This window comes from Dendropsophus ebraccatus, chromosome 3, assembly GCF_027789765.1.
Source record: "Dendropsophus ebraccatus isolate aDenEbr1 chromosome 3, aDenEbr1.pat, whole genome shotgun sequence".
In the NCBI taxonomy this organism is placed as follows: domain Eukaryota; kingdom Metazoa; phylum Chordata; class Amphibia; order Anura; family Hylidae; genus Dendropsophus; species Dendropsophus ebraccatus.
The window spans coordinates 41,530,591-41,818,948 of record NC_091456.1 but is presented as its reverse complement, the minus strand read 5'-3'; the positions used below and the strand labels follow the sequence as shown (position 1 = coordinate 41,818,948).

Genomic DNA, 288,358 nt, shown 5'->3' with positions numbered 1-288,358 from the left:
AGGTGGTGCGAATACCAAAAGAGTCAAAACACAGGCACAAGTATTCTCTCTCTCTCTCTCTCTCTCTCTCTCTCTCTCTCTCTCAAGTATTCTTCTATTGCTACCTCCAACATCCCAGCAGAGCACAGTACTACTTGTGTTGGGACTCTCACGACATCCTCCTCTCTACTCCTCTGATTCTTCTATATACCTCTCAGCACGGAACCCAGTCAGCACGACTGTACTACCCTCTATACTCTCACTGCAGATCTGGATCCAAAGCTATCAAAGGTCTTATCAAGTGAAAGTCTTATGTCAATACAAAGCTGTATGACCTGCTGCATACAAAAATCTTCAGAGTAAAACAGATTTTATTTATGATACTCTGTGATTCCTCATCAAGCACCAACACAGTACATACATACTCCTTATGTCATCTCCCCTTTCTGTGGGTGGCAGTGCCAATAGTCCGGATGGGTCATCATTGCACTCCGGACCACCATGACAACAGCCCAAGGGATCCCACAACAACCCGGCAGGTCACTGTCCACAGGGGAACAAGGTATAATCGGCCCTTTAAAATAAAAGCAGGTGTGCCACCATACCTGTGTGCCCAAATGGCACTGGCGTCACGACATAACATCACTGGGCCCGGCTATATCTCGGCCAACCACCATAGACCATCATACGAACCCGAACCTCGGCAGTTTCGGACCATCCCTAGTTGCAACACCTGGTGTTACAAATGTCCTTATAATTGCAGGCACTCCTGATGAGCACTTGCAGTTAAATGTGGCCCTGGGATAACAGAGAGAGGAGCCATTGGCTCCCTGCCCTGTCAATTACTCTTGTGGGTGCAGACAACATTCTGCTTCCCATCACAAGAGGGTGCCCCCTCCCTTAGTGCTCCTCAGTGGTGTCGCTTGTGTGCAGGGCACCCCCGCGAAGCAGGGAGAGAATATTCTAGAGAACCATGAGAGAAGACAGCAGAGAGCAAACCAGGTGAGTATTATTATTATTATTATTATTATTATATTGAGGGGGGGCACCACCTAATAAAGCAGTAATATGACACAGGGTGCTATAGGTAGCAAAAAACTAGTAATGACCAAAGAAGGAAAAAGTAAAGCACCACCAAGTGAAGCAAAATAGCTTTATTCATCAACAGGCTATACATTAAAAACATTTAAAATACATGCAGATTGGACATAAAAATACATGTGCTGATCTCCCTCTTCAAGACTGGGTGTGGCAAAAGTAATAGAAAGTGTAATGGGGAACAGCTCTATAATACATAGATTCTGATCTAATCTAACTGGAAGAGCACGCTATCTCCTAACACTTACAGGATAATCCATACATGGGGCATACTTATGGGGATGCCTAATGCTGCGTTTACACGAAGTGATAATTCGCCTAATCAATCGTTTAACGATTTTAAAAGCAACAATTTGGTTTTTATAACGATCAGCGTTTAGACGAATAAAACGTTAGAAAAATCGTTAGAAAATTCGTAAGAAAAATCGTTAATGCGATCATTTTTAAGATCGCTTAAGCCCATCTTTTACATAGGGTGAATCTTTGAAAGACTATTTACACGAAACGATCTGCGAATTTTTAGCGAACGATGAACGACGATTTGAGAACATGTTGAAAGATCAAAATGAATGATTTTTCGCTCATCCCTTGATCGTTTGGTGTGTTTACACGAAACGATTATCGTTCAAATGCGATCATTATTGCGAAAATTCGAACGATAATCGTTCCGTGTAAACGCAGCATAACATTGGGGAAGCTACCTATTTGGAGGGAGGATGTATAGCTGTCAATGTTGTGAGGGATCTATAGATGTCTATTAAGCCATGTAATAGGCTTCATAAGAGAATATTGCTCTAGCAGATCGTCACTCTCTTAACCCGCACATCAGGCCGTCTAATTCCCACGTTCCGTGTTTCACGGACATGGAAGGACTCTAGTGGGCATGTCACCACTGCAGCCAAGTAAACATACTGTAGAACTGTTAAGAGGCTGGAGCAGCAGAGGATCTCTCAGGTAAAGTTATGTTTAGCAATTTGTATAGTGATTAGAGATGAGCGAACCGGGTTCGGGTTCGAGTCGATCCGAACCCGAACATTCGGTATTTGATTAGCGGTGGCTGCAGAACTTGGATAAAGCTCTAAGGTTGTCTGGAGAACATGGATACAGCCAATGACTATATCCATGTTTTCCACATAGCCTTAGGGCTTTATCCAAGTTCAGCAGCCACCGCTAATCAAATGCCGAAAGTTCGGGTTCGGATCGACTCAAGCATGCTCCAGGTTCGCTCATCTCTAATAGTGATTTTTTCCCCTTTATTTGTTTTTTTTTCTTCTCTGAAATGCCCATAAAGGTAATCTGTCAGCTTTAATTTACACTGCAAACTGCTGACACTTGTAGTAACCAGGGCCAATTAACCAATAAACCAAGTTCTCCTGGTTAAGTCATTTGACTCTGGTCTATTCCTCCACACCTGCACCTATACACCTGTTCACACTTGGGCTATCCAAACCTCAAGTGCAGTGCCCAATTTTTCAGAGGTGGGTTCCAACACCGCTCCTGCCCAACGTGACAAATGACCAGTGACCCTATACCCTTGCAGCAGCCACAACACCACATAGCTACCTTGGTTTACGGCAGTAGTTCCTCGAAAAAAAATCTACATTTTTCCATTTTGTGTTATATTTATTTGCATTATGTGTTACTTTAGTCCCTCTGCAGAGACAGGTGAGGTATTTTTAATTTTTTTTTTTTTTGCAGGACCAATTGTTCATTGTTCTATAGTTTTGTTATACTATTATGTTATACCACTCCTTAAAAAGTTTATAGGGGTCCAGGGGTACAGATTGGTCGGGTACCCCTAGTAGGTAGTATCCTGCAAAGCTATTCTCCCTGCTAGTCCCCAATGAGTAGTATCCTCCATGTAGTTGGCACCCCAATATGTAATACCCCTGTTAGCCCCCCAGTAGGTAGTATCCCCATTAGGTAGTCCCCTTGCTAGCACCCCATTTGGTAGTATCCCCCATGGTGTAGTCATCCTCTGTAGGTAATCACAGTAGATACTCCCCTAAGAGGTAGTTTCCCCATATTACTGAATATACATCCCCATAAATGCAATCCCACCTGGTAGTTAATGCCCTCAGTGTTAGTGCCCTTCTCCCCACTAAAGGCACAACCCCCTCTGTAAAAAAAAACAACAAAATACCCATCTGAAGCGGTCCACTGGCACCCGAATTTCCCCCCTGCTCTGTGAACGCATGTGCCAGAGGGAAGAACACTGCGGCAGCCCCATGCTGTCAAAGGTTTTGATTAATCCAGGTCTGACTGTTCAGACAAGTAACGATCGGGAGAACGAGCAGGGAGAGTCTGCGCTCAGCGTGGTCCTTTCCCGGCTCTGTGTCAGGTGATCAGTTGGACTCATAATGAAAGTCTATAAGGCCATCTTTTCCCACTGACACAGACCGCTCGTTCTCCCAATCGGTAGGGGTCCAAACACTGGGACCAATCAAAACTTTTGGAATCTCTCTCTGACATGTCAGAAGTTTTTTTTAAAAAAACAACAGGTACCCTTTAAAATCTCACAATGCTGCTACTGTAACACACTGTAGACTTTCTGTATGCACATCCTCTGTGGATAGCCTGTAGTGTTTTCAGTGTGCAAATTGCTGTTAGGTAACATGTCTGACTATAAGGGTCCTATTAGACGAAGCAATTTTAAATGATTAACACCTAACGATAGCGATCGCAAATGAGATTGTTTATCGTTAACCTAAAATCGTTTACCATATTACACAGAACGATGGTCGTTAGTTACAGTCGTTACTACGATCATTAAATCCATCTGATCCCAGCTAATGAAGGAACAATGTGGAATTACACTGAATGATTAGAGAACGAATGCGGAATTACAGAGAACGATTAACAAACGATTAGCGAACGATTGAAACTGTGCTCAGCCAATCGCGGCTGAGCAGCTGATGACGTGGCGGAGGGTGGCCGGCATGAGGAACGGCTGGGGCGGTTTGGCCGCTCTCCCGAAGATGTCGTCATTGTCCCAAGATGGCGGTCGGGGGTCGACAGTAATGCGGTGAGTATAATGCACCATACTTCTGGGGTGTTATTTTGTGAATTAATGTTTAGCGCCGCACTACCCCTTTAACAATGATTTTAGGGTCAGATCTCAATCAATGATCAACGACACACGAGCGATATAATGATTTTCCACGCGATAATTGTGCCGTGTAATAGGGCCCTAAGGGTCACATAAACTGCAGTCTGCTTTAAAGGACAAGCAGCAGACTTTTTCAAGCAGCTTTGGATATGATATATAGATAAAACGCATGATTTACTCAAGCCCCCAAAGGACTCCCCCTACATACAACATCATTCTTTTACAGTCATAAATGTTTTTATGTATTATCTCACTAAACATTCATTCGGTTCCCAAATATCAGACGTTCGTTTTCCGTAGCTTTGTCGAAGCTGTTGAACTCAGCAGATGTCTCGTGCTCTTTTCCTTGTTTACATCCATGAGAACCAATCAGATGTGATAGGAGCGAGCCAAAGCTTCATTACAGTAATAACATCCAGGCCTCTCGGCTTCCAGTGACTGGACACATCAGCATGCAGACTGCAGGCGAGAGACAGGAGGAGGACTGGAGCAGAGGGAGGAAAACAAGAGAGGAGGAACTCACCATTTATTATATTTGTCCCCTGACGGGGGGAAAACTAAGAAAAGAAAAGTCTTTGTAACTCCTTACAAGAAACATTCATTACTTATACTGGAAACTGTTGTAATGAACACCACATATGCTGATGAAAAGTTTGCACACTATTGCTGTCCCGTCTGCAGCTGCACTCTTCCTTTCTACAATTTGGACATAAAGAGGCATGGCTGTGTCCTCAGCATCCCACCAGCCAATTGACAGCCTGCCTATCCAATAATATAGGAGGGTGGGAGCCTTCCTGGCCAACCAGGGCACATCCTGTCAAAAGCCTGGATCTTTTAAAACAAACATCCCTTCCAGTGACATACTGTATTTTTAGAGGGAGAGAGAGCAGAGGCCAGGACTAGGGAAGAAAAAAAAAGTTTGGAATGATGTCAGTACAAGCTACAGCCAATTGCAAATGTCAAGGGGCGGCGCTGGAAACGTTCCTTTCTTCTTTTTGGGTTTTCCCTGCCCTGGAACAAAAAAAAAAAAATCTATAATAAGTTTCCCACTTAAAAAAAAAAAGAAAAAAAAACAGAGGGAAAACTTTGGGAGTAAGGAATGCTAAAGGCTGAGCAGTGGGGAGGACAAGAACAGGAGGGGAGCTAGGGATAGTGGGATCTGCTGCAGGAGGATCCCCCCCCCCCATGTCTGTCTTTCTGTATTTATATATTCCTCCTGTATATACAGTAACGTGCTTCATTCCTCTCCTTTTGTATCTGCACTCTCACATGTTCCCTGCTTCCCACTATTAGCTCTTGTCTCCAGCTTCTGCTGGAGTCCACACGACTTTTCCACACTTTGTTCTTCGCCTGCGGTTTACTTTCTCCTATATTATACCTGCACTTACTATTGTACTGTAAACTTTCTCTAAGAAATCTTTCTCCCGATCAACCATTTTACTTTATTTTCCTAGTTCTATTTATTCTTATCATCTCCTGACTTTCCACACACTTCCAAATGGGAACCGCTATTTGCCAAGACGGGGAGCTAGATTTTCGCCTGATTTTTGGCGAAGAAGATTCCGACTCTCCATCACCCAGGAGTACTCTGCACGCAGCTGGTAAGTGGTACAGATTAGGGCTTGAGAAGAAACAATGCTTATTGTTTTTATTAGAATCTTTACGCCTATTATGTTCTGGTCTCAGAACGTAAAAATATATGAAGCACCTGGTCAATACCAACATTTTTAACCCCTCTTGTGCACTTTTTCCTTGTATTGCGTATACCACTTTAGCATTAGTGCGAGTGCTATTATATAGAATTAGCCAGACATGTGCACTATAGAACAATAGAGAAAACACTATAAAGCATCTAAACCGATAACAGATTATAAAAAAAAATCATATAATAAACTTTATCAGATAGACATAATATAGATTTTATCGGACAATTGAGTTTTAGGCTTTATGATGCAGATGCCAGCATTCAAGAAAGAAGGAGGGAGCAGAGACTGGGAGCAGCTCATATTATATGATATAATCAGATTGAAGGGAAAACGGTGCCTAAAGTTAGATACTGTATTTAGTCCTATGGAAAATCACAAAGACTGTAGATCTGTCAGAGATGTCCAATGACAAAATACAGGAACAATTACGAATCAGTCATCGCATGAAGCAGTGTCTGTGACTAATGTCTATTTCAGTGCAGGTGAGACAATGTGAAACAAGGCAGAAACATACAATAGGCCTGACAGATGCTGTGTCCTGCTCTGAAATATGGGAAATGTGGTAAATATGGGAAACATACAAATATTAATATTGGTTTTTACAATTGGATCAATATGTCTGTCTGTTCATAATAATATATACTGTAAATATATATATATATATATATATATACACACACATATATATATATATATATATATATATATATATACACATATATACTGTATATATGTGATGTTTATCGGACTGAAAAATCGGATACTAAACATAGATCTTTCCAATGTTACTTTACACAAGAAGTACCAAAGTGTTAAGGTTACACCCTAAAGTAGAGATCTAGGTCAGGAAAATGACTAAGAGGTCCATCTGTGTTCTCTTCTTTCAGAGAAATGTCAGGGAAATCTGGGTTACCATATAGCTACCTTTATAACTTCTTTAGGAGTTGTCAACCAAGCTTTTCCAGAGTCTTCTATAGAGGGGCGTAACTACCACTATAGCAGCCATAGCAACTGCTATGGGGCCTGCCATATCAGGGGGCCCGGGGGGCTCATGCCTGCAATACACTGGGCCCCCTGACCTGTCATCATTTGCAAGGTGCTGCAAATGCCCCTTTAACTGCAAGCACTCCTGATGAGCACTTGCCGTTAATATTATAGGTTATAACTACACGTGACAGGTTTGTGGTCAGTCGGGGGGGGGGGGGGGGCGCAATCAAAAATTTGCTATGGGGCCCAGCGGTTTGTAGTTATGCTCCCGGAACATTTGCCTAGATCTATCCCACGTTATTGGGTTCTTTTCTATCAGTGAATGAATCCTCTATTATCTTTGCACTGGAAAGCTTTGTCATGTATATAAATGGAGTCATGTGTTTTACATGTGGCCTATGCATGTACAATATACAGTCCTATTCACACCTAGTCTTATTTTTTTTCCTGTTTAAAAGCACTACACGTTTTAATCTTTTTTTTTCATGGCATTTTTTTACTTCATAAGATATAAAAGCGTTTTTTTTGGCATTTTACATTTTAGAAAAGCCTATGGGAAAAAAACACCATACCCAAAGCATGATCCATTTAAAAAAAAATGGCCAAAATGATGAGTTTTTAAATACAAAGGAAAAATGTCACCAAAAAATATGTAATACAGCTATAGACTCAAAGCTGTCAGCAGGCGTCCTATCCATGCTGTACTGTCATATCCGCTGTAATGAAGATGCCAGAGTGTTGACGTGATGGAAGGCCCAAGTCTTGTTAACATTGCCGATACAGGGCTGTCAATTATGCCCACAGGGGTGCTGGCACGCCCGGTGACTGATGCCTAGATGACTAGTTGGCCTGCATTGACATACAGTAAGTTTGCAGGTTATACCGAGCTGGGACGCTGGCTACATGCATAGGTTTAGGAAGTGTGCTGAGTGATGGCTGATCAGAGCGCTTACTTAGCTGTATACCCATTGTTTTTGCTATTGTTCTCCTTTATAAGCCCACTAGGCATTTCCCTGGGCTGCAAAAGCCCATCAAATTTCATGCCAATCCATTTGTTAGCGTGTGTAGAAATTCTCGGCAATCCCCAATAAACTTGCAGTGAAGTTTTATTGCATGTACGAAATAAGTAGAATTACAGACAGGACGTTTTGGCAAGCGCCTTTTTTAACCACCTTGAAAAGGCGCTTGCTGAAACGCATCCTGTCTGTATTTCTACTTATTTTGGACATGCAATAAAACTGCACTGCAACTTTATTGGTGAGTGCCGAGAATTTCTACACATTGTCTGTGGGGCTTGCTCCTGTCTACTTGCACCACCACTTCGTGCCATCTGGTTCTACAATCCATTGTTAGCAACACCTCTTGAGCCTCTTATAACCTTTATCACCACTTTGATTAACAGACACTTGGCTGTATTGTCAAGTCCGTCTTTTACATGAAATTCCGAGCAAGCATCATGCAACATGCGGCTTATGCGCAGTAATGTTATCGTCTTCTGGCCTCCTTTTGAGCTGTTTTGCTCTTAAAAAGCGTGCAAGTGCAGAACATGGTTTGAGGTTATCGGAAAAAGACAACATTACTGCATGCCCATAGCCATTGTTCCACCCAATTATCAAACCAAGGGTATGCACAGATTCAAGGTCAGAAGCCCCACACAGACATGGCCTTAGTTCATACACAAAAATCCTGATCCATCTCCACTTTAACAGGAAAAAAAGGCCAAAAACCAGACAAAACACCATGTGACACTCTCATGTGGTGCTCAAAAACAGGTGATTGGATTCCATGACACAGTTAACACAACATGACCTCTGGCCTGAGACAGGTCCTGCTTCCTTCTGTTTGTGTAGTCTACTGTCTGACACAAGGGAGTACCATTCACACTAGATAAAAGTGATATTAGACTGCCCTGGGTAGAGGAATATATCTACTATGTGTAAAAGTTACATTTCTATTACTAAAATAAATTATTTTCATACACTCCAACCACAATCGTGTGTTTCCTAGTAATGATTTCCATGTAGGAAAATGTGTCTGTACGTTTTATTGTTATCCACAGCTAGCATCCAGATTTGATTTTCTAGTAGTCTAGATAGGGTAGATGAACACTAATCAATTGCTATAGACAGCAGGGACATGTCTTTGATAAGATAGATGTGAGACACTGCCATACACATGGGTTTAGATGGGTTTAGATTAAAGTAGAACTCTGACAAAGTGATAAGAAGAGCTCTGCTAGGTATCTACATAGCCTCCTAATGTAGAAAAAATATAAAATATTTCAAAGATATCTTCACACCAGCTCTGGGCATTGCAGCCTTCTTTCCAGTCCTCCAGTTTTGGAACGTATGGTGGCATGTATAAGTATGGTACTACCATCACCACCACCACAGAGATGAGGCCATTCCACTGTGTGTGTGGAATAGTTCATAAAGTCAAATTCTTTTAGCCTGATATACGTAAATGGCATTGGTTTTAGTGATGAATTTTCAAATACTTCAGATGCTCAATCGGAAAAGTATATACAAAATTCAATTGTTAGCATAGGGAACATTTGGTAAGACTAAAATCATAATTCCGTGGCCCCCCTTCTCTGCTTGCGCACGTTTTGCGGGGATTGTGGTCGCTGACCGGCACAGTGATGTTTTTTGGTTAGGGACTCATGTGTATCAGAAGACCTGCACGTGGTACATGAGGCAATATGGTTTAGCCAAATTATATACTAACTTCTGATGTTGGTTTTAAATGTAGCTGAATAAGCTTTCGTGTCAGCCATGGGTGCGATGTGCAGCCATTTCTGTATTTTTGGCTTGTGCACTAAAATCAGAATGTAACCACAATACTCATTACTCTAGTTTTGTTTATTAATTAGAGGGATTTTTCGGTCTGCTTCTGGTCTTGTGAAGTCCCACATTATACTGCTGCATTGTGCTGGGAATTAGTGCTAGATTATCCGCCTCTAATGGTTATTGGGTGCACTGTAAAAACTTTTTTAGGGTGCCTTCACACATACCGACTCGCAGCAGAAAACTCGCTGCGAGTTTCTGCTACGAGCCGAGGTCCTGGAAGGCCCCTATCACTACATACAAGCAGTGGTCTGAAAGACCACTGCGTGTATGTAATGCAGCTGCCCCCTTAACCCCTTCGGCTCCCGCACCGTTCCCGCACCGCTGTCTCCATACATTACCTGGCTCTGGCTGCACGGGGTCCCGGGGTCCTGCTCTGCCACCCAGCCAATCAGTGTGTTGCCCAGCCGCAGCCACTGATTGGCTGGGTGGCAGAGCAGGACCTCCGTGTCCGTTTTTTTTCACTGATCTGCATCACATCACTCCAGTTTGTATTCCATAATGTGTAGGCATCATGCAGAAGACATGCTGAGCCCTGTAGTCACCCCCTGTAGTGCTGAGCCTTGTAGTCCCCTCTATTCCCCTGTCCTCACCTATGTAGATCTTGTGGTCCTGCAGCTATACTCTAGTCTCTGGTCTCCAGTGCCTGTCCCACCTGCAGCCCCAGGCCCCAGCATAGTGAGATTGTAGAACCCTTACTCTCTGGTGCCCAGCCTGCCTCCAGCCCCTAACACAGGTGGCAGGTCCCCAGGGAGTAGCAAGCGTGGCAGAGATCCAGCACTGGGCAGTCCTGCAGCCACACATCAGACTCCAGTGCCCAGCCTGCCTCCAGCCGCAGCCATCGGCAGAGAGACATGACAGGACCCTCCCGGGGCCAGCATGCAGGGAGACCCGATATAGATGTGGGGAGACCGGGCAGCAAATCTAGCTCTCCCTCCTCTGGTCAGTGAAGGGGTTAACAGGACAGCAGGCAGCGCATTCCCACAGACGGGACGTGTGAATTAGGCGTAACTGTGTAATGCAGATTCACTGTATTTCCATTGCTCTATTTCTATGAATGAAATAAAACTAAGCTGCACTTTTTTTTATATATTACATTGTACTCAATAGGAGCTGCTCTGCAGTAACCTGGTGCCACCACAACAAACAATGGGGGGCATTTATCAAGTATGAGGACGCCAGTCTTTATTAAAGCTCACCCACCGGATTTATTAAGGTGTCCAACTCTTAATAAACCGGGAGGACCTGCACCTACTGCACGATGGGCCTGCTCCGGAGCAGGGGTAGATTTTTGCCATGATTTACGCCATGTGTACACCATGATGGATCTGCGTCTTTTCCGTGGCATACGTCAGGGTGTATATTAATAAATGTGTCCAAATATGCGTTGCAAAGGCTTCTGCACATAATTTTGAATGCTGTGGCTGTGCCAATGAACTGACTGATTGGGGTGCCAGGAATTGGCAATCTTACCAGGCAACTATTGATAGCCTAACCTATCACTGAGGGATCAAAAGTTTATGTCAAAAGAAAAAAAAAATAACTATAAAGCACACATCAATTTAGAAACCAACTTCTTAAAGCATACCAATCATGATAGAGCTTCCCTGATCAGCGTGCAGTCGCTTTTACTGCAAGAAGTTTGGGTAACCATTGCTATGTCCACACCAAGTTCCATGCATGAGCTATATTGAATCAGAATAGGGCTTATGCATGGAACTCACCCAGCGTGGAAGTATCCATGGTTATGTGGCAACTCAGGGGTGCAAGGTGTTAAATGTAAGAGCTGATGTTGTGTTCCCGATGTGGCACTTGCCATGCGGCTCAGAGTGGGAGCAGCTCTCTCTAGGTACCTGCACACTCCCGTTAAAGGTCCTGAAGGACTTCAGGATAAACTTGAGTGTGACAATCCCCCACAATGTGTAATCTTCTTGCCTGCAGTAGTTAACTTCTATTGGTTTTAGCAGGCCATACTCTGGCTTTTAAGAAATCGTGGAGAAATAGGGATTTTAGTCAAGTTACTTGAGGCTGTGGCCAAGCTTTGGAAGGGTCCTCAGGACCTCTGCTGGCCTTTCTTCACTGAAACCAGAACTAAGACTAATCTGATGCCATGGCCCTCACCACCAGACTTATAATTAGGAACCCAGACTTGTTTCCTATTGGTGGAGTAAGCTCTGTGGTACCTTAACATCTGAGGCTGTAGAACTAGAGGGGAACTTTTACAGGACTGTCATAGGCTCAAAGGTAGGGAGGCAACTGGCAAACTTCCTCTCAAGAACTTACAGTATCATATACAGTCACATATACACTTAACCCCTTCTGCATCTTCAACCTGTGCTCGCTATAGGGTAAAATAGTTAAAGACATTTAGTGGCCAAAATATAGAAAGCACCTTTATCCACAGAATACCCTTAAAGCAACTCTGAACCCACAATCTGCCCCCCCCCCAAAACCACTTGTACCTTCAGATAGCTGCTTTTAATCAAAGATCTGTCCTGCGCCCCGTTCAGCATCAGATGCAGTTATTTTCTTAAAAGACAACTTTTAAACGTATAGCCCGGTGCCCTAAGGGCGTGGCTTAGAATATCTGTGCCCTAACTTTGCACCACCCCTCCGTCCCTCCTCCCCACCATCTTCATCATTAGGAATGCCACTGGAACATTTTCTCCATGCTGAACATTTGCACAGGTGTCTTAACGATCCAACCCATGCGCTGGGCTGACACAGCTGACGAATAGGAGGCAATCTGCCTGGAGCATTCCTAATGATGAGGAGGGCGGGGAGGAGGGACAGATAGGGTGTGCCAGCCTAATGCATACACAATCTAGTCCACTCCCATAGGGCACTGGGCTGGCAGTTTAAAAGTTGTTTTTTAGGACAATAACTGCATCACCTTCCAAATGGACCACAGGACAGATCTTGGATTAAAAGCAGCTATCCGAAGGTACAAGCGGTTTGGGGGGTCAGATTTTGGGTACAGATTTGCTTAAATACACATAACATCAGTGCTGGCCTACATACATATATACCCAGCAATGGCACAAGGCTTCTGGGACACTGCAAACCTCCGACACCAGGAGTGACTGCACACTGGTCAGGAAGAGCTGACAGGTTTAATGCATATAGTTTTATAATTTACTAATGTAACATACCTCGAAGCAGGTGTGCTAGTTGGAACGAGCAGAATAATATACTCTATAATACCCAGCAAAGATATACTGGTCATTGTCAAGTGGTGACAAACTCATGATTTGAATGACCAATTTTACCCAGTGTCTTCCCAACTCCCAATATTAGTCCCAAATTGATAGATCTGTAGCCCCTTAATGGCTGTTCAGCCCACACTTACATGTGTGGACATTATTTTATTGAAAACAACATTTTTAAAAATCCTCACAAATTATCATGATAGTGAAGAGGGAGAAAATGGTAAATGTAAAGGAGAAATCCAGTCTTTTTTTTTTTTATTTGGCAGCCGGCCAACGTGGGGGTAAATTCCTTCCCAGCTGATGGAGTGCACGTGTGGTGCACCACCGGTGTAGTGGTCGAGCGGTCATTTGCCAGATGGTGAAGTGTGACTCCACTACAGTAATGGTTGGTCGGGGAATACCTCAGCCAGGTGTTATGTTTTTGTAATGCCAGTGCCGGTTGGGCACACAGGTAAGCTGGCACATCTGCTTTTATTTTAGTGAGGCTGGCTATACCCTTTCCCCTGTGGTCAGTAACCTGCCAGGCTGTTTGGGGGTCCCTTGGGCGTTTTTTGACGGTGGTCCGGAGTGAAGTTGTGACCCACCCGGACTATCGGTACCGCCACCCACAGAAAGGAGAGATGACCCAAGGAAGATGAAATGGCTGTGTAGGTGCGTAGAGAATAATCAATAATAAATAAATAAGTTCTTTACTTTTAGAAATACTTGATACAGTAATATACAGTGGACTTCTGTCTTGATAATAGACTTTGGAGACAGGATTTGTGCTGAGAGCTGATAGAGCAGTGCAGCCATGCTTGCTGGGTTGGGTGCTGAGAGGTAGAAGAGGTTCAAAGAAGTAGAGAGGAGGATATCGAGAGAGTCCCAACCCAATGTAGTACTGTGCTCTGCCGGAACTTTAGAAGTATAATAAGTAGAATACTTGGGAGTAGAGAGAATACTTGTGCCTGTGTTTTGACTCCTTGGTCTTTGCACCACCTATTGCCCCCCAGTGTCGGGCGACTCGTCCTGGAGGGTGGCACAAGCCCCAGACCTTGTTACCTGGGATGAGCAGAGTGGTCAGAGTTTTCTGATTACACCCGCGCTGCGAGATAGAATATGTAAGCTTCTAGCAACTTTGCTCTATCCGGATCAGTTCCTCTTTCTTAAGGACACTGTCCTGCACCTTTAGACTTGTTCACGGCGTGGGCTGGGGTCATCCCTGACTTGTCCTTTCTGAGAATACTTAGCACTGCATAGTGCGTGTAAGTGCTGCTTTCAAGAAAAGAGTGTCTGTTCCCATGTGTGTCTGTTCACTACCACACTTAGACTACACTGGGCTGGTTCTTCTGTCCCTGACAGGGGACCCGGCATAAACCAGGGCCCAGCTTGACTACAGCCGGATCTGTTCTGACATCCTCTCGCTACAGGAACCAGACTAAGGCTCACTAAGTGTGGCTACACTTCCTCTCTCCATGTGACAACTTCCAACAGCAAATGTAATATGTGCTGTGAGTGGGTGAGAAGAGAGTGCAAGAGAAGAAAGCAGAAAAGAAATAGACAGAGAAGAAAAATAGCTCTCATTGGTGCGCAAATCACAGAAATAATAACCCTTTAGTTACCCACAGCTGTGCAATACATACAAAATACATACTAACGACATCTAGTGGAAAAACTTAGGTACTACTTCATCACCACTACTACTTTGAAGTACAGGCTTTTGCGAGGGTTGTAAAGACAAGTAATTCCCGTGGTGGGACATCAACCGTACTCAGCCAATCAGTGACTGCAGCGGCATCCTGCCCCAGTCACTGCTTGGCTAAGCAGGCAGTTAATCAACCGGCGTCAGCTGAGAGAAGATCCCGAAGCCCAGCAGGGGTCCTGGAGCAGCAATCCAGTGCTGGAGAGGCATAGGGAGAGGTGAGTTTATATAGTTTTTTTTATGTCCCCCCCCCCCCCCCCTGACTTTTGAGGGAAAAAAAAAAAAAAAACCCTTGCCTGACTTCTCCTTTAAGACTGCAATTGCACCTCTCAAGACATTTGAACCAACAGTTTTTTTTAAAGCAAAGACGAGTGAACCATATTTTACCTACTGATCAAAGAAAGTCAGTCAGCATTTTACTTCTTGCTGGTTATATGCACTTCAATGGCCCCCTATCCTACCATGATGAAATTAAAAAAAGACTCTCATGATAGTAACAGCTTTCTTGTTTATACAGCACAATGCACTTTAGCCCCAGGACGAATAGACTTTAGCTCTTTTTTTTGGATTCTCACTATATAGTTAGCTGAGGAACCTGTGTGTTCATTTACTTCCAGGTGTCTTCTAGGATGTGTATGTGTTCCTTACCTTGGGAAACCCTCAGCTGGTGACTTTAGGAGACTTGACCTCTAGCTGATGATCCCCATTTGCCATGTCTGAGCCTCTGCAGCTCCTCAAGCCCCATCCAACCTCTCCCTATGTCACTTTCCTGCCATTTCTTCCCTCTAACACTTAGGACATATAAAAGTCAGTGCTTCCTATATAAACTTGGTACAATATAAAATATAATGTAGGAAATAAACACATTTTATACTGTGCCTTAATATTTCCCTTCCTACATTGTATTCCTATAAATCCTTGGCTGTAATCTATCTGTGTGTATAGTCTCCCAGTAAAGCGTGTTATTGTGTCCGCTCATTATTAATGTGGCTGGCTGCGGGTTCCGGGCCTTGTGTTTTCCTCTTTTTCCTCCATCCGTTTATTACTGTGGAGATTCGTCTTCCCGCCCGCCCTCTCTTACTTGTTTAGAATATCATTCTTATTTAGATATTCCAACATGTGGTAGAAGTTAGTCCCTCAGAGGTTTGGCAGGCGAGCGTTGCCGTAGTGACGGTGATTTCGGCTGGCGTAGTTTGGGTTGGGGGGGGTGTAATTAGGTACATATGTCCCTGAACTTCTGGATAACTTTATGGAGCTGAGGGGGAGGGCTCCCATGAGCCACAGAGTGTCTGTGAGGAAAGATTTCTGCCTGCTATAAAGGTCAATGAGCATTCAATGTCAGCTTAAAGGGAACCGACCCCCTCCTCTCCACTATAGCGCTTCTTGATGTATCTTAGACTGTATCTGTAAACCCTTTCACACGTGTCGCCTCACGCACAGACCAGATCATGGCCTTTCAGATGAAGCAAGTATTAAGATGTCGTGTCACAGTTTTCACCCTATGATATTTCCATAGGAATGCAGGCCAGCTTACTCAATTCTAGACAAATTAGTCTTCAAATATTTTACATATTCTTTTTACTGTGGTCACAAAGCGCTCGACAACCAACCACCCACCCCCCCATCCAGACTCACACATGTGAAATAGGATCAAAACCAACCCATTTCCTCTGCAGACTGGAGGATACAGGCAGAAATAAGAACCTGAGCAATTGCTATACATAAATCAGCTGGAAAAATATAGCACGGCTCAGTTATTTATCTCAAGTAATGATCAACCAAACAGAAGAGCTCACAATGTTATAGGAAACCACAGGTATTTGTACCATGTATCCATTTTCTAGGTAGCGTGACACATGCAAAAGGTGTGATTGCCACTTAATGTCACTGAAAATTTGGTGAGAATTCTTTTTAACAACTTATTTTCTCTGTTCTCATAACTGGGTTACCCTTAAAGGGGTACTCCGATGGAAAAAAAAAGTTATTTCAAATGAACTGGTGTCATTGAGTTAGATACCTTTGTAATTTATTTCTATTTAAAAAGTCTAGTCTTCCAGTACTTATCAGCTGCTTTATGTTCTGCAGGAAGTGGTATATTCTTTCCAGTCAGACACAGTGCTCTCTGCTGCCACCTCTGTCCATGTCAGGAATTATCCAAAGCAGGAGAGGTTTTCTATGGGGATTTGCAGCTGCTCTGGACAGTTCCTGTCATGGACAGAGGTGGCAGCAGAGAGAATTGTGTAAGACTGGAAAGAAAACACCACTTCTTGCAGGGCATATAGAAGCTGATAAGTACTGGAAGACTGGAGATTTTTAAATAGAAATTAATTTTCAAATCTATATAACCTTCTGACACCATTTCATTTAAAATAAGTTTTTTTTCACCGGAATAATGCTTTAGGCTTCCCTGGTATTGATACATCATGTCGTATGGGGAAACAGTCCAGAGAAAGAAAACGGAACGTGTGAATGCAGCCTTAATATGCTGATATGCCCAGAAAGTTACCTTCGCAGGGTCCTTCTGTATCATTCATGTGCCCTAATAGGACATAGAAATGGGTTGTCTTCATGGTAAAACCCCCAAAATGACACTGCGTATCAGCTTTGTTAGTCCAGGTTCACACTTGTCACTTTGGTGCAACACAGTGTTTGATTTTGCAGCACTCCTAGGCCAGATCCACACATAGTAGTTTAGTCAGTATTTGGTCCTCATTTTGTTAAGTGGAACTGACAGTGAAAAAGATAGATAATGAAAGATTATAATGGAAATGCTGACAATGTTATATCAAGAGGAAAAAACACAGTGAAACTGTTACAGATAGCTTACATTATGGGTTTAAAAAAAAAAGAAAAAAAACAATGTATCCTTAAAAAAATCGCTGTTTTAAGAATTTTGTTCATATTAATGTAATTTCGGGATGATATATAACAGAACATGGTTAAAGAGAACCTGTCAGCTGTAATTCATGTTCCAAACACTGACATGGTAAGGTAACTGTTAGGTCAAGGAGATACGTGTTATCTTTAATATATCCAGCTGGGCTTCTAAGATGTAAAGAAATGCTTTTATTCTGGGGTACAAGGAGGCAAGGAGGCTTTCCTAAGCTGGAATACCTCCTCTCTCCTCCCTGTTTGATTGCCTCCTGGAAGCTGAGTTCCAAGCAGGCTCAGGTATGGGGAGGGTGAGTAAGGAGGTGTTAGGGTGGGTTCATACTGAGGAATTCTTACGGAATTCCGTAGTATGTCCGCGCGCACGGCCGCGCGCCTTTCCGCCGGCTCCATAGATACCATTCTATGGCCCGGGTATTCCGCTATCCCCCGAAAGAAGTGACATGTCACTTCTTTCGGCGGATAGCGGAATATGGCAGCCCATAGAATGGTTTCTATGGAGCCGGCGGAAAGCCACGCGGCCGTGCGCGCGGACATACTGCGGAATTCCACAGAGTTTACCTGCGAGAATTCCTCAGTATGAACCCACCCTAGCAACTTGCTGCACTTCAGGAAAGCCTGTCTAACTCTTTTCACGATATAATAAAAATATTTTTCTACATTCTGGAATCACAGACAGATATATGAAAAATACCATGTGTCTCCCTGAGCTACCAGATATCTTACAGTGTCAGCAGTTTGGAACGTGCATTGCATCTGGCAGATTCTCTTTATTTTCACTCACCCAACCCATGACTTTATGAGACTGGAAACACACACGGCAGCTTTTTGGAAAATGAACACTATCATTTTTGTGCCAAAACCAGAAGAGGATCCAACAGGAAACAGAAGTACAAGTCCTCCCTTTATATTTTACATACTATTTGAATTCACTTTTGGTTTTGGCAAAAAAAAAAAACTGCAGTGGCAGTTTAAAAAAAAAAAAAACGTTCTGTGTGTTTCGAGCCTAAGGCTGGGTTCACACTGTGTGTTTGCAGTCCATTTAACATATTTGTTTTTAAATGGATTCTTTCAACATACACAAAAACATGGTCAACCACATCATTGTATACGCAAAAAAAGGGGTAAGGGGTTCACTCTTATAATGGAAGTCAGTGGAAAAACGTCGCCAAACGCCATTTTTGCATCCGTTTTTGTTATCCTTTTTTCTCTCCATAAAACGTATACGTTAAACAACTACAAAAATACAGTGTGAACCCAGCCTAAGACTGTTTTGATGGCTCAAGACTGCTGACAGGCAGTGCTGACGGGAAATGCACATAAATTGCTTTTTTCCTGCACTTAATACTGCATTAAGGCCTCACTTCCTGGATAACATGGTGATGTCACGACCCGACTCCCAGAGCAGTGCGGGCTGTGGCTGCTGGAGAGGATGATGGCAGGGGGACACTGAGGGACACAGGGCACTGGAGGGACACTGAGCATCCCCCTGCCATCATCCTCTCCAGCAGCCACAGCCCGCACAGCTCTGGGAGTCGGGTCGTGTCATCGCCATTTTATCCAGGAAGTGACATCACCATGTTATCCAGGAAGTGACATCACCATGTTATCCAGGAAGTAAAGCCTTGATGCAGTAGTAAAAGCACTTTATAAGCATTTCCTGTAATAAGTGAAAATCATTTGTATAACTTTGGGGGGGGGGGGCAATACAATACTTTAATTAAAAAAAAAAATTTGCTGGACTTTAATGGATTTTCCCATAATGTAATTAAGGTTAATGTGCAAACACCTGACATTTGATGTTTGGGATTAGAGATGATTGAATTGCTCATCCAAATGAAGCGAAACGCTTTATTTGATCAACGCTCCGCTTATCATGCCGCCGGCCTCTCAGCACTGCTCCACTCCCTGCCATTCCTCCCAGGATGCCAGGAAAAGCTGGATACAATCCTGGGAAACTTCTCCCCGTTTCCCAGGATTGGATCTAGCCTTTCACCGGACCCTGAGGTGAAGTGGCAGGGAGCGGAGCAGCGCCAACAGCTTGATGAGCAGAACGCTAATCAAACAAAGCGCTTCGCTTCTTTTAGATAGCATAATAACCACTGCTCTACGGTGCAGATAAAACCTACCGAGAAATGTATTCCGCTATGTTTTCCATATTTTGAACTGCAAAAATTGAGCTAGCTAAAACCAATGTACATTATGCAGCATATGGTCCTGTATATGACTATTAAATCATAGTGTTATCCTACCAGGATATGTATCCTCTGTCACCTCCTTTCCCTCAAGGAAGCTGTTCAAACATTCTCTTTCCTGCCTTATGATTCTATCTATTTTTTTGTATCTCAGGAATGGGAATAAAAGACTGTGTTTATTTACTGTCTCACAATACGGGAACACAATATCGGGATGAGACAATAAGAGTCTTAAATGTCGAAGGATGTTTCTGTCTCCCAGTAATGAGAAGCATGAATAGCCTGAGACCTGTCACAGTGTTATGCTCCCATGACATAGGGCTCAATTGACTATTTTTGGTTTCTTAGTGCAGATAAATCGTTGATCATAGTTTTGAATATAAGAACACAGAGCTCTTTGTCCTAATGTGTATATATCTATGGGTTATATTTCAGCCCTTCAAGATCAAAAAGGACAGCCATAATGAATGCATGTCGTCAGCAAGTAATATTAAAAACATATTAAAGGCTAACTGTATACTGAAAAGCCAGTTAACTAACAAAAGGAAACAATAAGCTTAAAACTCTTAAATTTATGAATCAATTTAAATACAGGTTTTTAACATTCTATATCTTTATCACACCACTACAGATCTGGAATCAGATGACCCATCTCTATGTAATGATGTGACCCCAGACACCATGACCCTCAATCCCCCTAATACCTGTGTTTCGGGAGGAACTGGTGGTGGAATAGGATGTGTTAGTAGGGCAGGCATGCACTCACCACCCCCTAGACGATCCTCCGATCATGATATAAATGGAACATTCCTCAGCCAGCCTTCTCGGTTCATTCCACTTGGGGGATCACGCTTCTTGGAGTGTCCAAGTATACGTATAACAAGTGACTCACCCTCAAATAGTGATGGGGAGCAGGAAGAACCAAGCAGAGGAGATATTTGGGATGAAAGACCACATCGTGATCAACTCTTCTTGCCCCCAGATCCATTTGTGTATCGGGACTCTTTCCTTAGCCCTAGCCCAGCAAGTAGCCATTCTTCATGGAGCATACTTTCTTCTGAAGCATCCTCTTGTGATTCTCTAGGGCAAATGTGTGAAGAGGTGGAAAGAGAGCTTAATGAAGCTGCATCTCGATTTACACTAGCTTCTCCCCTTGGATCTCCAAGAGGTTCACCAAAACCCTGGAGTGTCCATAATGATGAATTCTGGCCAAGTGGTCCTTCTGGCACTTTAGCTTCATCTCGAGAAGAACTCCTGTCACCATATCCTCAAGGCCAAATATCAAGGCCTACTTCACCATGTGGCAAAAGGAGGTACTCAAATTCTAATGAAGATGGTATCCACCATACCAGCTCACCTTCCCCTTCTCCTTCACGCAGGGGAAGCCTGGGAGATGAAAATTTGTCTTCTGAAACTGAGGCTTCCCCTAAGCCCTCTGAGCACAACCAACAAGCAATAGCAACCACACAAGAAAGAGGTGATAACATTCCACAAAAAGCCAGAAGAACTTCAGCAGAACAAACAGTTGCACCTGTTAGACCTGAGGAATCCTCCAGTCCTGCTAAGAGTTTTTCCTCTGGAGCATGTTCTAGTGATGAGAACAATGCGATGTTCCCTCAAACCAGGAAAGAAACTGTAGGGATGGATTATTTGGCTGTACCTCCTGCATTGGCCTGGTCTAAAGCAAGAGTTGGAGGACAAAGTCCAATTTTTAGGTAAGGCTTTAAATGAATTAATATTTCTTTTTACAAAGATCATTCTTTGTTCTATAATCCATAATTTAACAGAAATTACTCCTTTGGGGGAGCTTTCAGTTTCTTAAAGAGAATCTGACACTAGGTTTATGTTGCCTTAAAGAGGTTGTTCAGCATTCAGCATTTTTAATATATTGGTGCTGGTTAATATAAAACAATAAACATGTTATGCTTATGTGGTGTCCCACCGCATGTGTTTTGTGTTTTACACCTGTCGCAAAAGCTCTTTGCTCAAAGTTAAGTGGTGATGAAGGTATTTTGTAATTTCACTACTAGATATCAGTGTTTTAAATAAGTTCTTATGTATTGCTGAAGTAAGCAAAGGTTTAATGTTTCTTATATACTATTATATACTTTTATTGTCCAGTGGAAATACTCTTCTTTTCTAAGCTATCACTCTCCTTCTCTTATTTGCACACATTCCTTTCCACCACACACAGGGTCTCTTGCATACCCCTGTAAGAAGTAGTCACTTGGTGGGAGGAAGTGTAGCATCAGTTTTACCCAGATTCTCGTGGGAAGAGGACACACAGAGCGGACATCCCTGCCAGGACCCCTGTCCGGGACAGTCTAGTTTTGGTCTGAGTCTAAGACACATGTATGAAGCAACCAGAGACACTCAGTTTTTCTAGTATTTTTCTACTATTTCCATGATGCAGGGCTAGACACTACAAGAAGGGACTAACCCAGCCCACGCCAAGAACCACTCTACAAAGTGCAAGGTAGTATCCTGATATACAGAGGAACTAGCCTGGATAGAACAAAGATACCAGAAGGTATTCTATCTCGCAGTGCAGGCGACATCGGGACACCCTCAGACACTTAACTTCACCCAGGTAACCATGGCTGGGGCTTGTATCACCCTATTAGGATGGAAGCTCAACACTGTAGGGCAGAATGTGGTCAGACATTAGTCTAAACACGGGTACTACTATCTCTCACTCTCAAGTATTTCTCTAAAGTTCTAAAGTGGTGTATTCTTTCCAGTCTGACTCAGTGCTCTCTGCTGCCACCTCTGTCTATGTCAGGAACAGTCCAAAGTAGAAAACCTCTCCTGCTCTAGTCAGTTCCTGACATGGACAGGGGTGGAAGCAGAGAGCACTGTGTAAGGGTCCTGTTCACACTATAAAAATCAAACGGAGATTCCAATCAGAATCCCCACTTGCGGACTCTGCAGACAGGTAAGCATAGGATTTTTTTTACATGGGCAATATATTAAAAAATGCCAAATGCTGGACAACCCTTTTAAGGCAACATAAACTTGGTGACAGATTCTCTTTGAGAAACTAAAAACAAATAATCTACATCTCTCCTCTTATTTAATCCAGTCCTAATTTTGGTTGTAAAAAACGCATTAAATGCCACATGGAGGGAACCTTAATAAAGCAATACTTATCGTTACTAACTAAACAACACTGAATATAAAAATACTATCGAATACTATCCTAAGTGGATGGAATTTTATTATAATTATTCTATACCTAAAAAAAATGACTGCACTGGAAGTTCTTTATTTTATCCTGTAACCATACATATGTTATTGCTGTAACCCTACTATATGTATTGCTCTAAAGGAGAGTTCTGTGGTTTTTATACAGGTCATCCTCTTTACCACCTCTGGATTGGCCACTGCCCTGCCAGTATGAGGGTTTAGAATTGAGAATCGAGGTACAACCCAGGACTCATCACCGAGCCCATTATGAAACAGAAGGGAGCAGGGGTGCAGTAAAGGCTTCACCTGGAGGACATCCTATTGTCAAGGTAGCATTAAAATACTACAGCCACATTTCTATACAATTGGGGGAAAGTTTACTATTGTTTGCTCATTGTCCGGCATGCAGATAGCATTGTACAAGTATTCTTTTCTGTCATTTACTGTTTTGCTGCACCTTGGTAAGTAAATCCTTGTCCAGATGCAAAATGCTAAGTAATTTACACTTTATTGCGTGCACTTGCATCAAAAATGATACCTAAAATTTGCCTTTTTCATTGGTAAATTACTTCGGAAAGCACATATCCCTCTAGCTATGCCCCCTGTAGGGAAAAAAAACAACCTCAGAGCTTAGGTCGACAACGTGTTGCCAAAACAGTGTACAATTTTAGAAAATAGTGTGTACCTGGCATGCGCCAATTTTTAGGGTTTCAGAGAAAAAAATTTCACAATTTACTTAATTCTCCCGTATATGCTCCGAGGTTCGGGTTCGTATGAACCCGAATGCTCGGCATCAGATTCCCGCTATCTGCCTGCTCCGTGAAGAGGGTAGATACAGCGGGAGGACCGCCTGGAAAACTGGGATACAGCCTATGGCTATGGCTGTATCCCAGTTTTCCAGGCGGCCCTCCCGCTGGATTCGCCCGCTGCACGGAGCGGGCAGACAGCGGGAATCATTACCGAGAGTTCAGGTTCGTACGAACCCGAACCGAACTCGGTTCGGACCATCCCTAGTTCTTACTAATAAATTCAATGGACTTTTCAATTAAGCCGCATCCAAAGGCCAATTATTAACCAAACTGGTATAATGCACCAACAGCCGTCATTGCACTAAGGGGAGGCCCGGCTGCTAAATGACGTCCGTTATTTAAGACTCAAAAATGACAGACGTCGTTTTAAAAGGAGCTGAAAAAGCGTTGTGTGAACATAGCCTATGACTGTATCTGTAATGTACTGGAGGCGTGCAGGAACGGGGACAGATACTGGCTTGTGAAGAATATAACTTTACTAATATGAACAACATACAGTCTTCACATAAAAAAGTAAGTAGTTTTGTTAGGTATTAACCCTGTCTTGGGCTGCAAGCGTTTGTAAAGGGAATCTTCCTCTCCTTCACACGCCGTCTCCCAGGGTTACAGAAAGCACCAGGTCCCACACAGTGACTACTTGGGGCAGTAACCTGTTTCTCTTCAGCTGAACCATACACTCCCCTGTACTGAGCTGCACTTAGTCTGTTCCCCAAAGTGTGGCTTCACTAACTTGTTGTGATCTGTCAGCACTTGTAGCTGTACCGCGGCCGAACTACTCGTATCTGGTACTGGACTTCCTGTCTCCCCTGGATCTGTGGCACACGCTCTGCCAGAGGTCTGTGGTTACGTTTTGCAGGTGTCCTGAGCTGCCTCACACCTGGTTTTGCCCATTTCTCAGTCACAGCTCTTACTGCTCCCTCAGTACATTTATATCCAGCTAACACAGCAGCCCCAGGCTTTGAATCTACCCTGGCTTCCCTTAGATTGCTGTATGCAATGAAAGCAGCTCCCTCTGCTGGCCAGGAGGAGAGACTGAAGCATTACATATCCATGGTTTCCATGACTCGCTTGAGCTTCATCCAACTTCCCCATCAATCCAAAGTCAACTGCCGAGTGTTCGGGTTTGGATGAACCTTAACCTTCGGTAAGTTCACTCATCACTAATGGTTCTTTATAATTTAAAGCGGCACTATCAGCAGGTTCTGCAGAGAGAACCTGCTGATATGCCAAGTAGCCCTTTACCTCATAAGTTGATCGCAGTTAGAACTGCTCCTGTTCGCCTCTTCAATCATCTTAAAGTCGATAATTGCCCCCATGCAAATTGATGGCTGAGGAGCATTTGGAGCGTCGCCTTTCTCCGGGACCATCTGTCCTGCCCCCCCTCCTCCTGAGCCCCCTCCCCTTCCGTCCAGCTCTCTCATGCAGCCTCCTCCTGTCTCGCCCATCTCGCGCAGCCCGCCCCGCACAGTTCGGCCAACTGAACATATTCATATATGCATAGTGGCCTCTTCCGAGCTCATCTGCCAGGAAGCTGTCCCAGCAGTTCTGACTTATCGGGTAAAGGGCTACTGCAGCATATCAGCAGGTTCTCTCTGCAGAACCTGCTGAAAGTGCCGCTTTAAGTGCCGATCATGTCCTGTAGCAAACACTGCAGGGGAAATGCTTGACTGGATGCTGCTACACCCACCAATAACAACCACAGCGGCACCCACCAATAACAACCACAGGAACTTTCTGCATGTGCAGCAATCAGCTGATGATCACCCTGCCAGCTTCAATGTTAAAAATAGGTTGGCTACATGAGACAACTCTTTTTAGGGGAATCCGTCAGGTCCGTATCAGGTACAGAGCTGCAGACACAGACAGATAGGTGATAGGGAGATAAAACAAATGATGCCTTTGTCTTTGCTTTTGGCCATAAAATTGCATTTTTACTTGCTAGCTCCACAGAAGTGATGTCGAGCCGCAGCATGCACACCTCCTACCCCACCCTCCCTGTCTTGACTGATTGACATACAGAGCCAAGCCTCCAGCCTTATATTTCAATCATGTAAGACAGGGAGGGTGTGGGAAGGAAGCGGTGGGGGAGGAGGTATGCATGCTGAGGCTCAACATCACTTCTGGAGCACTTTACCTACTAAATAAAAATGCTATTTTATAACTCTGCAAATGGCCATCAATAAAGATGAAGCCAATTTTTGTTTTATCTCCCTATCACCTATCTGCCTGTGTCTGCAGCTCTGTACCTGGTACGGACCTGACAAATTCTCTTTAAAGAATATGTCTCAAGATTTAAAGTGTCACTGTCGTGAAATTTTTTTTTGCAGAAATCAATAGCCCAAGCGATTTTAAGAAACTTTGTAATTGGGTTTATTATCCGAAAAATGCATTTTTATCATGAAAAATCAGTTTGAAGCTCTCCCCCCTGTCTTCATTGTTCTCCTATGGAGAGAGCTAAAGAAAAGACCAAAACAGGACAACAAAGAGTTAATATACAAATCCCTCACGGGATATCTCCTGTGACAGTCACCAGTGACCTGTCTGAGCTCAGATTACAGCTGTCACCCAGCTCTGTGCCTGTAATCCTCTGTTATCTGCTTTCTGCTGCCGGCTAACTCCCTCCTTCCTCCTCCCCCCTCCCCTCTCCCTAGAACAGACAGGGGAGGTCTCCTGCAACAAGTCACAATTTTCAGATTTTTCAGAGTGGATGAAAAAGAGGAGGGAGGGGGGGACCTGGGAAAAGGCTTTTTACATGCAGATAATGGCAAATTTGGCTAATAAACCCAATTACAAAGTTTCTTAAAATCGCCTGGACTATTGATTTCTGCAAAAAAAAAAAAAAATATGACAGTGACTCTTTAAGCAAACTGTTTTACAGGGAATATACATTTTTCCAGTTCAAGCTTCATATCTTATCTTTCAAATATATTTTTGATAAAAAAAAAAAACTGACGTAATTATATTGAAATCAGCACCACCCCCGCCTTATTATAACGCTCAGAATTTACATTTAAGTCCAACCAAGGCAAGCCTGAGGCCACATGTCTGTATGTGAATGTGTGTTTGTGCATGTGTGTTAAGTTATGTGACCTTTGGTAATCTCTATAGGTATGTGTTTACTATGCATTGTGCAATAATGTAGTGTCACGCTTGATGGCTCATGAAATATTGAAACCATTTCCTTCCATCTTCTTGTTATGGGCAGATTCTAAGTAAAATGAACACATGTAGAAAAACATTGCAGGACAGATGAGAAATGCGGACAACTTTTGAAAAATAATCTATTGCACCTAATCTTGAAAAAAGTAAAAATAGCTCAAGTGCATGAAATATTGTCCCCAGCCAGGACTTTGCACACACATGTTGTGAATGTGAGCTGGGGTGGGTGAAGAAGCTGTGATCACATCTCTTGAAGATGAGCATGGCACAGACATACAAAAAACACAACAATGCAACAGCTCACCCTACAGACATGAAAATAGTCAAAAGCAGCCCCCCCAACTGCTAAAAAAAATTCCCATAAAAATAATGGGGCTCTTGGTTACCATTTGCAAACAGTGTAAACCACCCCACCAACAATAGGTCACAGACAGGTCACAGACATATCTCATGTGCAACTTGTGCAGGGGACCAGTAGGTAAGCCGACCTTCTGCCACCACCTTAAAGCTTCCTAACGTCTATTAGACTGGATTCACCACCAGCAGGTTCTGACCAATGAATCTGCTTATCTATTTACCTGATGACTGCAGGGCTGTAAAACATTCTCCTCTTCTCCACCGCATTCTCTACATAGTCCTTTATTGCCCCTATGCTAATCAGGTGCTAAGGAGCCTGCCCCCTCCCGTGCCGCTCACTATGCATATATGAAATGCATAGTGGGCAGCACGGGAAGGGGTGTGCTGGGCGAGCCGAGGGGAGTTGCTCTGGGCCACCCACTATGCATATTCATATATGCATAGTGAGCGTCACAGGAGGTAGCACTTCTCTGAGGTAGCAATAGTTACGGGGTGGCTCCCAATGTGGTCCTATTGCAGCACCCCAGGGGGTGTAATGTGGCTGGACTGTTATTGTAGTACCAAACAAGGCACTTGTCACAGTGGTCAGGAGTGGTCTGTTTGCCCACCCTTGGGGCACAGAAATTATTTAAAAACCTAAGCCAGCTCAGAGCTGGTGTCGATTTCCCTCTGTGCGCTCAGGAATTATGTAGAGGCAGTGCGCTTCTACATAAATCTGCGTACTGTCGGCGCTGCAGGAATATTTTTAAGCCCAGCGCAAAAAAATGCCAGACTTAATAAATGTCAAAGGTAAAAGAGGACTTAAAAGAGTCCTGTATCCAGGAAAATGAACATCCGCCAGAGCTATCCTGTGGGCATTGAGTGACAAACGATCAGGGATTACAGGCCCACCCAGTGGGAGAGCTAGCCATTGGGGATACCCCTTAAATACCTATAATTTTGGCAGTAGAGACTTGGCCTTTGCACTTAGCTTAACTACTGCCTTGTACAATACCTCAATACACTTCAATAGCCTTCAGAGGTAAAAAAAAAAAAATACAACATCCCGTCCTGGTTTAGTCCCTCCTTGAGGTGCTCTAGCTGGACATGGCTAAGGTGTTGGCAGCCATAAAGAATAAGGAACTTTCCCACAACAGGGACCTGGCCTTAGGCCAGGGCCTGGAAGAATCTTATTAATCAATAATCGTATTAATCAATAATCACTACTGAAACTAAACTGAAATTACTCCAACTAGCCCCACCCTACTATATATGAGGCTCTTTGGGGGGGGGGGGGGAATCTAATTGAACTGGACCTATTTGGGGACTGGACAACCCCTGGTAATAGGTTAAGATCCTCTGAGGTAGCGAGCTCAGGGATTGGTAAAGGCAAAGAACCAGCAGACAGTGGCATGAGTTATTAGAAACATCAGTTAACCTTTTTGTAGTTTACCTTCAGCCATGCAAACATAAGGTGCAAATCACAGTGATACCTGGTGGCAGGAGCAGCATTCTATGACCTTCAGCCCCAGAGCCTAAAACACATAGGGGGAGATTTATCAAACATGGTGTAAAGACAAACTGGCTCAGTTGCCCCTAGCAACCAGATTCCACCTTTCATTTTCCAAAGAGTCTGTAAGAAATGAAGGGTGGAATCTGATTGGTTGCTAGGGGCAACTGAGCTAGTTTCACTTTACACCATGTTTGATAAATCTCCCCCAATAGTACTGATCTATACATGCTGCTATAACAGTAATGGACATCTTCTCAGGGACACTGCACTATAAAACCTCTTTCCCACTTTTGTACTGCAATACACTTCTGAGATAGTGGCTTTGGGCAGTGCCATGGTTAGTGCCATGGAATACATGTAGATCTTCTTCCTATAGACTTGTGACTCTCTCTTCAGGCCGTGTTTACACAGGGCACTTAAAGGGGTAGTGTGGCGTTTAACATTTATTCACTGAATAACACACATTACAAAGTTATACAACTTTGCATTGTTATGCTCAGCCAATCGCTGCTGAGCAGCTGATGACGCGGCAGAGGGGGGCTGGCATGAGGGACTGCTGGAGCGGTCCGGCCGGCCTCCCGAAGATGATGTTGTTGACCCAAGTTGGCGTCCGGGGTCAACAGCAATTGAGTAAGTATACTGCACCACACTTCCAGAGTGGGGGGAACACCCGAAGGGGCCATCTTGGGTCGACAACGTCATCTTCGGGAGGCTGGCCGGGGTCAACAGCAATTGAGTAAGTATACTGCACCACACTTCCAGGGTGGGGGGGAACACTGGGAAGAGGGCAATTCACTTAAATAACACACATTACAAAGTTTTATAACTTTTTAATGTGTGTTATTTAGTGAATAAAAAAAATGTTAAACGCCGTACTACCCCTTTAAGTGTTTCTGCATTTCTTAGCCATAGTTATGACTTCACCCAAAAGAGAGGAAATATATAAGAAAAAGGCATAGACTGCTTCCTGCTAGATCCACTTCCTCAGTGTGTGATGGCAGCCTAAAGGGTTAAAAAAAATTGCCAGGAACAAACATGTCATGTACAGTATGTATGGCGTTTCATATTTCCATATTTCCCAGCTAACACCCAACCACATTGTTTTTGCATTTTTTGGTCAAAATGTGGTGTCTGATTCTAGCTGTGGTAGGATTTCCTGCGGTCACCCATTCCACCTTAAAAATAAAGAGGGGCCTGTGATATAGGGAGCAGCACCAAGCTAGGGCTTATGCATAATTACTATAATAGTACAAACTTTAATTGGATTGTGCACAATACGGACTGAAATGCTGCTATGATGTTAGATTCTTTGTGTCTTTCTTGTATAGTAATCCAAGTCTGGAAGCAGAGTCAATCAGCTAGTATATCTAGGAGGCGGGGTAAGGCATTGTGGGTAAGGAACAGGCTCTAGCATTGTAAAGCTCATTGGGTGACAAGATGATTCCCAGCTGTTCTCGTCTCTTCTCTTTCCCACGCTTGCATTCTTACTTATAGCGCAGCGTCTAAAAGAACACTAATGCTTGCCTGGGCTTTCTGAAACATGTGATACACCATCTACATTTCCCTCTCAACCAAAAAAAAGGAGGATAGAGGGCTCAAAGCAAATTATATTTCAGGGTTTCTAGGATATGCTCACAGTTTTTACATGAGTTCCATATAATTCCACATAGAGACATGAACATTTTAGTCAACAACTTTAAAAAAAAGTCCACAACCACTCCCGTCCTAGTGCTCGGAGAGTATAAGTGGTCACTACTATTTCACCATCTGCTTCATTAAAGGGGAACTCCACATAAGAAAAACTTGTTTTCTATTAAAAGTACATTAAAAGTTATATAGATGTGTCTCTACAATGTATTACCGTATCTTAGTTACATAGTTAATATGGTTGAAAAAAGACACATGTCCATCAAGTTCAACCAAGGAGGGGATGAATACAGGGAAGGGGGAGGGGTGATAGGTTCTATACATATGCATTTATATTATTTTGGTCTAAGAACTTGTCTAGCCCTGTTTTGAAGCTCTCTATTGTTTTTGCTGTGACCAGATCCTGTGGTAGACTGTTCCACAGATTCACAGTTCTCATGGTAAAGAAGGCTTGTCGCCTCCGGAGATTGAACCTTTTTTTCTCCAGGCGGAGGCAATGCCCTCTTGTCCTTTGAGGGGGTTTTACCTGGAACATCTTTTCCCCATATTTCTTGTAGGGGCCATTTATATATTTAAATAAGTTAATCATATCTCCCCTTAAACGTCTCTTCTCCAGACTAAACAAATGTAATTCTTTTAATCTCTCCTCATAACTAAGATGCTCTATTCCCCTTATTAGTTTAGTTGCCCGTCTTTGTACCCTCTCCAGCTCTAGAACATCCTTTTTATGAATCGGGTTCCAAAACTGGACGGCATACTCCAGATGGGGCCGCACCAAAGCTTTATAAAGCGGTAATATTATATCCCTGTCCCGAGAGTCCATGCCTGTTTTAATGCATGACAATATCCTGCTGGCCTTAGAAGCAGCTGACTGACATTGTGTGCTATTCTGTAGTCTATTATCTACAAGTACACCCAGATCCTTCTCTATCAGTGACTCTCCCAGAGTAACTCCCCCCAGGACATATGATGCATGCGGGTTATTAGTACCCAGGTGCATAACTTTACATTTATCCACATTGAACCTCATTTGCCAAGTGGACGCCCAAACACTCAGTGTGTCTAAGTCATCCTGTAACATCTGCACATCCTCCATAGACTGTACTGTACTACAAAGCTTGGTGTCATCTGCAAAGATAGAAACATTGCTGTTAATTCCATTCTCAATATCATTAATAAACAAGTTAAACAGAAGAGGGCCCAGTACTGACCCTTGGGGTACACCACTTATTACCGGGGACCATTCGGAGTAGGAATCATTGACCACCACTCTCTGGGTACGATTATTAAGCCAGTTTTCAATCCAGTTACACATTAAATTTTCCAAACCGATAGACTTTAACTTACCCATCAGACGTCCATGAGGAACTGTGTCAAACGCTTTTGCTAAATCTGTACGGTTCTGCCATACTGGTAGCTGATAGAAATTAAGGAATTGGAAAAAAAATGGCCCCTGTGCCAATTCACATTGTCTCCTGCTCCTTCTGCTACCATCCCTTAGGAGACAAATCTTACATGCCTCTGTCTCACATTGTGTGTGTTTGCTGATGACAGGCTGATGATGCAGACAGGTGGCAGGGCGTGATGTCACAGGAGGCTTGGCTGGATAACCCCATCCCCTGAGTGATTCACCATCTCTGACCGAACAGAAGCAGCTGCTGCACTAATTTTACTGATTGTAATAGGTGGGGGCTGTAATGATCACATGAGGGAAAGCATTGCATTCTGGGAAATGCCAAACCATGAAGAACAGAAACACAAAACAGAACAAAAACCCCCCAAACAAATGGATTTTTGGTAGTTTCAAAACTAACTGGGATAGACAGGTAAGTAATGCGGTTTTTTTTAACCTCTACCTGGAGTTCCCCTTTAACCGGTTAGTAACCACCCATAATTGTTTTTACGTCAGTCACTGAGGGGATTTGGGCTAGAAAGCCTAGAAGCCCAGTGCTGGGATCACGGGAGCTTGGTTGTTAGTATGACAGCTAGGACCAGTGCAGAGAAATCTCTGATCCTGTTAAAGGGGTTATCTAGCACTACAAAAACATGGCCACTTTCTTCCAGAGACATCCCCGCTCCTGTTTCCAGCTTGGGCAGGGTTTTGCTGCTCAGGTCCATTGAAGTGAATGGAGCTTAATTGCAAACCGCACCTGAACTGGAGACAAGAGTCGTGAAAAAAAGCGGCCATGTTTTTGTAGCACTGGATAACCCCTTTAATTTAAGCCACTATATGGCATGATGAAATCACAACACATGTAATGGATCTGCAAATCTCTGAAACTCCATTGGCAGCCCTGTGATATGATCATCCGGTGTCGATGGGATTCCATGGCAGCCGGGGGTCTGCTGAAGCCCCAGGAAGTAGTTTGTCTCTGTTCATTGTGTAGTGGTGGCGACCTGTAACTGCGGCTCAGCTCCCATTCAAGTGAAGAATGCAGGTGCCAAACAGCTGATCAGCACTCGTGCCGACACTGATCAGTCCCTTTAATTACGCTGTCTTTTATTACACAGAACGGTAATCTAACCCTGTCCTTTGCAGCTTTTAGGATACAATGAAAAGCCACTTACCCTTCAGATGTTCATTGGCACCGCAGATGAGCGCAACCTGAGACCTCATGCCTTCTACCAGGTCCATAGGATCACAGGGAAAATGGTAGCCACACCCAGTTATGAAGCTCTTGTGGGAAGCACCAAAGTTCTGGAGATGTCTCTTCTACCTGAGAACAACATGTGTGCCAAGTAAGTTGCATGCAACAAAGAGGAGGAAATTCACTCAAGTGACATATTTCTTTCCATTGTAACATAATATCTACAGACATTTTAGAGGTAATTTACTAAGGGAAGCGTTTCACATGCCGGTCTTATGTAAAACTCTGCTTGTGTTAGACTTATTAAGAGGCCTACATTTCTTAAAGGGGTTATCCAGTGAAACTCTTTTTCTTTCAAATCAATCAATCAAAATTATATACATTTGTAATTTACTTCTATTTAGAAATCTCAAGTCTTCCCATACTTATCAGCTGCTGTTTGTCCTGCATGAAATGTTTCCTTTGGCTATGTGCACACTGAGGAAAAGGCGAGGAATTTGGCTTGAAATTCAGCTTGAAATTCAGCTTGAAATTCAGCTTGAAATTCCTCCCGTAAAATATGTACAGAGCAAAGTCCCATTGTGTTCAATGGGTTTTCTACTCTGTTGTTCACACTGCAGAATTTTCAAGCAGAATTTTCTGCTGTAGATCTGCTAGAGGAATCCTCTAGAAGTCAATGGGGGGCTTAAATTCTGCTTGAATTCTGCCTCAAAACTTTCTGCTTCAATTCCTCGAGAATTGCTCAGTGTGCACATACCCTTTCAGTCTGACACAGTGCTCTCTGCTGACATCTCTGTCCGAAACCGGAACTGTCCAGAGCAGCAGCTAATTGCCATAGAAAACCTCTCCTGATCTGGACAGTTCCTCTGTTGGACAGAGATGTCAGCAGAGAGCCCTTTGTCAGACTGAAAGGAAAACAACATTTCCTGCAGGACATACAGCAGCTGATATATAGGAAGACTTGAAATATTTAAATAGAAGTAAATTACAAATCTATATAACTTTCTGAAACCAGTTGATTTGAAAGAAAAAGATTTTCACTGGACAACCCCTTTAATAAATCCATCACACCAGGATGCTGTGGCCACCTCCAATTTACAAGAACGCTCTGCTCACTCTTTGCTCTAAAGAAGGAAGATTTTTTCACAACTAAGCATTGCAGAAAAATGTTTGACTTTTTTTTTACGCCTGTTTAATCATTGCTAATTCCTCCTCCCCCTTGTATTAAACTGATTTATTGATTTGAAATGTTATTGATGGATACTATATCTGTCCAATGTTCCAGTATAGACTGCGCTGGAATCTTGAAACTTCGGAATTCAGACATTGAGCTAAGGAAGGGGGAGACAGATATCGGTCGCAAAAATACACGTGTCCGTCTTGTGTTCCGGGTGCATATTCCACAAGGAGGAGGAAAAGGAATCTCTCTGCAAGTGGCCTCTATACCTATAGAGTGTTGTAAGTAAAGATTATACATATCACAGAGCAATGCTACTTCATAATTAGAGGATTAGCTATAGTGGGTGCAGTGGTTCCAATCACAACTGGTCCTGGCGTCTAAAGGAACCCAAATGCCCCTCAGCCGGTATAAGCTGGTGCCGTTTTTGCATAGCATCTAAAAGCTTCAAGTTATTCATCTGATAATTATATACTGAATTGCTTGCTATTTCATGCTAAGACTATGTTCACACAACGTATATTTTCATAAAATCACGTCCGTGATTATTACGAGGATATATAATGTATTGTCGTCTGTGGGATCCCGGCCAGAGCGTACACGCATAGAATACGCTCCAGCCAGGATCCCTGGCGGCGCCGCAAACAACTGACATGTCATTCATTCATTGAATAGCGGACGTAGAGGACCATGTCAGTGCGCACGTCCGCAGCCGCTCGCTCCATAGTGTGCTGTGGGAAGTTCTGATGCAGGAGCGCACGGATGGGCCCGCATCAGAACACTGCAGCTAAAGAATTCATCCGGCCGGGTCAAGGAATGGCCGGTCTCATACGATGTGTGAACATGGCCTAAATCCAATTTTCACAGTATGTAAACGATTGTGACTATGGAAGTAAGATATATAAGACTAAGGGCGATATTATACAGCCCGATATTGAGGAGGAAGCGAGAGCCGACCTGTCAGTTCAGCTCTCGGTTCCTCCTTGTTCCCTGATCGATGTCTGTGCTATTACACGCTCAGCCATCGAGCAGGGAGGAGCAGGGGAGCTGTGGCAGGGGCGGCCCAGGTGATCTTTAGATAGTCCGAATGCCCCATTAAAGAGACACTCCTATTACAGGGAGCAACAGCCAGCAGAGTGTCAATGTTGTTGTTATTTTTACAAAACATGCTAAATGGAAACAATAAGCCAACATTTTGCATGTCGGCTGATCATTGCCTTTTAGCATGAACCTTTGATTACACTGGTCAACAGCCAAAAAAGTTCCGACATGAAAACAGTTGAACTTAACTAATTTTGGGGTGCTGAGATCAAAAATGCTGTTCAAATTTTGAAATTGGCTCTAATTTTCAAGCTATAGATGTACTTTCTATATTTCTCACAGCCTGTGATACAATACTAGGAAAAGTTTGCATCATCAGTATTGCATCATCAACTGGTATATTGCATCATTTTAGAATGACCAATAGTTATGGTATAAGGCTAGGTTCACACTGCGTTTTTGCTATCCGTGTTTTTCATCCATTTCTTGTGAAAAACGGATGAAAAAATCTGATACATTTGTGTGCATCCGTTTTGATCTGCTTTTCCATTGACTTCCATTATAAAAAAAAAAAAAACGGACCAATTTTTTTAGTGGTGTCAACACTACTTTTGTGTCTGTTAAAAAAAACGGATCCGTTTCGATCCGTTTTTTTTTTTTTATAATGGAAGTCAAAGGAAAAATGGATCAAAACAGATGCACACAAATGCATCCGTTTTTTGCAAACAACAGACGAAAAAAAAAAACGGATTGCAAAAACGCAGTGTGAACCCAGCCTAAGGTATCGGGGTAAATGGAATCCATCAATGCTTGCAGATTACTGTTGGACAGTTATCAGCGACAATCCCATGTATGAATACAAAAGACATGTGTAAATGCACCGAGTAGCCATTGAATAAGGACCTACATTTCAGAGTTCAATAAACATAATTAATTTGTAAAAATTCTTGGATCTGCCTGTAAATTGTAGTTGATGTCAGATAGAACTAAGTTTCCTATGAATATATTTCAAAAGTTTATGAACAGTAAACTTGCTTCCTTATGATTGCAGAAGTAATAAATATGTCGTATTATACTGTATTCTATACAATTCACAACAGTAACATGAGAACTCTTCCATATCATAGAAACTAGAGCCAATTAACATTTTTCCTTGTGATATTTGAATTCAGCACATAAAAATCATTAAGAAATGGATAATTTTATTTCTGAACCAAACAGCTTTTAAAAATTTGTTGATCAGTGTTATCGGCCGAAACGGACAGTTATCGGCCTAGTACAGCCAATGATTGTTTGGGCCCTATTTCATGGAGTGATAATCTGCCAAACCAGGCTTATTTGGTAGATTTTATCGCTGAGTGTAATAAAGACAACGATCAGCTGAAGAAATGATCATCGGCTGATAGTTGTTGTTTATTCCAGTCTAAAAATTGATGGTTGATGAGTGTGTAAATTTATTATTTTTTTTTTTATTTAAAACCTACACATACCTGTCCACGCTCCCCGGTGTTCTTCTAGCTCCTGCCCTCTGCCTGCAGCCACCCCTGAAACTTCTGAGTCGGTCTCTGAAGTCAGAGGCCGTTCAACCAAATACTGACGGTGGTGCTGTTCTGTCTCAGCCAGTTATTGGCTGAGCAGCCTGTCACTTCAAAAACCGTCTCAGAAGTTCCTGGGTGCAGAGGGCAAAAGCGAGAAGGATTCTGGGAAGCATAGACAGGTATGTATAGACTTATTATTTTACACTAGGGCAAGGGCTTCACGGACATCGCTAATAATGTCCGTGCAGCCCTTGCTGCACTATTACCGAGCCGTGTAATAGACTTAGTAAGCGAGCGCCCATCTAGCAAATTAGCGCTCGCTTACATTTGTGATCAAGTTGAGTAATAAGGCTGTTATGGAGACAGAGAAAAGAGAGAGTGAAAGGAAGGCAATGACAAGGAACCTTCTTTCTATGCTCATATGTAGGTGTGTGATTAAGTCACCATAACTCCTAGATGGCTAAAACTGTTCAGTCTTCCTCACTGTCCTCAATATAGTCTCAGCTGTTTTAAGGTTTTCTTATTGCACCAAACTGCACCATCCAAGGTGCTACTGTACATGAAGCAAGAGTCTCCTCAAAGCCTTAAAGGTTCATACAGGTTGTTGTAAGGATAACAAATCCTTATAGAGGAAATGTGTCATCACACTGTGTATGTTGTAAAGCATTTCCTTTGTGTCCTAATGTGAAATAGAAAACAGCTTTGGCAACTAGCTAGACTAGCGTTGCATAGATATAATAACATTTACAGCAGCACATTGAAATATTTGCATCGTAACAGTTCATATAAAATTGTAAAAATAAATTCTTTATATTCTAGAATATTGTATAAAAGTAGAAATATTATACACCGGTGGGCTAAGGTTCTTTTTAATAATTCCTGACAGACTGTGTCCTATGGAATGTTGTAGGTGTACACTGTTTTTTCTGTCCGTTTAATGGTGGGGGGACGGATGAATTTGTGTGCATTTGTTTTGATCCGTTTTTCCATTGATTTCTATTATTTAAAAAAAAAGGATTTAAAAAAAGAAAGGATCAAAAGGCAACAGTTTTTAGCATACACAAGAACATGGCCGCTCATGTTTTTGTGTACACTAAAAAAATTGTGTTTAAATCTGTTTTTTTTATCCTTTTTTTAATAATGGAAGTCAATGGAAAAATGCACAAAAATCCATCAGTTTTTTCATCAGTTTTTTCTATTAAACGGACTGCAAAAACGCAGCCTGAACCCAACTTTAATTGAAAGTAGAAAAGTATTTTGACAGTGTGACTACTGGAGTGGCAAATTCATGGCAGTGAACTGGAGAATTTTAGACGGTATATGCAGCAGAAAAAAGACAAGTCGGTCACTAATCGTTCAGTGTTCCGAATCGTTCCTTCTTTTGCTGGGATCAGATGGAGCAAACGATTGTAGTAACGATCATTGTATCAATTGTAACTAACGAATATCATTCTATGAAATGGTGAACGAATTCAGGTTAATGGTAATCTCATTTGAGATCGTTAGTCGTTATTTGTTTAAAATTGATTTGTCTAATAGGACCCTTAAGCCTGGAATAGGACATGTGTTGAGCTAATCTGGCTCATCGTGCGAGAGCTTTAAGGGTGCCCGCCCACGTTCTTTAGTGTGGCATTTTTAGGCCTAGAAAGAAAAAAACAGAAAAACGGCCAATATGTTTTTTTTCTGGCATTTTTTTTCTGGCGTTTTTGATTTGTGAATGATCTTTTTTGTGGTTTAGGTGTTGTTGTGTGCTGAACTTTTTTTTTTCCTCTGCCGTCACATGACCTAGTTGCTGGACAACAAAAGGTGACAAAAACCCCAGAAAAAACACTATATGCACAAAAAAGACAATTCTTCTTTACACCAATTTGATAAATCTCCCCCCATGTGTGTAAGGTAGATGATAAACTTCCATTGACCTCCAGCTAACATCTGTCCGCTGGCATTTTTTGCAAAAAAAACGCCATGGCTTTTTTATTGCCATTTTTCCAAGATTTTAAGGCAGTGTGAAGCCAGCTAAATAAAGGGCTATTCCTATCCCAATTAAGGCCCAGTTCAAATGTCTGTATTGCTGTTCGAGGCCACGGACCCACGGATGCCGGCAGCACTATAGATGTGCATCAGTAGCCGTCCAAAAAGTGTCTGCACAGCAAATTCTCCAAAGACAAGTCATAGTTGGGAGACTTGTTCATGGCTGTCTGGGCCATATGAAAAAAAAAGGGCACGTGAACGACTACCGTCAGAGAAGATGTAACTTGTGAGTTATAGAACAAGCAAAGTCACTGGAGCACACTTATTTGAGCATACTAGCTAGTGGGACTCTAAGGGTACGTTCACACACACCGGATCCGCAACGGATTTCTCGCTGCGAATTTGCAGCGAGACCCGCTGCGGATCCCTGCCTAGTAAGCTCTATGGGCAGACAAACTCGCAGCAGGATGCCCGCCCCATTAACACAAACCCCGCACCCCCCGCCACCGGAGCCTATACATCACCTGCTCCCCGCTCGGATGCGGTATGTGTGAACGAACCCTTAGGGTCCATTTACACTGAGAGATTATCTGACAGATTATCTGCCAAAGATTTGAAGTCAAAGCCAGAAACAGACTATAATCAGAGATCAGGTCATAATGGGAAGACTGAGATTTCGCCTCTTTTTAAATCCATGCCTGGCTTTGGCTTCAAATCTTTGGCAGATAATCTGTCAGATAATCTTTCTGTGTAAGGGTCTGTCCACACATATAGACTCGAAGCGTAAATCTCGCTGCGAGTCTGGCCGGTCCTGGCAGTTTACTGTCACTACATACTTGCAGCTGTCTGAACGACCGCTGCGTGTATGTAATTTTGCCGGCCCCTTAACCCCTTCAGCTCCCACCCCACTGTGTCTGTATATACGTTACCTGTCCTCGCTGCACGGGGTCCCGCTGTCCTGCTCTCCCGCCCAGCCAATCAGTGGCTGCGGCTGGGCAACACACTGATTGGCCTGGCGGGAGAGCAGGACGCCGGGACCCCGTGCAGGAGACAGGTAATGTATATACAGACACAGCAGAGCGCGAGCCGAAGGGGTTAAGGGGCCGGCAGAATTACATACACGCAGCGGTCGTTCAGAGATTTACGCTGCGAGTCTGTACGTGTGGACAGACCCTAAAAGGACCCTAAGTAAGCCAATTTTACTGACCATGATCTAAATTAACTCCACATTGTCTCCGTATATAAAACCCACTTGTAAGGGTAGAACACCTAGAAGACAACCCTATACAATCTTAATTATAATATAATATAATGAAATTAATTAAAAAAAACAATGGTGCCATACTGAATTACAGTGGTATAATCCATACACCCCAGGGAATCAGTACAAATCTATAATGACTACATATGCTGTACCACAGGCTCCATGCAATGCATGCTCCCATATCCTAGGGATAATTGTGAAGAATACAAAGCTGTAAAGTTATGTAAGGTTAGTCACTAAACAGCTATGTAAGTTAAGTTGATACTGGAAATTTTTCATGTTTGCGTGCAGAGAAATCTGCCATGATGTTTATCTTTCCATTCCTGGCATTGAGTGGTAACTGTATATAATACATATGACAAATAAACTTAATTTAGTAAACCCTGCTATCACACAAGGGATTTCTAAGCCCTACTGTACTAGTAAAAGAGAATGGAATACATTTTCTTTAGTCAGAAACTATGGAAAATACCTAAACGCTTAGACTTTAACACTTTTATTTCCTCTCCTTATTCCAGCTCAACGTTCTGCGCAGGAGCTCCCTCAGGTGGAGAACTACAGTCTCAGTGCATGCTCGGTCAATGGCCGGGAAGAATTGTTGCTCTGCGGCTCCAACTTCCTTTCTGACTCAAAAGTTGTCTTCATAGAGAAGGGACCAGGTAAGATGCTGACCACAAATTTGGTCTTAAAAACTGAATGTAAGTAAACAGTAAAAAAAAACAAGTCAATAGAATTCAATTGGATAGACATAAGTATAGACATTCTTTAGGGGCATTTTTTGGGCTGTGAACATAGCCTTAGAATTACTACTGCGGATGGAAACCACTGTGTGCATTTCTATGGGTGTTGGCATAGGGGGTGCATTGGTTGCAGTTGCATCAGAGAAGTGGGGTGGCCAATGGTCTCTCCTACCTAGCTAGTGAGATGGCCAATGGTTCACGGGTCCTCCAACTACAATGTTCTTTGACATGTGACACCAGACTTTGCTTGAAATATAGATAGATAGATAGATAGATAGATAGATACAGTAGATAGATAGATAATTTTTTTTTATCATAAAATGTGATCAAAAACGTTTTAAAGTCTTAGGCTGGGTTCACACTACATTTTTGCAATCTGTTTCTTGCAAAAAACGGATGAAAAATGGATGGAAAAAATGAATCTGTTTTTTTTACGGACACAAAAACGTGGTCGGCCTCATCAAAAAAAAAAAAAAAACAATCCGTATTGATCCTTTTTTTTATAATTGAAGTCAATGGAACAGCGGATCAAAACAGATGCACAGAATTGCATCTGTTTTTTCCATCCGTTTTTTGCAAAAAACGGATTGCAAAAACGTAGTGTGAACCCAGCCTTACTGGTAACTGTTAAAATATGTTTGTTTGTGTTTCTTTTGGAAGAAGCCTGATGCTATTATTATACCTCTACAGCAGGGGTCTCAAACTCGCGGCCCTCCAGCTGTTGCAAAACTACAATTCCCATCATGCCTGGGACAGCCGAAGCTTGCTTTGGCTGTCCCAGGCATGATGGGAATTGTAGTTTTGCAACAGCTGGAGGGCCGCGAGTTTGAGACCCATGCTCTACAGGGTACAGCTATCCATGGGCACAAACATATTTTTGTTGGTATCAAATCATTTTCCAGGATACAGCATTTAGTAGGGATCAATCCTTGGGGACCTGATAAGCAGATTGTAATATTTTGTAAACATTTTCTTCAGATTGAGTTCTAATACATTTTATAAATAATATAAGAAATAAAGTTGATATCATATGATACATGTATATGATATTCAAGCTAATATGGGGAAAGGGGGAAACAACTGGCAAATGTTTGTATTTGTAAGGCTATGTTCACCTAACGAATATTTTCGTAAAATCATTACGAGAATATACGTTGCATTGCTGTTTATAGGATCCCGGCCAGAGAGTATATACATAATATATGCTCCGGCCAGGATCCCTAGCGGCACCGAAAACAACTGATATGTCAGTTTTCTGCGGCCACTATTCATTGAATAACGACCATAGAGAACCATGTCAGTGCAACACAGTGGAGCCAGCGGCTCCAGCCACTCGCTTCATAGTGTGCTGGGGGGAGTTCTGATGTGGGTGCGCATGGAACTACGTACAGGGTGCGCATCAGAACTCTGCGGCCATAAAGATCATCCGGCCGATACTGCAGTACTGGCCGGGATGATCTTTTCAGAGACCGGCTGTTCCGTGACCTGTCCGGGTCACAGAACGGCCGGTCTCTTACGACGTGTGAACATAGCCTAATTGTGTATGCATACAAGTATCTTTGAAAGATAAAAGATTGGAAAAATTATTGATCAGTGTCTGACAACAAACTTTATGCAGTTGTGCCTGGTGCTACAGCTCCACCCCATTCACTTGGAGCATAGCACTGCATAGCCACATAAACATGTCTTCCTCTTCTATTAGGAGTCTATAGGAGTCCTATCTATTGCACATAGCATTTACCTAGGAGCTGCAGATTCTACATTTTCAGATTCCGCTTATGCAAAGACCACAAGTCTATATGCTATAAGACTTGTGGTGATCATTTGGTTGGCAGGATGGCAACCCACTTATCCTCCAGATGGGGCAAAACATGTATTGCTTCCTTGTACCATCTATATATCCACAATCAGTCAAGGCACATGTAGCTAGTGGTGCATTTGGATACATTCATGAATGGTATTACTGCAGTGACATTCTCCTTTTCTTCTTTGCTACTCATAGATGGAAAACTTCAATGGGAAGAGGAAGCAAAAGTAAACAGACTAAAGAGCAATGAGGTAAAATCCTACTTTATGTGTTGGAAGAGAATCTAGATTTACTTTATTGCTTATGAGATTAAAATCCCACATTTGGCCAGGTTCACACCACATTCAGGTATTGCATTTAGCATGACCTTTAGAAATATACATCCCAAATATTTGCAGTTGTGTGGCTATTGATGTCCATAAAAATATGGGTACATATTAAACATGTATCCTAAACATGGTATAAAACCAGTGTTGCATTCTCACATGTCTCTTACTCATATGCTATCAGTATCTTCTGAAATTTTTGACCATATGACCATATTTTGTCTAGCCTGAGCAATCTCTACCATATGCCCAATTATTAGGCTTGGTAGACAGGCATATGGACACAGATTTAGGATTCATTTAAACACTCCATAATCCACGGACACTATGAGCATGAAGCTGAACATTGGACTCGCAGACCTCCTGGCATCATGTATCAATATGATGCTGTGAGAGCCAAAAGTGTTTAAATCTTTGTAGGAATGTACTGATAAAGTTGTGCAGCTGTTTCAGTACAATCCCGCGAAGATTTAAACACGTTCAGCTCTCCCGGTATCATATTGATACATGATGCCAGGAGGTCTTCGAGTCCAATGTTCAGCTTCACGCTCATAGGGTCGTGGATTATGGAGCGTGTAAATGACCCCTTAGGCTGTGCTCCCACAACGTCTTTTTAGGTGAAAAAACGGCCAGTTTTTGTTAATGACGGCTATTTATAATGATTATGATCATTATTAATGTCCGTCATAATAAAAAATCTGCCGGGTTTTTTTACCTAAAAAAAAATGTTGTGGGAACATAACCAAAATGGGGTAATAAAAAGTACTAATTGGTCTTGAATCAGTGAGACTACAGAATGTGAGCTGTGTGGAAAGTTTTCTTGGTAGCTTTGTCTGCTTATCCCATAGCAAAAGAAATCCAACACCTAAGATTTCAGCAGACAGTATAGGAAACATATCTATATTTTTGCTGCCATCTTATGGCGCTAAGGGGTAATGTTATGTAAATTAAACTTTTTAAGAGAAGCTCTTGCAAGCTGGAAATAACCACTGTGGCTCATATTAAGGTCAGTACATGTCACCCTCGTTCATGGCACATGCTGACAGAGTATTGTATATTGATTTACGCTGCCAGCATGGTCTTCATTGTTTTTAGGTTGGTGTCACACACATTTTCCAAAAAATTATATATATATATATATATATATATATATATATATATATATAATGTTTGTGTTTTTTCAGGAGTTTTTTTGTGATGTTCTCTTTATTTTAGTCAGTGTTGCCATTTTTTCCCAAATGCAGTCACTGCTGTCTGTGCAAGTCCCAGAATACTGTAATAAAGAGATCACAAGACCCCTACAAGTCTATTTCTATATTTCCAATGGGCGTAGGAAGAGAAGTCCTATGCAGAGCTTTCGCTACCTACCAAGTAAGTACTAGTTATTGTGAGGACTGCATGACTAAAAGGGGTATTTCCCTCAAATTAAACTTTTAAGATGTTGCGTCCCTTGGGGAGAACATAACAAACAGGCTATTGTTAGCTTTCTGTGCTCCCCCGGTGTCCTTCTATGTCATGTATGGGTTTCCAGCTGAACAATCCCGTCTCCACCTCCGAGAAGGACTCGTCTCAGGGGTGACAGCCTGCTCAGCCATTCGCTGGTCCCATCTCAGACAGTGATTGGCTGAGAAGGCTGTCACCCCCGAGACGAGTCCGTCTCGGAAGTGGAGGCGGTATCTTTCAGCCATGACTCAAAGATGACGTAATAGGAGGGAGGGTGGAAAGATAAGAATAGGCTGTTTGTTATTTTCTCCCCAAGGGCAGCAACCTATGGAAAGTTTTATTTGAGCAGAATATCCTTTTAAAAAATACACTAGATATAATGGTATTACTGGTATGTTAAGAAGAGGATTTTATTGAACCTAGGTAGTGAATGTTAATATTCTGTTGTTGTTTTTTCTCATTTCCATCTACATCTACTCTAACCTTCTGCTATTTTCCTTCTAATGTCTACATCATTTACCTTCAGTCATATTTAAAGAGGAGCCTATTCCTGAAATGACATTACATAGATTTCCTTCCACTTCACTGCCTCCTCCATCTCACATAACCTTAGATGCTAGCCACATGGAGCTATCCCCATCATTTGTGGCCCCAGTAACCCCAAATTTGTCTGAAGCACCTATGGAGGTGTCTCCTTATTACATTTCTCCACACCAGGAGAGAATGTTCTCGGGAGTTCCCGACTGTAGTGCAAGCAGCAATTCCTTTTTGGGTTGCTATTTTAACCAAACAGGGCTTCCTGACTTGAAATGTCCCCCATCTTATCCAGAAAATGGTGGTGACATGTCTTTAAATTTGCCGTATCAAACAAATAATCCAGCACTTCCACCTAGTCCAGTTCCCTGGTCCCCACAGCCATGTTCATCCCATCCTACATGCTCAACTACATTTGGTGGATCCTTGCTTCCCCATTTAAACACGAACAGCAAACTGGAGGAGAGGGGAACAGGTTCTCATCCAAACTACCAGTCCTCTCCATTATTGCCAAGTTTAGAATTTGATAATTCCCCTTCACATTTCGTTCCAGGGTATCAGCCATATCCAGCCTGTGCTCCTCCAACATACACTACGTTGGGGGAAGTTGATAGCATAGATACAGTGCACTCTAAACAGTCTTCAACATCTCCAGAAATAAGCAAAAAAGAGCAATGTGCAGGGAATCAACAATTTATTCCAAGCCCACTCCCCAACTCCACCAATCCTGTACATTCGATAAATTCAAAACTAGATGATATGGGATCAGTAAATCATACAGGGTTTTCCACACCTAATTCCAATTTATCTCTATCCTGTAAAGATGATGGTGTGTCCCAAACATTTTCTACAAACTACCAAAACCTGTCCCCTTGTAGCACAACCCAACTCACCACCTTGTGTCCATCAACACATCCTGCTTCCTTCCCTTCTCCTCCTTCCCCAATCATCCCTAGTGCTCCAGCTCCTACTCAGGAGGGTACCTCTGACACTGTAGTGTGTATGCCCTCAAATCAAAATGAAAAAGATGCCTGTTATCAAGAGCGTTTGGAAGAATATACCAAGTCTGCCATCAATAATGGTGGAGATGTGAGAAAGGAACATGGTCAAGTTTTTGAAAATCCTTTCCACCCGATACCAATCCAGGGGATCACACTGGAAGAAGGTAAATACAAAATAGCTATTCTATAACATGAAAACTTCAGTGTAGAATATGTTCATTGGCAGTACCTGATTTATGTCCTTGGCTTTTAGTGCAAGATGGGACTATGTGGATTGGTGCTTAATGGAGGTTCTCCTCATGGTTTAACAACTTTGTAGTGTATACAACAAATCAACAATAGAGAAAGAAGGTTGAGGGCAATCACCGTTACATGTGCACAGTCTTTATTCCACGTGTAGTCATAAACAAATTAAGCAGGTTAAAATCATATTGGGCATGGACGCCAGACACTCATCAGTGCATCAGTACTCACAGGTGTATCACGCACATGCGCACTTTATCAGACTGATGAAGTGCGCATGCACGCGATACAGCTGTGACTGCATGCACTGATGAGTGTCTGGCGTCTATGCTCGATAACATTTTAATCTGCTAAATTTGTTTATGACTACATGTGGAATAAAGACTGTGCACATGTAACGGTGAGTGCCCTCAACCTTTTTTCTCTATTGTTGATTTATTCTATAACATGCAATTTTATACTTTTCACCTAATATTCTCTCTTCTACAAAATGTCAGTTTATCTTGAATAAAAATTTTCCCAATACATTAGGTCTGTATAATTAAAGACAAGTAATAAAATTTTTAATCACTCCTCTATGCCTACTTTGCCCATTTCTTGATTCAATGACCCATTCAATTATACATAGACCAAATATCGGCATGTAAGGAGCAAAAACCATTTGACATAAAGGTAGACACTCAGTGGCCATATGTATAATGTTGATTTAAACTTAGAAAACTTACAAAAATTATAGAGTATATTGCAAAACTGCTTCAGCGAGTTGCCTCTTTAAATATATTACAGACTATTATCATTTTGTAAATACTCTTTAGCAGTAAATAGTGATAATTGTCACATGCCACAGGTATAATAATAAAGTTTATAATTAGAGGAATATCTAATACATTTCTGTCAGCCAATACATTTTCAAGCACCGAACCACCATAAATGATCATTTTTTATCTAGTTCAAAGAAATTTGGACAGCCTTTAGACAGGCTTAAAGCAAATGTAGAATCACGTACATTGCTGCTATTTTTTACCTTAATGGATTGGTGCCGGAGCAAGGATGTTGGTGGCACGGTACTTTTTTTAATTGCCACTGTTAGGATCAGGTATGGCAAAGGCAGTCTGACAAGACACAGACAGTGAGCCCTAAGCTGACCTTGCCCACTGTCCCTGCCTACTTGCCACAAGACAGTCCTAGGCGACTGCGGATAACCACGAAGACGTTCCCTACTCTCAATACGTGAAACACAAAGCATGGACAGACAAAGAAACAAACACAACAAAAGATGTCAGACAAACCAGGTCAGCCAGCTTGTATTTTATAGGTTGTTACTATTGAAATTTGTAGCATAAAGGGAAACTATAAGCAAGTTAGAAGAATCTAACCTAATGATATCTCCCCATATCGGGGCGCTAAGGATCAAGATACATTTCTTCTAACCTGCTGATAGTCTTTCCAGTTCTTGTGATATTTACATGTAGACAAAAACACAAGTATTATGTATAAACTCTGCATATGTTGAAATTCATATGCTGCTCCCAAGTCTGTTGCGCCTGGGTCACACTATTAGCCACTAATATAAATGTGCAAATTACACTTTGACTTAAAAATTGCATGAAGGTTTAGATTATTATTATTATTATTATTATTATTATTATTATTATTATTAATTCTGGTCCAATGTGTAATTGTCAATTATCTTGGCTGCCTGAGGTGTTAAATGTCCAGAATGGGGTAAAAAGGACTTTATGTCCTCTACCAATAAGCCCCAATTTGCTTCAAATTACTGAAAGAAGATTAAATATATATGGCTGGTTCCATGGTCCCAATAACATTTCTAAATTAAAAAAGAAAAAGAAATGATGACTATGAATTTTAAATAATAATAAACAAGAGTTTTTTTCCAACCATGTAAGAAATTTCCACCATCCCTGCTAATATTTGAAGTTATGTGCAGTGTAAAATGCTTAGCTGTCTGACTGTTTATCCTATTTCTTTTTTTTTCCATCACAGTAAGTGAATTTATAGGTCAGGACCTGCACAGTTTTCCAGAAAGGCATCAGAATTAAATCATGGCATTGACTCAAAAATAACCATTCCATAAGGAAAACCACAATTTACAGTCAGCTGTCAATAACCATGGACCAGCAGAAGAATTATCATCTTCTGGATATAATCTTGCTGAAATGACTTCTCAACCAGAGTCTTCTACAATTTCGTTCTGTCGTATGGCTGAAACAAATAACATGTATTTCACATTAGCCGCTCTCAGGCTACCAACAAAGGACTACGAAAAGGATATAATTCCTTCATTCTTTTATTTTTCAGGGCATCCAAACAGCACACAGACAAGGTTGTGGAAAACAGGGAAACAAACCAGGGAAGCATAGGGAAAACCACTCGGACTCCTTGACTGATTTGGCCCCACTGATGAGCGATCACTATATGTGAAATATTTGGCTATATGCTATGTCCAAATGTTCCACATATCATATATATTGTATTTTCCAGCATATAAGACAAATTTTTAACCCCAAAAATTCTTCTTAGAAGTCGGGGGTCATCTTATACGCCAGGTATGGTAGCCCCATACGGTGGGGGGGGGGCTAAAAAATGGCCCCATCCCCACCATATGGGGCGACCACAAAAAACAAACCTTTAACTCACCTGGGGCCCGTTCCCGGCATCGCTGCACCTCCAGTACCGTTCCCGGCGCAGGCAGTGTGACGTACACTACCTTCGCTGGAGAGAAAGATCGCGGAACCTCTCCCGGGCAGCCAAGTGTCTCATCGGAGAGGCTCAGAGATGCTCAGCTGCTGGGAGAGCTTCGGGAGAATGAGAGAGGCGCCGGGGGTTCCCAAAGCCTCTCTCATTCTCCCGAAGCTCTCCCGGCAGCCGAGTAGGGCTGCGGTCAGGCAGGGGTTAACATTTTCCGGCATATAAGGCGAACCCCTGACAATCTAAATAAAAGTTAGGGGTCGTCTTATACGCTAAGTCGCCTTATACGCCGAAAAATACGGTATACATATATATATATAGAAGGTCATCTCAAGTAACTTCCTTGTACCATTCAGCTGCAGATACCAGGGGCAATAACAAACACCTATACCTTTGGTATGCCATTTGGTCCAATTTCAATTATGTATTTGTGCTCCCTTTATACTGACCTTCTGTGTGCTAGATTTTCAGTGTCTATATTTGTAAATCATATGTGATCTGTACCGAGAAAGCTGTTCTTTTACAGTATGGAACTGTAGGTCGATCTTCACTATTCACTTTAGGATAGCACCACAGGAGGATACAACACCTAAACAGATTATCTAGGGAAGAGAGGCTAGAGAATATATGATGGATAGAGATGTGCAAATCATTTAAAAATTTGGTTTGCAATCTTTGTGAATCTTTCCCCAAAAATTTGCAAAATTCGCGACCCGAACTTAAAGGGGTTATCCAGGTTTAAGAAAACATGGCCACTTTCTCCCAGAGACAGAACCACTCTTGTCTCCAATTGTCTCCAGAGTGTGGTATTGCAACTCAGTTCTATTGAGATGAATGTCTTCTGGAGACAAGAGTACTGTTGTCTCTGGAAGAAAGTGGTCATTTTTTTCTAATGCTGGATAACCCCTTTAACAAATCTATATATGCTCATCCGCACTCCCCCAGTGTCCTTTTTTTGTCTTTAGCCAATTCAAGCTCGCTCAGGCAGTCACTGGCTGTGGTTCTATCCCTTCCTAGTCACTTAGTTATTGGCTGAGTAGGCTATCAGTCTCCACTCACTGACTTACTGAGAACAGACAGCGCCGCGGACAGTCATTGGCTGAGCAAGCTGTCGCTCAAGCTGTGTCTTGAGGACAGGACACGGGGGGGGGGGCTAACAGGTGATTTTTTTTCCAAATTCTTTTAACAGATTTAGCAAAAATTTGCTCCGTTAACTGATCAATTTTTTTGCTAAATTCGCTGCTTGCTGGATTTGCTTCTCTCATCTCTAATGATGGAGACTAAGTGGGTCAAAGCAAAAGACTGTAATGGCCTATATGGCCTATAATCATTTAAACCATTTCAGCAGTGTTCCTTGGGGTTCCTCAGTACCCAGTCAGGACAAGACATATCACTTTTAGTATAAATAGCAAACCGTCAGAATATAGTGGAAGGCTAGTATTTTAAAATGCTATACCTGTTCCAACACCAAGCTTCTTAGAGGTAGGAATGGGAGCGGGGTATCCCTGGGAAGAGGAAAACTGTTCAGAGGTTTCTCCGTAGTTATTTGCTTTGTAGCCTGCATTTCCAGTGTATTTGTACTAAAGTACTCAGGAAGCCATACCAAAGAGCCAACAGCACTAAACCAATCCCATTGTGTTTCTAAACTTCGATTTAGGCTCCACTCTGCAGTCACTTGTGAAATATTCTACATATACTATGCAAAACTGGATGCAGAATATGCAATAATGAATAACTTCTTACAATCTCAGGGGATGATCCAAATTCATTATATGATTGAACGTATAATTACCAATAGTCTTCAAACACTTGTAGTTGGGGCTAATAGTATTTGGATGGTGATCAGAGATGAGCGCACCTTTTTAAAAGTTTAGGTTGTACAAACCCCGACAATTACCATTTGAATCCCGCTGCCTGGAGAATGTGGATGCAGCCTGAGCACTGGCTGGTAAACATGGATGCAGCCCATACATTTTCGCTCATGTCTAATAGTGAAACAGTGTTCATAATTCATAAGCATCTCTAGACCTTTCATTTTACCAAAGCTTGTTTTCCAATTAAAGGGGTTTTCCAATTAAAACTTATTTGTCCCCCATCCAGAGGATAGGGGACAAGTAAGAAAATGTGGGGGTCCGACCTCCGTGCCCCCTGGCAATCTTCAGTTTAGCCCCCATCTCCTTTGTCTTGAATACAGCCGTTGGTCAGCATGTAACCCACAGCTCTATTTATTGCATCTGAAGATCACAGGGGGGCTCTGAGGTTGACCCCCGTGATCTCTTTCATGTCCCCTATCCTGTGGATAGGAGACAAGTAAGTTAATGGGAAAACCCCTTTAAGCTATGAAAGGTGACTGTCTTCCTGAAGTATGGAATGCACAGACATCACCAAATACTCAGTTTCCTCCCTTGGGAGGCTTTGTTAGCACAAATAGGAGTATCCTGGGCACAAATATGGGACATCAGGGTTTGTATCAGGAAGCAGTTTGCCAATCTAATACAGCCCATGGTAAGTAGCTTCTATGTGTCCAGCTCTATTTACAGTGTACTATACATCATGGTGAAGCGGATCTGCTGGACAGTTCTTGGAGTGTTGGCAATCAGAAATTGATAGCAAATTCTGAGCAGAGGCCAACAATTAAAAACCCCCTTTAATTTCTCATAAACTGACAATTGCCATTTACTTTTTAACCTGTGAATACTGGGGCACTTAAAAGACATTATAATACCTACGTGGTTAAAGGGGAACTATCAGCAGGTTAGACAGATCTAGCCTGCTGATAGCTCCCTAGTGAGCACAGGGCACTAAAGATGATGGTGTTTCTTACCTTCATCTTCAGCGCCATTCCTGTGCTGTTAATTATGCCTTGTAAGCCATTAGGAGCACTGTGGGCATGGATACCATTCCTCCAAGCACCAATACGGCCCAGCTGGGGGGCGTAGCCCTGCCGCCTCTAATGATTATCAGTGGAGGGGGCAAGCCTGGATCAGTGGTCAAAGGGAACAGTAGCCACCTCCCCAGCTCTCCTAATGGCTTACCGGGCACACTTAACAGCACTGAGGATGAAGGTAAGAGACTTACCATTATCCTCAGTGCCCCATACCCCATACCAGTTCCCCACTGACAACATATTGTGTTAAAACCCTAAAATTGAACTTACTTTAGTATATATTATACTAAGGCTAAGTTCACACTGCATCTGCGGCTGGCAAATAGAGCCGAAGAGAGTGCTGCACCAATGGACACGAATAGACTCCATAGACTTTAATGGGGGATGTCAAGTTTTCCGCTCATGTCCATTACTTTACAGGAGTCTAATGGAACAAAAAAAAATGCTACATGCAGCAATTTTTTCCCTGTAATTTCAAATTTCTATGACAGAACCTCTGACCCAGTGTGAACCTAGCCTTATTAGCACACTTCCCATTGCAATAAAGAGATTTTAATGGTTTCTTCTCATCCCCTTTACATATACTAAGATTTACTTCTTAATGTACTCGGCTGTCTTTTGTAAAACCAGTTGTAATTTATTATTCATGCAGACTGACAGGCACAAATAAGTGTCACATAAAAAATAGATGCAAACTATGTGAACTATTCCCTTCTGTCATGTAAATTTATCTTAAAGAGACAAGTGATACAGATATATATATAGTGTTTTTACTGAGAGAATGTGGAAGATGACGCCTCAGACAAGGAGGTCAGCTCATCTAGGTCTTACAGCACAACGCTGCGTCCGTTCTCTCGTGTTATGCATAAATCAGCCACCAACGTGCTTTCCTTTTCCAATGTAGCACTAATTTATGCAGACGTACCCTCTGGATCTCTGCCTGAAGAAATGGTTTATGTATATTTATATAACTATTATTTTTATATATGCCATTGGGGCAGTTTGTAAGTTTGTATTTTGCAGCCATTCAATAAAAAAAATACATGGGAAAAACTCGCAGTACAATGTTGTGTTTATAACATATTCAGTATCATTATCTTCATCATTAGAACACATGGGGGGGAGAATTGTCAAACATGCTGTAAAGTGGAACTGGCTCAGTTGCCCCTAGCAACCAATCAGATTACACCTTTCATTTTCCAAAGAGTCTGTAAGGCATGAAAGGTGGAATCTGATTGGTTGCTAGGGGCAACTGAGCCAGTTTCACTTAACAGCATGTTTTATAAATCTCCCCCATGAACTGCAAGGTGATGTATGCTGTTGACCATGTATTATAATATTGTTTTGTTAGCTAGAGATGAAGGAAGCAGCAGGAAATTCGTTTTGCGAGCTGCACTAATTTTTGGTCAAACTCGTTAAGATTTGTGAATTGGGCTTAACGAATTTCATTAAAACTACAATACTGGGACGGTTATAGAAGGGCAATTTGTTAAAGCATGTTGTAAAAGTGTCACAAATCGGAAAATTACACTTTAAAAAAAGGTCAATCAGCCAGTCAATCATCCAATGTCGACCATTCCTCTACTCTCTGTCCCTATATCGCTGTTAGGGCCCTATTCCACGGGACGATTATCGTTCAGATTATCGTTAAATCGTTCGAATCTGAACGATAATCGTTCGGTTGAAATGCAGTTAACGATTAACGACCGAACGAGAAATCGTTGATCGTTTAATAAGACCTGGACCTATTTTTATCGTTGCTCGTTCGCAAATCGTTCGCATTGAATAAGACATCGTTCGGTCGTTCTCAATAGATACGAACGCAATAGCGAATAAATAGCGAAGAGAAACGATCGCAATTACGATCATAAGTAACGATTATCGTTCCATGGAAATGAGTGAACGTTTTCAGGTCTTTCGCAATAGCGGTCGTTTGAGATCGTTAATCGTTAACGATTATCCAAACGATAATCGTCCCGTGGAATAGGGCCCTTAGTCTCTCCCTGCTCTGCTCTAATTTCCTACTGCCACCTGCTCTCTCATCCACACACAGCCGACTGGCCATCTCTGTTAAAGAATCACCCTATATAGAGGGTGAGGGGGAGATGCTGACATCACAGAGGGGCCTGCAGCTGATTGGACGGACGCCAGGGATTATGGTTAATCCCTTCTACCCCCACTGACGCTCCAGACAGCATGTGCGGCCGCCATTTTTGTTTTTGCTAATTTCCTTAATGAATTGGCGGGAATTTGATTTGGAGAACGAATTGAATTGACAGCACAATTCGCAGTGAATCTTGATTCGCCAGATTCGCTTTGCACATCTTCAGTGTTAGCCAATAAAGACACAATTATGTACAGTGTGGGTATGTATGAAATAAAGTGCACATCACCTATGGTTGTAACGCTACCTCAATGCACACTATTCAAAATAACAAAAAATTTAGAAAATGTAGCACAAAGTATATTTTAGTGAAAACAAAATCACAAAAAATTATTTAAAGGAGTCCTCTGATAAAAATGTACTTGTCCCCTACCCACAGGATAGGAGACAGGTAAGGGCTTAGAATAGTCTATGACTATTATGCGTTTTTTCTCTGAAATAACCACTAGTGGCTGCTGTTTCACTGTGCTGAACAATACCACTTGTCCACCAGATATAGTTATATTTTTTTTAGAACATGCAGATGGAGAGGACTTCATTTTTATATTATACGATAGATAGATAGATAGATAGGAGATAGATAGATAGATAGATAGGAGATAGATAGATAGATAGATAGATAGATAGGAGATAGATAGATAGATAGATAGATAGATAGATAGATAGATAGATAGTAGCGATGGATGTGTTTTTAACTTTCCAAAATAAAGTATGGACTCATAGGGGGAGATTTATCAAACATGGAGTAAAGTGAAACTGGCTCAGTTGCCCCTAGCAACCAATCAGATTCCACCTTTCATTTTCTAAAGAGTCTGTGAGGATTGAAAAGTGGAATCTGATTGGTTGCTTGGGGCAACTGAGCCAGTTTCACTTTACACCATGTTTGATAAATCTCCCCCATAGGGTCCATTTACACAGAAAGATTAAGTGACAGATTTTCTGCCAAAGATTTGAAACCAGGAATGGATTTGAAAAAAGGAGAAATCTCAAGCTTTCCTGTATGACCTGATCTCTGTTTATAGTCTGGTGTTGACCTTCAAATCTTTGGCAGATAATCTGTCAGATAATCATTCAGTATGAATGGATCCATAAGCACTGCATTTATGTTTTTGAAACAATTACAGCTGTAGCTGACCTGACACCACAGGACCGTACTCTCCCACCTTGCCCAGTAAGTGTGCAGTGAAGCGCACAGTACTGTATGGGCATAGCCTGTAGCGCACACACTCAGTACAGTACTTGGCTCACTAAAGCAGCACATTTTTTCCGTGCCCTGATCTACCTTCTGCTGAAGAGACTGTTGACTTTATCTTTCAGAATGTGTTTCATCTTCATTGAATACTTCACTTCACACTTCACACCATTGTTAGTCTGTCATCTGCATTTCATCCAGAGTCAAGTGGTCAGAATGAGCACACAGACCAATGGTATCTTTGGTGCCATATCTACCATGAACAAAATTTGCTTTCTTTGTGTGGTATCCCACTAGGGGTGTTACTATTATTCACACCCTTCGCAAAAGTCTGTACTTTTTGTGGTCCTAAGTATAGTGAAAGTAGTATTAAGAGCTGACCACTAGATGTCGCTGTATTGTATGTTGATGCATGGAAGCTGCACAGCTGAAGTATCGCAAAGGGTTATTATATTTGTGTGTACCAGAACCTGTAAACCAGTAGGATTTGTGTTTCTTCTTTCCTATCACCTCTTCTCTCTGTTCTTCTGTTGCACTCTTTTCACCCAATCACAGCGCACTATACACAATGTCGAGGGAGCCAGTCCCTTGGGTGGGGGAGGAACAACAGTTTTTCGTTCAGGACAGTTTAGAGAGAGGAGGCAAACCGGATAGCTCTCCACAGCAGTCTTGTCCGGGACCTGGCCCTCTGCCAGGTCCCCGAAGTTCAGTCTTAGCCAGTGCCCCGCATGGGTAGGATGCAGGAGAGCACGCTGTCACTAACATTCTCTAACGTATCCACACAAAGCACTATGCAGTGTTAAGCCTCTTAGGATAGGACTAGCCATCAGATAACCTCAAACCACTTGGTGGATTAGGAGAAGTGTCAGTGCAGGACAGTATCCACTATAGATACCAGTAACTGATCCGGGTGGAACAAAGTTGCAGTAAACCTATGAACTCCATCTCGTAGCGCCGGTCTCAGCAGGGAACCTTCAGCATTCCACTCAGCCAAGGTAACAAGGTCTGGGGCCTGTGTCACCCATTAGTACTGTACAATTATATATCCAGTTTGAGTGGTCAGTCTGTTTGTTTTCATATATATCATATGTCAAAGTCAGTGGAAAATGAAAACTTATGCCTTTGGATCAATCAGGTGAAATTTATTTACAGTGTTCAACAACATACACCCTCTGCTATAACGCAGTACGCACCCTCTGGTGCAATGCTGTACCAACAGCAGAAATGACAGTCCAGTCCAAAGCAGGGAAATGATCTGTTATGCAGCATAATCACACAAGCGGCATGTTCCCCAGAGCATTTGCTGGTTAGCTTTCATGTATCTTTCTCACATATACACATGCATTTGCGGGGTTACCGCGATTCAGACGCTCTTTGCTGCAATCCTATTACCCCTCAAGGACTGTTCACACTCCCTGTATTTGCTCGACGCGTTTCTTGCACTTCATCTCTTGCAATCATCAGGAGCGGTAGATCGAGTAGTGTGTATTCTTAAAAACAGTCATATAGAAGAAAAAATCTGTATGCACTCACCACTTTAGCAGATAAAAAGTCCTTTATGTGTGTATTGGACTCACAACATGTTGCAAGCGGGTGGAGGACGCCAAACCTTCCACTGATGATCAGTGGAAGGTTTTGGCGTCCTCCACCCGCTTGCAACATGCTGTGAGTCCAATACACAGATAAAGGACTTTTTATCTGCTAAGGTGGTGAGTGCATACAGATTTTTTCTTCTATATGACTGTTTACAAGTGCTGCTTTAGCTCTATCTGTATATGTGCACCCTCGAAGGCCTGGTACCTTTACTAGAGCACGGTATATACCACTGGCTACACAATACTATGGATATGAGATAGTGCCGACCCCTATATCCTTATTCTACTAGTGTGTATTCTTGTCTGCAGGCTACTGATAACGTCACCCATTACTACTGTTCGGCTAATGCTAGTGGGCATAAGGTAGTGTGAAGACTGAAATCAAAGGTCAGTACACGGGCACAGGTGTTCTTCTTCTTCTACAAATATATCCTCCAACATCCCGGCAGAGCATACTTCTACATGGGTTGAGACTCTCACATCATCCTTCTCTCTGCTACTCGACCTCAGCACAACTCTTCCAACACAACTATATCCTACTCAGCACTTATATCACAGATCTGGTTGTTTTATGTGCAAGTGTTTATTAGAACTTTTGTCAAGTGTATACCAAAGATCTTCTGTATTACTTGCTGCACATTTGCAAGTAGTAAATCAACTCAATGTTATCTTAGAGTCTGTGATTATTCATCACCTCCAACACAGCAGATACACCGCAACCTTGGGCAATTCCCCTTTCTGTGGGTGGTGGGTCCTACTATCCGGGAGGGTCATTACACTGCTCTGGCCACCTGTGACTACATCATCTCTGACACTATCCCAAGAGACCCGGTAGCAACCCGGCAGGACACTGATCACAGAGGAAAAGGGTACAACCGGCCTTACACACTAAAAGCAGGCATGCCATCACACCTGTGTGCCCACCAGGCACTGGCGTCACATGACAACATAATAAGGTCCAAATCTTACTCATACAGGCACCAAAACTGGCACACTCACATCACAGTACAAACATGTACACACAGGCAAAGACTATGTTCACACAACACATTTGCCCACATTTTTGGACTGTCATCATAATATTTTTGCCTCAAAATGACGGTCATGCAAAAATATGGTCAAAAACAAACATTGTCAAAAACTCAAATTTTTTTCACATGTGGTTTAATCTCCAATCAATTTTAATGTGAGCTTCTATGCAAAACAACTCTGAAAATGACATCACCTTTTAATTTAAAGCACAGTTTGTGTTTTTTAAAACCGCATGTAAAGTAAATAGGACAAACCACATGTAAAGTAAATGGTAAAAACCACATGTTTTTGGCATGGCTTTTATGTGTGTGAATCCAGTACTGATAATAATTTAAACACAGTCCTATACTACATTTGGGCTATGTTCACACAACTTTTGTTTTCGACTGTATTCTTTTCGGCCATCATTTTGAGGTGAAAATAACGGTCCAAAAATACAGCTAAAAACAAATGTTGTGTGAATGGCTTAAAGAAGCACCACCTTTTTTTTTTAGGCTGGTTCATATACTTACCAATGATGATTTGTGTCCTGCAGCACAGCTTCACTCTGGTCCTGCGTCATTATTCAAATCTCGCGCAGTGACGTCACATCTCCTCTGAACCCTCTTCTTTCCACCAGGCTATTGAAGGCCGGAAGTCAGGGTCTCCAATGCATCTATATGAGAGCGCTCTCAAAGCAATGCATTTTGAAACACTGCCTTCCGGCCTCCTTTGCTTCGGGACAGTCAGCGAAGAGGTCACAATTCTTAAAAAGGATGTCCTAGTGCTGGAAAAGGATGGCAACTAAATAATAAGGGGAATGGAGCATCTTAATTATGAGGATAGATTAAAAGAATTAAACTTGTTTAGTGTCTAGAAGATACGTTCAAATATGATTAATTTATTGAATTTATCCCTACAAGAAATATGGGGAAAAGATGTTCCAGGTAAAACCCTCTCAAAGGACAAGGGGGCACTGCCTCCGACTGGAGAAAAAAAAGGTTCAATCTCTGGAGGAGACAAAATAGCATAAATGCATTTGTAGAGAATCTACCCATCATCCCTCTCCCTTCCCTGCATCCACCCCCTCCTTGGTTGAACCTAATGAACATGTGTCTTTTTCAAGCGTATTAACTAAGTAACTATGTAACATAGGCACTAGCGGGATTTGAACGGGGCCACAGGACCAGAGTCAAGCCAGGCCATGATGTATTTTGGAGTGCTTATTTACCTGTTCCCAAAAAGCTTACTATCCCATAGGATACTACTTGAGGTGTGGTTTCCAACTGAAGTCTTTTTGGGGGTTTCATTTAGACACCCTTAAGGCTCTGTTAACCTGAAATCATGCTTTAAAAACATTTTTTTAAAATGAGGCCCCGATATCCACATGCTTGGGTCATGGATATTAAACCCAAACAGAGAACGTGGGCACAACCAATATAAGGCTGAGTGCTAAACCAACCAACGTGACCCTAGACCACAACACATGGACAAAAGCAACAATTGTATCCCCAAACTAATCTATGACCTATAAATAATGCAGTGTGCAGGCAAAAAATGAAGATGAAAAATTGTGACATATAAACATTTGGAAAAGTTTACCACGTGCAGTCCAGCAATAAAAGGGGTCAGGTGGGAGCAGAGAATACATCACACGTTCCGCCATCCCAGAGAAAGCCGTTTAATGACGCATCACGTAGGGTGTTCTCTGCTCCCACCCGACCCCTTTTATTTCTGGACCGCACATGGTGAGCTTTGCAAAATTTTTCTATTTCACAATTTTTAAATAAATTCACCATGTGTGGTCCAGAAATAAAAGGGGTCAGATGGGAGCAGAGAACACCCCATGTGTTCCCTCAACGGCTTCCTCGGGGATGGCAGAACGCATGATGTATAGTGATGAGCGAGTACTAAAATGCTCGGTTGCTCGTTACTCGAGACAAATATTTCCCGATACTCGGGTGCTTGTTTCGAGTAAAAAAAAACATTGAAGTCAATGGGAAACTCAAGCATTTTTGCAGGAGACCCAAGTTTGGTAGAGGGAAGGTCGTGTGAAAACCTGTTAACCTCAGAAAAGGATGGAAAAAACATGGAAATGGACAGGAAACAGCAGAAGAAGCATGCATGGATGCCTCTGAGGCTGCCTAATTGCACTATTACACCAAATTCTGGGCAAAAGCCTGGTTAAAACTGAGGTAGGCATTTGAACCACCCAAAAACTCAGCCTGTCACAGCATGGCAGTGAGAACACAGTGAACCATTAAAACAGAGGTAGCATATGAACCGCCCAAAAACTTAGCCTGACACAGCATGGCAGTGAGAACACAGGGAACCATTAAAACAGAGGTAGCATATGAAGCACCCCAAAATTTAGCCTGAGGCAGCATGGCAGTGAGAACACGGTGAACCATTAAAACATAGGTAGCATATGAACCACCCAAAAACTTAGTCTGACACAGTATGGCAGTGAGGACACAGAGAATCATTAAAAGTGAGTGAGGTAGCAAGTATGCCTCCCAAAAATTAGGCCTGACACAGCATGGCAGTGGGGACACAGAGAACCAATAAAAGTGAGTGAGGAAGCAAGTGAGCCTCCCAAAAATTATGCCAGACACAATGCTGCACCTATACACTGTGTGACACCCCCTTACACACGGCAATCAGTAGTGAGCTTAGATATGCCTTGAGTAAGAAAGACAGAAATCAGAAAGTATACTGGTGGTCAGGTCACACTAGTTTTTTTTGAGGTATACAATGTGTTGGTGGCTGCACCTATATACTGTATGACACCCCCTTACACAGGACAATCAGTAGTGAGCTTGGATATGCCTTGACTAAGAAATACAGAAATCAGAAAATATACTGGTGGTCCCACCATGATGATCACCATGATGACTGGTGGTTCCATAATGATTTGAAGCCCTTACAAGGGCTGTTTGGTTCTTTCACTAGTATTCCCTGCCTACTGGAACGCTAATTCCCTCCCTAATGCTCTCCCTAACAAGCTGCAGTTCTTTTCCTAATCTCTTCCAGCATACATCTGAATTAGAGATAAGCGAACCTCGAGCATGCTCAAGTCTATCCGAACCCGATCGTTCGATTGATCATTTGATTAGCGGTGGCTGCTGAAGTTGGATAAAGCCCTAAGGCTATGTAGAAAACATGGATATAGTCATTGGCTGTATCCATGTTTTCCAGACAACCTTAGACCTTTATCCAACTACAGCAGCCACCGCTAATCAAATGCCGAACGATTGGGTTCGGATGGACTCGAACATGCTCGAGGTTCGCTTATCTCTAGTCTGAAGCAAGCACTGCCAGCCGCGATTTTTATATGGCAGGGTCATCTGATCTAGCCAACCAATCACTGCTATCGACATATAAGGGTCCCATGTGATCCTAGGAATCTCCTGCATGTTGATTGGCTGAGAAATTGCACCCAAACAGGAAACGGATAATGAGAAAAAAAATACTGAAATTGACATTTGCAATAAAAAACTAGAAATTTTACACGTCAAATTCCTGTGAACACCCAAAGGCTTAACAAAATTCCTAAATGCCATGTTGAATACCCTATAAGTTAAGTAGAAATAATAAAAAAAATGCCTACTGCTACTAAAAGATACGTACTGTAGAGGATTTTACATTTTGAAAACTGCTTATTTTTCAAAATATTTAAACTTTTCTCTATCATATTCGCTCACCAACCTTACTGCAAAGGACAGGTCACTGTATCAGGACTCTCTGTGCCTGATACGCTACAGAATTTTGTGACAGCTCAGAATCTCATGCCTTTTCAGCCTTATGTTATTACAACCTTACTCACTTCAAGACTTATGCAACAAAAAACGTGAAAATACAGCACTTTAAAGTGCCAGATGTACAAAAAAAAAATTCCCATTCCTTTCCTTTATTGAATTTTCTTATTTTACACACACATACTGTACACACAAAAAATTCACAAGAGAAAAAGGACACACAAATATTAAAGAGAAACAAGCCCAATCCCACCCTGTCCTCCCTCTTATACAACCCTCCCCCCCATCCAAACCCACCCCCCTCTCCTTCCAATTACAAAATCTATATAGCCATTATACTTTTGAATTTATTTGATTCTCTATATTGACCCCATAAAGCTCATATATCCCTAAATCTATCGTCATTTTTCCTTAAATGTGATGTGAGATCTTCCATTTTATACATTTTTTCAACCTCTCTTAACCACATTTTCACTGAGGGAGTCTCTGCACTTTTCCACAATGACGGAATGAAAACTTTAGCGGCATTGACCAGGTGGCGGAACCTCCGAACCCCGATACTGCCTCATATTTCCGACAATTGCAATAAGAAAAATTCGGGAGAAAACGGAAGAGAGTATATTGTAAAACCAGAAGCAATTCTCCACACCCATTTCCAGAAACTCACCAAGTGAGGACAACTCCTCACCACAACCTCTCCAGCACCTTGGGAAATAATCTTAGTAGATCTTTTGAAGTCTCGTTGGCACCCGATACCATCCTGACAAGATTTTAAACTTGTTTTCTGAGATCTACTTGAAATTAATGACTTATGAGTAAGGGCCCTATTCCACCGGACGATTATCGTTCAGATAATCGTTAAATCTAAACGCTAATCGTTCGGTTGAAATGCAGTTAACGATTAACGACCGAAGAAATCGTTGATCGCTTTATAAGACCTGGACCTATTTTTATCGTTGCTCGTTCGCAAAACCATCGCAAATCGTTTGCATTGAATAAGACATTGTTCGGTCGTTCGCAGTAGATAAGAACGCAATAGCGAAGAAAAAACTATCGCAAATACGATCATAAGTAACGATTATCGTTCCATAAAAATGAGTGAACGTTTTCAGGTCTTTTGCAATAGCGGTCGTTTGAGATCTTTAACGATTATGCAAACGATAATCGCCCGGTGGAATAGGGCCCTAAGTAGTAGTACACAAATACGTGCCTTCTGATGTTCTGTAAGAGACCTCCCAAAATCTCTCTCCCACTCGCAAAAATAAGAAGGGCTCGTAATGTTTGGGGGGTAGAAAAAGATGAGTAGAGGACAATACATGACGGATCTGCTCCTTTTCTCAAACGTTCAAAGCCCGTAAGAGGTCTATCAAATCTACTTGCACTAGGCAAAGATCTAAGAAAATGACCCACCTAAAGGCTCTGCCAAAAGTCCAAGGGGCATGGCTCAGTAATACTACACAGGTAGGTTACCAACCCCCACTGTCCCTCTTTCACGAAGGATAAAGCTCTACCTGCATTCGCCAATTGTCACTTCCGAAAAATCGGGTCCTCTACTCCCGCAGTTAACTCTGGGTTGCCTGTTATTGGGAAAAGAGGGGAGGGATAGGGTGCAAGATGTCCCATGGATAGATATCTGTCACACAACTTGAGTGTTGGAGTAATTGTTGGGTGAAAGGTGCTGTACTGAGTGGCTTTGGGTATCCAGCAACAGATGTCAAGTCCAACCCTATTACGTTCTGTTCCAATGAGACCCATAGTTCACTATCCTGATGTCGATGCCAATCAACCACCCTTGTTAAGTGTGAAGCAGCGTAACCCTTTGATCTATACATAGTACTTCTTGCCAACCTCGATGTTCTATGTGCCCAAATATATTTAGTAAAGAGAGAGGTGGGATCCCAATAGGGAGGACCTGAAACAAAAACAACAACTTAGGTAAAATATTCATCTTTAAAATCGAACACCTTCCAAACCAGGAGAATGTCCCCTTGTGCCATCTATCTAGATCCCTTGAGATTTTCCACAAGTGGTGGAAAATTAGCTCTATATAATTGTGATATTTTAGGAGTTAAAGTGACTGTACCACCAGGCCCAGGCTGCAACACTGGAGGCGGGCCGACCCACCCTTAGTGGGAGGAAACCCCTGTCCCTCTATGATAGGGTTCCATTGATTCTAATGGAGTCACGTCATGGGCTGGGGTTTCTTCCCACTGGGGCTGGGTCGGCCCTCCTCCAGTGCTTCAGCCTGGGCCTGGTGGTACAGTCACTTTAAGTATACTCCCAAATATTTCAATGACCCTGAATTCCATTTAAACGGAAATGAAGAGGATAAGGTAAACACCACTTTTGAGGATATAGAAATATTTAGGGCTTCTGATTTCTGAAGGTTGATTTTATAATTAGAAAGCTCCCTATAAGAGCCAATTCTTTCACAAGGTTGTGAAGAGATAGGATTGCTAAGAAAAAACAATAGGTTGTCTGCAAAAGCGACTATGTTCATGACCTTTTATAGAATATCCCTTGATATCCGGGTTGCTTCTAACATATCACTAAAAGGGCTCCAGGGTAAGAATAAAAATCAAAGGGGATACAGGGCATGCCTGGCGGGTACCATTAAGTTTTTCAAGTGGTGACGAGAGAAGGCCATTGATCGAGACTGTGGCTGTGGGAGAGAAGTACAAAGCTCCCACCCACGATAGCATATTAGGGCCCAAGCCAAGATGGCATAAGGTCCTATGAAGAAAAGGCCAGCTGACATGGTCAAAGGTCTTCTCTGCATTAGTAGAAAGAAAGATTAAAGAAGAAGAATATGTGGATGCGTGATGGATAATGTTTATTGCCCGGATGGTGTTATCACATGCCTCATGAGTGGGCATAAAGCCTACCTAATCTAAATGTATAATGTGTTGTATGTGTAAGATAAGCCGGGAAGCTAAAATTTTAGCAAAAAGCTTTAAATCAACGTTTAGGAGTGATATCAAACTGTAATTCTGACATTGCAATTTGTCCTTGCCTTTCTTAGGGATGACTGTAATATAGGCCCCAAGTGAGTCCCTGGGCAATTTACCATCCTTTGCCGAGGAATTAAATGTCTCTAGAAAATGATCTTTAACTATTGAGACAAATTTTCTATAATATAATAAAGAAAAAACGTCTGGGCCCGGGGCCCTATTAGCATCCGAAGACCCCACAGTCTCCTCAAACTCTTGTCCTGTAATTGGTGCCTCTAGTGCAAGTGTCTCCAAACTGCGGCCCTTCAGCTGTTGCAAAACTACATTTCCCATCATGCCTGGACAGCCAAATCCACAGCTTTAGCTGTCCAGGCATGATGGGAGTTGTGGTTTCACAACAGCTGGAGGGCTGCAGTTTGGAGACCCATGCTCTAGTATATCCCTAACTTCAGGGGCAAGACGCGGCATACCCGATCCTCTGATATACTCGCTGTCAGCAGAGTATGACTCATAAAAAGATTTTAATGTTTCTGCGATTTGAGCCGATTGTGAAACCCCCTTTGATAGAGACAATGTGTGAGATAAAAGTGCGGGCCCACTTTGCCCGAAGGGCACGCACTAACATCTTACCTGGGCGATAATAGGCCTGTGTAAAAGGCCCTTAAAGGGATATTCCACTGAAACATAACTTTTGATATGTTGCTGCCCATGCTGAGACTAACTATTCATTCCATACTTGTTATTATCTATTCAGTCTCCTTCCCTCAGTTTTAAGCTGCTGCTTTCTGTGTGCGAGCCTCTTTCTCTGTCTCCCCCTCCTTCCCCCTCCCTTCTGAGCTGATGTAAACAAGTCCCTGGCAAGCTTTATCTACAACAATGTAGCTTCGTTGTAATGTCAGGAGGATCAAGCACAGTGAGTTCATTAGCAACCTGGCCTCAGAATAACCCTCCCAGCATTACAAAGAAGCTACAATGTTGCAGATAAAGCCAGTCAGGGACTTGTTTACAGAGAGAAAGGTTCACACACAGATTTTTGTGTGTTTCAGGAGAAAGCAGCAGCTGAGAACTGAGGGAAGGAGACTGAATAGATAACAAGTATGAAAGGAATTGTTATTCTCACCATGGGCAGCAACATATCAAAAGTTATTTTTCAGTGGAATACCCCTTTATGTCTCTGAGGTGAGCAGGACACTGGCGGTGTATGTTCTAGCCCAGGGTTCCCCAATTCCAGTCCTCAAGGCCAACCAACAGGTCATGTTTTAAGGATTTCCTTAGTCATAGATATCCTTAGATATCCTTAGATATAGTTAGATATCCTTAGATATATCCTTAGATATCCTTAGATATAGTTAGTCAGTGCATAAGATATTGCCACAAGTGTTCTATGAATGGGAAATCCTCAAAACATGATCTGTTTGTGGCCATGATTGTTTAGTTTTGCTATTTGTCCCCTTTCTCCTACTCACTGCCTATAGTTACCTTTGTGTTGCTTCTTCTCTTGTCTCTTATTATATTATATCTTCTTAATGTTAGTCGTAAATTCTGGGTGATACGTTCAGCGATTATTTGTGAAAAATGTCCAGATTTTGTAAAAATTTGCTGCACCATTTTGGCAAAGGTTTTGCTGGAATATTTTTTGGGCACCATACGCACCTGCAGTGCCCCTATAATACCAGTGCAGCAGGAAGTACCCCATTCTGGAAACAACAGCCTTCAAATAATTCATCTAGGGGTGTAATAAGTATATGGATTACAACGGTATTTGAGAAAAGCTTTTAGCATTGGGCACCAATAATGAAAATTTCAATATTTTTCTGTACATTTTTTCAGCCGTTTTTAGTGAAGATTTAGCTGGAATAGTTTTAGGGCACTAGGTCACATAAACATTGCCCCTGATGCATGTCACAGCCGCGGCGGCGTCCCGCGTTCCGGGCCGCCGCCGCGACCGCTTCCTGCCCCATGCAGCAGCCGGTGTCCATAGTCGGGGACCCGGCGCTGCTATCACCTCGGCCCCGGGGGGCGCCTCACCTCTCCACGCTCCTGTCTCCCGCTGTGCCGGCCGGTGCGCGCGTCCCCGCCTCCTAGGGCGCGCGCGCGCCGGCTGTCTCGGATTTAAAGGGGCAGTGCGCTCCTAATTGGTAGTTGCACCTAATCACTCCCCTATAAATCCCAGCTTGCCCTGTTCCCTGTGTTGGAGCCTCTACATGCTTCCCATAGCGTTTGGCCCAGCTCCCTGTTGTTCCTGTGTCCTGTCCGTTACCTGGTCCCAAGTCCCTGTTCCTGAGTCCTGTCCGTTACCTGGTCCCAAGTCCCTGTTCCTGGTTCCTGTTCCCCTGTCACTCCACCTGTTCCCGTGTCCAGCCTGTCACGTGCTCTCTCATCTGCAGACTATTGCCTGTGCCATCTCCTGCCACGCCTCGCCTGCCGACACCAGCAACCAAGCCAGGGGTAGCGACCTGGGGGTCGCCTGCCGCAGCAAGTCCATCCCGCCTTGCGGCGGGCTCTGGTGAAAACCAGCGGCCCCTTAGACTCCGCTCCCTGGTGAGGTTTGTGCCATCGCTGGTGCCGGTCCAGTGGATCCACTACTCCGGGCGTTACAGTAGGCTCCAACCATGGATCCCGGCGAGGTGCCTGATCTCCGTGACGTCGCCAGAGTGGTCACTCAGCAGGCGCAACAAATCCAGAAACAGTCACAGCAGATCCAGCAACTCACTGCCGCCTTACAGCAGCAGACTACTGCCCAGCGCACACCACCCCCTGACGCTTCTTCTTCACTCCGACTGGCCCTCCCAAGCAAGTACTCTGGGGACTCTAAGTTGTGCAGAGGATTCTTGACTCAGTGCACCATGCACATTGAACTTTTGAGTAGTCAGTTTTCCACCGAGCGCTCTAAAGTGGCTTTCATCATCAGCCTATTAGAAGGTAGAGCCCTGGCCTGGGCCACGCCACTGTGGGACCGTGATGATCCTGTTGCTGCCAATCTCCGGGCCTTTCTATTCGAGTTTCGCTCCGTCTTTGAGAAACCTGCCCGTGCTTCTTCAGCCGAGACTGCTCTCCTCAACCTCTCTCAAGGCAGCTCCTCTGTAGGTGACTACGCCATCCAGTTCCGCACCCTGGCAGCCGAATTGGACTGGAACGAGGCCGCCCTATTGGCCACCTTCAAGAAGGGCCTGTCTAGTCGTGTGAGAGACGTGCTCGCTGCCCGAGACCTGCCTACCTCCCTGAACGAACTCATTCTACTGGCCACCCGAGTTGATACTCGTTTTTCGGAGAGGGAGGAGGAGGTTCGGCATGAACATTTACTAACCCGTTCCCGTCGCCATTCCCAGCTGGCGCCGGTTTTCCAGAATCCTGACCTTTCGATGTCCCAACCCTCTCCTGAGATTCCTATGCAGGTGGAACGGGCTCACCTGACGCCTGATGAAAGAATCCGGCGCCTGGAGCAGAATCTCTGTCTCTATTGCGGTGGTTCCGATCACTTCCGGCTGGGATGTCCCCTACGTCCCCAAACATCCGGAAAATGCTCGCACCTAGGTCCGGTGGGACAGGTGTCCCTAGGTGTGAATGCCACCATTCCAAGTCTGTCTATGCCAGTTTCCATCCGGACTCTCTCAGGACGAAATCATCAGACTACTGCCTTCCTCGATTCTGGGTCAGCAGGCAGTTTTATTGCGGCAACATTGGTCCAAAGATGGCGGCTACCCGTGACCCGACTAGCCAGGCCCCTGACTATCTCCTCGGTCACAGGCGAAATTCTTACCGACCGTGTGTACTACCAGACCGCACCTTTAGTCCTCCAGGTGGGTCCTTTACATCAAGAAGAGATATCCTTCTACGTCCTGCCCCATTCTTCCCCCGCGGTCCTCCTGGGACTCCCGTGGCTGCAAGAACATGCCCCTCAACTGGACTGGAGAACCGGGAAGATTCTCAGTTGGGGTCAGGACTGTTCCAACCAGTGTCTCAGGTCACCTCAGACCAAGTGTACTATGTCGTTTCCTGTCCCAGCCAAGCCTCTATCCGACCTACCGGCAGAAGACCAAGACTCGGCGGATGCCTTCTCTGCCGAGGTGTACCCTCTCTCCGTACCCAAGACTAAGGTCGGGTCCTCTCACCACCGGGAGAACTTACAGAAGGTCCTCGTCCACAGACCCACAGTCCCTTGCCATGTTTTACCGCCTGATCGCCTAGCACCAGTCGTCACCTCCTCGCTTCGGAGAGTACCCCCCGGAAAGACTCATGTTCACCCTGCACTTCGAAGAGGTATTTTGAAGTGGGGTCATTCCTCGTTGGAGGCCGGGCACCCTGGAGTCCGTAAGACCGGCCAACGGATCTCTCGCCACTACTGGTGGTCCAGTTTGTTTCAAGATGTCAAAGACTTTGTGGCTTCCTGTGCCATCTGCAGGCAAGAAAGAGGGGGAGGCCAAAGGGGGGGGGTACTGTCACAGCCGCGGCGGCGTCCCGCGTTCCGGGCCGCCGCCGCGACCGCTTCCTGCCCCATGCAGCAGCCGGTGTCCATAGTCGGGGACCCGGCGCTGCTATCACCTCGGCCCCGGGGGGCGCCTCACCTCTCCACGCTCCTGTCTCCCGCTGTGCCGGCCGGCGCGCGCGTCCCCGCCTCCTAGGGCGCGCGCGCGCCGGCTGTCTCAGATTTAAAGGGGCCGTGCGCTCCTAATTGGTAGTTGCACCTAATCACTCCCCTATAAATCCCAGCTTGCCCTGTTCCCTGTGTTGGAGCCTCTACATGCTTCCCATAGCGTTTGGCCCAGCTCCCTGTTGTTCCTGTGTCCTGTCCGTTACCTGGTCCCAAGTCCCTGTTCCTGAGTCCTGTCCGTTACCTGGTCCCAAGTCCCTGTTCCTGGTTCCTGTTCCCCTGTCACTCCACCTGTTCCCGTGTCCAGCCTGTCACGTGCTCTCTCATCTGCAGACTATTGCCTGTGCCATCTCCTGCCACGCCTCGCCTGCCGACACCAGCAACCAAGCCAGGGGTAGCGACCTGGGGGTCGCCTGCCGCAGCAAGTCCATCCCGCCTTGCGGCGGGCTCTGGTGAAAACCAGCGGCCCCTTAGACTCCGCTCCCTGGTGAGGTTTGTGCCATCGCTGGTGCCGGTCCAGTGGATCCACTACTCCGGGCGTTACAATGCACCAGTGTAGTGGGAACCACTGACATGTCACCCCATTTTGGGCGGAATGATCATTTAGACCCCACAACTTTTTGAGGAAAGTTTTTAGCTATCGGCCCTAAGGCTATGTTCCCACACAGTATTTTTGCTCAGTATTTTGCTCAGTATTTTTCAACCAAAACCAGGAGTGGATTGAAAACATAGAAAGGCTATGTTCACACACTGTTGAAATTGATTGGATTGCCGCCATTAAATGGCAAATAATTGCCGTTATTTTAAAACAACAGGTGTTGTTTTGACAAAATGGTCGTTATTTGCGATTAAATGACGGACATCCACTCAATTTTAACACTGTGTGAACATAGCCTTTCTGTGTTTTCAATCCAATCCTGGTTTTGATTCAAAAATATTGACCAAAATAGTGACATAAATACTATTAAGCCCTTCTGTTATGCCTGGCCCTCTTGCCAGGAACAAATCCCCCTTGGTTTAGGTATATCACGGCTGGGATAACTGAGCTCAGTTGGTTAGATAAGATTTGGAATATAATTTGACATTGCAGTTTATCAGCGAAATAGGTTGGTAACTTCAGCATACCAAGGGATCTTACCGGAGTTTGGGCAGGACCACCACATGAGCCTCTAGGGAATGGCCAATCTGGTGACACCATTGGAGTCCTTATTCATAAATGTAACCAGACTGAATAATTTTAAAAGGGATCATCTGGTCCTCTGCTCTTCCTACTTTTTAAAGCGACTCTGTACCCACAATCTGACCCCCCCTCCCCCAAACCACTTGTACCTTCGGATAGCTGCTTTTAATACAAGATCTGTCCTGCGGTCCGTTCGGCAGGTGATGCAGTTATTGTCCTAAAAAAAATACTTTTAAATTTGAAGCCCCGTGCCAAACAGGAGTATCTGTGCCCTAACTTTGCACCGCCCCTCCTCCCCACCCTCTTCATCATTAGGAATGCCACTGAAACATTTTCTCCATGCTTAAAGGACAAGTCCGGCGAAATTTTTTTGGCTTATTTAACACACATTACAAAGTTATATAACTTTGTAATGTGGTTAAATACCCGGTCTGGCCCCCTTCCCCCACTTTCCGACTCCCGACCCCCCACCCCGGAAGTTAAAGAATGTATACATTACCTATTACGGTCGTCACGGTCCTCTTCTCCCGGGCGGCATCTGGTGACGGGTGACGTCAGAGCTGGGGGGCGGTCCGGGTCTTCTTCCTCTTCGGCGTCTTCATTGAGAGTGAATGGGAGAGAAAAGGCTGCACATGCGCACCAGCAGCCTTTTCATTGGCAGGAGCGCATCACATGGCTTCCAGCTTGCTCAGCCCTGATTGGCTGAGCTTGCTGGAAGCCATGTGATGTGCTCCAGCCAATGAAAAGGCTGCCGGTGCGCAAGCGTACTGGCAGCCTTTTCTCTCTCATGGACCCGGAAGCAAGAGACATCGCTGGACGGTGGACGCAGGTGACGGTGAGGCGGACGGCGGGCGAATGGAGTGGCGATCGTCACCGGAGGGATGGTGAGTATGGTGTCTGTGTGTGTCTGTGGTATTTTTTTTTTTTTGGGGGGGGGGGGGGGGTCCCGCCAGAGTTGTCCTTTAACACTGCACAGGTCCTTAACGATCCAGCCCATGTGCCGGGCTGCCACAGGTGGAGAATAGGAGGCAATCTGCCTGGAGCATTCCTAATGATGAAGATAAAGCCTCTCGTGAGAGCTAACAAAAACTTTATCTAACCCTCCTGTTTGGTGTTGGGGGGGGGGGGGGGGTTGCTAAATCATTACATGCAGCAGGAGAAATATATGGCCGGACACAATGTCCAATAGTTACACAGTGTCACTGCAATGTCGTGACTTAACCCAGACCCTCCACAAGAAGGCTTACTACCGAGACATGGAATCTAAGGAGTGAGTGCAGGGAAGCAGAAGGCTTAAAGTGTAACTGTCATGTTTTTTTTTTTTTTTTTTACTTGCATAGATTAAGCGTTTTCAAATTAATTACTAATATACGTTATCAGCTTTTCTTGTCATCTAGTCCAATTAATCTTGACTTTTATCCTCCCCCCTAGCCTTTGTTATCTGCACAATCTTTCACAGCTTTTCAATAAAATCCGTCTTCACATTTTCTGCCTTTGTGAAGACGGATTCACTCTGAGCACCTCCCTCAGAGCCTACGTGCGCGCTCCCGTGTAGAAGCCGATGCCCAGCCTGTACAGGGACATAGGAGCTGTGTCATAGCTCCTACTACATAGAGAGAGGTGCTGCCGTCCGAATCAGAATCTTCACAAAAGATCTCCCTGCTCTTTGAAGCTGACAGCTCCCTCACAGCCCACTGCAGTGACTAGGAGAGGATGGACTGAGAGATAAGAATGTGATGATTACATGCCGGGAGTCTGGACAGCAAGAAAGGGGTTAACTGACCTGCCCTCCTCTCTTGCTGTCAGGACTCGGCATGTAATCATCACATTCTTATCTCTCAGTCCCTCCTCTCCTAGTCACTGCAGTGGGCTGTGAGGGAGCTGTCAGCTTCAAAGAGCAGGGAGATCCTTATGTGAAGATTGAATGCGGACAGCCCAGCAAGGCTTCATCTTGTCTTCATCTCCACTTTCTCTTCTGCTGTGCAGCCCCTCTCCCTCCCCTATGCACGGATTGCATACACGGCAGCAGGAGAGAGCAGGGGTCTCTGCAGAGCGATGGAGGTGGTGCTGCTGCAGCTCCTCTGTGCAGATTTCTGCATCTTCATCTCTGTCACATGTGTGGATTTGTGTGGAGAGAGGGAGCCATACCAGGAGCTGATGCAGACCAGACCATTCCAGTGCAGGGGGATGGAGGAGGGGTCATTACTTTTCAGTAGTTGAGTGAAAGAACGGGTCCTGCTGCCCTTCTTTCATTACTATAGGAGTGTGCAGGACATCTGCAGCTGCAGCAAGACTACCACTCCCATCATGGTATGAAAGTGAAAGCATGATGGGAGTGCTAGTCTTGCTACAGCTGCAGATACTATAGTTGGAGACAAACAATAATCAGAATTAGGGTACAAACCCACTTGACGTATTTGCTGCGTGAATCAGTCTTAAAAATAAGCAGGCAAAACGCAGGTTGGCTTTATACGATTGTTCTGCGTTAAAATGCGCAATTGCGTATTTTTGAAGCGTGAAGCTACATGCGTTTTTCGCACAGGTTGTTAACAACTGATGCTTTGCTAACAACAAGCTTCACGCTTCAAAAATACGCAATTGCGTATTTTAACGCAGAACAATCGTATAAAGCCAACCTGCGTTTTGCCTGCTTATTTTTAAGACTGATTCACGCAGCAAATACGTCAAGTGGGTTTGTACCCTTAGTGTTGTGGAAGTGCTGTATGTATAACAAACGTATTTTATTATATTAACCATAATGTCCACTATTTCTCTGCTGTACCATCTTCTAGCTATTCTGGTGTGACTGTATTCGGCATAGGCTGTGCTATGAGAATGGGAGGGGGTGTGTCAGAGCTTGCAGTGCTCTGATTGGTCTGTCCTCTGTGCTCGCTCCCGGCTGGTTTGTGGTGGATTATGGGTAGTGAGGGAAGGCTGCGTGAGGCAGAAAGGAAGGGCAGACATCATCAAAGGAGGATCCCGCCCACCAGCCGAAATACAGGACAGTTACTGAGGTGGCAGCTGCAGCATGTACAGGGGATGAAAAAGGTACTAAACCAAATGATTTCAGCTAAATGACTGGATGTATGATTATACCTATGCATAATCTACTGTTTGGCTGGGGTGGTGTAATTTGGGCCTGGAAATGACAGTTACGCTTGGGAGCTCGGTTCACACGTTGTAACAGTGCGGCTGTATTTGCGGCTGTAATTGTGCGGCGGTATTTTTGGTGGTTCGTGTGTATGCTTGGAAGTATAGGATATGCGGCTGCACAGTGCACACTATGTCTGAATCTACGGCCCTATCGTAAACGGACCCGTAAAAAATGAACAAGACCATTGTTTGCGGCTGGACATGCGGCCGAGGATTGACAGGCGGTCCGTACGGAGTACTTCAAAAATAGCCGGCAATGATGCCGAATGCCGATGCCTCTAATAGTTAATATATTAAATTAATCAAAGACATTTTCTTTGTAATCAAGACACTTTCATTGATCAATAATTTATTTCTAACGAATCCATCATTTTGCAATTAAATATACTGTTAAAAAAAATAGATATATAAATAAATGTATATTTATCTATATATTTATTTTTTGACAGTATATTGAATTGCACAATGATGGATTCGTTAGAATTAAATTATTGACCAACGAAACTGAATTTATTTCCAAGAAAATGTGTTTTATTCATTAAATATTAATTAGTACAGGAAGCTCTATAAGCCGTGAATTCATATGCCGGCAATAGAGCATTCTGTACTAATCATCACTTTACTTTAATGAAAACATCAAATGTTTCTTCTAATTATGTTATCACAATAGCATTATTAGAAGAAACATTTAGAATTATATGTGCGCTCAGCTGATTGGCTGTTCGGCTGAGCGCACATATAATGAGCCGGTCCGCAGTACAGTCACTTCATTGTGCTGCGGACCAGCGAAGAGGACACATCGGGGTGAGTATAGAGCTCTCCCCACCCCCTCCCCAGCACTGCACCCATCCCAGCAAGGAAGGGGGGGTCAGTTAACCCCTTCCTTGCTGGGATGGGTGCAGTCTGACATCAGTCTGGCCCCCCGGGGGTTAAGGGGGATGCAATACATCCTCCCTTAACCCCTTGGGGGCCAGACTGTAAGCAGCGATCTGTAAAGATGCTGCATACTGTAAGGAGCACAACACCGCTCACAATGATGGGTGTTGTGCTCCTGTTTGTGTTTTTTTTGTGTGTTTCTCCCTTTTTGTTTTTCAGATATCGGTATCCTGGGGATTACGTCGGATTCCATGGACTACCTCGATGACCAGTGGTTGTTCTTTGAATTTTTTAAATAAAATGGTCAATGAGGGGTGTGGGGGTGTTTTTCTTTGAATAAAAAATTTTTTAAACTTGTGTCTTGTCTTTATTTCTTTACTTTTTAGACTTAGTAGTGGAAGCCGTCTAATAGACGGAATCCATTACTAAGTTGGGGCCTAGTGTTAGCCGGTATAAAATGGCTAACACTAACCCCCTATTATTACCCCAGTACCCAATGCCACCAGGGGTACTGGGAAGAGCCGGGTGCCAGTGGTCCCGGAGCGTCAAAATTGGCGCTCCTGGACCGGGCGGCAGCAGGCTGGTAAGATTTAGGCTGGGGAGGGCCTAAAACAATGGCTCTTCCCACCCTGGTGTTACCAGGCTGCTGTCGTTTGGTTTTTAACCCGGCTGGTTATAAAAATAGGGGGGACCCTATGCGTTTTTTTTTTTAAATAAATAAATAATTTAAAAAAAACGCATAGGGTCCCCCCTATTTTTATAACCAGCCGGGTTAAAAACCAAACGACAGCAGCCTGGTAACACCAGGGTGGGAAGAGCCATTGGTTTAGGCCCTCCCCAGCCTAAATCTTACCAGCCTGCTGCCGCCCGGTCCAGGAGCGCCAATTTTGACGCTCCGGGACCACTGGCACCCGGCTCTTCCCAGTACCCCTGGTGGCATTGGGTACTGGGGTAATAATGGGGGGTTAGTGTTAGCCATTTTATACCGGCTAACACTAGGCCCCAACTTAGTAATGGATTCCGTCTATTAGACGGCTTCCACTACTAAGTCTAAAAAGTAAAGAAATAAAGACAAGACACAAGTTTAAAAAATATTTTATTCAAAGAAAAACACCCCCACACCCCTCATTGACCATTTTATTTAAAAAATTCAAAGAACAACCGCTGGTCATCGACGTAGTCCATGGAATCCGACGTAATCCCCAGGATACCGATATCTGAAAAACAAAAAGGGAGAAACACACAAAAAAAACACAAACAGGAGCACAACACCCATCATTGTGAGCGGTGTTGTGCTCCTTACAGTATGCAGCATTTTTACAGATCGCTGCTTACAGTCTGACCCCCAAGGGGTTAAGGGAGGATGTATTGCATCCCCCTTAACCCCCGGGGGGCCAGACTGATGTCAGACTGCACCCATCCCAGCAAGGAAGGGGTTAACTGACCCCCCTTCCTTGCTGGGAGGGGTGCAGTGCTGAGGAGGGGGTGTGGAGAGCTCTATACTCACCCCGATGTGTCCTCTTCGCTGGTCCGCAGCACAATGAAGTCACTGTACTGCGGACCGGCTCATTATATGTGCGCTCAGCCGAACAGCCAATCAGCTGAGCGCACATATAATTCTAAATGTTTCTTCTAATAATGCTATTGTGATAACATAATTAGAAGAAACATTTGATGTTTTGAGTAAAGTAAAGTGATGATTAGTACAGAATGCTCTATTGCCGGGAATATGAATTACCGGCTTATAGAGCTTCCTGTACTAATTAATATTTAATTAAGAAAACACATTTTCGTTTAAATAAATACAGTTTCTTTGTTCAATAATTTATTTCTAACGAATCCATCATTGTGCAATTCAATATACTGTCAAAAAATAAATATATAGATAAATATACATTTATTTATATATATATTTATTTTAACAGTATATTTAATTGCAAAATGATGGAATCGTTTACATTTAATTATTGAACAATAAAAGGGACTTTATTAGACAGAAAATGTGTTTTATTAATTCAATATATTAACCATGAGAGACATCGGCTATAGTGCAGAGGATCGCAAACCCCGGTAATAGCGATTCATGTAAACTGTTTCCCTGCTTTCCCAGATGCATCCAGAGGTGTTTCCATCACTTTCTTAACATTTTATTTGTTATTTTTAGTTGAACCAGATTTTAAAGTAAATGACCGTATGTTTTGAGCCGCATGTCTATTTTTTCCCACGGCCGGAGTTTCACCCGCACATTTACAGCCGCATAAAAAATACAGCCGCACAGTTACAGCGCGTGAACCCAGCCTAAGCCATCCTGTGCTCCCCAGACTAACCCTTTAAATTGTATTTTAAAATGTATTTCTAGACTATATTGGATACTGGTTTGAGGCTGTGTTCATACAGTGCAGTTTTGCTAAGTGATGCAAATGTTTGTATATAAGTGTTCAATTTTTTGAGTCAGGAAAATATTTTGCCAGTATTTTGAATAATTGTATATGCATTTTTTCTTTGTTCCATTCAAATTGTTTAGGAGAACAAACAGTCTAGCTATAAATGAACAATAACAGAATAGGTCCAAGAATACCAGTATTAGGGTCCTATTACACTGAGCAATTTTTTACGATTTATGACTAACGATAAACAATCGCAAACGAGAGTGTTTCTCGTTTAACCTGAAATCGTTCACCATATTACACAGAACGATGGTTGTTAGATACGGTCGTTATCACGATCGTTATTGTGATCGTTTATTCCTTCTGATCTCAGAAAAACAATGAGCAATGTGCTATTACACTGAACAATTAGTGAAAAAATGCGGAACTTGAGCGAATGAGCGTGGAATTACAATGAATGATTAGCGAACGATTAATGATAATTTTAGGTTCAGATCTAAATAGACGATCAACGACATACAAACAATTATCGTTTAAATTCGAACGATATAACGATTTTTCGCACGATAATCGCCCCGTGTAATAGGGCCCTTAGCTACAAGGGACCAAGGATCGGATTAGGGCTGTGTTTCCCAAGGAGCTCAAGGAGCAGATAGAGACCTGCTGCCATATTTAGGGCACCATCACACTACAGAATGGTGACAGAAAACTCGTTGCGCATTCCGCAGTTTGCCCCCGCTCGCAGACTGTGGCGGGTGAGCGCGTCTCCTCCCGTGTCATAGACTCTATTCTATGCACGGGCGGATTCCGTTGTCTGTCCAAAGAATAAACAGGTTCATTCTTTGGACTGATGACGGAATCCGCCCGTGCATAGAATGGAGTCTGTTACACGGGTGGAGATGTGCGCGCCTGCCACAGTCTGCAAGCGGGTGATAGCTTTGGAATGCGCAACGAGTTTTCCCTCACTATTCCGTAGTGTGCACGTACCCTTAGGACTAGATGTAGATAGGGTAGTTCCTGTCTTCGAAAGAAAGCACCAGATCAACTCCGAGAAAGACCATCAGAGTCAACTAAAGCAAATAGGCAATGGTATCCACAGAAGGCATCTTGCCAGACTGATGGACGACATTAAAACATTAAAAGTGGCACTCAGTACACCTGTGGGGAAATATACATACCCTTTTCCACTGATAACACACTACATGATTTTAAATGGTCCTCACATGGTCATCAGTGGCTTTTATAGCAACTTTAAAGGTAACGTTACATTAAAAATAAAAAAGAACTGCCCGAATTTATTCAGTGATTTTGCAGCACACAATCTGTATGTGTTCAGTCCACAATCTGAAGAATTCCCTGGCAGTCACACCCCTTGGAGGAGGGCAGGACGTTACATCACGTTACCCAGACACTTCCCTGTATGATTATGAAGTAGGAAACTAGGTGAGTATGCGATGCCATGCATTTAGTTTTGGGTGGTAATACTGTACGTGATATGCTTCCATACCAGAGGGGCATCTGCTCTTTATACTGTGAAGCCCGTAGAAATAGGCAGGGGACTTGAGCAAACCCCGGCTTACAAGAAGTGGTGTGAGACATTTCATTTCCTGTTTAGTCAGCACATGCTGTGCCTGAGTCTGCTCTACACGTACAGATACTGTATGAATGCTGGCTGCTGACAGTAAGCATTGTAAACATCACACAATGAGACAAACAGGCTTGCTGGGTTATGTAGTGCTTTATCTCTTTGTATGAACTCCCGTGTAAATCTTTGAACACACATCCACACTTTGTGCGTATATGTCTCTATGAGATCCCTTCAAGGCATAGGTATCATTTACCGTCATAGATTTCAGAAGTTATCAGCTGAGACCCAGATCCTGACAGCTTTCCTGGGTAATATAAGTTCTATGGCTAGACTGTCACTATGTTGGCGCACAGCTGCTTCTCCCTATTCCACCATGAACATGCATAGTCAGCTCATTCAATCATGCATATTTATTTCAATGGGAAGTGAGTAATAAACCATTGCAAGATCCTTGCAGCCACAACTCTATGAGCATATTGATATCCAGCATGTCAGGGCGGAAGGTGGGATAGTCAGGTGGCACCCATTCAGGTTAGATTTCATGCAGATTCTGCTGAAATTAGGAAGGCCAGCTAACATTGATGTCATATGTATGGTTCAGCAGGCAAGCTAAACACTTAAAAGGTATATTCCAAGATAAATGACTTATCCTCTATCCACAAGATAGAGTTAAAATGATACTCCGCATGGGAAAATGTTTTATATATTGCTGCAAGTACTGTATTTTTCTGTGTATAAGACTACTTTTTAACCCAGGAAAATCTTCTTAAAAGTCAGGTGTCGTCTTATACGCCGGGTGTCGTCTTATAGAGTGGGTACTGAAAAACTTCGGAACCGGACTGAAGCATCTGCAGTGGCGACCATATGAAGGGCAGAGCAAGCTGCAGGCATCCTGGGTATGGAAAAAAGATATACGGTAGAGTGGCGCAGTGCCCAGAAAAACCTCTTTCATCTGTCCACCCTTGTATCCTACAGGTATTACTGTACCTCCTACTCAGATGTTTCTGCTGACTGATTTTTTTTATTAATTTTTTTTTAGTGTGCATTGGAAGAGGGGTAGTCTGATATGGCAAGTAAGTTCCAAATTCTATAATTTAAGTGGAAAAGTTGGGGGGTCATGTTAAACGCCAGAAAATATGATATGTAGAAAATAATAAAGAAACTTTCCCCACTCAGCTCCCCTGGTGTCCTTCTGCTGCGTCCTTGTGTCTCTGTCCTGTCTCAGTCAATGATTGGCTAAGCAGGTTGTCACCGCCGAGACAAGTCCGTCTCAGAAGTGGCAGTGGGATTGCTCAGCAGGGGACAAGGGACACCGCAGAAGGACACCAGGGGGTCCAGTGAGGTAAGAATAGTTTCTTTATTATTTTCTATATACTCGCAGCATTATTTCACAAGAAGGGAGTTCTAGTGTTTAGATACCCCACCCCACAATATGACACTTTCCCATTTTTCTCAAGAATGAGGACATGGGTCTTGTTTTTGTCTATGGGGCTGCTGGAGATTGGTTTGGTTATCCTCAGCAGCTCCACAGACAATAAATTAAGCTATGGCATTCTAGAGGGACTAGCCATCCTATGCGCATTAGACTCCCTGTAATCTAACATTTATGGCCACACAATGTATATTTTCATTGAACAATGGCCATTGTTGCAGGTTTTGCAACAACAGACAACATTTAATGACATCAGCCAATAGCATTGAAAGCTATTGAATCTCGACTATTCATTGAATAGCTAACGCACAAAAACGACTGTGTAGACAATGTAAAGTGCGGCTCCAGTTGGACTTTACATTGTCACCTAAGGTTAATTGGAGTGCGGGCACACCCGAATTCCAATTCCAACAAAGTGATGTTCATTCCGCCAATACTGCAGTGAACTTCACAGACAGAGGCCGTGCCACAGAACAGCCGCTGTTATACAGCATCTAAACAAAGCCTATAAGGGATTTAACTTGGAATACCCCTAAAAAAAAGTAAAATGTAACAGCAAATGCCCCTTCTTCTCAGATGAAATGGAATGAATCTCTGTTGAGGGATGAATAAGAAAAATCTTATACCAGTCACATTGCTAACTGATTGGGTCCCAATTGACCAGGGACACTTTGGATCTGTATACAAAGCAACGCATAAAGAATTTAAGGTACCTGTGGCAGTAAAGAAGCTTAAATGGTAAGTCCAAGTAGCTTGATTGTTGCTATCATAATAACTATGAAAAGATTTCACACTGATCAATGTAGACAAAACAATAGAATCAAATATTAAAATTCTGAATTTATGATTTAGTTATAATGTATGGGCTGGTACATTTAAACACACAATACACACTGATTTAAAACAGTGCATCTCCCTGCCATGGATTTCAATGAGAGTGGGGTATATGTGAGACCTCCGCCACAGCACTTTACTCGGGCCCATGTGAACATACTCTACCCATAATGACAATGCTGGCAATGAGTAGAAACACATTTATGTTATTGAGAAGAGAAATGGTGAACCGGTATTATCATTGTGCTTTATCATTTGTTACAGTAATGTACCAGAGGGCCTCAAAGAACTCATTTCGGAGGCAGAGAAGATGGCTTCTGCCTCCACCAGTCCTTATGTAATCCGCTTATATGGGATCCTAGAGGAGAATGCCCAGCCTATTCCAGGTATTGTGATGGAATATATGGAGAATGGCAGTTTATGGTCCCTAATGGAAAAAGTTAATCCCATTCCATGGGCTCTGAAATTTCGTATCATCTTTGAAGTAACAATAGGTATGAACTGGCTGCACAATCTGCCCACTCCTCTGCTACACCTCGACCTCAAGACAAAAAATGTTCTGTTAACTGAGGAGCTTTATATAAAGGTGAGATCCAGGTCTTCTTCCTATGGAAATATGCACTTACCATTGATAGTCTGCTTCTTATAGGTAATCTTATGTCATATATGTGGTAATTAATTGCTATTGTATGCCATATACCCTAAGGCTATGTTCACACTACTTATATTTCCGGCCGTATTGCGAACTGCGAATATACGCACATAGTTTTGAGGTTGATGCGTTGGCTTGAAAGTATACGATATACGCCCGCACAATGCACACTACGTATGAGCTTACGACCGGATCGTATACGGCGCCGTGAAAAATGAACAAGACCATTGTTTGAGGATGGAAATGTTCCAACTCACGGCCGTGGAATTCCATGCGGTCCCGTACGAAGTACTTATTTCAGCCAAATTGAACTTGATTTTTCGATCCAAAAGGTTCTGTGAGTTTTATTGGGCTGGGCGAAGATATCCAAGCAAATGACCTGCTTCAGATCACATCGAAACAAGCTAGGGAAGCATAACTGTACTACGGGCGTATGTTCGCGGTTCGTACGCATCCGGCCGCTTGTCGATTTTTCCCACGCCTGTAGTTTCAGCCGCACATGTACGGCGGCGTACGAAATGCGGCCGGAATCGTACGCAGTGTGAACATAGCCTAAATCAGCGCAAATCAAAACGCAGCTCACAAGTTGGTGAGGAGCAGGGTCCTAGCTGAAATTTATAAAAGGGAACTACTATTTTTAAAGGTTTAGGATCCCTACGCCAGTTCAGCTCTGCACAGGGATCCAGGGCATTGCCCACCCTGGGGGCTCCTCCTCCTCTTGTGGGGCAAGTGCCGCAGGAAGGAATGCACATGTGTTGTTGTAACTACATCTGTGAATGGACCTTTAAACTTGAAGTCGTGGGTTCATGATGAGGACCTGCTCCATGTCTCATCTGGTGTGCTCTCCGGAAAGGGCCGATGCATGCAGAGGTCAGGGGGTGCTAAAGTCTGTGCAGTGAGCAGTGCAGGAGCTGGTGATGCAGCAAGGTGTTGGAGGGTGCTGACGTCACACACTGCAAGGTCCGGGGGAACGGTTGGCCATACACATATATCTGCATGCACTGCCCCTTCATTGAGAGCACATTGGAGAAGACATGAAGGAGATATAATAATAATAATAATAATAATAATACTTGTGTATAAAAATTGTTGGACAAAAATATTGATCAGTACAATGTTATTATAGTGCTTGAAAAGCACTATATTGTAATCCGTATTCTTCTTCCATCTCTTCCGTTTCTTCTTCTTCCAGCCATTTTTCTGCGCGTAATACAGCTTGAACCGCTTTGCGCACACACTCCATTCAAACTATGTTTCAAAGCCCTCGGCGGTGTGAGGTGTGAAATCTTTTTTTCGTTTCGATCGGATTTGTCGTTTTTAAGAAATTTACGTTTAAAAACCCCAAATTTCCCATAGAAAATAATGACCCCACTCTAACCGCTAACAGCCAATCACAGCACATATGCAAATAGCTAAAATACAGCAGCCTATAGGAACTCTAAGGTCTCGTCATGCAATGTATCACACCATCCACAGTTACATGTCCACTATTGGCCAATAGAAGATGTAATATATGGAAGATCCTTAACGATTTTGTCTCCCTGACATGAGTAAGATTGTCATGGTAACCGAGCAATGATCTTAACCATTATAAGTACCCAGATCGTTCTTAAAGGGACCCAGGTCGCCCTTAAAGGAACGCAAGTCGCTCTTAAAGGGACCCAAGTCGCTCTTATAGGGACGGAAGCCATGTCGCTCTTAAAGGGACCCAAGAGCGACCTGGGTCCCTTTAAGCGTGAAATTGGTCTCTTTAAGAGTGAAATTGGTCCCTTTAAAAGCGACCTGGGTCCCTTTAAGAGCGAAATGGGTCCCTTTAAGAGCGAAATATGTCCCTTTAAGAGAGACCTGGGTCCCTTTAAGAGCGACCTGGGTCCGTTTAAGAGCGAAATATGTCCCTTTAAGAGAGACTTGAGTCCCTTTAAGAGCGACCTGGGTCCCTTTAAGAGCAACCTGGGTCCCTTTAAGAGCAAAATATGTCCCTTTATGAGCTAAATGGGTCCCATTAAAAGGGACCTGGGTCCCTTTAAGAGTGACCTGGGTCCCTTTAAGAGCGAAATATGTCCCTTTAAGAGCAAAATGGGTCCCTTTAAGAGCAAAATGGGTCCCTTTAAGAGCGACCTGGGTCCCTTTAAGAGCAAAATATGTCCCTTTTAAGAGCAAAATGGGTCCTTTTAAGAGCGACCTGGGTCCCTTTAAGAGCGAAATGGGTCCCTTTAAGAGCAAAATAGGTCTCTTTAAGAGCGAAATGGGTCCCTTTAAGAGCGACCTTGGTCCCTTTAAGAGCGAAATGGGTCCCTTTAAGAGCGACCTTGGTCCCTTTAAGAGCCACCTGGGTCCCTTTAAGAGCGAAGGGACCCAGGTCGCTCTTAAAGCGACCTAGGTTGCTCCTAAAGGGACCCATGTCGCTCTTAAAGGGACGGGAGCCAAGTTGCTCTTAAAGGGATGCGACCCAAGTCGCTCTTATAGGGACGGCACCCGGGGTTAAAGTTTCTCTTAAAAGGAATTCACTGGTAAAGGGGCGCTCTGGAAGTCACTGGTAAAGGGGCGCTCTTTTCAAGCACTATGTATTTCCCTGGAAATGCAAATCTAGTTACAACTTCAATTACAATTTCAGATTACAGACTTTGGATTGTCCAAGTATACAAGAGGCTCCTCCACCCTTGGATTTGAGGACTGTGAAGGGGTTGGGGGTACCTTGGAGTACATGCCACCTGAAGCATTTCAAGAAGGGTACCAGCCAAGTCCATTAACTGATGTTTACAGGTAAATTAACAATGACTAATATTTTTAACATATTTTTATGGTTGTAAAGGTTTAAAACATTTATTCATGCCTACTGGAGTTTTCAACGTACTCGGACATAATCGCAGCACAAGCTGGTCTGCTGCCACCGCTCCTATTCCACGTGGAGGGACAGCAGCAGATCGCTGCTATCTCAGTCGCTTTTTTTTCAACATGTTTGAAAAACAAGCGATGCAACAATCAGCCGACATGAACGATGTCGGCTGATCATTGCCCTCATTTCCAAGGGACAATTATCGGCCGTAACGGAAAAGGGCCTTAACATTCTTCGATAATTTTCAACAACAACTGATCGATGGAAATGCCAGAAGTTGCCAGAAGTTCGATAGGCTACCATTATAATTCCATCAACTGCTACTTATAGCGGAGTTGAAAGAGCTGATGCACTAACCAATGATCTTGGGGGATCTGAACACCCGGATCCCACTGATACACACTACTGACATGAATGCTATGACTTGTCAGAAGTTTATTTAAACCATATGTATGCTTTAAGTCTAGGTTCACACTATATATGACACCGGTCGGTCTGTGACGCAGCCCTGTCACAGAACGTCCGGTATCAGTGAATATCATCTCGAATTAACTTAATTTCTATTTAATTGGGATGTGAGCCCATTCGGGTGTTCCCGCATTCCAAATAACCAAAGCCGACAATGTAGAGTGCGCCTGGAGCCGCACTTTACATTGTCTGCTTTGTCAGTCTTGTGCAGGCACTATTCAATGAATAGCGGCCACACAAAACTAACACGTCAGTTTTCGGTGCGGCCACAAGGAATCCCGGACGCAGTGTATACAGAGTATATACACTCAGGCTGAGATTCCAGGGTAATGAATGTGATAGGTAAATTCGTTAAACAACAGCCATGGTTGCAAACCTGCAACTACGGCCATTGTTTAATGAATTTTTACTGTGTGTGAACATAGCCTAAAAGTCGACAAATATAAATATTCATAGTAAAAAAAAAATATTTTTTTTTCTTTTAGTTTCGCCATCTTATCTGCAGTGGTGCTTAGAGGAGAAAATCCTTATCCTGGTAGGAATGTATAACGTAAGAGGGGTTTATATAAGAGGATTCTTCAAAGAGACTCTAAACTTCAGTACATCAGTTACATAGTTGAATGTATGGCAGATTTGCCACTGTTTAGAGGGAAAACTATGAGGAAATACAGAAAAGGACTTCTTATCTTACATACTGTATGGCCAGGTATGCTAACCAGTGTACTTATAGAGAGGAACCATTTTACCTCTACTACATGGAACCCATACTATTACTTTCAGACGCTAATGTGTACACCCTGCTATACATTAAAGTGCAATTTTACTTCCAATTTCCATCGTGATATGAATTGGTGGGTTTAGAGACACAATATCACAGTGGGCACAGGGCAGTATAGTAGGTGCTAAGGCAACTTAATGCCAACCAACAAATCTCATGTATCGGTCCTCAGCTCAGGAATCTTTTGGTGCCATACAATTACCTCAGGATGCTAATAGTCAATTCAAGTCAATGAGATGTTCCTTGACTATATAAAAGCATTTCTATTGGAGGGTATATAATTGCTTAAAATAAATGATGGGGGGGGGGGGGTCAAAATTAAGATCTGCAGCAGTTGTCTATAACAGTGGCATCCAGAGAGTGTGTCCTACATAGTACACGCTATAATGGAGGCACAGATCAGATCTAAACAAAGTACGCAAATAAAAGTCCTAGGTGGGGCAAGTTGTGGTGAGGGTAGCCTCCCGGGGACCCATAGTGGCAGCATATGATGGGTACTTTGATAATACTATGGCTATAACCTGGACATAACTAGTTACCAGCTCTTATGAGAAGACTGCTCAGAATTGTTTGCAATATTGTCTGTCCTGTAACTATAAAGCAAACTGTGCCACTTAGTGTACTCTGGAACTGTCTCATAAAGACAACAACAGTACGTAAACTCAATGAGGTCATATAAACCTCAAACACCCCAACTTGGGCCTCCCGTCCTCTATGTCTTTATTTCACCAGACAGAAACCAGTATAGGACAGGAAAAGGTATACGAGGTGCCTACAGACTGATATACTAATATGAGAAAAGCTGACTATATTTATATCTCCTCTCTGTCAGTTGATAAATCCGTCTTGATACGTCAGCTTGTTCCTCAAGGCCAACGTCCATGTCTTAAAGATCTGGAAAATGAGACGTCAGTGAAATATCTAAAGGAGGCAATTGAATTTACTAAACTCTGCTGGCATAATGACAAGCTGAAGAGGCCTGTCTTTAGTGGTAAGTGACACCTGATAACCAATAATAATAGCACTATGAGCGATGATTACTGAGAGTAGTGTTATGTCTCCACCCTATACAATACATTGTGAAATAAGCCAAAAATAAACCAGTGATTGTATACCATCAATATGCATGTATGTATTCCACTGGAAGGTACTGTATGATAGACCATGGAAGCTGCCAGCTAAAATAATTTTTTAGGATTACTGTATGTTAGGCCTTAGGTAAGACCGCAAATATTTCATAATGACTCCGACTTGCCATCTCCAAGTGAGCCGTCTTGGCTTTGCGCACATATTTTTTAACACTGATGCGGGAGTATAGCAATAACTCTGTCCACAATTGTAGAGGGATACAGTATATTATTTTATATCACTATGGGAGTAAAGGCCCTATTCCACGGGCCGACTGACAGGAGCAAATGAGCGCTATTAGCTCCATGCGGCATAGCATACAGCAGCGGTCTGCTGCCGCCGCTTCTATTCCACGGAGCGATCAGGCCCACTTCTGCCATGAGGCGGAATGAGCCTTCCGCCTCAGACGGCAGATTTTGCGGTCCGGCAGGGGGCGGCATTATGTCCCCGCTGCTGTCATTTTAGTTAAGTATCACTTAACAAAAATGACAGCGGCCCCTCACCTGTCCCGTCGCCTGCGCTCTCCACATCCCGTCAGGTCCCGCGACGTCACCATGCAGCTGTCATTGACCTTCAGGCTGTGGTGAGTGCCTGGGGTCATGGGGGATGCGCTGGGGCCGCCGGGGGGTTGTTGTGGTTTGATACGGTGCGGGTGGCGCATCAAACCACAAACACACACCCCCCGGCGGCCCCGCGCGACTTGATCGCCTGACGGAAAGTGGAGATGTGGCGATGCCGGCCGGCACTGAGGGGGCGGCCACCTGAGGTTTGCCTCAGGTGGCAGAGACCACAGAATCGGCCTTGGGAGCGATGGCAGCAGATCGTTGCTTTACGAGTCGTTTGTCTTTCAACATGTTTAAAAGACAAACGACGCAACAATCAGCCGAATTTAACAATGTCGGCTGATCGTTGCCTTCTATTCCACGGGCTGAATACAGTCAATAATAGTTCCGTGGAAAAGGGCCTTAAATCTATGTTCACATACAGCAGATTTTTTGTTTAGTCAACCAGTCACTTGGGACTGTGCCAATAAAATTTTCAAAAATCCATGTCTATGATACACTAACCACCCCATTTACATGTAAGGAATGTTTTCTCATTCACAGAAGTATATCAATAAATCTGCCATGTGTGAACTTACCCAATCAGGAATTTAACTTCTTTGTCACTTTTCACCTATAACAGAATGTTGCAACAAATGGGAGAGATTCTCCTCTGCATTTGACAAATGTGAAATTAGACAAGCAGTAAGAGCTATACAGGACAGCATGGTAAGTATGTTTCACAGAATGTATGTTACTAAACATATAGGCAATGGCCCAGATTTATTAATCTAAAAGCAGACACTTTATTTGTGCCTCTGTGCCTTCGTAATCTGTATAAAAACTAGTGATTTTCATGATTTTGCTCTAAGACTGTCTAAGCAGCTCAGAAATCCGAAGGGGGCTTTGTTGTTCCAGATGTCCCGACAGACATATATACTAACGTTTTTGGTGTACTTTGCACTTGGCTGACAAACGTTACAGTTTTCACATTAGTGACGTGATTCAGACAATGTTTCTACATGTAGAGAAATGCACGTGGCCAGAACTACGTTCTCATTTCTTCCCCAGTAGTCATGTGGTGTTACTGGATTATTGGCCATATGCCTATTGGTTACCGCATGAGGGTCTGGTTTCGGCTGCATGTGGTGCATGTGGTGATGTACAGTAAATGCAGGAACGCAGCCTAAGACTAATCAGATATCAATATTATATTCCGAAACTAGAAAATCCTGATGCTAATTGTTGAGTGAAGCTGGGGCGTCTTCAGGTGTGGAGCCTAGGGCAGCAGCAGCTGGTAATACGGCCCTGCCCATCTGTGGACTAGGCCAGCTGATTCCCAGGATGTATTAGACTTTATCTGTATATTTATTCATGGTTTTATCACTGTGCTTGACATGCACTAATAAATGAACTTGTATTTCCTGTTCCTAAGGATTCTTCTATATCTTCTGGTAAGGCAACAGATATTCCACATACTACAGGAGACACAACGTCTGTCAATACTAAAGGGATGTCAGAAATATTTCAAAAATTATCCACTATGAATATTTCTGAAAGACCAGATGTATTACTGGGTTAGTAGCCATTAAACCATTGTAGAGGGTTCCCACTATTAACATCCATCATGTCTCTTTAAAAGTGGAAAAAATTAGGTGGCTGGGGAAAAGACACCGTCCCCAAGATGGCTAGATTGGTAAAAATTTTGCTTATATGGGTTCCCTATTCTAGTGTTCATTGGGATCCCAGCAGTTACACATCAATATATTATTTGTCACTTATCCTGCTGAATAGGCTATGGATGTTCATAGGGGGAAACCTTGCATACTAGTCAAGACATAATTCTCCATATACAGTGTGGGATCCCTTATACTTTTCTATTTATCATTTAGAGTCTGCACCTGTAATGAACTCTCCAAATGTGCAAAGTCAGCATATAAGGGGTCAGCCACAAACTTCACAACCAGGTCACCTGCAAGGAGCTGTGGTATGAATATCATTGCCATCATATACATACACATATACTAAGATGTTTGTGTGAGGCTACGTTCACACATAGTATTTTATGTCAGTCATTTTTAGAGATGAGCGAACCAGCCGGATTTTTGGTTCGTATGAATCAGAAATCTTGACGGCTGACTCCCGCTGTCTGCATTGGCATTGGCTGTATCCCAGTTCTCCAGGCGTTTCTTACGATGTATCCACCCACTGCACGGAGCCGGCAGACAGCGGGAGTCAGCCGCCGAGATTTCTGATTCATACAAACCAGAAATCCGACTGGTTTGCTCATCTCTAGTCATTTTCAGCCCCAAAAAAATAAAAAAATTTTTTTTAAGGATGGCTGTTATTTCACAGCCAAATAACATCTGTTATTTCTAAATAAAGCATGTTATACTTTATTTATAAACGTCCGTCAAATGGCCAAAAAGAGACGTTGTGTGGTCGTGGCCATACTGTGCAAATCTGTACATTATAATTTTGCCCCATCAGTTCCACTCCTGGTTTGGGAAATATTATGTGTGAACATGAGCATACAGTATGTAAGTATCAGCATTAAAGGGGTTGACCACTTTTTAGTAAAATTGTTTTGTGTGTAGTATAAGTAAATGTATTCAGATTACTTACTGACAGAAGCTCCCCCGAGGTATAATCAGACTCTCACCCCTCCAGGCTGGGCTGCCCTGCTCTGTGGTGAGTCTGTCCATAAGATGGCCAACATGGAGGAGCATGTGACCATGCCACGCCCCCAGTGTCCACCATAGGCATATACAGGCCCAGTGGACATTGTTGGGCAAGGCATGGTCACATGCTCCTTCATGTCGGCCATCTTATGGACAGACAGCACAGCCTGGAGGAGGGGAGTCTGGTTTTAGCTCTATGAGGTACACAGGGAGCTGCTGTCAGTATATACAGTGAGTACACTTACTAAGACTGTACACTGAACTATTTTACTAAAAAGTGACCAACCCCTTTAACTTTTTTTAATGCTTATCTATCTATTTTGTCCTCCAGGGCTATAACTACAGACCTCAACCTACATACGACTCAGGTAATTGTTTTGTTGTAGTCTAGTATTATTCCACGTGTAGCCTCTTCAGGATCTTTCACACAGTCACATGTATGGTTCATATTCCTAACTTTTTTGCTCACATCAGGACTGAATCTCAGCTTAAGTAAAAAGAAAGAGCCTTTTTTTAGACAAGAAATATGAATGCAATACAAGGCATAATAAAGCCATTTGTATGTATTGTATAAAGTGATTTATAGGATCAGAGCTGTTTAGCAGCGCTAGAACAGAGCAGGGGATCAGAGCCTATTGGAGCCAATGCATTGCTTTAATAAAATTAATTACTTTGTAATAGAACTTTATTTTTTTAAATGAATATTTTTTATATACATATATACTTTTGTTTAATGGAAGCAGTATATATGTATATAAAAAAATATAATTTTTTTAATAAAGTTATATTACAAAGTAAAGCGATGCATTGGCAAAAAAAAAACAAAAAAAATGTTTTCTCAGTCTCTGAAGTACCCCTTTATGGCCTTAAAATATCAGAAAACTTCAACACATCCAAGTGATTCTTTGTATTTTGCTGTTTGTCATTCAGGGCCTGCAATGAAGTCTCCAAACTTGCCAAGTCAGCATTCAATGAATCATCCAAGATCTCCAGCAACGGTATGACAACTTTATCTTTGCTCTCATTCATACATGTTTTTGATGTTTTTGTATTTATGGGCTATTAATTTATATATTTTTTTTCATCCAGGGATCTAACTTCAGAGCTCAGAATCCCCAATATACCGCAGGTATTTTGCGTTCCACACTCATGACTGATAGATAAGGGCAGGGGTGATTCTAGCCTCTCTGCTGCCCGAGGCGAACTATAGAATGACGCCCCCCCCCCCCCCCCGTCAATCCGCCCACATTATAATCCACTACTGCCCCCCCACTGCTGTCCCCAATAAACATAATGTTTGGTCCCTTGCTGCACAGAGGATGTCAGGAGAGGAGGGGGCTGACTTTATAGGAGAGGTCCCAGCAGCACAGAGGATGTCAGGAGAGGAGGGGGCTAATCCTATAGGAGAGGTCCCAGCAGCACAGAGGATGTCAGGAGATGAGGGTGCTAATCCTATAGGAGAGGTCCCAGCAGCACAGAGGATGTCAGGAGAGGAGGGTGCTAATCCTATAGGAGAAGTCCCAGCAGCACAGAGGATGTCAGGAGAGGAGGGTGCTGATCTTTTAGGAGATGGTCCCCCTCTTCCCCCCTTATAGATGGTCCCCCTCTTCCCCCCCTTATAGATGGTCCCCCTCCCCCCTCCCTTATAGATGGTCCCCCTCTTCCCTCTCCCCCTCCCTTATAGATGGTCCCCCTCCCCCCCTTATACATGGTCCCCCTCTCCCCCCCCCTTATAGACGGTCCCCCTCCCTTATAGATGGTCCCCCCCTTATAGATGGTCCCCCTCTTTCCCCCCTCCCTTATAGATGGCCCCCCCTTATAGATGGTCCCCCTCTTTCCCCCCTCCCTTATAGATGGTCCCCCTCTTTCCCCCCTCCCTTATAGATGGTCCCCCTCTTTCCCCCCTCCCTTATAGATGGTCCCCTTCCCCCCCCCCTATAGATGGTCCCCCTCTTCCCTCTCCCCCTCCCTTATAGATGGTCCCCCCCCCCTTATAGATCGTCCCCCTCCCTTATAGATGGTCCCCCTCTTTCCCCCCTCCCTTATAGATGGTCCCCTTCCCCCCCTATAGATAGTCCCCCTCTTCCCTCTCCCCCTCCCTTATAGATGGCCCCCCCCCTTATAGATGCCCCCCCCTTATAGATGGTCCCCCTCTTTCCCCCCTCCCTTATAGATGGCCCCCCCCTTATAGATGGTCCCCCTCTTTCCCCCCTCCCTTATAGATGGTCCCCTTCCCCCCCCTATAGATGGTCCCCCTCTTCCCTCTCCCTTATAGATGGTCCCCCCCCCTTATAGATCGTCCCCCTCCCTTATAGATGGTCCCCCTCTTTCCCCCCTCCCTTATAGATGGTCCCCTTCCCCCCCCTATAGATAGTCCCCCTCTTCCCTCTCCCCCTCCCTTATAGATCGTTTCCCCCCCTTATAGATGGTCCCCCTCTTTCCCCCCTCCCTTATAGATGGTCCCCTTCTCCCCCCTATAGATAGTCCCCCTCTTCCCTCTCCCCCTCCCTTATAGATGGTTTCCCCTTATAGATCGTCCCCCTCTTTCCCCCCTCCCTTATAGATCGTCCCCCTCTTTCCCCCCTCCCTTATAGATCGTCCCCCTCTTTCCCCCCTCCCTTATAGATCGTCCCCCTCTTTCCCCCCTCCCTTATAGATCGTCCCCCTCTTTCCCCCCTCCCTTATAGATGGTCCCCCTCTTTCCCCCCTCCCTTATAGATGGTCCCCCTCTCCTCCCCCCCCCCCCCCCCTGCACAGCAGATAAAACAAAAAACAGCACACAACTCACCTGCCCTCCGTTCCCCCGTGGAGCCTCTCTGGTCTGGTCCCGGCTGATGTGCGGCTGCCCGGGGTGTCCCGTCCTGTCCCCGGCAGCGCGCGCATCACAGATCTCCCCATGCGCCTGCGGCTGTGACTTCCGGCGCACGGGGAGCTCTCTGATGCGCGCGCTGCCGGGGACAGGATGGGACACCTCCGGCAGCCGCGCATCACCCGGGGGACTAAAGGCTGCATTCCCACGTTCCGTGATCCTTACGGATCACGGACGTGGAATGCATGTACTGGAGCCCCCCCGCCCCCGGGCAGTATCTGTAATGAGATGCTGGGAGCGGGGGGGACTGTATTCATAAGCGCCGCACTGTAGTATCAGCACGGCGCGGCTGATTTAGTACAGCGCGGCGCTTATGAATACAGTCCCCCCCGCTCACAGCATCTCATTACAGATACTGCCCGGGCGCGGGGGGGCTCCAGTACATGGTACAGTCAGTGGCGGATTATAATGTGGGCGGCCGCCGAACCGCTCATATTATAATCTGCCACTGAATGCCGCCCCCATGGTGACAGCTAGTGGCGCCGCCTGAGGCAGACGATTCAGGTCGCCTCATGATTGCGGCGCCCCTGGATAAGGGATAAGGGTTTCCTGTTCTAGTGTTCATTGGGATCCCAGCATTTACACACCAATGTATCATTTGTCACTTGCTGAATAGACTATGGATGTTAATAGGGGGAAACCTTGCATACTACTCAAGACATAATTTTTCATATACAGTGTGTTATTTCTTATACTTTTCTATTTGTCATTTAGAGTCTGTACCTGTGAACTCTCCAAATGTGCAAAGTCAGCATATAAGGGGTCAGACACAAACCATACAACAAAGTCATCTGCAAGGAGCTGTGGTATGACAACAATATCATTGTATATCATTATATACATACACATATACCGTACATGTTTGTGTGAGGCTATGTTCACACATAGAAGGACATTCATCATCCCAAAAAGGTGTATTTTTCGGCGGAAAATGGCCGTTTTGCTAATAAACTTTCGCATCTGGCCATTTTTCGCAAGCTTTGCCAGTGGGGCGGGGAGGGGGCGTAGAGGGGGTGGAACGGGGGGCGGGGACTCTGGATCCGCCTAATTTATCATTTTTCTCGCCGAAAAATGATAAGGAAAACTACGCCAGCTCTGCGCACACACTTGTGCACACACGATTTCTGTAGAGGCAGTGCGCTTCTACAGAAATCAGAGTACTGTGCGGGGATATTTTTAAGCCCGACGTAGAAAACGCCACACTTAATAAATATCCCCCATAGTCTTTTGTCAGCCAAAAAAAAAGAGTTTTTTTTAGGATGGCTGTCATTTCGCGGACAAATAACATCCATTATTTCTAAATAAAGCATATTATTTGGCTACAAAATAACGTCTGTCCAAAAAAAGTCAGTCAAATGGCCCAAAAGAGACGTTGTGTGGTTGTGGCCATACTGTGCAAATCTTTATATTATAATTTTGCCCCATCAGTTCCATTCCTTGTTTTGGTTAAAAAAAAGAGTGACGGAAATATTATGTGTGAACATGAGCCTATGGAAGTATCAGCATTAACTGTTTTTGTAATGCTTATCTATTTATTTTGTCCCCCAGGGCTATAACTACAGACCTCAACCTACATATCACCCAGGTAATTGCTTTGTTGTGGTCTTGTACTATTCCACGTGTAACCTCTTCAGGATCTTTTACACAGGAATATACACAAAATATATACTTTAAAAAAAAAAGTTATATTACAAAGTAATAACATAAAGCAAGGCGTTGAGAAAAAGAAAAGTGTCTTCAGTCTCTGGAGTACCCCTTTAAATGGAATCTGTCAGGTCCTAGGCCCTACCTGAAGTGCTGACAGTGTACTGTAGCTGGCAGTGAATTATGCACAATCCTACTGTAATAAAGTGTCAAAGAGGAGTTGTTAGTGCCTCACTCTGGCACACCTTACGATTCCTTTCTCCTCCCTCTTCTTCAAAAATAATCAATGCTGTCCAGCTCAGCTGTCAGCCAGTGTCTCTGATTGCAGATCAGCCCTCTGTAGGCAGTTTATTTCTGAAAGAAACACTCAGATAAAGTTCAATCTCTGAGCCCAAATATGTTGGAGCTGTGGTGTAGGGGTAACTCACTTGTCTAGAGACCTGCCACCAGTTCATTCTCTGGTTTGAATCCCCTGATGGAAATTAAATAGATGTCTTTTTTTTCCTAATTATTGTATAATTTTTAAGGCTATGGTCCCACTCAGTATTTTTGGTCAGTATTTTGCAACCAAACTAGGAGTGGATTGAAATCACAGAAAAACTATGTTCATACTCTGTTAAAATTGAGTGGATGGTGGCTATTTAATGGAAAATAACAGCAATTATTTCAAAACAACGGCCATTGTTTTAAAATATATTTCAACAGGGATTTAAACCAAAGAATGAACTGCTGGTGTTCACTAGACAAGTGAGTTACCCCTAGACCACAGCTCCAACACATTTGGGCTCAGAGATTCAACTATATCTGAGTGTTTCTTTCCGACATCAACTGCCTACAGAGGACTGATCTGCAATCAGAGACACTGGCTAACAGCTGAGCAAGCAGGAGGCCAGGCAGCATTGATTATTCATGAAGAAGAGGTAGGGTAAGGAGTGGTGAGGTGTGCCAGAGTGCAGCACAAACAACTCCTCTTTGACTCTTCATTACAGTAGGAGACCTAAGCTTGTGCATAATCCACTCCACAGACAAATTACTAAAAGGCACCATGCTCACTAGGGGACTGCCAGCTACTGCACACTGTCAGCGCCTTAAGTAGGGACCGGGAGCTGAAAGATTCCCTTTAAGGCCTTAAAATATCAGAAAACTTCAATGCATCCAAGTGATTCTTTGTATTTTGCTGTTTGTCATTCAGCTCCTGCGATGAACTCTCCAAACGTGCCAAGTCAGCATTCAATGATTCATCCAACAACTCCAGCAATGGTATGACAACTTTCTCCTTGCTCTCGTTCATACATGTTTTTGATGTTTTTGTATTTATGGACCATTAATTTATGTATTCATTTATTTTTCATCCAGGGATCTAGCTACAGAACTCTGAATCCCCAATATACCCCAGGTAAATAAAAAATATCACTTAAAAAATGAAGAGAAGAAAGTGAATGAAAAGTTACGTTAGTGTTGTGTTCTGTGCTTTTGGTGTGTTGACACATTTAGGTTTCTAATTACAGTTAATAAAAACAAAGCCAGGAATAGATTTAACCCCTTAGTGACCGCCGCACGCATATTCACGGCGGCCACTAATGGGCTTTATTCCGATGCGTACGCCTTTTAACGGCGGGCGCATCGGAATAAATTACCGCCCGGCGGTGGCTGCAGGACGGGTGATCAGCGGTCAGTGTGACAGCTGACCCCCTCCTGTAACTGCCCGGAGCGGAGGATTCTCCGCTCTGGGCAGTTTAACCCGTTAAATGCCGCTGTCAAAGCATGACAGCGGCATCAAACGGGTCCCGGTGGATCCCGGACGGCGCCGCAGGTCCACTTACGTGATCGCGATGTCCCGCGGCGCCGTCCGGGGTCCCGATGTCTCCATGGTGATCCCGGGGTCCTAATGAAGGTCCCCGGGGTCACCATGGAGATGCCTGATGCTGACAGGGGTGGCCGTGGCTACTGCCTGTCAGCATGAGGCATGATACAATACATTGCAGTAGATCAGGTACTGCAATGTATTGTATCAATGATCTAAGTATTTTACACTAGTGTACAGTAATGTACACTAGTGTAAAAGTAAAAAAAAGTGAAAAAAAAAGTGTGCACCAAACACAACACAGCCCCCCCCCCACCCCCCACCCCAATAATAAAGATGCATTACATTCCCTATACCCAATAAAACGTGACATAAAAGTGATCAAAAACACAAATCATATACATATTTGGTATCGCCACGTCCATAACGACCCAATCTATAAAAATATATCAATAATTATATCGCACAACACACGCTGTAAAAAAAAATTCAAAAAAACAGTACCAGAATAGCTGTATTTTATCAATCCACTTTAGATAATACGTCATAAAAGAGATCAAAAAGTCATATACATATAAAACTTGGTATCAAAAGAAACTACAGATCTTCCTGCAAAAAATAAGCCCAAAACCAGCTCTGTCGCGCAAAAGATAAGAACGCTATGGATCTTGCAATGCGGCGACAGTTTTTGTGGGTTTTTGCTAGGCAGATAGTTTCTATTGCGCCAAAGTGATAATAGTTAAAAAAACCTTTACAAATGTGGTATCGCCGTAACCGTAGTGACCCAGAGAATACATGTATTATGTTATTAGTGACCGCCGATACGGATTTTTACGGCGATCACTAATGGGCTCTATTCTGCTGCCATCAGCTCTTTATGGCGATGGCGCAGAATAGTGCAGCGGTGCTGGTAATGCCCGCAGCCCCCTCCTCTCAGCTACCGGAGGTAGCTGAGGGGTTGGGGCAGAGTGTGGGGTCAGTCCCGGCAAGTCCCCTCACCGACGTAACCAGTATAACGGCGGCCACCGGTAACAGACATTGCCAGCGCAGCTGAACGCTTTCATCTCTTCTCACCATGAATCCACAGTGAGAGGAGATGAGAACATGTCCCCCCCTGTACCCAGAATTAACCCTAGTGACCTGGTCACTGACCCTCCCCTCCCAGGGTGGCCATCTGATCCAAGATGGCCGCCGCCATCTCTGTGAACAGACTCTGTTCACAGTGATGGATTCCTAAAAATGATCAAAGCTTCATTCTCTCCACCACCGGAGGTGGCGGAGAGCATGGGGCAATGATCGGTGACCACCCGGTGTGGTCCCAGTACAAGTGATCAGCGGTATATACTATATACTACTGATCATTGTTCCAAATGGTGCCGACACTTTTTTACGCCTGTCACCAAAGTCAAGTGCCCTGGATTACCCGTAACCACCCTGGATTACTTGTAACCACCCCAGATTACCTGTAACCACCCCAGATTACCCGTCACCACCCCAGATTGCCCGTAACCACCCCAGATTGCCTGTAACCACCCTAGATTGCCTGTAATCTCCCCAGATTGTCCGTAATCTCCCCAGATTGCCCGTATCCACCCCAGATTGCCCGTATCCACCCCAGATAGCCCATAACCATCCCAGACAGCCCATAACCATCCCAGACAGCCCATAACCACCCCAGATTGCCCGTCACCACCCCAGATTGCCCGTCACCACCCCAGATTGCCTGTCACTACCCCAGATTGCCTGTCACTATCCCAGATTGCCTGTCACTACCCCAGATTGCCCGTAATCTCCCCAGATTGCCCATAATCTCCCCAGATTGCCCGTATCCCCCCCAGATAGCCCATAACCATTCCAGACAGCCCGTAACCACCACAGATTGCCTGTAACCACCACAGATTGCCACAGACTGCCTGTAACTACCCCAAATTGCCTGTAACCACCCCAGATTGCTCGCAACCACCCCAGATTGCTCGCAACCAGCCCAGATTGCCCGTCACCACCCCAGATTTCCCGTCACCACCCCAGATTGCCCGTTGCAACCCCAGATAGTCAGTGAACACCCCCAGATTGCCCGTCACCACCCCAGATAGCCAGTGAACACCCCCAGATTGCCCATAACCACCCCAGATAGCCAGTAACCACCCCTAGATAGCCAGTAAACACCCCAAGATTGCCCATAACCACCCCATATAGCCAGTAAACACCCCATAACCACCCCATACAGCCAGTAAACACCCCCAGATTGCCCGTAACCACCCCAGATTGCCCTGACCACCCCAGATTGACCGTAACCACCCCAGATTGGCACAGACTGCTCGTAACCACCCCAGATTGCCCATACCCACCAGATTGCCTGTTGCCACCTCAGATAGCCAGTAAACACCCCGAGATTGTCCATTACCACCCCAGATAACCAGTAAACACCCAAATATTGCCTGTAACTAAAATGACACTCCTTCTCTTCTGAGCCCTGCTGTGTGCCCATACAGTGGTTTATGCCCACATATGGGGTACCATTGTACTCAGGAGAACCTCCGTTACAAATTTTGGGGTGCTTTTTCTCCCCTGTTCCTAGTGAAATTGAAAAATTTCAAACCAAACAAACATGTAATTGGAAAAATTCTATTTTTTTCATTTTTACGGTCTAGTTTTGAATACTTTCCTCCAATACCTGTGGGGTCAAAATGCTCACCACACCCCAAGATGAATTCCTTGAGGGGTGTACTTTCCAAAATGGGGTGACTTTTGGGGGGGGTTCTATTCTGTAGACATTACAGGGGCACTGCAAACACACCTGGCTCTCAGAAACTTCTTCAGAAAAATCATGCACTGAAAATGCTAATTGGCGCTCCCTTCCTTCTGAGGCCCGCTTTGTGCCCACACAGTGGTTTATTCCCACATATGAGGTACCGTTCTACTCAGGAGAACCTGCGTTACATATATTGGGGTGAGTTTTCTCCCCTGTTCCTTGTGAAATTGAGAAATTTCAAACTAAACAAACATGTTATTGGGAAAATTAATTTTTTTCATTTTTACTGTCTTCTTTTGAATACTTTCCTCTAATACCTGTGGGGTCAAAATGGTCACCACACCCCAAGATGTTTTCTTTGAGGGGTGTACTTTCCAAAATGGGGTGACTTTTGGGGGGGTTCTATTCTGCTGACACGACAGGGGCTCTGCAAACGCACCTGGCGCTCAGAAACTTCTTCAGCAAAATCTGAACTGGAAATGCTAATAGGCGCTCCTTCCCTTCTGAGCCCCGCTGTGTGCCCATACAGTGGTGTACGCCCACATATGGGGTACCATTGTACTCAGGAGAACCTGCGTTACAAAATTTGGGGTGCATTTTCTCTCATGTTTATTATGAAAATGAGATACTTTAATCTTAACAAATATATTATTGGAAAATTTCCATTTACCCATACAGCCAGTAAACACCCCCAGATTGCCCGTAACCACCCCAGATTGCCCTGACCACCCCAGATTGACCGTAACCACCCCAGATTGGCACAGACTGCTCGTAACCACCCCAGATTGCCCATACCCACCAGATTGCCTGTTGCCACCTCAGATAGCCAGTAAACACCCCGAGATTGTCCATTACCACCCCAGATAACCAGTAAACACCCAGAAACTTCTTCAGCAAAATCTGAACTGGAAATGCTAATAGGCGCTCCTTCCCTTCTGAGCCCCGCTGTGTGCCCATACAGTGGTGTACGCCCACATATGGGGTACCATTGTACTCAGGAGAACCTGCGTTACAAAATTTGGGGTGCATTTTCTCTCATGTTTATTATGAAAATGAGATACTTTAATCTTAACAAATATATTATTGGAAAATTTCCATTTTCCATTTTTTTCCGGCCTAATTGTGAATACTTTCCTCCAGCCACTGTAGGGTTAAAATGCTCATTATACCCCCAGGTTAATTCTTTAAGGTGTCTAGTTTCCAAAATGGGGTCACTTATGGGGGTTTCCAGCATACAAGCCTCCTAAATCAACTTAAAAAAAGAACTGGTCCCTAAAAAAATCAGTTTTGGAAATTTCATGAAAATTTGATAATTTGTTGATACATTTTTAAGCCCCGTAACACCCTAAAAAAGTGAAATATGTTTACAAAATTAAGCCAGAATAAAGAAGACATATTGGTAATGTAACTTAATAACTAATTTTTGTCATGTGCCTTTTTTTTTTTTTAGAAGCAATGAATTTCAAAGTTGCAAATTTTCAAATTTTTCATTATATTTTGATGTTTTTCACAAAAAACACACAAGACAGTGACCAAATTTTGCCACTAACATAAAGTACCATATGTTACGAAAAAACTATCTCAGAATCGCTAGCATACGTTAAAGCATCACTGAGCTATAAACGCATAAAGTGAGACAGGTCAGATTTTGAAAAATGAGCCTGGTCATTAAGGCCCAAACAGGCTTGGTCCCTAAGGGGTTAAAAAGATGAGACATCTCTGTCTTTTCTTTACAACCTGTCCTCCATTTATAAGCCAAGATAACTTGTGAAATAACAGTCGTTATTTGGGCGCCAAATGACAGGTGTAAAAAAAAAAAAATGTTGTGTGTTCATAATCTGCTTCAGGCTTTGGTTTCAATAATTACAATAAAAAATCTGGCCTGTGTGAACACTCCCTTTTACTAATTTGCTTATATCCTCCAAATTACACAGCACAATAATGAGGGGGGAAGCATACACCGGCCTGTCAGTTTAGCGCTTGCTTCCCCCTCATTCCCTGCTCTCTGTCTGTGCTATTCCATGCACAGACAGTGAACGGGGAGCATCGGGGCTGCCCAAACAATTTGTAGATCGTTCAGGCTGCCTACTGAAGTCAGCAATTGTCTGCTGACATGCTTCTATTACACGGGGAGATGAGCAACAGACAGCTGGCACTTGTAGTGCGGCTCCCGCGACAACCCCCCCGCGTGACAGCAGACCTCAGACCAGTGCCCACCCCCCAAGGACCCCATAGCTTACCCTGAGGTATACTGTTGCACACGGGGGAGGGGGGGGTGGGAGCCGCACAACAAGTGCCAGCAGCCCCGTGGACAGGGCTGCTGGCACTTCTGATGGGAGTAGTTTGGGGGTCTTTAGGTGATGGGGGTGTTCACTGGGGGGCTGCTGGCACGGGGGCAGCTGCACCACAAGTGCCAGCAGCCCCATCCTATGTGCCGTGGATGGGGCTGCTGGCACTTGTGATATAGTTATTCTTACTATTTAATTTCTCCGTACACTGCGTCCCCTGCTGGACGCTTCATAGGAATTACACCCATCCCTGCTCTGATTCGTGACGTCACGATATTTTAGGAAAATTGAAGTATGCCTGATCTTCTAAATTGAGGGAAATAGCACTTTATGTGCATTTCCCGTAATTAGTGTATACCTCATTAGAAATTTGTCTAACTTTCTTTATGTGATAACATATTAAAAAATACATTTTGCCTGAACTTCTCCTTTAATGCAATGAAACTGCAATGTGAATGATAATTTAATTGCCCTCAAGCCATGCTCCATTGCATTAACGTAATGAAACTCCAATCTGTGCAAACATACAATTAGAGCTCATACACACATTCAGCTCAGCGTTCACTTGCTCCTCGTTCTCTGCTCACTGCTGGTGCTATTACACACACTGACAGCAAGTGGATAAGTGCGTTGGGGGGCACGGGGAGCTGCCAACATCATGTATGTCAGTTGATTGTTGTCTTCTATTGCACAAAGTGATTATCGGCCGTATTTGGCCGATAATTGCTTCATGTAATAGGGCCTTTAGCCGCCATTCTCCTTAATCTCCCAGGTTAGAGTGTCACCATGACAACACAGGAACTACCCATTCAGCCTGTCAGTGACTGCAGAGGTGTCCCGTCTTAGTCACTGATTGGCAGAAGGATCATTTTCTGAGTGTGGCCATGACATGAGAGGATCGGGAGCTTCAGGAGACCACAGAGTGTTAGGTGGCATATATAATGGTCACATTTTGGTGCCAAATGACAGCCGTTAAAAAAAAAACAGCCTAGAAACAGCCAAAAGAAGACAATGCAACTATGATAAAAACTAGGCTTTATATAATGAAAACTGTATTCCTGTTATTGACATTTATCACCTATCCACAACATAAAGGGTATTCGGAAACTCCTCAGACCCACAGACACATTTTTCTATGTTGAGGCCTTGTGCTAAAAAAAAAAAATAAATCCCTCCTCATCAATCTGTACTTAATAACCATATTAAGAATGTTGAAAAAAAAAAAAGGATTTTAAAAATTACCCTTGTGCATGACATTTGCCAGTACATGAGTGGTCACATCAGCTATCACATCCCCCATGAGCTATCTACTCTTCACACTAATATGTAAACAGCACGCAACATGGTATCATGGAAGTGCCCCTTCACAACTTTCTACCCCTGTAACCCTCCACAAAACTCATAACTACCCAGTGTCATGTATTCATATGTTAACACGATGTTGAAATGTTTTTCATGTGTTTCATGTGTTTTCATGTGTGTATATTATGGACATGAAAACCATACCTAAAATGTGCTTTATTGCAGGTGCTGCTCAGTTTTGGCTTCCAACCTTCCCACCACGCTATACATATCAACATTCACCAGTAAGTCACCAAAGCAATAAATAAAAGTGTGACATATATATATATATATATATATATATATATATATATATATATATATATATATATAATGTAGCTTTTAAAGGGGTTATCCAGCGCTACAAAAACATGGCCACTTTCTTCCAGAGACAACATGACTCTTGTCTCCAGTTCAGGTGCGGTTTTCAATTAAGCTCCATTCACTTCAATGGAGCCAAGTAATGCTGCGTTTACACGGAGCGATAATTTGCCCGATCGTACGATTAACGTTTTTTAAGTAACGACTTTTTTTTTTTAATAACGATCAGCGTTTAGACGGAACAATATATCGTACGGAAAAATTGTTTTGCGATCGTTTTGCGATCGCTTAAGCCTATCTCGCACCTAGGTTAAATCGGTGAACGACAGTTTACACGGAACGATCTGCGAATTTTGGTCTAACGACCAACGACGATTTGAAAACATGTTCAAAGATCAAAATGAACGATTTCTCGCTCGTCGTTTGATCGTTCGCTGCGTTTACACGTACGATTATCGTTCGAATTTGATCGTTATCGCGCAAATTCGCATGGTAATCGTTCCGTGTAAACGCAGCATAAGGGTCCATTTACACAGAAAGATTATCTGACAGATTATCTGCCAAAGATTTTAAGCCAAAGCCAGGAACAGACTATAAACAGAGATCAGGTCATAAAGGAAAGCCTGAGATTTCTCCTCTTTTCAAATCCATTCCTGGCTTTGGCTTCAAATCTTTGTCAGATAATCTGTCAGATAATCTTTCTGTGTAAATGGACCCTACAAAGCACCACCCAAACTGGAGACAAGAGCAGTGCCATGGAAAGTGGCCGTGTTTTTGTAGTGCTGGATAAACCCTTCAACTGCCTAAATCAGCCTCATCCTTAAAGAGTTAAATCACACTCCTTAAACATAGTGGGTTCACATATAGCAGAATCGCAGCAGATTTTATTCTGCGAGTATTGCAGTGAAATCCACTGTGATTCCTGGCATTGTCAGTTTGAATAGGTTCAAGTACTAGGGAGGTGGACACTACTATATATACAAATGGATAAGATACTGGGTGCTACAAACATGCCAAAACACACAAAAAAAAAGAGAAAAAAAGGAGGCATGTATAGAACATATGTGCACACCAAAATACTAGAGCAAATAAAATTTATTGAGTATACAGCACAAAAAACCATAAAAACATTTAAAAACTTAAACCACAACATTCTATGGTACAGTGCACACTGGACAAGGATATAATAAACCCACAAAGTAAGGGCCAGGAATCATGGGATATAAGAAAGAAATAATGGCAGCGAGACAATAATAGAGCAAAGTGCATTAGTGCACAACAATAAGTCTTAATACATCCTGTATGCTACTGGGCCCGTTCCGCCAGTGGAGCGAATGTACTTCATGCGTATCGCTGCTGCTTTGCAGCTTCGTTTTTGTTTTTTAATACTGAGATATTGACTGAAAATTAAGAACTTTTGGCACATTTGTGTCCCAAAATACATAAAGTTAAGAAACATAGTTACCTAAACTCCCATTGCTCTTATTAGGAGTAAAACATACTCAATGTCCTTTTCTGCCAGTTTGCCATCACTTTATAAGATGGGAATATCCCTTTAAGGGTGGGTTCACACATGATATATCCGCGGCGAGGCAATCACTGGCCGGACGGGTCGTCCAGAGCGCGGACCCGGTAATGTATGTACCAGGCCGCGGAGGTTAAGGGGGCTGCCTTTTACATACTCGCAGTGGGCTGACAATTCTGCTGCGAGTATGTAATGGTATTGAAAGTGACAGTGAAGAGATACATTATGTGCGAACCCACCCTGAGTGTAATAGTCAATATGTGCATAGAAGCATTAGTTTAGCCATTGACTGTTCTTGTTTCTCTTTTCAGAACTATTTCTTTCCTCAGTCTTTTCAACCAAATAGTAAGTATATTTTATTACCTATACCCAGACATGGGAGAATATCCAATGGCAATGGCTGCAGAATAATACAAATGATGCTTTATGCAGGACCAATAAAATATTGTATGAAACATAACAAGTAAATAAATCAAGTGACCAAATAAAGAGACAAAGTGAGAGATTCCTGCTCATAAGATTTTAGGCTGGGTTCACACTACGTATATTTCAGTCAGTATTGTGGTCCTCATATCGCAACCTCAACCAGGAGTGTATTGAAAACACAGAAAGGCTCTGTTCAAACAATGTTAAAATTGAGAGGATGGCTGCCATTTAATGGCAAATATTTGTTGTTAAAAACAACGGCTGTTGTATTGAAATAATGGCCGTTATTTACTGTTATATGACGGCCATTCACTCAATTTCAACATTGTGTCAACAGAGCCTTTCTGTGTTTCCAATCCACTCCTGGTTGAGGTTGCAAAATACTGACCAAATACTGACCGAAATATACTGTGTGTGAACCCAGCCTAAGGCTATGTTCACACAACATATTTTTCCATATTTATACCTACGTTGTTGCAATTTGCAACAAAGGCCATATAAATAGGAAAAAATACGTTGGCCGGGTGTCTATGGGATCCCGGCCAGAGCATACACACATAGTATACGCTCCGGCCGGGACCCCTAGCGGCGCCGCAAACAACTGACATGTCAGTTTTCTGCAGCCGCTATTCAGTGAATAGCGGCCGTAGGAAACCAGGTCAGTGCACACTATGGAGCGAGTGGCTCCGACAGCATGCTTCATAGTGAGCTATGGGGAGTTGTGATGCCGGTGCAGGAAATATCATCCGGCCGGTACTGCAGTACCGGCTGGGATGATCTTTACAATACGACGTGTGAACATGGCCTTACAATGTACAGTAAATGGAGGAGAAGGAGTGCCATCACAGCTGTGCGGCGTTCAGCAAGGTGAATAATAATAAATCTACATGAACCAGTCACTCAGCCAGTATCTGAGCCAACTCAGAAATAAAAGAGAAGAGTGATGCAACAAGAATGGAGTGGAGGTAAATGCAATGCCAAGTTGTATATAGGACAAGGCCTATGGTTTTATCCATTGAATAGGAAACAAGTAAGAGATCTGACCTCCGTCCACCCCTCAATCTCTAGATCAGGTCCCCGGCTCTATGGTATGAATATAGCCTCAGGTATGGCACGTGACCCGCGGCACTATTTATTCCTATGGAGCCGCAGGAAAGAGACAAGTGCTGTTCTCTATGGAGCCGCTGGAAAGAGACAAGTACAGCAGGTGCCGTATCCGCAGCTGTATTGTTAACAATGGGTCTGGAGATTGCGGGGGTATGGAGGTCAGACCCCCCAGGATCTCTTATTTGTCCCCTATCCTCTGGGAAGTTTGATAAAGCCACCTAAGCCACCCTTTAGTATGATCATCATTCTAGCCTGCTTGAAGGCAGCAACATTTTACTGCCGAGCATCATACATTAGGAATCCCAGTGTAACTATATCATTCTTTTTGTAAGGACTTTACATTTGGAACCCAAGAAATAATTTACGGTCATTTCATTTCAGCTTCTACAATAAATATTTCCAACTGTACAAATTTTCAAATTGGAGATAATACCAGTCTGACTGTCACAGACAGTCCTCATCCTGGTCCATACCGAAACATGAGCAGCCACCAACCAGTCCAAACCATAAGAATTCAGAAGCCGACTCCGACAAGCCCAAAACAGAAACAGACTACTCAAGCAGCTTCTCACGATCAGCCTTCCAAACAGGAGAATATAGTTAAGAGTGAACAATCCAACATCCATCCAATACAAACTAAAACTGAAGGACATTCCAGTAACGTAAATGGCGCACAAGTAACTCAAGGCAGCATGTCCACTATAGAAAACCCCACAACACAAAAGCCAGAACAATGATTTTATTTTATTTTTTAAGGTGGTGGGGGGGGGGGGTTTAATGTAATGTTTAGTTTTAGATTCTCTGATGTGATTTAAAAAATGTAAGTAATGTGTTTTATCATGTCGTAAGGAAATTGGTTTGTAGCTTATTAGAGATGCACATTTCCATTGTATGGTATCTGTATAAACAATGAATGTAGCTAATGGTAAGTTATGGAATTGCCCCCTGCTATTTACCATTTTCTTAGTTGGCCTCCTGTCAGAGAAGGTGCTGATCCACTTTCACGTCATACTCCTGCACGCATCCCTCAGATCTCTAGAGTTGTTCTGTGTGTATGAATATTTCGTCTTAACCACAACCAAACAGAGATGTGCATTAGCAAAGATTTGTTTAAGTACCAACCAAGCTGTATTTCTACTAAAGTGCCTTAAAGGGGTTATTCGGTTAGGTAAAATACCTGTTGAATCATCTTCCCTCTCCTGGAGACTAACAATTTGTTCTATACTGCCTGCTGCTTTCTGCTGAAGACCCAAAAAACTGTGTCTGAGCTGTTCTCTCTGTCCCCACTCTGATCTTGCCCCTCCCTTCCGAAACGGATCATGTAAACATATGTAAATAGTATCCCTGGCCGGCTGCCTGTGCACTCTGTGATGCCAGGAGGGTTAATCACTGTAAGGTCATCAGCAACATGACCTCAGAATAAGACGCGAACTGGAGAGAATGGAACCGCTGCACATCCCATCTATGGCTGATACTAATGCCGCTAGGCCTATATTAAAAATCAACACCAGAGTGTCTGTATATGAATTGATCGAGCCATATTGCCCCGTGTACCACCGCGCAGGTCCTCTGGTCCACACGGGTCCCTACGCTAACTCCACACCGTGTCGGTCAGCGGCAGCCAACCCCGCAAAGCGTGCACGTGCAGGGAAGGGAGGCCATGGAACGGCCCTGCAACCCCAATGTCACAGGACCAGACCCAAAAAGCCCCACCTAAACCCAGCCAGCACCACCGGCGGGGAAGGCTGCCCCCAAACGACACAAGTATGAATATGGTATTACACTTACCATTGCTGCTCTCACAGAATGGGGAAGACATAGGGTCCAGACATGTGAGCACAGGCATATCCTGCTAATTTTGGTCATGTGGGTCTTATAAAGGAGTGCTAGCTGTTCAGAGAGGGAGAACTGTAAAACACGAACTGGAGAGAATGGAACGGCTGCACATCCCATCTATGGCTGATACTAATGCCGCTAGGCCTATATTAAAAATCAACACCAGAGTGTCTGTATATGAATTGATCGAGCCATATTGCCCCGTGTACCACCACGCAGGTCCTCTGGTCCACACGGGTCCCTACGCTAACTCCACACCGTGCAAACAATGGCCGTTGTTCACATAATGTATTGAGCAATGGCTGTTATTTACTACGGCCTTTAACCCCTTAAGGACATCGGGCGTACATTTACGCCCTCGTAGCTGGGGCCTTGATGCAGGAGGACGTATATGTACACCCTGCCGGGGTCCCGCGCTATGGAGCGGGCTCAGAAGCTGAGCTCGCTCCATAGCCGGTGGGGACCGGCTACTTTCTGCAGGCAGGCCCTCACCCTCAATGGCAGGTCGACACGATTGAGTGGACGCCCACCATTAACTCCCTAAACGCCGCATTCCCACCACGGCGTTAAAGTGTAAATGACAGAAGCATCTCCTGTCACTTACCGATCGGGACCCCCGCAGTGTGTCTGGCCTGAGTATGGCCTGACTGCGGGAGGTATACTCCTTACCTCCGTGCAGTCTGATCTTCTGATAGAGTCTGCCACAGGCAGGCTCTATCAGAAGATCACTGATTACACTGATCCCTGCTATGCTAAGTTTTTAAAAATGTCCCAAAGCCCCTCCCCCAATAAAAGTGAAAATCATCCGCCCTTCCCATTTTATACATAAAACATCTAAAAATAATAGTTAATTAACATATAATATACCATAGCATACATAATCGTCCGATCTATTAAAATAAAACAATATTGTTCCCACACGGGGAATGGTGTAAACAAAAAGCGGTATAAAAAGGCAGAGATTGCTTTTTTTTTAATTACATTTTATAAAAATGTATAAAAAAATTAATAAAAAGCGATCAATATCTATAAAAAAATGTTATTAATAGAAACTAGAGATCATGGCACCAAAAATTAAAATAGTAAAACGTTAGAAAACCTAGTAAACATGCATATTGCTGTGTTCAGACGGATCTATACAATTAAGAAAAAATGCCAGTTTTACCATAAAGTGCATTACGTAAACATGGAAGCCCCCCAAAATGTGCAAAATCGCATTTTTTGACCCAAATGATATTTTGGGGGTTCCGTCATTTATTTTATGGCAGATTTAAAGGGAACCTCTCACCCCCTGTGCCGAGGCAGAGCCAGGCTGACCCCCCACTAGAGACCTTTATACTTACCCCGGAGAACGAAGTCCCACTCCTGGAGCCGCTCCCGGTGCAGACATATTACTGTCGGAAGCCTCAGAGATGAGTCCAATGCCCATAGAGAATGACAGCTCCATTCATTCTCTATGGGCATCGGACTCATCTCTGATGCGCGTGCGCCGGGCTTCTGATGGTGATATCTCGGCAGCGGGAGCGGCTCCAGAAGCGGGACTTCGTTCTCAGGGGTAAGTATAAGGGTCTCTAGCTTGGGGTCCGCCGGGCTCTGCCCCGGCACAGGGGGTGACAGGTTCCCTTTAAAGATGCCACTGCAAAGTACACCTGTTCCTGAAAAACACCTCACGTTTCCCTGTACGTGGAAAAATGAAAGAGTTATGGTTCTTAGATGAGGAGGAAAAAACAAAAACGCAAAAGTGACAATTGGCCCAATCCTTAAGGCCATTTCAGGCCCGGTCCTTAAGGGGTTAAAGGGGTACTCTGGGCTAAGGGTATTTTTACTGTATGGCCAGGGAGGGGTTGGATACAGACGCTGCCATCCACTAACCTCCCTGGTTCCTGCGGTGGGTCCCAGATCGCGCCGCCCCGTTCTCCCGTCCCGCTGCCACTTCTTGGTTTGAGCTGCGGCTTGAGATGTGACGTCTCAAGGCAGCTCAGCCATTCGGCCGCCGAGGCCGTTGTCCATATGTTGTGTGAACATAGCCTTAGGCGTAAAATCTACGTTGTGCTATACAAGACTGTATAATTGTTGGATTTTTGCACATGAACTGTTTAGTAAAGTTTACAATTGTTTCATGGAATTCTGGTGTCAGAAATCATTTGCCTGCACTTTGTATCACAAAATCAGCTCATTGAAAATGAATGTGTGGTACACTGGGGACACTATGCTAACATTGGCACCCTGCTATTTGAAATATGCCACTTACTAAGGCACCCAACTACCCCTACGTAATACCATTTGTTGCAACCCCTTGAAGCCACCACAGCCTTACTTCCATACAAGTGACCACGGGATATAGTAAAGACACAGTGGTAATACTATTGACAATATACTTTAGTATATCACGACATGGAGAGAAAGGAACGGCTGCACATCCCATCTATGGCTGATACTAATGCTGCTGGGCCTATTTTAAAAATCACCAACAGGGTGTCTGTATATAATTTGATCAAACCATAATAGCCCCGTGTACCACGTGCAGGTCCCCTGGTTCATATGGGTCCCTACGCTAACTCCACACCGTGTCGGTCAGTGACCGCCAACCCTGCAAAGCTTGCACATGCAGGGAAGGGAGGACATGGAATGGCCCTGCAACCCCAATATCACAGGACCAAACCCAAAACGCCCCACCAGAACCTGGCCAGCACCACCGGCAAGGAAGGCTGCCCCCAAACAACGGTATGAATAAGTATGAATAAGGTATTACACTAACCACTGCTGATCACACAGAATGGGAAAGACATAAGGTACTGACATATGAGCACAGGCATATCCTGCTAATTCTGGTCATGTGGGTCTTATAAAGGAGTGCAAGCTGTTCAGAAAGGGGAGAACTGTAAAACACGACACATCTCATCTATGGCTGATACTAATGTCGCTAGGCCTATTTTAAAAATCAACACTAGGGTGTCTGTATATAATTTGATCAAACCATAATAGCCCTGTGTACCACATGCAGGTCCTGTGACAGTGGGGTTGCAGGGCCGTTCTATGGCCCCCCTTCCCTGGTTGTGCACGCCTTGCGGGGATGGCGGTCGCTGACTGACACGGTGGTGAGTTAGTGTAGGGACCCATGTGAGCCAGGAGACCTGCACGCTGGTACATGGTATATAATTTAATCAAACCATATTGCCCCAACATCCTGGAATTGGTTTTTAAATGTAGCTGAGAAGCATTAGTATCAGCCATAGGTGTGAGGTGCAGCGCTTACTTTACTTTAGTATATGCTGTTAAGTAGTGTTTAGCAAGTAAAGTAGTAGTACAAAGAACATACAATAGCCAAACAGCTACAATATGAATTTATACATTAACAGACGGACTGCCCATCTGGCAATTCGGGCAAATGCCAGATGAGCGATGTGCTAAGTGTGACCAACTTGATGCCTGACTTCTGGTCTTCCCCAGCACCCTCCCCGCACTTCACGACATAGTAAGTCACTGATTATAGAACTGTACAGTTCATACAGGACTTTGCCGAAAAAAAGCCAAGCATCAAATTGGAGTCCTGTATCCAGCCATCCCCATATCCTTTGTCTACAAGTCACCAGCAGGCCCAACCTCCTCATGGTTGCTGCAGGTCTGACCTTGGTGGAAAATGAGGCTCCTAACTAGAACTAGTATAGGCAGGGGTGACAATAAGAATAGCAATTTAGTTAAAAACCCCAGGGCTTAATGCAAAGTGGGTTAACAAAGGGGCGGGGCTTAGCCGGAATACAAACAGACATGACAAGAATTTAAGGTGCAGGGGTCCTGCCATTTCCTGCTTCACAAATACAAGGTTCATCAGTCAACAACAACAAAATCAGGTGAAAATAGCAATGTGTGGTTGGTGGATCCTGCTGACTGATATATGTAGTGCGAGTGATAGATTTATTGTCGATAGTATATGTCCATTGTATTGGTTAAATATTTCTAGGATAACAGCCCTTTCCTCCGGGTGCCTTGCTTAGTCTGGCCCCTCCTTATTCACCTGTCTGGCATGGGTGACCTCTCCAGAATTATTACTCCCTATTATTGTAGTTTATTTGATCCCCATGTACGCATGCTCCCTCATCTTATCAAGGGCAATGCACCAAGAGGGAGCCCTGTAATGCCAGAAGGTTCTGCTGCAGTATTAGAACATAGAGGTTGGATGTTATCACCTCCGTCCAGCAGAGTGAGTCAGTTCCCAGCTAGGAGTAACAGAGGAAACTGGGGAAGGAAAAGCCAGAGACTCTGGAAGTGTGACCCATCCAGTTCCTGTAGAAAAAGAGAATTCCAGTGCTGGAGGTCAAGGGCAGTGACCTGTGCTAGAGCTAAAGAGCGGTGTGACAAGGTGATCCCAAGCAAGCAGGACAGCTCAGCCAGGTCCATAAGAGCTACAGCAGACAGAGCAGTGTGCAGCAGTGAAGGAACAGAGCAACACAGCCCAGTGCTAGCAAGTGGAGTGCAGAGCACCTGGGACAAAGGGACACTGACACAGGAGTGTCCAGCCAGCCTCATCACTGCAGAAAGGAGGAAGGTACTGCTGGGGGAGACAGAGCTGGTGCTGCAGGGGAGTCCATTGTTACTAGCAGGATCAGGAAGTGGGGCCCCCTCAGAGACTGCATATAGCTGTGCTATACCACATAGACTGAAGTTGTATCCTCCCTGATACTTACCTAGTTTCTAAAAGAGACAGTATCCCTGCTATATAGGAATCTTCCTGTTGCACAAGTTGAAGAGGATGTTGTTGTACTGCTGAATTATCATCAGTAAAGTTATTCTAACATTACTCAGCTCTCAGAGTGAGTTTGTCGCCATCCACCTGCACCCTTACACGTGGCGTAGTCGGCAGGATGGAAATTGATATGGCGGCAGAAGATGCAACATCATCTGTTAGCAGAATGCAGCCCATGGTTCCATTGGGGGCGCTACTGAGTCATCTGCCTAAGTTTAATGGATCCAGTGTGTTGCTAGAGGACTGGAGAGAGAGGCTGGAGGGAGCCGCACGCCTGTGTAATATTGCCCCACATCTGAAAGCAGAGCTAGCCTTGAACACATTAGAAGGGGAAGCCAGAAAGACAGTATTGCTACAGCCAGCAAGGCTGAGACAGACGTTTGAACAGATCTCAAACATCCTAGAAGATGTGTATGGGGATACAACATCTGAAGCTTTGCTGAGTTAGAAATTCTTCACCAGATATCAAGGGGAAGATGAGACATTGCCCCAGTATGCAAATGGCTTGCAAGAGCTTATGGCCACATTACAAAGAAAAGAAGGACGGGGAGCCACCTCCTTTACTAATGCGGAAGTAGTGCTGCGTGATCAGTTTCTTCTCGGCCTGAGGAGCCAGAACCCTACGTGAGAGATTCAAGCCAGAGCCACACGCAACCTTACATGAGGTGCTTAAGGAAGCTATTACTCTGGAAAAGGAGGAACAAGGTACTATTGTCACAATAGCCCAGCAAGCAGAGGTGCTGCCAGTCAAAGAGAAGAGTATGGAGGCCCGTGTCTCATCATTGGAAGAAGTGATTAGAGAACTCAAGGAGGCACTGACTGTAACAGTGGAGAGAGTTGCACCTCAAGCTCATTATAGAGAGGAGTCCTGTCCTGCATCCAGACAGTCCTACGGAGGGGCCCAACCTGCAAGAATATGCTGGACATGTAATCAGGAGGGGCACCTAGCCAGAAACTGCCCCAACTGTGGCTTTGTCAGCAACAGGAGAGATTTAAACTAGTTCCACCTGCAATTGAGGGGCAAATCGCAGGAGGAAGTACAGATTTGTGCCCCCTTCTGGAAGCTATGGACTATGGCCTAGTTTAATGGAATAGAACTGCCCTGTCTACTAGACACAGGATCACAAGTGACGACAATGGCCAGGAACGTAATTGAGACTCACTTTCCCTCCTCCTTGCACCAGGGAAGTACAGACTGGGTAAATCTTAAAGCAGCCAATAGTCTGCCTATTCCAATAGTTGGAGTCATGCAAGTTGACATTGAGCTGTGGGGCCGTTTTATGAAGAAGAAAGGAGTGGTGGTGGTACAGAGTGCAATGGACCCAGAAGTCCCTGTGATATTGGGAATGAATGTGTTAAAAGAATTAGATGGTCTGATGGCTCAAGAGCTGGGTCCCAAGTATTGGAAGAATGTCCCAAACCTGAAAACTCCACAAGTGGCCCTACATAGATTGCTGAAGCAGTTCCGGATGCAGGCAACCCTCTCCTGCCTTGTAGGAAAAGTGGGATGTGTGAGAGTACCCTGTTCAACCTCTTTGGAAGTGCCAGCAGGCCACGAAGTAGTAGTGCCCCTACCAGTGGGCACCAGCCACCAATTGCTAGGAGCTACAGTGATGGTAGAGCCTGTGCTACAGAAAGAAGGGGTAGTTGTGGGACGAACCTTGTGCACAGTCCAGAGTGGCCAAGTTCTGATGAGAATAATGAACATTAACAGCCACAGTGTGGTACTGGCACCTAGAGAACTGGTGGCAGATGTGTTTCCTATTCAGGAGGTTGAAGCCATACAGGAGCCTAGCTGGCACAACAAGTCGACTGACATGGCCACCACCACCCTGACATTGTGCCAAGTAAAAACAGAATCTGTCAGATCAACAGGAGGCAACTCCTGAATGAGGTACATTTGGAAGGAGCCGAGATGACTCCAGAGGAGAGGGAGCAGTTAGTCAGGGTCCTGGGATCTCACTAAAATGCTTTCTCCCGTCATGAAGCAGACTTTGGAATGACACAGACACTGGAACATGAAATTCCAACTGGAGATGCTCGACCAGTACGGGAGCGCTACAGACAAATACCCCCAGCCCTGTACCAGGAGGTCAAGACACTGCTGAAGCACATGCAGGAAAGTCACATCATACAGCCCAGCAGAAGTCCCTGGGCCTCACCAATTGTACTTGTAAAGAAAAAGGACAGGACTCTGCGATTCTGTGTTGATTATAGGCGCCTAAATGCATGTACAGTCCGGGATGCCTACCCATTACCTCGAATTGAGGAATCCTTGGCAGCACTAGGCCGTGCCAAATTCTTTTCTACCCTGGACCTGGCAAGTGGGTACTGGCAAGTGCCAATAGCAGAAAAAGACAGAGAGAAGACTGCCTTTGTGATGCCTATGGGGCTGTATGAGTTTCTCCGGATGCCCTTTGGACTGAACAATGCCCCCGCTACCTTCCAAAGGCTAATGGAGCTGTGCTTGGGTGACCTGAACTTTGAATGCCTGCTGATCTACCTAGACGATATAATCATCTTCTCATCAAGTTTTGCTGAACATTTGGAGTGGTTGGACAAGGTCCTCAGCCGCCTAGAAGAGCATTGGCTGAAGTTGAAACCCAGTAAGTGCTACTTGTTCCAGAAGAGCATTGAGTACCTAGGCCATGTGGTAACAAGGCAAGGAGTCCAGCCCATAGACTCAAAGATTCAGGCCGTACAACAATGGCCCACACCCAGCAACGTCAGTGAGCTTCGGGCCTTCCTGGGGCTGGTTGGATATTACCGGCGATTCATCAAGGAATTTGCCCAGGTGGCAGCGCCTCTGTATGCTCTCCTCCATGGTTGCTCGCCAGGAGATACAAAAGGAAAGCCATTCATCTGGGCTGAGGAGGCCGAACTGGCCTTTAGGGAGCTGAAGAAATTATTGACCAGTGCCCCTATCCTGGCCTATGCCGATTTTACAAAGCTATTTGTGCTGCAAACTGATGGAAGCCTGAGGGGACTTGGAGCTGTATTGACCCAAGAACAAGACGGTCACGAAAGAGTAATAGCATATGCCAGTACCTGACAACTACAGCTCCTTCAAACTTGAGCTCCTGGCAGTGGTGTGGGCGGTGACAGAAAAGTTTGCGGACATCTTGACAGGAGCTGAGTTTGTGCTGATGACCGATAACAACCCACTGGTTCACCTGAATAATGTCAAGCTGGGTGCCTTGGAGCAGCGGTGGGCAGCTCAACTTAGTAAATTTAACTTCAAGACACAATACAGGCCGGGGCGGAGTAATGCTAACGCAGATGCCTTGTCTCGTAACCCGGTGGAGAATCCCAGTGGCCCCACAGACGAAGAGCGGGAAGAGGTCGAGACCCCCAATTTCATGAAGGTGCCGAAACCACTGAAGAGTGCTCCAGTTCAAGGGGTGGAGCAGGCTGTTGAGATCACTGCTGGAAGGTCCATGCAGGAGTGGCAGGACTGCCAGCAGCAAGACCCACAAATTGCCAGGGTAAGAGAATGGCTCCTTATTGATCACCAGCCAGCTTACCGGGAGTGTGAGACCTTGACATCGTTTGGAAAGAAGTTGTGGCTGCAGAGGGGCCGACTGACCTTCCGTGAGGGAGTCCTATGCAGAAGAGTACAACTCCCCACAGAGATTGGTCCCACCTGGCAAGTAGTAATACCAGACAGTGAAGTAAGGAACGTAGCTGAGTGGATGCATGAAAAGAAAGGGCATTTTGGACCTTCCAAGACTTGGGCATGGCTACAGAGATTCTTCTATCATCCCAACTCACAAAAAGTGGCCCATGACATTTGCAGAAGCTGCCGAAACTGCAATCTAGCAAAAGCTGGGGATCAGCAGGCTCCAATTGGCGTTATACAGACAAGCTACCCACTACAACTTGTGATGATGGACTATCTTACAGTAGGAGAGTCCCCGAGAGGATACAAGTATTTGCTGGTCATGGTGGACCACTTTACAAAGTTTGCTGTAGCGGTTCCCACTCGGGACCAAACTGCTGAATCAGCAGCACAGTGCCTGTGGAAGAATTTCATTCTGCCTTATGGCTGTCCTACACAACTGCACTCTGACCAAGGGGCTTGCTTTGAAGGAAGAGTGATAGAGGAGCTCTGTCGGTTGTACCAGATTTGGAAGACACGCACAACACCCTACCATCCACAGGGAAATGGCGCATGTGAGCGCCTGAACAGAACCCTTCTACAGCTCTTGAGAACACTGGAGGAACAGAAAAAGGAGAGATGGCCAGACTACATTGCGGAGTTAGTGTGGGTGTACAACAACACTTTGCACTCAGCCACCGGTTATTCACCCTTCTTGTAGAAGTTTGGGAGAAATGGGAGATGCCCTCTGAATATGATGATGCCTGACAGGGAAGAAGGTGAGAGGTGGACCCCCGAGACTTGGATGGGAGACCATCGGAAGAAGGTACAAGAAATGTACAACCTGGTTGCCCAGCGCCTTGGTCCCCGCACATTATTGGCAAACAAGAAATTGAAGGAGTTGCCGTTACAGGTGGGAGATCGGGTAATTGTACGCAATCGCACAGCCAGAAGGGCTGGAAAGCTGCAGTGGCGGTGGGAAAGCACCCCATATGAGGTGATCCGGCAATCCAACCCAACCGTACCGGTGTACGAGGTTAAACCTGAGGGTGCAATTGGACCGATGCGCATATTGCACCGAAATATGCTCCGACCATGCACGTTTCTAAGAAGAATTCCTGAATCCCTGCCAGAGAGCATCAACATGACCACAGTACCCTCCGGAGAAGAGGAATGGTGGGTACCACCCTAACCAGATCCAACCCCCTTGGAAAGAAGGGAAGATGTGCAGCAAGAGGAGAACAGCGCTCCCTCTGTGGAGCCTTCAGTTGAGCTAAGACATTCTGGACGTGCTAACTTTGGAAGAATGCCTGCACGTTATGATGACTATGTCCTGGGTATGCAGGATGCCGGGACGGCTGCCCTCAAACGAGGGGGGAAGGTGTAATGCCAGAAGGTTCTGCTGCAGTATTAGAACATAGAGGTTGGATGTTATCACCTCCGTCCAGCAGAGGCAGTCAGTTCCCAGCTAGGAGTAACAGAGGTAACTGGGAAAGGAAAAGCCAGAGACTCAGGAAGTGTGACCCATCCAGTTCCTGTAGAAAAAGAGAATTCCAGTGCTGGAGGTCAAGGGCAGTGACCTGTGCTAGAGCTAAAGAGCGGTGTGACAAGGTGATCCCAAGCAAGCAGGACAGCTCAGCCAGGTCCATGAGAGCTACAGCAGACAGAGTGCAGCAGTAAAGGAACAGAGCAACACAGCCCAGTGCTAGCAAGTGGAGTGCAGAGCACCTGGGGCAAAGAGACACTGACACAGGAGTGTCCAGCCAGCCTCATCACTGCAGAAAGGAGGAAGGTACTGCTTAGGGGAGACAGAGCTGGTGCTGGAGGGGAGTCCATTATTACTAGCAGGATCAGGAAGTGGGGCCCCCTGAGAGACTGCATATAGCTGTGCTATACCACATAGACTGAAGTTATATCCTCCCTGATACTTACCTAGTTTCTAAAAGAGACAGTATCCCTGCTATATAGGAATCTTCCTGTTGCACAAGTTGAAGAGGATGTTGTTGTACTGCTGAATTATCATCAGTAAAGTTATTCTAACATTACTCAGCTGTCAGAGTTTGTCGCCATCCACCTGCACCCTTACAGCCCCTCCACCCTAACCCGATTACCCCCTTACTTTACCTCTCCTTCTCTAACTAAAACACCTTAAAACTGTGAGCCCCAGCTACATAACATGGACCTGGTCGGTGCCCTTCCCAGCCCCCTCAATTCAGACCCCTTTCACGGATCCTCCTGGCACCCTTTCCAATCCCCTAACATGGCCTCTCCCAACTCCCTTCCCAGCACAGGCCTGCTCCAGCCCCTAACGCAGACCTTCTCAGCACCCTTCCTAGCCCAGGTCCCCGCCATCCCTCAAATGCGGACCCTCCCGGCACCCTTCTCAGCCAAGGCCCAACCCAGCCCCCTAATGCGGACTCTTCCAGTATCTTTCCAAGCCCAGGCCTACCCTTGCCCTTGTCCTCTTAAGCAAACCCTCCTGGTGCCCAGGCCCACCCAAACCCCTTAACGTGGCACAGGAAATCTACTGCCAATAACAGTGCATTTAAATGGCTCCACAAAAAACACAGAGATCAGTCGCCAGGCCCAGGCGTGTGATTAATGTGAACAGCGCTCCAATTTGTGAGGTCTGCAAGACATAGGTAGATGCAGGGGATTAAAGGAAGACTCTCACCTGGCGTGGTTGTGCAAATGCAAGGCACAACTCTCAATGATCACATGTGTGTGGACCGCAGCCACTCCCAGAACCAAACCGGTAATACATCAAACAGACCGGTGGACAGACCGGTGGACGCAGCAAGCCTATCTTGGACCTGCGCCCGATCTTACCCAGTGGTTGGAGTGGAGGATTTGCTTGATGTATTACAGGCGTGTGATTAACTCCTTAAGGACCTATGACGTACCCATACCTCATGTAAAGTAGGAAACACGACACTCGAGTTTAGATGCAAGTGAAACACGAAATTTTTATTCCAATAATCCTCCAAACACAATCCAGCCAGACAAAATGAAAAGTAGAAAAATGGCACTGTGATATCGCTACTTGGCAACTTTTCCCTTGGATCCCCCAACCTTTCTCAGGCCTTTGTAGCTCTGTATGCAATCAGTAGAACATATGGTGGCTTAAATATTATGATGTCTTTTACCTTCACCTGATTTACCTTTTATTTTAACAGAATGCACTTTGCACTTGTCATTTCTACATTTTCATACTATGATGAAAAGCTTCAAACAGAGCAGAATTTTAAAGGCGACTGGAATGTTTCATCTAATGAACTGTCTCCTGATAAAATGAAAAGAACCTTTGATTTTGACGCTTTTTCACAGAGGTTTCCCTATACTGCCAGAACCAAGCGCACTTCTTGATTGAAGAGAATGATAAGAAGTGAAGAGTGCCACGTGCTAGGTGGGCCAGAATGATTACCATTGCCTTTTATAGATTCAGCAATGCCGAAAAAATGCATTTATTTATCTATGAGATGGCATAATTAAGTAGCATTCTAATATACAGCTAATATACGGTGTATATATATATATATATATATATATATATATATATATATATATATATATATATAGTAATTTCCTGCGTATAAGACTACTTTTTAACCCAGGAAAACCTTTTCAAAAGTCAGGAGTCGTCTTATATGCCAGGTGTCTGCTTATAGGGCGGGTGCTGAAAATTTGGTAACCGTACTGGAGATGGTTTGCTCAAAAACGGCCGCATCCCCACTATATGCAGCAAACATATGAAGGGCTGAGCAAGCTGAAGACGTCTGAGGTATGGAAAAGAGAGATACAGTAGAGTGGTGCTGGCCATCTGGCCCGCCCTTGTATCCTACTGGTATTGGTGTACCTGCTTCTCTGCCTCTCAGATCTCGCTGCTGTCTGATGTTTCTTATTAATTTTTATTTGGTGTGTGTTGGAAGAGGGGTAGTCTTATACAGTGAGTATAATCCAATATATTTTAACTGGAAAAATTGGGGGTCGTCTTATACTTCCAGTTGTCTTATGTGGCGGAAAATACGGGTATGTATATATAGGGACATTTATCATCCCAAAAAGGTGTATTTTTCGGCGGCAAATGGCCAGATGCGAATAAATTTCTTTTTTGCGAATAAATATTTGGATCTGGCCATTTTTCGACGGCTGCGTAAGGGGGGTGTGAGGGGATGTGGAATGGGGGGCGCGGACTCTGGGTCCACTTAATTTATAATTGTTATCGCCGAAAAATGATAAGCTCTGAGCTGGCATAGGTTTCCTCGGCTCACACACTGGTGTGCACGGGATTTATGTAGGATTTATGTGCGCCTCTACATAAATCTCTGTACTGTCTGAGCTGCGGGGGCATTTTTAAGCCCGGCGCAGAAAACGCCAGACTTAATAAATGTCCCCCATAGTGTGTACGGGCTGTCTGACTCTGACAGATTATTATACAGTAAATCTTTTTTTCATGTCTTAATGAACTTACCTATAGCCACGTTGAATGGACCTGTCACCTACAGGTATAGTACACGTTTACAAGTACAGGACAGGCTCAAAATGTATTATGCTTCCAGGGCTTTATTCCCCATGTTACTTTTTACATACCTTGTAATTCATTAGTTAATACTTCTGCATACTTTCCTTCAGAAAGATGGCCTTGAGGTAAACATAACACACATTCCGAGACAGCCTTTGTTCCTGAAGTTCTTACACCTGTTTTTGTACTGCAGCGACCCAGGGGGGAGGGGCAGATGTTATGTGGCTGGGCGAGGTGTTGTAGTACCAAACGAGGCACTTATCACAGTGGCCAGGAGTGGTACGCTTTTTTTTTCTTTCAAATCAACTGGGGTCAGAAAGTTATATAGATTTGTAATTTACTTCTATTTAAAAATCTCAAGTCTTCCCATACTTATAAGCTACTATATGTCCTGCAGGAAGTGTTGTTTATTTACATTCAGTAACAGTGCTCTCTGCTGACATCTCTGGCCGAGTCAGGAACTTTCCGGAGCAGGAGAGGTTTTCCATAGGGATTTGTCACTGCTCTGGACAGTTCCTGACTGTTACTGTGGTCCAAAGGTAGGTGGACAGTATGGGTAATAGGGTTATGAAGGGGGAGGTTTATCAAACATGGTGTAAAGTGAAACTGGCCCTAGCAACCAATAAAAAGTGGAATCTGATTGGTTGCTAGGGGCAACTGAGCCAGTTACACTTTACACCATGCTTGATAAATCTCCCCCTTCATAACCCTATTACCCATACTGTCCACCTATCCACCTCCTTTTAGACCACCATGTGAGTATGCAGGGCCGGCCTTTGGGGTGTGCGAGCTGTGCGGTTGCACAGGGCACATCACTTCTGGCCAGCTGGGGGGCGCTCTGGCAGATTGTCAGCTGCACATCTAACTGGTCTGGCAGACAGACGTTCTGTCTGTCTGCCAGAGCATCCCCCTAGCTGGCCGCCTGCCTTCCTTGCATAGGGGTTGGTTTGGGGCGCTCCAGAAGACAGATGGGCTAGGGACCTGGCAAATTAATGTTCCGGGCAGGTCCCGGTAAGCGCCCCGTCGACAAGCCCCACCCCGAGCGCCCACTTACTGCCAGCAGGTCCCTGTCTACCTCATAGAGCTAAAATCACACTCCCCTCCTCCAGGCAGTGCTATCCTGCTCTGTGTTGAGTCTGTCAATAAGATGGCCGACATGGAGGCGCATGTAATCATGCTCCGCCCCCAGTGTCCACCACTAAGCCTGTATATGCCTATGGAGGGGGGTAAAGCATGGTCACATGCTCCTCCATGTCTGCCATCTTATGGAAAGGCTCACCACAATGCAGCAGAGGAGCACAGCCTGGAGGAGGGGAGTCTCTAGCTCTATGAGGTACACAGGGAGCTGCTGTCAGTAAGTAATGTGGGTACACTCACTAATACTGTACACTGAACTATTTTACTATAAAGTGTCCAACCCCTTTAACCCTTTGAGGACCAGACCCTAAATGACCCAGTGGACCACGCAAATTTTGTTCTTTGCGCTTTCGTTTTTCCCTCCTCCCCTTCTAAGAGCTCTAGCACTTTCAGTTTTCTATCTACAAGCCATGTGAGGGCTTGTTTGTTACAGGCATAGTTGTACTTTGTAATGGCGCCTTTCATTTTACCATAACATGTATGACGGAATCCCAAATATATTATTTATGAAGATATAAATAGGTGAAATCTTTAAAAAAAAATGCAATATGGTAACTTTTGGGGGGTTCCTGTGTCTACGTAATGCACTATATGGTAAAAGCGACATGATACCATTATTCTATAGGTCAGTCCGAACACAACCATACACAGATTCTCTAATGTTATATATTTTTTTTTTTTATGAAATCCTTTTTTTTGGCAATTAATTATTAATAAAATGGGCCTATTGTGACGCTTATAGCGCTTTTATTTTTTCACCTACGGGGCTGTATGGGGTGTCATTTTTTCCACCATGATCTCTAGTTTTTATTAGGTATGGTCCGAACCTGCCGAGGTTTGAACCCGAACGCTTGGCAGCAGAGTCCCGCTGTCTGGCGGCTCCGTGCAGCGGGCTGATACAGCGGGAGTAACGCCTGGAAAACTGGGATACAGCGGGAATCATTACCGAAGGTTCGGGTTCGTACGAACCCGAACCGAACTCTGTTCGGACCATCCCTAGTTTTTATTAATACCAAATTTGTGAAGATCGGACATTTTGATCACTTTTTATAGATTTTTTTATATATATAATGTAACATAAAATCGTTAATCCGCGCACATTTTTCTCTCTTTTCGTGTATGCCATTCACCATTCGCAATTACGCTTGTTATAATTTAATAGATTGGACAATTACGCACACAACGGTATATTATATGTTTATTTATTTTTATATGTTTTATTTATATAATGGGAAAGGGGGGTGATTTCAACTTTTATTGGGGGAGGGGTTTTGGGGTAGTGTAATAGTGATTTTAACTTTTTTTTTTACACATTTGAAGTCTCTTTGGGGGACTTGTACATACATTACTTTGATTGTACACACTGATCACTGCTATGCCATAGGCATAGCATTGATCAGTGTTATTGGCGCTCTGCTCATTGAGCCTGCCTGTGCAGGCAGGTGAGAGACCTCCGGCGGTCTGCTTTAACGATCGGAGCCCCTGAAGTCACACTGCGGGGGTCCCGATCGGTAAGTGACAGGGGACTCCCCCTGTCACTTACACTTAAACGCCGCGGCTGCCCCGCAATTAAGGAGTTAATGGCACGCTGCAGCGCGATCGCTGCAGCGTGTCATTAATGGTGAGGTGCCACTCCGGAGCGCGCTTCATAGCTCAGGACGTACCGGTACATCCTTGGTCGGCTGGGGACAGACTACCAGGACGTACCAGTACGACCTAAGTCGTCTAGGGGTTAAAGCATTTCGAGCTCTGATATATTAGACATATTTGTGTAAACTGGAATTCAGTGTTAAAGCGACTCTGTACCCACAATCTGACCCCCCAAACCACTTGTACCTTCGGATAGCTGCTTTTAATTCTAGATCTGTCCGGTGGTCCGTTTGGCAGGTGATGCAGTTATTGTGCTAAAAAACTACTTTTAAACTGGCAGCCCCTTGCCCTATGGGAGTGGCTTAGATTGTGTATGCATTAGGCTGGCACACCCTCTCTGTCCCTCCTCCCTGCCCTCCTCATCATTAGGAATGCTCCAGGCAGATTGCCTCCTATTCATCAGCTGTGTCAGTCCGGCACATGGGCTGGATCGTTAAGAAACCTGTGCAAATGGTCAGCATGGAGAAAATGTTCCTGTGGCATTCCTTATGATCAACAGAGTGGGGAGGAGGGATGGAGAGTGGTGCAAAGTTAGGGCACATATACTCCAGTAGGGCACGTGCCTGCTAGTTTAAAAGTTGTTTTTTAGGTCAATAACTGCATCACCTGCCAAACGGACCCCAGGACAGATCTTGGATTAAAAGCAGTTATCTGAAGGTGTAAGTGGTTTGGGGGGGTCAGATTGTGGGTACAGAATCACTTTAATGAATTCTAAAGATATTGAGTGGAAATCTGTGTAATCTTTTACCAAACAGATCAAGAGACATCGTCTCTTAGATGTACATCTTCTCTCTATGATTGCAGGCATGTTTTCTTTATGTAATGACTACCTCTTGTGCCTTTTCCATCAGCAGTTATCTTATCTGTACTGATCAAATGTACTTTGCACTTTTTTGTTACGTCTTTGAAAGTTTATGAGATCAAAAGTCATAAGGTAATGTACTTAAAAAGAAATCAAATCTGGGTAATTTATGCTGAAACACACCCTTCAGGATTTTCTAATTGCTTACTGAACAGCTTTACTTTCATTGATAAGGTTCTGCATGGAAAGTGATGGCACATGTGCATGAGGTCTTATGCTGCATGGCCAACGTAAGTAGTTTAAAGGAAAGGCAAAACTAAAAAACTTAAAACGGACACCTCATTGCATAAATAGTTAAGTATCTGATATGATTTTCTTCCAAGGAGTAGTGCATCCTCAAAAAAGAAAGATTCCTTCAGATTTTGCTCAGCTTTCTTTCTTTTTTTTGCCACAAAAACTTTTTTTCTTAAAATGTTTTCTTAAAATTGTATAAAGTAGTAAAGGAATTTTTATGTGCCATTTTCCCCCCCGTGTTCTATTTATTACAAGTCATGTGATTCTTTTATGTGATTCAAAAATTTCTATTGAAGAATGTAAAGAAGAAACACCAGTAAAACGCCCAAACACATGGACAGGGGGAAGGGGCAGGCCGAGGGTCTATCCACCCAGAGGTGCAGAGAAAGATGCCCAACCTCTCATATGGCACCGCCGGGCCTACAGAGCCCCATGGGACCCCCTGGAATCAGTTAAGGACCTCAAGCTGCAGGGAAGATGATCTTCCTGCATGTCCATTAACCAAGAACCATTGTTTGTCGGACTGTGTCCCTAAAGGAGGACAGTAACGGACAATCCCAGAAAATATGGAGATGAGTGGCTCTTTTATTTTAACCTATAAGGTCTATAGAATGGAAAACGCCACAAAATAGTAAAAAAAAAAAAAAAATGCCACAGCAGGGGTGGCAGCAGAAAGTACTGTGTCAGACTGGAAAGAATACACCACTTCCTGTAGGACATACAGCAGATGATAATTACTGGAAAATGTACAATTTTTAAAGAGAAGTAAATTTCAATTCTATATTACTTTCTGACACCAGTGTATTTGAAAGAATTTTTTTTGCCGTAATACCCCTTTAAATTATGATGGACACATTGATTACTACCCAGATTTCCTGGAAATAAATACAACATATTTACATTATATTTTAGGTTTTTTTTACTTTTCATTTTATATGTTTTATAATATAATTTTTACAATATTAATTACCAGAATTATTTGGGTTTCGTGGGGGTTTGCCCGTATTTTGTATCATTTTTACATATTGTGGTTTCGGACCCAGATTCTGTTCCTTGGCACAAAACAACACATCACCACTAGAGGGCAGTCTAGTTCCAATCCAGTTTTCCTAAATTCTGTAGACGGTATTTCAGGTTAGGACAGGAAAAAAGCAAAGCTGAAAATAAACAAGCACCAAGCTGGAATTTCACAGCACCTGGGTAGCAAAGAGCATTTTCTTGAGTGTACAGCCATTTACTTCCCACTTTGATTTTCTCACATCCTGTGCCACAAATCCCTGGAACTCTCAGCTACAGCGGTCTACTGATAGACTCACCAGCAGTCAATTTTAAAAAAATATCCACGTACTCTGAATCAATAAACTTTATTTATTTTGAGAAGATATTTCAAAAAAATACTGCCTGTACCGCAAACTCTTTTTGGGGAGAAAAAAAGAATAGATGCTCTATCACAAAAACTGAGAATTTTAGTGCAGAAAGCTGTAAGTATCACTTCTAAGCATCAGCTACTTGCTGCAGATATCTCTGGCAAGTTATATGTATGCCGTTTGTGAACGTTATGGTTTTGAGTTATAAAGTTGATTATAACAAACAAAAAAAAAGCTGAGAGTGCTGCATGTATGTGCCCACATCTGTCCTGCTCATTCTTTCCTGCTCCCTGCAGGCTCTGTCAGCCCTTGTGTTTCCCTTCCTCTTCATTCCTGCTATAATGTGCCTGCACTCACACTTAGCCATTCACACTGCTGCTATAATGTGCCTGCACTCACACTCAGCTATACACACTGCTGCTATAATGTGCCTGCACTTACACTCGGCTATACACACTGCTGCTATAATGTGCCTGCACTCACACTCAGCTATACACACTGCTGCTATAATGTGCCTGCACTTACACTCGGCTATACACACTGCTGCTATAATGTGCCTGCACTCACACTCAGCTATACACACTGCTGCTATAATGTGCCTGCATTTACAGTCAGCCATTCACACTGCTGTATAGAAAGGTTTCTGTCACTGTCCACCTGCACAGCTCTGCAATTCTAACATCCTGATTGTGGATCCATGCTGGACCCCCCCCCCCCCCCCCCTTCCTCATTGCTGTCATGTGTTCGCACAGACCTTTTTCAAGTTTATGCACTTACTGTACATTATACTCCACAGTACTGTACAGTACTTATAATATGACACTATTTGGATCTTTTTAAATGTTTGTTTCATTTGTTTTACATGTTTTTCAGAATACTGTGTGCTCACCAGGAAGTGGAGTTTTTACTTTCCAGTCTGACCTGGTGCTCTATGCTGCCACCTCTGTCCATGTCAGGAACTGTACAGAGCAGTAGCAACTTTTCATAAAAACCTTTACTACCCTGGATAGTTCCTAACATGGACAGAGGTGGCAACAGAGAGCAAATTTCCACTTCCTGCAGGGCATACAGCAGCTGATAAGTACTAGAAGACGAGTTATTAAAGAGAAATAATTCACAAAACATTCTGACACCAGTTGATTAAACAAAACTATTTCTTTTCTCTTGAGTACCCTGGAGTCTATATGAGGAGCTGGTCACAGTAGAAATAGTGGAAGTCCTGCAGGAAATGTTGTTTTTCTTTCAGTCTGACACAGTGCTCTCTGCTGCCACCTCTGTCTGTGTCAGGAACTGTCCAGAGCAGGAGAAGTTTTCTATGTGGATTTTCTACTGCTCTGGACAGTTCCGTTTTTGGACAGAGATGTCAGCAGAGAGCACTGTGTCAGACTGAAAAGAAAACAACATTTCCTGCAGGGCATACAGCAGCCGATAAGTAAGGGAAGACAAATCTATATAACTTTCTGAAACCAGTTGATTTGAAAAAAAAAATGATTTAGCTGTATAACCCCTTTAATCCATCTTCTTCCCTCTTTGGTTAAACTTGAGAGGCTTATGTGTTTTTATTTTCAGCCATACTATGTAACTTATCCGTTCAACCTATATGAAATGTTGATTGCAAATCAAAAGACAAAAAACTCTAGGTAAAGAGTACCTGTCATAAAAAAAAAAAAAAAAAAACTTTAAACATGTCATCAGGCATGTCAAAAGTTATTGATCACAGCAGGTCTTACTGCTGAGACCTGCTGTGATCAGGAGATAGAACCGGGGAGAGACCACAGCAGCCGTGCCATAACCGCTTATTTCAACAAAATAAGTCTATGAGTGGCTGGCTGAGGAGTGGATCGCGTTACTGCCGTGCTCTCTCACTAGCTATAACTCCTGATCACAGTGGGTCTCAGCAGTGATGACAAGTCAAAAGTTATTTTGATGACAGGTAGTCTTTAAACCCGATCTATTGCCATGCAGCATTAACAGTGCAGGTTGTGGAGAGTTGCACATCATAATTTTCATCTAGAGATGTAAGAGAACACTTTTACCCTGTAAGCATGGTCTCATCTACTCTAAGCATTATTTCCTGGCAGCTCTTCCAATGTTTAGTAATGATCTGATCATTACTTGTTAAGTAACAGATCATATGGGATGAGGGCACGACATCAATTAGATGGCGTATATAGCTGCCTGCACTAGCATGTTCATTCATAATCTAAAGCTTGCTATGGCCATTAGAAAATACATTTTGGATGGTATCGCTCGACACTTTTCGCGTAACTATTTTTTATCTTAATTTTTTTTTTTATAAACTCATACAGTCCCAAATGCTGCAGTGCTGGAAGATGCAAGGCTTTATTTACATGCTGAGGCAAAACTATATCATGTTTGGCCGGAGATGAGCCAACTCAACTTCCTCAACTGAGATTTTTCAAAGTTTGGTGCAAGTTAAGAAAGATGGCGGCCGCACATTTTTAAAAAAAGTTTTCTCAACTGTCCAGGCTCCCCCGGTGTCCTTCTCCAGGTCTCCCGTGTCTCCAGCCTCTTCTTGCCCGTTCAGCCAATCACTGACTGAGATAGGACAGCAACAGCAGCCAGTGATTGGCTGAGCAGGCTGTCACTCTTGTCTCATGAGTCAGTGATTGGCTGAACGTGATTTTGCAAGCTGCGGGGGAACATTGTAGAAGAAACACCGGGGAGCGCGGACAGATAAATAGAGATGAGTAAATAATTTTTAACCACACTAAAACCAGCTAAACACCAGCAACTGTTCTGCTGTTCCAGTGCAGTTTGTATAAGGATCAGTTTGGATGAACCCAAAATTTATGTTAAAGTTTGTCAAACATGTTGAACCAAACTTTTAAAAAGTTTGTTCATGTCTAATTAGAATGTATGATAAACACTGGTAGACTATAGGTAGAGAAACCGTGAGAACTTTTTGTACAACACTCACAAAGTTTGTGCAAACTTTTTTTACGGATTTACAACACATTTGTCATGTTAAAAAAAAAAGTCAGTAAGGCTTGCCGTAAGGGGGCTTGATCATGAGATCTTAAGAGATTTTCTATGATTTACACCAGTAAACTGGCATAAACCATATCTAAAATTTATGCCAGCTTAGAGCAGGGCAAGAAATATGGGATATCTAATACTCCCCCACTGTTCCCAGTTGGATTAGCCCACTTCTGTTAATTTTAATGGTCATAATAAGTCAGCACAAGGGACCAGGTATACACTTCATATGTCAATTTGGGGAGGGGGGGAATGGTTCATGGTTTGCCAAACTGATCAAAAGGATCATAAAGGATCATGAAGGGTCTCACATGAGTTCTGTGAAAACATAAGCACCAAAGCCTTACCAGGGAAAAGAAGGTTGACATGGTTATATGGTTGTTTTGTTGTTGTTTTTTTTAACCAACAATTCCTTGTAATTTTGTGTGTGTTTTGTAAAATTTGGAAAATCAACTTTCATACACTCTATGAGGTCATTTGGGGTCTTAATTCAGGATCCTCGTTTCTTGATCAGAGTGGAGAGTATGTATAAAGGGTGTCTCACCGTGGAGGACCTATCCCCCCCCCCTGCATTATGCAGACAACCTATTGATCGGAATAAACACAATGTAATGCTCTATTTGTCCTGTGGCGGCGCTGAAGGGAAACCGAAGATTTTCTGCCAGGTTTCTTCAAAGATTACAGGTGATCGATGGAAGTCCCAACAGGGAAACAGTTTGAGATTTGATTAGTATCAAGAGACAAGTATGAATAGTCTAAACTCTAGAATAATCCCTTGAATAAGAGACTATGGCTGATAAGTACCAGGCTGGCAGCTGTTACATGCCCACAGCCAGAGTATCTATAGACAGGTAAATGTTTTGTCAGATGGAAATGAATGCAGCGTAACCTCCTTCCTTTTTCTGAAAGAGAACGGAAGGTTTGTGCTCATGGCATGAAGCTTATCCAGTGTATTGGAAAATCCCCTAATGTGATAGCGAGTGTTTCCGATTTTTCCAAATAGCCAGGCTATAAATCATCCGGCTGTAAAATCCGGCTGTGCATGGCTAGCACAACTGTCCGTGGATTTCTCTAATACAGATTAGGCATCCGATTGCATTTATAAAATACACGTCAGTAATTTAAATATATCGTCCTCTGCTTTCTATAGAATAATCCGGCGTCGTGTAAATGTTCTTAGGTTCTTACTGTAAACTCTATAAGCAGAAGGCTTGATATTAAAGCAATCATGGACAAACATCAAGAGTTTATGTGTGTGTACCAAATCTGTTCGGATGCCATGTATCTGCCCTATGTATACAGACTTAATTGAGTGAGCAGAGCAAGGGTTATTACAGTGTAAGCTGATTGTGGTGCAAGTCTGTTACAGGGACAGGCAGAGAAAAAAATCAATAAAATACAGAGGAAAACATTAACATTTTATTTCCATGACATAAATCTCTGGACACTATGGGGGACATGTATTAAGGTGTGTATCGGCGGAAAGTGGCGATTTGCGTATTATTTTATTCGCAAATGGCCGATTTGCGAATAAAATATTCGCATATCGTCACTTTCCGCCGGGTACGCCGTGGGGGGCGGGGTGGGGGTGTGGAGGGGGCGGGGCAAGGGGGCGCGGACTCAGTCCGCACGATTTATCTTTTGCTCCGGCAAAAGATACGCCGAAAACCTACTCCACCTTTAGCGCCGGAGATGCGGGGACATTTTTAAGTCCGGTGTAAAAAACGTCGGACTTAATAAATGTCCCCCTATGCCTTTGTTAAGGTGCAGGGTGGAAAAAATATATATTTTATTTATTTATATAATACTAATAATAAATATATTTATTTATATAATAATAATAATTTTGTTGTTATTATTATTGATTATATATATATATATATATATATATATATATATACAGTGGTACCTTGGTTTAAGTTCACAGTTTTTCAAAATTATAACTTGGTTTAAGAGCATTGCTTTGGTTTAATAGTTCCCTGTGATGGGTGGGGGACAGGCATGGTCTGTATAGGTGGTCTACAGCACTGTACTCAGAAAGTCTCCCTCACCTTCTAAATCATAGCAGATCCACTTCAGGCTGGGGCTTGCATCAGGGGACAGGACTGTGGAGGTAATCTCTTTATAATTGTAACCTCTCTCTCCCCGGACAGAGAGTGCTGCAGTTATGTGCCCACGTATGTCCACATCATTCCTTCATGCTCCCTGCAGTCTCTTTCAGTGCTTGTGTCTCCCATCCTCTCCATTGCTGCTATAATGTGCCTGCACTCACACTCAGCTATACACGCTGCTGCTAAAATGTGCCTGCCCTCACACTCAGCTATACACACTGCTGCTATAATGTGCCTGCCCTCACACTCAGCTATACACACTGCTGTATAGAAGATTTTCTGTCACTGTCCTCCTGCACAGCTCTGTGATTCTCATTTCCTGATTGGTCCATGCTGAACACACACCCCTTCCCCATTGTTGTTATGTGACCACGCAGACCTCTGACAGCAGCCCAACTTCTCTATTCTAGCCTGTTGTACTACACTCCTGCATTATGGGGATCTGCAGTTCCATCCTGTGTCTAAAAACTGCTGCTTTTCAGGTTTATGCAATAACTATACATTATACTCCACATGCTGATTGCTATATTGTATAGGAACATATAATGTTTCATTTGTTTTACATGTTATTCAAAAAATTGTTGGGGGTGTGGAACCAATTGTCTGCATTTCAATGATTTCTTATGGGAAAATTTGCTTTCGTTTAAAGCAACTCTGTACCCACAGTCTGCCCCCCCCCCCCCAAACCACTTGTACCTTCAGATAGCTGCTTTTAATCCAAGATCTGTCCCGTGGTCCTGTCGGTAGGTGAGGCAGTTATTGTCCTAAAAACAACTTTTAAACTTGCAGCCCCATGCCCAAAGGGAGTATCTGTGCCCTAACTTTGCACCACCCTTCCGTCCCTCGTCCCCACCCTCTTCATAATTAGGAATGCCCCTAGAACATTTTCTCCATGCTGAACATTGCACAGGTGGCCTAACGATCCAGCCCATGTGCCGTGCTGACACAGGTGAGGAATAGGAGACAATCTGCCTGGAGCATTCCTAATCATGAAGAGGGTGGGGATGAGGGACAGAGAGGTTGTGCCAGCCTAATGCATACACAATCTAAGCCACGCCTATTAGGCAAGGGGCTGTAAGTTTAAAAGTTGTTTTTTAGGACAATAACTGCATCACCTGCCAAACGAACCCCAGGACAAATTCTGGATTAAAAGCAGCCATCCGAAGGTACAAGCGGTTGGGGGGGGGGGTCAGATTGTGGGTACAGAGTCACTTTAAGAGTGATTTGTATTACAAGCACGGTCCTGGAACAAATTATGCTCGTAATCCAAGGCACCACTGTATATATGTGGTAAGCCCCCGGATGATGTTATAGCGGTGGGACGGGCGGTCACTTACTAGATGGACTACTGTGGTGGATGGCCAAGATACAGCCAGACCTTTAGGGTTTTGTCACGTGACGCCAGTGCCTGGTGGGCACACAGGTGTGGTGGCACACCTGCTTTTAGAGAATAAGTCCGGTTGTACCCTTCTCCCCTGTGGTCGGTGTCCTGACGGGTTGCTGCAGGATCCTTTGGGATTGTGTCACGGATGGCCAGAGTGATGTAGTAACCTTCCCAAATAGAACATTATGGGAGATAAATTGGGGGTCTGCTTCACCCCAATGGGTTTGGGATGCTTTAAAAGCATCAGTAAGGGGATTATATTTTGGGGCTATATCTAAAACAAAGAAGGGGTTTAGGGTTAGGGAAAATGAATTGAAAGAAAAAGTGAATAGATTGGAGGATAGTTATAAAGGGGCACCAACAATAGAGTCACATAATCATTTAAAAAAAGCACAAGATGAATTGGAGGGATATCTCTTGGAAAAGGTAAGAAATCAGATAGCATTTATGGGGAGGAAGAACTATGTGGAGTCAGGTACTCTGAACAGGGGATTATTGGCAATTATAAAGAATCAAGGGGGTAGAAGGGGTATAGATATGATTAGGAAGGAGTCAGGTGAGATAACAAATCAAAAAACTCAGATCTTGGAGGAATTTAAACAATTCTATGAAAAACTGTATTCCTCGGAAGTGGAATGTCCGGGGGAAGGATTGGGTGAGTTCTTTTTAGATCTGCCCATGGCTAGAATTAGCTTGGAAGAAAGGGAAGAGTTGGATAGACCAATAACTCTAACAGAGTTGTATAAGGCGCTGGATGACTCTAAGGGAGGATCCTCTCCTGGAAATGACGGCCTTCCCTATGGATTATATAAGGAACACAGGGAAATCCTGATCCCAGCTCTGTTCAAGGTATTGGAAAAGGCAATAGAGGTTGGGGAACTGCCTAAATCGATGGGGGAGGCGGAGATTGTACTAATTCTAAAGGAGGGGAAAGATGGATTAGACGTCCAGTCCTATAGACCTATTTCCCTAATTAATACGGACGCCAAGCTGTTTGCTAAAGTTTTGGCAAACAGACTTGGCCAGGTATTGGGCGGAATTATAAATCAGGACCAGTGTGGGTTTCTCCCGGGACGGATGCTTAAGCATAATGTTAGGCGGGTGCACGAGAATGTTCAGTTGGTGAGGAACCCCGTTTCTCACTCCATCCTGTCTCTGGACGCGGTGAAGGCCTTTGACAGGGTGGAGTGGGAATATTTGTGGGAGACCATGAGACGTGCTGGGATTGGCCCCAGGTTTGTGAGTATGGTGAAACTTTTGTATAATGGTGCCTCTGCTTCTGTTTCAATTGAGGGGAGGGTGTCAGACTCATTTTTGTTGGGAAGAGGTACGAGGCAAGGTTGTCCCCTCTCCCCCTTACTCTTTGCCCTAAGTATAGAGCCCTTGGCAATAAAGATAAGATCTGATCCTGATTTGGCTGGGTTTGGGGCGAGGGGTGAGGGGGACAGGGTGGCATTGTACGCAGACGACCTGTTATTATTTATCAAGGAACCGATGGTTGGGGTACCCAAAGTAATGAATTTGGTGGAAGAGATTGGGAGATTATCTGGATTGGCAATTAATTGGTCAAAATCTATTCTTATGCCCTTGAACCCCCATCTGAAGGTGAGTTTTCCCCAATTAAAGGTATTGGAGAGTGAGGGGAGCTTTAAATATCTGGGAGTGGAGATCTCAAGGAGATTAGAGGAATTTAATGTGAGAAATATTAAGCCAGTGGTGGAAGAGCTGGAAAAAAAGGTTGATATCTGGACAAAGCTCCCAATCTCTAAAATAGATAGGATTGTACTTATACGTTCAGTTTGTCTGCCAAAGTTGCTGTTTATTTTTTCGGTTGCACCTGTATGGATTGAAGAAGGGTATTTCAGGAGAATAAGAGCCTTATTTAACTCTCTCATATGGGGTAGAAGAAGAGTACGCATGAAGTTGGAATCGTTTTATCCTCCAAAGGAAAAAGGGGGAATGGGTATACCGGACATGAAGCGATATTTTTTGTCATCACAGATATATTGGTTGGGCTCTCAGAGATCCGAGGATTTCTTTCAGCATTTAGGGGAAGTAACGACAATGGGACAATATGATATATTTCAGAAATTAGAGTCTGGGTATCTGGAAGCTGGAGGGTGGAGGGAATGGATTATGGTTAAAGGGTTAGTTACTATCTGGAAAGAGTTGAAGAAAGAGAGGGGGGTACAGGGTTTGCTTAGTCTCTCACCGCTATGGAGGAATAATAAACTGCCAGAAGTTAATAAAATAGAGTTTCAGAGACGGTTATGGTGTGGTGGGATTCGCTCACTTGGGGATATATGGGGAGGAGGTCCTATTAAGAACTGGGATCAGGTAAAAAGAGAATATAATATCCCTGATTCAATGTGGCTTCAGTATGGGAGATTAAAAACTGCACTTGAAGCGGATATTGAATGGGCAAAGGTAGAAAACGGAGGTCAGGATTGGTTGATAAATAAAGTAAGAGATCAACAAATAAAAAAGAAAGAAATATCAACAGTCTATAAATATCCTGGACTGGAGAAAAAGATAGAGTTTAGCTCCCAAAAGAAATGGGAAGAAGAGTTAGGAGGAAATCAAAAACTAGATTGGTTAGTGATATATAAAAATATAAGGAGAGTGTCAAAAGCAGGGAATCATAGGTTAATTCAATACAACATTGTGCATCGTCTGTACTACACCCCGTTGTTTCTTTGTAAAATTGGGAAATATACTCATGATAAATGTCCTAGATGTGGGGAGGAAAGAACGGATTTCATTCACTTACTATGGTCCTGCAATGAGCTTTTTAATTTCTGGTCTCAAGTTTATGGTAAAATAGAGGAGAGGATTGGATTTTGTATCCCTAGAGTGAGTTATCTGGCAGTACTGGGTGATACATCAGCGATTAAAACTTCTAAAGAAAATATCAATATTATAATAAGATGGTTGTTTTATGCCAAGTTGGTGATGGTCCGAAGATGGATCTCTAGGGAGACCCCTAGTGTAATGGATTGGGAGAGATCTGTATTAATATATGAACGGTTTTGGCAGTAAATTTGAGTAAAGAGTGTCGACTGGAGGATGGTTAGGTTTTTTTTTTTTTTTTTTTTTTTTTTTTTGAGTTGTTTGAAGACCAGTGGATGGGGAGGAAGGGGGGGGGGGATAAAGGAGGTTGTAACTTTGTCTCATTTATTTTCTTTTCCTTTCGCTGCCTTCCCTTCTTTATAAAACAAATCTTCAAAGAAAAATGATAACTAGTGGGGGGGGGGAAGGGGAAGAGAGAAATGTAACCTGTGGGGTACTTTCGGGGCGCCTGTAAGAACTTAATTATAATAGATGAATGGGTGGTTGAATGGGGTGGTCGGCTGGCTGCGTCCGCGTCCCTTCTGCGCTGGGGGGCGGGGGCTGGGGAGAGGGGTGTTCAGAACTACCTAATGTATTTATAGAAGAAGAGGAGTGTCATGAGGATGGCAGTGAGAGGGCCGGAAATCAAGACAATCGATTGGTAATTAAAAGAGAAGGTGTTGTATGGATGGGAGGTTGGAAGTGGAGGAGCCTGACTGCCCGGAAGTGGCTGCTGTTCATTATACGTGGGCGGTGGGACCTTTTGGACTGGTGGGGCCAGCTGCTCATGGGACCTGGGGGACCGGGTTCATGGGCAGTTGGGATGAATGAAATACAGCCTGCTCTTCCCTGGTGAAGCCCTTGACAGGGGTATATCGGGTGGAGGTAAAGAGCTAGAAGAGTGGATGAAATCAACACGCTGAAATGGTAAATGCAAAGATTATTTTTTCTTTATTTATTTGTGTTATAGAATGGTGGCATTGGGTGGGGATGGATTTTGACCCGGCTTCGTGGCTCCTCGCCTCTCGGTGTCGGGGGGGGGGGGGGGGCGCGGCTGACCGGCGACCTGGGGGTGTGAATGGGATATAAGTGTTAGTATAAATTATAGAGGGTGGAGGGTAGGATATAGTTGATAGGAGTAGAAGTTAAAATAAAAGAATGGCGCCCTGCAGGTTTGACTCAACAGGAAAATAATGATATGTTGGAAGGGAAAGGGGGGGAGGGGTCAAGGGGGGAATGGGGTGGGAGATTGGTAAGGGAAAAATGATGTAATAAGTTGATAATTTGTTAATTTTGGTAATAATATATATTAATTATTAAAAACAAATTAAAATGAATATTAGGGCAGCTGTCTGCAGTGACGTCACTAATATTTATTAGGAGGGCGGCTGGCTGGGGGGGAGGGTTTTTTTGGTGCACTGAATATGGTAGTCCCGCCCCCAGTGCACCAAACCATCTTATTTACATATAAAATAAATGACAAATTTCACAATATTTACCGATTACCCAAAAATTTCCCCAAATTATTGGGCAGCAGCATATAAACTTTCCTCACTGTATACCCTTCCTGCTCCAGTTTTGCCATGAATCTTTTCTAAAATAAAGTGTTACCTTGGATTACAAAAAAAAAAAAAAAAAAAAAAAAGGAAAAGGGAGAACCTTCCCAAATAGAAGTAGGACCCGCCACCCACAGCAAGGGGAAATGTCCCAAGGTTACGGTGAAATGCTGTGCAGGTGGTAGCCAGTAATCACAGACTCTGTAATAAAGTTGACTTGCTTTACTCTTTGTAAATGAGCAGCAGGTAATACAACGAATCTTCAGGTACACTTGATACAGTTCCAATAAATACACACATAGAACCACCAGATCTGTAGAATAAGTACTGACTAGGATGTAATAGAGTTGATAAGGTTGTACTGAGGTAGTAGAGAGGAGGATGCCGTGAGAGTCTCAACCCAATTAGTAATGTGCTTTGCCGGGCAGTTGGAGTGGTTAGTGAATACTTGTAGAATAAGAATAAGAAATAACCTGTGCCTGCGTTTTGACCTTTCCTATAGTCTTCACACCGCCTTCTGCCCACTAGCTTTGGCTGAACCGTACTAATGGGTGACACAGGCCCTAGAACCTGTTACCTGGGATGAGCGGAATGGTTAGAGTTCCTAAATATACCTGCACTGCGAGATGGAGTTCATCAACTTTCTAGTAACTTTGCTCCACCCGGATCAGTTCCTAGCTCTTTGGCTTTTCTGCGGAGACTGTCCTGCACTGTACTGACTCCTTGTCCTCGGCGGGGGTTCAGGTTATCTGTAGGCTAGTCCTCTCCTGAAGGGCTTAGCAGCGCATCATACAGCGTGTTTGGTGCTTTAAGAAAAAGGGTTGTATGAGCTGTCTGTTCCCATGCGGGGCACTGACTAAGAACTAACTTGTAGAGGGGACCTGAAAGGGCCCAGGTAAAACCACTGAGAAGAGCTATCTGATCTGCATCCTTTCTCCTCCAAAGCTCAGCTAAGACTCCCCCTCACCCAAGGGACTAACTTCCTAACCAGCACGTCTGCCGTGTTGTGGTTGGGTGGAAAGAGTGCAATAAGAGAATGGGATAGAAAAAAGAGAATAGGGCAGAAGAAAGGAGAAATCCTACTGGAAAACAGAATCTGGTACATACAGAAACAATAACCCTTTAGTTTACTTCAGCCGTGCAGTTTCTAGACCTTACACACTATAGCGACTTCTAGTGGTTATCTTCAGTAACACAACAGCTATAGCAAAATCACAGACAAGTATATATATATATATATATATATATATATATATATATATGAAAATGTAATCCACTATGGAAAGTATATTATTAATTACATAAAAAGACAAAATAAACTGTAAAGAAATATTTTCTCTGTTGTCATTTTTTCCTAATGTTCCCCTCCTTTCCACAAGAAATCCATATGGGTGGAATGTGAATACTTGTTTTGCTGCTGGAACAGATAAGTTAAAGGTCACATATTAAAAATATGCTATTACTGTAGATCTGAGATCGGTATTCCGGCTAAGCATAGGCCACCACTTTGTTTAAATAGCAGACTATGAAGTGGGACCTAATCTCTTATAATGAGTTCTAGTCTTAAAAGTGGTTAGAAGCTCATCACCAAGGTAACAAATATGGTTTGGGTGTTCAGACAAAACATATTTATTAAAATAAAGCTAATCCTTGAAAGAGCAATTCTACTAAAACTTAAAGGAATGTTATGTTCGCTATACATTGTATAGAGATGCTCTTGCATTGCTCAATTTACTAGCATGAAGTAATTATGTCAACGCAATTTTCGCCTTAGGCATATTTTAAATCGACTCTGTACCTACAGTCTCCCCTCCCCCAAACCGCTTGTACCGTGGGATATTTGCTTTAAATCCAAAATCTGTTGGGGTATGTTTGGCAGGTGATGCAGTTATTGTCCTAAAAAACTACTTTTAAACTTGCTGCCCTCAGTCAAACTGGCGTGGCCTAGAGTGTCTGTGCCTCAGGCCTATGACGCCTCTTCTCATCATTAGGAATGCACCAGGCAGGATTTCTCCTATTCATCACTTGTCTGACGTGCACATGTGCTGGATTGTTAAAGCACATGTGCAGTGTTTAGACAAATGGTGATTAGGAGAAATGCTGTGGGGAGGAGGAATGGAGAGGCGGTGCAAGCCTAGGGCACAGACACTCTAGGCCACACCAATTTGACATAGGGCTGCAAGTTTAAAAGTTGTTTTTTAGGTCAATTACTGCATACTGCAGATTTTGAGTTCACAGTCTCTTTAAAGGGGAACCATCAGCTACCTGCTGATAACCCCAAGGATGCTGAGGGGGGAAATTTGTGTTTTACCCCCTCCTTGGTGCTGGTACCAGGCTGTTAGCCAGCATAATCTTCACCCGGGAGCACTATTAGGAGCACTGCCCTGCCCCCACAGTGTCATCCAGCCTGCCCGCTCATGCTGTGGGGGAAGGGCAGTGCTCCTAACGGGGCTCCCAGCTGAAGATTGTGCCAGCTTACAGCACTGGACCGACGCTGAGGAGCAAGATAACACACATACCTTCCTCCTCAGCCTCCTGGGCGCTATAGGGGGCTATTAAAAGGTTAGATTCATCTAACCTGCTGATAGTTCACCTTTAAAGAGGTTTTCCAAGCAAACAGAAATCTTCCCTAACAGCCTCCCCTTCTATTTTAATAGTAAACTAGCCCATATATACCTCCCCTGCTCTTTGCAGCTCCCACTGGCATATTTTTCAGTCCCGGCTACACTCCTGTTGCAGCTCTGTGATCGAAAGATGCCATGATGGGAGCAAAGTCGGTACCGGAAGATGTGACAGCGGGGGAGCAAAGAGATTAGGTATCGGCTTTCTTCTTGTTTTAATGCAAGAGTGGGCAGTAAGGGACATTTTTTGCATGTAAAACCCCTTTAAAGGTCTGTATTGTGCACCATTTCCTTTCACCTGAGACAAGATTCTCATCTCACCTCATGGCAAATGCCGCCGTGTGCACAAAGGGGGACATTTATTAAGTCCGGCGTTTTTTACGCCGGACTTCTAAATGTCCCCGCATCTTCGGCACTACGGGGATTTATGTAGAGGCGGACTGCCTCTACATAAATACCGTGCGCTCTGGTGCGCACCGCCGAAAACCTACGCCAGTCCGAGTAGGTTTTCGGCGTATCTTTGTGCCCCCTTCACACCCCCTCCCCACCCCCTGGCGTACCCGACGGAAAGTGACGATTTGCGAATATTTTATTCGCAAATCGGCCATTTGCAAATAAAATATTGCGCAAATCGGCAATTTCCGCCGAAAACCCCAGGACCGCACGATGATACGCGTCCCCCAAAGTCTTCTCAAGACTAAATTAATGTAATTATTTTAATTATTTCTCATTCTCCATGATGCTTATCAATTTAGTTGCTCTCTGTAGATCTTCCAACTCCAGGGCATCCTGAATCAGAGCCCAGAACTGAACAGTATATTTCTTTTGGGGCCACACAAATGAATTGTATGAATGATTTGTAAGGTTTGTAAATATTATGCTCCTGTCCCTTGAGTCCTTGCCTCTTGATGTATGACGATATCTCACTGGCCTTAATAGTATGCAGTCTCAATCAGTGGCTTCTATTTAGTCTCACATTTAGTGTCACATAAGCTTGGGAGCTTTTACTGGACCCCAGGCACCTTCCTAGTGGCCACAACACTCTTTATTAATGGTGTTCTGCACATTTGGCATAGTCCTTGACCCCAGAGCACTCTGTAATGGTGGTATCTGGAAACAATAACTGGAACTTTACTTAAAGGGGAACGTGGAAGAATTTTGTTTTCTTTCATATCAACTGATGTCAGAAAGTTATATAGATTTGTAATTTACTTCTAGTTAAAAATCTCAAGTTTTCCAGTACTTTTCAGCTGCTGTATGTCCCACAGGAAGTGATGTTTTCTTTCCAGCCTGACACAGGCCTACCACCTCTGTCCATGACAGGAATTGTCCAAAGCAGGAATGGTTTTCTATGGGGATTTGCTACTGCTCTTGAAAGCACCTGTTACTGACAGAGGTGGCAGCAGAGAGTACCGTGTCAGACTGGCAAGAATACACCACGTAATGCAGGACATACAGCATCCATTAATTTAAAACAACAGCTTCTACAGTATTTCCCAGAAGAAACACAACACAAGCATTACAGCCACACTTGGAATGAATACGTTTGTTTTTTTTGTTTTGTTTTTTTGCAGAAATGCCAAATATAAATGAAAAACCCAACAAAATATATAGTGATGGAATGTTGAAAATAGAATTTTTTTTCCCCAAGACCAGCTTTGGATAATAAGAATGCAAGAATACCCTAAGCTTAAAGGGGTACCCCAGAAAGTAACTTTTCTTTTTAATACATTGTTTTAATAAAATTATATTACTTTAAAATAAAACTTCATAAAAAAAGGCACAACACGGACCTCTGCTGCCATCAATGTTCATGTCGCTAACTGCCAGTCCAAGCCCTGGTCCCTGCACCCCCCACTATGATACAGTGCTGCTGCACACACAGAGCTAGGGAGCCTCCACCCCTTGTTAGTATATACAACACAGGGGGAAGCTGGCTGTCAGTAACACAGTGTGTGCGGCAGCCTCTGCAGAGGAAGCTGTGATCACTATCACCGCTGGCTCTGCTAGAGACACCATGATGGTAATCCCTGCTTATTGTGCAGAGACCGCCACACACACAGTACTTTTGACAAGTATCCTCTTCCTGAGTGCTGCATATTTTAACAAGGGGGGGAAATTCTGTATCAATAGCCTAGTGTGTGCAGCAACGCTGTATCAGTGTGGTGGTGTAGGAAGCAGGGCTTGGACAGCCCTGCAGTTCCGGACATAAATGTTGACATGTCCATGTCACCACTTACTGCTGCCACTCAACATAGAATGGAATAGAAATAGAAAACTATACAGTTAGTTTAATGAACTTTAAGATTTATCAAACATGGTGTAAAGTGAAACTGTCTCAGTTGCCCCCGGCAACCAATCAGATTCCACCTTTCATTTTCCAAAGAGTCTGTGAGGAATATAAGGTGGAATCTGATTGGTTGCTAGGGGCAACTGAGACAGTTTCACTTTACACCATGTTTGATAAATCTCCCCCATGGTGTATTCTTTTCGGTCTGACACAGTGCTCTCTGCTGCCACCTTTGTCTGTGACAGGAACTGTCCAGAGCAGTAGCAAATCCCCATAGAAAACCTCTCCTGCTCTGGACAGTTCCTGACACGGACAGAGGTGGCAGCAGAGAGCACTGTGACAGACTGAAAGGAAAACAACACTTCTGCAGGACATACAGCAGCTGATAAGTACTAGAAGACTGGAGATTTTTAAATAGAAGTAAATTGCAAATCTATATAATTTTCTGAAACCAGTTGATTTGAAAGAAAAAGATTTTTGCTGGAGTACCCCTTTAACTATGTTTTTCTACCGTTTCCACCACAGTAGTTAGTTAGATTAAACAAAGGGCTCAAACACTCAGTTATAATTCATTTATTACCTATCATGTGGGTAAATATTGTTTGTAGGACAACCCCTTTAACAACTAGTCCTTATATTATAATAGGAAATGTGAGATAATGAGGATGGATGGAAGGATGGATAGAAGATAGATAATAGTGTGGTGACTACCAGGTTGAAGCTGGTGGTGGTTAGCCTGGTTGTGAGCTCAGCCAGATATGTTAGTTGTCGTGATGCCAGTGCTTGTCCAGCACACAGGTGTGATGTTGATACCTGCTTGTTTCGTATGCCCGGCTGTATTCCCCAAATGGCCAGTAACCTAACAGGTTGTTTTTGGTCCCTTGGGGTCTTGTCACGGCAACCCCGAGTGGCTACTGACCCACCAAGATCATTGTTACCGCCACCCACAAAAGGGGGAAAAGTAACCCAAGGTGTGCGGTGGCGTGTGTGTAGGTGCCGGTGTGAACAGAGATGAGCAGAGTTAGTATAAAAATACATATAATTATATATAAATATTTACTGGAAGTTTTGCAGTTTCACAGTACACGTTTTGACAGAGAATCATCTTTACATAGACTTTAGTGCTGAACTTTGTGCTTGAGGTAGGTGCTTAAGTAGAATAAGAAGTTTTAGTAGTGCTTGTAGAGTAGAGGAGTTTGCCAGAGGAGCCCCAACCCAATGTAGCCTTCTACTCTGCCGGAACCTTTAGTAGATATCTTAGTTCTGAAGAGTTACTCATACTCACGTTTAGACACAGTGTGACCGCCTTCTGCCCTCAGGTCCTAGTAGGGTAGTACGAGCTCCAGCCTTGGTTATAAGGGTGCGGCTAGGTTTCCAAGTCTTCCCAGTAACTTGCACTGCGCAGTAGGATACAAAGACCTTTATATACTGGTTGTTTTGTCCTACTGAGGTCAGTTGCTATTTCTTCAGGATACTGCCCTGCACTTTTGAGACATGTTCCTGGCGTGGGCTAGGGTGCTCCTTGGTGACTACTCTCCCTTGTTGGTGCTTAGCACTGCATAGTGAGTGCCTGCCTGTGAGTGGTGGGGATAAGTGTGTGCAGAAGAAAGGCAGAAGGGGATAGGTAGAGAATAAAAGAGCACCTCCTAGTGGTCAGCACAAAACACACGGTACACAGATAAACATTAACCCATTACCTTCTTCAGCTGTGCATAGAAACACATACAAAGTGTAACGCGTGGAGTCGTGGATCCACTGAACCGTCAATAGCGATGGCACTAACCTCACCAAGGAGTGGAGTCTAAGGGGCCGCTGGTTTTCACCAGAGCCCGCTGCAAGGCGGGATGGGCTTGCTGCAGCCGGTGCGCGCGCGCCCTAGGAGGCGGGAACGCGCGCCGGCCGGTACAGACAGAGACAGGAGCGGGGCAAGGTAAGGCGCCCCCCGGGGCCGAACTGGTAGCAGCGCCGGGTCCCTGCACATGGACCCCGGTGGCTGCATGGGGCAGAGAGAGGTTGCGGCGGCGGCCCAGAGCACGGGACGCTGCCACTGCCGTGACACAAAGCTATAAAACTCTGGCACCTAGTGGGGAAACCTAATACCTCATCCATCACTTAACCTGAAAGAAAAGCTTTTTGACAGGTGCACAAGAGAAAACACCAGCAGTAGGACACCACAATAGATAGATAGATAGATAGATAGATAGATATGTCCAGATATTCCTCAGCACGCCAGCATAGGTGGTAAAAAATGTGATTTATTCCATAAAGTACAAAAGATACAAAAGATGCGACGTTTCGACCTCCTCACGAGGTCATTATCAAGCATCCATGCTTGATAATGACCTCGTGAGGAGGTCGAAACGTCGCATCTTTTGTATCTTTTGTACTTTATGGAATAAATCACATTTTTTACCACCTATGCTGGCGTGCTGAGGAATATCTGGACATACTTTTGGGGATCCCCAAGCCAGGGGACTGACTCCGTATAGCACCCGCTTCATGCAATTTTGGATGTGCGGCTTTCTCCTGTTGATAGATAGATAGATAGATAGATAGATAGATAGATAGATAGATAGATAGATAGATATTGCATTGATGCTTTCTTCACTAAGGTATGGATTTGTGACATATCTCTTTGATGTATAACCTGCCTCTGACAGTAACTGTGTGTTGGAATAAATGACTAAGATGATATTATTAAAAAAAGCTTGAGCTGAGGAAATTGTTATAGATCCAGAAGGAAGAACAGAGAAAATGGACATATCATTTGTTAAGTAAATGTCTGTCAATAAAACAGCACTAAAAAAAAAAGTTATTGATATTTGTTAGAAGAGATTATGCGAATTCATGTACATGACTCACATGACTCAGAACTATGGTATTGCTACCAATATGTTAAATCCCAATACTCCATTGTCAAGGTCATTGTTAAGGCGGCAGGAGAAGATGCAGCGGCGGTGGCGGCGGCATTGATTGTAACTATGCTGGGGATGTTATTCCAGCGCTGATTACACTAGCACACAAGAACTAGGTCTTCAATGGAAAGTCAGTTTCTTACACTCATTAGTAAGGAACATACTGTTTCTTCATGGCCTGTTAGTTTCATTTATGACCATCAGAGCATACGGAATCATAAAGCATAACCCATGCAGCAAAATATGCACTGACCATATTAATAGGCACGAGGATGTAACCATGCCTTGAGTGATCGGAGCTGCTCAACATCCTTCATTGGAAGCAAAATATTTCGTTTTGTCACCATCTTGGAAGTTCATAGGTGTTTGTTTCATGAGTTCTACAGGTGCCTGTTGAATATTGATGGTTTCTACTGCACAGGGATTTATTGTACAGTATTTGGCTCCTGTCTAGTAAGCTAAAACATGTATGAGATGATAGAAGGGACTTTTTTACTTATAGCCTATCCTCAGGATAAGCATAAGTACCTGGTCAGTGGGACTTCAACACCCAGCACCCCCACACTTTAGCTGTTACAGTAATTAGAGATGAAAGTAGAGAGCTCTGTACATTGTGTAGTGGCTATAGTTGCCAAAAGTTTAAGTTTTGCCGGGATTGTCCAGATTTTGAGGAGACAGCCTGGCAAAACCATGTCCCGAGTATGTCCCTGGAAGCCCCGCCGTGGGAAGCCCCACCCCCTATCAACCCCCAACACCTTTAGCTATAAGCACTAATGAGTGCTTATAGCTAACAGTGTACTGACACAGCAGGGAACCATAAGCTCCAGCTGTGACAGTACCTCTCGTGGCTGCAGGCATTTGAATGCTGGTGGCTGAAAAAGTTGGGTGAAGCACTTGAAAAAACATGGATACAGCCATAGGCCATAGTCTGTATCCATGTTTTCCCGGACTTCCTAGGGCTGCATCCAACTTCTTCAGCCACTGGTATTCAAATGCTGACCGATCGGACTCGAACATGGTTGAGTTGCACTCACCTCTAATATTAACCAACACAATGGCTAAAATTTTGCCTTTTTTAGGCACAGATGGGCCTGATCGGCATAAAATATTCACAAATGGTCTATTTGTGAATATTTTATTCGCATCAGGCTCATTTGCACCTCCTGCGCCAGTGTGGAGGAGAGGGGGCATTACGGGGGTGCAGCAGAAGGGGGCGTGGCCTCTGCGTGCGCTGCATTTATCATTTTTCCGGGGGGGAAATGATAGTGAAACCTACTCCAGCTCTGAGCTGACGTAGGTTTCACTTTGTTCGCACTAAAGGGCTCCGTGCGCACGGGATTTATGTAGAGGCAGTGCGCCTCTACATAAATTCTCTGAGCTCCGGAGCTGCGGGGACATTTGTAAGCCTGGCGTAAAAAAAACCCGCCAAACTTAATAAATGTCCCCCAAGGAATATTAGATTAGAGGACTGTATATATGCAATTTGTGTATTGTAAGCTGCTTATACTGTATTATGTATCAGAATGCTAGACCTACACCAGGGGTAGGGAACCTTGGCTCTCCAGCTGTTGCAAAACTACAACTCCCATCATGCCTGGACAGCCAAAGCTAAAGCTTTGGCTGTCCAGGCATGATGGGAGTTGTAGTTTTGCAACAGCTGGAGAGCCAAGGTTCCCTACCCCTGTCCTAGACATTTCCATGTACTATGCAACACCCAGCACAAGAGTGCAATGCAGCCCTTCTGGTCACCGAATCTACAGAAACATTAAAATCTCAATTTCTGTTGAACTGAATGAAGTTGAGCGATTATGTGACAATCCCTAAAAGTCGTCTGCCTTGTCAGAGGACACATCACAGTCTCATGGAGTCACACCCATTTTACTATAGACCTTGCCCGATCTTTTCTGCACTCACATCAGCATCCTGTTCGAGACCAAAATACATACACTTACCATCTTATAGGATGTCCTACGGCTTTCACCCAAAACAGGAAACCAACAATCTCTGAGTCATTTTTTTCTAATTTCGGATAAGTGCATTATGGTTTCTAGAACATAGAAACTTTTCTTTGGTTTAGTGACTCGCACAGTAATGCAGTCTCAATCCTGTTAAATATCTGCAGATTATTTTAAAATCCCACCTAAGAATTCCATTGTTCCTGACATTCTTTATATCTCATTGTGCAAAGGTTCTGTATACAGTATATCTGACTACTTGTCTCAATGACATCAATGCTTCATCGTTACATGTACAATGCGGTATATAACAGGCAACCATATGCAGCCATGAGGGCAACCTCAAAATCTAGCACTGATAAAGAATACATAAAATAGGTTTAGTACTGAAAGCTTTAGTAGTGCAAAGGTTAATGAGTGCTGGCAGGGGAAGCGGCAGTGATGCAGGACAGGCGTGTACTGATCACACACAATGACAGGAAGGACATAGGAGTCCGCAAACCCCCACTCCCTGCTGAACCATCATCTATAGTGGGGGTGGGGGTGGGGGGGGGTCGGAATATGCAGATCGTTGCACCTTTTTTATTTTATTTTTTCCCTGCTTTTTAGTGTCACTTCTAGTTTATACTCAATTATGGCACGACTATTTTACACTTATATGAAAATAAATGAGAGTCAGAAAAACTTTAGATAAGTTTGTACGATACAGGCGGGGCACTCTACTGTACAAGGTTTGAGAAGGACGGGATCACTTCATGGGATGAAAGGGTTAAAGTACTTAGTGAAACAAAGGACTAAACACATTTACATTCTGGTTTCAGAGACAGATCCTAACCACCAGGGTTGTTTCTCTCTCCGCAGTGCTGGCACATTATAAATGATGCCAATTATCCCACTATTGTTCTGCTGATACCAGGCTTGGCATCCTAATAATAGCTTTTACAATCAATGTTACCATCATAGCCTGTTGTCTGATGTTCCTTTAAACAGGAAAGAACCCCCCTCCACCCTGCGACATACTTTAATCCCTGTGAAAGAGGGGTAAAGGTCAGATACCACCTTTAGTAGGAGAACGCTGGGCGAGAAATGCCAGACGCATTGTGCCATCAAGACTTTGCAGCTCTACTAGGAGTCCCTAATAGAACATAAAGGTGTAAGGCTTGGTTCATACTATGTATTTGCAGTACGTTTAAAAGATCAATTTTTACACTTGGTACTGGGGGAGATTTATCAAACATGGTGTAAAGTGAAACTGGCTCAGTTGCCCCTAGCAACCAATCAGAATCCACCTTTCATTCCTCACAGACTCTTTGGAAAATGAAAGGTGGAATCTGATTGGTTGCTATGGGCAACTGAGCCAGTCTCACTTTACACCATGTTTGATAAATCTCTCCTCTGAGTATTTTTGCTCAGTATTTTGCAATTAAAACCAGGAGTGGATTGAAAACACAGAAAGGCTATGCTCATACACTGTTGAAATTCAGTGGATGGCCGCCATTTAATAGCAAATAACGGCTGTTTTTTCAAAACAACAGCCAATGTTTTAAAACAAAAATTATTTGCCATTAAATGGCGGCCAGCCACTTAATTTTAACAGTGTGTGAACATAGCCTTTCTGTGTTTTCAATCCACTCAAAATACTGAGCAAAAATACAGTGTGTGAACCTAGCCTTAAAAGGTTTCTTTTAACATACAGAAAAACGTGGTCAACCACGTTGTTGTGTACACTAAAAAAAATAATAATAATCCATTTAGATCTGTTTTTTAAATAATGGAAGTTATTGGAAAAACTGGTCCAAACGTTCGCACACCGTTATTGCATCTGCTTTTTCCCCCCATAAAACAGATCGGGTAAACAGATTGCAAAAAAAGCAGTGTGAACCCAGCCTAAAGATCAAAACAAATATTTTTTTTTAGGGTACACAAAAACTTGGTCAACTACATTTTTGTGTACGCTAAAAAAAAACACGGATGTGTTTTAATCAGGTTTTTTTTTATAGTGGAAGTCAATGGAGAAAAACGGATGCATTCGTGTGCATCCATTTTTCTTCTGTTTTTTTTGGTTTTTTTTTTACTAAAGGTTAAACAGATAGCAAAAACGCAGTGTGAACCTAGCCTAACAGTCTACCCAGTCCTCCATAGTAACATGAATGTTTTGTAAACGCCAAGAAATTATTGAAGAAATGGAAGTCGACCTACCATATACCAGTGTAAATAGCACAGCTGGAGGGAGAGATCTATTATATCCCACAATGACTGACAAAAATAGCTGAGACTAAATTTATCAGATTATTTTTGGCAATGCTGCAAAATGAAGTCTGCAGGTGACTATGGCGTATGTCATGTTTCACATATAATGACATGTTATATTGTTCTGCATGACTGCCACTTCACATGGATGCCTTCAAAGTAGTCAACGTGAAAAAAAAAATCAGAGTACCAATGTTAACCAGCGCAGTTAAGGAGAGACCACGCGGCAATGACCCCCTACGTCAATGAAGAAAATAATATCAAGAGTTAAATGCTAAAATAATACTCGCCACATTTCAGGAACAATGAGAGCACTGCAAGTGGTAAAAGTCAAAAATAGAATTTTTACCCTATTTCCTGTCGCCACCCTCCCTTACCAGGAGCCAACCCCCACCCACCTACACCGTGGGCCTCGGCGTGTCCTCTGCTGTCCATCTACCATACAGTTACCGCTGCTTCTATATTCGTTAGCAGATGGAGCCTGGCAAAGCATTCTGGGAAACTTCTCAGGTCTCCATGTGTGGTGGGACTTTAATTAGTGACGATTCCAGCAGTGAAAGAATAGAAAAGCAAACTCCCATGGCGAGTGGAATGAAACAGAAAAGTCAGGGACCGAGGTGGCTAAGAGCTTTTGTGCAGTTTAGGCTGGCATGATGGAATTACAAGTACTAGTTAGATGAAGTATTACAGATTGTTATGTATATAAATCACCTCATATATAGTAATGAACATTTTGTATACAGTCAACACCTGGAATGTTATTTGGGCATGGTGGTGATACCAGCCTCGGAGTCACTTCGTGTTCAGATAGAACTCCATCCCAGTGAGTATTACAGGGACGCCCAGAATGAAATGATTTCTGCACACCTTGTCGCTGAACATCCGTCCGTCTTCAGGCATATGAGGCAGGCAGGTGTGTATCCTACGATCAGTGTGTTGCTAGAAGTTCCTTTGAAGGTGTATACACCAACCTGCTGATAGTTCCCGGCAGCCACTTACTTCCTTTTACCGGCGCCGCTCTTCTAATGCTTGTAGGTCCCGCAGTTTGGGTGACATTCGATCCTATAAAATGCAAATTAACTTATTAGGAGCACGGCGACGTTCTTTGTCCCCCCCTAGCACCGCTCGATTGGCTCAGATGCTCACGCCTCTTGACACATTCCAGCCTCTCCGCCTAAGTAGGCATACGCATCTGAGCCGGCGGGGCAGGCCAAACGGTGCTCTGGAGGTGTAAGGAACGCTCCCAGTGCTACTAACAAATTCAGTTCATTTGAATTTTTATAGGATCAAATTTTACCAAAACTGTGGGACTTAAAAGCTTCAGATGACCAGCACCGTTAAACAGAAGTAGGCAACTACTAGGAACAGTTTACCTTTAAAATGAAGCTATTTTACAGAAAACGTAAACCAAGGAACCAGAAATCCCCCTCCCCCCCCCCCCCCCATCACTACAGGAGCAAAACAACAGGCTTTGTTCCCGCAACATCTTTTTTTGGCCATTTGTAGCCAAATAACAGAAAATTTTTGGCGTTAAACGGGCAAAAAAAAAAAAAAAAAAAATGTTATAGGAACATAGCCCTAGACTGTAGAGCAAAAGAACGAACTCTACTTTCCAACAGAGCTTCTTCTAGCCATCAACAGGATACAAAGATATTTTCCACAGTCTGTATTCTACAGTATTGGGAAGTATAAGGCTACAGTCAAACTTGTGGTCACATCTTCAGCTACACATACTAAACGCATATGAACGCATTATATTACTATATGTTGTCTGAGCAAATCTGAAATATGTGTGGACCATGATATTTAGACTTCCTCCGAATTTATACTGCTGTTTAAAGATATTTTGCCCAGAACTCACACATCCATCTCCACTGTGAGCAGGCAAATCCCAGTCTAGTTACAGTCAGTAAACTGCACTTTGATTGCTAACGTGAATATATTACCTATTTATGTGCTCACCTGCATTCCTCTATCTATTCACAGCTGTAGCCTCCAGAGCTAAGAAAAGGGGAATAAATCTATTTCATTACCTTCTCTGATTATGTATATAGCTTTTACTGCTTTGTCCACCATCAAAGAAGAACCTGAGGCTATCAGTGACATCCCAGAAGTGCTACTGATTACATAGGTGTGGCACCTATTAAACTCCAGGGTTCTATTGTATTATACTGAAAGGGAGCATCAATAGTAACGCTTATTTATCAGATTAATGTTTTAGGGTGCCTTCACACAGGATGTATCGCAGCACAAATCTCGCTGCGAGTTTTGCAACAACATCCACTACGATGTAAGGTCCTGGTGTGGTATCCCACCATGGGTGTTACTTGTCTTTACACCCCCCACAAAAGCCTGTACTTTAAAGTAAAAGTGGTAATGAAGTAGTACCTAAGTTTTACCACTAGATGTCACTAGTATGTGTGTGTGTGTGTGTGTGTGTGTGTGTATATATATATATATATATATATATATATTGTTAGTATTGCACAGCTGTAGGTAATTAAAGGGTTATTGTTTCTGTGATTTGTGCACCAATGAAAGCTCTTCTCTACCTATCTCCTTTCTTCTCTTGCACGCTCTTCTCACAGCATGTTACATATGCTGTAGGAATTTGTCACATGGGGAGAGGAAGTGAGACTTAGTGAGTCTTACTCTAGGTTCTGTAGAGGAAGGACGCAAGCCAGAGGGGTCCCTACAGCTTATGCCAGATCCCCTGTTAGAGAACAAGTACAGTGTAGACTGATGTGTGGTAATGGAAGCACATACATGGGATGCAAGAACACTCTTTTCTTGAAAGCAGCACTTCCACACACACTATGCAGTGCTAAGTACTCTTAGAGAGGACAAGTCAGGGATCACCCCAGCCTACGCCCAAGTATAAAGGTGCAGGGCAGTATCCTGAAGAAAGAGGAACTGATCCAGATAGAGCAAAGTTGTTAGAAGCCTACATACTCTATCTTGCAGCAAGGGTGTAAGCAGAAAATTCTGACCACTCGGCTCATCCCTGGTAACAAGGGCTGGGGCTTGTGTCACCCTCTAGGACGAGTCGCCTGACACTGGTGGGCAATAGGTGGTGCAAAGACCAAGGAGTCAAAACACGGGCACAAGTATTCTCTCTACTTTTAAGTATTCTACTTATTCTACTTCTAAAATTCCGGCAGAGCACAGTACTACTTTGGGTAGGCACTCTCTTGACATCCTCCTCTCTACTTCTCTGAACTTACTCTACTTCTGAGCATGCAACCAAGCGTGAACATTACTTGCAGTCGTCTTTTTTTTTTTTTTTTTGTTTTTTAAAGGCAGTTTTTTCACCTAAAAAAGACATTGTGTGACTATAGCCTCAGGTAACTTCTAAGGAAAAGCTGTCATGTGTTCTTCAGCTTGTAAATGGCAGAACTCCCCTCGGCAGACTAATATGGGCACTACACTGTCTCTATAAGTTGTTCCTGAGGTAGTAGGTAGAGACTAGATGCTATGATGCCATACACTGCACACACACAGAAGAGGGGATCCTGCTCCCACATACTGTAACTCTGTAGCACACCCCAAGAAGCAGAAACAGTGTGGAGGACATTATAGAGCAGTACTAAGTAATTTAACCTAGCACTGGGGAGACAGATAATACTCACTACAAGCTGCAGTCTTGTCCAGGGCTAGATTATTATTGGAGCTCTTGGAGCTGCAGTTCTATGCCCTACATCCCCTGCTGTGGTATTGGACTTCCGTAGACTGGAGGATACTTCCGTGAGCCCTGTCTGTGTACACTGTGTTCTGCTGTGTGTCAGTGGCAGGGTCGAGTCAAAGCTCAGCTGCCTTGCTGCCAGCCACCTGGATTCTGACAGGCTCGGCTTACACACATTGTGGAGATTGTGCAGTGGGGAAAGAGGCATTTTTCTTTGATAAAATATATTACAGTTTCTTATTTTTTGTTTTATTGATTTATACAAAGTTTTAGTGTTTTTTTTGTTTTGTTTTTTTTTGGAGAAATTAATAGTACAGGCGATTTTAAGAAACTTTGTAATTGGGTTTATTAGGCAAATATGCCATTATCTGCATTCAAAAAGACTTTTCCCAGCGCCCCCTCCTCTTTTTTTAATTCAGTGCTCATTATCAGGAAATTATGTCTTGTTGCATCAGACATGCCCCTGTCTGTTCTATGGAGAGGGGAGGGGGAGGAGGGAGATCAGTGGGCAGCAGAGAGCAGAGAACAAAGGATTACACAGTGGGAGTTTTGTGAAAGCCGTATTCAGAGGTCAGAGAGGTCAGTGCTGACTTAAGAGGGATGGAGCTGTAAATTAACTATTTGTTGTCCATAGAGAACCATGAAGACAGGGGGGAGAGCTTCAAACTGCTTTCTCATGATAAAAATGCATTTTTCAGCATTACAGCGTTTCCTAAAATCGCCTGTACTATTGATTTCTGCAAAAAGAAAAAAAAAATTAACGACAGTGACACTTTAAAGTAGACACAAAAATTACTCCTTACTAAAATGTGTGTCAGTTTCTTGATATTTCTTACTAGTATATATATATTCCTTGTAGTCTGTTATCATTCTGTCCTTGCTGAACTGCAAACAAAAGTGGAAATGAACATGCTGGGATGAGCTTCAGCATACAGCATGGAGGATAAATATCAGCTATCTAAGCTCTAATGATAAACGGATGCAAATGGATGGTATCCAACATATGCATCTGTCACAGCCATAGATGTTAAAGGGAAACTATAAACAGGCTAGATAAATCCAACCTGCTGATAGTCTCTTGCCTTCATCATTGCCGCAGTGTCCGTGTAGTTATACCCTCAGGCTAATTGGGTGGTTTGAAACAATGGGATTGAGACTACCGCCCCCAAAGGAGCAGTCCCGAGGGGCAGTGCAGTCAGGGAGAATCGGTGCACTGGGGGTGGTAGACCCGCTCCCAGTGCACTGAAACATTTTATTATAATAGGTGATAACCTGCTAATATTAAAAAAAGTAAGAAACTTGCCTTCATCCTCAGCGCCCCATGCACTATAGGGAGATATCAGCAGGTTATATTCTTCTAACCTCCTGGTAGTTTCTCTTTAATACTTTGTACACGCTATCTAAATAAATGGATGTCTGGACTGCAGAATGCTGATGCATGCATTATCTTAAGGACACAATAATTATAATGCATAACTTATTGGTTTTTTTATACCTCACGTTAAGCTATACGATTCCCTAGCAGGAGGAACTGAAATTATATATATATATATATATATATATATATATATATATATGCGCTGCGGAATCTGTTGGCGCTATACAAATAAATATTATTATTATTAATATATATATATATATATATATATATATATATATATTATTTTTATTTTTATTTTTTTCCGTATACACTGCACATAAGGAACATATAGGTTGTGTTAACCCCTTGCGGATACATGTGGAACACAGTCCTAATAGATGGAATGTATTGTAACATTAGGCAAAAGTAACAAACACAGAAAATCACATAAAAAGTCACATAAGCACACTTTATTTTATCAGTAGCCACAATCCAGCCAATGCTCCATTTCTTTGCATGTCCAAATGAATAAGAGAGGGTAAAAGGATAAAAGGCACAACGTAATCCGATAAGAGCGCTGCCCTCTTGTTTGTACACGGGATCCATTTGTATCTTCAAGGTGACAATCGAACACTGGGGATAGGAAGGAATTAACTGCACTTACGCCATCCCCTTCATCATTGAAGCAGCTTCCCCTGTAATCTGTGGTAACCCAACACTCACAGTTCCTTTTTGCCTCTCCACAACTGCTGACCTTTTCGTGAATTCTTTTTGTCTGACAAAGGGTTAAAAATAGATACCAGAGAGGCGCTATAGTCTGCCTTCTCTAAAGCAGTGACTGGTTTTACCTCATTCCATAGGCCTGTGGCTGTCAGGTATAGAGCAGATGATTTTTTCTGACACCCTCACGTAAAGTTCTGAATCCAGGCTGACTTTTTCTTTTTTTTCGCCCAGCGTGGATGAGACTGCGAGCAGGAGACCTGGCGAGAAAGAGAGAGAAGACGGTGAAGAGTAAATCTCCATGGCAGGTAATCATAAAATAAGCCAACCTATCAAAATAGTCAAGAGACTGAAGAGGAGGAAGGAGAAGAGGGGGATAGAGAGGTATAAGAGGTAATAGAGACAGGCGAACAGACATTCGAGTGCAAATAGTTCTATAAAGTGTTAGTTGGGAACAGTGGACAGGCAAGCAGAGACAAGACGGCGGAAGGAGGGAACTGAGAATAGGAGGGAAATAACAGTAAGACGGGAGAGCTGTCGTCATTCTGCTTTGGGCTCTTTTCCAAATGAATCTGGTAATTAAAAATCAGCCGAGATAAACTGGCTGCATCATGTGGCGGGCGCTCTGCCACCACCGTCTCCTCATACATGCTCGTAGACATCAGCTTGCACCTCTGCCTGCATCTTCCATCTCCAGACCATGACTTTGAAGTTTGCGCCACTCTCGTCCATCTCGTATTTATTGTCTCTCGTGAGGCGTTTTTTGTCTAATCCACATTGCTTTACCTAGGCTAGCGTCTCTATTCATCCGCCTCTTACCTGCTTCCCCTCTGTTAAGCGTCTGCGGTTCCTCGTCTGCCTTTATATCTTCTGCTTTTCATGACATCTAATTAAAACGAAATCAAATGGCCCAGATAGGAAGATAATTACGGATTCCTATTGAGGAGCCTGCACAGTATCACACCTTCATTACTTTCAAGAACATGACCACACAGACTCAGCCGCGTCGCTTTTTATAACTGCCCTCTTTTTTAACCCTTACCATGACGGCACGGATGGCACATCACCATCACCTGGCCAATTTCACTGGCAATTAAGGGATTTTCTTACTGGCGTCACTCGGCGTCCTGATGCGATGTTCTGCTGCCGTGCCAGCTGTGGCACATCCGCTAACATTGTGCGCATACAAAACAATATAATTATTATTTGTGCATTTTTTTGTTTTGCTATGCCAATGCCGATTCGAACTGGAAAGAGTGCTTCTAGGATGACGTCGTCATTCTGAGAGAGGAAGAGGGCACCTGTATGTTTAAAGGGAAAGAAACTTTGATCATTTCAGAATATATTACAGGAGGGGGAATATTTACTAGCCTGCAAAAGTAGATAGCGTAGAAAGTGCTTGGCAGGATGAAGGTGTCATTCAGCACTGGAATAGACGGTGATGTGAGACAGGAAGAAGGTGTCTGTCAGCACTGACATAGCAGATTGGACTTCGAAACGCGATGGAGGTACATTAACCGAGCCCTGATTGCAACAGATTAGACCTGGTATATTCGAGTGTTCTCCAGGACTCACAGCAGGAAGAGTTAAAGGATACACAGGAAACCACAGGGTGGGTCAAACATAAGACAACAAGAAACAAAGATGGAAAATACTAATAAACTCTGCTAATGACAACTAATTAGCTGTGGAAGGGAAGAGAAGGGAGGGGGGGGCTGGCAAAGCAAGGAAGGGAGACAGAGACTGACAGGGACACACAAACTGAGGAGACACACAGTCAAGAGACATACAGGAAAGGAAAAGAGAGTTGACACCCGCAGCAATGTGAGCGAGAAGGTTTAGTAAGGCAGAAGGAGGGATGAAGATTAGGGAGGGACTCTGAGCTTTGAAGATTCAGTCTAGAGGCAACCTGGAGGCAATCTCGGAAGAAAGAGAAGGAAAAGCGTTTGACTATTATCTAGCTGGTGTGAGAGGGACCAAGCGGATGCTGAGAGGACAAGGACTGGCAGCTCCCAACTGGTGAGAGGGATGAGCTATTTGGGGGTTCTGGGCCGTGTTGAGGATAACAATTTATTAGTTCATGCCGTATAGAGCACTTCCCTGTTAAAGGGATTAAGTGTGACTAGATTGTAAGCTCTTACAAACAGGATCTTTATTACCTTTTGTTTCTCTTGACTTTTAGAGGTTGTTTTCCCGCCCTGACTGTAAAGTATTTGGATATGTTGGTGCTAGATAAATAAAAGTTATAAAGAAAAAAACTAGAAGAAAGGACAGGAGAATATGAAGAGAAGTGTAAAGTGGTCTTTAGGGGCACTCTATTTCTGAGCATTTACAGTGGCAAATGACTGAATTAGAAGACTGAATCATTAATACAGTAAAGGATTTTTTTTAAAATTTATTGGAACTGGTTATTTCAGTTTAACAAGGATGTTGTCGAGTGTTTCTGACAACGACAGGGTTTTTTTTGTGTCAGTCATGTAACATACAATGTCTCATGGTGGATGAGGAATATCTCACCCATGAGGCAACTATTTGCAGTTGTGCTTCTGTGTACTTGACAGTGTTGCAGAATGTTTTATGTATGTGTCACTCAATCACCAGCACTTTTTATAAAGATTTTTCCATCACCTGTATTTGTGCCTTTTGCAAAAAAAAAAATAAAAAAATTTTGTTTTAGGGTCCAGTATAGTAGTATAATGGTATACCAAATATCTTTGTTTCTCTATGAAATTCTTATATTCGTGAGCTACCCCTTAGCTTGGTGGGTTTTGTTTTTCGAACCTTTCCTACAGTATCTGTCTAGTTATGATAGCTGGGACTGTTTCTCCTTAGCTGGTCCCATATCACCACAATGACCTCTGACTGCTCCATACCAAGTCTATGTAATATTTCAATAGATATGTTTTTCATTCTTACAGATGTTGTAGCTGTTTTTGAGAAACAAGTTGCACTTTCTAGTGTAGTGACATCATTTTGCTTGTCTAAATTTTTTATTGTCTAGCTTTTATTGCTATTTGTTGAAGGGAACGCCAAAAAAAGCACCTTATTCAGTGTAGTCAAATTAAGATATTAACTTTATTCTGTGGGTTATTACTATTGTGTTATCAAATAAGTATTTCTTTTTTAAGGGGACCTGTACGGGGGGGGGGGGGGCTTTTTTAAACAGTACCAAACCTAGCTGTAATGTGATTTTTTTTTCACAGGACAACTAATAGGTCTTGCCTCTGCCATGCCCCCAGCTGTAACACATTGGCCTCCAGCCATTGTGTCATGGGGTACCAGTAGACTGACAGAGTATGTCCTCTGCCTTCACAAGGTGTCAAGTAATTTAACAAGTTTAATAATCAGACTCAAACTTTGTCTCTGACCAGTACCCTGATGCCATTGTACTGCGCTTAGCACTGTATTCCTTTTCTGAAGCATCACCTTAAACATGCTGCACATCAGAAGATGTCTGCTAAATGGCTGCCATGAAAACCCTGTACAGCGGTCACTGGGGAGTTTAAAGGGGTTGCCCAGCGAAAATCTTTTTCTTTCGAATCAACTGGTGCCAAAAAGTTATATAGATTTGTAATTTACTTTTATAAAAAAATCCCAAGTCTTCCCATACTTATAAGCTACTAATTGTCGTGCAGGAAATGTTGTTTTATTTTCAGTCTGACACACTGCTCTCTGCTGCCACCTCTGGCTGAGACAGGAACTCTATCTCAGTTTTCTATGAATCCCCATAGAAAACCTCTCCTGCTTCGGACAGTTCCTGTCTCGGCCAGAGATGTCCAGAGGTGGCAGCAGAGAGCACTGTGTCAGACTGAAAATAAAACAACAATTCCTGCAGGGCATACAGGAGCTAATAAGTATGGGAAGACTTGAGATTTTTTAAATAGTAATAAATTACAAATCTATATAACTTTCTGACACCAGATGATTTGAAAGAAAGAAAAATTTCGCTGGACAACCCCTTTAAAGCGGACCTATCATTAAAGCAAACTTTTGAAATGTCATAGTGACATGTCAGAGATTTGTATCTGTGGGGTACGAGTGCTGAGACTCCTGACAATCGATAGAACAAAGAGACAGAGGCGCTGCAAAGGGCTTCTGCCCCTTCATTCTTAGTTTTTTAAATGATAGGTACGCTTTAGCCACTAACTACAACACACAACTGCTGCAATTTGTGTCAGGAGCTCTACATGATCCTCTTTACCCATTCCCCATCTCTGTGTCACCCCTAGCTAGACCTCTGAGCCTGGGAATGCCACCCCAGGTTGTCAGGGAAACGGGCCTGTGGCAATGTCCGTGCATACGTCCCCACACTGCGCAGAGCAGGTAGACAACCAGGAGGCAGGGGCGCTGGACCAAATAAGGTCCAGTGTTGGGCTTCCATGCCTCCCTAGTTTTGTGTACACAGGTTACCTGCTGGCTCATGATTGGGCCTTTTAAATCTCACTAACATTTCCTTGTTCTATGCTCCTTTTTCTTGTATCCTGATACCAGTCTGTGTCTGACAATTTGGACCTGATTTTGACCTTCTTGTATTGACCTGGCCAGCCTGACCAGTTTTCTGTTTGTCTTTCTGGTTTGACCCTTAGGCAAGCTATCTGTTTTTTGCTTCTGGCTAGAGTTTTTGCTCATACATGCCAATTTACTGTTGACCTCTCCCCCCATATTATGCACTTATCCCTGATCAGGAACGTTGCACAGTTTTGGGGTGGGGGGGTGCCATTTAGGGGGGAACAACAAAGAAGGTAGGGACAGTGATGGGTGATAGCAGGGCTGCACTGATCCCTACCTACCGTGACAATTTGCAGGAAAATGTGCAAAGTTTTTTTGCACAATTGTCGGCCATACTACTAATGCTCTTAAATACAGCCTAAGGCCATGTTCACATGTAGTAAGAGACTGGCCGTTCCGTCACCCGGGTCACGGAACAGCCAGTCTCTGAAAAGATCATCCCAGCCAGTATTGCTGTAGCGGCCGGATGATCTTTCGGGCCGCAGAGTTCTGGTGCGGGCGCATCCGTGCGCATCTGCATCAGAACTCCCCACAGCACGCAATAGATCAAGCGTCTGGAGCCGTTTGCTCTATTGTGTGAACATGTCAGTTGTTTGCGGCGCCGCTACGGGTCGCGGCCGGAGCGTATACTCTGTGTATACGCTCCGGCCGGGATCCCATACACGGCAAGGTAACGTATCTTTTCGTAATAATCACAGCCGTCGTACAACGCCCGTGATTTTACGAAAAGATACGTTGCATGAACATAGCCTAAGGCTGGGTTTACACACAGTTATATTTCAGTCAGTATTTGGTCAGTATTTTGTAACCTCAACCAGGAGTGGATTGAAGACACAGAAAGGATCTGTTCACACAATGTTGAAATTGAGTGGATGGCCGTCATATAACGGTAAAGAACTGCCATTATTTCAAAACAACGGCCGTTGTTTTAAAATAACAGCAAATATTTGCCATTAATTGACAGCCATCCATTCAATTTCAACAGTGTGTGAACAGAGCCTTTCTGTGTTTTCCATCCACTCCTGTTAGACAGAACATGTTTGCGGGAAAATGGTGGCCAATATGAAAACCTTATTGATTTTTCGCACATGAGATGAAATGTAATGGCAAAGATTATCTCCCATGATATGGAATGGAAGCATTCCGAGGCCGAGCTATCCAAAGAAGTAGGACAGCAGATGACAGACGAGCTGGAAATTGGGTTAGAAGACAAAATTACCTGGGAGGTAGCGTAAAGAATCTAACAATGTGTGTGAAATTGAACAAGAAGCTAAGAGATGGGCTATATCACCAGTCGAAATGATAAAATAGATCCTTTTGATCTCACAGCCAGGCTCATAGACCGCAGCACAGATAGTAGGTTTGATTCCGTAGACTTTGCTACCTTTTACATAATACTCTGTGAATGATTCACAATTTGTTTAGTGTACGCTGCATTGGGTCAGTTTCATGGTGTTGCATGTTATACAGCTGCTAATTTAATGGTTGATTTCAAGGATAAAGAAGACTATGGAACACTGGTATTTAGTGTAAAAAGACATGTCTGCCCTAAGATAAGAGAACAAGCGCCTGACTGAAGGTCATGTGGAGAGAGAATGTATTTTGTGGGAGCCATATGTGGAAATACAAAGTAGATATTCAGGTGTTGCATTGCTGAAAACCAGACCTTGTCTGAATAACATGTTAGTTTCCTAGGCAGCAGAAGCACATAATGTGGGATATTGATTGTGAGATACTGTAAGTGATGTCAGAGTAAACATAACCGACACGCTATCCTGTATCGTTTTTACATCATATTACAGTTAGCGCTTAGAGCCCGAGAGAGCCTTTATGGCATAGCTAGCTTTTCAGAATTCTTTAGTTTCACAGAATTAATTCACCGTCAGTATGTGACTATATATACACCATACTGTGTTTATTTCTATTTAATAAATTATACTCTAACTTAATAGGGTAATCCAGCAGGGGGGGGGGGGGGGGGGGGGGGGGGGGGGGGGGGGGGGGGGGGGGGAATCTTTCAATTCAAATGAATTCACAAAGTTATATAGATTTATAGTTTACTTCTATTTAATAATCTCCAGTCTTCCCATACTTATCAGCTGCGGTATGTCCCGCAGGAAGTGGTGGATTCTTTCCAGTCTGACACAGTGCTTTCTGCTGCCACCTTTGTCCATGTCAGGAACTGTCCAGAGCAGCAGCAAATTCCCATAGAAAATCTTTCATGCTTAGGACACTTCCTGTCTCGGACAGAGGTGGCAGCAGAGAGCACTGTGTCAGACTTAAAAGAATACACCACTTCCTGCAGGACATACAGCAGCTAATAAGCACTGAAAGACTTGAGATTTTGAAATAGAAGTAAACTATAAATCTATATAACTTTCTGAAACCAGTTGATATGAAAGAAAACGCTTTTTGCTGGATAACCCCTTTAAAGAAGTTGCCTAGTCATGACTCGCTTTATTCCTGGGGTGTGTTGAGTGACAAAAATAATGTCCATTTATTAAGTTTATGCGGTGACAGAGGGGCTGCAAGGTGGTAAATGCAGGAGCTAGGGGCGTTGATGTGCCGCTGCAGCACTTGTCACGGTGCTTGAGTGGTAGCTAGTTCTTCCCAAGGTCCCAAAACACACACTTTGTAAAATGTTCCTATTACCCTCTATCTATCATGTAGGATCCCCAGCGGATTTCTCGCTGCGAATTCACAACGAGATCCGATGCGGATCCTGCCCTGTACATTCAATGGCAGACAAACTCACAGCTGGATGCACATCCCGCTGGGAGTATGTCCGCAGCCCGCCCAGTTAACCCCCCCTGCCGGAGCGTATACTTCACCTGGTCCCCGCTCCGGCTTGCTTCGGGGGTTCCCGGCATGTTCCGCTCGGCCCAGGGGCGTAGCTACCACTGTAGCAGCCATAGCGGCTGCTATGGGGCCCACCGCATCAGGGGGCCCTGTTCCCTGCTCCTGAGCTGTCATCATTTGCAGTTCCGAGTAGTCAAGAGGCCTCCCGGGTTCTGAAAATATCCCTTTAACTGCAAATGCTCTTGACGAGCACTTGCAATTATGATTAGACTTGATGGCTCAGTTGTCAGTCAGAAAGGGAGGGGGACCTCAATCAAATGTTTGCTATAAGGCCCAGCCATTTCTAATTACGCCCCTGGCTCAGCCAATCAGTGCGCTGCCCCGCCGCACCGCAATAATTGGCTGAGCGGGACTTGTCGGGAACCACCGAAGCAAGCCAGAGCAGGGGCAAGGGGAAGTATAAATCCGGCGGCCGGGGGGTTAACGGGGCGGGCTGCGGACATACTCAAAGCGGCATGTGTATCCAGGTATGTTGGTTAATTCCCCTTTAAGACACTTGTAAACATTGCTTTGTGCATCAGTTTTAGAAGACTTTTGCATAGTTTGAGATAAGTCTCTGACTTGCAGTACCTTAAAGAGTTCGTTACACAAGAGTGACAAGGTGGACTACTAAGAGAGGTCCATACAGTACTGTACTCTTCTGGAGAGGTACCTAAAAACTTTGGATCTGTTGTAATGACTTGAAAGTCTTAGAGAGAAAGAACCAGTACTCATGGAAAAGAATCCATTGTGCTGTGATGAGTATGTGAACTTTGATGTTTGCCAGTGAGGAAAAGCAGAGGCACACTTCAGCAAAAAAAATGCAGCTTCTCCAACTTTTGACTAGACGACTCCAAGTGGAACGCAGGACTTGACTTGAAGACTGTAGTGGTAGCCCTTTCAGCGTGGACATGTACATTCCCCTCATGTGTAGTTGCACCTATGGTGGTTTAGCGCTGCATGATTATGCAGTGAGGAACACAAGAGCGCAGGAAACAGCAGTACAGCAGCACAGGACCAGGCACTGGCCAGGGGCCAGGCCCCTGTAAGATGACTCTCTGGCTCTGGATACAGTTGGACAGAGTAACAGCAGAAAAAGGCTGCCCTGGAAATAACCTTAGACTGGATCCTCAAGCAGGGGGAAGATAGATTACATGTATAAAATCAGGTACACAGTTAACCCTTAAGTGACCAGCAGCCTCTGCTTGTTGTCAGTGAATAGTTCACATAGAAAAAGTGACAGAAATGAGGTACATATACCCTTCATCCTCAAAATACCATGTAGACCTGAAATCAATGTGAATACAGTGCCGTACTACACCTTTGTACACACAGACCAGCAGTGAGAAGGCTTCTGGGACACTGCATGTAGGCTATTTATTTTTCTCTGACCCCTACTACGGGCAAAGAACAGAAATGAGTCCTGGCTGGACAACCTCTTTAAGGTTTCTAAATATAATCACTCAAGGGTCAAAGAAATGACACCCTGTTCATCCCTTGTCATAAATATTACAGCTGTATACAGATCCATCTTCTTATAGGTCGCCTGGATTATTCATGCCGTTATACATATATATTAAAAAAATCTAAATAGTTTTGTCACTTTAAGAATTTTCCTGGAACAGTAAGCAGTTGTATTAACAACTTTAGCCACAGTAGAAGACACCATTGCTTTTTCTTTCACTTGGTGACCCGGAGAATCCTCCCCCTCCCTAGTGTGACAGTCCTCCACCTCACCATGCAGACACGCTTCATTGGACCATAATTTATAGCCTATTGGGTTATCCGACAAGCAACAGGGAATCTTGAGAAGTGTAAGAGAGGTAATAACTGCCTTCTCTAGCAAACTAGGCTTAACAACAATAAAGAAGGACATGACGGCTGGAAAAGCAATAAAACACATGAGATTTGCAATAAAGGCCTATAGCAGGTGTATTGTATATCCTGATACCGATACCCTGAACAGCGATCTTCAGCTTCCCAGAAGGAAATTCAATCATATACATGAATAATGATGTTTGGAAGGAATTTCATTAGAATATTTTGGGTGTCTGCGCTATGTACCATCTACAGTGTTCGCAACAATACCAACGTTTTCTTTGCTGTTTGCATGATCCTTAAAGGGGTTATCCGGGTAACAAAAACAATATTCTTAATATTACCCCTTCCCAATACCACCTATGTCTAATATACATATATTACCTATCTTGTACCCTTTCCCTGTTTTTTTTTCTCATTCTTATCGGCTCTTGATATATAAAATCCTCTACTCTGGGTCCACTCTGACCACACTCAGTTCCCTCTTCCCCCTTCCTTTATAGTCACAGGATCTGTGATCTCCTCTCTAGCGGCTGGGTTACCTTGTCTATTGACTTGGTAACGTAACCCACAGGAGACATTATCTGCATCATCTCCATGCACCTGTGCTGCTTCCATAGACTTACATGTGTCCCTGAGCCTAGATTACTGTTATATGAAAATTTGTAGTTCTATCTCTGCTTGCTGTCAGTGAATGCAGGCATATGTACCTGTCTTTGTTTCTCAGCTCTGTATATTGTAAGTGTTCTGAATGTTCTTAGAGTCTGGATGGAACTACAATGTTTTCATTCACAGTTAGCAAGCAGAGATCTAAACCTACACTACACCCCCCAGTAAACAGATGCCTGTTATGCAGCACATAGCTACATCATGCACATGCCAGCTCTGCTACATCATCAGCTAGTATGGAATCAGGGGCGGATTAACTTTACCATAGGCCCCGGGCTGTTCACCAAGCCTGGGTCCCCCCACAACACTGTAACTATGGCAGCACTAGCCTGGTGTTCATAGTACAGGACAGATAATGTCATGATGTCCTGATTTGTGCAAAATTGCCATAAAAAAACAGTGATTTTTTTGCCAATCATGGCAGAAGTGTAGCCAGGAGACAGTACACCACTGGAAGTATAAGTCTTTTTGGGTGGTCATGGGCCCCCCAGGAGCTCAGGACCCCGGGCTACCGCCCGAAACGCCCCTATTATAGTCCACTACTGTATGGAATACATATTGGGGTGATGTGATGCACAATCAGTGAAAAAAACAGCCCTGTGTTTACTGTGCAATAGTAATGACAACAGAGGACAGGAAAGAAAGCTAAGGGAGCGAGTACACATATGGACCAATTAAGGAAATGTATGATGGGAAATGTAGTTTCCTATCTTGGTTATAAATCGGCTTTTAGAAAAACTTGTAGCTCAGGAATGGCAGCAGCTAGAAAGACAGAAGACAGCTCAAAATACTCTGTGGGACTTGGTGAGTAAGACCAGCTAGCATTTTATGATTTCGCTCTTAGGTGGATAACCCCTTTAACCCAAGGAATTCATTTTATATTCTCCATGTAAAGCTGAAGGCAAATGAATGACTGAAGCATTAGGGCCATTCTGGCTTATACAGGAGGTGATGTAAATGCCATCACCTATGAATGTGTTTCCCTGCCAGCCTGGAGGTACAACTGTCTTTACACCAAAGTTATGTATCCTGATGCTGCAGGATAATTTTTTACAGCGCAATACGAACAGTTCATAACGTAAAATCAAAGCCGCAACATTGTTTTTGACACGCTGTATAGTACAAGGACTACAGTGGTACTTCGCTAGTTAAATCCTGCAATAACAGGAATGTCGCTACCACAATGATCTCGCATTGTAGTGACACAATGGTGTCAGCTTATTCCTGGAATGGTTCATTTACAGAACCGGCTGCAGTGGTACAGGGACAGTTTAGGACTGAATGGGTAAGTGTGCCCGGCCCCTACCATCTCATTTAATTGCTTGTTAGTTGAAGGGAAAGATAATGCAAATAAAAGGTGGCTCATTAGAATAATTTAGTGATGATGGTCGTGCGCTGGAAGTTTACTATGACAGCTCGGCTGCAAGGAATATGCTGGTTCTGGTATGGTTCAATAACCATGATAAAAGTCCTCTAGCAACGCTATGCAGAAGTCTCTCATTAGTGACGGGGGGAGAGTGGGCGCCCAGATCTCATTAGCTGTATAATATCACAGGACAGAGCCTGAATAGATCCTTACACGCAACAGGGAACGGACAAGAGCTTTGCAGAAATACACGCTGGTGGCCAGGCATGTTTACAATGGCTTGGAATATTTTCAAGCAATTGCACATTTATATGGCATTAGAAGATGCACGGATGATGATGATGATGAAGCTTGACTCTAACCATCTTAAAACCGCTGAGCATTAGGATATTTAAGACTACAATTGCTTACAATATTTAAAAGAGAAAGCAAAAAGGTGGTTCCACTGTGAATAGATGTTGTTTAAAGGGGTAGTGCAGCGCTAAACATTTATTCACAAAATAACACACATTACAAAGTTATACAACTTTCTAATTAGAGATGAGCGGACTTTTCGGATTTCTGGTTCGTGAGAACCAGAACGATTGGCGTCGGATTCCCGCTGTCTGCTCGCTCCGTGCAGCGGGTGGATACCTCTTAAGGAACGCTTGGAAAACTGGGATACAGCCAATGGCCAATGGCGTTCCTTAGGAGGTATCCACCCGCTGCACAGAGCGAGCAGACAGCGGGAATCCGACGCCGATAGTTCTTGTTCTCACGAACCAGAAATCTGAAAGTCCACTCATCTCTATTTCTAATGTGTGTTATGTATGCAAATGTCCCCCTTCCCCGTGTTCCCCCCACCCACGCTAGACCCGGAAGTGTTGGTGCATTATTCTTACCGCATTCGTGTCGACCCCCGGCCGCCATCTTGTGACAATGACGTCGTCTTCGGGAGGCCGGCCGAACCGCTCCATCCGTCTTATAAGGCCCCCCTATGCCGGAATCAATGTACATGATCATTAATTCCAGTCGTAGGTAGTGTTAAAAAATGTCCGTTTACGGCAGAACAGCCAATGTTTGTACAGAGTGTGAACATAGCCTTGACATGTATGCCAGATCTCAGGTATTAATAGTAGTATATCCAACTAATGGTGCGTTTACACAGAGAGATTTATCTGACAGATTTTTGAAGCCAAAGCCAGGAACAGACTATAAACAGGGTGCAGGTCATAAAGGTCTTTTCAAGTCCATTTCTGACTTTGGCTTCCAAAATTGGTCAGATAAATCTGCCTGTGTAAACGCACCATAAGAAAGACTGAAGATGAGGTTCACATGCAGTATAAAAAGCATAACCGTAATGAATGATCTGATTCTATACTGGAAGGAGTGATCAAGGTGCTCTCGATCTAGAAGCAGGAGATTCCCAGGAATTAGGGATCTACTTAGTCTTAGGGGGAGATTTATCAAACTGGTGTAAGGTAGAATTGTCTTAAATACCCCTAGCAACCAATCAGATTCCACTTTTCATTCCTCACAGACTCCTTAGAAAATGAAAGATGGGATCTGATTGGTTGCTAGGGGCAACAAAGGGCCCTATTCCACAGTAACGATAATCGGCCGGATCGGCCGCATTTGGCCCGATTCGGCCGATTATCGTTCGGTGAAATAGAGAGAACGATCAGCCGATGATCGTGTCATCGGCTGATCGTTCATTTAGGGGCAGACCTAAAATCATCGTTCCCCCACCGCGCATCGCTTCGGTTGAATAGCGGTGCGAGGCGGGCGACCGACGATTTGACAGCAGCAGCAGCATACATCACCTGTCCAGGCTTCTCCTCCGCGGGTCTTCATCCCCGGGTCCAGCGCGCTCTATCTTCTGAGTGGCCGGTCAGCTGACGGAGCGCTCAGCCAATCACAGGCCGGGACCGCCGCGGCCTGTGATTGGCTGAGTGTGGCCTGTCAGCTGACTGGCCATTCAGAAGATAGAGCGCGCGGGACCCTGGGATGAAGACAGCGCGGAGAAGCCCTGACAGGTAATGTATTACTGCTGCTGCAAGGGCTGCAAGGACATCGGTAACGATGTCCTTGCAGCACTCGCTCAACGATCATCGGGCCGTGGAATAGGCCCAGTAAACGAGCGGCGATGTAGCAGATCGCTGCTCGTTTACATCGTTGATCGGGCCCTCCTCGGCCCGTGAAATAGGACCCTAAGACAATTCTACTTTACACCATGTTTGATAAATCTCCCCCTAAGGGCCAGTTCACACTGAGCAAGATCGTCGGAATCCCACCGTGCTCAGTGTGCTGCTGTAAGTGAATGGAGACGGTGCGCGCTCATCCGCTGCCTCTCCTCTCCGCTCAAAGAACTAACATGTTAGTTCTTAGAGCGGAGAGCGGACGAGCGTGCGCCTTCTCCATTCACTTACAGCAGCACACTGAGCACGGTGGGATTCCGACGATCTTGCTCAGTGTGAACTGGTCCTTAGTCTCTTGACTTCTGAGGCGAGAATCATCTCACTGCAGACCAAAAAAATTATAGACTAGCACCCCAGGGCGAAACGTTATGTAATGATGTATTCATTAAAGGAGTTATCCAGCGACAATTTTTTTTCTTTCAAAGGAACTGGTTTCAGAAAGTTATATAGATGTATCATTTAATTCATTTAATTTAAATCTCAAGTCTTCCCATACTTATCAGCTGCTGTATGTCCTTCATGAAATGTTTTGTTTTCAGTCTAACACAGTGTTCTCTGCTGCCACCTCTGTCCGAGACAGGAACTGTCCAGAGCAACAGCAAATCCCCATAGAAAACCTTTCCAGCTCTGGACAGTTCCTCACTTACTAGAACTCACTAGAAATTAAAACCTTAGACAAGGGTGAAAATTACTTGATGATAACGATGAAACATTAGCAAATGACCCTACAACTCAGTATAGGGAAGAGCTTGTGCTACTTATCAGACCTAAGGAGGATAAACCCCTTTATGAAAATGAATATCAGTTTCTCAGCCCTAGGACACCTATTGTTCCTAAATTTTATGTTCCACTAAAAATAATCCCATCAAAGGAAGCCCCATAGTCTTGGGGGGAAAGAAATGATGTCACAAAAAGCTATTTATATTGATTACATACTAAATTGGTAATGGCTCTACCATCCTATGCACATGACACTATGGACCTCCTCAATATGGCCTTACATTGTATGAGAACACCCTACTGCAAGGCACCAGTGTAAAAGCATTATATACCTCTATTCCACATCCCACATTTTGTTTCTCAGATAGGATTTCATTTTCAGGGATGAAACATATTCATTTTACGAATTCTTGCAAAAATGTATCAATAAAAATTGTTAGTTATTTGTAGCAGTACTACCACCAGCTATGGGGTACTGCGATGAGGAGCCCATGTGCCCCTGCCTATGCTAGTCTTACCATGCTGGGAAACCTGTACGGTATCAATGATCATTGTTGATGACATCTTTGTTCTGTGGTCAGAGAGTGTAGATTAGTTTGAAGACATGATAGGACTGTGAAATAAATGACAATGGGATAGGACTACACTTCACTTTTGAAATTAACCAAGATACATTGCCATTTCTTGATGATTGTAGTTTTGTAAGGTTTCCACCAGGTACTGCGGTTTCCTCTCTCACCAAAAGTGAATTTAGATTGTGAGTAGAGATGAGCAAGTACTAAAATGCTAGGGTGTTTGATACTCGAGACGAATATTTCCCGTTGCTCGGGTGCTCGTTTCGAGTAATGAGCCCCATTGAAGTCAATGGGAAACTCGAGCATTTTTGCAGGGGACCAAAGCTCTGCACAGGGAAGGTTACCTGAAAACCTGTAAACCGTAAAAAAAGGAGGCAGCATGCATGGTAGACGTATAGAGTATGTGTGTAACTGGTGCTGTTTTTTCTTTTTTTAAGGCACCCGTTGCACAGGACACTGCACAGTGAGGATAGGTATAGCTGAACTACAGATCCCAGCCAGCCAAGAGAATGTCAGCAACAGGACAAATTGACTACTGACAGCTGCACTACAAGTCCAAGCCAGCAGCCAAGAGTAGCAAAAAAATATGTTTTGAAAATTTTAAGCCCTTAGAAGGACTGTTGGGCTCTTTGTGTCGGATCCCTGCCTAACCGCACACTAAGGGCCCTATTCCACTGGACGATTATCGTTCAGATTATCGTTAAAGCGATTGAATCTAAACCATAATCGTTCGGTTGAAATGCAATTAATGACCGACCGAGAAATCGTTGATCGCTTTATAAGACCTGGACCTATTTTTATCGTTGGTCATTCGCAAATCGTTCGCATTGAATAAGAAGTCGTTTGGTCGTTCGCAGTAGATACGAACGCAATAGCGAAGAAATAGCGAAGTAAAAACGCAAATACGATCATTAGTAACGATTATCGTTCCATGGAAATGAGTGAATGTTTTCAGGTCTCTCGCAATAGCGGTCGTTTGAGATTGTTAATCGTTAATGATTATGCGAACGATAATCGTCCGGCGGAATAGGGCCCTAATTCCCTGCCTAACACTCTCCCTGACAGGCAGCAGCTCTCTCCCTAATCTCTTCCAGCCTGCGTCTGAAGCGAGCATCGCAGGACCTGATTTTTACATACCCAGATCAGGCTATGGATATGTAGTGTTCCCACATGATGCTACGAGCTCCCAAAGACTCTCCTGCATGATGACTGGCTGAAAAAAGCCGCCAAACATGCAGGAAGAGGAAGATGCCATTGTCTCAAGTATCGCACGATGCTCGTCTGAGTAAGGAGCACCATTGAGTACCCTAATACTCGAATGAGTGCAAAGCTCAGACGAGCATGCTCGCTCATCACTAATTGTGAGCCCTAATGGGGACAGGGACCAAAATTGACACATTGCAAAATCAGCTGGCGCTGTATAAATAAAGAATTATAATTATTATTATTATTATTATTATTATTATTATTATTATTAATAGACAGTTGTCATCTAGGTCCAGAAATCAGGACCTGAATTACCTTGATTTAAATGTAGGTAATTCATTTTTCTTCAGCACAGGTACACATGGGCCCAGATTTATCAATGTGTGTAAAATAGAAACTGGTGTGAACTGCCCATAGCAAGCTATCGCAGCTCTGGGGAAACTAAAGCTGAGCTGTGATTGATCACTATGGTCGGTTTATACCAGTTCCTATTTTACACATTTTGATAAATCTGGGCCATAGTGTTTTTATATACACAACTGATTTCCCATAACTATAGTTACTGTCAGGGACGGATTAACTTTACTATGGGCCCCGGCCTGTTCACCAAGCTTAGTCCTCCCCATCCCACTGTAACTATGGCAGCACTAAATTAAGTCTTTTTCCTCCATAATGCAGCCTGTAAGGACCTGTGGTGACATCATTGTCACATGATAAGGTCCTTCGATATATTCTCTAATGTTACTGCACTGTCTCCCGGCTGCTGTTTTGCCCTGATTTGTACAAAATTGCGGTAAAAAAGCAGCAATTTTTATGCAAATCATGGCTGAACATAAGTCTGTTTGGGGGGCCATAGGCACCTCAGGAGTTCAGGGCCCCGGGCTATCGCCCGAAACTGACCTATTGTAGTCCGCTACTGGTTACTGTACATTTAGTCCCTATAGGATATTCTGGTGGCTCTGCAGTATTTATGTCTCCGGTCATTTTGGGCCAAGAACTATTCTGTTTGCATATTAATAAATAAATAAGAGACCTGACCACTTCCCTTAAAGCGTACCTATCATTACAACAAATAATAAATGTGAATATGAGCATTTGGGCCATGTGGAAAAGTTGCAGAATACTGTATTTGGATATTATCCAGCTAGTGCTCGCCATATGTGACCTTCATATTATGTTTTTCCATATAGATTCCCAATAACTAGGACATATGATTAGCTGGTTCATCTTTACCTCCAGTTGACATATGTATATTTGTTTCTGGGTTGTCCATGAGTAATGTTCACCTCACTTAATATGGCCTACTTAGACTGTATTGTTTATTAATACCCACTGGTAGGCCTGTTATAGAAACATGTATGCGACCAACAGAGTATATTTTTCTCAGGTATCATACTCACCTCCTAGTATACCGTAAAAATATTTATTGATGTTAAAAATTACTTATCACTACTGTTCTCAGAAAGCATATGTCTAAGGCTCCCTTCTTAGTTTGTACATCCCCTGGAACACAGGCCAGTGATTAAACTTCAGACTTAAAGTGACTGTACCACCGGGACCAGACTGAAGCACTGGAAGCGGGCCGACCCACCCTTAGTGAGAGAAAACCCTAGCCCCTCTATGATAGGGTTCCATTGATTCTAATGGACTCACATCATGGAGGGGCTGGGGTTTCTTCCGACTGGGTGTGGGTCGGCCCACCTCCAGTGCTTCAGTCTGGGCCCGGTGGTACAGTCACTTTAAGACTTTAGTTGTCAGGAGCCGGCCAGCAGGCTTGGCTCCCGGCACTCCAGGAGAGTGTCAACAGCCTCTTGCTAGGGGCATGCCAGCGGCGTCCATAGTTTCTTGCCACGGCTAGGGCCTCAACACCTCCTGGCCAATCGGCTCAGGTATTATTTATAATGTCATGCTGACTGGCGGCCGGCACGGCCAGTCAACTCTGTGATGTAACTGGGGACTGGAGTCTCTGGCCCAATTAAGTTCTGGGGTTGGGACTCCGTCCTTTAGCGGGTTTAGCGTAAGGGCTTCACCTTGTCTTGACATTAGGAGTCCCGTCCTGACATTAGTACTATTGTACTTCCTTTAGGACACCGGCATATAATATATCAATTATGTAATAATAATAATATAAATAATAGATACATTTTTGGTCCTTATTGTTAGTGTTGGTACGAGTGCTTCAGCCTGGGCCTGGTGGTACAGTCACTTTAAGTCATATATTAGGAAGCCTAACTGTATATTTGTTTGAAGGGATAATATTTTCGGACTTTTTTAAATACTTTCCTAGAAACTTGGCTGTGTTTTTGTGTTTTCATAATCAAGGTGCTCTGCAACAGGAGGGATTTTTTTTTAACAACCATAGAAATCTCCAATTCTACAAGGTGTTGTTTCTTGAAGAAAAAAAATCCCTCTTTAGGCTGGGTTCACACTACGTATATTTCAGTCAGTATTGTGGTCCTCATATTGCAACCAAAACCGATCAGACGGCCGGAGCTGCGGGGGGGCGATCGGGGCTGCGGGGGGGCGATCGGGGCTGCAGGAGGGTGATCAGACGGCCGGGGCTGCGGGGGGCGATCGGGGCTGCGGGCGGGCACTGGAGCAAGCATATACTTTACCTGATCCCGGCTCCGACTTGCTGAAGACTCCGGGAAACGCCGAAGCAAGCCGGAGCCGGGATCAGGTAAAGTATATGCTCCGGCGGCCGGGGGGTTAACGGGGCGGGCTGGGGACAAACTCACAGCAGGGATGTATATCCCTGCTGCGATTTTATCTAACATTGAAAGAATAGGGCCGGGATCCGCAGCGAGAGGACTCACTGCGGATCCGGCAAGTGTGTTTGTCCCCTAAATGGTGGCCATCCACTCAATTTCAACATTGTGTGAACAGAGCCTTTCTGTGTTTTTAATCCACTCCTGGTTTTGGTTGCAATATGAGGACCACAATACTGACTGAAATATACGTAGTGTGAACCCAGACTCAGAAAGAACCTGGCATGATGATCAGCAGTTAGAATTGAGGGAGACCACCTCTGGCTCCATATTTCCCCTGTTGATATAAATGACTTATGTAGTGCATGGATGCGCTTATTCCACCAGAGAGAGAGTTGCTGTAGCAGATATTCTTGTCTTTCTGAATTGCTCTATATAACAGTTCATCTGCAATTAAAGGGTTAAAGAAATCAACTGGTTTGAGAAATTTATATAGATTTGAAATTTATATCTATTTTAAAAAATCTCTTGTCTTCCAGTACTTATAAGCTGCTTTTTGTCCTGCAGGAAGTGGTGTATTCTTTCCAGTCAGACACACTGCTCTCTGCTGCCACCTCTCTCCATGTTAGCAACTGTCCAGAGCAGGGGAGTTTCCTGTCTCGGAAAGAATCCAACACTTCCTGCAGGACATAAAGCAGCTGATAAATACAGGAAGACTAGAGATTTTTAATAGAAGTAATTTACAAATCTGTATACATTTCTGACACCAGTTGATTTGAAAGAAGACACTTTTCGCTGGATAACCCCTTTAAAGAGGTGTCTGTGATTGGTCTTTCTAGCCACACACCATTTATCTGCCTGCTGAACTCTGTTGTATTACTCACCTCTGTTTGTCACCCAGATTTCCCTTTCAGATTTGGTTCTACACATGACTTATGTAGTGCATGGATGCGCTTATTCCACCAGAGAGAGAGTTGCTGTAGCAGAGAGGAGGAAACATTTTTTCAAATATCCAGGGACGCTTCTGCCATGAGGCAGAATGAGTATTCCACCTCAGGCGGCAGATTTTGCGCCCCTGCAGGGGGCGGCAAGGTCTTCACCGCTGTCATTTTAGTTGAGTTTAACTTAGCTAAAATGACAGCAGCAGTCGCGGCCCCACCACACATCTTGCCGCCCGCGCTCCCCGGCATGCCCACGCACTGCCGGGTTCCCTGGTTGCCCAGCGCTCTGATAAGTGCAGGGACACTGTTATCACACAGCAATGTCCCGGCACCTATCACTGCCGCTGCTCTCTCTTTCCTTCTCCCAGTAGCAGCTCAGCAGCGTTCAGTGCTAGGGACAGGAGACGCTGCTGGGGAAAGGAAAGAGACAGCGCAGCGACTAGCACGGGGCTACCTCCCTTCTTCCCCTGCAATCCGCGCCGCCCAGGAATCCGCGCCGGCAACTGCAGGCCCCCAACAACCCTGCACCCGGGCAGTGGTGGTATAACATGTTTACCTACGCCTGTGCCAGCATGCTCCTCTTCTGACACACCAGAGCCTTTATTAGCCATCTCCTGGGACCTGGCGAGGCTTCCCTAGGTTGCTGGAGAAATGGGCATAAAGAGATGCCATTCTATTTGCCCAGAGCAGAGCAGGGGTACTGTCAGGAGACTGGGGTCTTGGGTCAGTCAGATCAAACCCTGGCATTCTAAATCTCCCTATTCTTGTCTTTCTGAATTGCTCTATATAGCACTTTATCTGCAATGAAAGGGTTAAAGAAATGTTTTTCTTTCAAATCAACTGGTTTGAGAAATTTATATAGATTTGAATTTTATGTCTATTTAAAAAATCTCTTGTCTTCCAGTACTTATAAGCTGCTGTTTGTCCTGCAGGAAGTGGTGTATTCTTTCCAGTCTGACACAGTGCTCTCTGCTGCCACCTCTGTCCATGTCAGGAACTGTCCAAAGCAGGAGAGTTTCCTGTCTCGGAAAGAATCCAACACTTCCTGCAGGACATACAGCAGCTGATAAATACAGGAAGACTAGAGATTTTTAATAGAAGTAATTTACAAATCTGTATACATTTCTGACACCAGTTGATTTGAAAGAAGACGCTTTTCGCTGGATAACCCCTTTAAAGAGGTGTCTGGGATTGGTCTTTCTAGCCACACACCATTTATCTGCCTGCTGTATTACTCACCTCTGTTTGTCACCCAGATTTCCCTTTCAGATTTGGTTTGGTTGTTGTGCTATACCTGGCATTTTCTTCTGTCTCTGTTTTGTGATTTTGTTCCTGATCTATTCTTATGGTTTGTCCTGGCTAGCCTGACTTTTTTTCAGATTTTCAGTCCATTTCCCTATGCCTCAAGCTATTATAGGAAGGGATAGTCACAGAAGACAGCAGGCAGCGACATAAGGGCCAAAACGTTCTGCAGCAGTAAAGGGTTAACACAATTTGCACTTTGAAAAGGCGCATTATCATAATAAAAGATGGCGTCATCATCACCAAACCTGTTTTCTATTGATGGAATAGAAAGGGTCTATAATGTCTATGTACACCTGTGCTTCCATTGTTGGGGTAATGACTAATCTCCACTGGTCCTTTACCTGACTCATAACCTCATATCAATGAGCGGGATTATTTTTTTCAGCTGTCATCTTTATGTTTCGTCCACTATAGTGAATGGGCTTTCCATGTTATCCATCACGAGAAATAAAAATGGGTCAATTATCCTATATTTTTTCTCTGTGCCAGTTCCACTACTGGTTTTAACTAAAACAAAGACCAAAGTGAATCCATAGATCCAGCCTAGGGCAGTTTTCCTATTAGCAATCATGTGATTCGCAGATCATGTGATTGACTTATTCCTCTTTGAATGACATGATTCTAGTTTTGTAATGTGAAAAACCACCAAAGAAAATGCAACACAAATCACCCCACACATTTACACATGCCTTTTTTTACGCTGGAAAAAAAAAACAATGAAGGTCTTTGGGAGATAAAAAATGACACAAACATCCAGTAAATAAAGCAACATGCATCAGACAGCATAAAAAACACACATAAAGCACATGACAAAGGCACATAGAGGTAAATGTCATACTATGTGGTGAATAAAAAAACATTCAAACTATTTCCCGAACTCTTTTGCAATCTGTTTTTTAACCGTTTTTGTTTTTTTTAACAAAAAACGGATGCATTTGTGTGCATCCGTTTTGCCATTGACTTCCATTATAAAAAAAAAAAAAAAGGATCAAACAGGGTTAAAAAAAACGTATTGCAAAAACGCCTAAGGCTGGGTTCACACTACATTTTTGTAATACGTTTTTTTTGCTAAAACTGATGAAAAACGGATGAAAAAAACATATTACATTTGTGTGCATCCGTAGGATCCGGTTTAATATGGACTTCCATTATTTAAAAAAAAAACACATCAAAACGGATCTATTTTTTGTTTTAACTAAGGCTACGTTCACATCAGCGTTTGACCATCCGGCACCATTCCGTCTACCTTTTCCGTTTTGGAGTAAGCAAAACGGAAACTGTCGGATCCGTTAAAATCCCCATAGACTCCCATGATATATTAGTGTGCTCCGTTTGCCCTAATTGTGCTCCGTTTGCATGCAATCCGTTCAAGATCCGTTTTTTTGAACGGAAGAAAAAATAGTGTTTGCAGTATTTTTCTTTCCGCTTAAAAAAACGGATCACGAACGGAAAGTGCACTTCCGTTTTTTTTTTACATTGTAGTCAACGAGGACGGATCTAAAACGGAAGGTATTTCCGTTCACATCCGTTTTTTTCATCCATTTTTGCACTGAGCATGCGCAGAAGCAGCAAGAAACCAAAGAAGAAAAATAAACGGATAGAAAAACGGATGCTGACTGATGCAAACGGATGCAAACTGATGTACAAAAGTCAGTTTTTTTAAGCCAAAATACAAACGGACCATTAAAAAAGATGAACATTTTGCAATCAGTTTGCATCAGTCTGCTCATCAGTTTATGCTCATCCATTTAATTAATATAGACGGATCTGTTAGAAACAAAGAAAAACGCTAGTGTGGCCGAGCCCTAAGGCTAGGTTCACACTGCGTTTTTGCAATCCGTTTTTTCATCCGTTTTTTTTTTTTTAACGGATTTTAAAAAAAAGGATGCATTTGTGTGCATCCATTTTGATCTGTTTTTCCATTGACTTCAGTTGAGAAAAAAACGGATCAAAACGGATCCGTTTTTTTTTGACGGACACAAAAACGCTACTTTTGCAAAAAATGGATGGAAAAAAAACTGATGCATTTGTGTGCATCCGTTTTGATCCGTTTTTCCATTGACAAATTGATAAATGCATCAGGTTTTTTTTCATCCATTTTTTGCAAAAAACGGATGAAAAAAACGGATTGCAAAAACGCAGTGTGAACCTAGCCTTACACAAAAATGAGGTTGACTACGTTTTTATAATGGAAGTTAATGGAAAAGGGATTAAAACGGATGGACAAACAGACAACGGATTTTGCAAAAAAACGGAGGAAAAAAATTATGGCATTATCGCTCTGTGTGAGACAATGATCAGCCAAAGAAATGATCAGCTGATCATTGTCTTTCAACTTGCTGAACAATAATCAGCTGCCGACCTTGTATAGCTATATGTCCAAGCTACCTCGTTTCCTGCTTCCCGCGGCCACCTCTGACACTTCTGGCCCCGTATCTGTACTAACAAGCCACTCAGCCAATCACTGGCTGCAGGGCTGTCCCATCTCATCCAGTGATTAGCTGAGCAGCCTGTCACTGAAGAGATGGGGCCAGAAGCGTCAGAGGTGGCTGCGGGAAGCAGGGGGGAGGGGTGGGGGCTCAGTAGGACAGCGCTGATCTAGCAGATCGGCGCTCACTAATTTGGCAAATCAGTCCGTGTAACTTGGCAAATCAGCCCTTTGTTTTGGCTCAAAAAAAAACGGCCTTAGGGTGATTTTACATAATGTTTATTTTGTACTATGCTGCAGGTTTTTTTAGTTTTTTTTTTTTTTTTTGCCACTTTTAAAAAAATACATATTTTACAAATATATGGGGAGATTTATCAACATGGCGTAAAGTGAAACTGCAGCTGCCCCTAGCAACCAATCAGATTCCACCTTTAATTTTCCAAAGAGTCTGTGAGAAATGACAAGTGGAGCTGAAACAGTTAACCCCCATTCTGACCTGGGCTGGGAGCGCAGCAGTGCTGATGTTGTAACCCTAACCCCTCCCCCTCTAGCTCCTGAGCAAGTGGTGGATTGTTGGCCAAGACTCCATGGATGTTGTCTGCAGATCATATGTGAGTCTACTGCATTTTTAGAGTTTTAAAGGGGTTATCCAGACTTAGAAAAAGTTAATGAAGCTGAACTGTAATTCTACCCACAACCTGAGGACAGGGGTGGTGCTGTTTTTGCAAGGTAGTGGCAGTGCTTTTTTAATCTTGGATATCCCCTTTAAGATTGTATTATTCAGCTGTGTAGGAATTTTTGCTGTATTTGAATGCACATTATGCAAGCACAGCAATAGCTAAGCTAATGCTCTGCCCTCCCCCCCCCCCCCTTTAGAGGCTATTTAAATGAACTGTGTATACAGTGTGAATAGAGCCTGAGGAAGCCATCCAGTTCCGGAGATTGATAGGATTTCTTCACCCTGACCTGGCAGCGGATATTGGCATTACCTACAAGCCCATTGTATAGTTGTGCCTACTCTCTAGCCCGGGGCCCAAGGTACCCTTAAAGGAGTTAACTTTCTTTCACAGTTATATAGATTTGTAATTTACTTTTATTTAAAAATCTCAAATCTTCCCATACTTATCAGCTGCTGTATGTCCTGCAGGAAATGTTGTTTTCTTTTCGATCTGACACACTGCTCTCTGCTGCCACCTCTGGCTGAGACAGGAACTGTCCAGAGCAGAAGAGGTTTTCAAGGGAGATTTTCTGCTGCTCTGGACAGTTCCTGTCCCGGCCAGAGATGTCAGCAGAGAGCACTGTGTCTGACTGATAATAAAACACCACTTTCTGCAGGACATACAGCAGCTGAGAAGTATGGGAATACTTGAGATTTTTTAATAGAGGTAAATTACAAATCTATATAACTTTCTGATACCAGTTGATTTGAAAGAAAAAGATTTTTGCTGGACAACCCCTTTAATCTATCCCTAAGCCTAGCATAGTGTATTAGTGTTGCTTGGGCGCCCAAGACCCCATTGTTAGGTCATTGACTGTCCTTCTAGCAGATGTTAACCAATGCATAGTTAAATACTATACAAGATCTGCTGTTTTGCAGTCATCTACAGTAGCTGATCTATCAGACATTTGCACAGGTGCCACTGTAAGCATGAATCATGTTTTCTTTCCTATCATGTAAATGACTGATGCATGTGCACTGCGGACTCCGGATAGATCAGGATGCCCTTTGGGAGGAAGGCAAACAGTGTGATGCTCTGGGCCATGGGTCTTCAAACTACGGCCCTCCAGCTGTTGAAAAACCACAACTCCCATCAGGGGCGTAGCTACCATGGAGGCAGGGCCGATTCTGGCTTTCCCGCCGCCTGAGGCAAACCTCAGGTGGCCGCCCCCTCACTGGCCGCCCCCCCCCCCCCCCCCGCGCACGTCCGTAACGACCCGAATACCGCCGCCAACACCGGCATCCGCCACCCCCCCTGCTGACCACACTCACCCCCCGCCGTCCCGATCGCCGCCCCGAACGCCTGAACGCGACCTCTGCCGACCCCTGGCACTCACCACAGCCTGGAGGAAGATGAGAGCTGCTGGGTGACGTCACTGGAGCCCGGCGGGACATGGGGGACATCCGTGAGTGTGGGCGGCTGGACGGCTGCTGCGGGACATGTGAGCGGCTGCGGGGCTGCTGTCATTTTAGTTAAGTGAAACTTAACTAAAATGACAGCAGGGGGAACATTTTGCCGCCCCCTGCAGGACCGCAGAATCTGCCGCCTGAGGCGGAATGCTCATTCCGCCTCATGGCAGAAGCGGGCCTGCATGGAGGCAGACCATGCAACTGCCATGGGGCAGGGGGGCCTGGGCCCCTGATGGCAAAACACATGGTCTGTCTCTATGGTAGTAGCGGGTGGATTTGCTCACTCCCCAACAGCACCTTCCTCCCCCAGAGAGACAGTGGCTCTGCATGGCAGTGACAGAATCAGGCAATGCCATTAGTGGCCACCGCCTGCATCTCCTGCCTAACCCAACATCCCCCTGCCTGCACTTTCCTTCTCCAGCCCCCTCCTCCCCCTGACAGAGACACTGCCTGGCACCATCCTCCTTCGGGTCATGTGAGTATATGCATGGGTGGTGGGGGCAGTACAGGATCCATGGGGCACCATAGTTTTTTGCTACGGGGCCCCATGAATCCTAGCTATCCCCCTGACTCCCATCATGCCCGGACAGGTAAAGCTTTGGATTTGGCTGTCCAGGCATGATGGGAAATGTAGTATTGCAGCAGCTGGAGGGCCACAGTTTGGAGACCCATGCTCTTGGCAATATTTTGCTGGATACTAGGTTTCTGGCACTCATGTGGATGTTACTTTGATATGTGTCACTTACCTAAACTATGATAGACTGATCAGGAATAGTTTGGGGAACACAAGAAAGATTTCAAAGTTTAAGCCCACCTCACAAATTACAGAAATCTATCATCACCATAGTATTTTAATCTGTCACACCATTCCCAAGTTATGGTGCGCAAACCTTGTATGTAAGTCAGTGTGGCACACCTGGGGTGGTACCAAGCCTCCTGAGCACTGCTAATCCTTGCCCGCTGCACCCACCTCCTCTCTGCTGTACACATTGGGTCTGTCCTGGCCAATTGCAGCAGATTAAGTACGTGTGATTTTACTGTACTCCGGATGCGCTGTTTTGAAAAAAAAAAAAAAAAAATCCTGTGAATACATTGCTTTAATAAAGTTATATTACTTTGCAATCTAAAGTTATTAAAATAAATTTATATTTTATTCACCATTCAACTTCCATTGACTGGGCAGCAATAAGGGGGCGACACAACCCCCTTTGCTCCACCGTTTGTGTAGCCCTGCAGTTCCTGATCCCCTGCTCTGATCAAGCACTTGCTTGAATGGCACTGTACAGACTAGGGTCCCGGTCCCCCTATGTACTTTATATTGGGGCTGCTCAACACAATCCTAGTGTCCAGCAGCCCGTGCATAGGCTGTGCTAACACCACTGACAGAATGAGTATGGGGGGAACGGGATGTGATGGCAAAATTCCATAATAGCATGCCAATGTATCCGACCAAGCAAGGGCCCCATTGATTTCCATGTCCTGATCGTAGTCAGCTGCCCTGTTCAGGTCATTTATATACGTCATGAGTTTTGTCTCAGACTGCCTATTTTTGCAAGCGCACTTTGCATTTTAATTGATTTTTTTTTTTTTTTTTTTTACATTTCTCCTTTAATACAAATTAGATGCAAATTTACATGTACTTCAAAATGGCAGCTTAAAAATAAGAATCCAGCATATCCCACATATCCTAAATGACCATCTACAAGTAAAATGCTGTCTTACTAATCATACACCCATTAAAGGGGTTGTCCAGGCAAAATAAAAAATTGCCAGCAGGGAATCACGCAAAGATAATAGAAAAACATTATGCACGTCCAGGTCCTCCGCAGCCACCACTTCCAGTCTCCTGCTGGTCTCCTTGATGTCCCAGTTCCAAATACTGCCAATCAGCCATTCAGTGACTGGGGCGGGACTTTGTTGAAGCCACCAACTGGCTAAGCAGAAAGGGGAGATAGAGGAGACCGGCAGGTCAGCAGTGGTGGTGGTGTATATATCTTCAAATGGAAAAAAAGACATTCCATATGTGATACAAAAAAAAAAAAAATAGAAAGTTTTTTGAAACTGTCAAAATACATGGCGCACACGGCATGGGGGGGGGGGGCATTTCTCATACTAGTTCTATTTGATCTACACTTCATTCTTGTCATCTCTTGATGTTACTTTCTGTATGTGCACATTCTGCATGTTAACCCCTTATCACATGTACAGCTCTCTGGAATCAGGGGCCCTTAAAAAATAAATGATGATAAAAGAAGTTGCACCTTACTTATCCCTAGTGGCTTCATAACAGAGGCGCAAGTCATCACGCTAGATCTTGGGATCAGCGTTGTCTTGACTGCAGACTTTCATCAAAGTAAAGGATGTAAAACGACAATCGATGTTGAGAGCTTAGTTTATAGCTGCCTGTGTTATGTGTTTTGTAGATGACAGTCCACAGTTGTAGAAGTTGCAAATTCTTGAGCAAAACAAACTGTTGCGCAAAAATGTGCAACAAATACATGCATGACTTGAGGTGTAGAGCAATGATAAATCTCCCTTATAGTCGAATAGTATAGATAAGTTAGATTAGCCTTTGCATTGAATGAACGAGAAATGGTGTCCACTCTGGAACAGTCATATTAAAGCCATTCTGTATCGGCACCTTGCTGCCCCCGAACCACCTTGTAGAGCTCCTCACGCCATGCCTGTTTCAGGGATTAGCTCCTGTTGCCGGTATTTAGAAGAAAAACAACTTTTATCAACGTGGCACGGTGGGGCGGGCAGTCAAACTGGTATGGCCTAGAACAATAGTTCCCTAGGCCTGTGGTGCCTCTCTCCCCGCCTCCCATCACTTTCTGGGCTGGATGGAGGCAGGGAGAGAGGTGCCGCAGACCTAGGGCATGGGTGCTCTAGGCCAAGCCGATTTGACTGCCCACCCCACCGTGCCGCATTCTAAATACCAGTTCGGGAGCATCAAGGTGGTGGTACAGAGTCATTATATCGTCAAGGAGAGTTAATAGAAACACTCAAAACTCATTCAGCCAATAATTGGGCCGTGCTAATAACGGATGTGTGGCCGATAGCGACACATTTAAATACCCGCACAAACTATTCTGTCATCGTTCATGTGGCCTGGCAGTGCAATTAATCAGGTCCTCGGGTCTTGCACGGCCCCATATCAGTATAGTAGTTGCACTGGTTATCATGTACAGGTTTCTAAAGTGCCGTGAATTCTCATTTATGTGAATACTGTGAGAGACACCAGTGGCAGAATATGCTGCCGCCTAGGCAGAAAAGAAATGCTGTCAAACTTGTTAACATGATCCTGTTCATTTTTTCACTGGATAGAGTGTATAAGGAAGGACGAAGACCTTACCAAGGTTAGATAGAAGTAATGTCTTAGAAGGTGCGGTAGATGTGTAGGTTACACAGTAATGAATAGTTGGGTGACAAGAACATAATTTGACTATTTTTTTTCTCTTCTAGATCCAGTTTTTCTGTGAAGTTCTATCATCGTCATCATCATGTGTCATCTCTGGAGATTCCACACGTCTGGTCTGAGAATTTTATAAAGGACCTATAATTATGTTTCATGTCCTTCTACCAGTTTCACCTTGCGCCTACTTTTTCCTGGAGCAAAAAACAGAACTAGCCGATACAGATGACAGAGAATAGCAGGGCTCACTTGGGCCCTTATCCACCACGATGGAAATGTGGAAAAGAAGGTCTTTCCTATGAGTCCCATTACCGTCTGAGCCAGCAATACCCAGTCATCCTGCTGCTGCTGCTCATCGTTTTGGCAATATGCTGTGCACTTATAGCTGTTACCTTTGGCACTGGCCGGGTGAGTAGAGCGTTACACTTTCTATCAATAGTACTACTAAGTCATAAGCTTGGAATGAGCAAACACTTGATTCATATATGTGCAATGATTTCCCAGGGATTACCTTCAAAGAGCTCATTCATGACTGAGTGCCTACCTTTTTTTTATGCCTACGCCTATTAGAATGAAGTTTTAGGAAATTTATTTGATAAAGTTTTGACTGAGGTTTGTCCTGTGAATATATTGTCATTTATCACCCATAATTGTTTTGCGCTATCAAATGTGTAATTCATGCCTGTGCAGACTGATAAATGACGACCTGTAGACCGCAATTTTTCTTTCGTAATCCAGAAAAAAAATGTGTTTTTGCGGATCCACCAATATGAACAGTATACAGGTGGAGTTTGTATGCCGTCGGCATTTTTCATCTTGCAAATATAGAACTAATAAGTATATGTCCTATTTTTATGCAGACGGAACTTTCGGAAAATATATAGGTCGTGGAAAAAAAAATGCATTGCCCTAAAAGAAGCAATAGGTTCTATACTGTCTTTAATTGTGGGGGAGATTTATCAAACATTGTGCAAACTGAAACTGGCTCAGTTGCCCCTAGCAACAAATCAGATTCCACCTTTCATTCCTCACAGACTCTTTGGAAAATGAAAGGTGGAATCTGATTGGTTTCTAGGGGCAACTGAGACAGTTTCACTTTACACCATGCCGAAGATTTATCAAACATGGTGTAAAGGGAAACTGGCTCAGTTGCCCCCAGCAACCAATCAGATTCCACCTTTCATTTTTCAAAGAATCTGTGAGGAATGAAAGGTGGAATCTGATTGGTTGCTAGGGGCAACTGAGCCAGTTTCACTTTACACCATATTTGATAAATCTCCCCCCATGTTTGATAAATCTCCCCCAGTATGTGGATTGAAATAAATGGTTGTGTGACGGAGTCCTATGGGGGGATTTTGCTTTTGCACATTTTTTTTCCCCACCAATCCATGTTTTTCCTGTTCTGTGGTATTTGTAAAGTAAAATTTGCATGCTAAACGTAGTCTGTATGCATTTTTTTTTTGTAATTAACAGAATGTGAAGCAGTTTTTAGCTTGTGCAGACCAATTCATTTTTGCACAGCCATTTACCACCATTAATCAGGTGTAAAATTAGGACAAATTCAGGTGAAAAACTGGGACAAATTCACCAAAGTTTCTTGTGCATGATACATTTCACAAAAAAAAACTGCTAAACACTGCAGACAGGAAAAGAAATCACAATTAGGCCATGTTCAGATGCTGTAAGAACAGCGGCTGCTGTGTGTCAAACAATGGACGCTGTCTGATATGTTCACCCGGCCGATACTGCAGTATCAGCCGGATGAACATCACTTGATTCTAATAGGAATGTTGGCACATTGTAGTGTGTCCGCACTCCAATTTTGCCATAGACCAAAGTGTAAAGTACGGCCGGGAGCCGTACTTTACACTGTGTGCACAGCTTGTTTTGTACGTCCGCTGTTCACTGAACTGCGGCCGTACAAAATAGACCTGTCGATTATTTTGTGTGGCCGTTGTTCCATACACTTCAATGTAAATGATCGCTGTCAATAAACAACGCCGTTCTTTATTGCTAAAATACAGCACGCGAACGTCCCAGCTATGTGTTCATGTGGGGAAAAAAAATTATACATAGCAGTCAATGAGATTCTGACACTCTTTTAAAACAATGTTTAAGCATGAGGACTGCGTTGGTCTCAGTTCACATTGCATTTTTACAACTGGAATAACATAGTGCACAGTGCAGTTCTTGTTGAACAGTAAAGCCTGATAGATCACTAATGTCATATAGTCAATTGGGATTCCTGAGGTTCTGTTTTAAGAAATGATCCATAAAAGTTGTCATCACTACGCTAATAATGTTAGCCATGGTACTAAAGTGGCTTTTTTTAAAGCATTTTTAGAAGAATATAAATGGATCTCAGAGTTAGGAAGGAAAGGGGAATGCTTTATGTTCCTCATGTTTTTGGGATTTGTTCATTGCATTTTCAAAATATAAAGCGTAAACACTGTACTGACACAACATTGGGCTGTATTATTGCAGATGTTTTTTTTATTACATTTTAAAGACAAATCTAACCTGCTGATGTGTCCCTTTGTGTGCATGGGGCGCTGAGGATGAAGGTAAGTTTTACATGTAGTTTGTAGTTATGTCCACAGGCTACTAGAACAATTTATAGCACTGGGGCGGCAGTCCTGTTCTCAGTGCTTCACACCGCTGTGTTAGCCTTTGGAAATAACCACAAACTACTCGGAAACGGCACAGACGAAGGAGAAAATATACTAAGGCCACATTCACACGTCCGTAAGCTTGTGGACCCTATGGACTGGGAAGCCCTATAATGGAGTGTGTCCCTCCATAAACATCATGCCAGTAGTGGGGAAACTGTTTGAATGTCTGCGGCACTGTAATGATGGACCTGCGTGGCTGTGTCACTACAGTGCATCATTACAGTGCTGCAGAGATTCAAACAGTTTTCCTGTTCCCAGGATGATGTTGATGCATCTTGATGGGCAGAGAAACACTCCATCACAGGGCTTCCCTATCCATTGGGGCCACAAAATTATGGACGTCAGAATAAGCCCCTACTTTAATCCTCGTCGCCCAGTGTGCAATAGGGACACATCAGTAGGTTAGATTCGTATAACCTGCTGATAGTTCTCCTTTATGGATGAATAATCATTTTAGCTGACTGACAAGAAATTTATTGTTTGGAAATAAGTTGTCTGCGTTTGAAGCTTTTAGCCGATGGATGGATAAGAGACACTTTGTCCAGCTTTGCCTGTTTACTTTATCCCTTACAAACGTTCCTTTCTTTTTGCACACCCATATGTCCAGCAGCTTCAGACAGCTTTCACTTCCTTTCCATGGAAGAAAAAAGAACCAGAATAGCCAAAAAAAAAGTTTTATTTATCCAAGTGGAAAGGGGGTATACAGTTACCTCTGAGACACCTACAGGATTTGCTTTATGACACCTAATATTATTAGAACCAGAGAAAAAGTTGGTATCTCCCAATTATTTTATGCTACTGCTAAATTCTAACTTGGCTACTCCATGACATGGTGGCCTCTTGGAAAATTATACATACTTTATACTGCCAGCTTTTTCATCCAAGTTCCTACCCATCCGTGAGTTCCCAGCATTCCCACAGGGGAGAGACTGCAGACTCTTTAGGGTGTAACGTAAGCGGCAGATTTGGAGGCTGGGACATAAAAGGGAGCTAACGGAGAGGAGATCGCGTACTTGTCAGGGATTCAATGTGATTTACCATCTACCTTCTGAGCACTTTCTTCTTACAGTTGAAAGAAACCAGTGCCACTGTGTTAGTAAATAGGGGAACTACAAGGGGGATTTGATGTATCAGAAATTTAAAGGGGTTTGCCTCGGAAAGAGTGGTTTTATCGGTCTTAAAAGTGACTCTGTACCCACAATCTGACCCCCCAAACTGCTTGTACCTTCGGATAGCTGCTTTTAATCAAAGATCTGTCCTGGGGTCCGTTTGACAGGTGATGCAGCTATTGTCCTAAAAAACAACTTTTAAACTGGCAGCCCTTGGCCTACGGGAGTGGCCCAGATTGTGCATGCATTAGGCTGGCACACCCTCTCTGTCCCTCCTCCCCACCCACCTCATCATTAGGAATGCTCCAGGCAGATTGCCTACTATTCATTAGCTGTGTGAATACTGAACATGGGCTGGATCGTTAAGTAGCTGTGCAAATGTTCAGCATGGAGAAAATGTTCCAGTGGCATTCCTAATGATGAAGAGGGTGGGGAGGAGGGACAGAGGGGTGGTGCAAAGTTAGGGCACAGATATTCTAAGCCAAGCCACATCCGTAGGGCATGGGGCTGTAAGTTTAAGACAATAACTGCATCACCTGCCGAACGGACCACAGGACAGATCTTGGATTAAAAGCAGCTATCTGAAAGTACAAGTGGTTTGGGGGGGTCAGATTGTGGGTACAGGGTCGCTTTAAGTTTTCCCATATACTACTCAGTATTGTATGAAGGACCTGAGAGGTTCATTGGGGAACTTGAGAGTTCTTTTGGTAAGGCAATGTCCTAAATAAGTAGATTCTTATACACATTCTGCCTTGGTATATCTTGATGCCGTGGTGCCCTCCGCCTCATGAGGACTACTTTGCCTACTAGATTCGACCCTAGGTTCTAATTTCCTATCTTTTTCATTGCATAGATGTTCTTTGGATCACTTACTTAATCTGTGGCCACCTTTATGTTTCCATGAAAGAAAATGGACCCAGAAGTATTTCAATATTTATAGTAATTTTAGTGTATTAACTAGGGATGAGCGAACCGAACCGTAACGAACCAGATTCGTTACGAACTTTGCAAAAAGTTCGGTTCATCCCAGAAACCGAACTTTGAGAAAGTTCGTAACGAATCTAGTTAAAATAACAATAACAAATAGAATCAAAGACATCTTTAAAAAGTGATGCAAACACCTCTGGAATGCATCTGGGAAAGCAGGGAAACAGTATTAGAGGAATCGGCATTACGGGGTTAGCGATCCTCTGCAATAATGCCGACTCCTCTAATGGTTAATATATTTAATTAATAGAACATATTTTCATTGTAATAAAGTCACTTTCGTTGTTCAATAATTTAATTAAAACAATTCCATCATTGTGCAATTAGGGGGAACCCTACTAGGTTTTTTTTAATTATTTATTTATTTAAAAAAAAAACACGAGTAGGGTTCCCCCTATTTTCATAACCAGCCAGGTTAAAAACCAAGCGACAGCAGCCTGGTAACACCAGGGTGGGAAGAGCCATTGGTTTAGGCCCTCCCCAGCCTAAATCTTATCAGCCTGCTGCCGCCCAGTCCAGGAGCGCCAATTTTGACGCTCCGGGGCCACTGGCACCCGGCTCTTCCCAGTACCCCTGGTGGCATTGGGTACTGGGGTAATAATGGGGGGTTAGTGTTAGCCATTTTATACCGGCTAACACTAGGCCCCGACTTAGTAATGGATTCCGTCTATTAGACGGCTTCCACTACTAAGTCTATAAAGTAAAGAAATAAAGACAAGACACAAGTGAATTTTTTTTTATATTCAAATAAAAACACCCCCACACCCCTCATTGACCATTTTATTTAAAAAAAAAAATCCAAACAACCGCTGGTCATCGACGTAGTCCACCGAATCCGACGTAATCCACAGGATACCGATATCTGAAAAACAAAAAGGGAGAAACACACAAAAAACACACAAACAGGAGCACAACACCCATCATTGTGAGCGGTGTTGTGCACCTTACAGTATGCAGCATCTTTACAGATCGCTGCTTACAGTCTGGCCCCCAAGGGGTTAAGGGAGGATGCATTGCATCCCCCTTAACCCCTTGGGGGCCAGACTGATGTCAGACTGCACTCATCCCAGCAAGGAAGGGGTTAACTGACCCCCCCCTTCCTTGCTGGGAGGGGTGCAGTGCTGGGGAGGGGGTGGGGAGAGTTCTATACTCACCCCCATGTGTCCTCTTCGCTGGTCCGCAGCACAATGAAGTCACTGTGCTGCGGACCCGCTAATTATATGTGCGATCAGCTGAGCGCACATATGATTCAAAATGTTTCTTCTAATAATGCTATTGTAATAGCATAATTAGAAGAAACATTTGATGTTTTAATTAAAGTAAAGTATTGATTATTACAGTGAGCTCTTTTTACCGGCTATATGAATTAACGGCTTAATGGAGCTTCCTGTAATAATTAATATTTAATTAATAAAACACATTTTCGTTGTAATAAAATTAATTTCGTTGTTCAATAATTTAATTTAAACAAATCCATACTTGTGCAATTAAATATACTGTAAAAAATTAAATATATATAAATAAACATTTATTTATATATATATATATTTATTTTAACAGTATATTTAATTGCACAATGATGGATTCGTTTTAATTAAATTATTGAACAACGAAAGGGACTTTATTACAACGAAAATATGTTCTATTAATTAAATATATTAACCATTAGGGGAGTCGGCTCAGCATTATTGCCGATTTGCCGGCTATTTTTTTTTTTTTCACTATTTTTGCACTTTGATTTTTTTCCATTGTAATAGCAACTGCACCTACACGAAACTATACCCTATCTTGCTCCCACTATTGTAGCTGCAATTATTCAGCCATTATTGCAAGGTTCATCTTCGGTTCAGTTCGTCAGAACCCGAACTTCAAGAAAGTTCGGGGGATCGAATCGAGCCGAACTTGTCAAAAGTTGACAGCTGTATTTAAATGTATCCGCCATGTTTCATTGGTGGTCCACATAAATTTGCAGAGAAGTCAGTGCCTCCGCTAGGCCTGTTTGGTATCACTGTGTTTGGAAATGTCCGATCTATTAAAATATGTTATGTTATGAAAAGTGCATGGCGAATGTCAGAAACGTAAAAAAAAAAAAACTAGAAAAATGACAGAATTGCAGTTTTCGGTGTATCAAATCCAACAAAAAATGGAATAAAAATGAGAATCTGCTGATCTAGGCACAAATGGTACCAATAAAAACTACAGATTAGGATTGAAAAAAATGTGTATATTTTAAACGAAGAGGAAAAAATAAAGTTATAGAATTATAGAAGGTTATAGAATTTATCAACCCTGCGCCCGATGTACGCCCTGCTTTTATGATGAGAGGACAAAGTATGTGGCAAGGTGTGGAGGAGGTGTGGACTGCCCGCCTGGCTGCAAGGCTGCCACTGTAAAATAGTGACCTATCATACAGCCACTTAGTGACTGCCAGCAGTGTTCAGCAGACTTGAGGAAACTGTTCGGGTTCAGCAACTTCTCCAAATGCTCAGTGTCTGACTCCCTGCATCTGGAGAAGTTGGATTCCGCCTTAGGGAGTCCTGGAAAATATGGATACAGCCTATGGCATCCAACTTCTCCAGACACTGTGAGTCAAATGCCGAGTGTTCAGGCTCTGAGAAATTGCCGAACCAGGACAGTCTCCTCAAGTTCCGCTCAACACTAACTGTCATAAAAACACATATGGGCAGTCACTAAGGGGTTAATTTATAGAGGAGAACATTGTGACAACTTTGTGACTGTGTACAAAACATCATGAAGACTACTGCAAGCCACAACTTGTCTCCGCACAATTTGCAAGACAAACGTCTTGGGCTTCTTGCTCCAACATCTTCTCCCCCTCTATACAGACTCATCACCCATATTATTGTCCCCAATGGTAATAATTAGAGAGGAGCGAATTTACAGTACAAATGAAGTGAAGCGCTCAGCAGTCGGTTTGTCAGCCTTCAGCCTTTAAACTCGGTGCGGCTCCGGGTGCCTGGATAAGTTGGATCCAGTCCTGGGAAACTGGGAAAATTTTACCAGGACTGGATCCATCTTTTCCAGGCACCTGGCCGACAGATACGCTAACAAAGTTTCTCATCTCTAGTCTCAGTGTCCCATAACTTGTCTGTGGGAGAGCGCGCGCTCCTCTGCTGCTGCGGCTCTCTGTTCAAAGAGGTGACATGTCACTTCTTAAAGTGGAGAACGGAGGGGCGTGCGCTCTCCCATAGAGAAGCAGTGAGAGGCAGGCAGGATTCCGTGGCGGAGAGTTCCGCCTGTTTTATTCAGTCTGAACATACCCTTAGGGTGGGTTCACACTACGGAATCCGCGCGGATAAATTCTGGCGAATTCTGTTGCTAGTACCTGCTCACGGCCACAAGTCTTTCCTCCGGCGCCACAGACACTATTCTATGGGCGGCCCGATTCCGCTATCTGCCAAAAGAATTGACATGTCAATTCTTTCAGCAGGTATGCGGAATCCGCCTGTGCATAGAATGGTGTCTGTGGCAGAGGGGCGGAGAGGCGAACGGCCGCAAGGGGGTACTAGCGGGAATTTATCCGTGCGGATTCCGTAGTGTGAACCCAGCCTTAAAAGAGGAGGTGAAGGAACCAGCTGATGACTCGCTGTTCCATCATACTTTCCAACTGTGCATGACCTGGATTTTTAGGCAGGTTTCCCTGTTGATGTGTCTCCTTAATGGGATCCATAAAATCATCATCTGTATATTATTTTCTATGTATTTCTATGTATTATATTTTGCTACCATGGGGGGGGGGGGTGTATATCATTATGGTGTTGTAAGTATTGCATATATATATATATATATATATATATATATATATATATATATATATATATATATATATATATAATAAATGTGGCATGTTAGCAGTTAGAGGAAAAATGAAAGTCCTGTTTACAGGTAAAGTCTCATAGGTTTGTAAACCCTGACCTCTCCAGCTGCTGGGGGATAGTAATTGGTTTGCTTTCTTAGCTTCATTAAACTATATAGAGAATGCTGGTGTAATATAATACATAGGGCAGAAGGCCAGGCTGGAGATGACAGCTAGCCTGGCAGACACAGTTCACAGTCCGTGTTCAAAGTCTACTTGGGCAGATTTCCTTCTGATGCAATTGGTGACCTCACATATTTTTTTTTATATGAACAGAGCTACAATCTCCCTGTTATTCACAATCTGGGTGTAAAAAATGCTGGTGTAAATAACTGCATGAGGCTATGTTCACACACAGTATTTTTGCTCAAGATTTTGGTCAGGATTTTGCAACCAAAATCAGGAGTGGATTGAAATCACAGAAAGGCTATGTTCATTTATTGGAAATTACCATTATTTTAAAACAACGGCCATTATTTGCCGTTAAATGATGGCCATTCACTCAATTTCAACAGTGTGTGAACATAGCCTTTCTGTGAAGCTGTTAGCTGCAATTCATGTTTCCAACCACTGACATTGTTAGATAGTTGTTAGGTCATGAAGAGACATGGTTCATATGTCTGCAATGCTGGTTTAGAGAAAATGGCACCCTGTGCGAAACCTTTTTTTGGTGCCCCCCCCCCCCCCCCCCCCCCCCCACACACACACACATTTAAGGTAACAGCCTCCCACCGCTCCAGACGACATCCAACACCCAGGGGCAGATTAACTTCACCATGGGCCCGGGCTGGTGACCAAGCTTGGGCCCCCCAACTCTACTGTAACTATGGCAGCACTAGCCTGGTGTTCACATACCTCCCAACTTTTGCAAAGAGCAAAGAGGGACATGTGCGCCGCGGTCCCAATAGCCACGCCCCCATAGCGACCCTCCATAGCCACACCCCCATAGCAACCCTCCATAGCCACGCCCCTATATCAACCCTCCATAGCCACTCCCCTACAGTCACCACATGCTGCTGACTGAATAGTGCCCTATACAGTATCCAATCCCGCCAAAAATGCCCCACATAGTATTCAATCCCCCCAATAGTGCCCCACATAGTATCCAATCCCCCACATAGTGCCCCACATAGTATCCAATCCCCCACATAGTGCCCCACATAGTATCCAATGCCCCCATATAGTGACCAACATAGTATCCAATCCTCACATAGTGCCCCACATAGAATCCAATCCCCCACATAGTGCCCCACATAGTATCCAATCCCCCACATAGTGCCCCACATAGTATCCAATGCCCCATATAGTGCCCCACATAGTATCCAATCCCCCACATAGTGCCCCACATAGAATCCAATCCCCCATATAGTGCCCCACATAGTATCCAATCCCCCATATAGTGCCCCACATAGTATCCAATGCCCCATATAGTGCCCCACATAGTATCCAATGCCCCATATAGAGCCCCACATAGTAGCCAATGCCCCCATATAGTGCCCCATATAGTAGCCAATCCCCCATATAGTGCCCCACATAGTATCCAATGCCCCATATAGTGCCCCACATAGTATCCAATGCCCCCATATAGAGCCCCACATAGTAGCAATGCCCCATATAGTGCCCCACATAGTATCCAATGCCCCATATAGTGCCCCACATAGTAGCCATGCCCCCATATATGCCCCACATAGTAGCCAATCCCCCATATAGTGCCCACATAGTAGCCAATGCCCCCATATATGCCCCACATAGTAGCCAATCCCCCATATAGTGCCCCACATAGTAGCCAATCCCCCATATATGCCCCACATAGTAGCCAATCCCCCATATATGCCCCACATAGTAGCCAATGCCCCCATATATGCCCCACATAGTAGCCAATCCCCCAAATATGCCCCACATAGTAGCCAATGCCCCCCATATAGTAGCTAATGCCTCCATATAGTGCCCCACATAGTAGCCAATGCCCCCCATATAGTAGCTAATGCCTCCATATAGTGCCCCACATAGTAGCCAATACCCCATATAGCGCCCCACAGAGTAGCCAATCCCCCCATTAGTGTGGCACCAGCGGCAAAAACAATAAACCAGTAACTCACCTGTCCTCCGGTCCCAGCAGCTCCTCTCCCGGCAGAGCGCGCACTCCCGTCATCCTCCGGGGCGGGCAGCGGGGTATACAGACACTGACTGTACCGGAAGTGATTCATGAGCAGGTCACTTCCGGTACAGTTAGTGACTCTGTACCCCCGCTGCCCGCCCCGGAGGATGACGGGAGTGCGCATTCTGCCGGGAGAGGAGCTGCTGGGACCGGAGGACAGGTGAGTAACTGATTTATTGTTTTTTTCGCTGGGGCCACTTAAAATGCGGGACACGGGGGGCCGTTCCGGGACCGCGGGACAGAACCCCGAAAACGGGACTGTCCCGCGAAATCCGGGACGGTTGGGAGGTATGGGTGTTCATAGTATAGGATAGATAATGTCATGATGCCTTGATTTGTGCAAAGCTGAGGTAAAAAAAAGCTGCGATTTTTTGAAATCATGGCAGAACTATAGCCAGGAGACAATACACCACTTAAAGTATAAGTCTTTTTGGATGGCCATGGGCCCCCCAGGAGCTCAGGGCCCCGAGCTACCGCCCGTATAGGACCTATTATAATCCGCTACTGCCAACACCCATCACCTGACCCTCTTCCAGTCATACACACAACTACTTGACCCCCCCAGCCATTCACGCAACTACTACTTCCCCCTCCAGCCATACACACAACTACCTGACCCCCCCCAGCCATTCACACAACTACTACTTCCCCTCCAGCCATACATGCAACTACCCCCCCAGCCATACACACAACTACCCCCAGCTATACAAACAAGTACCCCCACACACAACTACAGCCAAAAAAATAACTAAAGCCCCCAACACCACTACAGCCTACACCCCCTGCCGAGTTCTTACCAGACCACCAGCCGTAACATGACGTCATCCGGACTGCTGATAGGCTTGACTTGCTATGGCGCTGCGCAGGAGGGTGGAGGAGAGGTACTAACCACTGCGGGGGGAGCGCGGTCAGGGGAGCTCCAGCAGAGAGCTGCACACCTAACTTAGAAATGAAAGTTAGATGTGCTGTCTGTCTGCCGAGCGCTGCAAACAAACCACCACCACCAGTAGATTAAATATTTGTATGTGTTCTGTATTTTTCCCAAGCCCCGGAAGTGCTGAGATCTGTATCGCCTCCTCACTCCCCTTCCCATCCCTGTCCCTGCTTGATTGACAGTCAGTGGGAAGTTGAGCCCCGCTTACACACCTCTAACCTGCACACAATTACAACAAAAATGAGATTTCAAAGCAGGGCTGGGTGCTGGAATCTGTAAATCAAGCAAGGATTGGGATGGGAGGGGAATGGTCATGGTATATTGGTGATTTGTATGACTTTTGGGGGGCAATACAATCCTTTAAGCTTATATACTAAGTTATCCCAGCATTCTATGACATTTTCCAAGCTACTTCTGACATCACAGTGGGAACCTCTCTGCCCCGTTCTCTCCCAGACTCTGATTTAAAGGGCAGCTGTCTTTTCAGGTGACTTTTCAGATTAGTCGTCCTGTGTGCGTACATGAGGATTAGCATTATGTCTCGCCATTATTAAACTTGTAAATGGCATTCTTCAGCAGATTTTTGTTTTTTTCTCTCTTTCTGCACCCCCCTTCCCCCTCCATCTTCCACCCAAAAAAAAGATGGCAACAAAAATTCAGAACTGTACAGCCTGCTAAATGTTTAGGGTTATTTTTTGTGAAAAAACTTATGCTGACGTATTGAAGGAATTTTTATTATAGCAGAATAGTTTCATACAGAGTTTTATGGATCACGTCGAAATTTTTCTTCTTTACAAATCTGACAGAAAACCCTCTATATGCCTGTGTTAAAGGATAGCGAGCAGGGGCGTAGCTAATGTCTCCTGGGCCCTGGTGCGAGAGGCCAACTTGGGCCCCCCCCCCCCCTCCTTTCACGACCAAGTGATGCTATTGGTGTGTGTGTGTATATATATATATATATATATATATATATATATATATATATATATATATATATATACACACACCAAGACAGATATTACCACTAACACTAGCATATTGGAAGAGAAAGTATTATCACCGTACATATTACTGCCATACTGTTACCGACCAAATCCTGTATACTGAGACCTATATTACCAGTAATACCAGTATATAGGGAGGAAACATTACCGCCACACCACAACCACTACCATCACCACCATATTGTTACTGACCAAATCCAGTATACTAAATCACCTCATCCAGTCATATAGAGGTGGCCCCAGCTCTACACAGGCTCTATACACCATATACATTACAGTGCAGTTATATCAGGTGACTCACAGGAGACGTCTTCTCTGATCGGAGTTCTTCCCTTTTCATCTTCTTCTCCATTTGCCCTGGGCCGTTATGAGAACTTCTCCGAGCCACGAATCCACAGAATCTGCCAGACAGACATATTAGTCTCCTCACTCTGGCACCATCCTCATCTATATACACACTGCACATCTGTATTGTCCCCTTTACACACTCCTTTAGTGGGTAGCCTGACTCTATGTGACCCCCTAATAATATATGCCCCCCTCTGTGTATTCCCTCTCCCCCCATGTTGCCCTCCTTATAGATGGCCCCCTCTCCCCCCACCCTCCCTTATAGATGGCCCCTCTCCCCCCACCCTCCCTTATAGATGGCCTCCTCTCCCCCCTCCATATAGATGGCCCCCTCTCCCCCCACCCTCCCTTATAGATGGCCCCCTCTCTCCTCACCCTCCCTTATGGATGGCCCCCTCTCCCCCCCTCCCTTATAGATGGTCCCCTTCACCCCCCCTCCCTTATAGATGGTCCCCTTCACCCCCCCCTCCCTTATAGATGGTCCCCTTCACCCCCTTCCTCCTCCCTTATAGATGGTCCCCTTCACCCCCCCCTCCTCCCTTATAGATGGTCCCCTTCACCCCCCCCTCCTCCCTTATAGATGGTCCCCTTTCCCCCCCACCCTCATAGATGCCCCCCTCTTTCCCCCCACCCGTACAGGCTGATAAAAAACAAAACTTAACTCACCTGACAACGCGCTCCCACGTTGATCCTCACTCCTTCGGTCTGTCCCCGGCTGCTGCGCGGCTGCCGGGGGTGTCGCGTCTTATCCCCGGCAGCGCGCGCATCTCAGAGCTCCCTGCGCGCCGGAACCGGAAGTCAGGGCCCAAGGCGCGCAGGGAGCTCTGGGATGCGTGCGCTGCCGGGGATAAGACGCGACATCCCCAGCAGCTGCGCAGCAGCCGGGGGAAGACAGAGTCAGACTCTTGTGACCGCAAGCAAAACAATGCTTGCGGTCACAAGAGTGATTGAAAGGGAGGGCCTTGCGGGGCCCTGAGGGCCCCGCGGGCCCCCCTTTGTGGCGGGCCCGGTCGCGGCGGCGACCCCCGCGACCACGGTGGCTACGCCACTGATAGCGAGATAGCGTTAAATGCATGCGGCTTCTAATCTATGTTCACACTCAGTAAAATAAAAGCAAAATAAGGCAGTTATAGGTATAAAACAAGGACGTATTTTAAATCTAATGATGTGCTGCATTAAATGCTATGGAAAATGTCAGTCTGTGTACACATGGGTAAGAATAAAATTTACAATGTGTGCACAGACAGCATTGATTTTTCTTTTTGCTTCATAAAAACAGAGCTGTAAATGTACATGTGAACTCGAGGAGTGGCGCTATTGCTGGCTACTGTACCAGATTTTTAAGTTGCATCTCTCACTCCCTTATAGACTTGCATGGACAGCATGTTATCTTATCTCTCAGGAGCTGCTAGTCAATCTTGTAAAAACAGAAAAACAGAACAGAACTGGGTTGTTTTTTATTTTTCTCTGATAAGATATATTATTAAGGTTTCTTATGTTCACTTGTATTATTGATTTATGCAAACTGTGGGGGGAAAAAAAGTTTAACCATTTAAATGCAAAATTGTGCTGATTAGGCTCCCAGCAGCACTTCATAGATGATTTAACAGGTTTCTCTACCATATGTGGGGTTCCTTCTTTCCTCCCTAGCTTTACATCCCAGGATCCCGTAAGCGTCCTCTTTGCCTGCCAATCATCTGCACAGAGTGCTCTTATAGGCACTAGTTATAGACTGGACTCCTCCCCAATACCTAGTTCATATTGCTCTGCTGCCCCCCGTGCCGGATTAAAGGGGTTGTCCAGCGAAAATCTTTTTCTTTCAAATCAACTGGTTTCAGAAATTATATAGATTTGTAATTTACGTCTTTTAAAAAATCTCAAGCCTTCCCATACTTATTAGCTGCTGTATGTCATGCAGGAAATGTTTTATTTTCAGTCTGGCACATTGCTCTCTGCTGACATCTCTGGCCGAGACAGGAACTGTCCAGAGCAGGAGAGGTTTTCTATGGGGATTCATAGAAAATCGAGACAGAGTTCCTGTCTCGGCCAGAGATGTCAGCAGAGAGCAGTGTGTCAGACTGAAAATAAAACATTTCCTGCATGACATATAGGAGCTGATAAGTATGGGAACACTTAAAATTTTTTAATAGGAATAAATTACAAATCTATATAACTTTCTGATATCAGTTGATTTGAAAGAAAAAAGATTTTCGCTTGACAACTCCTTTAAAATCGGTTTTGCCGGGATATTAAGCTAAGGAGGAAATAACCCAAAATATGGTAGGGAAACCTGTTACAAACATCTATGTAGCACTGAGCTTAATCCACACAATTGTGCTTATTGGTTCCCTTTAAGGACAGAAGAAAGTGAATGGCTGCTTCCATTCTATCTATTTGCCTCTTTTCTCTCTAGTATGAATGCCATCACCCAAGTCTGATACCTCCCACTAATGTGAATCGTGCTGCTCCTATATGAGATATAAATGGATCTTGTATTCCTCTGCCAGTTGCTATTGCTGACAATATGAGCTAACTGGAGAAAACTGCTCAATTAGCTTCTAATTAGTTCTGTGCATAGAGTAAGATGCTGCATCTGCAGCTATGGAAGGGGCAGTTCAGCAAATACATGTTGTCGGCTTTATGAAGCTCTCGGTAAAGAATTCTTGTAAAAAGACTGGAAATAGCTGTAATTGCTGCGGCTGTAATAATTCCTACACTTCAATTAACCCCTGCTTATCAGATTTAGGAAATTCAGATTTCCGAAAACAAAGACGTACATTCATATATAGTCTTCAAGTTGCCTTGCTTCTTTTCAGTCCAGCAGTTGGATCTGTCACTTGACTTTGGCTTATGTAACGGATTGGAGATTTACCCTTAAAACGTCTATAGACCAGGTTTACAAAGACGGGAAAAACACAACACAGAATAACATGCTAACGTGTGGCCTATTTACAATGGACATGTATAGTGCTCTGCTTTGTGTTACACAGTGGTCCCTTAGGGGTGGCTACTGGACTGCTACTTGCAGAATGAATTTGTTTGCATACACATGAGCAATCTGCTTCTGGGCATATGGAAAGTAACTCTGCTGGAAGTAGCAATCCTCACATCTCCCTTCAGGGAACACTTTGCATTAGTCACTTTTTTTTGCAAAATAATAATAAAAAAAGGCATTCACAATTTATATAGTCACATGTGCACGTTATATAATTTAGTTCCCGACTGCAGTGGGGATGTTCCAATACTCGCAACCAAGTGGGACTTAAGGGGCTACGTATCAGGGTGGTTTGGTGATTTCCCCACTGGGAGGCACCCCCTTGGAGGTGGGCTTCCCTCCCCTGGAGGGATATCTGGCTATTCCCGTGTGTTGAGACTTGTAGCTAAGACTCCACGGACCCTTCTTTTGCATATTTAAATTTATAGGGGCAATGCATCAGTGGAGACTCTTCAGTGAGTACTCCATTCGATTTTTTTTGGTCGCTGGTCTCCTTGAGCTCTACGATTGCTGTGTTTTGTTGGTCTATTTTTCATTGCCCCTGTTAGCCAGAATCCTCCTCCACACTGACGAGGGGCAACTACCTCGAAACGATCGTCTGTGGATGGATGCCTGCCTTGGTAAACCCTTGTCATGTTGCAATACCCGCCACAGAGTTAGACTTTGACGTAAAAGGGGCCACCCTGGTATTTCCCTATTTATGTTCCAATACTCGCAACCGCGTGGGACTTAAAGGGGTATTCCCCCCAAGAGCTAAAAAAATTTAATGTCCCCAAACCTAGCTGGCCTTACTCACCAAGCCTCCCTGAGTATTTTGAGCCGTCTCCCGTCTTTCTAGCTGCTGGCGTTCCCGAGTTACAAGTTTTTCTAACAGCGATCTATATCCAAGATAGGAAACTACATTTCCCATCATGCAATGCTTCTGCCTGATGATCCTTATGACAGTCTGTGGAACTACTGCTCCCAGCCATCCCATAAGTGTCTTCCACTCTGTCCTAGATTACAGGGCATGATGCAACACATAGGGCAGAGTGGAAGACACTTATGGGATGGCTGGGAGCAGTAGTTCAACAGACTGGCATCACGCAAACATGATGTCCCCCGCTGTATCTCATCCCCCGGTGGCCGCCCGCGTCACATCCACCCCCTGCCCCCCCCCTCCCAAATCCCAGCAGCAGATGAGATACAGCGAGGGGATGTCATATTAGTGTGATGTCAGTCTGTGGAACTACTGTTCCCAGCCATCCCATAAGTGTCTTCCACTTCCACAGGGGATGCCATATCATCCCCTGTAATCTAGGACAGAGTGGAAGACACTTATGGGATGGCTGGGAGCAGTAGTTCCACAGACTGGCATTACACGAACATGATGTCCCCCGCTGTATCTCATCCCCCCGGTGGCCGCCCGCCCCCCTTGCATATCATCTCCCGGTGGCTGCCCGTGGCACCTGTCCCCCCCCCCCCCCTGCATGTCACCTCCCGGTGCCGGCAACGTCCACCACCCCCCGGATCTCACCTCCGGTACCGGCAACGTCCACCACCTCCCACCCCACAGAACTCACCTCCCGGTGCCGGCAACGTCCACCACCCCCCACCCCCCGGACCTCACCTCCCGGTGGCGGCAACGTCCACCACCCGCCACCCCCCGGATCTCACCTCCCGGTGCCGGCAACGTCCACCACCCCCCACCCCCCGGACCTCACCTCCCGGTGGCGGCAACGTCCACCACCCGCCACCCCCCGGATCTCACCTCCCGGTGCCGGCAACGTCCACCACCCCCCACCCCCCGGACCTCACCTCCCGGTACCGGCAACGTCCACCGCATCTCAACAACCCCCACCCCCATCCGCAGGCGGCCACCGGGAGGTGAGATATGGCGGGGGGACATCATGTTCGTGTGAAGCCAGTCTGAGGAACTACTGCTCCCAGCCATCCCATAAGTGTCTTCCACTCTGTCCTAGGATATGGCAGAGTGGAAGACACTTATGGGATGGCTGGGAGCAGTAGTTCCACAGACTGGAACTACCGGGAGGTGAGATCCGGGGGGTGGTGGACGGTGCCGGCACCGGGAGGTGAGATCCGGGGGTGGGGGGTGGTGGACGTTGCCGGCACCGGGAGGTGAGATCCGGGGGGTGGGAGGTGGTGGACGTTGCCGCGGCCGGCACGGTGAGATGCGGGGGGGGTGAGGAGTGGCGGACGTTGCCGCGGGCAGCCCCAGGGGGGTGATATGCGAGGGGGCGGGGGGTGGACGTACCACGGGCGGCCACCGGGAGGTGAGATCGGGGGTTGGGGGGGGTGGATGTTGCCGCGGCCGGCACCGGGAGGTGAGATCGGGGGGCGGTGGACGTTGCCGCAGGCGGCCACCGGGAGGTGATATGCGAGGGGGGCGGGGGGTGGACGTGCTGCGGGCGGCCACTGGGGGGGATGAGATGTGGGGTGGGCACAGCCGGCTCTGGGAGGTTAGATGTGAGGGGGGCGGGGGGTGGACATGCCGCGGGATGAGATGGGGGGCAGCCACCTGGAGGTGAATTCGGGATGGACGGCCACCGGGTGGTGAAATGCAGGGGGACGGGGGAGCTGCTGTCAGAGAGGGAGACAGTGATCATCATCAGAAGCAGTCACTGTCTCAGTGTCCTCCCTCGCTTCAGTGGACTGGGTGAGAAGCGCTAACCCGGCCCATTGAAGAGATAAAGGACACGTGATGCCGTCTCGGAGGGTGCGGGCCAGGGGCAGGGAGCGTGTCGGGTTGGACTGAGGTCTGATGATTCTATGCATTTGGTGGGGGTGAATGCAGCTGGAGAACAGCAAAACTGTGCAGAATCCATAATAGCTTTATATTGGAAATATTGAAAGCTAGGGGTGGGCAATGTATTAATGCAAAAATAATTTTGAGGGGAATACCCCTTTAAGGGGCTACATATTAGGGTGGTTTGGTGATCTCCCCACTGGGAGGCACCCCCTTGGCGGTGGGCTTCCCTCCCCTGGAGGGATGTCTGGCTATTCCCGTGTTTTGAGACTTGTAACTGAGACTCCACGGACCCTTCTTTTGCAGTGGGCAAACGGTTATAAAAAGCGGAGGAGAAAAAAATATTCAATCAAGCAACAAGTGTTTGCATGATAAATACAGAGGTAGTTTTATATATTTACCCCACATGTTGCTACATTTTTCCTTCTTGGTTTATATTTCAAATATACCAATTTTCTTTTTACAGTATTAGGTTTTTTTGTTATTTAAAAAAAAAAACTATAATAGTGGTTGTAATTGGAATTTTTAATATAGATCTAATGGTAAAATAAATCTAATATGGCAGCCACGGAGGCCTTCAGAAGGCCTCTGGCTGCAATGCCAACTGATAACAAACTGGCCCCCTGCCATTGTGTTGTGGAGGAAGATGATTAGATACATGACAGGACCATCAGGTACATTCGCTTTAAAGGGGTAGTGCGGCGGTAAAGAATTATTGACAGAATAACACACATTACAAAGTTATACAACTTTGTAATGTATGTTATGTCTGTAAATGGCCCCCTTCCCCGTGTCCCCCCACCCCCACCCGTGTACCCGGAAGTGTGGTGCGTTATACATACCTGTCACGTGCCGACTCGTCTCCGATCTTCAGTCTGCGATGTCGTCTTCGGACGGCCGGGCCGAATCCCTCCGAGCGTCCTGAGTGCCGGCCGCCCTCTTCAGCGTCATCAGATGCTCAGCCGCGACTGGCTGAGCACAGTTGGCTCAGCCAATCGCGGCTGAGCAGCTGATGACGCGGCCACGTCATCGGCTGCTCAGACGCGATTGGCTGAGCACAGTTATGCTCAGCCAATCGCAGCTGAGCAGCCGATGACGCTGAAGAGGGCGGCCGGCACTCAGGACGCTTAGAGGGATTCAGCCCGGCCGTTCGAAGACGACATCGCAGACTGAAGATCGGAGACGAGTCGGCACGTGACAGGTATGTATAACTCACCACACTTCCGGGTACACGGGTGGGGGTGGTGGGACACGGGGAAGGGGGCCATTCACAGACATAACATACATTACAAAGTTGTATAACTTTGTAATGTGTGTTATTCTGTCAATAATTCTTTACCGCCGCACTACCCCTTTAAGTGTAGCATATGAATAGAGCAGCACCAGCGTGGGGAAGCCAGACTGGTGCTGTTCTATTCATATGATACACTTAAAGCTAATTTACCTGTTGGTACATTCGCTTTAACCACCTATATGTCATTGTTTCTATTAATTAAGGCATCTAGCTGAGCCTGCTTCATACTGAGTATGAATCCACCATAGAACACCAAGGGAGTTAAAAGGTTGCCTACCAGGAAATACTGGAATAAGGAATAAAAAAAAAACACACCACTCGAGCACTGGAAGCGTTGTAAAGGCACTGCATGAAGTTACTGACCACAACGGTCATGTGCAAATAGAGCTGGCTGAAGCCAGTGATTGGTTGCTCAATGTACATGTACAAGGCATGTCCCTGAAGCACTTCCAGCGGAGGATGTCAACAGTATGATGGCTGAGTACTGTTTTTTCTAATTTCTCACTACCACACGAGTGCTTCTCTCCTTGTCTTGCTGTAGTAGTTGGGCCCCATAGACTTGCTATAGAATTAATCTTCTGCAAGAGAAGCACTTGAACAATTAGTGGAGGGCTGAACACTCAGTCATTGACTGATCACATTTTTTTTACATCTCTCTCTGACATGTTTGGTACGGTCATTTATATTGGCACTGACAATATAAACAAATAATGTTAAATTGGCAGGGGAGGAGGGATTCTTCATCTTTGCAATTTATTTTTCTTTAAAAAAAAAAATTTTTTTTGCCTGTTTTCTTTACAAAATGCAATGCTATAAAATCAGCCACTAGGTGTCTCACTTACTGAAAAACTGCAGCTGAGGCTACAAAACTAAGGCCATTTGGTCTTTTAGTAAAAGAAAAAGGAGACTGAATACAGGAAGTGATGTCAGCCGTCCCTTTGTTCTGCACAGAGGAAATGAATGCTGATTGGCCAGTGGCTTTACACGCCCCTGTACACACCCCCATGCACCGCTGCAGCTAAGTAAATTAACTGATCTAAGGGGAGCCAGTCAGGGAGTGAAGCTCATGCCTGTGCTTCCCCCAGTTATATGTAATTCACAATTGCAGTGGGCATGGGACAGAATGACATGTCAAAGCTAATACAAACTAAAGCAACGTGTCAAGCATCTACGGCAGGGATGGGAAACCTTTGCTCTCCGGCTGTTGCAAAACTACAATTTCCATCATTCCATGAGGCATGATGGGAATTGTACTTCTGCAACAGCTGGAGGGCTGAAGGTTCCTTATCCTAGATATACAGTATAACCTTTTAATACTACAGTAGGGAGCAGCTCTTCTTGCTCTTCATATGCAGATGTTCGTCAGCTAGGTGTCCCATAACGATGGGTTAACTTTCTTTATTACTGATGTAACCTCCCCAGGCTGGCGTACCCACCTAGCTATAGTTCAGCTCAGGCTCTTCTGAATACTGTTTGTTATAGCCGTCCTTTGGGTGAGGCACTAAATTAAAAAAACATGACAACCCTTATTTTTGTTTCCAACACATAAGAAGACTTTTACCAGCACTTGGAGAGTAACTTGGCAACCTATATTATGTAAGCAATGAGGAAGAGTGACATGGCCACGTACCAACCCAGATTTCATTGCGGTTATAAAATAGTAACCGAAATATATATGTATGATTATGGACAGCTCTAAACTTTCATTTTTATAGAATCCTTGTCTGTGCAGTGCGAGTTTCCACAGTGCTCTTGATACTTAGCCAACATGGGTTATGGCACTATAAATATACCACCTATAAAACATACCAAATCACTAAGTAATTATATTAAAAATAAATTTTATTGATTAAAAAAATGTAAGAACATCAACATAGTAAATACAGGTGAACAGATGGTCCATGACTGATGAACAATAGGGGGACCTGCAAGTCACCGACATGTACTATATTATAAATGATACATGATAGAAGTGCAAATATATTATATCACAGTACATGGAAAGTGCATTAAAATCAGGAAACATGCCTTTACCTTGGAAATTATCCTGTATTTGATGATTCTAATGCACCTTCCATGTCCTGTGATATAATATATTTGCACTTCTGCCATCTATCATTTATAATATACAGTAGTACATGTTACGGACCTGCCGGCCCCCCTATTGTTCAACAGTCGGGGACCATTTGTTGTTCGTATTTATTATGTTGATGTTAATTATTTTTTAATCAATAAAATATATTTAGAGTAAAATTATTTAGTGGTTTGGTATGTTTTCATAGGTGGTAGGGATGAGCAAATTTACAGCACTAGCAAAGGGAAGTGCTTCGCTAGGCGGTCGGCTTATCAGCTGGCTGGCTTTGAACTATGTGCCACTCGACTCTGGATACCTGGAAAAGCTGGATCCAATCCTGGGAAGCTTCTCCGAATCCAGTACTTCGCTATTGCTGTAAATTTGCTCATCCCTAATAGGTGGTATAATACATTTACAGTGTAAGGGTATGTTCACACTGAGCAAATGGGTCGGAATTCGAATCCCGCCTTGCTCAGTGTCAGAGCGCATCTCTATGGAAGGGCTCGCAGGCCTCCCCTCTCCGCTTGACATGACAATTCTTTGAGTAGAGAGCAGAGGCACGTGAACCCTCCCATAGAGATGCGCTCTGACACTGAGCAGGGCGGGATTCCGCGGTGGAATTCTGCCCCATTTGTTCAGTGTGAGCATACCCTAATAGTATGATACCATGGAGAAGGTGTCTTGATGGGTATGGCTATATGACGTTTCTGTGTTTACCTCTGTAGACCTTTTCAGACAACCTGGGCTTCCTGATAAGTGTTTTCTGTGCCCTGGGAGTGTTCGCTTTACTCTTCATTCTGGTGTGCATAAAAAGTGTGCTGCAGAAGGGTATGAAACTGCTGGCTGTCATCATCTGGGGATGCCTAGTCGCCATGAGCTATGCTTTCATATTCACTAGCAACATTGTGACTCCATGGGATCAGGTAATTGGACCAATCCTACAGTATATGGCACCATATTGTTCATAATGTCTACTTCTGCCTATTCAAATATGCTTTGTTCTGTTAAGGTTTATTGGACACTGTTTGTGACTGTCAGCCTGTACACCATGCTACCTTTAAGTATGAAAGGGGCAATCTTTGCTGGACTTAGCTGCTCCCTATCACATATCATTGTACTCAGTGTTTATGTATCTTCATCAAGTCATCAACCTGCTGGAGAATTTGCTTTGCAGGTAGGAATCTCCCCAGTCCTTGGCTGCTCCCTGTTCATTCCCTCTGACTATTAATGTATCCCGTATAGCCCATAGCTATATTATGTAATCTTAACTTGTAATTGGCTATTAAAGTTGGAGTTTTCCTGCTGTTTTCCTTATTGAAAGCACTTGTGCTGGTACCTTACTTGTTGTCGTACCTTATGGCAGATTATAGCAGATGTGGTCATCTTGCTGTGCGGGAACGTCGTCGGAGGTTATCACAAACGGGTTACGGAAAGTGCATTGAAGGACACCTACCACGAAGCGATCAACTTTATTCATTCACGACGCAAATTATACTCCCAGGAGAGGCAGCAGGTACCGTAGAATTTTGTTCAATTTCCCAGCGTTAGATAAGTGTTTTGGTAAATGTTTTTCTGTTTCCGACAACCAACCATTTTCTCTATTACTATTGTAGATTTCCCCTTACTTTTTACTTATTTGGAAAACAAGAATATATATATATATATATTATTATTATTATTATTATTATTATTATTATTATTATTATTATTATTATTAATTTTTTTTTTTTTTACAGAAAGTTATATAGATTTGTAATTTACTTCTCGAAAACCTCAAGTCTTCCAGTACTTATCAGCTGCTATATATCCTGCAGGAAGTGGTGTATTCTTTCCAGTGGGCCCGTCCACACTATGGAAATCAGGCGGTGATTCTGAGCGGAACGCCTGCCTACGGACTCAGCAGGCAGGATTCCGAGTGATCTGTTTCGATGAGATGCCTCGCACCCTCCACTCAAAGAATTGACATGTCAATTCTTTAAGAGGAGTGGAGAGCGGAGGCGCGCAAGGCACCTCATTGAAACAGAGATAGCAGGCGGGATTCCGAGCAATCTGTTTCAATGAGTTGCCTTGTGCGCCTCTGCTCTCCGCTCCTCTTAAAGAATTGACAAGTCAATTCTTTGAGCGGAGGCGCGCAAGGCACCTCATCAAAACAGATAGCAGGCAGGATTCCAAGCGGAGTTCGCAGGTGGGGGTTCTGCTCGGAATCTCCGTCTGATTTTCATAGTGTGAACAGGCCCTTACACTGCTCTCTGCTGCCACCTCTGTCCATGTCAGGAACTAACTAGAGCAGGAGAGGTTTTCTACTTTGGACAGTTCCTGACATGGACAGAGGTGGCAGCAGAGAGCACCGTGTCAAACTGGAAAGAATTCACCACTTCCTGCAGGACATACAGCAGCTGATAAGTACTGTGAAACTTATTTTTTTTTAAATAGAAGTAAATTACAAAACTTTATAACACCATATAATATGAATGAAAAAAATAATCTTGCAAGAGTACCCCTTTAGTACATGATTAGCAAAGATATTGTATGCAATATTTTATATGTTGTCGTTTATCAATTTAGTTCCATAGTAGAGGTTCTTAGTACACTCTGTCTATAATAGTCGGATTGGACCATGCTTATTAGATTCCGTACGTTCGTCTGTATCTTAAGTTCTTTTGTGTCTTACACTCTTATTTTCCTGCCTTCCAGGAGCAGCTGCTGCTTTCAATTCTGCCACAGTACATTGCGACAGAGATGAAAGAAGAGATCATAGCAAGATTAAAAGAAAAGCGACCACAGCAAGAAAGTACTAACAACTTTCACAATCTATACATAAAGAGGCACAAAGATGTAAGGTGTGTAAATGCAAAGTCTTGGTTTTGAAGCTCCTGACATCAATGACATTGTGATGTATCACTGTAACGTCTGCTATTTTTATTTTGTGCACTGTTCAGATATATTATATATACATATATTATTATATATAAATATCCATTTCTTTCAGCATCCTGTATGCCGATATTGTGGGCTTCACCCTTCTCTCCAGTGAGTGTTCCCCCAAAGAGTTGGTACTCATGTTAAATGAGCTTTTTGGGAAGTTTGACCAGATTGCAAAGGTGAGTAGTGAAAGACCTGGTGACTGGGGCTGCTTAGGTTTCCATTGACATAAATGTCATGAGATTTTTACACAAAAAGATGTGGAGGCTGAGAAGATGTTTTTGTCCTCCGCAGGAAAATAATTGCATGCGCATCAAGATTCTGGGTGACTGCTATTACTGTGTGTCAGGACTACCTGAGTGTTTGCCTGACCATGCCAAGAACTGCGTACAGATGGGCTTAGATATGTGCCAGGCTATCCGGTGAGAACATTTTTGTAGAGATGTATACTGTATCTTTTTGTTTTTTGTACATCATTAGGAGTAGGGGATCTCATAGGTTTAGTAATGTTGGTGTGAGCTGCCATATTGCTTCTTCATGTATTGGAAAAGACTTCAGAAGAGAAGGATTTAGGGGTAGTGATTTCTGACAGCCTTAAAATGCATCACCCGTGCAGCCAGGAGGTAGGGAAAGCTAATCGTATTCTAGGCTGTATAGCTAGAGGTATAACCAGTAGGAAGAGGCAGATTGTGATCCCTCTGTATAGAGCCCTAGTGAGACCACATCTGGAAAACTTTAAATATGGTAAAGGACCAAATAAGGTTCAAGAGGGAAGTGTTTTTACTTAAAAAAAAAAAAATTGAACTCAAGAACAAGGGGACATAGTCAGAGTTTAGTTGGAGGAAAATCAAAAGCAACATGAGAAAATATTACTTTACTGAAAGAGTAGTAGATGCTTGGAACAAACTTCCAACAGATGTGGTCAAAGAATGTAAACCTGCCTGGGATGAATATGTATCTATATTAAGATTATAACAAAAGAGATACAAAAAGGGCAGACTAGATGGTCCAGGTGGTCTTTTTCTGCCGACAATCTTTTATGCAAGGTGAATGCAATCGTTATGCAAGTAGAAATACATAGTCTAAACTGATCAACATTTTTCAACCCCTTCATGGTGCACATCATTGCTGTTGGTACGTCATTACATTTTGCAACATATGCCCTACTGCAGCATATAGTAAAGACTGTGCATGACTATAATCTCTGATCTGGTACTGGCTGATGGTGGACACCCTGTGCACTCTAGTTGCCAGTTACTTAGACAATTAACAGAACTTCTAGTATTAGATGTAATTGTTCTGCCTTCTGCCATCCCCTCAAAGAAGAAAAAACATACAAAAATATCTTTCTTCCTCTAAAGTAGGTAATGCATGGCCACTTCAGTTTATACTCTTGTCATTATGGAACTGTGTTTAAATCCACCAATTTGCACAGGTCCGTTGTGTTTCCTAGGCAACTACAAAGTAGCCGGGACTGAATAATTCCATGCATTTCCCTTCCTTTTCTCCCCTTTTTCACAGTATTGGAATATAAAGAGGATTTTCTCCCCGAAAGATTTTTTTTTATTATTATAGTAGAACGCCAATAATTCTGCACACTTGAAATCGACCGATATAGAAGCTCATACCTGGAATTTTTCATTCCAAGACTCTGTGTAACAGTTTCCTTATCTAAGACTGCTGAATATGTAACAAACTGCGAAATAGGAACCACGGTGGAGGATAAATCTCTATTTATATCTCTTCTTCCCTGGACTCTTAGGCCGGATTTACACCTGCATATTACCATATAGTTTTGTGCAATTTTTTTTAAACCTAAGGTGGGAGTGAAGCCAAGAGGAAAGACAAGTGTACAGGGACCACTCAATTTCCTATTTACTGCTGTACTTGGCTTGAAAATCCAGCCTTCTGGTAGCTACTGTGACATAAGGAAAATAAATCACTGTGCACTGGCGCATATACTCACCACAGGTGATTGGTGTCCAGCTTTTTTACGGTCCTGCGGCTTTGTTCAAATCCGGCGGGCGCTCACTTCACCCGCTCCTGTGATCCCCTTTTTGTCTCCTGGGATTGAAGGGCGGAAGTCCCGCTCTCCCACAGGAACGTGTGACGTGAGCGTGCGCTGGATTTGAACGGCGCCGTGGGACCGTAACGAAGCCACGCCACGGGACACTGATCACCTGTGGTGAGTATACGAGCCAGCGCACAGTGGGGGGGGGGGCAGATAAAAAAATTTTAAACTGCTTCTCTAAAGGGAACCTGTCAACGCGAACGCGGGCACAGAGCCCGCCCGACCCCCCGGATACTTACCCTTTGCGGCGAGTCCCACTCCTGGAGCCGGTCCCGGGACGAAGATATCAACGCCCTAAGCCATGCACGCTGCTGTGATGAGTCCGACGCCCATAGAGAATGACGGCTCCATTCATTCTCTATGGGCGTCGGACTCATCTCAGGTAATTTGCATACAGCGCGCCCACGGCTTCGGGCGTTGATATCTTCGTCCCGTGACTGCTCCATGAGCGGGACTCGCTGCAAAGGGTAAGTAAACGGGGGCTGCATCTGGAGTCAAATGGGCTCTGTGCCCATGTCCCCGGTGACAGGTTCCCTTTAACTGGTGTGTTTCGTTGCGTAAGAGCAATGGTTTAACCCTACTGAGTTTTTGTCAAGCATTGACAATTCTTATCTCAAAGTTTCAAAGTACCACTTAAAGAAAAAGTCCTCCTGCAACATCTTCAGGTGCCCTGCTGAACACTCTGGACGCTACTTCCAAGACGGATTCGCCTCTGCAGTGGCAGCCCTCTCAGCCAATCACTGACTGCAATGTTGTCTTGCTTCTGTTGGTGAATGCATTCTTTCTTGTAATAAAAAATAAAAATAGCAGAAAATGAGTCTCATGCAAAACTTGAATGCTACAGAATTGTTGCATATGGTTTAATAAATTCCTCCCATGCTCTTGAACCGGTTGAAACCGTAGACCAGTGGGCAGTTTCCTGCAGTGTTCTTATGTATATTTAATTTACAGAACGCTTTTTTTCCCTCTTTCTCCAGAAAATTACGCAAAGCCACAGGTGTGGATATTAATATGCGCGTTGGGGTGCATTCAGGCAATGTGTTATGTGGGGTCATTGGGCTCCAGAAATGGCAGTATGATGTTTGGTCACATGATGTAACACTGGCCAATCATATGGAAGCAGGAGGAGTGCCGGGGTAAGATTGGCTCTCTAATATACATAGCTGCCGTACTTTGTGATGCAAGTGCTGTTTGCGCCAGTCTTATTGGTTTTTCTATTATTTCTTAGGAGAGTGCACATCACAGAGGCTACCCTGTCACACCTTGGAGGTGACTATAAAGTTGAAGATGTAACATATGGACAGAGGGATCAATATCTTAGAGAAAATAACATAAAAACGTACTTGGTCATCGACCCCAGAGTAAGTCTACATAGATAACTCTTGACGTGTTTTGTACTTGTAAGATCAAAAATGAGTTGTTTAGGTTCATACTTGCATGATCCATATGCCAACTTGTTGGAAAGGGTCCCTTAACAATAAGCTGATCACAGAGTGTCCTCCTTACAGGACCTCCAGCACCCACAGCGCCACCACTGGTGAGATTAAGGATTGCACAGAAGCCATTCACATAATTAGGTTGTGTGTATAATCCAGGGCAGGACCATGACACTCTTTATACCCACTTTCCACCCGACCAAGGAAGAGGAGAAGTTAGACTTTTTCATTTGGAGGCCCAATCTATTTCCTATTGGGGTATATCTATATAGGAATTCTTTAAGGCCAGTTCACACTAAGGAATCAGCACTGAATTTCAGCGCTGATTGCTCAATGAAAATTCCGCCTGCAAATATAGTGCAGAGCCAAATTCCATTGAGTTCAATGGAATTTGTGCTTTGCATTTCACACGGCGGAATTTCCGCACTGGATTTTTAGCGATGGATCCGCTTTCCGCCAGAAGAATTCACATGTCAATTCTTCTGGCAGATTTCGCTGGCGGAATCCCATTGAAATGAATTAAGCAGTGAGCTTCTGCTCTGAAATTTTTCAGCGCAGAATACTCGCAGAAAGACAGCGACAAAAATTAATTTGATCAAATGAAAAATGAATTTGCATGGAATTCCGCCAAAGGTGATTCCGGGTTGAACACTTTCCTCGCGGATTTGGCGCGTAATTCCGTGAGAACATTTTCCACGCTGATTCCTCAGTGTGAACTGGCCCTTACTTTACAAAACCTCTTTATAAGGAAACTCTTAGCTCTGTACGAGAGACAGAGCTGACAATCCCTGGCCACAGATTATAGCATGGGTCTCCAAACTGCGGCCCTCCAGCTGTTGTGAAACTACAACTCCCATCAAGCCTGGACAGCTAAAGCTTTGGATTTGGCTGTCCAGGCATGATGGGAAATGTAGTTTTGCAACAGCTGGAGGGCAGCAGTTTGGAGACCCATGGGTTATAAACTATAACTTTGGTTTAAGTGCTGCCAGACATTTCTAAACTTATAAAGCCAGTCTTTTCCCCCCAGCTAAACAGTCGGAGTGGTGGTGTAGAGACGTGCTCTGCATGATTGATGTATAAGGCTCGGAGCATTGTCCATCAATCAGGTAGAGTAGGGTGGGAAGAAGACGTGCAGCAGCAGCTCAGCATGGGTCTCTTTAAAATCCATAATATCAAGGCCAAATAATGTTATTAATGCATTGATAGGCTCTATGCTCTGCATATTCTTTTAACAAGGAAAAGAATGATACATCTACTGATACTTTGGTAAAGCTTACATGGAAGACTCATGCTGGCTCATATGCATATGTTACTGTATACATTAGATCTCGATATGTTGCATCATGTTTATGAGACAACTGTGCCTACCCTTCTGAGTAAATCTAATAGTAAGCCGCTCCAAACACTTTCGTAGCCACTGAAATATACTGACCACTATCAAGTATATACAGTAAATCCAGCCGTCTATTTCTGACAGGCTAGTGCCGACAGTGAGGAAGATGACATACTGCCTACGAAGTCTGCCGAGGTCACCAAGACCAGGGCCTCCGTCCGTATGACACGCTACCTGGAATCCTGGGGAGCTGCTAAACCGTTTGCTCATCTGAATCATAGAGACAGCCTTATACCAGAAAACCTCAGCAACTCCCGCATTATGGTAAGTGTTCATACATGTTTCTGTGAACAGAAGGATCCCAAAAGAAATGGAAAAGGCTACACCTAGATTCTCATGCTTCATTGATGTATTTTAGCATTGCCTTTCAATATACCCTTGTTTTCTCTTTTCTAGGATCTCCCAATGTCTGCTTTGCCTCAGATCGGGAATACGGACAAGTAGGAGCAGGAATCTTCTTCTCCTTTGCTGCTTTATGCTTCCTACATGCCCTTGTGATGTCTCATTCCCCTCTTTAAAGAATGTGCTACATGTTCTCCCGCTTGGCCCTTCTGTCCTGTGGCTTCCATGTGTCTGATGTCAGCACAGCTCCTTGTGAGAAGAGACTATCTGTCTTTATATTCTCCTTTGTCTCCATTGTGCTTGTTCCGTGTCTTAGTTCTGTACTGAGGTCTCCATTTCTCACTTGTTTTGTGTCTTGTTGGGTTAAATAGTAGGGCACTTAGATTGTGCTTTCTGTTTAGAAACCCTTCAAAAATTGATGTGGCCATCATTGGGGTTCAAAAGTCTGACAAACTAATTTCTGCAACACTTAAAAGGGTATTCTGTTTAAACATAACTTTTCATATGTTGCCACCCATTCATTCCATACATTATTATCATTCAGTCTCCTTCCCCTAGTTTTAAGCTACTGCTTTCTGCCAAAGACACTGTGTGAGCTGTTCAGTCTCTCTGCTGTCAACTCCCTCTTTGCCCCTGTCCCTTCCAAGGCGACTGATATAAACAAGTCCCTATCTGCAACCATGTAGCAACTTTGTACACTGGGAGGGATAATCACAGTGAGTTCATCAGCAACTTGACCTCAGATTAATTCTCCCAGCATTACAAAGAAGGTCCAAAGTTGCAGATACAGTCTGCCATGGACTTGTTTACATCAGGTGTCTCCGAAAGGGAGGGGGAAGGAAGGGGAGACAAAGAGAAAAGCTCACACACAGTTTATTGTGTCTTTAGCAGGAAGCAGCAAAGTTATGTTTGAGTGGAATACCCCTTTAAGTGGAAATAAAGACACATTTTTTTTTAGCATAATGCACCAAAAATGATTTTTTTTTATGATGGTCAGGCAAGGAAGTAATTGCCAAAATTTGCCAGTGATATATTGTGTATGTTTTACAGTCGGGTCAGGTTTATTTTATTTTTTACAATAAATTTAATGTAAAATTATTGGTCCAAGTATTTTTTTGTTAGGGCTGGGGTTAGATTGTATTGATAATGAATGATATTGTGCACATGCGATATTGTGCACAACTGCAATCCAATGTATTTGCCAAAAAACACTCTAATGTCGCTTGTTACTTTGCCACCATTGACCTCAATACAAGTTGCTTGCAACTGCAACCTGCTGTAATAAGTTACCATTACTTTAAGTGGCACAAAGTCATATGACTTAGATCAGACTTTCTGTTGTGTGACCAAAGTCAACATATAGCCCAGTATTTAACCCTTTCAAAACCAGGTTTGCATTATTCTATTGCACCAAAATTAAAGGTAATCTGAGGGCACCATAAGCCTGGTGGCATGGACCCCTAGTAAAACACTGTTATTTTTCTCTGTAATTGCTTTACATCCAACAAAATTGCTGCCGATCACCGCTGAGTGAGCATGCGCTCAGCAGTCCATTATATTCATAAGCTCCTGCTCACACACCAGCCGGTGAGTGGCTACAGAGCGCTGCCAATCCCTGGCGGGCGGGTGGAGCAGCAGCTTATGACTATTACAGACTACTAAGCGCATGCTCACTTTGTTATCCACCAGTATTTTTTTTTTTTGTGTGTGTATGTTATTAATATTTTGGTTTAGATAGATAGATCATTTTTATTTTATTGTTTCATCAATTGTTTTCCCCTTTTCCTTTCTTTCTTTAAGGTTTCGTTCCCCGAAAGAAGCAAATGAGTCGTCAGCGACGGATAATAGTATCTCCAGTATTTTGGAAGAACTTAAGTCCTTGAGGTACTCTAAGGAATAATTTTGTTGGTGTCTCTGTATAATAATAACTGAAATTGATCATTAATGTGGTTTTGTCTCCATCAGGCAATGGAAGAAGTCTGATGATTATAACCGAGTCACTCTGTATTTCAATGAGAAAGCCATAGAAAAAGAGGTACGCTATGATATTAGTATGATACTAAACGTTATCAGTTCTTTCTAATGTGTTATTAGCATCTAGCAGGCAAGAAACCTCACGCAGGTCACCCCTATACATACTATTGTAAATGGACAGGCAGGGAAGTGAATTAGTAACCAAGTCTCATTATACATCAAAGATTTTTTAGCTACAAGCTTTCTGGGAGATGTAGACTGGAATGCAAATATATAGGCGACACTTGTAATCCCAAGGTTGGGTGCACGTGAGACATTTGTTGAATTCTGTTATATCATTAAAGGGGTTATGCGGCTTAAAAAAAACATGGCCACTTCTTCCAGAGACTCTTGTCTCCAGTTCGGGTGGGGTTTGCATCTCAGTTCCATTGAAGTAAATCGAGATTAATTGCAAACTCCATCTGAACTGGAGACAAGAGTTGTGTTGTCTTTGGAAGAAAGTGACCATGTCTTTCTAATGCTGGTAAAACCCCTTGTTAGTAGGGAAAAAAAAAAAAAAGGGATTTAAAAAAAAAAAAAATAGTTACCCCTGCCTACTGGTTATGTGTTTTATTGCAGCATTAAGAGACTGTGTCATAAGAAATCAAGTTTTTATGTTGAAAATATTCTTTATTATTTTTTAAAAATTTAAACATTTAGGTTTTTTTTTCTATTTTTCCATTTTTCTATCTGTATTATAAAATAGTTCTGAAATCTTGCAGTTTTCATTCTTACCACTAGGGTCTAAAATCCAAAGTAGATGGCCCGACCCATTGTTTAAGCGAGAACCAATCTGCTAGATCGGGGCTTCTATTACATGGCCCAACAATCTTGAAGCTTTTTGCTTTAATCAGCCGCCGGCCACGCATCTCTTATTTTGGTGCACTTGCAGTAGTAGATCTGCCCCAATGCTGTTCTTACTTCAGTTATTATTCTGGGTATGGACAGTCTCAATAATGTATGAATCCAGCTTTAATTCTCAAGCTGCAGAATGTAGTTAAAGCAGAAATCCAGCCTTTTGAAAATCCGGCAGCCAACAAGGGCAGGGGGGAATTTGAGAACAAGTACAAACTTACCTTTCCCCGTGCCCACAGCGAGCGGCGGGACTGGCCTCGGGACCCACACCAGGATCTGGCATCTCTGGCGCTAACACGTCACAAACTGGCTGATGGACTGGCCGCTCAGGCAGTCAGTGACGCCGCTTCAGTTACTCATTGGCTGAGCGTCCAGTCCATCAGCTGGGACAGCTGTTTTCCCGCAAGTCATGACAATTCGTAGGAAAATGACTTCCGGCAGGGGTCCCGTAAGTTCATACTTCAAATTCCCCCCTGCCCTTGCCTGCTGGCGGATTTTCAAAATGGCCCGACTTCTCCTTTAATGACCCCAGTTCTTCACTATGAATAAATCTCTGATAGAAAAAAAAAACAGTTCTGAAATGCAACCTGAAACTCCAAATGCCTGAATGAACCTAGAATGCCCAAAATAACCTAAGATATCCAAAAATCTCTACAGCTGGCAGTAGACTTTGCGATTTGATTCTTTGCCAGTTGTTACTTTGTGCAGCTGTTCCTAGGGATTAGCAGTACAAACGGTGCCAGCGAGTAAACTTAAATCCTCTCCACTAAAGTCATTTGACACAGGAAACTAGAAAAATATCTCTTTGAAAGTGCCGTGAGTAGCGATTTACAGCTGAGATTCTTATAATCACTTTTGGGAAAATATGAATGGTTTTGCAGAAATGTGGAAAATATCTAAGAGGCCAATTATAGCAACAGCGGCTATACCGTGCTACGTTCAACTATCACGTTTCTCCCTGCAAAGACTAGGAATATGTTGAGTCTTAAAGGGGATGTGTCATCAGAAAATGACCTATTGTTTAAATAATGTTTTTTATCTTAGACATATATTTCAAACATATTTTTGTGACCCCCCCCCCCCCCCAATTTTCCAATTTTCTATCTATATTATAAAATAATCTTGATATCTTGCAGTCTTCATTCTCACCACTGGGGCTAAAACTAAGCTAAGACTTCCTGGTCTGTGGTGATAAGAGGAGGCTGCTGTAAAGTGATCTGTACAGCATTGCAGCATCATGTGACACCAGTAGATAGAGGAGACAATAGCAGCTCCCTGTGCAATGACTTTTTCACAGGTCACAGAGAATTCTTAGGCCACATTCACACACCGTAGTGCAGTCCGTGGCCGTGGACCGCACTACCGTACCATTTTTACAGGGATTGGCCAGGTTTTGAGAAAAGGATCTTTTTATTTAGAAAAAACACACATCTGTCCATGCAATACTAGATAGAGTCCAAGAACTGATAGGGAAAATGGCAGATCTTTTTTATCAAATCCTGAACAACCACTTCAACGGGAAGGCGCGGGTACAAACTAATATACAGTGGTGCCTTGGATTACGAGCATAATTTGTTCCCAGACTGTGCTTGTAATCCATATCCACTCTTAAACCAAAGCAGATTTTCCTATAAGAAATAATAGAAATGCAAACAATTGGTTCCACACCCCAAAAATAATCATTTTTTATTCTGAATAACATGTAAAATGAATGAAACAAACATTTAGAAAGAGCTGAATATGTCATATTATAAGTTCCTGTACAGTATAGCAATCAGCATGTGGAGTATAAATTATAGTAAGTGTATAAACCTGAAATAACAGCAGCAGTTTGTAGATATCAGTAAGTGAGAATCACAGAGCTGTACAGGAGGACCGTGACAGAAACTTTTCTATACAGCAGTGTGTATAGCTGAGTGTGAGTGCAGGCACATTATAGCAGCAGTGTGCATAGCTCAGTGTAAGTGCGGGCACATTATAGCAGGAATGGAGAGGGTGGGAAACACAACGGCTGACAGAGACTACAGGGAGCATGAAGGAATGAGCAGGGTAGATGTGGGCACAGTATAGCAGCGCTCTCTGTCCGGGGAGAGAGGGGTTACAGCTATGGAGAGATTATCCTCCACAGGTCTGTCCCCTGCTGTAAGCCCCAGTCTGAAGGACATCTGCTATGATTTGGAAAGTGAGGGAGACTGCCTGGGTTAGAGTAAACCAAAGCAATGCTCTTAAACCAAGTCACAACTTTGAAAAACTGTGAGCTCTTCTTGCAAAACGCTCTCAATCCAAGTTACTCTTACACCAAGGTACCACTGTATATGATTTTGCTTATATTTGTTTTTATTTTTAAACAAGGAAAGTGTCTTTGCTTTTATAAGATTTTAATGCCTAGACAGCTGATCACATCTTATATTTCCTTTTCCTACAGTACCGACTCTCAGATTTGCCATCCTTCAAATATTACACCGCCTGTTGCTTCTTCATCTTTATTTGTAACTTTATAGTCCAGATGTTGGTGTCTCCCAAGTAAGTGATCATTGAATTGTTGGAACCTTAATATAGGCTTCAGTCTAAAAACAATGATGCCATGTTTGATGAATGCAAGAAGAAAACAGACCTTTCAATGATCTAGTATATGCAGTTATTGTACTTTAGTATTATTTTGAGTAGCGTTCTTTCTTTACCATACCATTTCCATACTTTCCGTAATGTGATGTCCCTTGCACGCCTTATGGTCATATTGTTTGAACTCATTGATCACAAGTCATCCTCTTTCAGATAGGTCCCTACAGATACAGTAGGTTACATATCAAACTGGACCTATAGGAATTTTTGTAAACTAATTGTGGACACTGATCAATATTACACCTGCAATGTCCTAATCTATGTTTTCTTTTTAGGAATACAGCCCTTGGCATCTCCTATGGCATTTCATTCTTCTTATTTCTACTTTTCCTCTTTGCCTGCTTTGCTGGACATCTCTCTGTAAGTGACCTTTAGGTTATTTCATTTATGTCTGTATACTATCTGCTTCTTTTTCAAATGTGTATATGATATTTTATAGTTTGTTATTGCCTTGTGATGGTAGCCACAAGATGCAATGTCTTTGCACTTAAAGGGGTTCTCCGAAAAAAAACTTACTTGTCCCCTATCCACAGGATAAGGGAAAAGTATGAGATTGCAGTGGGTCCGACCTCTGTCCCCCTGCTTCCTTTGATTTGAAGACAGCCGTGGTTTGGAACATGACCCGTGGCTCTATTCATTGTCTATGGATCTGTCAGAGATATCCGAGTACATCACTCTGCTCTTTCCGGTGGCTCCATAGAGAATGAATAGAGCCGCAGGTCTTGTGTTCAAAACAAAGGAGCAGGGGGTCACTGAGATCGGACCCCTTGCAATCTCTTACTTGTCCCCTATCCTGTGGATAGTTTATTTGTTAATCAAACATATCCCTTTTGGTATATCTCGTGGCTTGACACAAGGAATAATAAATTGCGCTTCCGGGTCGCACAAACTTTTTCTGGATTGTTCATGTAGCCATTAACCTGCATTGTTATTGGCCACACATATCCTGTTAACATAGTGAGATGTGGGGCTGACGACTATAAATTTTACTGAAGCACAAAAGATTAAATCGTCCGAAAAGCGGGAGTTTAAAGAGGCCTTTAGTGACATCACAAGTCTGAGGTAGTCTGAACCACGGACATTTTACTAGGGGCTCAGACCTCTGGACAGTCCATCCCTATGCACCCTTTATACACTGCATCTCCCTATTCTACAGTTCAGATATTGTGCATTAGCACAAGCTTACCAAGATGACAATAGATGTAGAGATCTCCTACAGCAATAACTCATTCATGCCCACTAAAAGCATCGAAACCACAAGTGAGAGAGGAAGGTAAACCATTAATAACCACTTTAATCTTGTTTGGATTGATAGTGCTGCAGATGTCTAGCAGAATACTATTGTATCCCTCTACATTGTGCAAAAGCATTGATATTAATCAGGTACTCTGGAGATATATACACTGGTGCCTTGGATTACGAGCATAATTCGTTCCAGGACCGCGCTTGTAATCCAAATCCACTCTTAAACCAAAGCAAATTTTCCCATAAGAAATCATAGAAATGCAGACAATTGGTTCCACTCCCCAAAAATAATGATTTATTATTCTGGATAACATGTAAAACAGATGAAACAAACATTCAGAAACAGCAGAATATGTGATATTATAAGTTACTGTGCAGTAATGGAGAGGATGGGAAACACAAGGGCGGACAGAGACTGCAGGGAGCATGAAGGAATGAGCAGGACAGATGTGGGCACATACATGCAGCACTGTCTGTCCGGGGAGAGAGGGGTGACAGCTATGAAGAGATTACCTCCACAGTCCTGTCCCCTGATGTGAGCCCCAGCCTGAAGTGGATCTGCAATGATTTGGAAGTTGAGGGAGACTTCCTGGGTCACAGTACAGTGCTGTAGACCCCGCTATGCAGACCATACCCCTCTCCCCCACTCACCCTCCCACCCAGTACAGGGAGCTCTTAAATCAAAGCAATGCTCTTAAACCAAGTCACAATTTTGAAAAACTGTGAGCTCTTAAACCAAAACGCTCTTAAACCAAGGTACCACTGTATATATAATAATTATTATTATTATTATTATTATTTTTGTTGTTGTTTCAAATAAGCCAGTGTCAGAAAGTTATATAAATTTGTAAATTACTTCTATTTAAAAATCTTAATTTTTCAGTACTTATCAGCTGCTGTATGTCCTGCAGAAAGTGGTGTATTCTTTGTCTGACAGGGTGCTCTCTGCTGCCACCTCTGTCCTAACAGGAACTATCCAAAACAGGGAAGGTTTTCCATGGGGATTTCCTACTGCTCTGGACATTGACAAAGGTGGCAGCAGAGAGCACTGTGTCAAGCTGGAAAGAATACACCACTTCCTGCAGGACATACAGCAGCTGATAAGTGAGATTTTCAAATAGAAGTAATTTACAAATCTGTATAACTTTCTGACACCAGTTGATTAAAAAGAAAATTCCACCAGAGTACCTCTTTAAATGCAGGGATATCTCCGTCCGAAGCCGTGTGCGCGCTCCCAGAGATGAGTCCGATGCCCATAGAGAATGACGGCTCCAGTGGAAGCTCTATTCTGTGAGCGCGCACACGGCTTTGGACGGAGATATCTCAGCGGCGGGAGCAGGTCCAGGAGAGGGACTTCTTGAAAGGGTTGAGTATATGGGTCTGCACCGGGGGGGTCGGCTGGGCGACAGGTTCCCTTTAATAAAAAAGATTATATGGAAAGTAACAAATGTCCATGTCCACAAAAGTTACCAGTGAATATTCAGTGTGTCGTTGTGTTTTACTGTAAGTCGCCTTCTATGTTTATTCCTCCCACAGAAATGTATTCTTAAAGGACCACAGCTTCTCCACTGGGTTCCTTCTCTCTCCTCTGCTCTCTCCGGCCGGCCCTGGTTGAGAGTACCCTTTGGCATCCTGACAGTTCTTACTGTGCTGTTTATGGCGGTTTTTAACTTGGTGAGTGATCACTTTTATTTTCACATAAATCCCTTCATAATCAGTTAAAGGAGAAGAGTAGGGGAAGGACTTCCCTTTATATAGGCGGAATGTAAATGGTTTATAGTGTTTAAGAAAAAGATAAAAGTCAAAATATAAAAGTTCCTTGCGGCTGCGGAAACAGTGTATGAATGCCCTATACATGGAGTAGACACTTTACAAGCCATCTGTCTCTGTACTTCCGAAATGACTATATTACAAATATGAGAGTAATTCTGGTCATCCCAACATATTACCCAGTAGTCCCAATAATCAGGGATGTTACCATTATTACAACCATTTTATCTTGTGTACACAGTATAGGATCATTCAAACAGCTCTTTGCTGTTTTTGTGGTCAGTAAAATGCAGTGGTTGGGAACTGATCATCTGTGACTTCTACAGCTTGTGCTTTTTCCCTTAGGGCCTATTCACACTACAGAAAACAGGCGGAAATTCCAAGCGGGAATCCCTCCTGCTATCTGTTTCAATGGGATGCCTCACGCCTCCACTCTCTGCGCCTTCCCTCTCAAAGAATTGACATTCAATTCTTTGAGTGGAGAGGCGTGGAGAACGGAGGCGCGCGAAGCAACTCATTGAAACAGATAGCAGATATGATTCAAAGCAGAATTTGCAGGCGGGGATTCCGCTTGGAATTTCTGTCTGTTTTCTGTATGGTGAAAACAGGCCCATTTTGACAGCGCAAAATGTATCATATTATCGAACAATGAATAATGAATTATGCACAGGTTTTTTTTTTAATACAATCTATTCCGTTTCTACTTTTCGATTTCATCTCTGGACCAAGTGGATCCATCTATCACCTCATTAATAGCAACGAGTTATTATTGTGCTCCATTTTGATCAAATGCATCAATTTTCAGTTTTTTTTGACAGACATAAAATTTGTTCATGCACCATTTTTCTGTCCATAAAAAAGGGTCTCCAGCGGAAAGTGCACTTCTGTTTTGTTTTTTTGTTTTTTTACATTATTGTCAGTGATCAAGGATCTACTGTAAATCCGGGATGGGGATACTTTGACCCCTTCAGCTGTTGCAAAACTACATTCTCATCATGCCTGGACAGCCGAAGCTTAAGCTGTCCAGGCACAACGGGAATTGTAATTTTGCAACCGCTGGAGGGCCAAAGTTTCCCATCCCGGATCTAAATTATAGGCGTTTCCATTCACGTCTGTTCACGTCTGTTTCCGTTCACGTCTGCATATTGTCCATCATCATCAGTTTTTTTCACTGGGCATGAGCAGAAGAAGTGATAAACCAGAAAGAAATATAAACTGATATGCAAACGCAGGTTGACCGAAGCAAATGGAGGTACGAAAAAACTATTTTTTTTTTTAACCAAAATGCAAACGGACTATTAAAAAAAACTGATACGTTTTCAATCAGTCTGCACCTTCCATTTAGAAGGAATTTTTGCATGGGCAAATTTTAGGTTTATCTAAAGAAAAACGGAACACTGATGGATTTAATGAAAACGGAGTACAACTAAGGCCGCATTCACACAATCCGTGTACTGCAAGGAATGCATGTAACAGACTTCTCCCCCGCCCTGGTAGCATCTGTGATAAGATGCTGGGAGCGGGGGAATTCATATGTGCCGCGCTGTAATGACAGAGCTGCGTGGCTGATTCATTACAGTGGGGAACATATGAATACAGTTTCCCCGCTCCGAGCGGGGGAGAAATCCGTTACATGCATTCCACGTCCGTGTTACATGCAGAACACGGAACTTGTGAATGCGGCCTAAGACAAATGGAACAATAAAATCCCATTGAAATAAATGGGTAGCTGGACGGATCCGCTTGGTTCCATTTCTCTGTAATCAAAATGGAAAGTAGAAACAAAATTGTGTCGGCGGGTCAAACGCTGCTGAGCACCTGGACATCCATACTTAATCTAGACTTTTTTTCTGTTCTTTGAAGATGATCACTAATGCGTCTGTTTGGTTCAGTTTTTTTTACCAGAAGAATTGTGTCCAGGTTTCTTCACAAATTCATCAGAAACTTCATCAGAAGCTCAAATGCTGTACAGTCTGCCGGTTAGTATATCATCTTTGGGTGACCGGATACATAGACATACATTATATTGTATACATGTATTCTATACATTTTAGTCTAGTTATTAATAAACTCATGATAAACGTAACTTTATAGGATTTTTATTAATGCGTTCCATTGTATATCTTGCAACTTCCTTTACTTATAATTTCTTGAACATGGATTTATCTTTGAAAGGCTATGTTCCCACAACGTTTTTTTGTGTTTATGATTTTTTTTTTTTTTTAAATGACGTTTGTTATTTTGAGGATTGGCCGCCCGTCAGTGCAATAACAGCTGCTGGTACATTATTCTAGTTAGGTTACTAATTGGCCTTTGGATGTGTCTTTAATTGAAAAGTCCATTGAATTTAATAGTAAAAACGGTGAAAAAAGAAAAACTGTGCGTGAACAACAAAAACTAACGTCCGCTGTTCGCAGAAGACGTCAGAAAAGAATTGACATGATCATTATTTTGACGTCCGAGCAAATAACATCCGTCATTTTATACACTGCGTACGTTGGACGTCCGTCATTCCATTGACTTCAACACATTGTGTTGCAGTCAGTTAAACCGCAGCAATAATGGACGTCTTTTTAAATAGAAAAAGTGGAATCGTTTTCTCTTTTTTTGACGACGTGTGAACATAGCCATATACAGCTTTCTGTGTCTTCTGCTGCAAAAAAAATAAGACTGAAGCTTAATAGAATAAGATGCATGGGGCCATTTACTTGACAGTTCTAGGTAAATGTCGGAGAAGATATGTTTTCCATAAAGTAACCTTATTATCATTCACATATAAGACAACTATATAATAAGATGCCTTTCCCCCCTCTCTCTAGTATTACATGTACTGCTGTATTCTGGGGCTGCTGGCTTGCTCTGCCTTACTACTGATGAACTTTGAAGTGAAGCTGATCCTGCTGAGCATTGCCCTGGTGATATACAATATAATCTTCTTGCACACTCACAGCTGGCTATCTGACTGTTACATTGATTGGCTATCTGCGAATGAGAACATTTCCAGGTACGCTCCAGCCTCCGACCTTATGTTACAGGCATCCGCAGCCTGCCATTATTACTATTGATCTAGTACACAACTTACAGTACAGAGTTCAGATTTTTTTTTTCTTGTACCTTTTAGACAAGAGATGTGGTCACATGCTGGGGCTCACAGTTTAGCGAGCCATAATAAACATCTTACTGTTCACTCTTCAGATTGTTTAAACTTGTGCCCCTAACCATTGTGTATGACATTGTTACATGTATGGTTTTCTTACATTAGACCAGGAGTCCTGAAGGAGCCGAAAATCATGGGCAGCGTTTCATTATTCATCTTCTATTTAACCCTTTTGGCACTGGCCAGACAGGTGAGTTCTTGTCATAGGTAGAAAATTTAGATACCAAAGAGAGAGGTATAGGGAAAGGGGGTTGTCCCACGAGACAAAGTTGATAAAGATCAGATGTGCACCATATACATACTGTATATGTAAAGGAGTGGAAATATACTGTTTTTAAAGGGGTAGTGCGACGCTAAGAAATTATTCACAAAATAATACACATTACAAAGTTATACAACTTTGTAATGTATGTTATGTATGTGAATCGCCCCCTTCCCCGTGTTCCCCCACCCCCGCACGTGGACCCGGAAGTGTAGTGTACCATACATACCTGACGCGCGTAGTCCCCGACCCCGATCTTCTGTCAACGACATAATCTTCGGGAGGCCGGCCGAATCGCTGCAGCCGTCCCTGATGACGGCCCCCCTCTGCCGCGTCATCAGCTGCTCAGCTGCGATTGGCTGAGCATAACTGTGTAATGTGTGTTATTTTGTGAATAATTTCTTAGCGCGGCACTACCCCTTTAAGTTAAATAATTTACATCCCTGTAATGTTCTTCTTCCCATGGATCTGATCACTTTCAGGTTTTCTCTCTCAACTGTGCTTGCCGTTTCTGTGCAACAGAGAACGCACAATCCCCCTTGATTGCTTGTGCAGTGAAGACCAACTGCCAGTACTAGTAGGACAGATCAGGAGACTACAGATGAACTGAACATGTATGACCCAACTTAGGGTCCTATTAGATAAAACGATTTTTCTCGTTTTTTTCCAATTAATGATAAATGATTAAAAACTACCTGAAATCATTCACCATAATACACGGAAAGATAGTCCTTAGTTCCAACATATAATCGCCCTTATTTGTATATTGACATTGTAAACATTATACAGTGTATAAGATTTGCGAATGATTAACGAACAATTAACAATGATTTTAGGATCAACTCAAAAGATGTGATCGACAACATACGAACAAATTTGTTAGTTGTTTGATGGTTGCCTGCATTCACACAGAAAGATTATCACTTAAATTCAAACGATTTAACGATTTTTTAGCACAATAATCTTAAAAGGACCCTTACACCAAGCGATAACAACAGTCTGCTGGCTGAATTAGGTGTAATTGCTTGGTGTAATAGCTAGTGTTAAAAGGCACAATCAGCTGACATGCACAAAGTCGGCTGATCCAACATGTTGAAAAAACAACAACAATAACAACGGTTTGCTGGCTGTCGTTCCGCACAATCTCTATTTCCTATGGGCTATCTTTAGATCGTCCTGGGAGCCCCTCCCACAGCTCCCCATGCCCTACCCCTCTCAGCGCGTGTTATAGCAACGCGCTGATCTGACAGGTCGGCATTTGCTTGCTCCTCCAGATCGGCCCGTGTAAACAGGGACTTTGCTGGATGCCCAAAGACAGGTTATAACCAGATTATCAAAACAATGCAGGCACATGGGCCATTAGTGAGTCCATATCTTTCAGAGTACATTTTCAGACATGCTTGTACATTTGAAGTGTCTCATTTAAGATAATGCATCAGTTTATCTCCATGGCACAACCCCTTTAATGTTTCACTTAATCAATTTTTTTTTATGATAAATTCTCTTCTGCCAGCAGAGAGGAATAGCTCTACAAAGTAGTAGTACACACAGTGCACCACCATCTCCCATACATTACAGTGCTTGGGGGGGCACTATACAGTAAAGGATGAGTGAGGAGTCTACTGTACTATAATTGCTGGTTTTGTTGAATGTTCTTGTATATAATGTCCTGTACAGTATATAGTGCTGTTCTGTAATGTACTGTAGGGATTAAACTAGGCACTTTTCTTTCAATGTAATAAATGGGTATTGTAGGTAATAATTGATTGGTGCTGGAGAGAGAGAGATTTATCAAACATGGTGTAAAGTGAAACTGGCTCAGTCGCCCCTAGCAACCAATCAGATTCCACCTTTCATTTTCCAAAGAGTCTGTGAGGAATGAAAGGTGAAATCTGATCAACTGCGCCAGTTTCACTTTACACCACGTTTGATAAATCTCCCCTATGGATTCATATTTTTATTATATTGGTTACAGTGACTTTGTGTTCAGGTTTCTAAAAGTTATAATTTTCTAACTCTGCAGAATGAATTTTACTGTCGTCTTGACTTTCTTTGGAAGAGGAAGTTTAAACTGGAGCGTGAACGTATCGAAACCATGGAGAATCTTAATCGTGTTCTGCTGGAAAATGTCCTTCCAGCTGATGTAGCCCAGCAGTTTATTGGGCAGAACCTTAGGAATGAGGTAAGTGTGCTTATTAGCGGCAAATTATGTGTGCATCTATACTACCATGCCATGTGTCCATCAGCTTCCAGAATGTTATAGTGCATTAATGCAATGAGTATGCCTTCTGTACTTGCAGGACCTGTATTACCAGTCTTATGACTGTGTCTGTGTCATGTTTGCATCAATACCTGACTTCAAGGAATTTTACACAGAATGTGACGAAAACCATGAAGGCCTGGAGTGTTTGCGTCTGCTTAATGAGATCATCGCAGATTTTGATGAGGTGAGAAAAATTTACCGTATTGCATTTTCTTAAGCGATTGCTGTTACAAATTACAAATCTTTTAAAGGATATTAAGTGTCATTTTCTAGGTACAAAACACTGAATGATCATCATTTAAAGTGACTCTGTACCCACAATCTGACCCCCCCCAAACCATTTGTACCCTCGGATAGCTGCTTTTAATCCAATGCAGGTGATGCAGTTATTGTCCTAAAAAATACTTTTAAACTTGAAGCCCCGTGCCCAACAGGAGTATCAGTGCCTAACTTTGCACAACCTCTCTGTCCCTCCTCCCCACCCTCTTCATCATTAGGAATGCTCCAGGCAGATTGCCTCCTATTCCCCACCTGTGTCAGCCCGGCACATGTGCTGGATCGTTAATCACCTTTGCAATGTTCAGCATGGAGAAAATGTTTCAGTGGCATTCCTAATGATGAAGAGGGTGAGGAGGAGGGACGGAGGTATGGTGTAAAGTTAGGGCACAGATACTCCTGTTTGGCACGGGCTGCAAGTTTAAAAGTTGTTTTTTAGGACAATAACTGCATCCCCTGCCAAACAAACTCCAGGACAGATCTTGGATTAAATGCAGCTTATCCGAAGGTACAAGTCGTTTGGGGGGGGGGGCCAGATTATGGGTACAGAGGCGCTTTAATTTGCTTGCTTCTTTTTCAGCTGCTATCAAAACCGAAATTTAGCAGTGTTGAGAAAATTAAGACGATTGGCAGTGCGTATATGGCAGCAACAGGATTAAATGCTACATCGGGACAAGAAAACCCACAGGTATCTTTTCATACTGTAAATATAGTCGTAATATTGCAGACTATTTTTTCTGGAAAAATCTCTGGCCTTGTGTTTTTTTTTTAATTCCTATTTATGTATTTCCTTTAGGATGGAGACAGGAATTATAATCATATCGGCATCATGGTAGAGTTTGCAACTGCCCTTATAGGAAAGCTGGACTTGATCAATAAACACTCTTTTAACAATTTCAAGCTGCGTGTGGGTGAGTTAGATATCACATCTTGGCTACTTCCTACTATTCTCTGCTGGTCGTTCATATACGCTTCTCTTTTCTTTCCATGTATCTCACTATGAATCCTGCTTTTTACCACCATATAGGTATTAATCATGGACCAGTGGTTGCTGGAGTTATAGGAGCCCAAAAGCCTCAATATGACATTTGGGGTAATACAGTCAACGTAGCAAGTCGAATGGACAGCACTGGTGTACTTGGGAAAATTCAGGTAATTCAGACATTACAAGAATTATTGAGCTGATCACAACGGCTAAACAAAAACTAGAAACTCCAAAATCATTGCTTAAAGGGATGTTTGCTTTATTCATTACCATAATAGGGGGTTCTGGGATATGGATACTTTTGGTAAACCCTTAAAGGGGTAGTGCGGCGGTAAAGAATTATTCACAGACTAACAAACATTACAAAGTTATACAACTTTGTAATGTATGTTATGTCTGTGAATGGCCCCCTTCCCCGTGTCCCACCACCCCCACCTGTGTACCCGGAAGTGTGGTGCGCTATACTCACCTGTCACGTGCCGACACCTGTCTCCGATCTTCAGCCAGCGACGTCGTCTTCCGAATGCCGACCGCCCTCTGCAGCGTCATCTGATGCTCAGCCGCGATCGGCTGAGCATAACTGTGCTCAGCCAGTCGCAGCTGAGCACAGTTGTGACGCGTCGGAGGGGGGTCGGGCGGCAGCAACTCGGCCGTCCGTCCGAAGATGACGTTTGGCACAAGATGGCGGACGGCCCTCGACACGGATCAGGTAATTTATAATGCACCAACACTTCTGGGTACACGGGTGGGGGTGGTGGGACACGGGGAACGGGGCGATTCACAGACATAACATACATTACAAAGTTGTATAACTTTGTAATGTGTGTTATTCTGTGAATAATTTCTGAGCGCCGCACTACCCCTTCAAGCTGGTGTTACAAACAGCAATTTCTTGGAATAAAAAAAAAAGGTACAGTATAAATTGACGTAAATCTCAGAAATAATAATTCTTGTACTACAATGCATCTGCATGCACTCTTTGACACTGCCAGCTCCTATGCTAAGTGTCATGGCCAGAGAGTTGTGATTGGACAGAAGGTTTCCTGCCAGCTGTGACTACTCACCCACTGAGGACCCCCCCCCCCCCCCCCCAAATGCCTACATTGGTATCAATTACTAAGTGCATTTTCAGGGGGAGCTGTAACACTGACAGCAATTGCTTATATAGTTGGAAACGGGTGTACAGCTGCCGCCACAATTTTCTGGCGACTGGTTCCCTTTAAATTGTTATGAGTATGTAATGTACAAAATCTGCTCCAGCTCTTGACTGAAGTAGACTTTAAAATCTGGTGCACGAATAGTAAAAAGGATGAAGTAAATTCAGTAGGGATCTTCTGGTGCATCTTTTATCGGAACATTTTAAAAATCCGGCAAGATTTTTTTTAACAAAAGTATCGTATTGCCACCCAGAAGTTATACAAATGCCCAATATACACTTATTACGGGAAATGCTTATAAAGTGCTTTTTTCCCTGCACTTACTACTGCATCAAGGCTTCACTTGCTGGATAAAATGGTGATGTCACGACCCGACTCCCAGAGCTGTGCGGGCTGTGGCTGCTGGAGAGGATGATGGCAGGGGGACACTGAGGGACACAGGGCACTGGAGGGACACTGAGCATCCCTCTGCCATCATCCTCTCCAGCAGCCACAGCCGCACAGCTCTGGGAGTCGGGTCGTGACATCACCATTTTATCCAGGAAGTGAAGCCTTAATGCAGTAGTAAGTGCAGGGAAAAAAGCACTTTATAAGCATTTCCCGTAATAAGTGTATATTGGAGCAATACAATATTTTAATAAAAATTTTCGTCAAACTTCTCCTTTAAGTTAAGACCAGTGGGTGAAATGCGATTTTAATAAATTCCCTTATTTGTAGGGAAAAAAATATAAACACATTTCTTCCGTCAGCCATTTATAATAAAACTTTTAAAATGTTAAAAGTTTTGCTCAGTCTGGGTTTGAATGCTTAGACCCCCCCCCCCCACTGATCTCTCAATATAGCTGCAAAAAGCGTGCCGGTATGTGTTTCACTCCATGGCTCGCTGCCTTTTTCTTCTCTCTGCACAAAACAAGCTCCATAGACATATAATGGAGCTGGTCCCATGCAGCGAGATGGAGATCGCAGGGAGCCAGAGAAAATGGGCTCATTCTCGCGCTTCTGCCTATATCTCGAAATTGGAACACTCAATTTTTTTTTTTCTCTGTAAGCAATTTTTTTTTATTTGTTGAAACATGCACAATACATTCACTTGAGGGTTTTCTCTCTTCCATTGTGTGGACTGAGCACCACTTATTGGTAGTCAAAGCAGTGCCTCTAGTAGTAAAAATTGTGTGGGGGTAAAGGGTAAATTTAGCAGTTTTCATACCTTATTTTATATCATACGTCATGGTGCTTGTTCCAGTAAAAAGTGATCTTTTAACATCTGCAGGTTGTGCTTCCTGGGCAGTAGACCGACCACATTGCCACCATAGCCCCGCCCCTCCGTGACGTCATCGGTGCATAGGCCTTTGGGCTGGCCCTTCCAATGGCCACTGAGGGGCAGGGCCTATTCACTGATGACGCCACCGAGGGGCTGGGCTACAGTTGCAATGTGGGTGGGGCTAAGTGGCGCTGTGGCCGCAAAGACCGGCCCAGGTAGCACAATTTGCAGATCACTTTCTACTGGAACAAGCACCATGACGTATGATATAAAATAAGATATGAAAACTGCAAAATCCGCCCTTTACCCCTGTGTAGAGAAATCATAATGCAAAAAGGTGTGTCACTTTAAGCCTATGTTCATGCAATGTCTTTTCTTGCCGTTTCACAGCTGTTTTTTGGACAGTCGTTATTTTGGCACCAAAACCCAATTATGCAAATTACAGCCACAGTTTGCATATACGGGTGCTTTTTGATGCCAAAACGATGGCCATGGACGACAATGGTCGTGAAATGGTAAAGAAAAAGACGTTGTGTGAACATAGCCTAAGTCTGCAAATTGCATCATACCAACAAAAGTTAAATTGTTGATGTGCTGTTGTCATTAGGTTCCATCTTTGCTTACAAGAGCAGTTCTTTTTTTTACGAGCCATAGTGTCTTGGCCATTTAGAAGCGCTAAAAAGCCTGCTGCATTATTAAACGCTGCTCTTCTAATCACTCAGTCAGTGCATTGTGCTCAGTGCTTCCATTACTGCTGGTTGCACTTTATGAGTAGACAGAGAATTGATATCTAGGACAATTGTTCTTCATTTATTGCATAATATTATTACTATGTTGGCGCCCGATCGGGTACGCATGCAATTTATCGCTCTACAGTGGATCAAATTTCCCCTGGTCATTATAGAAAGTTTTAGCATCATAAACAAGTTAATATTATATTGCCACCTTTAGACACGGTCTGAATATGCTGCACACACCGCACAAGTTGCAATGTAAACAAGCAATAGAAAGAGAAAAGATGGCGGCACTCACCGCTGCTGTTGCTAAAACTTTAGTCTTTATTCGGAACTGGTTAAAAAACTGCAGGTATTCACAAAGACCGGGTGTACAAGCGTATCATGCAGCAGAGTGCGCTCGCATACATGGTCCTTGTGAATGCCTGCAGTTTTTTAACCAGTTCTGAATAAAGACTAAAGTTTTAGCAACAGCAGCAGTGAGTGCCGCCTTCTTTTCTCTTTTCTATTGCTCGTTTACATTGTGGACTGTGTTGAGCACCTCGCAAGTTGCACAGGTGATCTAAGCATTACAAAACCCCAATTCTTTTCATAATGGGGTCAAGTTAGCGCCAGACTGTCTCTTTGTACGTATGATGCCACACAGGTTGCTTTCTTGCCTGACTAATACACTTATTCTCTCAGGTCACGGAAGAAACCAGCAAAGTCCTTCAGAAACTAGGATACACGTGTGAACGCAGAGGAGTCATCAAAGTAAAGGGCAAAGGTCAGCTGTGCACCTATTTTGTTTCCACTGATATGGCACGTTCAGGTTCCCAGGGAAACGTTCTGAACTAGGCTTTTGCAAAGGCTTCTGGACTTGCACAGTGGATATTCCACAAGAATATTTTTTCAGTTGCCAGAGCATAACAACATGCCTAACCCTAACCAAAATATACAGGACCATTATGCCGGACAATGGAAGACCTGTCCAGTTGCTAGCTGAGGATCAAGCAAGATGAATAGCTTGTCCATTAGGCCGAGCTGTGGAAATAAGCACAGATTCATCGGACACTGCCATACAGCACAAACTGAGAACCACTAGGCCTGTGTCGCGTTCTTAGAATTGCATAGACGTGAAAGTTCCATTATGTCGTGTAATTTGCAGTGCAACATGACATAGAAACTGCTAGAAACCTGCCAAAGGACGGTGTCATTGCTCCTCCAAGTGGGGACTCTGAGTACTGCAACAGAATAAATATTTGTTCTGACAGAGCGTAAAATAACTGGAAATGTGAAAGAAAATGAGCGAGCTGGGACTGGCCCGCGGATGACTACTAGAGATGTATCCTGAATTGTAATAACATTCAGTACAGCACTGAACATATTGCTATGTACATAGATATATTTATATACCGCATCATGACTCCCATTGTATTTATTCATCGTAATAAACTCTTGTTAATAAGCTCTTGTTTTGTATGTTTGGAAGCAGCCTAAGGAACAAATCTATATTCAGGATAGTCAATGGAGGTGTCACATAAATGCAGCTAATGCACGGAATAGATGGAGTCGGAGAGCTGCTTAGTGTAGAATGTATTTCCTTACAAGAATAAATAAGACTTTTAATTTTAGATGTAGCTCTATAATCTGTTTGCCTTATTGTACCCGCTCTCATGGCATCACTTGTTCCAGGGGGCAATGTTTACAATCTTATAACACAAAATCTACCTAAATTGTAAGGACCATCATTGTTTACATCTTTTTTTTTTTTTTTTTTTTACATTCTTAGAGACTTGTTTACATTGCATTGCCGATATCCTGTTCACTATTCTTTACAATAAAGGACTGTATTTTCCTAAATGATATGATTGTCCTCTGACAAAAGTCTTGAAATGAATACGCTGGGTATAAGAAGTGTCTAGTTGGCTTTTATTGCATTTTGTAACCTACCTACTCTGACTATGATATTTTTTTCTGACCGTCTGTGGTGTTTTTCCTCCTGTATAGGTTAAAACAAATGCATAGAGACACGTAAGTGTGTGTTGTGGTGGTTTTTTTTCCACTTGATGTTCTTTAATAGAAATCACATCTTTAAAGAATCTCTTAACTTGGAATCAAAGAAAAACTACTGTAAAAAAGACACTATTTTGGGAAATACACAACAAAAACAGCAGTGTTTTGAGGTCCAATTACTCCAACTGAGGTCATCTTGAGAAGCTCCGTTCTGTAAAAGACCTAGAAGGCAGATGACTCGATTAAGGTGCCATATTAAAGTGTTAGAGGAAGTAAACTCAAAGATAATACTTAAAGGGGTTGTCCTGTGTTAGCAAATATTTCCTATATAGCTGCAGTCATATAGAAAATAGTAAATACCCTATGCTTACCTGTCTGTGCTCCCCCCGTCTCACCAGTGTCCCCTGCTGACTGCAGACACTTCACTTTCAAAACGGACTCCTCTCGGGAGTAACAGCCCCCGTCACCCAATCCCAGGCCACAGTGCTGTCCCATCTCAGTCAGTGATTGGTTGACTGGCCTGTCACTTCCAAGATAAGTCGGTCTCAGACGTGAAGCATCTGCTTTAGGCTATGTTCACACTTTGTATGAGACAAGTTGTTCCGTGACCCGGCCAGGTCACAGAACGGCCAGTCTCAGAGAAGATCATCCAGCCGGATGATCTTTAGCTTCACTGAATTCGGATGCAGGCACATCCGAGTTCCCCGCTGCTCACAATGGAGCGTGTGGCCGGAGCTGCGCATTCCATAGTGTGCACTGACAGGGTTTTCTGTGGACGTGATTCATTGAATAGCGGCCACAGAAATCTGCCGTCAGTTTCTCACAGTGCCGCTAGGGATCCCGGACGGAGTGTATACTATGTGTATACACTCCGGACGGGATTCCCTTAACCTTCAGCACAACGTAAATTCCTTACTAATCACAGCCGTTGCAAAAACGGCTGTGATTACTACGGAACTTGCGTTGTGTGAACATAGCCTTATAATGTTTTACAGATTCAGGGGTGTGCGACATGTGCAACACAAAGCGTATCACACCATCAATCAAAAGGCGTTGCCCCCTTTAACTATAAGTATGTCTAATGACATGCTTATAGTTAAACAGCTGCCCTAATGGACAGCTGAAGAAGCCACTGACATCCTGGGCTGTCAATCACTCTTGTAACCACAGGCATTCTCAAATATTTGGCTTTAAAGGAGAAATCTGACCATTTTGAACATCCGTCAGCCAGCAGTGGCAGGGGGGGAATTTGGTAAAAAGTACGCACTTACCTCTCCCCGTGCCCACGGTGAGCAGCGGGTCTGGCCTTGGGATCCCCATCGGAACGCATTTTCCCCTGAGTTGAAAATGCCAGTCCCCCTCAGCCAATCAGTGACTGGAGTGACGGGACAGTGATCCCAGAGCCCGGAGGGGGTTCCTCTGCTCTATGTTGGCACGGGGAGAGGTAAATTCGTACTCTTGATCAAATTCCCCCCTGCCCCAGCCAGATGCCGGATTTTCAAAATGCCCGGACTTCTCCAGAGCAGGCACGGTATAGTTTATAACTAAGATATCAAGGAGTCTCACCATTGGGGACCCCCTCGATTTTGAGCTCCCCAGTTCCATTCATACTCTATGGAGCCGCTGAAGAAACCCAAATGCGGCTCCTTGCAGCAGGGATTTCTGGGGCCCTAGTTGCGAGATTGTGATGGGTCCGACCACTGGGGCTTTAAATTATGCCCTATCCTGTGCATACTGGGCACTACTAGCCTAATAGAAATACTCCTTTAAGTATAGCTAGTGGCTATTACCATAACAAAAGTAACAGTAACAATCATACTGTATTGTGACCTACACAAAGATACGACTACTAATTCCATAAAGCAATGCTAGCCTACACACACCAGTATAAAAAGCTGTTTGTTCATAATATACATGCACCTTGTAAACCATAAACATCTTTTTGCCATAAGATTAGACAGGACACTTTGGTATGCTATCCCCCCCCCCCCCCCACCCCACACCACCCCACCCCCACTACATAGAGAAATGTTTTACTTTTTTATATAGCAGCAAATTGCTGTTTCTGTGCGCAATGTTCCACACTGCATTGAATCCATGAACTGTACAGTTGGTTTTAGAATAATTGGAGGAGATTTATGATTTATCAAACATGGTGTAAAGTGAAACTGGCTCAGTTGCCTCTAGCAACCAATCAGATTCCACCTTTCATTCCTCACAGACTCTTTGGAAAATGAAAGGTGGAATCTGATTGGTTGCTAGGGGCAACTGGGCCAGTTTCACTTTACACCAAGTCTGATAAATCTCCCCCATTGCTTCTAGAATAGTATGCCTAATGGAGGCCCCATATGACAACACACAGATTGTCCACAGCCCTGTTACTGCAATGCTGAAATACAGTATGATTGCTTTTAAAGGGGAACTCCGGATCAGAAAAACTTGTTTTCTATTAAAAGTACTTTAAAAGTTAAATGTGTGTCTATATAATGTATTACTGTACCTGTACGGTTCTGCCACACTGGTAGCTGATAGAAATCCAGGAAGTGAAGAAAAATGGCATCTGTGCAAATCCACATTGTCTCCTGCTCCTTCTGCTATCCCCCCCTTAGGAGACAAATATTCCATGCCTCTGTCTCACATTGTGTGTGTTTGCTGAGATCAGGCTGATGATGCAGACAGGGGGCAGGGAGTGATGTCCCAGGAGGCTTGGCTGGATCCCCCAATCCCCTGAATGATTCACCATCTCTGACCGGCCAGAAGCAGGTGTTGCACTGATTTCTCTAATTGTGCAGAAGTGTGCAGTGAAATTAGGGCTGTGTTCACACATTGCAGTACTGCAGCGTATTCACAAAAATGATGCAGTAACACAAGTAAATGATGCTAAACGGCAGAGAGGGTCAGAGCCTTATTGTGGGGTTCAACTTCCAAGATAAAAGATGATTGATCATAATATGTGCATGGAAATTAAAAGAAAAAATAAATCAGAAAGTCCTTTACTTTATTCCAATATCAATGTTACAGGTAGAGAATACAGCATGCTGTGTGGTGTTACAGGTAGAGAGTACAGCGTGTTGTGTGGTGTTACAGAAAGAGAATACAGTGTGCTGTGTGGTGTTACAGACAGAGAATACAGCGTGCTGTGTGGTGTTACAGGTAGAGAATACAGCGCGCTGTGTGGTGTTACAGGTAGAGAATGCAGCGCACTTTGTGATGTTACAGGTAGAGAATACAGCATGCTGTGTGGTGTTACAGGTAGAGAATACAGTGTGCTGTGTGGTGTTACAGGTAGAGAATACAGCGTGCTGTGTGGTGTTACAGGTAGAGAATACAGCGTGCTGTGTGGTGTTACAGGTAGAGAATACAGCGTGCTGTGTGGTATTACAGGTAGAGAATACAGAGTGCTGTGTGGTGTTACAGGTAGAGAATACAGCGTGCTGTGTGGTGTTACAGGTAGAGAATACAGCGTGCTGTGTGGTGTTACAGGTAGAGAATACAGCGTGCTGTGTGGTGTTACAGGTAGAGAATACAGCGTGCTGTGTGGTGTTACAGGTAGAGAATACAGCGTGCTGTGTGGTGTTACAGGTAGAGAATACAGCGTGCTGTGTGGTGTTACAGGTAGAGAATACAGCGTGCTGTGTGGTGTTACAGGTAGAGAATACAGCGTGCTGTGTGGTGTTACAGGTAGAGAATACAGCGTGCTGTGTGGTGTTACAGGTAGAGAATACAGCGTGCTGTGTGGTGTTACAGGTAGAGAATACAGCGTGCTGTGTGGTATTACAGGTAGAGAATACAGCGGGCTGTGTGGTGTTACAGGTAGAGAATACAGCGTGCTGTGTGGTGTTACAGGTAGAGAATACAGTGCTGTGTGGTGTTACAGGTAGAGAATACAGCGTGCTGTGTGGTGTTACAGGTAGAGAATACAGCGTGCTGTGTGGTATTACAGGTAGAGAATACAGTGTGCAGTGTGGTGTTACAGGTAGAGAATACAGCGTGCTGTGTGGTGTTACAGGTAGAGAATACAGTGTGCTGTGTGGTGTTACAGGTAGAGAATACAGCGTGCTGTGTGGTGTTACAGGTAGAGAATACAGCATGCTGTGTGGTGTTACAGGTAGAGAATACAGCGTGCTGTGTGGTGTTACAGGCAGAGAATACAGCGTGCTGTGTGGTGTTACAGGTAGAGAATACAGTGTGCTGTGTGGTGTTACAGGTAGAGAATACAGTGTGCTGTGTGGTGTTACAGGTAGAGAATACAGTGTGCTGTGTGGTGTTACAGGTAGAGAATACAGTGTGCTTGGTGGGTGGGACCACAATGAAATGATAAATTACTGCAAATAATTCAGTAACACTATGAAACTGCAATGTGTGAACACAATGGGCAAGCTGGAGGACTGTGATGAACAGCTAAGGGTAAGCATTGCATTCTGGAACCTGTAGTACTGTGTACAACTGATAAACCGGGAAGTGCAGAAACACAAAACAAAACAAAACCCCCAAAAACAAATGGATTTTTGGTAGTTTCAAAAATGAAATAGACAGGTAAGTAATGCTTTATGCTTCTGCAGAAGTTTAATTTTTTTTAACCTCTACCTGGAGTTCCCTTTTAACTTAGAAAGTTCCAGAACTAATTTAACTTTTTAACATAAACTTGTAAAATCCCTTTAATACAAATCTGTAGCCTCTTATCCCTTCTTCTTTTAATATAATACTGCAGCAAGACAATATGACTGTCTTCCATCTGCAATAGTACGCTATGCTCTACTATTATACGCTTATAATAAAGACTGTGGCTAAATCATGAGATAGCAGCTGCTGCTTATCAAGTGCAATCTAAAAAATGTGCACTTTTTTCAGAAAATCTAATTATTCAATGTACTTTCTCTGCTGTTCTCAAACATGAATGTGGAAGCTTTATTAATCGCCAAAAGAGCCACTGAGAGAGGCTCCCACATTACTTATGAGAGCCTATAGCAGGTCTATAATTATACATTTAGTATCTAGTCAGCTAATTCTACAGAACATTGGATCCTGGGGAGCTGTTTATTAGGTAATATCCTCATACAGACAGAAAGATGAGCTACTTAGGCTGTTCGGCCTCCTAACAATTACATATGATTATTAAGGCCATAGCTGTAGTCATGTTTTCCAGGCGGTCCCCAGGCTGTATCCACCCTCTATATGGAGCCGCCAGCCCGATGGGATTCAAACGCCTATCAGTTTTGCTTTTCTCATCTCTAGTAGGAACTGTATTTTCACAAGGGGCTACATAGCTAGTCTGAGATGAGAGAAGCCTTGATTTAAAGGGGTTGTCCAGCAAAAACTTTTTTTTTTTTGTTTTTTTTCCCAAATCAACTGGTTTCAGAAAGTTATATAGATTTGTAATTTACTTCTATTTAAAAAATTCAAGTCTTCCCATACTTATCAGCTGCTGTACAGTATGTCCTGCAGGAAGTGTTGTTTTCTTTTCAGTCTGACACAGGGGCTGTCTAGAGCTTGAAAGGTTTATATGGACATTAGCTGCTACTCTGGACAGAGTTCCTTTCTTGGACAGAGATGGCAGCAGAGAGCAGTGTGTCAGAATGGAAATAAAACATCACTTCCTGCAGGACATACATCAGCTAATAAGTGTGGGGAAACTTGAGATTTTTAAATAGAAGTAAATTACAAATCTACATAACTTTCTGGTACCGATTGATTTGAAGAAAAAAAATAAAAAATAGTTTTTCACTGGATAACCCTTTTAACAATTAGGCATAATTCGGACCTTCTGGAGGAGGGGACGCACTCACAGTTTGCAGTTATACGGCCTGGGATCTCTTCCATGCATAGCACTAGCTAAGCCCCACCTCCACTTCCTGTGTCCTGTTACCTGAGACCGATGTAGCCTAACAAGCAATGAACAACACATTGAAGAAAAGTGAGTGGCCGAGATGTTAGAGCTCTTTTTATGTGGTGCGGAGTCATTTTTGGTAAATCGAGTCATTTACAAATATTTTAAGAATCACATGGGCTCTTAAATGAAAAGAAGGCTTTTGAAGTGATAGTGACCATAAATAATGCATCGTGACTGTATAGGCATAATAATGCATCTTTCAGTTATCTATATCATAAAAATCAAAGTCTGTCTGTCTGTCTGTCCTTCTGTCTGTCTGTCTGTCTGTCTTCTATAGACTTCCAAACGCCTGAACCGTTTGACCCCAAATTTGGCACACAGATACATTGGGTGCCCGGGAAGGTTATTGCGAAGGTCCCGTCCCCACCAGATGTACAGGAGGGGAGGGGGAGGGGAAAGAGAGGCGCCTCATAGAGATGAATGGAAAAATCTTCTCACTGCAAACACAGGTGATATAATTAGCTGCAGCTGACACGGCAGTTGGAGCCTTAGCAACCAATAGGATTACTGCTTTCATTTTCACAGAGAGCAATGGTTGCTAGGGAAGCTGCCTCACAACATCCACAGTAATAACTGGTAGACCCCCTACTCCATCTATACTGTACATGTATACAGGGCCCCCTACTCCATCTATACAGTACATGTATATACAGGACCCCCTACTCCATCTATACAGTACATGTATATACAGGACCCCCTACTCCATCTATACAGTACATGTATATACAGGGCCCCCTACTCCATCTATACAGTACATGTATACAGGACCCCCTACTCCATCTATACAGTACATGTATATACAGGACCTCCTACTCCATCTATACAGTACATATATATACAGGGCCCCCTACTCCATCTATACAGTACATGTATATACAGGACCCCCTACTCCATCTATACAGTACATGTATATACAGGACCCCCTACTCCATCTATACAGTACATGTATATACAGGACCCCCTACTCCATCTATACAGTACATGTATATACAGGGCCCCCTACTCCATCTATACAGTACATGTATACAGGACCCCCTACTCCATCTATACAGTACATGTATATACAGGACCTCCTACTCCATCTATACAGTACATATATATACAGGGCCCCCTACTCCATCTATACAGTACATGTATATACAGGACCCCCTACTCCATCTATACAGTACATGTATATACAGGACCCCCTACTCCATCTATACAGTACATGTATATACAGGGCCCCCTACTCCATCTATACAGTACATGTATATACAGGACCCCCTACTCCATCTATACAGTACATGTATATACAGGACCCCCTACTCCATCTATACAGTACATGTATATACAGGACCCCCTACTCCATCTATACAGTACATGTATATACAGGACCCCCTACTCCAACTATACAGTACATGTATATACAGGACCCCCCACTCCATCCATACAGTACATGTATATACAGGGCCTCCTACTCCATCTATACAGTACATGTATATACAGGACCCCCTACTCCAACTATACAGTACATGTATATACAGGACCCCCTACTCCATCCATACAGTACATGTATATACAGGACCCCCTACTCCAACTATACAGTACATGTATATACAGGGCCCCCTACTCCATCTATACAGAACATGTATATACAGGACCCCTACTCCATCTATACAGTACATGTATATACAGGACCCCCTACTCCATCCATACAGTACATGTATATACAGGGCACAACAGATATACCAAACTGTGACTGGGTAACACTGCTACACCAGACCTGACCAATACCGCCATACTGTGCTGGATAACACTGTCATACCAGACCTGACCAATACCGCCATACTGTGACTGGATAACACTGCCAGACCAGACCTGACCAATACCGCCATACTGTGACTGGATAACACTGCCACACCAGACCTGACCAATACCGCCATACTGTGACTGGATAACACTGCCACACCAGACCTGACCAATACTGCCATACTGTGACTGGATAACACTGCCACACCAGACCTGACCAATACCGCCATACTGTGACTGGATAACACTGTCATACCAGACCTGACCAATACCGCCATACTGTGACTGGATAACACTGTCATATAAGACCTGACCAATACCGCCATACTATGACTGGATAACACTGCCATACCAGACCTGACCAATACCGCCATAGTGTGCTGGATAACACTGTCATACCAGACCTGACCAATACCGCCATACTGTGACTGGATAACACTGCCATACCAGACCTGACCAATACCGGCAAACTGTGACTGGGTAACACCGCCACACCAGTCCTGACCAATACCACCATACTGTGACTGGATAACACCATCATATCAGACCTGACCGATACTGCCATACTGTGACTGGATAACACTGCTATACCAGACCTGAACAATACCACCATACCGTGACTGGATAACACCGCCACACCAGACCTGACCAATACCGCCATACTGTGACTGGATAACACCCCCATACCAGACATGACCAATACCGACACTCTGTGACTGAATAACACTGCCATACGGGTAAATACAACCCTGCAGGTATACAGGACACTACAGGTATACAGGACCCCAAAACTATATACTACAAGTGCACGGGACCTCCACAAAACTATATACTACAGGTATACAGGACCCCAAACTTTACACTACAGGTATACAGGACCCCAAAACTATATACTACAGGTATACAGGACCTCCACCAACTATATACTTCAGGTATACAGGACCTCCACCAACTATACACTACAGGTATACAGGACCCCAAAACTATACACTACAGGTATACAGGACCTACACCAACTCTATAATACAGGTATACAGCACCTTCACCAACTCTATACTACAAGTATACAGGACCCCAAATATACTATAGGTATACAGGAACTCCACCAGCTATATACTACAGGTATATCGGACCCCAAACTATACACTACAGGTATACAGGACCTCCACCAACTCTATACTATAGTTATACAGGACCCTCAAACTATTTACTACAGGTATACAGGACCCCCGAACTATATACTACAGGTATACAAGACCTCCACCAATTATACACTACAGGTATCCAAGACCCTCAAACTATAAACTACAGGTATACAAGACCTCCACCAACTATACATTACAGGTATACAGCACCAACTATATACTACAGGTATACAGGACCCCCGAACTATACAGTATAGGTATACAGGACCTTCACCAACTGTACACTGCAGGTATACAGGACCTCCCTCAACTATACACTATAGGTATACAGCCCCCCCAACTATGCACTACAGATATGCGAGACCCCTAAAAACTATACATTGTGGGTATACAGAACCCCTCCAACTATGCACTACAGGTATACACTAATTCCACTGATTAACTCAGATGAAACAATACCTTTAGCTTGGCCTCCTGGGCACCTTAGAACAAATCTAATTAACACACTGACACTTTATACCCGGGCAGCACCGGGTACATTTTCTAGTGTATTATAATACAGTATAACATTACAACATGAAGGTGAGTGGACACTAATGGTGCATTTACATATATTTAACTGACAGATTTTTGAATCCAAAGCCAGGAACAGATTATAAAAAGGAAACAGGTCATATAGGAAAGACTGAGATTTCTCCTCTTTTCAGATCCATTCCTGGTTTTGGTGACAAGAATCTGTCAGATAAATCTGTCTGTGTAAACACACTATTATAGATGCTACTTTTGCCTTCATGATTACACCATAGTGAGACGTGATACACCATAGTGAGATTACACCATAGTGAGATTACACCATAGTGAGATTACACCATAGTGAGACGCGACCTCTCCCAACTCCAAGCCGCCACCATTCTCCCTGTCACATGGTGAGTATATACCAGAAGGCAATGGACTAAAAGCTGAATAACCACCATGTAGACAGGAAAGAGTCCGCCCCTCCATGGCGTGGCTCCATTAGAATAAATGGAGCCGCATCATGGAGGGGCAGGGGTCCCCTCCGACTGGGGCGGGCCGGCCCACCGTCAGTGCTTCACCCTCGGCCCGGTAACCATGAATAGAGCAGCGTCGTATGTGGGAAAGGGCCGCAGTTCAAAAAAAGGACCGTGGCACCGGCTTTCCTATGCCGGCGCCGTTCAATTCATGTGTGATTTTACAGAGAGTGTACCAGAGAGTGTAAAAGTGTACTCTTTAGGGTGCGTTCACACCTACAGGATCCGCAGCGGATTTTCATGCTGCGAGTTTGCAGCTAAATCAGCTGCAGATACTGTACTGTGAAGCTCAATGGGTCCCATACACCCATACACGCAGCTGCCTACATGGGACCTGGCCCCTTAAATCCCCGCACGCAGCCCTGACCTCCCCCCCCCCGGCCCCCAGCATACATCACACAGCCACGGCCCCAGCAGGTGATGTATGCTGTGTGTGGGGGGCCCCGGGCGGCGATCGGGCATGCTGGCGGTGCGGGGGTTTAAGGGGGCCGGGGCTGTAAGCTGCGGGCGGCCGGCGGCAGCGCAGGGATTAAAGGGGCCGGGTCCCTTGCAGGCAGCGGCTCCGCTGCGTGTATGGGACCCATTGAGCTTCACAGTACAGTATCCGCAGCTGATTTTGCTGCAAACTCACTGCATGAAAATCCGCTGCGGATCCGGTAGGTGTGAAGGCACCCTTAATGAAATCTGCTACGGATCCGTTAAGTGTGAATGTACCCTTAATGTCAGAAATGAGAAGTTCTCAACATTCTGCTGTGAGAAGACCTGACCTGAGTGTTTGGGCCTGCTGTCTCTTGTCTTGTGTGAAAGCAGGTGCCAAGCTGTATTCTATGCTCTTGTACCTCCTATGAAGATATAAAAAGGCAATCTGTGGCTCATATCTATTCAATCCATTTACACAGAAAGATTATCTGACAGATTATCTGCCAAAGATTTGGAGCCAAAGCCAGAAACAAACTATAAACAGAGATCAGGTCATAAAGGAAAGCCTGAGATTTCTCCTTTTCAAACCCATTTCTGGCATTGGCTTCAAATCTTTGGCAGATAATTCTGTGTAAATGCGCAGAATTCTTTGGGCGGATGGCGGAGTGCACGTGAGACATCCTATTGAATCAGTGGAACTTCAAGTGGAATCTCTGTTGCTTGAAATTCTGCACTGATTCCATAGTGTGAACACGCCCTTATGGTCGGCCAGTAACTATGCTCAGGCCACTGGTCACACCTACACATTTATTATGCTGGACTCAATAGTGCCTTATGCAAAGGCCTCATGCACATGTTCTATGAATGACAGAACGTGTGAACCATGAAGCTGCGCAGTGGACTCCATGCTTCAATATGATGCTGAGTCCACTGCCCAGCTCCACAATCCGCACCTTCTGTGATTCATGAAACGTGTGATTTATAACGATCAACGATTTCTCGTTCGGTCGTTAATCGTTAACTGCATTTCAACCGAACGATTATAGTTTAGATTCGAACGATTTAACGATAATCTGAACGATAATCGTCCAGTGGAATAGGGCCCTAAGTAGTAACATAAGGCGTCACTGCCATTAGGTATAGCCAAGGGCTCTTCCCCGTTCATTGTGGAGAATTGCAGCTCGGCTGTAAATCCGTGGTTCTCTTCAGTCGGCTGGGTGCAGTATGGATCAGATATTTGGAGCTGTTTCTTTTCATTCCTCTGCCAGGTTCCCCGTTTTCCTTTTTAATAGACGTATCGAAGACGGATGATTGAAATGTCATCTCCAATTTTATATATTGCTCTTTGTAATGCTAAGTTTACACGAGGCGATTATTGGCCCGATCGTACGATTAACGATTTCGAAGTAACAATTTTTTTTTTATAACGATCAGCGTTTAGACGGTACGATATATTGTACGGAAAAACCATTTTGCGATCGTTTTGCAATCGCGCGCCCGCAGCCCGGCCCCCTGCTCAACCGCAGCCCCCTGCGCCGCCCCGATCAACATGTTAAAAGATCAAAATTAACGATTTATTGATCGTTCGCCGCGTTTACACGTACGATTATCGTTCGTATTGGATCATTATCGCGAGAATCGGCCCGATAATCGTTCCGTGTAAACAGCACACAGGATAGGTATATAGTATACAGCACACAAGATAGGTATACACTATACAGCACACACAGGATAGGTATATAGTATACAGCACACAGGATAGGTATATAGTATACAGCACACAGGGTTGGTATATAGTATACAGCACACACAGGATAGGTATATAGTATACAGCACACAGGGTTGGTATATAGTATACAGCACACAGGGTTGGTATATAGTATACAGCACACAAGATAGGTATACACTATACAGCACACACAGGATAGGTATATAGTATACAGCACACAGGATAGGTATATAGTATACAGCACACAGGGTTGGTATATAGTATACAGCACACACAGGATAGGTATATAGTATACAGCACACAGGATAGGTATATAGTATACAGCACACACAGGATAGGTATATAGTATACAGCACACACAGGATAGGTATATAGTATACAGCACACAGGGTTGGTATATAGTATACAGCACACACAGGATAGGTATATAGTATACAGTACACACAGGATGGGTATATAGTATACAGCACACAGGATAGGTATACACTATACAGCACACACAGGATAGGTATATAGTATACAGCACACAGGATAGGTATATAGTATACAGCACACACAGGATAGGTATATAGTATACAGCACACAGGGTTGGTATATAGTATACAGCACACACAGGATAGGTATATAGTATACAGCACACACAGGATAGTTATATAGTATACAGCACATACAGGATAGGTATATAGTATACAGCACACAGGGTTGGTATATAGTATACAGCACACAGGATAGGTATATAGTATACAGCACACACAGGATAGGTATATAGTATACAGCACACACAGTATAGGTATATAGTATACAGCACACACAGGATAAGTATACACTATACAGCACACACAGGATGGGTATATAGTATACAGCACACACAGGATGGGTATATAGTATACAGCACACACAGGATGGGTATATAGTATACAGCACACACAGGATAGGTATATAGTATACAGCACACACAGGATAGGTATATAGTATACAGCACACACAGGATAAGTATACACTATACAGCACACACAGGATGGGTATATAGTATACAGCACACACAGGATGGGTATATAGTATACAGCACAAACAGGATAGGTATATAGTATACAGCACACACAGGATAGGTATATAGTATACAGCACACAGGATAGGTATATAGTATACAGCACACAGGATAGGTATATAGTATACAGCACACACAGGATAGGTATATAGTATACAGCACACAGGATAGGTATATAGTATACAGCACACAGGATAGGTATATAGTACATTCAGCCATTCAGGAGCTTGGAAAAGTCTCTGACTCTTTGCGCCAAAACATAAAAGTATTTTTCTACATTCTGGAGGCCCAGCTGGATACATGAAAGGTACTGTGTGTCTTCTCGACCTAACAGCTATCTAACAGTGTCATGAGATTGGAACATGAATGACAGCTGGCAGATTCACTTTAACCCCTTCACGTCAACCACACGGCTGTATCTATTCCTACTGCTGATGCCCTGAGGTGTAGGAACGTGTGGAAACGTTCCTGCCGTGAAGAGGCTTTAATGTGTGTGGGAGGGGGCTGCTTCAGTGTGAGCAGCCCTATATACATTAATATGTCAGAAGCCAGGGATAATGACCCCCATTAACCCCTCAAACATGGCAATCTCTGCATTTAAAGGAGTCAGTGGCAAGAGAAGTACCTGTCACTGACTGACCGGGACCCTACAGCGGGGGATAGGTACATAGTATACAGCACAGACAGGATAGGTATATAGTATACAGCACACACAGGATAGGTATATAGTATACAGCACACAGGATAGGTATACAGTATACAGCACACACAGGATAGGTATATAGTATACAGCACACAGGATAGGTATATAGTATACAGCACACACAGGATAGGTATATAGTATACAGCACACACAAGATAGGTATATAGTATACAGCACAGACAGGGTTGGTATATAGTATACAGCACACACAGGATAGGTATATAGTATACAGCACACAGGATAGGTATATAGTATACAGTACACACAGGGTTGGTATATAGTATACAGCACACAGGATAGGTATATAGTATACAGCACACACAGGATAGGTATATAGTATACAGCACACACAGGATGGGTATATAGTATACAGCACACATAGGATAGGTATATAGTATACAGTACACACAGGGTTGGTATATAGTATACAGCACACACAGGATAGGTATATAGTATACAGCACACACAGAATTGGTATATAGTATACAGCACACACAGGATAGGTATATAGTATACAGCACACAGGATAGGTATATAGTATACAGCACACACAGGAATTGGTATATACAGTATACAGCACACACAGGAATTGGTATATACAGTATACAGCACACAGGATTGGTACATAGAATACAGCACACACGGGATAGGTATATAGTATACAGCACACACGGGATAGGTATATAGTATACAGCACACACAGGATAGGTATATACAGTATACAGCACACACAGGATAGGTATACACTATACAGCACACAGGATAGCTATATAGTATACAGCACACACAGGATAGGTATATACAGTATACAGCACACACAGGGTTGGTATATAGTATACAGCACACAGGATAGGTATATTGTATACAGTACACACAGGGTTGGTACATAGTTTACAGCACATACAGGATAGGTATATAGTATACAGCACACAGGATAGGATTATAGTATACAGCACACAGGATAGGTATATAGTATACAGCACACAGAATTGGTATATAGTATACAGCACATACAGGATAGGTATATAGTATACAGCACACACAGGATAGCTATATAGTATACAGCACACAGGATAGGATTATAGTATACAGCACACAGGATAGGTATATAGTATACAGCACACAGAATTGGTATATAGTATACAGCACACAGGATAGGTATATAGTATACAGCACACAGGGTTGGTATATAGTATACAGCACACAGGATAGGTATATAGTATACAGCACACAGGGTTGGTATATAGTATACAGCACACAGGATAGGTATATAGTATACAGCACATACAGGATAGGTATATAGTATACAGCACACAGGGTTGGTATATAGTATACAGCACATACAGGATAGGTATATAGTATACAGCACACAGGGTTGGTATATAGTATACAGCACACAGGATAGGTATATAGTATACAGCACACACAGGATAGGTATATAGTATACATCACACAGGATAGGTATATAGTATACAGCACACAGGGTTGGTATATAGTATACAGCACACAGGATAGGTATATAGTATACAGCACACAGGATAGGTATATAGTATACAGCACACAGGATAGTTATATAGTATACAGCACACAGGGTTGGTTTATAGTATACAGCACACAGGATAGGTATATAGTATACAGCACACACAGGATAGGTATATAGTATACAGCACACAGGGTTGGTATATAGTATACAGCACATACAGGATAGGTATATAGTATACAGCACACACAGGATAGTTATATAGTATACAGCACACAGGGTTGGTATATAGTATACAGCACACAGGATAGGTATATAGTATACAGCACACAGGGTTGGTATATAGTATACAGCACACAGGGTTGGTATATAGTATACAGCACACAGGATAGGTATATAGTATACAGCACACAGGGTTGGTATATAGTATACAGCACACAGGATAGGTATATAGTATACAGCACACAGGGTTGGTATATAGTATATAGCACACAGGGTTGGTATATAGTATACAGCACACAGGATAGGTATATAGTATACAGCACACAGGGTTGGTATATAGTATACAGCACACAGGATAGGTATATAGTATACAGCACACAGGGTTGGTATATAGTATACAGCACACAGGGTTGGTATATAGTATACAGTACACACAGGGTTGGTATATAGTATACAGCACACAGGATAGGTATATAGTATACAGCACACAGGGTTGGTATATAGTATACAGCACACAGAATATGTATATAGTATACAGCACACAGGGTTGGTATATAGTATACAGCACACAGGGTTGGTATATAGTATACAGTACACAGGATAGTTATATAGTATACAGCACACAGGGTTGGTATATAGTATACAGCACACAGGGTTGGTATATAGTATACAGCACACAGGGTTGGTATATAGTATACAGCACACAGGGTTGGTATATAGTATACAGCACACAGGGTTGGTATATACTATACAGCACACACAGGATAGTTATATAGTATACAGCACACAGGGTTGGTATATAGTATACAGCACACAGGGTTGGTATATAGTATACAGCACACACAGGATAGGTATATAGTATACAGCACACAGGGTTGGTATATAGTATACAGCACACAGGGTTGGTATATAGTATACAGCACATACAGGATAGTTATATAGTATACAGCACACAGGGTTGGTATATAGTATACAGCACACAGGGTTGGTATATAGTATACAGCACATACAGGATAGTTATATAGTATACAGCACACAGGGTTGGTATATAGTATACAGCACACAGGGTTGGTATATAGTATACAGCACATACAGGATAGTTATATAGTATACAGCACACAGGGTTGGTATATAGTATACAGCACACAGGGTTGGTATCATACACCTCACACTTCTGTTTTCCCTCTGTCACAAACTGGGACTTTCCCATCCCGCCCCTCCTGCATCTTTATTGGTTCTCGTAACTCCTCCTTGTCACTGATTGGCTGCCTGAGCTGCCAGTTTCACACTCTCACACTTCCTCGTTGTAAACTCCCAGCCTCAACTCTGAAGTTTGTGGTGTGTAATGTTGTATGGAATCTCCCTGAGAGGGCGAGGGCTGCTGCTCCCTGCGAACCTGTGTCTGAAGGAGGAGACATTGCATGAAGGTGAGTGCACACCTAGAGATGCTACATGTACTTTGCCTTCTTGATTGCACCATAGTGAGACGTGTTAGACATGCTGGGAGTTGTAGTTACACAGCAGTTTGTGGAGCACTGAGGAGATACCTGTGAAGCCTCCACCATCTCCCTGTCACATGGTGAGTATATATCAGATAGCAATGGAGTAAAAGCTGAATGCCCACCATGTACACAGGAAAGAGTTACTCTCAGAAATGGGAAGTACTCCGCACTCAGCTGTGAGTAGACCTGAGCACCATAATAGTCTAGGCCTGCTGTCTGCTGAGTCTCGTCATATAGCAGGTGCCCTTCTATTCTCTCCTACCTCCTGCAATGATGGAAGTGCCCAATCTGTGGCATATAACTATTCGCCCTTGGGGTATGTTCACACTGAGGAATCTGCCAGGAATTGAAGAGGAAAGTTTTCTGCTCAAAATTTCTCGCCTGTTCAGCTCTGGCAGAATTTGAGTGGAATTCAAGCCCCATTGGGATCCGCGACAGAATTTTCCTAACGAAACTTCCGCTGTGTGGGCGAATGAGCGTAAAAATAGAAATGTTCATATTTTATGAGCAAGATTTCAAACAGATTCTGTATACATTTTTATGTGAAATCATCTTGAAATTCAGCACTGATTCCTTAGTGTGAACATACCCTTAGTGACTGTACCACCAGGCCCAGGCTAAAGAAACCCCAGCCCATCCATGACGTGACTCCATTAGAATCAATGAAACCCTATCATAGAGGGGCTGGGGTTTCCTCCCACTAAGGGTGAGTCGGCCGCCTCCAGTGCTTCAGTCTGGGCCTGGTGGTACAGTCACTATATCCAGCAAAAATCTTTTTCTGACATCAGTTGATTTGAAAGAAAGTTATATAGATTTGTAATTTGCTTCTATCAAAAAATTTCAAGTCTTCCCATACTTATTAGCTACTAAATGTCCTGCAGGAAATGTTTTATTTTCAGTCTGACACATTGCTCTCTGCTGCCACCTCTGGCCGATACAGGAAATGTCCAGAGCAGGAAAGGTTTTCTATGGGGATTTATATAAAACCGAGACAGAGTTCCTGTCTCAGCCAGAGATGTCAGCAGAGAGCACTGTGTCAGACTGAAAATAAAATAACATTTCCTGCATGAAATCTAGCAGCTAATAAGTATGGGAAGACTTGAGATTTTTTAATAAAAGTAAATTACAAATCTATATAACTTTCTGATATCAGTTGATTTGAAAGAAAAAGATTTTCGCTGGACCACCCCTTTAAGGGCAGCCAGTAACTATTCCGGCCACTGGTCACACCTACACATTTATTATGCTGGACCCAGTGGTGCAGCAGACACAGGATTGAGCGTACAGCACTGAGGCCTTGTGCACGCTTTCTGTGAATCACGGTACATACGAACCATGGAGTTACTCAGTGGAACGAATCTGTTACATTCCTTCCCCGTCCATAGCATCCGCATATTTGCGGACGTGTGAATGCCCCCTAACAGTGTGTGAACCCAGCCTTATCTCATCTGACTTTCAGCACTTTACTAAGTAGTAACATAAAGCATCACTGCCATTATGTATAGCCAAGGGCTCTTCACCATTCTTTTCTTTCCTCTTCCAGGTTTCCCCGTTTCCCTTTTTTGTAGACGTATCGAAGACGTGTGATTGAAATGTCATCTTCAAATTTATATATTGCTCTATGTAACTTCTCATCACTTCTGCAAAATGCTGATGGCAAACATAACCGAGTGGAGCGGGGGAGTCTGTTAAAAGTGACGACTGCAGCCCCACCCGCCAACCTCTCCCGGATGGATAATGGTCTGTTCCATTCCCCCACTCTGTGGCTGCGAGTATTCGAAACCGAGAAGGTGGTTGCTGTAGATCCATTGTCTGTACAAGAAATTGGACTCTCGGTATGGAGAATATTACTAGCAGTGACAGATACAGAAGAGAGGTATGCTTTTTATATGGACGCTAAAAGACTACGGGACGTCATGAACTTGAAACCTGGGGATCGTGTCTGGGTGCAAGTCAAATCGTCTAGTGGACGCAAAGAGAGAGGTGTGCTTTGTTACAAAGGATCTGTCAATCACGAACAAGAGATCTTTTTTGGCGTGCAGCTTATGGTGAGTTATGAATTAATAACGTGATAAAAAAAAGTTAGAGGAGAACTCCGACCAGGGGAAGGGGTGGACAAAGAATATAACATCCACTTACCTTCCTGACTCCAGCGCTGCCATCCACATAACACCAATTTGGTCCCTTATATACGGCCACTTCCTGGTCTTGGGACGTGGAGCCGCGGGCAACAGCGCTGGAGCTGGGGAAAGAAGTGGATGTAATTTTGCCCTACCCGAGCAATTAAAAAAATTGGATCCTGGCCTGAGTTCTCCTTTAAGCTTTGTATGATCGGCTCTACTGGGGTCTTCCCTGTGGATTCCTTAAAGGGGTTATCCGGGTAACAAAAACAATATTTTACACAATCCCCCTTTCCAATATCACTCTGTCTAATATACATGTACAACCTATCTTGCACCCCCTGTTTCTTTCTCATTCTTATCTGCTCTGGATGTCTAAATTCGTCTTCTCTGTGTCCACTCTGACAAAGCTGAGCTCCCTCTCCCTTTGTAGACACAGGACATGTGATCTCATCTCTTTGGGACAGATTAGCTGTCTAGAATGTGCAGATTAGCTGTCTAGAATGTCAATAGACTTTCATGTGTCCCTGAGCCTAGGTCTCTGTAATATGAAAAGTTATAGTTCTATCTCTGCTTGCTGTCAGTGAATGCAGGCATATGTACCTGTCTTTGTGTCACATCTTTGTATATTGTAAGTGTTATGGATGTTCTTAGAGTTTGGATGGAACTAGAATGCTTTCATTCACAGTCAGCAAGCAGAGGTCCAAACCTGCACTATACCCCCTATCCCGTGGTAAACAAATGCACATTATGCAGCACAAAGCTACACCATGCGTGCATCAGCTCTGCTACATCGCCAGCTAGTATGGAATATGTACTGGGGGGACGTAATGCAAAATCATTGAAAAAAAAAAACAGTCCTGTGTTTACTGTGCAATAGTAATGACAGCAGTGATCAGGAAAGAAAGCTAAGGGGGTGAGTGCCCATATGGACCAATCAGGGAGATGCATGATGGGAAATGTAGTTTCCTGGCTGGCGCCATCTTGGATATAGATCAGCTTTTAGAAAAGCTTGTAACTCGGTAATGGCAGCAGCTAGAAACACTGGAGATGGCTCAAAGTACTCAGAAGGACTTGGTAAATAAGAGCAGATAGCATTTTGTTCTTTAGTTCTTAGGTGGATAACCCCTTTAATTTGATGGAAAAAATAATACTGTTTGCAGTGCTATTTTTTTTTCTCCTCATTCCTAAACATGACCCTATTGTAGATGGGGTCAGTCAGGGGCCATTCATACAATCAATCCAGCACTGCTATGTAGTCTCTGTGTATAATGGAAACCATGGTGTAAATCTAAGTTTTATTTTATCTTGACTTATTTTGCCTTTTAGGAGTCTGCAGTGGGGAAAGGCTTTACAGATGGGACATTTCGTGGTCAGAGATTCTTTCGTTGTGATGAGAATTGTGGAGTTTTTGTATCTGGAAGCAAATTGGAGAAGGATTGGACTGAATACCCTGTAAGAAAATCAGGAAAAATGGATGAGAAGTCGCCTGAAGGACATGAAGAATTAGTGTTGAGAACCAGGAAATATCATCATGAGCCACGCACTAAACCACTGATATTTATGCCACGTGGAGTGAGACAGGAAAGTCCACAAAGAACTGATGAAAAAGATCCAAAAAATGGTAACTTTTAAATCAGTTGTTTTATATACTGTATATACCTTTTCAACTAGATTTTTTTTTCTACCACACCTTAAAGGGGGCGTTTTCATCTCTACAGACTGACGCAGCAGTTGTGGCTAGAAATTTCAAAAAGTACAAAATTCTTGCAGTGCATGTCCTGTATCTCCCTGCCCATAACCCTGCCCCATCCTGCCCATTCTCTGCCCCCTGTCATGTCTGCATTCTCAGTATGAGCTTACTAAACTGAATGTGATACAGTGGTCATATGATCTCATGGTCGGCAGAGGGAGCAGGAGAAAGAGAGTGAATTGCAGAGAGGCCAGTTTTCTTCCCTTACCTATGCGGTAAAACTGTGCGGACACAGTAATACATCTATATCCCTTTCAATTTTTTACTTAGCACTTTTTAGTATAGAAAATAATTTCCCCTATCTGGAGTTCACCTTTTAAAGTGACTCTGTACCCACAATCTGACCCCTCCAAACCACTTGTACCTTCGGATAGCTGCTTTTAATCCAAGATCTGTCCTGGGGTCCGTTCGGCAGGGGATGCAGTTATTGTCCTAAAAAACAACTTTTAAACTTGCAGCCCCGTGCCCAAAGGGAGTATCTGTGCCCTAACTTTGCACCACCCCTCCGTCACTCCCCACACTCTTCATCATTAGGAATGCCACTGGAACATTTTTTCCACTGGAACATTGCACAGGTGTTTAACGATCCAGCCCATGTTCAGTATTCACACAGCTGACGAATAGGAGGCAATCTGCCTGGAGCATTCCTAATGATAAGAAGGGCAAGGAGGAGGGACAGACAGGGTGTGCCTAATGCATACACAATCTAGGCCACTCCCATAGGGCATGGGGCTGCCAGTTATAAAGTTGTTTTTTTAGGACAATAACTGCATCACCTGCCGAACGGACCCCAGGACAGATCTTGGATTAAAAGCAGCTAACCGAAGGTACAAGTGGTTTGGGGGGGTCAGATTGTGGGTACAGAGTTGCTTTAAAGTGTGCATGACTTGAGACACAAGTTAGGCCATGTTCCCTTTTACAAAGGTTATGCATTTTTTGGCCCAGTGAAAAAATCTGTGTATAAAACCTATAATAAATTTGAAGAAAAATTCTGCGCAACTTTTCTTGGACAACCCGTGTTTGGTCACCCCAGTGCAAAGCTGATCTAACTTCTAGTGTTCTGAGTGTTCATTTTGCCCTAAAATTGAGAAGATCTTAATTTGTGCCATATACTATACAGTATATACAATGAATGTTCCAGTACCTCCTGGATTACATCCTGTATGAGCTCGAGTAATTGACTCGGTAATCAGCGATTGATTCACTTGGTATGAAGTGTGTGATGATTGGAGTCGAGAAATCGGTGTCTATGTTGAAATTAGAATTGTAAAATACCTTCATTATGCACCTTTTGTGTCCAATACTCAAAAGAGGAGATAAATACCAGTACAAAAATAGGGTAATTTATGCAAACACAGCAAGATACAACTATCTACGTCATCCAACTTGTGCACCGTCCACAAATGGAATGGTCCCAGGATATACAGTTGCAAGAAAAAGTAATTACTAATAGAAATGAATGTAAATCGAGCATACTCAAGGCTGATCGTTCAGCATTTAAATACTGGTGGCTGAAGATGTTGGATGCGGTTTTGTGGTCCTAAATGCAATTTCAAGGGACAATTTCAAGGGATTTTGGTTACTTTTTCTTGCAACTGTACATAATAATTGAAAACGTGCCACCTATAATAAAACGATAGCTCCAAACTACATCATGCAGGGATAATGTGAAAGTCAATGTTCTTACTTGAGTAGTGTTGAGTGAACTTGCTGAACATCTAACGGGGCATCAAACATCTCTAGCCACCAAGAGTCAAATGTCCACCATGCAGGTTTGGACAAACGTTGCTGAACATGAATATTTGGCACACTTTATGTCCAGTGTTTGTTTGTTTGTATGTATATATATATATATATATATATATATATATATATATATATATATATATATATATATATATAATATACATTATAATTAGTGTATTTTTATTGCTACACCGTGTGGCTGATGTTTGGCCTTGTTTCAGCAGATGTTTCACAGTCAGGAGAAGAAAGGAACGTGAAGTACTGTGCTACAGAAGAAGATCTTATACAAGGTATGTATAAACCTGGGTTATAATAGTCTGTTGTGCATATTGAAAATATCATAGAATAGAAAAATCCTATAGCCCTGAAAAGTTCTTTTACCTGGCAAATTAATTCCCCAGTCATGTTCTGAGGCTTCTTAAAGGAGCTAAAATGCTCTCTTGAAGGGAAAGCTTCTTCTAAAAGGTGGTGTAAAAGCTGCTTTTTATATCCTTATTCCCAGAATTCTCAGCCTCCACACCCCTTTGGGGTCCTCTTGATAAGAAACTCATAAATTATTTATATATATTCTTCGTTGCCATCTCAACCTGTGTGTGTGTAGGGGTTTGTTTCATTTTTGTAGTATGCTTTATGGTAAGGTGTATGGTGTTATTACAAAGTACAGTTGGTACTGCCAAATAACCCTAACATGGCTCTGTGGATGGAAAGAAAGTTAAGACTCTTAGAATGTTATCGGGGAAAAAATGAAATCTAAAAATATGAGTTTCCCTGGTCCTGACGGGATTAAGACTTGCTTGCATGCTTTGGCTATACAGACCTATTTACATGTACTAAAATAAACCAAAAAACTAAACCAATGGAGACTCTTCAGTAAGTACTCCATTTGATTTTTTTGTCGCTGGTCTCCCTGAGCTCAGCGATTGCTGTGTTTTGTTGGTCTATTTTATATTGCCCCTGTTAGCCAGAATCCTACTCCACACTGACGAGGGGCAACTACCCCGAAATGGCCGTCTGTGGATGGATGCCTGCCTTGGTAACCCTTTTCATATCGTAATACTCGCCACAGAGTTAGACTTTGTCGCGAAAGGGGCCACCCTGGTATTTCCCTCTGAGTGGGACTTAAGGGGCTACGTATCAGGGTGGTTTGGTGATCTCCCCACTGGGAGGCACCCCCTTGGCAATAGGCTTTCTTCCTCTGGAGGGATATTTGGCCATTCCTGTGTTTTGAGACTCGTAACTGAGGCTCCACAGACCCCGCTTTTGTCAGAAAACCAAACCAAGCAAAGTAGTATAACCTGATTAGTAACTTTTATACTTGCTTACCCAGGCACTGAATTCAATTTATATATTTTCAGCTGATGATGACCCACAACCTTTAACAAACCCTCTTGAAGGAGAGGAGGTACAAAACTTGAATCAGCCTTCAGAAGATCATCCACCAGCTAGCCTCTACCGACCTCCCAGGAATTGGAGCCCCTCTAGTCCATCTGCTGAAGGCGAAGCTCTAAGTAAAGGTCTTGAACTCAATTCCATGGTTGAAGTAAATGATCCTCCCATTTATGGGGTCATACGGTGGATCGGGCATATTCCAGACTGTACAGAACCTATTGCAGGGCTTGAAATGGTAAAAATACATCCCATATTACTCTGCTCACCTGTCTTGGATCCTGCTCTTCTCCCGGGCTCTGGGCTCCTCTGCTCAGGTCTAGCTGCTGTGTATGGGGGTGGAGCTTGCTCACTGCAGCTCTCAGGAACCGGCTGTCATTATCATAGCTTATTTAGGAGAACTGCAGAGTGATAGGATGTGGTGAGGGGGCCTTAGCGTCCTGGCCCAGTCACCGCAGCAATAGCTGTGACCCCTCAACCCCTATAGCTTTGCCACTTATTGATGAATATTATACAAAAAGTGCAAAATAGAGAATGGAAATAGGACCTCTGCTAGTCCAAAGAATGGGGACATAATTTCTTATGAATAGGAGAAAACAAGCTTAGATGGGACATATCAAAAGTTTTGATTTTGTAAGGTCTGAGTGTTGGGAGAAGTACACAGGCCTAGAATGACTTTCAATGCAAGTCTTTGGGGCCATCTAAGTCTCAGACAGAGAACTGGAAGAGGAGTATGAAGCAGTGTGGTTGTCTCCCTGCCTGCTCTACGGATCGGTCAGGGTCTGTTCATTCAGACCCTGGCCAATGAAAACTTTTCTTAGCTATATCTCTTACCTACCTTCCTCGGCGCTGTTCCCATGAGGTTAGTAGTTGAATACACTGCCTAGAGCACCATTAGGAGCACTGCCCCACACCCATCGTGCTCAGCCATCCTCCTGCTAATGATAATCAATGGAGTGATGGGGGCGAGGCAGTGCTCTTAATGGTGCTTCAGGCCATGGGTTCAACTACTAACTGCACGGTAACGGCACAGAGGAGGAAGGTAATAGACATACCTTCCTCCTCGGTGCCCCGTGCGCATTTGGGGGCTAACAGCAGATTAGATTAGTCTGCTTATAGTTCCCCTTTAAATTTACAAATAATGAAGCAGATCTGTGGCCACCCCTGACCTTTTTTATATTAGTAACTACTTGTATCCCCCCCCCCCCCATATATATAACTGGATTTCAATGTGTGTTCACTTTCTTACGAGGTATAATACACAATCAGCCCTCTATCTCTATACTTCTATAGAAATCCTGTCATTGAATATGCTATGTTATTACTTTAAAGGGGTTATGCAGGTTAGAAAAACATGGCTGCTTACTTGTAGAAACAGCCCCACCTTTATCTCCAGTTTGGGTGTGGTTTGCCAACTCTCTTTCATTAAAGTGAATGGATTTCATTGCAAAACAGCCATGTTTTTCTAATCCTGGATAACCCCTTTAATCTGATTACCATTTCCATTTTGCTGAATCCACCCTATGTTTATACGATCTGATTTAAATCGCTATAAAAGCCATAATTAGAGTAAAACGCTAGTGTCAGACACTGGTTTATATTAATACATGAAATGTGCCAACTTTTTATTGTGAGTGCAAGAGGTTGGGTCCTCTATAATTCATCACTAATACAAAGTGACTGCTATCTTTCTAAACCCTGCGCTCCTTTAGCTCACAATGGCAGCATCTTCTGAGGAAAGATGATCAAGGATACCCTAAACTGCTGATAGAGTCCCCTGTAAGGCCCTAATACACAAAGCGATTATTGGCCGTTATTGGGCCTTACAGACGATAATCGTCTTGTGTAATAGAATACAGCATTCAGCCGACATGCACGATGTTGGCTGATCATTGTCTTTTAACACGTTGAAAATCAATGATCACGATAGCAGGGACATGTTGCCTTCGCTATCTTCTATGGGCTGCCCGGACGATCTAGCAATCACCTGGGCAACACACACACCCACAGGCCCGCGGGCTCTTACCCACTCACTGCTGGCGCATGTAATAGCGCCAGCGGGGAACGAGGAGCAAGTGAGTGCTGACCGGACACACACTGCTGAAATTGAGGGAATGGCCATCATTTCATGGCAAATTACTTTCGTTGACATTATTAGGCATTAAATGGCGGCCATTCTCTCAATTTTTGGTTGCAAAATACTGAGCAAAAATACTTTGGGTGAACATAGCCTTAAGGCTGGAGGAATTTTTATGTTTTTATGGTGCGTTCACACCTACAGGATCTGCAGCTGATTTTCTGCAGCAGATTTCATTTAAATAACTGAACACAGCATCAAATCTGCTGCAGATCCTGTAGGTGTGAATGCACCCTTAATCATGTTTTTAACAAACTGTGAATAGACATGCAGTTTTGGGTTATGTTCACACTACGTATGAAACCAGACGGGTCACGTAACGGCCGATCTCTGAAAAGATCTCTGCAGTACCGGCCAGATGATCTGTAGCGCTGCAGAGTTCTGATGCGGGCACATCCGTGCGTGCCAGCGTCAGAACTCCCCACTGCTCACTATGGAGTGTGTGGCTGGAGCCGCTCGCTCCACAGTGTGCACTGACATGGTTTTCTGCGGCCGCTATTCATTGAATAGCGGCCACAGAAAACTGACATATCAGTTTTTTACAGCGCCTCTAGGGATCCCGGCCGGAGTGTATACTATGTGTATACACTCCGGCCGGGATTCCCTCAGAAGGCAGCGCTACATAACATAGGTTGTGTGAACATGGCCTTAGACACGTAAGAAAACATGTATTTAATTACCCTATAAATTCTTATTATTTGATCTACATTGTAACAACGGCCGTGATTCCCACGGAACTTACGTTGTGTGAACATAGCCTTAGACACGTAAAAAAAACCATGCATTTAATTACCATATAAATTCTTATTATTTGATCTTCAGGACGAGGAACGTCCATCCGCCTACACAGATGGGACATACAGAGGGCTCCGCTATTTTCAGTGTGGCCCCAATAAGGCTTTGTTTGTGAAACTACGAAACTGTCGTCCAGACTCCCGCTTCTACTCCATGCATGGATCAACCAATCAGATTCAGAGGTGTAACTCTATTGGTAAGCGGTTCAGGCCACTGTCCTGGGTTACATTTCTAGATGTATAGTAAAGGGTCTGACAAGTAGTTTAATTTTAATTGTATATCCTAGCATTCCGTGACTATGCCAGTAAATGTGTGGAAGAAAACACTCCACCGGCCATGGACAATGAAGCAGTAGAACGTCTGACAGGGTGGAAGAAAGGAATACAAGGACACTGCAATTCCTGCTATTTGGATGCAACACTTTTTTGGTAAGGAATAGAGATGAGCACAACTGATGCATGTTCCAGTCCCATCGTTCAGCATTTGAATACTAGTGGCTGAAGAAGTTAGATGCAGCCCTAGGTCTGCCTGAAAAACATGGATACAGTTCTCCAATTCCACATATTGATAGTGTAGCCTGAGGATACGGCATCAATACCAAATCGTCCAGGTACCGACCAGCACCCCCATTAATCAGTTATTTGGCACAGGCGCTGTGGTAAGACAGGCCAGAAGCAGATGGCTCCATTCACTATATAGTGACTGTGCCAGGTAACTGCAGCTTCGCTCCAGTTCACTTCAATGGGAGTGAAGGTAGGGTCAGCATTGATAATAGGAAATTGGGGAACCCCAGTAACTTGCTGTGGAAAATTGCGATATCACACTGCAGTCTAAAATAATGACAAAGTATGGGTCTAATATCCATCTAGTAACGCTATAGGAGGAATAGGAGCATTGTTTTATTTGCAGCTGACAGAAAGAAAACTGTTGCTTTTGAGTCCAGAGATGAAAGCAGTATTTTTAGATAAAAAGGTCGATCGCTACCAAAAACGTAATTTAGAGCAGCAAGATTTCTATTGGCTTTATTGTACCATTACCGCAACATTCATATGAAGACACAGAAAAGGTTCCAGCTCTTCTTAGAACAGCCCCCGAGGTCTAAGTCTGCTTCCTGGCATCTATAAAACTGTATTTCAGATCACTGCTAAGGCCTTTATTAATAATGTATCAATGTACAGACTATAAATGGCTTTTTCTATTATATGGGGGCTTTGCTTTCATCAGTTTAAAATTTTTATGGTCTATTATATTTTCCTAAAAGATCAGTCCTATGTTCTTAAAGGGGTACTCCAGAAACACATTTTTTATTTTAGCTAATACATTGCTTTAATAAAGTTATATTACTTTGTAATATGCTTTCATTTAAATATATGCATATTTTATCTATATGAGTAGCAGCAGTAAGGGGAACATTGGCCCTTCTGCTGCCACCAACATTTGTGCTGGTAACTGCAGGGCTACCTAATCCTTGCATTTCTCATACTCTGGTCTGATCAAGTGCTGCTGCACATTGCTGTCCAAAGCAGTACCCAGGAAAGGGAAGGCTGCCTGTCACTATAGCACAGCACGGAGGCCACGCTGTGCCAGACTAGCTGTTTTATATTTAGAGTTTTGAGAGAATTCACCCAAACTACTGCATGACTAATATATATATATATATATATATATAATATTAGTTGTTTTTTCCACTGTTTTCCAGCATGTTTGCTTGTTCTTCCGCACTGGACACCATACTTCTGCGCCCTCCTGACAAAAATGACAGCGATTCCTACACTGACACACGGGACTTGCTGCGCACTGAGATAGTCAACCCTTTGCGCAAGTAGGTACAGGTTAAAATGCTGTGTGGGAGATGTGTGTGTGTGTGTGTGTGTGTGTGTATATATGTGTGTGTGTGTGTGTGTGTGTGTGTGTGTAAAATGTTTGTGTGAGTTGGGCTTTACTTTGCATATTTTAGGGAGGTTTAATAATTGACCAAGATTTTTGCCTTAAAGAAGAAGTCTGGCAAAATTTTTATTAAAGTATTGTAGTGTCCCCTAAAAGTTATACAAATCACCAATATACACTTATTATGGGAAATGCTTATTAAGTGTTTGTTTCCATGCACTTAATATTGCATCAAGGCTTCACTTCCTGGATAACATGGTGATGTCACTTCCTGGATAACATGGTGATGTCACGACCCGACTCCCAGAGCCGTGCAGGCTGTGGCTGCTAGAGAGGATGATGGCAGAGGGATGCTCAGTGTCCCCCCAGGATTGCCTCTAGGCCTTTGGTGATGATGGTTCTTGTAGTTCCCCCTGGGGCTTCTCTATTACTGCTGCCTGATGGGTTAATGGGTTGATGGTGATGAGAGGCACAGAAAATCAGACAACATGGAGTTAAGGTAGTGCGGTGCAACAGTGACTTTTACTTGCATAAGAAGTTATTACTTTTATACAGCTTTTTTGTGCTTAACCCTTAGGCGGCCCTGGATTTACCCGATTTACTTGATACAGCCGTTCCCTGGTGTCTAGTGGGGTGGATCGCTCCTCCGGTAGTTGTCCCGGAGGAGCGTTCCACACATCTAAGGGCCCTATTCCACTGGACGATTATCGTTCAGATTATCGTTAAATCGTTTGAATCTAAACGATAATCGTTCGGTTGAAATGCAGTTAACGATTAACGACCGAACGAGAAATCGTTGATCGCTTTATAAGACCTGGACCTATCTTTATCTTTGCTCGTTCGCAAAACGTTCGCAAATCGTTCGCATTAAATAAGACATCGTTCGGTCGTTTGCAATAGTTACGAAGGCAATAGCGAATAAATAAACTCATTTCGTTCCATGGAAATGAGTGAACGTTTTAAGGTCTTTCGCAATAGCGGTCGTTTGAGATCGTTAATCGTTAACAATTATGCAAACGATAATCGTTCGGTGGAATAGGGCCCTTACTCCTTCCGGGGTCAGTGCCGTAATGGCGCTGATCCCGGCTCGGCACTCGATTGCTTCCGGCTGCAGCAGAAATCTCAATGAGAGATCAGTGTTCTTATACTAGAAGTCCCCCAGGGGGAATAACCCTAACCCCAGGGGGGCTTATAGTATAAGTGTAAAAGAAAAAAAAAAGTGTTATCAATAAAAAGCCCCCTCCCCTAATAAAAGTCAGAATCACCCCCCTTTTTCCATGTTATAAATAAATAAACATGTTTGCTATCGCCGCCTGCGTAATCGCCCAAACTATTAATCACATTCCTGTTCTCGCACAGTAAATGGCGTAAGCGCCAAAAAATCCCAAAGTGCATACTTGCGCATTTTTGGTCGCATCACATCCAGGAAAATTGTAATAAAAAGCGATCAAAAAGTTGCATATGCGCAATCAAGGTACCGATAGAAAGAACACATCATGGCGCAAAAAATGAAACCTCACACAGCCCCATAGACCAAAGGATAAAAGCGCTATAAGCCTGGGAATGGAGCGATTTTAAGGAACATATATTTGTTAACAATGGTTTGAATTTTTTACAGACCATCAGATACAATGAAAGTTACCACCCATCTTCTGGACCTTTCTCCTAGCTAGTGTAGTACACTAAGGAGGCAGATGGTGTTGCTATGGTAGTGAATAATAAAGATGACCCATCTTCAGCATGGCTCCTCTTGACAATACAATAAAGAATAACCAATATATTAATAAATCTATAGCAATATAATATAGGGTCCATTCTCTGCCTAACCTTAGGGAAACTCCCAACTCCTGTAGTTTACAATTACTGTACAGGGTACTTCGGGCTAGGGGTATTTTTACAGTATGGCCAGGAAGGGGGTGGATATAGACGCCGCCGTCCACCTACCTCCACGGTTCCTCCCGGATCGCGCCGTCCCATTCTCCTGTTCCATTAAAGAGAGGGAGGACACGTGATTCCAGACACAGAGGGTGGGGGCAGAGATAGGAGCGTGTCAGAGTGGACTCTGTCAAGCAGACTTTCTGTGTCCAAAGGGGGTGTTGCTGGGGAAAACACAGAAACTGTTTAGAAGCCGTAATTACATTATATTACAGATGAGGGGAAATCAGGAATAAGATAGAATCGCTGCAGCCCTTACCAATCGATATGCGAGCTGGATCAACGTCAATGCGACGCTGAGTCCCAGCCTTACAGGTGACAGTGATCAGACTTCCCCAATAGCAGCTAGGATCGCAGTGGTTCCTCGCACTGCATGACCCCTCTTTGAAGCCCCCACCAGCAGGAGGACATACAGCACGTTTTGATGTGGGAAGGGGTTAAGGCATGGGTCTCCAAACTGCGGCCTTCAGCTGTTGCAAAACTACATTCCCCATCATGCCTGGACAGCCAAATCCAAAGCTTTAGCTGTCCAGGCATGATGGAAGTTGTAGTTTTGCAACAGCTGGAGGGCCATAGGTTAAGCTCTAGGGTTTCAGATCCCAGAAGATACTTAGGGTAAGTCGAGGATTTGCCCCTCAGTGTAATATACCTTGATGAGTAAAGATGAGCAGGCTTTCTATCTTGGCAACAATATAAATAAATAAGTTTCTTGGCTCTACAACTTCTATCTATTGCACTAACTTCGCTCTTGATTAGCTGACTCCTGTTAATCTCCTCTGTCTTCTCTAAGCTTGTGGTCTCCTCTGTTCATGATGTTAATGTAACCACGGCCTCCCTCAACTACTCAGAGAATTCCTATCACAACTGCATTTTATAGCGAACTCTTAATAGCTCCACCCACTTTCTGGATGTTTCCACCAGCTGATGCGATACACTAAGGAGGCAGTTGATGGTGCTGTTACTTAACTCCCCGATTGTAGTGTGTGTAAATGAAAATGGTGACCCATATCTACTGTAACTCCTCTCTATAAAGCATATTGAAACAATTACATATTAATAAGTCAAACAAATACAATAATTCCCTAAATAGTCCCCAATATAAACTGTAATATAGCTGGAATTGGAGGCGGCTAAAGTGAGGAACTTATTTTCTGGTGTATAAGATGACGGGGGGGTGTAAGACAACCCCCAACTCTTCCAGTTAGATAGAAACATAGAAGATTGTTGGCAGAAAAAGACCGCTGGGTCCACCTAGTCTGCCCTATTAGTATTTCGCTTCTTATTATCTTAGGATAGATATAGGTTTATCCCAGGCAGGTTTAAATTCTGTTATTGTAGATTTACCAACCGCCTCTGCTGGAAGTTTGTTCCAGGTATCTACTACTCTTTCAGTAAAATAATATTTTCTCACATTGCTTCTGATCTTTCCCCCAACTAACCTCTGACTGTGTCCTCTTGTTCTTGAGTTCAGTTTTTTATTAAAACACTCCCCTCCTGAACCTTATTTAGTCCCTTAACATACTTTAAGGTTTCAATCATGTCCCCCCTTTCCCTTCTTTCCTCCAGACTATACAGATTCAAATCCTTAAGTCTTTCCTGATATGTTTTATGCCTCACACCCTCTACCATTTTTGTAGTTCATCTTTGGACCGTCACAGCAGGGATGCAGCTGTTTTTGACCTCCCACCACCACCACCATATGCAGCGACCCACCCCATAAGATGATACCCGACGTATAAGACGACCCCTGACTCTTCAGAAGATTTTCCTGGGTTAAAAAGTAGTCTTATACGCAGTAAAATACAGTAATTCCATTGCTTACCCGATACTGGCAGAAGTTGCATAGGATATAGCTGATTTACTCTCTATGGCACCTAAACTGGAGCAGGAAACCTGATAGAAGAAGGCCTAAAATTGCAAAGTCCAAACTCTGTGTAAACCAGGAATTAACATGGGATGATGGATCATAAGAAGCTTATTCTTAAAAAAAACCTTTAATTGTGTCTTGTATGCATAAGTGATGCGAGACTGCTGCCAATGTCTGCTCTACGGAGAGAGACACTGCTGGCAACAAGAGTGTAAAGATCCAGAGCAGACGGTAGAGATTGGCTGTATTCCCTAGAAACACAAATCTGTTTTAACAGATTCAGTTTTGTTTTTATACAGGCGGTATACATTTAACCAAAGCTCCTTTTTTTTTTTTTTTTTTTTTATAGGACAATTAACTTTTAATTACAGACAACCAGATACTATGTACTATAAAAGGAACTAAAATAAATGGGAAAGGCCTATATGGGGAGTGTTACCAAGCTTTCTTATACCAAGATTTTAATATTAGCAGTTAAAACCCAACATGTCTTCCCCTGACATCTGACATCAGGAGGCCCCCATACACATTAGATTTAAAGTGAATGTACCATTAGGTACATTTGCTTTAAGTGTTGCACATGAATAGATCGGTGTTGGCACGGGAAAGCTGGTGTCGGTTTCCACGTACGATGCCAGTCTATTACCAAGCACCAGCCCCAGCTGAAGCATAGGAGGCGGGACAGCCCACCCCGAGTTTGATTTAAAAAAAAAGGGCCGCAACACTGGCTTTCCCACTCCGGTTCGGTTCTATTTATGTGCAACACTTAAAGCGAATGTACCTAATGGTATATTCGCTTTAAGGGAAATCAACAGGTTTGTCCAACACATCTTGTTTTTTTTTTTTTTTCTTTCTTCATTTTTCTTCTTATGCCCAATGAAAACATTTTTATAGAAACGTAAACTCTTTGCATGTTGACATTCCGGGAGCCATAACTTTATTTTTATGTTTTTGTCAATATAACTTTATGAGGGATTTATGACCCTAGTGAAGGTTTTGGAATATGAAAACAATGCTAGCACTTGCCAGTGGTAAAGCTGTATGTAAGCCCTGACCCCTGCAATTACTTACACTGCATTACCTTGCGCTGACAGGTACACATGGACAGCTACTGCTCCTATTTTCTTTTTATCTGTAACCAATTTTTTCCTTCTCATTTTAGTCTATTGACAGGTTTAGAAGCACCTATTTAACACAACCAAGATCACTTTTTGAGCAACATTTTTAAAAGAAACTCCTTTGAAAAGACCACACATTGGAATTATATAGACAAAAGTGTTGGACACCTACCTACAGGAGTTTTTAGGACATTCCCATAGGCATTAAAGGGAATCTGTCAGGTCTCTACTAGGTACAGAGCTGCAGATCGGTGTAGCACTTCCATCTTCCAAGGAAAATGCTACAAGCAGATAGCAGTGGCATTTTAGCTTTTGAGAAAAAAATGCAGTTTTATAACTTTGCAAATGGCCATCAGCAAAGACAAAAGCATCACTTGTTTGAGGGCAATACAATATTTTCCTATCACCTATCTGACTGCGTCTGGATCTCTGTACCTGGTACCGACCTGACATTGTCCCTTTTTTGCAAGTAACCTTCCACTCTCTAGAGAGCCTTTCTATGAGATTTCTCGTGCGAATTGCGCTTGGTGTGCTTGCAAGCCGCCATGAAGCTCCTACCACTCTGATTTTGTTCTATTGTTAATGCAAGTTGAGGTTTTATAAATTGACTTGCTTCCTTGTAAAAACATGAAACGAACAAGAACATACTTTTAAAAATAAATAACTTGTTTTATAACAGGTTCTTCCCCATTTGTATCCAGAATATCTTGCTGTTTTTTCTGCAGTAGAGACATCCTACGTCTTTATTGGTATGGTATGGCATCTTAGAAGGCGAAGAGGAAAAAAAACATATTTTTTGCATCCTTTAAGGGTTAAAGGACAACTCCAGCATTATATAAAAACAGGGGCCAGATAGTTAATTAACATACATTATGGTGCGTTTACACAGGCAGATTTATCTGACAGATTTTTTAAGCCAAAGCCAGGAACAGACCATAAACAGGGATCAGGTCATAAAGGAAAGACTGAGATTGCTCCTCTTTTTAAATCCATTCCTGGCTTTGGCTTCCAAAATCTGTCAGATAAATCTGCCTGTGTAAACGCAGCATTACAATGTTATATAACTATGTAATTGGTGTTAATTAAGGGGAAAAAAATTAATCGCCGGAGTTGTCCTTTCAATGCATTTGGTGAAGATGAAACCTGGCAATCGATTATTGAAATGTGAACTTTTCAGTAATAAAAGACAACCCTGATGCAACTTTGGAAGAAGACTACTTTATCTTGCTAACAATAGAAATGACCAACAAAACACAGTTATCACTGAACTCAAGGAGAACAGTGGAAAAAAATTCCAATGAAGTACTCAATCAAGAGTCTCCACTGATGCCCCCAAAAATTTAAATATGCAAAACAGGAGTCCGTGGAGCCTCGGTTGCGAGTCTCAAAACACGGGATAGCCAGATATCACTAGCCTGTTGCCACGGGGTGCCTCCATGATAGGGAGAGCACCACACCACCCTGATAAATAGCCCCTTAAGTCCCACTCGGTTGCGAGTATTGGAACATAAATAGGGAAACACCAGGGTGGCCCTTTATTGTCAATGTCTAACTCAAGGTGCGAGTATTGCGATCATGACAAGGGCTTGCCAAGGCAGGCTTCCATCCACAGACAGCCGTTTCGGGGTTTTTGCCCCTCATCAGTGTGGAGTAGGATTGCCTTGGCAAGCCCTTGTCATGATCGCAATACTCGCACCTTGAGTTAGACATTGACAATAAAGGGCCACCCTGGTGTTTCCCTATTTATGTTCCAATACTCGCAACCGAGTGGGACTTAAGGGGCTATTTATCAGGGTGGTGTGGTGCTCTCCCTATCATGGAGGCACCCCGTGGCAACAGACTAGTGATATCTGGCTATCCCGTGTTTTGAGACTCGCAACCGAGGCTCCGCGGACTCCTGTTTTGCATAACAATAGAAATGTGTCTAGAATTAGGCTAGACAATGGTGGTGGAAGAAAATCTTTTCTGAATATAACTGCATGTATATAGATATTGTGCAACCCAGAAAGCCTCTATGGCCCCCAATTCTCTATTTCTGCTTATACAACACCCAACTAAAGCCCCTATTACACGGGGCGAGTATGAGGAGCAAATGAGCGATGTTTGCTCTTGTTTGCTCCTCGTTCCCCGCTCGCTGCCGCCGCTATTACACTTCCAGGTGATCACTAGATCATCCGGGCAGCCCATAGAGGATAGCAGCGGTCTGCTGACACTGCTCCTATTCCACGGAGCGACAGCAGCAGATCGCTGCTATATGAGTCGTTTGTCTTTCAACATCGTTCATGTCGGCTGATCGTTGCCTTCTATTACACTGGACGAATATCGCCCGTAACTGCCGATATCGGTCGCATACAGCCGGTAATCGTTCCGTGTAATAGGGCCTTTAGTCTCCTCTTATAACAGCACACTGGGAACCTGTTACTCTGCAGGAAAGACTACAGTATATGCTGCCATGTATACTCCTGCATTACTATATCCAGTGTTTTGACCCTGGAGACATACACACAGATTATTAAAGCCAAGAATGGATTTGGAAAGAGGAGAAATCTCAATCTTTCCTCTATGACCTGTTTATAGTCTGTTCCTGGCTTTGGCTTCAATAATGCCAGATAAATCTTTCTGTGTAAAAGGACCCTTAGGATCTGTCGACTTTAGAGGTTCCATCGCAGATTTATAAATTTTTCTTAATTCCGATATTCTCCCTGCTTAGAAATGGCTATGTATGTGCCACCAAAGTGATGGCCCTGAGGAAGATTTTGGAAGCTGCAGGAAAAAGCACTGGCTTCACCAATGAGGAAAAGGGTAAGGAACTAGCCTTCTGTTTACCACTTCTTCACAGGTTGTCCATGTTCTTACTATTCACGTCACATGCTTTTCCAAGGTTTATTATGTCTATGGGTGAAAAGGTGGTCGGGTGAGCTTAACGGAGATGTGGTAGAAATAAAAGTAGCATCTTACCCATTTTGGTCTTTGAGTTTCCACATTACAATAATAATGGTCTAACCTCTGCTTTTTTTTTTTTTTTTTTTCTTTTTAGACCCTGAAGAATTTCTAAACCGGTTATTCCAAGTCCTTAGGGTAGAGCCCCTCTTTCATATTAGGTATTTTAGTAACTTTTTTTTTACTATTATGGAGTCAGTACTATATTGTGCAGAACACTAACCACTCTGGATCTTTCTCCAGTGTTTTTAGTTTTCTTTCACTCTTTCACTTGTTCATTTTTTACTAATTTCAAATTGTTATTTCCCACGTTTTGACCACATTTCATCTATGTTTTTCTTTCACTGTCTTGACCTACCCTGCCACACATACTATAGATGTCCACAATATTGCTACAGCAGCATAACTGATCCTGAATTAAAGGTTGTCGTTACACTTTAAGGAATATAAAGCAATGCTTGCATAGCTTGTATGCAGGTAGAAGTTGTGGACGATGGGTTATGATGTATTTTACTCTTTAATGGTGCGTTCACTACTACAGGATCTGCAGCTGATTTTCTGCAGCAGATTTCATTTAAATAACTGAACACCGCATCAAATCTGCTGCAGATCCTGTAGGTGTGAACGCACCCTAAGGGTACAAACACACACACCGTATACGCAGCAGATCTGCAGCAGATTTGATGGTGCAATTTGATGCTGTGTTCAGTTATTTAGATGTAATCTGCTGCGTATCGCAGCAGAAAATAAGCTGCATATACAGTGTGTGTGTTTGTACCCTTAATGTCTAAAAATATTACTTAGGTGAAAAAAGTCTAAGGGCTGTAATACACGGCTGGTAGTAACTGTAAGCTAGCGCTAATCTACTAGCTTATTACACGGCTCTATGATCGTGCAGCTAGGACTGTATATATAACGTTATAACGTTTGCTGTGTGTATAGAAAATAATAAATTAATACTTACGTTTCCACGTTCCCTAGTGTCCTCCTGGCTTCTACCTGCTCATGTCTCTGAAGTGACAGGCCACTTAGCCAATCGCTGGCTGAGATGGGACAGCACCACAGTCAGAGATTGGTTGAGCAGCCTGTCACTTCAGAGACGACCTCAGGGGCTTTAGAGGTGAGAAGCCAGGAGAAGATTGGGAAGGGTGGACATTTAAGTATTACTTTATTTCTTTGGCTGCCGACCGCGCACCTCTTATTACACGGAGCGATGCACGGTTGGCAGCTGATGATTTTTAAACCTGTGGAAAGACAACTGTGAGCCGATTATCGGTTCTTCCGCAGTTCATTGTCTTTATAACACGGGCTGATTTGACAGATAATTGCCCCGTCTAATAGGGCCCCAAGATGTCAAACTGACAAAGTCGTACACCTTAGTGATGAATGAAATGGGACTTGCCAATCATCTAATATGTATGTGGCCTCCCAACCACCCACCAAAGACAGATGCCCGGGAAGAGAAGAATTGGCCATATTGAGCTTAAATTGCCCAATCCTTTTGTTCTTTGTGAGTTTGGCAATGACTTTGTCTTTAGAACACAGGCATTCTTGGCTTAGCTGAGCAGGCATGTGTATGGGGGGAATCAGGAGAGATAGCTCTTGGGCAAGTAAGAGTTCAGCTGACAGCTACAGTATCTTATACGTATGTCTAAAGGGGTACTCCGGTGTTGATAAAAAGAAAAAAGTCTGAGTCTCCTGAGTCTGTCTCCGTTTGAATTTCCCGCTGTTTGCAGGTCCCTAAACCTCCAGTTTGTGTCTTCATTTTTTTTATCACTTCCTGGTTTGGGCTTTCCCATGATGCACTTTGTCTCCTGTGATGTCTGACTCTGTAAAACTGTTAGATGGCTTACAGCTTGCTCAGCCAATCAGAGCTGAGCAACCTGAGTCATCTGACAAAGAGAGGCTGGCCTAACAGGGCTTAGACCAGTTTCCCTGTTGACCCACAGAGCAGCCTGGGGTCAACAGTCATTAGGTAAGAATGAGTTTACTTCACTTCCTGGTGGGGGATTGAAGGGGAAAAGATAGGGAAGGGGGGCAGATGGGTGATTGAAGTATATTACAAAGTTATATAATATATAATAGTAATGTGTTTCAATTACTCTGAAAAAGCTTTTCGCTGGAGTACACCTTTAAGAGAGTGGGACTAAGGGCTGTCACTTGTACAAGAACAAAGACACTTTACATTTGTCTTATGCCCCCATAGAACACCAAAAAAGAAGCCTCAAGGATGTATATTCTATCAAATTTTCATGGAGAAGAAGCAGTCAGTGGATGTACCCTCTGTGCAGCAATTGCTGGAATGGTCCATGGTTACAGGTGATCTCAAGTTTACAGAAGTAAGAGATTTTCCTACTTTTCTAAAATTTACACTGAATCTAAGGCCCTAGCACCATTAAAACGTATAAAGTACCATAGTGTAATGTGTAAAAATCGCTCAGAGCTGCGGCTCTGGTACATACACAATGAATAGACCATCAATTATTTTAGCCTAGAAAACTCCTTTAAATGCAACATCAAGTCTTATACTGTGCTCGTTGCAACCAAAGCCTGTCTGTAGGTGTAAGGAATATGGACAGCCCTGTCCTTATTCATGAATATGTAAAGTGGTTTTATGTGTGGTGTGGTTTATATGTGTTCATGCAGTGGATATTTTATAGATTGTGATTGATATTTTATAGATTTAGTCTAATAGCAATAGCCCATAGCTGATGCAAGTTAATCATATGGACTTATTGATTAGCTTGGAGTCAGGCCGTCTGTTTACCCTGTGTAAAAGATCAAAAGTCTCTCTGCATGGGGGAATAAGCATGGAGCTGTAAAGAAGATGGTGGAGTAGATTGTGACTAGAGTGTTGACTTCGCACCTCAGGGGTGGACTCTCTTTGAGGAAAGGAATATGAAATCTCCCATAACTTTCTTCAAATAAAACATAGAGCCACAGAACCAATTTCCTAGCGTCGGTTATGATGAGGACATCGCGGGGAGTCCAAACATGGCCTGTCTACCTGTCCTCATCATGCCATAAGGGGTATCTCACCTTCTGAGTGTCCGAGGCATATGATGTTTGATATGCCAGGAATCAGAACGGCGAGATATGAATTATGACGAAGGGCTGGGGCCCGTACCATTGATATGGTGCCTGGGAAAGTATCTTTTTTGATATGTCCAAGTGTGTTCCCTTGAGGGCTGAGGGGGGCAGCTGAAGCTCTGCCCAAAGGGGCTGAGTTACAGATGTCAGGTGACGCCCTCAGCCCAACCCTTTCAGGTCTTACATAAAAGTGAGACCGAGGGAACATGTAATCGTCACAAAGTTGGGGATCCAATCGAATTGGTTTGTGCACCACTTTCTAAGCCCAAATCCCCTGGGAAGGAAGAACCTATACGACGCATCCTGTGCTAAGTATTAGAACTTTCTTATTTTATCCCTTTTGTTTTCATTGTTTGCAGTGTCTGTATGTCTTTTTGTAACCATCTTTTTGTAACCAAGTACTGTCCATTTTAATGCATTAAACCTAAAAGTTTGATGGTTTGTCTTGTAGCCTAAACGAACCTAGTTAGTTCCAGGAAGAGTGCATGTGCGGTGTGTGACCGTATAGTGTATGACCGGGTGGCTTACTCTACCATGTGGGTGTGTCTGCTTGCGGGTGGAACACTCTTGGGGTTCCCTGTCTCCCCAGTAACGTAATAGATAGGGTGGTGGCAGCAAAGTTGTGTATGTATGTTGTGTTTGGGTGTCTGGCAGCGGCTGGAAGGTTACGTGTATGACGACAGCCGGTGGGTCCCAACATAGCAAAGTTTTCGTGTTTGTGTTGGCCAACGAGCAGGCAGTGTTCGTGGCCAAGTGGGTGTCTGGGTGTGCGGAAGGCGGCAGGTGGCGATTTACGCTCGAGTTACGCCCCGGGAGCAGGGCGTAAAGTGTGAGTGCGTAAAGTGAATCAACCTGCAGGGCTAGAGCAACCCAGGGGAGTCCAGAGCCCCAAGTTCCTTTGATTCCCTTGTCTTGTCCTTCTCCGCCCCCTTTTGGTCCTTGTTTTAGATCCTTTCCGCCTGGTGTGGTTAGGATTCCCCTCCCTCTTGTCAGGGCCGGCGCAGGTTGGTGCGCGTGTCCGTGACAGTAGGCCTTAAAGGGGTGGTGTCACAAAGCAAAGGATGTAAAATAAAAAGTGTACCACATACATATATGTAAAAGAGAACAATCAGGCTGTATTTAGTAAAGAATCTTACATCACTCTACCATTTTTCTTTATGCATCTGATTACTTCCTGGTTTCCTTTCTGAACTGTGACCCTGCTGTTGCCAGGCAACAGTGCAGACGCTTTCCCACAGTCTTCCTTGTGAAGTGAAAACCAACTGTTAGTACTAATGGGACAGATCATGTGACTGTGATTAAACTCAGCATGAGTGCCCCAGACTAGTGGATGCCTGGCGGGCCTTAACCAAAGGCAACTGTATCAAACAAATCAGCAAACAAAGAGGCACATGGGGGGGCTAGTGAATCTATATCTCACACATTTTAAGAAATGCTTGTAAATTTGAAAAGTGTTACATTTAACATAATGCATCAGTATAGACTTAGTTTTCCTCGTGACACCACCCGTTTAAACAGTTTGCTTAGATAATCTGTAAACCAAATAGAGCATCTTAATTTCTGGCACTGAAATGGTTAAACCACAAGACCCATCCATCAGCACTGTCTACTGATATATGTACTGTATTTTCCTGCGTATAAGACTACTCTTTAATCCAATAAAATCCTCTCAAAAGTCAGTGGTAGTCTTATACGCTGGGTTTCATCTTATAGGGCAGGAGCTGAAAAACTTCAGAACCAGACTGGAGAATCTGCGGTTGCCGCATAAGGTTGGGGGGAGCTCAAAAACGGCTGCAACCCCGCCGTAAGCGGTGACCGTATGAAGGTGAGAGCAAGCTGCAAGGGTCTTAGATATGGAAAAATATGCTAAAGTGGCGCTGTGCCCAGAAAAACCCACCTCTTTCACCCGTCTGGCCACCTTTGTATCCTACCGGTATTACTGTACCTCCTTCTCAGCCTCTTAGATCTCGCTGCTGTCTGATGTTTTTATTAATTTTTATTTGGTGTGCGCTGGAAGAGGGGTAGTCTTATACGATGAGTATATCCCAAACTCTATATTTTAACTGGAAAAGTTGGGGGTCGTTTTATACGTCGGAAAATACGGGTAGTCATGTAAACTAAATGAAGTGATTCCTGTTAGGAATGAGTTTATTCGGAGTTTAATGTTGTGTTCATAACATATAACTTGCCATATCCTATAGCCTTACCATATATATCCATGTGTTTTACTAGGTTCCCTCTTGTCTTATCATTCAAATGCCAAGGAATGGAAAAAACTTCAAGATGTTTAATACCATTATTCCAACCCAACAACTGGATATAACTGACCTTCTAGAAGACAGTAAGTGGTAAAGCAAAAAAAGAATAGAATGAGATGAGTCATCAGGTGTAAATGTATGACGCACAGCTTCATCATTGTAGTCATAAGATAATGTCTCACTTCTCTATTCAGGACATTACATAATACACACACACACACAATGTCGCTAGGCAGTACAGCAGGTTACTTCCTAAATCTGTATTCATTTGTGCGTTTACTACTGGAAAGGTGTATATCAAGAGTCTTGTTAAGATTCGGTAAAGGGGATCTCCAGTCCCAAAGATAAAACCGATACCACATACTAATATAGCTATATTCTTCAGACACTGTTTAGGAAATATCTCCCTTCTCTGGTTAGGGTCCTATAAAAAGAAGCGATTTTTAACAATCACTGATTAACGGTAAACAATCGCCTTTGGGAATAACCTGAAATTGTTCACCATAACACACAGAGCGATAGCCGCGAGATAGCAATAGACATCTTGGAGGCAACTCAACAGCAAATATGTAACCTTCTTTCAGAAGAGACTGCACAAGACCCAGTAATGATCCCAGCAAAAGAATGAACGATTAACAAACAATTGCAGTGATTTTATGGTCTTATAATTGTTGACCCGCAACTGCGAACGGGATCTGGATGTGTATCTATTCTGGTCCACATTTGCAGGGACCTATAGATTGAAATGGGTGGTTCTGTACACATATGGGGGGAGATTTATCAAACTGGTGTAAAGTGAAACTGGTTCAGTTGCCCCTAGCAACCAATCAGATTCCACCTTTCATTTCCCAAAGAGTCTGTGAGGAAAGAAAGGTGGAATCTGATTGGTTGCTAGGGGCAACTGGGCCAGTTTCACTTTACACCAGTTTGATAAATCTCCCTCATGGCTCGTATTATGGCTTGCAAGTATTTTTTGCAGCACAGATCATGGCCCTTTTACCATAGCAACTATGGATGTGCAAAAGGGTCAATTCAAATCATTGGGTATTATACTGTCCACACGTTTCTGTAACTGCAGACACTATAATACAGATGTGTAAAAAGGACTCCATTTAACTGGCTTGTTCTGATCATACTACACATAACAATTATGGCTGCTGGAATGGAATAGTTATTCGAGCAGACCGCACACTTTATACTTCTTCTTTTTTTTTTGCAAATTTTTGAGCAATCGACTTCTCCTGTGTTCCTGTGTTTAGCACAAGAATTGAGTGTGGTGTTCAAAAATTTTACACCTGTTTTTTTGGGCGAAACCCTTGATAAACTCCCCCCTATGGATATGTGCACACTATGGAATCCCGACGGAAAAAACCCTTTGCGGATTTCGCAGCATGCAGACTCTGAGGGCCGCGCACATTTCCGCCCGTGCCATAGACTCCATTCTATGCACGGGTGGATTCCGCCGTCCGTCCAAAGAATAAACCTGCTCAATCTTTGGACAGATGGCGGAATTTGCCCGTGCATAGTATTGAATCTTTGGCATGGGCGGAAATGCTCGCAACTGTGAGCTGCAAAATCCGCAACGGGTCTTCCGTCGGGATTTGGTAGTGTGCACGTACCCTTTTTCTTTGAAAAAAAAATAATTGTATGTCACATTGTTAGAGAGAAAATGTAGGCATGAAACTCTCCTGGAAGGAAACAGGAAGTAATGTGCGCTAAAAGATTAGAAAACCACGGGGGGAAACTAGAGAGTTCACCTTCTCGGAGGTATGCCCTGCTAAATGTAGCACAGACATTTATTACTTGACAGATTATGTTTACAGTGAAGCAGTCCTACTTGTATATAGTATAACATATATTCTAAGATAATAAATCCTGTTCTCTTGTCTGCCTACAGCCCCACGACAGTGTTCAATCTGTCAGGCTCTAGCAGTAGTGGAATGTCTTGACTGCTATGAGGATCCAGGGATCACGCCAGGGCGAATAAAACAGTATTGTGCCATCTGCAACAAGCAGGTACTACCTCCCAGTGTGTTAAATCATCCTAACATTATCCACCAGTGTTGGGGTGGGGCTCCGTAGGCACCTGGTTGAATGGAAAAGGTAGTTAATAGCTATGTGAAATAAAGAGGGTGGTTTGGAATTTTATTTATTTAGTGTTTTTTTTGTTTTTTTTTGAGGGGTTAGTATGAGAGAATATATAGGGCGCCCTACAGGTTTTACCACACAGGGTGGCAAATGGGTATTTTAGATGGTAAATTGTTTAGATTGGAATTGAGATTTTGTAAGTAAGGGTTGAATATGATTAAAATTTTTCTAAAATTTTTCTAAATAAAAAAAAAACATTCTCCACCAGTGATCTGTATGGGTCCTTCATTAACTTTTTCTTATGGACAGGTGCACCTTCATAGGGAAAGATGTGGCCACAAATCAAGAGATCTCGGGGTGCCTGAAAATCTGAATGGCCAAGTAGTGCTACAGAGGCAGACTCTACAGCTTTATGCGGTTTTATGTATAGAAACAAGTCATTACGTGGCTTTCATTAGAATGAACTCTCACAATCGTCCGATGTGGGCCTTTTTCGATAGCATGGCTGATCGGGAAGGTGAGTTCCTGCTCCATGGTATGACTCAGATTTACTCTGCATTCTGTCAGTTCTTATTGTACAGTGCTCACTTCTGAAAAACTACCCATCCCATTAGTATATTCCTGAATTAAGATTCCCAGCATAGATAATGGGTCAGCACCACTGTCAGTAGTGGATACCTGGGCTCCAAACTTGGACTATAAGGGAAGTAGATGTCTAGTGGACCGTTAGCTCAGGAGTGCTATAACTCCGCAACAGTAGATCAATGCAAACAGTGTAGAAACATAGAAAAGCACTCACCCATCGATGCTTTATGAAAAATTCCATTTATTTCATAACTTCATCATGGCAGGGAGGTAAGGTGTAGCAGGTGCATCCTGACGACCACCGTTTTATGCAATGCGAAACTGTCAGGACATGCTTGCTTCACCCTCTGTTACTGAATTTATTTATAAACGGACTGTTTCATACAACATCGATGGGTGAGTGTTTTTACACTGTTTGCATATACCTCTATACTTCAGCAAATCTGTCTTTTAAAACTTCTGATGGTTTTGTCTTGTTTATTCTCTTAAAGGACACTTCCGGACAAAACATATTTTTTTAATATGTTATTACTTATGGAAAGTTAGACCAATTCCTAATTCTCATTAATTATGGGAAATGCACATATAGTGCTATTTCCCTTAATTTAGTAGATCAGGCAGGGTTCAGATTCTGTAAAAGTCCTTGATGTGACGAATCGGTTGTAATTCCTATGGAGTGTCCAGCAGGGGGCACATTATATGTAGAAGTCTATCACTGTATTGTGTAAACCCCCCCCCCCCCCCGGTTGGTGCTGGACAGATATACACTGTACTACTCCTCCCATCATCTGCTCATAGTATGGGCAGATGATGGGGGAATAGTACCAGGGCCATCCCCATCACCAGCCCCCGCCGCCACCACATATGCACTGTACTACTCCTCCCATCGATGATGGTAGTGTAGCACCAGGGCTGCCCCCCCCCCCCCCCGCCACCACCAGGGCTGCCTAACCCCCCCCCCCCCCCCCCCCCCCCCCCCCCCCCCCCCCCCCCGCCACCACCACCACATATGCCCTGTCCTACTACTCCCATCATCTGCTCATAGTATGAGCAGATGATGGTAGTGTAGTACCAGGGCTATCCCTGCCGCTACTGCTGATGCCGCCGATGCACTGCAGTTCACATCCCCTGCTGGGCACTGCAGAGTTCATCGCCACCCCTGCATCTTGCCGACTCGTTTCCTGATGTCACCCGAGCTGCCAGGAGTGACATCAGGGAACGAGTCGGCAAGATGCGGGGCGGCAGTGAGCTTTGCAGTCCCCGACAGGGGATGTGAACTGCAGTGCAGCGGCGACAGGGGGTGCTGGTGAAGGGGATAGCCCTGGTACTACTCCCCCATCATCTGTTCATAACAGATGACGGGAGGAGTAGTACAGTGCATATGTGTCCCATAGCACCAAGCAGGGAGGGAGGGGGGAGGTAGTTAGATGCACAGGCACCTCTCTTACTCCCTGCTCAGTGCCCTCCAAATGTACTGATTGAATACATTTATGGAATACTTTGGGGAGCAAGGACACTTGCTCCCCAAAGTATTCCAGAAATGTATTTAATCAATAAAGCATAGTGTACATTACATAACATTACTTTACATAGACTTCCATAGACTTCTACATATAAACACTCCAAAGGAATTACAACTGATTCGTGACGTTACGTTTTTTTACAGAATCTGAACCCTGCCTGATCTACTAAATTAATGGAATAGCAGTATATGTGCATTTCCCATCATTAATGTACATTAGGAATTTGTCTAACTTTCCATAAGTAATAACATACTAAAAAAATACTTTTGGCCGAACTTCTTCTTTAAATGGTGTCTTTTTCCAACTTTAGGAGGACAGAATGGATTCAACATCCCTCGTGTAACGCCTTGTCCAGAAGTGACCCAATACTTGGACATGACAGCTGAAGAACTACAGCGAGAAGACCAAAAATGCATGCCAACATATGCCCGACGACTACTTTGTGATGCTTACATGTGTCTGTATTACAGCCCTGAACTAAGTCTGTACAAATAAGGGCCGTATTAGACAGCCCAATATTTAGGAGCAGGCAAGCGCCAACCTTTCAAGTCAGCGCTCCTTGTTGCCCGCTCAGTGCCGTACAGACGAGGAGTGGGGGGCTGCCCAGACAACTTGTAGATCATCCGGGGGGCCCAATAGAGAGTGGCTGTCTGCTGCCTCTGCTCTTATTGCACAGAGCGGTGGCCAGCAAAACGTTGCTATTGTTATTTGTATTTTAGGTCATGTTTTAAATCAGGGATAAGGAACCTTTGGCCCTCCAGCTGTTGCAAAACTACAATTAACAGTTTTTCAACAGCTGGAGGGACGAAGGTTCCTTATCCCCGATTTAAATCAACGATCAGCTGACATTGTGCATGTTGGCTGATCGTTGATTTAAAAACATGACCTATTACGCAAAATTAGTATCGGCCGTAACAGCCAGTAATCAGCCAGGTACGGCTAATAATCGCTTTGTGTAAAGTCACAAAGAGATTAAGATTAGTTTATCCCTTCCAGGTAAATCCATATGAAGGTAATCCCAAAATGTTCAAAACATTCTTTCTTTCACATATTAGAAACATAAGAGAACACCCTAGGGCTTCTCGCTTATAATTTTGTAATCCAACTGGTTTTTAATCATGCTAGGACTAAGATCCACTTTTATTCTAAATGCATAAACCAGATCTCACGGGATGTTCTTGTATGTTTTTAATAGGTGGATCTAAAAAAAAAAAGATTTTTCTTCTTTTTAATCTGTGAATAAGTTCTGGACCCTTTCTTTGTTCAAATGAGTCATAAATTATTTGCGGAAGAATTCAGAGAAGAATCTACTGACTGCCTCCCCGAACGCACTTGCAATAATTTTGGGCTGGTTCCCAGTTTTTATTGCCTTATTGATTTTATTGTGTCAATGACTTTCTATCAGATAATGAATTATTTCTTGTATTAAATATATTTTTTACATTTACGGGGGCTTTTTCCTATTTTAAATTCTGAACCTGATCAATGTATGCTTTTTCTGTAGGGATGATTGAGTAGTAAAATGCTTGTTACTCAGGTCGAGTATTTTCCAATGCTCAAGTGCTCGATTTGAGTAACAAATTCCTGTCAAAGCATTTTTTTTTCCCAGGAGCCTCCTATTCAGCAGAGGGGAGGGTGTCTGGTGCTCCTGAAAACCTCAGAATGTGATGGAAACCAGGGCTGTGGAGTCGGAGTTGGAGCTAGTTGTGGCTGGAGTCGGAAAAAAATGTACTGACTCAGACTCCAGCTTTAAAAAGATCTTTAAAAAATGTAGAATTGAATTTTGATATGAATTTTACAAGTTTTGCTCATGAATATATATTATGAGCAACATTCTAATAGGACACTGGCCCTATTACATAAGGGTGGTCATGGAAAAAGTTGTCGGTCACTATTTGGTGGTTTGTTTCTGAGCTGGAAAAGTCCATTGTGTGGGGGGAGATCTGTGCTGTTCTCTTCCTGGATGCTGGATGACTGTATATGAGCAGCAGTGTAATATGGAGATATCCTGTGTAATATAGAGGAGAAAGAGAAGACATAAGTAGTGTAGCAGTAACCTCTGTCCTCAGTGTGGGGTTTTCTCTCTGGGAGAAGATTGTGTGTTTTTCTTCAGTGTTTGTAGAAAATGGCATTAGCACCTGTAGTTTATGGCTCGCCGCAGTAGGATGACATCAGAGAGGTTTCTTTATAAAATGGAGATTTATTGCTTCTTCTTTAAAAGTAGTGAAAGTTACAGAATTGTATAGAAATGAATATCAGATAACTGTCTTACAGTCCTTAGGGTCTAGTGTCCATAGTTCATATGAGAGTCCTTTGAAGTGAAGGGTTTGTCTTACAAATCGTCACGAGCTTCAGGCAGCTGTTGCTTCACTCAAGCATCCTGTATGACATTCCTTCCTTCATGCTTCCATCATGGATTCCTCATGCGACATAGACTTCTCCTTGAAGGCCCTGGATCCTTCTTGTGACATAGGGCTCACAGCCCTGATCCAACCCACCTCCATCTTGGTGACTACCATCTTATATAGGGTTCATGACTCACTGTCAATGTCATGTGTGGGTGTGTTTATTATAATTGAGTGTGTGTGTCTGCACATATATGACCATAACAAATATAGAACTCTTTCTCTATGCATCAGCATAACCTGTTTCCAGTTATGGATGTATAGTTATCGTGCTGTGTACTGGCATCACCACCCTACATACATCATGGAATCGTGAATAGTGCTTATGTATCTATTTCCAACGTATACACGTCTCCTTAGTATAGAATATGATATTATAATGTCAGTATTACAATCACTTTATACAGTGAATAGTGTTATGCTATTATGATGAGGTCAGTAATATATATGACTTACATTATATTATACCAAGATATTGTTCATTGTAAAACTCATCGTATTTAAGTGTTGAATGGCTGCAGCTGTGTGTGTGTGTGTGTGTGTGTGTGTGTGTGTGTGTGTGTGCGCGCGCGCGCGCTATGGCTGCAGTAGGCTGTGTGTGCTATGACTACAGCAGGCTGTGTGTGTATGTGTGCGCTATGGCTGCAGCAAGCTGTGTGTATGTGTGCTATGGCCGCAGCAGGCTTTGTGTGTGTGGTGCGCGCTATGGCTGCAGCAGGCTGTGTGTGTGTGTGCTATGGCTGCAGCAGGCTGTGTGTGTGTGTGTGTGTGTGTGTGTGTGTGTGTGTATGCTATGGCTGCAGCAGGCTGTGTGTGTGTGTGTGTGTGTGTGCGCATGCTATTGCGTGCCCCCACAGTGACCTTCTATATCACTGTGTGACCTCTATATCACTATGTGTGACCCCCTGTATATAACTATGGCTGACCTCTATATTACAGATATCTGGCATTGTTAGCAGTGTTTCTTTATGTATGGTGAATATTTAGTCAGAAACATAAAACACTGTCAGCAGGAAAAGACCACCTGCTCCATCTAGTCTAGTTCTGAGTTGTTCAGGACATGGAGGCTGGAGACTGGCTGCATCCACAGGAGAAGCTGCTTTATATGTTTCCTTATTCCCTCAGAAGTCGCCCCAGGATCATGTAGGACATTAGGGAGAAGCTGCTGAGCCAGTGTGATAAATAACTCCCCTGGTATATGACTGGCTATTTATGAAGGAGCGGGAGTCGGGAGTCTGAGTCGGTCCTGATAAAATTCAGGAGTCGGAGTTGGAGCTCCACAGCCCTGATGGAAACACAATGGCAATGTTACTGGCACAGTAGGGGGAGCGTGAACTGATGTATTAAAGACTCCCAGGCCACTGTATTAAAAGGACTTTAGGATGAGAGGGACAATACTGCAGACCAGCCTGTGCCCAGAACCAAACTATTAGTGCCAGGTCAGGGGCCACAAAACTACTCCCACAACACCTCCTGGTTATACTTCTAAACACCTCCTGGTATGGCTTCTGCTATATACTAAAGACATGGCTCATATTATATGTTGGAATACCTACACTAGTTCTGTCTCTGCTCCAGCAACTCTCCCTGTCAGATTGCAAGTGAATTGAGCATCAGGAGAACTTGTTCTATATACACCCAGGTCACCTGATGTGGCTGGCCAATCACTGCTCTGCTTGCATGCAACATGGCTGTGGCATAGCTGATGTGCCAGCTCCTTCCCTGCATGAAGATTTCTAATGGCACTTATGTGAAACATCTGTGCAGTAGCTTCCTTTAGTGGATCATTCACAGATTTTGGACTGCTGTATATGCTGTCCATATTTCTTAGAGACTTTAGGTCACCAGAATGTCACATGCAAAGAAAGACAATTCCAATAACATTGCTATTAACCCCTTAACGACAAAGGGCGTATAGGTACGCCCTATTGCCGGTAAGGGCGTTCAGAGCGGGGCCGCGCGGCGACCCCGCTCTGAACCGCGGCGGTCTCGGGTGCCGCGTGTAGCCCGGGACCGTAGGTATTAGCGGGCACGGTCCGATCGCCGTGCCCGCTAATACAGTAATCAGATGCAGCTGTCAAACATGACAGCTGCATCCGATTACCGGATCCAGCATCTCCCTGGTGTCTAGTGGCGGAGATCGCTCCTCCGGGATGTTATCCCGGAGAAGCGATCTCCGTTTCTGAAGCCGGCCGGGGACCGCTCCAAGATGGCGCCGTCCCCGGCTCGGCACTCGTTTGTTTCTGGCTGCAGCCGATCTCATGGATCTCTGCAGCATATCTATGCTGCAGAGATCTCAATGAGAGATCAAAGTGTATATACTAGAAGTCCCCCAGGGAGGCTTCTAGTATATGTGTAAAAAAAATAAGAAAAGTGTTGTTGTGAATAAAAAGCCCCCTCCCCTAATAAAAGTCTGAATCACCCCCCTTTTCCCAGGTTATAAATAAAAGTAAATAAATAAATAAATAAACAAACATGTTTGCTATCCCCGCGTGCGTAATCGCCCGAACTATTAATCACATTCCTGATCTCGTACGGTAAATGGCGTAAGCGCTAAAAAAAAACCAAAGTGCAAAATTGCGCATTTTTGGTCGCATCAAATCCAGAAAAATTGTAATAAAAAGCGATCAAAAAGTCGTATATGCGCAATCAAGGTACCAATAGAAAGAACACATCATGGCGCAAAGAATGACACCTGACACAGCCCCATAGACCAAAGGATAAAAGCGCTATAAGCCTGGGAATGGAGCGGTTTTAAGTGACGTATATTTGTTGACAATGGTTTGAATTTTTTAAAGGCCATCAGATACAATATAAGTTATACATGTTACATATCGTTTTAATCGTAACGACTTGAGGAACATGCATAACAAGTCAGTTTTACCCCAGGGCGAATGGCGTAAAAACACATTTCCCCCAAATAAACAAAATGCGTTTGTTTTTTTTTTCAATTTCACCACACTTTTTTTCTGGTTTCGCAGTGTACTTTATGCAAAAATTCAGCCTGTCATTGCAAAGTACAATTAGTGACGCAAAAAATAAGGGGTCATGTGGGTTTCTAGGTGGAAAAATGCAACTGCTATGGCCTTTTATGCACAAGGAGGAAAAAACGAAAACGCAAAAATCGAAATTGGCTCTGTCCTTAAGGGGTTAAGGACGGGGCCAATTTCATTTTTTGCGTTTTCGTTTTTTCCTCATTTTTTGCGCCACTAATTGTACTTTGCAATAACAGGCTGAATTTTTTCATAAAGGACACTGCGAAACCAGGAAAAAATTCAATGTGTGGTGAAATTGAAAAAAAAAAACGCATTTCTTTTATTTGGGGGGGTATTTGTTTTTACGCCATTCGCCCTATGGTAAAACTTGTTATATATGTTCCTCAAGTTGTTACGATTACAATGATATGTAACATGTATAACTTTTCTTGTATCTGATGGCTTGTAAAAAATTCAAACCATTGTTAACAAAAATATGTTCCTTAAAATCGCTCCATTACCATGCTTATAACACTATCCTTTGGTCTATGGGGCTGTGTGAGGTGTCACTTTTTGCGCCATGATGTGTTCTTTCAATCGGTACCTTTATTGCGCATATGCGACTTGTTGATCGCTTTTTATTACAATTTTTCTGGATTTGATGCGACCGAAAATGCGCAATTTTGCACTTTGGGTTTTTTTGCGAGATCAGGAAGGTGATAAATTAATAGTTTGGGCGATTACGCACGCGGCGATACCAAACATGTTTGTTTGTTTGTTTGTTTATTTTTATTTATAACATGGGAAAAGGGGGGTGATTCTGACTTTTATTAGGGGAGGGGCCTTTTTATTAATAACAACCCCTTTTTTTTTTTTTACACTTATACTTAAAGCCCCCCTGGGGGACTTTTAGTATAAGTACACTGATCTCTCATTGAGATCTATGCTGCATAGATATACAGCATGGATCAATGCTGCAGCCGGAAGCATCCGAGTGCCGAGCCGGGATCAGCTCCATTATAGCGCAGACCCCGGCCGTGTGAAGACACGGGGATCGCTACATTCGGCACCCGGGACCCCAGTGGTTGAGAGCGGGGGCGCCGCGTGGCCCCGCTTTTTACTCCCTTACCGACCGCAGGACGTAAATATACGCCCGCGGTTGTTAAGGGGTTAAGGTCCTTCTAGATGGCATGATTTTCAATGAGATTGGTGCTCGTTTGCATTGCCATTACACAGCACGGCACAAACGATCTCTGTATTGTTCATGCAGCCATTTAAAGCGACTCTGTACCCACAATCTGACCCCCCCAAACCACTTGTACCTTTGGATAGCTGCTTTTAATCCAAGATCTGTCCTGGGGTCCGTTCGGCAGGTGATGCAGCTGCTGTCCTAAAAAACAACTTTTAAAGTGGCAGCCCCGTGCCCAACAGGCGTGGCTTACATTGTATTATACAAGAAAAGCAAAAACAAGGCTTTCAGCTGAAATTCATAGTTTAATTTTCACATAAAAGTTAAAAACCACATATATCACATACAAACAAGTTAACAAAAGGTTATGAAAAAAATGGCGTCCTACAAACACACTGCTTTTGATCATGGAATATAAAAATATAAAATCCTCTATTATCTGAAATCAATATGTGTGTTACTGTCTCTAATACATCGTAGCAGGCCTCCCAAAATTGGACTAAAAATTAATTAATTCTGGCCGCTATCTATAGACACATCTAAAAACTCAATCTTAGCCTATCATATTGACTCACCCATGGCAGTGTGGTAGTGCTTACATTGTGCATGCATTAGGCTGGCACAACCTCTCCGTCCCTCCTCCCTGCCCTCCTCGTCATTAGGATTGCTCCAGGCAGATAGTAATTTCACACCTGTGTCAGCGCGGCACATGGGCTGGATCGTTAGGCCACCTGTGCAATGTTCAGCATGGAGAAAATGTTCCAGTGGCATTCCTATTGATGAAGAGGGTGGGGAGGAGGGACGGAGGGGTGGTGCAAAGTTAGGGCGCAGATACTCACTTACTCCCTTAGGACAATAACTGCATCACCTGCCAAATGGACCCCAGGACAGATCTTGGATTAAAAGCAGCAATCCGAAGGTACAAGTGGTTTGGGGCGGGTCAGATTGTGGGTACAGAGTCGCTTTAAATACATTGCTATAGGCTGCACATCTCCTGTTTACAAAAGTTAGGATTGCACAAAAAACGCAATCAGTGGCCGAGCAGGCTATCACTGACACTACTAAGGGGCCAAATGAGTTTTTCTAGCAACATTTGTGTACATGGGCCCTTATTTGCACAAAAGACTCTAATAATAGGTGATCAGGAAAGTTCCTGACATTGAGACTCCCACTAGATTGTGAGTCCATTCCTGGGAACAATGAAAGTATCACATTTATTTTTATTAAAATTCTGTCCTCTCAATGCATGGATGTTTTGAGTCAGCAACATTCTTTGTAGGTTCTACCTACTTTGGCTGTCCTAAAAAAGAAGCAAAAGGAGGCTGCATGTGTCGTGACATAGGTCTGTATTAAAGGGGTACTCTGGTGAAACTTTAATTTTAAATCAAGTGGTGTCAGAAAGTTATATACATCTGTAATTTACTTCTATTTAAAGAGACTTTGTCAGCAGGTTTATGTTGCCCTATCTAAGGGTAGCATAAACCAGTGACAGAGAAGCTGAACAGAAGGATTTAGCACAGAAAGATTATCTGACAGATTATCTGCCAAAGATTTGAAGCCAAAGCCAGGAATGGATTTGAAAAGAGGAGAAATCTCAGGCTTTCCTTTAAGACCTGATCTGTCTAAAGTCTGTTTCTGGCTTTGGCTTCAAATCTTTGGCAGATAATCTGTCAGATAATCTTTCTGTGTAAATGGACCCTTACATTGTTC

The 288,358-nt window shown here is 43.5% G+C and overlaps 4 protein-coding genes across 13 annotated transcripts; all 4 read left to right on the top strand.

Moving 5' to 3' along the window:
- The first annotated feature begins 5,366 nt into the window (after nt 1-5,366).
- On the top strand, nt 5,367-48,668 carry NFATC4 (nuclear factor of activated T cells 4). Its single transcript, XM_069961583.1, has 10 exons — nt 5,367-5,787; nt 20,331-21,414; nt 23,052-23,214; nt 32,889-33,088; nt 34,223-34,395; nt 40,447-40,587; nt 42,671-42,726; nt 44,046-44,172; nt 44,771-45,943; nt 48,027-48,668. Exons 1-10 carry the CDS (start codon nt 5,685-5,687, stop codon nt 48,080-48,082), a joined length of 3,276 nt encoding a protein of 1,091 aa, XP_069817684.1. The 5' UTR covers nt 5,367-5,684; the 3' UTR covers nt 48,083-48,668.
- An 8,251-nt stretch (nt 48,669-56,919) lies between these two features.
- On the top strand, nt 56,920-108,654 carry LOC138785532 (receptor-interacting serine/threonine-protein kinase 3-like). 5 transcript variants are annotated; one of them, XM_069961582.1, is made up of 22 exons: nt 77,865-77,919; nt 78,838-78,960; nt 79,104-79,137; nt 80,073-80,234; nt 80,595-80,716; nt 80,816-80,916; nt 83,597-83,745; nt 84,772-84,821; nt 85,897-86,055; nt 87,378-87,463; nt 88,170-88,311; nt 88,627-88,721; nt 89,747-89,783; nt 90,346-90,413; nt 90,505-90,544; nt 92,999-93,090; nt 93,833-93,869; nt 95,121-95,188; nt 95,285-95,324; nt 102,300-102,358; nt 104,271-104,304; nt 105,874-108,654. In XM_069961582.1, the coding sequence occupies exons 4-22, from the start codon at nt 80,101-80,103 to the stop codon at nt 106,227-106,229; spliced, it is 1,869 nt and encodes a 622-aa protein (XP_069817683.1). In that variant the 5' UTR covers nt 77,865-77,919; nt 78,838-78,960; nt 79,104-79,137; nt 80,073-80,100; the 3' UTR covers nt 106,230-108,654. The 5 variants fall into 5 exon arrangements, with proteins under 5 accessions (XP_069817681.1, XP_069817680.1, XP_069817683.1 ...); XM_069961580.1 differs by lacking the exon at nt 77,865-77,919 and adding an exon at nt 56,920-56,956 and having other exon boundaries at nt 80,595-80,916; XM_069961579.1 differs by lacking the exon at nt 77,865-77,919 and adding an exon at nt 72,783-73,108 and having other exon boundaries at nt 80,595-80,916.
- A 45,606-nt stretch (nt 108,655-154,260) lies between these two features.
- Nucleotides 154,261-233,327, top strand: ADCY4 (adenylate cyclase 4). Of its 4 annotated transcripts, none has more exons than XM_069961574.1 (26): nt 154,261-154,423; nt 182,969-183,326; nt 205,842-206,039; nt 206,126-206,290; nt 206,480-206,629; nt 207,811-207,956; nt 208,106-208,217; nt 208,333-208,460; nt 211,087-211,245; nt 211,338-211,470; nt 213,023-213,202; nt 213,335-213,378; nt 215,081-215,164; nt 215,246-215,315; nt 218,574-218,671; nt 219,046-219,130; nt 221,552-221,689; nt 223,678-223,764; nt 224,605-224,789; nt 225,048-225,132; nt 227,228-227,386; nt 227,505-227,651; nt 228,324-228,431; nt 228,540-228,654; nt 228,771-228,895; nt 232,565-233,327. In XM_069961574.1, exons 2-26 carry the CDS (start codon nt 183,144-183,146, stop codon nt 232,715-232,717), a joined length of 3,237 nt encoding a protein of 1,078 aa, XP_069817675.1. In that variant the 5' UTR covers nt 154,261-154,423; nt 182,969-183,143; the 3' UTR covers nt 232,718-233,327. The 4 variants fall into 4 exon arrangements, with proteins under 4 accessions (XP_069817675.1, XP_069817677.1, XP_069817678.1 ...); XM_069961576.1 differs by lacking the exon at nt 154,261-154,423 and adding an exon at nt 155,544-155,623; XM_069961577.1 differs by lacking the exon at nt 154,261-154,423 and adding an exon at nt 155,695-155,727.
- Nucleotides 233,328-250,659: 17,332 nt separating this feature from the next.
- LOC138785529 (ubiquitin carboxyl-terminal hydrolase CYLD-like) lies at nt 250,660-281,526 on the top strand. Of its 3 annotated transcripts, none has more exons than XM_069961572.1 (15): nt 250,660-250,776; nt 252,395-252,899; nt 254,301-254,595; nt 256,695-256,760; nt 257,826-258,094; nt 260,816-260,984; nt 261,075-261,216; nt 262,488-262,610; nt 270,306-270,397; nt 270,633-270,696; nt 272,742-272,874; nt 275,858-275,966; nt 277,781-277,899; nt 278,281-278,488; nt 280,390-281,526. In XM_069961572.1, the coding sequence occupies exons 2-15, from the start codon at nt 252,444-252,446 to the stop codon at nt 280,572-280,574; spliced, it is 2,430 nt and encodes an 809-aa protein (XP_069817673.1). In that variant the 5' UTR covers nt 250,660-250,776; nt 252,395-252,443; the 3' UTR covers nt 280,575-281,526. The 3 variants fall into 3 exon arrangements, with proteins under 3 accessions (XP_069817673.1, XP_069817671.1, XP_069817672.1); XM_069961570.1 differs by having other exon boundaries at nt 256,692-256,760; XM_069961571.1 differs by lacking the exon at nt 250,660-250,776 and adding an exon at nt 250,807-250,928 and having other exon boundaries at nt 256,692-256,760.
- Nucleotides 281,527-288,358: the final 6,832 nt, after the last annotated feature.

Bases quoted from the DNA above. Each gene is read 5' to 3' on its own strand.
- LOC138785532 (XM_069961580.1), top strand. From the start codon at position 80,101: ATGAATAAGAAAAATCTTATACCAGTCACATTGCTAACTGATTGGGTC. The intron at 86,056-87,377 runs GTAAGTGACACC...CACCTATAACAG, and splicing joins GAAGAGGCCTGTCTTTAGTG to AATGTTGCAACAAATGGGAG. The intron at 89,784-90,345 runs GTAATTGTTTTG...TTTGTCATTCAG, and splicing joins TCAACCTACATACGACTCAG to GGCCTGCAATGAAGTCTCCA.
- ADCY4 (XM_069961574.1), top strand. From the start codon at position 183,144: ATGACAGAGAATAGCAGGGCTCACTTGGGCCCTTATCCACCACGATGG. The intron at 183,327-205,841 runs GTGAGTAGAGCG...TTACCTCTGTAG, and splicing joins TTACCTTTGGCACTGGCCGG to ACCTTTTCAGACAACCTGGG. The intron at 211,246-211,337 runs GTAAGATTGGCT...ATTATTTCTTAG, and splicing joins GAAGCAGGAGGAGTGCCGGG to GAGAGTGCACATCACAGAGG.
- NFATC4 (XM_069961583.1), top strand. From the start codon at position 5,685: ATGGGAACCGCTATTTGCCAAGACGGGGAGCTAGATTTTCGCCTGATT. The intron at 33,089-34,222 runs GTAAGTTGCATG...CCAATGTTCCAG, and splicing joins GAGAACAACATGTGTGCCAA to TATAGACTGCGCTGGAATCT. The intron at 45,944-48,026 runs GTAAATACAAAA...TTTCCATCACAG, and splicing joins GGGGATCACACTGGAAGAAG to TAAGTGAATTTATAGGTCAG.
- LOC138785529 (XM_069961570.1), top strand. From the start codon at position 252,444: ATGTCATCTTCAAATTTATATATTGCTCTATGTAACTTCTCATCACTT. The intron at 277,900-278,280 runs GTACTACCTCCC...TCTTATGGACAG, and splicing joins GTGCCATCTGCAACAAGCAG to GTGCACCTTCATAGGGAAAG. The intron at 278,489-280,389 runs GTGAGTTCCTGC...TTCCAACTTTAG, and splicing joins TAGCATGGCTGATCGGGAAG to GAGGACAGAATGGATTCAAC.